Source organism: Vulpes lagopus, chromosome 5, assembly GCF_018345385.1.
Source record: "Vulpes lagopus strain Blue_001 chromosome 5, ASM1834538v1, whole genome shotgun sequence".
In the NCBI taxonomy this organism is placed as follows: domain Eukaryota; kingdom Metazoa; phylum Chordata; class Mammalia; order Carnivora; family Canidae; genus Vulpes; species Vulpes lagopus.
This window is the reverse complement of record NC_054828.1, coordinates 47,779,077-48,067,434: the sequence shown is the minus strand read 5'-3', so window position 1 is coordinate 48,067,434 and position 288,358 is coordinate 47,779,077. Positions and strand designations below refer to the sequence as shown.

The 288,358-nt window shown below is 43.0% G+C and overlaps 1 long non-coding RNA gene and 1 pseudogene across 2 annotated transcripts; one reads left to right on the top strand and one right to left on the bottom strand.

The window, feature by feature from the left end:
* Positions 1-157,452: 157,452 nt before the first annotated feature.
* On the bottom strand, positions 157,453-234,310 carry LOC121491226. Of its 2 annotated transcripts, XR_005987904.1 has the most exons (4): positions 233,651-234,310; positions 217,874-218,017; positions 180,830-180,865; positions 157,453-157,884 (listed from the first exon to the last, which is right to left on the bottom strand). It is a non-coding gene; the product is annotated as an uncharacterized LOC121491226 (long non-coding RNA). The 2 variants fall into 2 exon arrangements; XR_005987903.1 differs by lacking the exon at positions 180,830-180,865.
* Positions 234,311-234,375: 65 nt separating this feature from the next.
* On the top strand, positions 234,376-286,482 carry LOC121491225 (annotated as a pseudogene).
* The last annotated feature ends 1,876 nt before the right edge of the window (positions 286,483-288,358 follow it).

Below are 288,358 nucleotides of genomic sequence, written 5' to 3'. Positions count from 1 at the left end.
CTGCAATTCCAACTCCTCCAGAGACAGCTACACCTTCTTAGGTTCACAACTTCAGGCTGTTGAGCATTTTAAACCAAAGGGAAAGCTGTTATTCTTTCCCACTCCTGAAAACGTACTCTTAATATACAAAAGATTTTTTGATGTTTTCTTAATAACTTGAGACCTCTATGGTGTGTCTCTGGGATAATAATATAGAACACTTTGTGGGTATTATTTCTACTTGTATCTACCATGTGTGTTTCTACTGCTTAAAAATACTTAAGGGTACTTCTGAATCATAAATTCATAATGTATTGGATTTTAAATTGTATATAAAATCATCTATTGTATATAGGAGGCCATATGCATTGTGGGCAGATTCTTAATATTCTTAACTGAGGATTAAGCCAAAAATCATGATTTTCTTTGGCATGATTCTTTTTTAAAACCACTCAAATGAAGTATGAGTAACATTAACAAAAACTATACATTTAATGTATATAATTTGATGAGTTTGATTCATTTAGAATTTTTTGTGTCCTTCCTAAATTTATAGTCCTGTGGTTCTTAGAAAAGATGGTTTTTTTTTTTTCACTTGTGTTCTTATGGCAGTTTCCAACGTTGTTTTATTGTTGTGGATTTGGAGATTATGAATTTTTTTCCCCCTCTAATGTACTGGAAGGAGTAGTAGAGTTAGAAAGTTTGTAACCATTAGGATATGGACAGATTTGGGCAAGAATCCTCAATAAATGTTAAAAACATTAAAAAAAACTTGTCACCAAAATCACAATTCATGAGAGTAAAAATTAATGAATTAGACTTCATCAAAATTAAACATTTTTGTTCTGCAAGAGGCCTGGGTAAAAGGATGAAAAGACAAATTACAGACAGGGAGAAGATATTTGTAAATCATCTATTCAACCAAGGACTAGCATCTAGAATAGAGAAAGGACTCTTGAAACTCAACAAGGAAAGAGTAAACAATCCAATTAGAAAATGTGTAAAAGACATGAAGATATATTTCGCTGACGAAAACATACAGATGGCAAATAAGCACCTGAAAATAGGTTCAGCATCACTAGCGTTTAGAGAAAGGCAAGTTAAAACCACAGTGAGAAAAATAAAATAAAATAAAATAAAATAAAATAAAATAAAATAAAATAAAATAAAATACCACAGTGAGATATCACTATACACCTATAAGAATGGCTAGCATAAAAAATTGTGACAATAAAAAAAAAAAAATTGTGACAATAGAAAAAAAATAGAAAAACAATTGTGACAATACCACCAGATGCTGGCGAAGATGTGAAGAAACTGGATCTTCCATGCATTGTCGGTGGGGATGTCAAGTGGCACAGCCACTCTGGAGAACGGTTTGATGGTTTCTTTAAAAAATAAAACGTGCAACTGCCATACAACCCAGCAACTGTACTCCTGGGCATTTATCCCAGAGAAATCAAGCCTTATGTTCACACAAAAACCTGCGTGTGAATGTATAAAGCAGTTATATTTTATGTAAGTGCACTTTTAAGTCTCCTGGACTAATCTTTTTAATCCAATTTACACCTCCTATATAGAAATTCTGGAGTCACTACTCCTGCCTTCGTAGACTGAAAGAGAGAAAAAAATGATAGAAAATAAAACCAAGTAAGTGCCTGATTTGAAGACTTGATATTAAGCCTTCCAGGGAAAGGAGAAGTTCTACGCTATATAATCCCCCAGGAATTACATTGCTGCTCTTAGAATCATTGATCTGAACCTGAACACTATTGAACATAATTCGGTCCCCGTCAGTCTTGGGAGAGGTGTCCTGCCTCCGGGTTTCTCAAGTCTCTGGCCATCATTAGGGAGATGATCACAGGAGTGGCCTGAAATTGGCCCTCCACATTAGGACAGTGAGTTTCCTGGAGCTGTTCATGAAAATGTGCAAAGAAGGGAGGTCTTGAAATAGTAACCTTTGTGCTGTTCCTTCTCCCCCCCGCATTCTGGGTCCTTTCTTTAACGGGCTTGTCATGGTCAGAAGGCAAAGAGAAGAAAATACCAATTTGAGGTTATTGTAAGCTTCCAAATCAGGTTCCTGCAAATGAAAGGACAAGGCTCTGAGGGCCTTGGGGCAAAGACAGGGAAAAAGGTGAGAAAGGAAGAGCTATCCCTTGCATGGCTGCCTCCCCTCCAGGGAGAGATCTCCTGTGCTGGAGGGGGAGAGGGCTGGGGGAACTTGCCAGAAGGGCTACTCTGGATGACTTGACTGATAATATCACTTGTCTGCCAGGAGGGAGCCACGCGACAGTTCTCCTGCTCTTATAGGCTGAATGGTGTCCTCCTAAATTCGTAGGCTGAAGCCCAGTGCTTCAAAATGTGACTGTATTTGGAGACAAGGCCTTTAGAGGTGATTAAGTGGGCGGGCCCTGATCCAATCTGACTGGTGTCCTCACAAGAAGGTGAAATTTGGAGACAAAAAGAGGCACCAGGGATACATGCCCACAGAGGAAGGACCACACGGGGACAGAGAGAAGGCCGTCATCGGCAAGCGGAGGACAGAGGGAGGACCCAGGAGAAACCAGACCTGCTGCTACCTTGATCCTGGGCTTTGAGCCTCCAGAACCGTGAGAAAATAAATTTATGTTGCCTAAGCTGTCAGGTCTGTGGTATGTTGGCATGGCAGCCCGAGGCCATGGCAAGACTTAAGTACTTGGCATCTAGGGAGGGTCTCCCAACAACCACAGAAAAGACACTTTCCCACACCCAGGAACTTTGCTGAGCTGCATCCACGCCCCCTTGACAAGCTCGCCCAACAGCAGCCCAGGGCACTGGTAAGCCCCTCCACAACGGAAGGTCCTTGGCCCAAGGTGGGGGCGGGGATTGTGTGGGAGGGAAGGCCCAGCAGAGGAGCTTGGGTGAGGCTGGATGATGGTAAAGACCTCCCTGCCTCCAGGTGCAGAAGTTCCTCGTGGTGGGCCGAGCTGCATCCCTGTAGAGGAAGATTAACCCGTGCAGCAGCCCGAGGCCCTGGGAAACAAGGTGAGGGGACATTGGTTTCTTTCTCTCATGGGGCCCAGGATCCAGAAGCTCTCTCAGTTGACCTGGTGGGGAGCATGTCTTGTCTAACCAGACTCAGAGCCAGTTATGAAATGGCCAGTGACCAGCGTGGCTCCTGGGTAGCAGCCAGCCACAGTGGGACCCATGGGATCATATTCCTGAGATGTCCCGGAAAGCTTCGGGTAGAGGATCCAGGGAAAGGCTGGCCTCCTCGGGTATTTGGTTCAGGGGCTCAGGTGGTGTCTGCTGGGCACCAAAGGGAAGTGAAGGACATCTGGGGGACAAGAGGCTCTGCTTGTGACCTACGTGTTCTCACTTTGCTTCGAGCCTCAGCTACCAGAGCAGTCTTGTCCTTGGAATTTTCAGACGTGGATTTGGTGCTCAAACTGAAAAATAAACGATGAGATTGCAAATGTTGGAGTGAAAGGAAGGCCATGGTTTTATGCATGGGTAACGAGGGGAAGCAACACATTCCTTCCTTTTTGTTTTTTTCTTTAAACTTAAGTCAAAGTAACAGTTGCACAGATGAGGGTGTGTGTGTGTGTGTGTGTGTGACTGGGGCTGCAGTCTTAACCACTGTGGATATTTTTAAAACTTGAGGAGAGGCAGCGAGGGCTGCCCTAGCACTGAGGTCTAAGGGAAAGTTCCAGCCTGGGAATGAGAACAGACACTCCTACTTTCAGCTAAACTTACCAACTTCTTTTTATTTTTTAAACCCCAACTTCTTTGCCTGTAAAGTGGAGAGGTTGGATTAAATGATTGCAAAATATTATAATTGTAGGATTTGTCATTTTAGTTAGATTCTTACACATATTTAAGTCACACTCTCCCTACCACTAGGTTCTTCTTCCTGAATAGTCAGATATGTGTGCGTGTGTGCATGCGTATATATGTGTGTGGCGTGTTACGTGTTGTGTGAATAGTGTGCGATATAGGTATCGTATTTGTGGGCAATGTGTAGGGGTGGGTGTGCTGTGTGGGTGCAGTGCGTCCGGTGGCGTGTGTGGTGTGTGGTTGTGTGTCTACTCTGGCGGGGTTTGCTGGCCATGTGCCCTTTACTCCCGCCGCCCAGAACCAACCGCCCCCCCGTGCCCCATTTATGCTGGATTTCCAGGCCCTTCGGGAATCCTGTCTCCCACAGCAGCCGAGTAAGCAGGAACATGGGCGGGAAGCCCTTGGGAGCCCAGCGCCTCCTGAGATGCAGCCAAACAGCTGGAATTACACGCTTTGTGGAGGCCGGGCCTGGGGACAGGGCCGGGGACCGGGCGTTAGTGTGTCCCTGGCAGCCGGATTCCTTGTGCCGGACCTGCGAGTGCAAGGCAGGTGGAGGCTGGGCTGTGTCTGGCGGGCAGCGGGGGCCGTGTGCATGTGTGTGCATGTGTGTGCGTGTGTATGTGCATGTGTGTGTGTATGTGTGCGTGTGTGCCCTTGTATGTGCACGTGTGTGTGCGCATGTGAGTGTATGTGCGTGCACGTGTCTGCCTGTGTGCATGCATGTGTGTGTGCGTGTGTGCATGTGCGGGCATGTTTCACGGAAACCTCTGTGTTGTCTGGCACCGGCGCCCCCCTGCGCGTTGGACCGACTTCAGGCCGAGGCCCTGCTTCAGCCCCGCCGGCCCCTCTCCCTCCGGCCTCACCGCGTGCATCAGCCTTGTGCCGCTGCCCGGAGGCCGAGGAAGGTTCCAGTGCCCGTGATCGCCGGGCTGCGGGTCCTCGGCGGCTGGTGCTTCCAGCTCTGGCCTTGGGAGGGCTTCCTCCCGGGCTGGCCCCGTGCAGGGTCCGGCTTGCCCTGCTCCCTGTCACCTGTCGCCCTCGGTTGTTCATCTCGGGGCCTGCGACCTGGGCCGACGCCACCTGGTCCCACGGGCAGCCTGAGGCTCGGGGTTCGGAACACTCCCTCACTACACAGCCTTTGGGGCACCGTGGCCGAGGGCAGGCTGTCCCCGGCCCCGCACTCTCAGGCCGGCCAGGTGTGCAGGAGGGAACGTCCGAAGAGGCGCGGCGGGAGGACAACTCAATCTTGTGACCACCCCCAAGTCACTCAGCATCACCCCTGCCACAGGCTAGCGGCCAGGCCGCTCCGGGTCCACCCAAGTCCCAGAGCGGGTGACATAGACCCGGCTCTCAACAAAAGGCGGCTTCACTGTCCGTTGCAAGCACAGCGTGTGCACTGCGTGTGTGTGTTCACATGTGCGTAATGGGCGAGGCACTGTGTGTAACAGCGTAGCGTGCATGCGGTAAGTGCAACGAGCACGCACTACATGGTAGCAGCCGTGCTTGCAAGCACAGTCTTCCACACCTGTCTCCGCCTTCACTGTCCCTCTTACGGTCCTGTTAGTTTAAGCGCGTGGACAGAGATGCAATTTGCAGGAAGGGAGGTGTTATCACGTGCGTGCTAAGCTTGCACTTTTTTTTTTTTTTAAAAAGATCTTATTTATTTATTTGACAGAGAGAGAGAGAGAGAGTGCACAAGCAGGCAGAGTGGCAGGCAGAGGGAGAGGGAGAGGCAAGCTCCCCACCGAGCAGGGAGCTTTCCTCTCCTGGGGCGCTCGGGTGGCTCAGCGGTGGAGCGTCCGCCTTCGGCCCAGGGCCTAATCCCGGGGTCCCGGGGTTGAGTCCTGCATCTGGCCCCTGCAGGGAGCCTACTTCTCCCTCTGCCTGTGTCTTTGCTTTTCTCTCTGTGTCTCTCATGAATAATTAATAAAGTATATTTTTTAAAAAAGCTTTTGTCTCCTAATTTGGGCTCCTAGGAGCAGGTGACATTCAGGGACCATGGCTGTTAAGGCCTCAAATGGCATCTGCTTTGTTTGGAAATTAGCAGCGTGTGTCCTGTTCTGGCTGCTAATGTCAGGAGGCCCCAGTGCAGGGCTTCGTCCCAGGACCCTGGGATCATGACCTGAGCTGAAGGCAGATGCCCAACCGACTGAGCCACCTGGGCGCCCCAAAGCTTACATTTTTGCTTGACTTGTATGGTAAGCAGAATGGCCTCAAACTAGGCCTCAAGGTTTTTGCTCCCTGGGGTACATGCCCTGAATAATCACCTCCCCTTGAGTGTGTGTATGGGGGGGTTGCCTGTGAACATGATGGGATTTTACTGGGATGAATACGTGATGTGAGATGGCAAAGGTGAAGGGATTTTGCAGAGGTTGTTAAGGTCCCTCATTAGTGACTTGGGGGTAATCGTCAGGGAGGTTACTCAGGCTGGGCCTGACCTAGTCGGGTAAGTCCTGTAAAGGAAGGTTTAGGCCTTTTCCTAAAGAGAGAGACTCTCTTGCTGGCTTTGAGGAAGCAAGCTGCCGCATGGTGGGAAGGCCATGTCGCTGCAACACGGAGTGGCCCCCGTTGCTGACAGCAGCCCTCAAACAGCCAGCACGAAAACAGGGACTCTAGTCCTACGACTGCAAGAAAATTCTGTCCCCAGCCCTGAATGAACTTGGAAGAACTGCAGATGAGAACCTGGCCCACCTGATATTTTGGTTTCAGGCTTGTGAGACCGTGAGCCCAGAACCCAGCTACTCAATGCCCAGGTTCTTGGCCAACAGAAACTACACTACGATGCATGTGCATTAAGCCAGCCGGTTTGTGGGGATGGGTCATTCCGCAGTAGAAAATGCACACCCGTCACAAGCGTGAGCTCCAGTGACGACAAAACTCTATTGAGCGGGTAATTGGAGGAACACGTGCGGATCCAGTCGCAAGACTGTGCACGTGTTTGAGACCCAGCTCAAATTCACCTTCTTTAAGACCTTCATGGATTCCCTTCGGCTCAAAGTGATCTCTTGCATCTGAAATTCTAGAGCTTTGTTTGTACCTCTTTTGTGGGACTTCTCAGATTCTACTTGTACTTGCCTGTGTATGTGGATTGTCTCCTTGACTGGATTAAAAGGTCCTCTCTGCGGAAATGGTGTCCTGTTTTTTTCAGGGGCACCAAGGAACTTAGTGTAATGGTTTGCATATCAACTGACGTTTATTGATACTTTATTAGGTAATTTTGTTGATGCAGTTTGAGAATATATTTTAACGTAGGAAAGAATCAAGAGATGGTCTTCGTTATTGTTTTCTGGTGTTCGTTGAACATATCAAAACTAGCGAAGCATTCTGGTCCTCATTTGCAATCAGTAGGAATGTTTCTGTCATTTGAGATTCTGAAATTATGCCTCTGAATGTTCATCAGACAGATTCTGGTTCCCAGACTCTGAAACTCTGTCAAGACAGAATCACACAGATCTATCTGAGTAATCTTTATCTTGATCCTATAAATGGAGAAAAGAATTTCCTAAGCCACTGGGACAAGCTGCTAGTTAGCTATTATCTGTAGGGTCAGGAGCACTCTGTGCATGAAGGTAGTGATGAAATATCTTCCGGGAGCACTAAACATAAGTCTATTTAGAGAAACAAGTAGCCTTTTCTCTTTTGAATTTGGTTTTGGGGACACCAAACACAGAGGAAACAGGAAGGCCAAGGAATATCAGATAGTCATGAAATGTTTTTAGGATGGCGAGGGAAGCCGGCAGCTCTAGGGAACCCCGCGCAAGCTGTGCCTGAGGACCTGCACACCATAGGAAACTGTTTTTGGCAAGCTTGATTGTTAATAACGAAAAGCATTGCCATTAATAATCTTCCTCGTAGCTCTTATAAAAATAGAATTGTAGAGCCGTGAGGGATTCTTCTGGGGCCAAGTTATTAGTCAGGTCCATGCGTGTGTGCTTTAGGGGAGTGCCAGCTGATTACTCTGGGCTCAAAAACATCTTTCGAGAACTTCCAGATCTGGGCTTATAAAAATAGTGAGTGGAAACACTACATTTATATCGCTCCTGAGGATTCGCAGAGTTTCATATACATTATCTCACTATGCCTGGAGAGAGGCAAAAGCTTTCCTCTCCTGGGGCGCCTCGGTGGCTCAGTGGTTGAGCCTTCGGCCCAGGGCATGATCCTGGAGTGTGGGGATCGAGTCCCACATCGGGCTCCCTGCATGGAACCTGCTTCTCCCCCTGCCTGTGTCTCTGCCTCTCTCTCTGTGCTTCTCATGAATAAATAAAATATTAAAAAGAAATAAAAAGCTTTTGTCTCCTAATTTGAGCTCCTAGGAGCAGGTGACATTCAGGGACCATGGCTGTTAAGGCCTCAAATGGCATCTGCTACGTTTGGAAAATAACAGCGTATGTCCTGTTCTGGCTGCTAACGTCAGGAGGCCCCAGACATCTGGAGCCGACAGGTCAGATCACGACTAGTTAGCATCGAGGTGGCGTCAAAGGCCTGAGTCGGAAATTAATCACACTAGCTAGTCGGTGGGTCACCTGTGGTCCCCAGGGCCAATCATGACACTGGATGTGATGGGTCCAGGTTTTACATTCCAGGTGGAGGACGAGAAAGCATTTGTGAAATCTACCAGGAATTATTTTCCAAAAATCCTTCTATGGGATCTGGGGTCTTTTTGCTGTTTCGACAATCTTTGGAGCTCACTGGGTATTTATCCTTATAAACGACTTCAAGCTAAAGGTGTTAGAGAAGAAGGCTGTAGTCGTGTGTGTGTGTGTGTGTGTGTGTGTGTGTGTGTGTGCCTGGAGGGAAGTGGGACGGTGAGAAGCTAAGAAGAGAGCTGGTGTCTGCTGCTCCCTTCCCCCACTGTATTGGGAGGGCGAGTGGCTCAGAGGAAGGAAACAGTGCAGAGCGTGAGGAGTAAGAAGGTTGGGATAAGTGAGGTAGGCCCATCCGTCTCTGTCTAGCTGCACTTGGAGAGCAGGGTGCTTAAAAACCCAGATTTCTAGATCCAGCTAATGAAGCGTGAATCACAATCTCTGAGGGTGGCACCCAGAAACCTACATTTCAAAAAATCAGGCAGGTAGGTTCGCAAATCACCAGGATAACAAATAACAGTGCAAGCAGCACCGTAAAGAGCACTGGACTGGTCAGGGCCCTGTACTTAAGTTCCACCACCAGCTTGCTGTGTGACCTGGTAGAAGCTGCTTTCCCCTCTGGGTCTGTGTCCCCATCAGTAAAATGGGTGGAGGCCAAATAACTGCTAACATCCCACCCACGTTCCATCCACAAAACTGTCCTGGACACAAATGTCTGGAGCCACTGAGGGATTCTGTGAGGGTCTCTCTGCAGGTGCAAGGAGGAAAGGCAGTAGGAAAGAGAACAGAGGCGTGAGAGGCAAGAGGGGAGAGTCTCGGGCAGGCGGCCTGTGCCTCAGGTTGGATCCTGGTTCTGGGAAACATAAAATTGGAAGGGTCCTCTTTAAGAACAAGAATACATAATTAACATAAAAAATTCAGTAGCGGGGGCGCCTGGCTGGCTCAGCTGGTGGAGCGTGCAACACTTGATCTCAGGGTTGCAGGTTTGAGCCCCACCTTAGGTGTGGAGATTAAAAATTAAATCTTTTTTTTTTAAAGATTTATTTATTTATGATAGAGACAGAGAGGCAGAGACACAGGAGGAGGGAGAAGCAGGCTCCATGCTGGGAGCCCAACGCGGGACTCGATCCCGGGTCTCTAGGATCGCGCCCTGGGCCAAAGGCAGGCGCCAAACCGCTGAGCCACCCAGGGATCCCCTAAAAACTAAATCTTTAAAAGAATTAAGTATAAAAGTGAACGTTTATTCAGGGTAATAAAAGAAATCACCGCAAACTGCATATTTTATGAACTATAGAATCTAGAAAAATAGCATAATACTTTTTTTACTTTTTTGCCTGATACTCCTTTATTTATTTATTTATTTTCTGATACTCCTTTATAATACCATTTTCCTCCCGCTTTGGTCTACATGTGCTTTGGTTACTCTTCACCGGACTATAATTTTGTGTTATCGCTTTCTCTGGAGAGAATAGAAAGACAGTTCAGTCTTACCTCTGCATATCTGCAGTTTGTTTTTCTAAGCTGTTGGTAGTTGCGTAAAGTTTCTTTCAGCTTCACAATTCATTGGTAACATTGATAACATTTTGGGGATGGTACTCAAGTCTGGGAAAGAACTTAATTGAGTTTCTTTCATTTCTGAACTTTAAGAATTGGAAGAATTCAGGGGTGTCTGGGTGGCTCGGTGAGTTAAGCATATCACTCTTGGTTTCAGCTCTGATTGTGATGTCAGAGTCATGGGATCAAACCCCATGTCTGGCTCTGTGCTCAGCGGGGAGGTTCTTTCTTCCTCCTCTCCTTTCCCATCTCCTCCTCTCCCTGAAATGCACCACCCACTTGCACATGGGCTCCAAATAAAATCTTTTAAAAAAATCATTAAAAAAAAGAATTGGAAGAGTTTTTCCATATACTAGCTTGTACAGTTTTAATCCTTGGTTTTGTTTTCTTTTTCTTTGTGACCTGATGAGTTCTGGAGCTGGGTGTCACAGGTCACGGTCATGGCACAGCGTACCCCTGACCTTCTCATCGGGACACTGGCTGACCTGGTGGAGTGGCTGGCTAGCCATCACTGAACTGCAGGTGGAAATGACATGCAAACATTCGCTTAAACCCATCCCAAATGTACTTCCAACTAAATTCTTCTTTGCCAGATCTCCCCAATGCCCATGGCTGCTCCAGGGCTGCTGACCCTGGGGGGGCCACATGACAGAGGAGGAGGGAAAATGGTCATGAACTATTCTGTTAGAAATATGTTATATTTATGTATGCGTATCGTAGAATATATATTACAGGTGAACCCTGTGACTTGTTCATTTTATATAAATAAATATACACACACATACAGTGTATATCCGTGATACATATATGGTGCATATATATTACATATGTACACATACACATTGTATATTATAATATATAATGTACATGTGACTATATCATGTTATACATTGTATGACATAATAAAATATAATATACCCATACCTGTGTACTATGTGTGTATACGCACATACACAGACATGCACTGCCAATTTTATAAAAATATATGGCCACATGAACCCATTGCTAGAGCCCTCAAGAGCCATGAGGAGCCAGCATAAGGAAAGTCCCTGGATCTAAAAGTTTCTCTGACTTTATAATAGATCCACCTCTACTCTGGTGCTAGGACAGAGAGCAGGGTTGATGGGTGGGAGTCACAGGGTTGAGAATCTTCCTTTGAGGGTTCTGAGTAATTTGAAAGACTCAGGCACATACCTCTAGGGTGCAGCGCTGTGAGTATGGTAATGGTGAGCGTGGCAGGGGGTTCAACTGTGTCCCTTCCCTCACAATGCCACCTGGGAGTCAGGGAGTTTAGAGTCACACCTGTCCAACCAGCTCGGCTGCTAGTCTCCGGTTAGTTACCCTCACAGCTCTTGCCCCACAAATAGGTGAGGGTTCATTTTCCAGAGAAGTAGGGAGAAAAATTCTAAGATGAATAAGTATCTCAAGAAAGGGCTGAGGGAAAGCGGCACTTCCTCGGCACCCACTTGGAGATCCCAGGCAGGGTTAGGCTATCAGCAGAAGATCCAGCAGAAAATAAGGCTCACCATGTCGTGTTAGGAGCAGGGCAGGCAGAGGAGTCCAGCAAAGAAGTGAGAAGAGACCCTGCTTGAGATTGGGGGGTGTGGTGGGATCGGGCAGTGAAGGTGCCTGTCTTGGTGATTAACTTCAAGAGGCAAGAGATGACTGGAAACTTTCCAGAATACCTGAATATGTGAATAATCAAGAGTAGGGTCTATACCCAAAGGACTGTGGACACAAAGACAGTAAAGGACAACACATTCTTGTGCTGTGATTACTGCACAGTTGGCCAGGTCTGCTCACACTAGCTGAGTGATGTTCTGGAGCACCAAGCCCCCAGAGGGAGATGGTCACAAAGTGAGCCTTATCCAGAGGACACCTGCATCCTAGGCATTCTGGGTCATGAGGACTTGTAAAAACCCTCATAATTAAATGAATATCATGAACTTGCTTTAAAATTCTTAGTTCTGCCCAGAATTTTGCAAGTGACTTCTTTTTGTAACTAGACGAGGAGCGTGTGGGGCAGGGAAGTGCACATCAACCAAGGGAGGGCTGAGGAAATTTACTAGAACCCAAATTCTGGGATTCTCCACACGCTCTTTGCTGGAGATTCAACTGGATGTAAGACTGGTGAAGAGATGGACAAAGGATCATCCTTCAGAATTTTCTCTCCCCCTTCTTATTTTCTAAAATTTTCAAATCAAAGAATACAACAATGTTCTTATAATAGAGTGTTTAGAGCGTATTGTTCTTACGTGTACAGCTCAGTGAATTTTTGCATACATACACATCCACGTGCACAGATCAGTGTAAAGAACATTTTCAGCATCCCAGAAAGTAACCCTTGCTTGCTCCTTCCTCATTAAAAATCCCTCCTTCACTTTAGAGGTAACCTCTATTCTGAATTCTATTCACCATTGATTAGGTTTTGTTTTTTTCTCTTCATGAACTTGGAATCATTCGGTATATTTTCTGGGTTGGTTGCCTATTGTGGTATAACAAATTACAATACACCTAGTAGTTTAAAATAGAACATATCTACCACCTCTCATTATCTCTGGATCAAGACTTAAGGCACAGTTCGGCTGGATTATCTGCTCAGGATCTTACAAGGCTGCAATCAAGATGTTGGCCGGGCTGCGTTCTCATCTGATTGCTTGACTGGGGAAAGATCTATTGGCAAGCTCATTCAGGTTGTTGGCAGAGTTCACTTCTTTGTGGTTGTAGGACGGTTGGCCAAAGGTCACTGTCAGATTTCATTTTTATTTTTCTAAAGATTTTATTTATTTATTTATTTTAGAGAGAGAGTGTAAGCAGGGGAAGGGGCAGAGAGGGAAAAGGAGAGGGAATCTGAAGCAGACTCTGCACTGAGCTCGGAGCCCCATGCGGGGCTTGATTCCACAACTGTGAGATTTTGACCTGAGCCAAAACTAACAGTTAGATGTGCAACTGACTGAGCCACCCAGCACCCCTAATCCCAGCTTTTGGAGAACACCTGTAGTGCCTTGCCACACGGCCCTTTCATGGGCTCTCTCACAATGTGACAACTTACTTCAGGAGAATAAGGAGGAATCTGTCTCTAATTTGCAGACAGAGTCTTAGATAAAGTAGCAAATCTATTTAAAAAACAAATTAAGTAAGAAATCGTGGGAGTGATATCTCATTACCATGGCATATATCATAACGTCACCAAGGAAGCAACATCCCATCACCTTTGTCATACTCTATTTGTTGGCAGTAAGTCGCTGTCCTCATCTGCAACCACAAGAAGGGGCTTATATAAGGATGTGACTTGCTGGGGGCCACTGTAGAGTGTGTCTGCCACGTTTTATTTAATGTCTGACTTCTTTGGTTCCTGGTATGTATGAGATTTATCTTTTGTTCCTAATGTGTAGGAGATTTATCCATGTTGACAAGCGTATGCACTGTTCATTTCATGATGTGTGGTATTCCTTTACATAAATAGACCACAGTTGATTTACCTATTCTACTAATGATAGATATTTGGGATGTTTCTACTTTTTGGTTGTTATGAATAATGCTGTTTTAAATATTCTTGTACATGTTTCTAGATGAACATTTGCATTTGTTTCTCTGGAGTATATAATTAAGCACGCTTGGGTTTTTTCCCTGTAACTTAATTCATTCAACACGTATTTGCATTAAGCCCTTCTTGCCACAATTTTAAAAGCCATGACTTGGGACTGAGCTGGAGGATAAAAGAGTTTTACTCTCATTGTGACAATTACACTCACCTCCTCCCCCCTTGCCAAGGGTGGTGGTGATTAGATCCCTATTTTATGAATGCGTTCCTGATGATTCCTCTTCCCCTCCACCTTTTCTTTCAGCAACCAATAAAACATAACATGGCAACCGCCCACCCTAAACTTGAGAGACTGCCTTGTGGTTGCTAGCTAATCTGGTTTCAGTGGGATAGAGGTTTCCAATTCTCAGGGACACCGCTTTCTGTGCTTTTCTCAGTACATAGTTTTGGCATGCACCTGTCTGAGAGTCCTGGACAACAGAGGACCCCCATCGAACCCCGTGGAGCTCTCTAGGGGGGGCTTGAGCCTAAATCTGTAACCTTGGGAGGACAGCTGGAGGAGCATTTCACCTTACAGTGCAAAAGAAATGGGAAGATTCATTCATGTATGAAATAAGACCAGACAATGAATAAAACTTAGAAATACACAAAAGGGAAAAACACTCCAGCTTTCCCTATTGCTTCGGATTGCTTTTACCCACTGGCCAGGAAGTGAATAGGTCTTATTAGGAATTCTTAAATACCAGTAAAGCCCATTTTAAGGCTATCTGGAGCTAAAAAATCAAGCAGTGAGTTATCTGAATTCAAAATCCTTTGTGGAGCAGCTTTTGTGTGGAAGTGTCTGTTGACGACATGACAGCACATGACTGCACAATCATCTGGCTAGAAATTTCAAGTTCCGTTCAATTAATGTTGCTTCATCTCTCACACTCAATCCAAATAATTACAGATTTTATCAGTGCCATCTCATAATCATGCATTTAATTTATCTCCTGTTCTTTGCTTCCATGACTCTGCTCCAAAGTCCTGCATTGCTGCTTCCTGGGTCCAAAATAATGGCTGCCACTCAGTCACCTTCACCATGTGTGGAGAACTATGTTGGGCACCTTATTATGTCATTTATTTCATTTCAATTTTTTTTATTATGTCATTTAATCTCAGAACATTCCTGAGAGGTGGGTCCCTTTCTCTCCAGTCTACCTATAAAGGAGAGGGAGGCTCAGGGAGTTTCGACCTTGCTGGGCCATGCAGCTTATAATAGCAGAGACAAGATTCAAACCAGTTGAGTATGTCAATGCCAAAGTCTGCGCCACTCCAATGTGGCACTCGAATGGCCAGCTGGTCCTGCCCTAGACAATTAAAGGGGCGTGCTCTCCTCCACTGATGAGATGATTTAGTCGTGGGGAACTGGAAACGCTTTCAACAGGAAATTGCTCCTGCTCTTCCACTATGGCCACAAAGGAAGGTTCAAGAACAACTATTCTACATTAGTCATTTCGGCAGAAGTCTTTGAAATTTAATGAACATGTATCCAACAATGTTATACGACAGCAAATCATTCAGTTCCTTGGGGGGCCATTTTTGCACATAATTTACTCTGGCACGATCACACATGCAGTTAGTGTTTGCAGAGCACCCGTAGTATGCCAGGCACTCTTCCAGGTGCTAGAGAGAAAGCCATGGAAAGGAGACAAAGTCTCTGCCCTCATGAAGCTCACATTCAAGTAGAAGAAACAAAAAATGGGCAGAAAGTAGATGATCCAACAAAGGGACAACGGTCATATGTGAGCACCGTGAAGGACGCTGTCACAGAGAATAACCAGGTGGGGGGACATTTAACTTAAGACAGGAAGACTAGAAAGGGGACAGGCATGGGACACGCAGCAGGAAGGAACTTTCTGGCAAGCACACCACGTGTACAAATCCTCTGAGCGGTGTAAAGGCTTGGCTTGCCCTGGGAACGGAGAGAAGTTGGGTGGGATGGCGGCGTGGTGGCTGACGGGGGAGGGACACGAGAGGAGGCTGACGCAGTGGACTGGAGCCAGGCCCTGCAGGCCAAGGGGTCGGGTTTTGTTCCAAGTGGGGTAGGAAGGCACTCAAGAGTTGGAGGCAGAGGAATAAGATGGTAAGATTTATATTTTTAAACATTCCCTCAGGATCCCGCGTGGAGAGCGAATCAGAGAGGGGGCAAAGACGGAAGTGGGGAGAGCAGTTATCAGACATTTGCATCTCCCTTTTCTCTCACATTGGTCCAAGTGTCAGGGGCTGGATTGTTTCCCTACAATTCACATGGGAGGTCCGAGGGCCCAGTACCCCAGTACCTCAGAATGGCACTGTATTTGGAGGCAGGGCCTTGAAAGAGGCAGTTCAGGTTAAATGAAGTCATTAGGGTGAGCCCCCACCCAGGATGACGGGTCTCCTTAGAGGAAGAGATGAGGACACAGACACGCACACGGGGAGAGACCGGGTGGAGGCACAGGAGGCGATAGAATCAACGTGTCCAGGAGACAGGCCAACCCCCCCTTCCCCCGACGCATTGGTCTCAGGCTTGTGGCCTCCAGACCTACAAGAGAACACACTGCGGCGAGGCACTCAGTCCGCGCGGTACCTGGGCCGGCCACCCTCGCAGACTGACAGACCGTGGGGCCTGGCCTCGGTGGGGACAGTGAAGATGAAGGGATGTCGTGGGCCGGCCCCAGGCAGCTGAGGGAGAGCCGGGGGACTTAAAGGGGCAGAGTGAGAAGGAGGCAGGAACCAGGGCAACTCCTGGGTCTCCGACCTCCTGGGTGGAGTTCCTAAGGCGACTCTAAATTCCCTTTAATGATCTGTGGCATATCCCTGGCTTCCCTGCCACCCCCTTTCCTCCTCTCGGGTGTGGGGTTGGGGACCAAGCTTCTGAGGTACTTCGGAGGGATGGGAGCAAGGGCTGTCCTGGCCTCTCAACCCAGCCCGTTTGGCTCGAGCCCCGCTCTGCGGTGCGGCCACCAGCGCACTCAGCCAACTGTTGGTGGATGACCTGGCCCCGGAGAGAGGCCAGCAGCTTCTGCCCGCGTGGACACCTGCTCCTGGCAAGCGGGGGAAGGGGCTGCGGGGGTGGACGGCACTTCTGCACGGCTTCTGTTGTCGCGGCCAGGGCGCCGGCGGCCTCTTGGGGACACCTGTGCCCCATGGCAGGGCCTGACCCCCCCACCCCCGCCGCCCTCTGTGCCACCCCTCACCCCAGCTGTGGGGCAGGAGGGGGCCTCCATGGGAAGGTGTCACCTGCCCGCCCCTCTCTCAAGCTCGCTGCTGAATTCCCCTCCATACGGCCTTGCCTATTGACTTTCAAAAGCATCCTTTGGAAGAAAGGGGAGATTTCGGAATATTAACCGTGTTTTCCTCTTTATAGTTCTGCTAAGAACCCTGGAATTCTCCTGGGCAGTCTTCAAATTTCTGACTGGCTGGGGAAGAGGGAATAGAAGAAGAAAAGCACGGCAACTGGTGTATCTAGGTTTATAGGGGTGAAATATAAACACATATGTGTATTGAACGTGGGTATATACTGAGAATTTTAGATATTTTCATCAATTTTACTTCAGCGGTATCCGTACGTGTCTACAGTACGAATGTGCGTAAATATATAAATATATGTTTAGAGGTGTGTGTGTGTGTGAGTGCAGCTCTCAGATCTGATCAGGTCATGCCCTGCTTTAAAAACCTTCCACAGTTCCGTCTTGCTTATTATAGGTCAGGGTCCAAACTCCCCTTGGTGTGGCCTCCGTACCTCTGGCCTCTCCACGCTCCGTCCCCAGCCCACCTCCGATGGGCCACCTCCCTGCCCCACACTCAGACTCCAGCCCTGGCAACGGGCCTAGGCCTTGCCGTGAACCTTGCTCTTTCCGGCCTCTCAGCCTTTGCATAGGCAGTTTGCTCTGATCCTAAGCTCCTGCACCCCTCCCGCTCCCCATCAGGTGCCAGCCTTGGAACCTTCTATTCATTCATGTCCAATGAGCTCACTGTCCCTTCTGCGCTGAGGCCTTTGAGATCCTAGCATGGGGCGCAGTGCACTGGACCCCAAAAGGGCTCTCGAGGCCACACGTGGTGAAGGAGGGCCCTCGCAGGGGGCCCCAGAGCTCTCAGCCCAATGATTCCCTCCAGGAGAGCCTTTCTCGGCCGTGTGCCGTGCCTGCCTCCTCCACTACAACCTGCAGGGCAAGACCCTGCCTTTCCAGCATTTTCCGTGGCCTGCACAGGGCCCGGCACATGGTTGCCGCCCAGGGTGTGTTTGCCAAATGAATGAAAGTGTATTTATAGGTCACTGTTCATGTGACCGATAAGCTGAAGCAGAGACACCGGAAGCAAAATGGTATTGCTCAAGAAACGGGAATCAGAAACAGTGATAGAACCTCCCCACACAGAGGACTGGTTGGCCGGGGAAAACCGAGTTCGATTTGGAGACACATGGACGTTACCACAGCTCTCGAGGAAGGCAGTGGTTGCATCGTTTTGGGGCCCCCCCATTCCCGTCAGCATGGCTGACCTGTGGCTATCATGGTGTCACGGCCCCTGTGACACCCAGAGTAGCAGCACCAGGCCGGGAGGCCAAGGCCCCTGCCCCAGCCTGGCGAGACCATCGACTGCCAGCTGCTCCCCAGACATGAGCAGTGACATCTGTGGCTGCTGGGCCCAGGCCCTCCCCGAAGCCTCAGATGGCCCACCTCCTCCCACACATGTGTTGGGGGAGATCCAAAGCCACGTTCCCAACCTCCCACTCCCACTGGCTGTCACTCTCCTGCCCGGGTTTCTGGCCCTGCCGCCTGCCGGGTCTGGGCTTCAGGCCTAGGGAGCTCTTTGTGCGTCCGCAGGACTGCAGCAGGGTCGGGGACATCGCCGTCCTCTGCACCCAGCAGCCTCCTAAGGTTTCTTTCTGTGGTTATGACCACAGAAACTTCCGACAACTTCCTATTCCTTCCTTTGTAGGAAACTCCTGACGGCCTCAGTCCATAGGGTCCCTGGGGCCGCAGAACTGTGAACAGCAGTAGGCCGTAGGCCTGGCCGCGTCACTGCGGAGCCAATGAATGGACGCGCCAATCCAAGCATGAATGGGCACCTTCTGCTCAAAGGCTAATGTATTCAAGCTAAGTGAATGGAGGCTCTAGACCCGCCTTCGGTTGTTTCTGATCAACTGGGTGTCTCCCTGTACTCGTGGTGGCTTAAATCTGGCCCTATCAAGGGCCTGGCTGGATGAGCCATCTAATCCCGGCCTCGGGATTCCTGCGTGGAGGTCGGAGAAGATAGTGGGGGGCCGAGGCGGCTGGAAAGCCTTTGGGAGCCTCACCGCCCAGCGAAATTTCCTCTGGCAGCTTCCAGGCCCTGGCCGGGAGCCTGTGCCTGTCTGCCCCACAGAAGGAGGTTGGCTTCGGTTACACCCTGGACTCCAAAGTCCAGAATGGTGAAGGGAGGGGGGGACTGCTCATGGGGCCAGGGGCAGGGGGTGGAAGGGCAAGGAGCCCAGGCGCCGTGTGGCATCCGGCTTTAAACAGCTCTGCTTAGGAATGGAAGAGAACCTCTCCGGAAAATGGGAGGGCCCTGGCAGGGCTCCCAGGGCAGAGGAACGACGCTGCTGCCAACTCATGACGGAAGTAGGTTTGTGGGAAGGGAGGAGGGATGAGGGCACTGAAGGGAGTGGACGCAACCCGGCAGCATTTTTCCTGGTAACAACCTTGCATGATTCTTCTGAAAATCAGGAGAGTTTTTATCCCTCCAGGCTCTTGTACCCCTGGTCGGCCTACCTCCGTGAGCGCGGTTTTCCCCAAGTGTACGTGCGCTCGTGTTTGTTTGTTTGTTTGTTTATTTTTTTGTGCTCATGTTTAAAGAAAGAATATTATAAGCTGCTCGTGGTCCCCGCCAGGGAACACACTGGGATAAGAGAATGCAAGAAACTCAGCTTTGCCTCCTTGTGTTTCCGAGGCAGGAACAGGCCTTCTCGGTCCTCTCCTCCAGGCCCGGCCTGGGAAGCTCACTTTTTCTCTTGGGAAGCTCCTCTGCAGCCCAGTACAGCCAGGGGGCCCGGGAGGGCCTCCTCGGGGCCAGACAGGATGAAGACTCTCGGGGGCGTGCAGAAATCTGCCCTCGCTGACACTTTCAGCAAGGTGAACTCAGGGGAGGAAGGCTTGGGTGTGTGTGGGGGAGCCCAGGGGCTTAATAGGAGGGGGAAACAGCGACCATTTTTAGTTGCAGGAAGATCTAAAAGCAACACGGTTCCTATGAGACCCAAAGAGTAGAAACAAACCACCAGGCGGCAATAATCCCTTCTCCTTTCCAGAACTGCAACCCACAGCTGTCCTCAATGAGTTGGGGGCATCTCCCAATTGCTTTGACCTCAGCTCTGGTTCACCTGGAGAACTGGTTGGGTAGAGGGAGACAGAAGGAAGAAGTGGATGCTTTCTGCACAAGACTCCAAACCCAGGGTGGGGCCCACGGGGAAGGTTGGGGGCGGGGAGGCTTGAACTCACTACCCTGAGATCAAGACCTGAGCTGAGATTAAGAGTTGATGCTTGACTGACTGAGCTACCCAGGCACTCCTGAAACAGATGCTTTCTCAACCCACCCCCTTCACAAGGCTTTCTGAGGTAGTAGAGCACCTGTGCCCTGTAGGAACTCTCATGTGTTGGTCACGGGAGGGGGAGTTGATACAACCACTTGGGAAGACTCTTGTGACATTATCTAGTAAAGTCCAAGATGTACATAAACTATAACCCAGCAATTCCATTGGTAGCTACATATCCTAAAGCAGCAGTTCTCAAGCCTTTTGGTCTCGGGACCCCTTTGCACTCTGAAATATCATTGAGGACACCAAATAAGGATATTTATTATACTGGAAATTAATACTAAAAATTTTAAAAATCATTAATTCATTTAAGAGTAACAGTGATAGAGCTGTAGCATACCAACATAAATTAATATATTTATGAAAAAATAACTATATTTTCGAAAACAAAGCAAATTAGTGGGAAGAGTGACATTGTTCAATGGTCTTACAAATCTGATTTCATAGAAGACGGGCATTCTCAGCTGCGTCTGCATCAGTGTGTTGTGATATCTCTTGTCATGTAGCTGCTGGAAAATTCCATCATTCTCTTGTGTGAGAAGGAGGTTTAAAAAGACAAACAACATCTTATTATTATGAAAATAGTTTTGACTTCGTAGATGCCCCTGAGAGGGTCTCTCAGAGGTTCCCAGAAGTCTCCAGACCACACTTTGAGAACTGCTACTTTAGAAAAATTTCATATATCTATCCCAGCAGATGTACAAGCATAATCAGAGAGGCATTGTTTTTAACAGTGAAGAAACCCAACTTAACTGTTTATTAATAGTAGAATGGATAAGTTGTGGCGTATCCTCAGTATTGATGAATCTCACAAATAACACCTTAAAAGAGCAAAATATGATTTCATATTTATAGAGTTCAAAAACACATACAAATAGTTTTTAGGAATATAAATATGTGGTAAAACCTTAAGAAAAGGCAACGATGGTGGTTGTCCCTGGAATACCATTGCTGAGGGCCACACGTAAAGTTTCAAAGATGTTTCTGTTTCAGTTATGCCGCAGTAATAAGCCAGAGCTGAAATCTTAATGGCTTAAGGACAGAAAAGATTCATTATGGGCCAGCTAAGGAGGCCTCCGTGTCTCCGGTAAGGGTGGCGGCGGGAGGGAACAGGACAAATCATGTCCTTCAAGGCCATCCCAAAGTGGCGCTCGTTGCTTCTGCTTGCATTCTATTGGCCAGAGCAAGTCACATGGCCATGTGGGGAAGTACAATCCGATCATGTACCCAGGAGGGAAAATGAGAAGTTAGGGTCATTTGGGATTGTTTCACTTCTTAAGTAGGGTGGTGGGCTAATTATTATATACTACATATATATTTATAGATAAATTTATGCTTATTATGATATACTGTGTGTATACATCTTATTTAAATAAAGAGATATGTGGATCATTTTTAAGTATAAAATATTGGAAGAAAGAAAAGAGAGAAAGAAACAATAGGCCCATAATTGCATCAAACAAATTCATGTATTTGGATTAAAAAAAAACGCAGGTGCTGAGAGAGGGGAAGGCAAAGGGCTGAGTGGAGCTGAGTGTAGGAGCATTTGCTATTTCTGGAACAGTGGTCTGTAAACTGGGGTGAGCATATGCCAGGGACCGCGAAGACATTCTAACGGGTTGCACTGCAGGTGACCTTAAAGACATCCATTTCTAGATGCTCACATTGAGGTGTCCTGCTAAAGCTGGTGTCCCTGTGATTGCTCCTGTGTTTGGGTGGCTCTCCCCCTTTCTCTTACAGAAGATGTCCTTTCCCCATGTTTTGCAGAAGAAGGGTGCGGCCCGTCTCATCATCTTGTCATTTGTAAAAATCTTCGACTCCAATCAAAGAGACAATTCAAAGCTTTGGTTAAGGCTGAGTAAGTGAACTACTCTAGTGACTGGACTACAGATCCTTTGGCAAATCAGGCATTATCCCATCATTTTAGCAAAGGTGAAGGAGAAACTAATAAATATTTATTAATATCAGATGATAAATCACTAACAGTAGTCTTGTCATTATGTGTGAGGTTGGGCGCACTCCTCAGAAAGAGTTCACACAATCAAATAATACCACTACCATAAGACACGTCCATTCTGAGCACATTTTCTTGGCATTTGTATTTTTAAAAGTGAGAATTAAGGATAAGAACTGATGTGGAAACTGTGCTCATTCTAAAGAAAGTAATATTCATCCACGGATGCATGAAAAACAAAAAAGCACTAACCGCCTCATTAAGAGAGGCATTTCTAATAAAATTTTACCTTTTGGGGTCACAGTATCTTACCCAAATGTGTCAATAAACAGATGATACATTTATGTTATTTTGATGCATTGTGTGTTACTATTAATTGTAATGATGACTAATTCTGGGAGACAACCTTTTCAGGCTGCAGACCAGCATTATTCAATAGAACTTTCTGTAATCATGGAGATGTTTTCTGTTTACTCTGTCCCATGCGATTCCATGAGCCACACATGGCTATTGAGCACCTGAAGTGTGGCTAGTGGGAATGAAAAGCTGAAATTTAAATTTTATTTAATTAAAAAATGTAAATAGCCACCTGTGGCTAGTGGCTACCATATTGGATAGCATAGTATTAGAGCTTTCTGACCCCAGAAAAAGAAATTAAATTTGCCTTTATATACATTTTAAGAGAAATGTGATAAGATGATTAATACAAGCTTTTAATCATAAATGTAATATTATATCAGGATAAAGTTCTATAGGGGAAGGGAAATGGAAATATAAATTCAAGGAGGAAAGGAAATAATGTAAAGTTTCTGACCTAATGAAGAGCTCATTCACTGTATTTTTAAAAGGATAATGGCGGGTATGAATTGCTATCACATTTAAAATTCTACTTAGATACGTTTAAATGAGTGACAAGAGTTATTTCAAAATGTTTAAACTGTTAAAATATTTCACATTTACCATGGAATTTAATCTTCTGCAGCTATTTAAACTTAAGATGAAAAATTTTAGATACCAACCCACGAATGCTTAAGGGGGTGCACATAAGGTTTCAAAATTCTTTGAAAGAGGTACGCAAGCAAAATGCTTGCAGACCCCTGAACTAGATGGCATTCGTTGTTCCTTTCAACTCTATGGGTTTTGTGGATATGATCCAAGGGGTCACTCATGAGTGGACACTGTGAATAGTGTGGGAAGACATCCCTAAATGTACAAATTCGCTTGTAAATAAGTGTTCTAACAAAAAAAAAAAAATAAGCAAAGCCAAAAATACACACCTCTTCCCATCTCTCTCTCTTTTTTTTAAAGATTTTTATTTATTTATTTATGATAGACATAGAGAGAGAGAGAGAGAGAGAGAGAGAGAGAGAGGCAGAGACACAGGAGGAGGGAGAAGCAGGCTCCATGCAGGGAGCCCGACGTGGTTCTCGATCCCGGGACTCCAGGATCACGCCCTGGGCCAAAGGCAGGTGCCAAACTGCTGAGCCACCCAGGGATCCCCTCCATCTCTCTTTAACACACACACACACTCACACACACTCTGCCCCAGGAGACCCTCCACTCCTACGTTAGTGATTCGGGTGCAGGTGGTTCATGAACTGCTCTTTTGAGAAACAGGAGCTCAGTTAGCAACATGGGGTGGTCCGGCCAGCAAGACATCACCAGAGGTGAGGGTGGCCTCAAAGAGGATCATTAAAGATCAAAGATGCTGTTTGAAGTGGTTTGCATTGCTGCAGCAGCCCGGGGCGTAAGCAGCCGTTGCCCAGAGTGGGCTACACACACGAAGGTCTTGCACGGGTGGTTAGTCTGGTTTTGGTGGAAATCAAGGCAAAGGCCTGAGTTGCAGGTGCAGACTGAGGTTGGTGCACAGATGGCAAAGTGACTCACACTGAAAGAGTCTGGTAGAAGCAGAGACTAGGAGCCAGGGGTGGCCCCGGCACGTAAGCCCACTGTCACCGTCAGCCTAAGCACATGCAGCTATCTGGTGGCATTGGCCTCCGGGGAAGTGGGCCTGAGAACGGGTTCAGGTATGATGAGCCCCTAGTTACCCTCGTTCCAGCCCGGCCTCCCTGCAGTGCTGCTCAAGCCCCGGGGTCAGGGATAGCTCAGCCCGTTCTCATGGCAGCAAGAGGGCGGGAGGGACAGGAGAGGGAGCAGGCAGGTCTCGGAATGACCCCAAGTCACTGCAGGCACCAACCCACCGTGGCGCTGAAGGGGATGGCCAGGCTATGCTCACAGCCCAGTGAGTGCTCCCACAAAGGTGAGCACTGACAGCCGGAGCAGGGTGCATCCTTTTGGCAAGCGGGTGGGGAGGACGGTGTTAGTCATGCTGGGGGAACTGGGATTCCGGACTGGCAGCTCTGAGTCACCATCTGATTGGTGAGGGACAGGCCTCCCTTTCCTAAGGGTTTCCACTCTCTGTGGGGCCCTGCCGGAGGCCGGCTCAGCCTTGGCCCTGGGACCAGCTCCCAGGAAGCAGCACAAGGCCCAGGCGGCCTTGGCACCCCTTCAAAGGCGGGGTGCTTATCAATGCTTATCGACAGGGTTTTGTACCGGGCCCCGGCTGAGGTTGTACAAGAATTCAGAAAATCCCAGGAAAGCTTCGACAGCTCTCTTTAGATCGGGCCCAGGCCGGGGGCAGGGTTCCCACACTCCGCTTTGGCCTTAGTGAAAGCAAAGGCGAACATTAGCCCAGGGTTGGAGGGAAAACCAGACGCCACCTTGTAGGAAGATGGAAGGCTGACTCCGAGAGACTCCGAGAGACGGCAGGTGCAAGGAAAAGGCAGCGTCTGCACTTTATCTTTTCCTTGAGTGTTGTGTGTTTGTCATCTCCCAGTGCCTCAGAGTCTGGTGGCGTGTCACGTGGTCAAGGCCTGGGGCAAGGGACACTGGGGCCAATTGCGGTGCTGATGGCCACTGCGGGAGAGTCTGGTGGTCTTAACCTGGAATAAGGGAGAGGGGGGCATGCATGCACTTAACAAACATTGAATCCCTGGAAAACGACCTGTGACAACCCATCATTTTCAATCTTTAGTTTAATGCAACTCACGTGACCTTTCCCTGCATGACTCACCCCTGTAGACGGTGCAGGATTTTGACACAACTGTCAGATCGGTGTGCAATTCCCGGCTCCCTGGTCCTAAGTCCATCTCCGCCTCTCCAGCGTGGGAGCCCAGGATGAATGTGCATAAGAATATTGTCATTACAGCTAACCTTGAATTGCTTGGATTCATTAAAACAGCAAATTCTTTGCAAAATCGATAACGAAATGAGATTGCGTCTGTTTTTTCAGCTCCACAGTTTGGCTCAGCTTCATTCCCCCTTGTTGTCAGCGCGACTTCCTCTCTTTCCCAGGGTCACTGTCCTGTGATGAGCCCAAGAAGTCAAGGGCTCCAGAATGATTATCTGAAACCCAAGCGTCCTTCCTGGTCTTTTAGGCCACGAGAGTCACCTCGGGTGCATGACTTCGGGCTGGGAGTCCCCTCAGTCATTGCCACGGGTGCTGGATGGCCACCAACACCAGAGGGGCCGGAGCCTGGACAGCCAGCTAGTCTGGTTGCTGCGGTTGCCACCAGTTTATAATTCCGTGTCCCCGTCTGAGCCCCAGAGCCTGTCTGGTGGCTCCCACCTCACCCCTTCTACACCGCCGAGGCCGGGCCTCCCCTCGCTGCCGATCCTGGGGCCTGTGGTACAGCCGGCAGCTCCGGTGCAGGTCCCACTTTTGAGTACGAGACAGGACAATCCCTGGCCCCTTCAGTGCTGGCCTCCGCTAAGGCGGCCTCCCATCTGGAGCCACAGGAGCCGCGTCCCCCTGAGCAGGCTGGCCTAGGAGAGCACGCGGGTCTGGGTGCCCAAGTGGCCTCCGCAGACAGAGCCACCGCCCCCTCTCCCTCTGCATTCCTATACCCCGAGCCCAGAGCCAGTTCCTCTCCGAGAATGAGTGATGTGCCTTCCACGGAGGCAAACTTCCCTGGGTTTCCTCAGTAGCAGAGTCCTTGGAATCCTCGCAGCCAAGGGGCTGTGACTCAGTCTGTGGGAACCACTGGACTTGCAGGTGAGCCCTCAGCACAAACGTCTTCTCAGCCCCAAACCAAGCCGAGCTCTGAAACCTTCCCCCATCTCGTTCTCAGGAACTGTGGCAGCACCTGTTAGCATCTCCGTCCTCTGGAAGGGCGAATGCCACCCCCTCCTAACTACACACCACACTTCATTCATCCATCCTTCCATTAAGGGACACTTCTGTTGCTTTTACCTTTGGGCTCTGCACACCTTATTTTCAACCCTCTTGACCGTCCAGGGACTCGTGTCATTTCGAATCGCCTTCCCCAGGGGAACCTATTGCATAGCCCTCCTACCTGCGGGGATGGCACGTGTAATCCCTGGCTGGGCAGCCACTTCCCAGAACTAAGGCGGTCTATGGAAAACGAGGCACAATTTGTTGGTGTCCCTGCCACTCCTGCACCATTGTACTTCCTGTCACAGCTATTTACTCTTGTTCGGGGAGGGGAGGGGGGACAAAAAGGTCTTTTTTTTTTTTTTTTTTCTACTTTCAATTCCTACCAGGACAAAGGTTTTGAGGTCTAAATGCACTTTCCGTAGAGAGCGACGGCTACCATTTGTGTCATCTTTTGCAGTTTTGCTTGTCTTTTTGATCCGGCGGTGGTTCAAGCTCCAATTCTGTCTCTGTTGCTCTCTCATTGGACACTGTTTGCAAAGCCCCGAGCTCTTACAGTAAGTTCAGGGAACAGTAATTGTTAGTCTTCACAACAACATGAGGTATGCATCGTCTCCCCGTCTGTATAGATGCGGATATTGAGGCCCAGAGAGATTAAGTAACTTATTCAAAGTTACCCAGATCGGAAAGGACAACCCCATCTCTGTCTACCCTCCTTCCCTGGGGAGCCGTCATCATGGGCTTGAAAAGCAGCCTTCATGTCCTTCAAAGGACACCTTGATCCTCTAAACCAAAACCCACTCCCCTGTACACCCTCCTGGCACTAGGGCTGGTGGACGTTCCCGTCCAGGACCTGAGCTGAGCCCCGCTGGAGAATGTGGTGAGGGAGGGACAAGAGGGCTCACCCCTCAGGAGCCAGTCCTGTGCTCCTGGCCCCAAGGCTGCCCGGGACGCATGCAACACCCACGCAAAATATCTTCCACTGCTGCTGCTGTGGCCACTTTCCAGCGACATTCACAGGGCCCCTCCTAGGATCTAGGAGGTGTAAGGAAGAGAAAGAGGTGACTCCTCCCCCCCAAAGAGGGCCTCATCCAAGCAGTGAGATGAACAGACAGGCGAATAGGCTCATATCACGTGACCAGCGACGTGCTGTACAAAGTGCTACGGGAATTCGCAGTAAGCACTGTTGCCCGAGACGTTGTGGCAAGTTCTGGCAAGGTGGGGGCCTCGGGGCTGGGTGGACACAGCCTGGAGAGGGTCGGGGGGTGCTATTCTAGATGGAAGGGATGATAAGGTCTAGACGGTGTTGGGGAGCCTAGTGTGTCTAGGGACAAAGAGGAGACAGGGTGAGGGCAAAGGGCCGGGGGTGACCGGCTGAGATTCCGCAGGTGAGGGAGGCGACTGTTAATTGGGGGCAAACACAACCGCAGCGGCCTGTCTCACCCAAAGCTTCATGTGGCTGGGGTGGACAATGAAGGACGAGACCATGATCCATTTCATCTTGACCCCACTCATTCTCAGGGGCCAGGCAACCCCAAGTCACCCTGGAGTCCTCCCCGAAGGCCAGGGCCACCTGGGGCAAAGGCCACCTGGGCACTTCTGTTTTCCCACAGCGACACATCCCCCTTGGGCCGTAGAGGATGAGGGGCTCGTGATAGACTTTGTCTCCCCTTTCTGGATTGCAGGGTCGCACTGAGCTGAACCCCATGCTGGTTCTGGCAGCTGGGCTCTCTGTGCCCCGCAAGGGCAGATTCGAGTGGGGCCGGGGCCGGGGCCGGGACCACTGCGCTTCTCTCCTGTCCCAGGATGGTGTGGGGAAGGGGCAGAGGGAAGCAAGGGAGGAGGGTGGGGGGGGCAGCCAGGGGCAAGAGGTCAGGACCCGGGTCACACTCCTGGCTGGCTGTCACCGCACAGCACCCGGCTGGGCCTCAGAGCGGAAGGCCCAGACGTTACTTCTTCCAGGCAGCTTATACCCAGAGGCAGAAAGGAGAGGAATTCCGGCTTGACGGGGGTTGGGGGGTGAGGGGGTGGGGGTCGCGGCGAGCAATCACAAGCTCAGGCCACAGCTGCCCTGCCCAGGAGGCCGGAGCCCCCTGTGTCCAGGAGGCGCGGGCCACACTTGCTGTTGGGAGGGCCTCGAAAGCTCCAGTCCTACCCATGGCCCGGGGCCGAAGCCCACCTTGTCCCTTCCGTGTGACTGTGACATTGGGAGACATTAATCTCACCAACTTTCAGCTTCATTATCCGAAAAACGCCTCGCAGGGTGGCTATTCTGATTAGATGACAGCATTTAAATGTGGGGCTCCATTTCTTGACTCTAGAGACCTTTGGGATTTATACTATTGTGGCTTGTAAGTTCCCAAAGTTGGGGAGCCTGGGCAGTCATGTGCTATGCTCCCCAAGCTTTGCCTGCCCGGAGATCAGGGATGTAGAGAGGAGCCAATCTCCGACTGCAGAAGGTCTTCCTTTCCTGGACCCCTGGGTGGCTCAGCGGTTGAGCATCTGCCTTCAGCTCAGGGCGTGATCCCGGGGTTCTGGGATCGAGTCCCACATCGGGCTCCCTGCACGGAGCCTGCCTCTCCCTCTGCCTCTCTGTCTCTCATGAATAAATAAACAAAATCTTAAAAAACAAAAAAAAAAAAGAAAGAAAGAAAGAAAAAGAAAAAAGTCTTCCTTTCCTGCTTTTTCTTCAGGCCCTTTGACTTGAAGGCACATGCCAGCAGAGGTGTGGAAAAGGTCAGAACGGTGTTAAGACTGATACCTGGGATCCCTGGGTGGCGCAGCGGTTTAGCGCCTGCCTTTGACCCAGGACGCGATCCTGGAGACCCGGGATCGAATCCCACGTCGGGCTCCCGGTGCATGGAGCCTGCTTCTCCCTCTGCCTGTGTCTCTGCCTCTCTCTCTCTCTCTCTCTGACTATCATAAATAGATAAAAATTAAAAAAAAAAAAAAGACTGATACCTGAATTTGGCAGAGTTGAACTCAAACAGATCATTCAAAATGTACTGATAGCTCTTTCATAGCTGCATGGGGTGCCATTCACTCGTGATATGGATCCTAAGAAATGCCGACCAAGGTTTTGTCAATTGGATCATTTAAAAAGTTGTAGGGCCGGTGGGGGGCGGTGCTCATTGTTTAGAAAGGGTACGTGGCAAATCCATTTTTAAGGAAGTAATTATCTTGTGCTATAAATTGCTTCCTGGTCCAGATTTCCAGGCTAGGATGTGCTCCCAGGTGCGGTGAGATGCACAGCACAAGGCTGATGTCAGAACATACCACCGATTAACTCCCCCAAACTGGCACACGGGCCAGGACGGAACACCCTTTATGCATCAGTTTATCCAATAAATAGTTGCTGAGAAGTCAGCCAAGGCTGAAGGCACAGCAATGAGGACACATTTCCTGCCTCCAAGGACCTCATAGTCTAGTGGCAAAGGAGGCGGGCACTCGGCTCACTCCAGCATGGTATACCAGGTGCCGTGCATTATGCAGACCCTGATTAATTCTAATCTCTTCATGTTGAATATCTAATCAAAACACTGAGTTATCTGGCTTTCCCTTCCGCAGATTGGCACTCAGTGGGATCCGTGTCTAATAGTATGAAAATTGCACAATACCATTATGAACGAATCATAAATGACACATTTTTGTACAAAACTCTATTCGGAAAAAAATTCAGATTCTCTCCTCAACATATGTCACTATATTGGCAAAAGCATGAATTCATTATTTCGTTTTCCTCTCCAATTTTGTTCTAGTCTTCGAGATGACTTTGTACAACAATGTGCAGGATTCCTTACTTCCTCTGACCCCCTCCAGGTCTGGGAGGGCTCAGTGGTGAGGCAGCTGAAACACTCACAAGTCAAGGCGGAGCTCATGATTGGGTTTTGTGAAAAACCACGAGTCCAAGCTGCTGCCAACATATCTTAGCAGAGCAAAGCTTTTTTGGGGATCCAGAATTTATTTTGAAGGAGTAAAGATGAGTAAGTTAAGAAATGACATGGGGAAGTCTAAGGATACAAGGATCTTCAGATGAAAGTTATAGGGAAGTGGGTTGGGGATCAAAGCAAGGAAGAGTTTATCATAGGTGGTGAGATTGGTAGCAGCAGTGGGTTTCCTGCTGTTGACAGAGGCCAAGCAGAGGTGTGATGACAGTTGACGGTTCCCAAACTGGGTGGGAGGTTGGATCACATGAACTCTGCAGTTCTTTGTGCTGAACCTAAGTCCTTGCTCTGCTTTTAGCTGATTGAGCAACCCTGGGCCAGCAACACTACCTCTCCTGGGCTCCATTTTATTATTGCTAAGTTGAAAAGAGGGACCAACTGTTAGAGCCCTCGATGGCCACTGTCTGGGAACCTCAGATCTCTAGCTCTGGACCTCAAAGGCCAGTGAGCACAGTGTTGGGAGTTGGACCTCCAGATCCATGAACTCCCATCTGATGACTCGGAAGTTCCTCCAATCCCCAACATCGGAGACCAGCAAAGCCGGTTCATCTTGTTCTAATTATTATTTAGATCACTATTTGTCTCATTCCCGAGCAAGGCTTGAATCAAGTCAGACCTGTTAATTGAATCAAGGTTATATAATCACATTTGGGCATTTAAATGCAAACCAATTATTTCAGAGCCCAAGCATCTTATATACAAGGAGGGAGTTCTAGTACATGACAGGAATGTATGCTAATGCGCAAAGCCTAACCCTTAAAGTGGAAGGTGGAGCCTTCTTGGGCACTCCTGTTTCGATGAACTTGTTGTAATAGTTACTGCTCTGGGCACATTCTGGGAAGATGCTGGAAACATCTCAAACAAGTATGACATTGATGTTACCCCAGCTTGTCGAACCCATTACATTTGGAACAGGTCTCCCTGTAGCATTGGGCTTGGTTTATAAATATATTCTCGGAATCTGTAGGAAGCATTTGCAAGGAGGCCCTCTTGGCCTTTCTGGTTATCAGCATTCCCTCCTTCCCTCCTTTGACAACGTCATGTCCAATCAAGCATTCAGATTTTTTCACTTGGGTCTCTTTCTGGGTTCTAGTCTCAGTCCTGATGCTTCCAAATCTTGCACCCCTCAAATATTGGCCCCCTCTACAAAGAGAGAGGAAAGCAGGGAGGAAGTGGTGGAAAAGTCATTGATGAGTTGTCTGAGGACTAGCAACATAAAGCAATGCATTAAGGAAGAAGGTACCAGACTCGAGTTTGTCCCTAAACTTTCTAAGGCTCACCTAGGCTAAACAGACTCAGGGACGCCTCTAGCCCAGAGATTCCTTGTATATCCTGCCTTCCTCACTTCGAGGGTGAGGGACCAGATGCCCAGCCTCTGTCCAGTGTTGAGAAGTGACCTGGCAGGCTCTGTCAAGATCACCCAGTCTTGAAACATAACCAGATGCCTTCGCCGGAGATGACACACTCCTGGATGAAGAAGCACTTTCTGCTCTCACACTTGGTCTTTGACTCTGACAAAGCGTTGTCAGGCACATCTGAAGAGAGATATTCCAGAAAGGGTTTTATCTTTGCCACCATCCTGGCTAGGAAACCCTTACAGACTTGGAGTTGCAAAGTCAAGGAGGGACTAAGCCCTGGAGGTGGAGTTCTTGGGACAGTTTCACTGCAAACACAGGGCTGGAATGTATCACATGTGGGCAGTGTGCCCTGTGCAGAGCCGCTGGCCAGGGGACACTGTCTTCAGCAAGGCCAAAGGAAAGAGCAAGTTGATTTTCTCAAATAGGCTTCATTAGACCCACAGAGGACTAACCTTATGCCTGACTTTGGATTACCTGACTTTTCTTGCCAGGAATTGTATTAAATGACTATTTGGAACTGAAGGCCTATTTTTAAAAAAGATTTTATTGATTTATTCATGAGAGACACACTCAGAGAGGCAGAGACATGGGCAGAGGGAGAAGCAGGCTCCCTGCAGGACTCGATTTCAGGACCCTGGCATCACGACCTGAGCCAAAGGCAGATGCTCAACCACTGAGCCATGCTGGTGTCCCCCGAAGGTCTTGATAGACTTTGGTGTGGCTTTCTCAGTCTTTTGAGAGTTTAGCCATCAAAAGTTCACTTTTATTCCAGGTCAGCCCTTCACCCCCTTCCTGCCGGGGCACCTGTGACACAGATAAGCCCATGACATCTGGCAGGGCTGACAGGAGTATTAAATTGAGGCGGGAGTGTGGGTGTTAGCATATCAAAGTAGATCTGAGAAAACATTCCAAACCAACTCTTCTACACTGGGAACTCAACCCCTAAGAGACAATCGTGATAAGGGCAACTGTCCCACCTCACTGAGGGAAGTGCATGTCTGTTAAGTGCCAGCACTCAGGTAAGAGGCTCAGCGCGGTTCCACTCGTTCACTTAAGGGACTACCACAATTGCTACTCTAGAGACTAGAGCATGTGAAGGGGAGAAATAAAACACCATCCCTGTCCTGAGCTCTGGGGTGGTGGCTATCAGGGCCCAAGATGCCTATGGAGCTGAATTGGTGGCCTATAAGTGCTTGGCTGAAAGATAATGGTTTCAAGCCTAAACTCATTTGCATCACTCGCCTATCAGGGGACTCTGACTAGGAGCTATTTTCAGATGACGCAGATCCCCAGGAGGCACTTGCCTCCTGCCTGTGACACTTCTAAGAGTGGCTCTTGCCACATGACTCTAGTGACAAGTGAAGCTTTTCTCTAATGATGTCATTAATAATTCCCAACATCCCAGGAGGGAGAGACTACGACTGGAAATAGATTTCCTGGTGTATCCCTCTTGTTATATTCCCAGACCTGTGGGCAGAAAAAGAAACCTTAGAATGTTGAGTACACTTAAAAAAAAAAAAAAAAAAAGCTTGAAGTTATGGGATTTGGCTACTTAAATTATGTGGTACTGTCAGTGTCTAAAACAGGAGATGGCCAGACTCAGAGTTCAAAATGTCTAAGTAGCTGTTTGGCAGCCGATGTTTCAAGACATCTTAGAGGAGATTATTGGGACCATGAGTCTGTAGTCACTTTCTCAGCAGAGCTCTTAGGTCTTGGAGTTCATAAAAGATAATCACAATTCCTCCTTTTAAGGAAATTTTAGTCGAGTTGTTTTTTCTGCCTGAGGCACTGCCTTCTATCTCCTTATTCCCCAATTCTATCCATCCACAAGACCCAGCTCAAATGTCACCTCCTTTCATAAATCTTCCATGATAGACACCAGTTGGAATTAACTTTTTCCTTCTCTAACTCCCATGGAACTTTATCTACACCTCTCTGATGTCCACTTTCCACTTACTGTAATGTAAATTACACACTTGTTTTATATCAGTATATTTCAAAAGATTGAATTCTTACAGAATATGTCCTTTGACTACAGTGGAACTAAATTAAAAATATGCTACTTAGATAATCCTAAATACTTGAAAATCAAAAAATGCACTTTAGAAAATATTCAAATTGAATGATAATGAGAATTCAATGCTACATTTCAAAATTTGTACAGTGCAGATAAAGCAGTGCTTAGAGTGAGGTTAATAGCATTAACCTGATCGTGGTTGGAAAAGAAGGAAGTTTTATTTATTTAGTAATTAATTAATTAATTTATTTATTTATTTATTTTTTAAGTGGACTCCACACCCATGCCCATGTGGGGCTTGAACTTACAACCCAGAGACCAAGAGTCACATGTTCTACTGACTGAGCCAGCCAGGCACCCCAAGAAGGAAGTTTTAAAATTAATTATCCAAATTTCCACTTTATTTTTAAAAATTTACTTGAATTAACATTTAATGTATTATTGCTTTCAGAGGAGGAGGTCAATGATTCATCAGTCTTATGTATATCCAGTGCTCATTACATCACGTGCCCTCCTTAAGGTCCATCACCCAGCTACCCCCTCCCCCCGCCTCCCTCCCCTCCAGTGACCCTTAGTTTGTTTCCTATGATTAAGAGTCTCTTATGGTTTGTCTCTCTCTGATTTTGTCTTATTTTATTTTTTCCTCTCTTCCGCTATGACCCTCTGTTTGTTTCTTAAGTTCCACATGAGTGAGATCATATGATAATTATCTTTCTCTGATTGACTTATTTCACTTAGTATACTATCCTCTAGTTCTATCCATGTCATTGTAAATGGCAAGATTTCATTTTTTAAAATTGCTAAGTGGTAGTCCATTGTGTGTATATATACCACGTAGTCTTTATCCATTCATCTGTTGATGGACATCTGAGCTCTTTCCATAGGTTGGCTATTGTGGACATAGCTGCTATAAACATTGGGGTGCAGGTGCCCCTTCAGTTCACTACATTTGTATCTTTGTGGTAAATACTCAACAGTGCATATTAAGTACTCAACCCAGGTAAGTACTCAACCCAGCATTGCTGGGTCATAGGGTAGCTCTATTTTCAACTTTTTTAAAGAACTTCCATACTGTTTTCCAGAGTGGCTGCACCAGCTTGCATTCCCATCAACAGTATAAGAGGGTTCCCCTTTCTCCACATCCTCACAAATGTCTGTCATTTCCTGACTTGTTAATTTTAGCCATTCTGAATGCTGTGAGGTGGTATCTCATTGTGGTGTTCATTTGTATTTCCCTGATGCCGAATGATGTTGAACATTTTTTATGTGTCTATTGGCCATTTGTATATCTTCTTTGGAGAAATGTCTGTTCATGTTTCTGCCCATTTCTTGGTTGGATTATTTATTCTTTGGGTATTGAGTTTGATAACTTCTTTATAGATTTTTGGATACAAGCACTTTATCTATGTGTCATTTGCCCTTTAAAAAGGAGAAAAAAGAAGGTAAGGAAATTAAACCCAAAGAAAATAAAAGGAAATAATAACTATAATAATAGTTATAACAATAACTAAAAGCAGAAATCAATATATTGGAAAACAAACTAGGTATTTTTAACAAAGTTGGTAATTGGTACTTTAAAAAGTTTCATAAAATTTGTAAACCCCTAGCAAGATTTCTCAATGATAAAGAAAGAAAGAAAGAAAGAAAGAAAGAAAGAAAGAAAGAAAGAAGAAAGAAAAAGGGACACTTTTGTGGCTCAGTGGTTGAGCATCTGCCTTTGGCCCAGGGCATGATCCCGGAGTCCTGGGATCGAGTCCCACATCAGGCTCCCCGCATGGAGCCTGCTTCTCCCTCTGCTTCTGTCTCTGCCTCTCTCTCTCAAAGGAGGGGAAAAAAAGAAAATACAAATGACCAATATATGGGATGGAAGAAGTGATATCATTACTAATCCTGCACACGTTATAATTACAATAGGGGAATGCTATGAACAACTTTATGCTAACCAAGTTGGTAACTTAGATGAAATAAACAAATTCTTTGAAAAATAAACTTACCAAAACTGACTCAGGAAGAAATTGAAAATTAAGTAGGCTGTATTTTATAAAGAAACTGAATTTGCTATCAAAAACTTCCCACAAAGAAAATTCTATATGTAGCTTATTTCGCTTGTGAATTTGATTTATTTAAGGGGAAAAATTACAAATATTGCATAAACAGTTTAAAAAGGGAGAAGAAAGGAAAATTTCCCAATTTATTTTCTGAGATTAGCATAATTCTGATATCAAGACTTAATAAAGACATTTACAGAAACAAAAATAACAGGTCAATATATCTGTAAAGATAAACATAAAAATTCTTAACAAAATATTGGCAAATAGAATTCAGCAATACATTAAAATTATGCATTGTGACCAAGGGTTTATCCTAGGAATATAAAGTTGGTTTTACATTTGAAAACAAATCAACTTAATTCATAATAACAGAATAAAGGAGAAAAATATATAAAATCATTTTAGTAGAGGTAGAGAAAGCATATGACAAAATTGATACCCATTCATGCTTTAAAAAAAAAGCCAACAACAACAACCAGACATTTAGGAATAGAAGGGAATTTTCTCAATCTGATAAAGTGCATTTATGAAAAAAACCTACAGTTAACATCTCATACATGGTGAAATATTGAATATTTCCCTCCTAAGATCAGGAAAAATGAGAGGTTGTCAATTTCTAATGCTTCTATTCAGCTTGGAATTGGAGGTCTTAGCCAGGGCATTAAAACAAGAAAATAAATCAAAGAATTAAAGTTTGGAAATAAAGAATAAACTGTAGTTGCAGATGACAGGATTGTTTATGTAGAGAATCCTGAGGATAAAAAGCCAATATACAAAAATAAATTACATTTCTATGTAATAGCAACCAACAATTGGAAAAGGGAATTATAAAGTTAAAAAATATAAAATAGGAATTAATTTAATAAATGATATATAGTAAGTCTATATTACAAACTACAAGAGAGTACTGAAAGAAATTAGAGACTTACAATATTGAAAGATACATGTCATGGATTGGAAGATTTAATATAGTTACAACGTTAACTTTACTCAAAATGATCTAAAGATTCAATACAATTTCGATTTTAATCCTAAGAGGCTTTTGTAGAAATTTACAGGTTGACCCTATAATTTATATGGAAATACAAAGGGTCTAGAATAGCCAAAACAATTTTGAAAAGAAAAAAACCCCAAGCAGGAGCACTCACACTCCCTGATATCTGTACTTCTGACGAAGCTACCGTCAGCACAATAATGTGCTATTTAGGTAAGGAAACGCAAATACACAAATCAATTGAACAGAGTGGAGAGTATGGAACTATGCCCATAAATACATGGTTTATTGGCTTTTGACAGAGGCATCATCAGCTTTCAATGGGAAATGCATAATCTTTTCAACAAATTGTTCTGGAATAACTGGATAAACTAAACTAGATAAAACAAACCTCAATATTTACTATTTCACACTGCACAAAGTCTAACACAAGATGGAATGTAGGCCTATTTGCCAAAGCTAACATTCTAGAGCTTCAAAAGAAAACATAGGAGAATATCTTTCTCAGATTAGGCAAAATTTCTTAAGTAAGACATAGACAACAATAGTCAAAAAAAGAAAAAATAAAGATAAATTAGACTTCCACGAAATTAAATTCTCCTGCTCATTGAAAGAAATCATTAGAAAATAGGCAAGCGGGCAGCCCCGGTGGTGCAACGGTTTAGCGCCGCCTGCAGCCCAGGGTGTGATCTTGGAGACCCTGGATCGAGTCCCACGTTGGGCTCCCTGCATGGAGCCTGCTTCTCCCTCTGCCTGTCTCTGCCTCTCTCTCTCTCTCTCTCTTTGTCTGTCTCTATGAATAAATAAAAATCTTAAAAAAATAAAATAAAAAATAGGCAAGCTACATAGTAGGAAAAATATTCACAATGTATGTATTTGATGTAAGGCTTATATCTAGAATACAGAAAGAACTGTTACAAGTTAACTGTTAACAGTTACAAGTTAACTGTTACAAGTCAAAAGATAACCCAATTTCTAAATGATGGGCAAAAGATTTGAACAGGCAGTTCGTGAAAGAAGATATATGAGTGACAATAAGCACCTGAAAAGGTGCTCGGCATCATTACTGGTGAGGGAAAGACATTAAAATAGAAAGGTGATACCGTTTCAAATTTACTCAAATGACTTAAATTAAAAGCCCCAAATGTTGGTGAAGATGAGGAGCACCTGGATTTCTCCTAATTGCAGGTCCTAGAATGTTACATGTGAAAATCATAAAACCATAAAAAAATTGGCCTACTGCTATAGATGGTTACGTCCTCCCCTCTTCCCAGATTCTAAGTTGGTGTTGGGAGATGTGCCATTTGGAAGGTGACTGGATCATGAGGCTGGAGTCCTTATGAATAGAATTAGTGCCCTCATGAAAGGGACTTCAAAAACATCCCTCACCCCTTTCACCGTGGGAGCACACAGTAAGAAGACAGTTATCTTTGAACCAGGAACCAGGCCCTTGCCAGACACTGAATCTGCTGGTGCCTTGATCTGGGATTCCCCAGCCTCCAGAACTGTGAGGAATAAACTTCTGTTGTTTATAAGAACCCCCCGTCTATGGTGTTCTATAAGAGCAGCCTAAATGGACCGAGACTCCTACCCTATGACCCAATAATTCCCCTTGTGGGTATTTACCCAAAGGAAAAAAATATACCCCCCAAAAAATAATTTTTTAAAGATGGCACAGACACATTATTCATAATAGCTCCCAAACGGAAAAGAATCCTAATGCCCGTTAACAGGATGGACTTACAATTGTGGAATATTCATACAATGAAACACTACTTGGCCATCTTTCCCCCTTCACACACAAATACACACATTTACACTTGTTTTGCTTCCTAAATCTGTACGTGTGAAAAACCATGAGTTTGCACTGATGCCTACAATTCCAATCCAGGCATGGCAAGGTTTCACTTCTTTCTCTTTCCATACCTATAACCCCCGTATCCTTAATATACTTACAAGCTCATCAGTGTCCCTCTACGTGACCTGTCTCCCAGCTCTTCTTCACCTCGATGCTCTCTTGACTACGTACAGGCTCCGACACTGCACGTTGGGCTGTCCCTCCTTGTGGATGTCCTCCTTCCCCCACTAGAACTTGACTGGAACTGCTCTGGGCCACCGAGGGCCCCACTGTGGACACCTACGTCGTCTGGGCCCTCTCGTGGCTTTAAGACCAAATGGTTCAGGAAGAAAAGGGAAGCAACAAGTAGAAGAAGAAAAGGAATGGATGAATTTCACTCTTGCTTGTTATTATCATTATTATTTTAGAATTTAAGCTCAGTTTCTTTCCTTCTTGGGGAACCTCAATTTTTACAATCAGGTAGGGGGGAAAAACTTTGGAATTTTCTTGGACAAAAGGGCAGTCCTCTAAAAGGCCTTTATTCAAACACCTGCTAATTTCCCCCCTTCTTCTATTACTGTCAGTAATATCAACAGTCTTCCTTGGTGCCAAATGACAGGCACATATTTTACATGTTTTAGCTACTCTGAGCTCAGGTGGTCTTCATTTAACAGATGAGAAGTTTGAGTCTTAGGTGAAGGAGTAAATGGGACTTGAAACACAGTGTTTCTCTGCTAAAACTTGTATTTCCACCATACTGAATGGCTCCCCTATAATCTACCAAGAGAGCAACACACACAATTCACTATACTGTGGTTGAGAAGAATTACTCTGCTTGTCTGGGGGAACCCAGATGGGGGAGTTCCATAGGAAAGCTCTAGCCCAGGCTGCCCAGAGAGAGACCTGACCAACTCAGAACAGTCCAGAAAGATTAAGGAAGCAGAGAATTCACAGACCTAGAGGTGTGGAGGGCTCTTTTTGTAAAATAATAGGTTTCCAAACATACTCTTCCCATAATTCCATTTGATTATCCTTAGATTTAATGATTTGCTTCCAATTTATAAGAGATTTGACTCTCACTCATTCACACTCGCACTCACACTCACACTCCACTCACCTTTGGGATTAGCTCCAAATTAATTAGCTTAATTTTTAAAACCTAGTGGATTATTATTAGGCTCACACCAGTCCCTGGGGGAAGGGGGTTGGTGAGTACTGAACTAGGAAAAACTTCAATATCATGTTTATTTCATGACAGACATAAAATGCATAAAACCCTGCTTTATTAAATTTTCTTTGAACTTTCCAACGTTATGGATGTATTTTATTACACTAGTTTCTAGTATCCGTTAAGAACAAGTCTCAGGAGTACACAGAAGCTCCTTTGCTGTTTTTACAATTTCCTGTGTCTAAAATTGTTTCGAAATAAGGAGTAACAAACAAAAAGCATCAACCAAGTCCAAGAACACTGTAACAAATGTTTATTGTAGAATAGTACTTAAGTATCATATTTCTTGCTAAAACCAACTCTATCACAAATATAGAAACTATTTAAATATCGAAATCAAAACACCTGTATGTTGAGCTCTAGGTCTGTGAAATAGCATTACTTTCTCTAAACGTGTTCTCTTTATTTGCCAAATTTAATTCCCAGCTTTAAATGCTTTCTCCACCCCCCCCCAAATTGTTCTCTCTGTATAAGATAAAACTCGAAAATTTGCCAATTTTATTTCTTATTGAGAAATGAAATAGGAGCCATAACTCAGGGGGGAAGCTCAGAAGGCAGGTCCAGCTGCTCTCTTCCGAGAAAGACCCTCCAGCAGCACAACCTCCCCCCACCCCCCCACCCCCATTTCCCTCTTATCTGGTTTCCTGAAGGGGCAGGTAGAGTTTGGTAGGGAATCGCTGTGGTCTGGTGTCAGCAGACTCACATAAGTCTGAGGTCTGAAGTCACAACCCCACTGTGGTCTAAGAAACGTGAAGCAGAAAATGAAAATGGATCTCAGCTGTGATGGTGGAAGCAAACACGGCAGTGGTTGTTGGGGTGAGAAAATTGGCTTGGATTTGAATCAAATTGAATCAATTGAATCAAATGAAACAGGGTAACCAGCAGGGATTTGGGGAGAACAGCGGAAAGCAGAAGCTCCTCCTTGGGGCCATCCTCATGATGAGATACATCATCAAGTCTGTATCTCAAGTCTGGCTGTGGCACCTGCCTCTGACACTTCAAAGCAAAGGAAGTCCCCTTCCCTGGATCGACCCCATCTCCTGTGAGCTCCTCAGTCACCCAAGGTGAAACTGAGAGTTGTTCTAGATGCTTTCTTCTCCCTCACTCCTGGCTGTGGATTGGGAGGCTTGTGGCAGGGCCCCTAGATTACTGGTCCCTCACTCAGACACCTTGATGGCCTAGGACTCTGACCTTGCATGTATCCTCCAAATGATGAAACCTCAAAATCTGACTTACCTGAGACCCAATGGTATAAATGAGAAGAGAACTTAGCTGATACTCAGTGCTACACATACCTGCCAAGGACACCGGGAGACATGTTCTCTGGCTAAGGTGTGTGTCCCTGAAGGCCGCCTCGGAGGGGACCACGCAATTCTGTACATGTTGTCTGCTGGTGCTGAGGTCAGCACCAAGGGCAGGGACATGGTCAGTGATGGGTGGAGGTGGCCAGTGATGAAGGAGGTACAGGTACGGATGCCTGGCTTTACACGCATCCTCTCGCTTTATCCCTAAGCAGCCCCGTGAGGCAGAGGATTATCAGCACCATGGTATAGCTGAGGAAAGGGAAGCTCAGAGAAAGGAAATCACTTGCCCAAGGTCACACAGGAAGAAGCTGGGGTTGGAACTCAGTTGTCTCTTGAGCTAGCATCCTTTCCTACTGCGCTCTACTACTCATACTCACAGAAGGAGAAGGAGGCTCCGAACATTGTCGGGATGTCAAGTAAGAGCAGGTCATCCACGCCCGTCACAGAGACAATGTATAAGGGGAGGGGTGCAGTGGGCACAAACCAGAGTACAGTGGGCTGAGGAGGGATTGGGTTTGAGGAACTAGAAGACTCTACTGTAGACCTCTTTCATCAAGTGTGGCAATTCAAAGGAGGTAGTTGGATTTTTTTGTTTTGTTTTGTTTTGTTTTAAGGTTGGGAGGGACTTGGGCCAGTCCTGGAAAAATCTGCAGAGAGAGCAAGGAATGCGATCAGGAGGGAAGGGGAAGCCCTGGGTGAGACAAGGGACATCTCTTTTTAGTCTGAACGCGGGAACCCAGGACTGCTTGGAGATACCAGTAAGTTTATGGGAGCAGGAAGTTGAGGGGCTCATACCCTCTTTCTTTGGTGGAACAAGTGATGGGGCCATTGGTGGAGGGTGAGGGAGGTGGAGCCCTTCGGACAAGGGTGCTTTGGGGTGGCTGCTGTGGGAAATGAGAGGGAAAGGGGTTATTGAGCGGTAGCACCAGGAATGTTCTCTAAGACATTAGCCATGTTGTGCATTTCCAGCTGGTTCCACAGAGCAGCCTTCGGGCTCAACGTGCCGGTCTACTTTTAATCCATCTCATCCTGAGAGGAACGGTCCCCGTCTCACCTTTGGGATTAGCTCCAGGACATGCTTGGCTGGTGGCATGACATTAGTGGGAAGGAGGAGGCTTTGTTCCTTTCTCTGGGAGGGGCAGTTAGGAAAGAGCATAGGCTCTAGATTCCCCAGATCGAGTCGTGGCTCTAACGTGCACTAGCGGTGTGACTCTGAGGGAATGACTCAACCACTCTGTGCTTCAGCTTCCTCGTCTATACAGAAGGGATAATAGCAGTGCCTACTTTACAGGATTGTTGTGCGGATTCAACGAGTTTATATTTATGAAATCTTTTAGAACGATGCCAGGCACTTAATAAATGCTCAAAAATGTCAGCCACTATAATGAGATCTTAATCTCAACATACGATAAACTGCACACGTCAGGGGTGAACGGTGTGATGCAGTTTTACAAAGTAAACACACATGTGGAACCACCTCACAGATGGAGATATAGGACGTTAGCTAAACCCCAGGAGGTACCCCTATCGCCCCTCCCAGTCATCTCCCCAACAAGGTAGCCACTATGCTGACATCCTATAGATGAGTTTTGCCTGTTTAGGAATTTAATTTTTAAAAAGATTTTATTTATTTATTTGAGAGAGAGGAAGAGAGCACACAGGCAGGAGGAGGGGTAGAAGCAGAGGGAGGGGGAGAAGCAGACTCCCCGCGGAGCAGGGAGCCCAACACTGGGCTTGATCCCACGACTCCTTAACCGGCTGAGCCACCCAGGCGCCCCTGCCTATTTGGGAACTTTATAGAAGGGGATCTAACGCCTTCCACCCAGCATCTTGTACCCGTGTGGCTGTGGGTAGTGATGGCTTTTCTTTCTTATCGCTGTCTAGTGCTTCATCCAACAACTTCACCCCAACTGGTTTTTGCAGCCAAGCCTTCACTCAGGTTATCCCTTTCCTGGTCTGGTGTGAACAGATGAGAAGTAGGAGCATGGAAGCTTGAGGAAATTCATTGTTAGGGACACCCAGAAGTGCATGGGCTGCCTTGAACACTCGGGGGCCTGGAGTTGAAGTGTTGGGGAAACTCTAACTCTTTGGGGGGAAGGAATGCCTCTGGGTTACACAGACTATGTGGCAGGCGCTCTGCGAAGCATGTGGAACCTCTTCGCTTCAATTAATCCTTAGAAGAACCCCGCTGGGTACTAATAGCCCCATTTTAAAGATGAGGGGACTGAGGCTGTGTGAATTCAGTGGCTTTCCCAACCACTGCATCAATGTGTAGAAATATGGAAAAGTAGAACTAGAAGTGAAAGCGATTGAATAAATTCATGGATGAGCTTGATAACTACCAGTACAAAGACTACAAGGGACGGATATACGAAATATTGTTTTAAATTCTGTTAAAGATTAGTGATTATAGAAACTTGAAAAAAATTCTGCTATTATATTGATTTTTCAATAAAAAAAAGTGATTTGGAAAAAACAGCGTGAATCCCTTCCACCTCCCAAACCACTGCGCTCCAACCTTTCGACTCTGTGTGGCCTCCTTTGCCTCGCTCTCCTTTTTTTCTCTTTCCCAGACTTCATATCAGATTAGATAGCCCATCTAGTTTCTCCTGTGATCTTACCCTGTGCAAACACACACACGCCCTCTTTTGCGAGGTGAGGACTCTTTTCGGAGTGTCAGCTCTTTGCTGAGGAAGCCTTGCTCTGGTTTGCTCATTTTCTGCTTTACGCTCATAAAAGCTACCGGAGCATTTATGGTTCCACATAAATAAAAACATCACCGCCTTGTTGATGTGCAGATGGGCCCCTCCCCACCGCCAAGCCCGTAAGTCTGGTTTGTGCAGCCTGGTGCACGGCCTTCGGAAAGCTCCAGCCTTCCACAGAGACAGAATTGGCCCCTCGGCATGTCACCGTACATGTCACCCACTCAGTGGCTCCTGAGACAGGGACAGGTGGCTCTGCTGCTGGGCAAACTCTGCTTTCCAGGTGCACGTGGCCCACAGGATCATTACATCGACCCTGGCATAGGAGGTTGGATACCTTGTAGGATCATGGCCACACAGAGAGGTTCCAGGGCCAGACCGCCCGGGTTTGAATCTTGGCTCTACCACTCACTAGCCAGTTAACCATGGGCAATTTATTCATTCACTCTATGCCTCAGTTTCCTCAACTGTCAAATGGGGATAATGATGATAATAATAGTGCTCTCCCTGCAACACTGCTAAAGCTTAAAGGGGCTATTAGGTGAAAACATGGGCTTTACATTTATACATAAATTAAACGTATGAAAATTACATGTAAATTTATGTATTAAATGTGAAGCTTAAATGAGCTATTCTGTAGAAAGTGCTAAGAATAGTGTCTGTCGGGGGCGCCCAGGTGGCTCAGTCGGTTAAGTGTCAGACTCCTGATTTTGGCTCAGGTCACAATCTGAGTCCTGGGATTAAGCCCCAAATCAGGGTCCACGCTCATTGGAGAGTTTCCTTGTCCCTCTGCCCCTCCCTTGTGCGTGCTCTTTCTCAAATAAATAAAGTCTTTAAAAACAAACAAAGAACAGGCCTCTGGCTGCCAGAAATTTTAACAGGCTAAATATTAAAATCCAGTGGTGGTGGTGACAGGGGGTAAAGCGACTGCTGCAAGAGCTCATGAGGACCAGCTATGAGGACACTGAGGAATCCTCCACAACCCTTGTCTTCCAAGGTCGAGCTCATTTGGAGGACCCAGGGCACCCTGGAGAGGCCTACCAGCCGTGAGTCCCACCTTGACTGCTGTAGGTCTTGGCACAGAGTCAAGCTGGCCTGATGGTGTCAATTCCTGGGCTGTATGACCTTGCTTGGGGCCCAGTGAAATCACCTCTGGGTCAAGGAAGGTGTTACCCACTCACTTTTAGGTGAGAGGCCGAGGCCCCTAGCAGGAGCAATAGTCACGCATCTCTACCCAAGTCACACACACAGACGCACAGGACCCGGGATTGTGCCAAAGTCTAGGAGAGCTCCGTCCTGAGAAAGAAGTCGCCTGTGTCTGGAGTGGGAAGGAGACAGGGTTGTAATGAAGCATTTTAATCCAAGTGAATCAGCTCTGAAAGGCCTCTGGCCTCCGGAACTCTTAACAGACTAAATATTAAAATCCAGTGACCTTGACTAATTCTCTCATTTTACACTGTTTTCCGTGTCCCATGTGTCCTTAGGGCCTCATGAATGCAGGCCCTCAAACGCTGGCTTGAGTTTACGACAGGATTCAAGGCGCCGCTGGCAGACACCCTTGTCATACCCGCCTCAGAACGTCTGGCCCAGTCTTTGCTAGGGCCGCCGTGGCGACTAGGACGTGCAGGTGCTGCCTCTACCCAGGACTTGATGCCGCTGCGGGGGACGCAGTGACAGTTGCCACTGCACACACGGGACCTCGAGGGGCTCGGCAGTCCGGGGGCGGTGCTGGCCAGTGGGGGATGGGACAGGGTGGATGAATAACCCCTTCTCCTGAGTCCCAGGTGCATTCAGCACCTTCCTCAGAAGGCCCTTGTGGGATCAAGCTGCCCACGGCAGTGAGCAGCACCACCGAAGACCCTTGCACTGGCTTTCCTATTTCGTCCCGCAAGTTCCTGAGCTCTGGCTCTCTGGTTTCCCTCCCGAAATAAACTGCTTGCATAAACACCCTCGATTTGGGCTTTGTTTTTTGGAGGAAACTCAGGTAGGACAGGCACACTGGAGGGTCCCTGGGAGAGGACCCAGGAGTGCGACATGACCCAAGATCTTCTTGCTCTTGCCCTCTGCTTTCTATAGCTTGGGGGGGGGGTCTTGAGAGGGCCTCTGTGTGGGGCACCAGCAAAGGGGAAAGAGTATACCCTGTTTTATGTCTATAAGTGCCATCCCGATGCTACGGATTCCCAGATTTCTAAATCTGGCCCTTAGCTCCCCCAAGCTCCAGACTCATATTACCCAGGCTTGGCCTGCCTCACCCCTCCACCTGGCCCTCTAATAGGCGGCTCAAATGTAACGTGGCCCAACAAGTCCCCACCTCCCCACTGCTTCCCGTTGTCCCAGTGCCCCTTCCTCCTTCCCATTCATCATAGCACATCACTTGCCCATTCGCTCAGGCCAAAAGCCCAGGAATCATCCTTTGTTCCTCTTTTCTCCTCAACCCTCTATATCCAGTCCTTCAGCAAGACTCTTGGGTTCTACTTTCTACTTTTCTACTTTCCATATTTCACCAATTCTAAGACATATTTCCCCCCATGTGACCGCATCTATGAATGCAAAACGCACCTTACAGCTGATGGCACACCACAGTTTAATTAACGGCATCTTCCCTCCACCGTGAAATCTGACCACCCTTTCCATCTCCTCCGCTAACATTCTGGTCTTGCCCAGAGTCTCCTCCCTGCACACCTGCAGCAGCCTCCTGACCAGTCACCTGCTTCCACTCTCGCTCCACTTCAGTCTGTTCGGCACACAGCAGCCAGAGAGATCTTTTAAAATCACAAATCAGTTCACCCCACTCCCTTGCTCAAAAGTTTTCAGTGGCTTCTATTATGAGTGTACGCAGCCCTACATGACCTGGCTTCTCATCTCCCCACACTGCCTACCCCTTTCCTTGTCATACTCCAGCCACTCCCTGGAACTTTCTTACAGTTCCCGGAATGGATCGAGCACCTTCTCATCACAGGAGCTTTGCATGGCTATTCGCTCTGCCTGGAAAACCCTTCTCCCAGAACGGTCTCTGGCTAATTTCCTCTTCATTCAAATGTCTTTGTTCAAATATCTCCCCTCCCAGAGGCCTTCCCAAGCCCTACTGGCTAAAACAATCAACCACCCTATCCTCATTCACCTTTTCTGTAGCACTTCTCTGAAATCTTGTGATTTACTTTTCTCGCTTACTTGCCTGTCTGTCTCCCTCCTGCAACGTAGATTCCATAAGAGCGGGACCTTGCTTACGTCCCCCCCCCCCCCCCACCCCGAGCACCTGACATGGAGTAGGTGCCCGGTAGGTACTCGTTGAGTGAGTGAATGAATGAAAATGCAAAATGCTGGTGAGAAGTTTGGATAGCATCGCCTCCCGTGGTGGCTCAACTCCTGTTTGCTCATTCTGTCTGTGGGAAGAAGGAGCCATTGTACTGGCCGCCCCTGCTGGGTGGGGGTACCGTAAGAGATGCGGGTTGTTTCAGCAGAGCTCTGAGGCCAGGCTTTGTGACTGACTTATTTATTCACACCCCACCTCATTCCACAAAGGATTAGGTATTGCTTATAGGAAATACACGATGCATTAGTGAAATGTAGGACGTATTAGAGTGAGGGGCATCGGAAAGGATGTTCCAGATGACAAGGCCTTCCACATGCTTGAGATAGTGGAGTGGCAAATTCATCTGTTTGCTGGTGGCCAAGAGCAGAAGGCATCAAACTTCCTATGAAGCTAGGTGAGGACACAGAAGAGAAGAGGGATGATGGCTCAGGGAGGGGATGTAGGTGGCTCACTGCGAGTCTCTTTAGAGGGGTTGGGCTCGGGGACCCTACCTTACATTTTCTCTTGGTTCAATATTTAGGGATGGACAGGAAGAGTGGGCTGGGAGGGAGGATTCACTTAGAAATTCCAACTCTGAGGATGGCTTCATCTCCTGTTTTGTCCACCTCTCTGGGCTGGGCCTCAGAACTTCAGCCTTGTCACCTCTCCCCACCCTCCTACTGTAAGAGCTACAGCACCCATATTCCACTTTCTGGGTGGATGACAAGTTGGAGACGCTCCAGGCAGTTACATTTCATCTTGTCCCCTTGTATTTACAGGTCTGTCCTGAATTTGAGCTGAAGCTGAGCTTCCCATCTTGGCCTTTAGTTAATTCACTGTTTTGGAATGTGGCAGATGGTCAGAGGCCAATTCATTTTGCAAACTTTGTTTATTACAGAGTGGCCATTGTTTCAGGAGCAGAGTTACTCGCCAAGTGAGCTGAAGTGACATATCTGAACAGGTCTTCTTGGCAAGCAGTCGTCAGGCAGCCATGGCTGCACCTGGTTTACTGGTTTCTCGTTTACCCCGGTTGCCTCTCCTTTAACACGATGCTGTGCCAAGAACTAATGAGCCAGGGGAACCCCAGCCCCTAGAAAGCTGAACAACTCTTTCCTAGCAAGATGCAACACAATAGTTTTGGATTCCGCTTTAGCAGCTAATTCTGAGTGAACCTCGACAGTGACCCTAAGGTGCTCCAGAACACGGTTTGAAACCACAGATAATGGAAATGACCCAAAGTCCATCAAAAGGAGGGTAAACTGTGTTCATCTCTACAGTGGAATAAAAAAAGAATAAAAAGGCTAAACTCCGCAATAAAAAAGAGTTAGCTACTAATATACATTTAATGGTGAATCTCAGAAACATATTTGGTGGAAGAAGCCAGACAGAAAAGAGTAAATAATATACAATTCCATTGATATGAAGTTCTATAATCCATAAAGCCAATCCACGGTGATAGAACTCAGAACAGGGGTTGCCCATGGAGTTGGGTTTGACTGGTGGGGGGATGATAGAACTTTCTGGGGTAATGGAAACAGTCTATACCTTGATTGGAGTGGTGGTTACACAGCTGTATGTATCTGCTAAATCTTACCAGATCGTACGTTTGTGATCCATGCATGTCACTAGATGTAAATTTTATCTCCAAAATTAAAATAATAATGAAATGAGCAAGTCATCATTGATCTTGGAAGTTAATCATATGGTACTGTTTAATTAAGAGCAGGTTTGAAACATCTCGTGCCATGTAATTACTTGTATAAGTATATTGTATAGATATAAATATAGATATAAAAAGTAAGACATTTTTTTGAAAACCAGCTAATTGAACTGGTGGGTCCCCTCACTTGTGAGTGTAAAATGAGATCAGTCTGCAATTCCCCAGATGAGAGGGGATTGCTGGGTCTCAGCCCTACAGCCCAATCACTTCTGTCCACTCCAAGGTGTCTTCCAAGAATTTCTGGAAGTCTTTACAAAGATACCACCCATGTGACTACAAACCAGGTTGTCTGTGGCCATCACTGTGCAGAATCCATGGGATTTCTCTCTCCCTTCCAGGGTGCCTGTGGTCCCTACCCTTCCAGTCATGGTGCCCCAGTGCACAGAGTGCCTCCTGTCTCTTTCCAGAGGGGCTCAGTTCCAGGCAGGCACAGGAAGAGAGTGTTTTCCTACCCCCCGAGACCCAGGATCCACTCCTGCTTTAGACCACCTTTCTTGAAATCTGGGATAGTTTCCGGGACCCGTGTCGAGCCTTGCTTTCGGGACAGAGGCCTGATGAGCGAATTGCAAGCAGTTGCTCTGCAATGCTACTAGGTCTTTCTGATCAGCGACACCAGGCGGGTCTTCAGTCTTGCAGTACAAGAGACTGACTTTTTTTGCAGTAATGGGACCAATCTTCCGGCCCCACCCCTGGGTCCCTCACTTATTCTCCCTGCTGGTGGTGATGTTTAGAGGGCAGAGGTCCTTCTCTTAAAAGAGATCACATTCTAGGAATGTGATGATTACGGCCTAACGAGTTTAAGAGAAGACAAAATCAGAAGATGTTCTATGTTTTCCCCATAAATTCCCTATCAGTAAACTTAACATGACTAGAAAACGACTTACTGTTCCCATTTTTCTGCACACCCTGACCGCTTGTGGTCATTCTCAGGGAAGCACAGAACCACCTTTGAGAGAGTGATTGACAGTAGGCGGCTGATGGATAATGTAGCCTCATGAGTATTAAATACAACCAGTATTAAATCACGGTATTAGGCGAACTGCAGAGGTAGGAAGAGCTACGCTGCTGAAGCACAGGATTCCAAGATCCATGGACCTGTGAGGGACAACAGCACTGCTGCTTTTTTGGGTGCTTGGGCCACTGCCTACCTTGTGCCACTCGGAAGACCACCACGTTGGCAGCCCCATATAGGTTGACTTGCATTCTTCCTCATGGCGATAGTAGTTGAAACTACCATTTATTGAGCGATTATTACTTGCCACATATTATTCATTTATTTAACAAATATGTATAAATGTCAGACACTGTACTGAGAATATAGTGGTAGATAAAACAGGTGAATTCCTACCCTCACAGCCTAGTGGAATTATTCTTAATCCTAGCACCATTTCAAGCTATATATTATCATTGCCATTTTTGTACGTATTGGGTCTCTGTTCAAATAAAATCCCTAAATGCTTCATACCTGGACTTCTGCGAAGATAGGTTTCCCCATCCTGAAGTTTATCATAGCTGCGAGGTTTCATGTAATTAATTTCTTTTTAATTTTGGAAACAATCTCAAATTTACAGAGTAGGTGCAAGAACCTACTGTTTTACCCGAAACAACGGAGAGTGTGTTTTACAACATGATACTCCGGCACCCCCGAATACTTGATCGTGTATTTCCTAAAAGCAAGGATATTCTTTTACATACCCACAACTGTCGAAATCAGTAAATGAAGATTGATCTATTATTTACCATCTAATTATTACACAATATTTGGGTTTTGCTGCTTGTTCCAGATCTGTTCTTTACAGTGAAAGGATTCGGGTCAGGATTACACATTGCACTTAGCAGTCAAGTCTCTTGAGTCTCCTTCGTTCTGGAATAATTTTTATACCCTTTCTTGATTTTCATGTCTTCGACACTCTTGACGATCACAGGCCACTTATTTTGTAGAATTTAGTTTTGTCTCATGTTTCCACACCAAGAGATTCATGCTATGCCTCTTGAACGATCACGCCAGAGCAATGGTGCTGTGCTCTCCGCACTGTATTTTATCAGGGGGCACGCAAGTTCAAATTGTCCCCTTAACTAGCTTTGTTAGCTTAGATCACTTGATTAAAGTGATGCCTGCCAGTTTCTCCACGGTAAATTACTATTTTTCCCTCTGTAATGAATAGGTATTTCATAGGGAAGTACTTTCAGATTGTGTAAATATCATTTTTCAACAATTTATTCATTCACTTATTTATATCACTATGGACTCAAAGACTCCAATCTTATTGAATGGATTATAATTCATTATCATCCTTACATTGTGCTCACATTATTCCAGACGTGTCCAGTGGGAGTTCCCTAAAGCTGGTTTCTGCGTCTTTTTGACACGTTGCCATCTTTCTGTGAGCACCTCCTTGCTCTCTGGCACAAGATATGCCAGGCTCATGTACTCTCTCCGCTCTAGGCCTAGAGTTGGCTATTTTTCCAAGGAGTGCTAATCCTCTTAGAAGAGAATGGTGTTTCCAAGCCAAGTCCTGGGTCTATCTGAGCCTCTCTTTCCATCTCTCTAAGCTGTGCTTAGACCACCCCCCCCGCCCCGAACATAATGCAGGAAAACGCTGAGGCTTGGCCGTGAGCCCAACAGAACCCCAACCCAGGGCACACATACTTTCAGCCACACTTTGAGCGAACAGACCCTCCTGTGCCATTGGCAAAGTGTAGGGTTATAGGATCTTCCCCACCTGTAGGATCAGACCCATTCCAAACCCTCTGTCCAGCACGCTCAGTCCCATTCCTGAGAGGGGCCCCAGGAAGGTCTTCCCAGTTGGAGGCTTCAGAGGTAACCTTGTGGAGAGCTCCAATGACACAAGAACCAACTCCTACTCCCTGCAAAGAGCCAAGGAGAAAATTTGTAAAGAGACTACTGGGAAGGCAAGGGACAGGGGGCCTCTGTGTGGGATATGGGTATGCCTCTACTGCAGCAGACAGACTGAAGCTGGCGAGGGCCATTTACCCCAGCAGGCGCTTCCCACGAGCTTTGCTTAAGACACTCTCTGGGCTGTGCACTGCCTCCAGCTGGGGCGCTTAGTTCTAGCTCACAGCCCAGCAGAGGAAGATCCAAAAAAGGAAAATAAATATCACATAGAAGAGCTGGGGGGAACGGGAGCCAGGTCTGGTCAGGAGCTCCACCTGCCATTTATTAAGGCTGCCAGGGGGCGGCGGGGGGGTAGGGGGTGGTTGTCTTTTCCGGTTTGGCCTTGTTCACCTCCCCAAGAGAAAGCCTCATGAGAAATGGTCTTGCTGGACACTGTGGGAGGAAAAGAAAGAAGAGCAGGCTGAGTGGATGGGCAAACCAGCACGGCCAGTTTCACCCAGACTGGGACTGTCGTTCGTTGCAGATGGAGAATTTGAGAAGGCACGTGGGGGTCACTTTCTCAATGACGATGGTAGGCCGTAGGTTGATTCTATTAGACCATCCCAGACAGAAGAGGAAGAGAGTGGAAGGGAAAAACTGCCAAGAGGAGACTATTTCCAGGCAGAAGAAGGTAAGGGAAACAAGGTTGCCAGGTCAGAGGCCAGATTATAGAGAGTCTTTGTGTGAGTCACCACAGTGTACAAGGGGTGCTTTTGTGCAATGAAAAAATAATGCATCCCACACCAGAGCACACAGCTCAGCACATAAAGCTCTGGTTGAATTTCAGCCTCCAGTCATCCCCTCAGCGGGGCATATGTGTGCAGTGCACAACCTACTCAACTGTCCACAGTGTCCCTCAAGGCTGACCTGAGTTATTACTGAGAGAACCGGAATTTGCTGCCTTTCCTGAATGGAGAGAAATACACCCCTGGGGACTCTATGTCTCCTGCTGGAGATTTCCTCAGCCCGCTCCGAAGCCCGAGTAGGCCAGGACGAGCAGTATCAGTGTGAGTCCTGACCAGGGAGGAGGAACGGTGCGCCACCTCAGGACCTCGCCGTGTTGGGATAAGGACGCACATTCCTAATTCATGATGAGTCGAGGATGAACTCCCATGAAGACCACACCTGGCATCACCCAGGGAGGAAGAATTGCCACAACTTCAGGAATGAGGAAGAAGGCAGGAGAGAGCATCCCTTTGGGGCTGAGGGAGAGACTGCTTCTCCCCAGAGGTGGAACAGCTGTTCCCCTGTGTGGAGGGAGGCGCCTGCATTCCCCAGGCAGCAGGTCACGCTCTCCGAGCAGGTGTGGAGGGAGAGAGATGAGATGACTCTTGGGCAGGGGAGTGGCACATCTCTGTCAGGCAGGTCCCAAGGCCCTGGGGTGCTTCACTTTCTTTCTCTCAACCCCACCGCTTTTCCTCTGACCCGAGCTGGCGGTTATCTTCGCCAGGCTGCCAGCTAGGGCTTACGCAAGCAGGAAAAACCATGAGCCCCGAAGTCTGCCTTTACAATAGGCCTCAGAGCCTGGTCCCTTCCTTGACCCAGCAGGCCCTGGCTGAGGGCAACCCACGGATGAAAGAGTACAGGAGGGATGTGTGTGTGTGTGTGTGCGCGTGCGTGGGAGGTGACGTGGCATCTCCTCAGAGGGAGTCCTATGCACTGTGTGTCTTCTCAATTGAGCATTCTTACCTGAAACTTGGGGGACATGGCTCCTCAGGTGAGGTAACCCCTGTGGGAATCGCCACCTCCTCTCACCTCAGCGTGCTGTGCTTTGCGGGAGTTACCGACGGAGGGAAAGGCTCATGTCCAGTGGCGGGGACGGCCAAGGGTGAGGGCTCTGCAGGTGGACCGACGGGGTCTGACCTTCGGTGAAGACCTGCAGGGCTGTGGCCCCAGTTTTGGATCCACTGAAGGATACAAGTCCCAAGAAGGCCTTCTCCTCATTGCTCATCTTGCTCTCCCCGCCCCCTAGAATGTCCTCCCTCGCCCTTCATTTGTCCTTCGGAAGCCACCAGATTGCTCCTCCGTCCCGGTAACTGCGGCCCCTCACACGCTCGGGGTTGGAGGTGAGCAGAGCAGAGAGCCGGAGTCCCAGCCCTGGGAGCAAGGCCCCCTGCCAGCCAGAGGTCACTGCGCGCAGCCGGCAATGCTGTGCGAGGGGCGAATGTGGGTCCCCGTCCCTTCCCTGCCCTCCACAATCTCCCCCCACCTTCCTTTAGGGACTCCTTGACCCACAAACGTCCCCGGAGCCTCAGACTTCACGTGGCGTCCAGTCAGCTCAAGTCAACGTGGACTTCCCAGAGATGTCGGTGGGACGTCACCGCCACACGGCCTCGGCCCGAGCCTGGCTCCCGCGTGGAGCTTGAGATGTGTGCGCGCAGGTGGTGACGAGGGCGGTGCTGCCAGGAGCAATGACCCGGGAGTGGGGACGCGGACAGCAGGACAGCAGGGCGGGAGCCGCCAGGCTGTGACCTCTGGTCCAGTCCGGCACCGGCCTGCAGAGGAGACCTTACAGCCGAGCCCTCGGACCCCTGGAGGCAAGTTTGCTGAGCTTTCACCTGCCATCAGTCCTTGGCTCCAGGTGGCCGTGGGGGGTTACACATTCCAGGCGCTTCCTGCTCCTGGAGGGGAAGCGGCTCCGTTAGCGCCGGACCAGGCTGTTCGAGGCCGAGCGCGGCCAGGAGCCGGGGTCTGAGGGATTGGGGACCGTGGCTGAGACCGCCGCAGGCGCCCCAGGACGGCGCGCAATATTCTCTTTTTGGGGAACCAGTGGGTTTTCACGGCAGCCTCAAGGCTTTCTTTCCTAGAATATGTGTCTCCTTCCCACTCCACGCCCCCTTCTTCTTGCTACCTGGTTTCTCCGTTCTGAATCCCTGTGTCATCCAGAGCCGGATTGCGAGCCACTGTGGCTGCCCAGGCATCCCGGCCGTACGGTGGCTCAGCGTGGCGGCCACGGCCCGGGCTTTGGGGACCGACTTGCGCTTGAGGCTCAGCTTTAACCTTCAGCTACGCGGTGACCTGGGCGGGTCACTTAACCCCTCCGAGCTCGCCACCGCGGCCGGCGGGGAGGGTGCAAGTGGGCAGGCCCTGAGGCGCTTAGCAGCGACTCCCACATGGCCCCTGCCCAGGAAGCGCCAGCCGCTGCCTGGAAGGGTCGTCGCCACCCTGGCCAGCAGACAGCGGCCTGTCCCCGGCCGTCGGGTCAGGCACCAGCCGCGGTGCCTGGCAGTAAGCGGTGCTGAGTGGGCTTTACACAGAAAAAATTCTGGGCAAGGAGACAATTCTGCCCCCCCCGCCCCGCATCAGTTTTACAGCGAAGCCCAGGGTACCCAGGCTCCTCACGTCCCCAGATGCAGGGCAGGCCCCAAGAGGCTGAGGGAGGGGCCCGGCCACCTGTCTGGGATAAACACGTACAAGAGCGTGTGGGAGGAGGTAGCAGAGATGACGCTAGAAGTGGCCCCCTGGGGGGGGCAGGGAGGGCGGCCACCAGGCTCTCCCCAGGGCGGCCGGGAGCCCAGGCCCGGCGGGAGCGGAGAGCAGGTTAGGCCAGGCCAGGCCGACTGGGACGTTACTGAGGCCTGTGGCCAACGCCGGCTTCTCCCTGCGTCCATCCCGTTGGAGCCTCAGCAATGCCTGCACCGGCTTCCCAGGTTCGATCCTCGCCCGTCCCTTCTTCCTTGGAGGGAAGGAGGCCGAGCCCGCGCTGGAGGCGCCCGGCTGCCAGGGCCTGCACACCCGCCCCCAGTGGCAATAAACACCCCCCCCCCCCCGGAGAAAGGGACCCTACAGGGGCTCCTGGGAGGAGCTCGAGGTGGGCGGGGTGGGGATGTTGGTGGCAGGGGTGGGGGGCTGGTCCCCCGGAGGAGATTCTGGCCATTCTGAGTAGGCATCTCAGAGCCCAGGAAAACTCGGCCCTGCCAACAGGGATTGGCACAGCAGGAATGAGACAAGGCTGCCCGTCAGGTGGTTGCACTCGCACTCGGCGTGAGGAGGTCCCTCCGCCTCTCTCGCTCCCTAACACACACACAAGCACAATATCAGTGTCCAAGATGGAAGATGAAGGGTGCCCAGGCGAGTATCCCTCTACCTTCCCAAGGTCTCAGAAAACCACATAACCCATCATCTATGTCCCTGGAAGTGAGTCTAACCCAGACAACCTCATTCCAGAGCTTTGTGCCAGAATAATGATAGAACTCACCTCGCAAGGCCTTCGAGGATCAGTAGGGAGTTAAAGCTGTGGGGAAGACAGTGGGAGGTCAGCGGGCCAGAACTTTTGCAGGTTCTTGGACAGCTTCAAACCTGAAGACGACTGAGAGGCTCTCCCTTTGGAGAGATATGCTTAAATCCTAGCGATGCCACACCCTATGCACGATTTTCGAAAGCCATGGATCCTCCCCTCCAAGACCCGTCTGTTGGCCCTAGGATAAGATCCTCCATTCTGAAGGATTCAGCAGCAAGGAAGAGAGCTGCACAAGGGCAGAGCGCAAACAATGCTGGCACCACATCCAACACACCTGGAGTCCCAAGTTAAATGATGTCATCCTGAGACTTGGAGAATGACAGGTGACAATGTCACAGGAGTGACACATGCCCAAGAGAAATCATCCTTCATGGAACTCTTGCTCCCAAGGCCCTCCCAAGACCCCAACAGGACCACCCATTAGGTTCCAGACCTTCCAGCCCTTAGGGTACCACACTCCTGGGCCGGTGGGAGAGGAGCCTTAGAGTGGCTGGATGAAACATTCTAAGGTGACGGTCCCCAGCCATAGCAAACAGGGAACTAACCTACTGTGGTGAGTTTCCCCATCCCGATGGAGGAGGCAGCAGCAGAACAATGAAAGCGTGGAGAACAATTCTACAGACCGTGTCCTCATGGGAACCTGGGAGACTCAGCTTGGAATGTATTGTGAGTACACACCCAATGTGCACTGATGTTGCAGAGTCTCAGAAGGTCACCATGACCCAGGGCACGAGGACTGATGGCAACCATCTACTTCACACCTGGGACATTCTTCTCACATTGAGCAAACATTTATTGAGCTCCACTGTGTGCTGGACACAGAGAAACAGATGTGGTGACACAGCACCAGCCCCTCAAGTTTATTAGGAAAAGAGATCATGACAGGAGGGGCCATTTGATAGATGCGAGCCTGGGGCCCTCTGGAGCCGAAACCCTACTGCTGGAAATCAGCGGGGTGAAAAATTTTGTGAAGCCAGTGCCAGCGTGGCCCAGAGTAGAGCTTTTAACCTTGGCTTGCATTAGGATCAGCTGGGAAGCTTTGGAAACCATCAAGGACCCAGGCCGCACCCAGAAAAAATAAATTAGAATCTCCAGGGAAAGTCTCAGCCACCGGCCTTTTCTAAAGCCCCCTCCCTCCAACCCTAGTAAACCAATATATAGCAGGAAGAACACTGGGCTGGAGCCTCCCAGCCCCTCATGTGTTCTTGCTCTAGGGAACCACCTATCCCCTGATGGGAAGCTTCATGGTTGAGGAGGTAGGAGCTTAGGGGAACAGCCAGGATGGGAGATGGACTAGTGAGTAAATTGATTTAAACAAAAAAGTTTTAAATGTGGTTTTATGTTCCTGTAACTCAGGGACCTGCCCACTGCTATAATCCTCAATGTCTCCAGGCCTTGAGCAGAAAGGGATTGAGGTTTCCCTCACTTACATCTAAGGCCCTGAACCAACTCTTCTGGGATGGATGGCTCTGAGAATATCTCCTTCTTTCACTGTAAACCCTCTCACCCCCTGCACCCAGAAGGGTATGCCCTAGTCCTGGGGTCCCAGCAAGGCAACCATCACAGTTTATAGGACATTTCTCAACATTCTAGGAGAAGTATGGGATTATGGGCTTTTGTTGGTGTTGGGGTCACGGTTCGAAATATCATAGGACCTGATAGGAAGGACGGTCCACTAGAGATAAGCCCAGAAAAATGACACATAGCGGTTAACCGGGACAGTGTACACATGATGAGTGGGAGTGGAGCTCTAGGTGCCACACACTCACACACATACTGAAACCACACTTCACACACACACAGATGTCATCATCAGGCATCACCACCAGGAGGAAGACAAGGACAAATTCCTTTAACTCTCAAATGCTCAGCAACGCACATTATCCCTTATTTTGGACTGGCAGGGTTTGGGACACCCATGAGATATTAAATAGGGAGAAGGTACAGAGGCAGGTAGTTCTGCGGGGCCAGTCTTGGGCTGGAGAGGTCTGAGCTGGTGAGAAATTTAGGAGCCAAGAGCAGAAAGGAAGCATTTCAGTCCCTGGGCACTGCTGAGCTGAGCCAGGAAGAGGGTGTAGACAGAGGGAAACAGAACCTGACACCAAACCCTTGAGCTGCCCCAGTGTTTAAACGTGGGTGGAGATGTGGGCAGGGAGCGAGGAGGAGAACCAGGAGAGAGGCTGAGCCAGAAACCACGCAGGGGTCGGGTCAAAAGGATTCGGACAAAACCATTAGAAATTTGGGTTGGGGCAGGGACGGAGAGGTGGGCTATGGCTGGGGGATATGAAGAAGGGGAGTTATTCATGTTTATTTTTTTATGCGGATGCGAATGATTCACAAGAGAAGGGGAGGTACCAAGGCATCAAAGGCGCTATGCCAATGACTGAAGTCCTTGGGGAGACGGGGAAGGGGGGGGTGTCACCCCACAGGAGACAGGAGCTGGCACTTGGTAAGATGGGAGATAACCAACATTTCATGTGTGAAGGTAGAGGAGTTAGAGTTTATTCAATTTAGCTGTGAAAGAAAATATTTCTTGCTTCTGCCCCCAACCCCCACCCCCCAGGTGGTTTGTGTTTATGGGTGGGCCTCAGAGGGAGAAGTCTCCCTCAACAGCAAGAGTCCCAGCCTGGAAGGTAAGCCTGTCTGAGCTAATCAGAATTTCAAAAGGCTTATTGGGATGCACTTTGTTGTATCAGAAGGGCAGGGGTGGAGTGTGGGCTGTTTCCCACTATGTAGGTCACACTTAGTAAAATCTAGAAGTCTGAGCGCTCTTTAATACATAAGATGAAAACAAATATTTCCAGACAGCAGCGAGAGTACAAAGGAACATTCCATCAACATGGCCTCAAAATTGTAGAGTTAACAACAACAACAACAACAAAAAATACAGCAAGCGTTGCCGTCCAATAGCCCAGGAAGCCAACGCACCACCCCTCTGCTCTGTTTCTAACTCGTGAAATGATCTCGTCTCCCCGCCCCCCCCACTCGCTAACAGGAGAACAGCCAGTCCCCCCTCGAGAGGGTGTGTGATGGATGTTTTATTCCTTGGATGTGGCACAGATCTCTGGAAATGCACTACTGGCAGCGAAATTCATCTTCCAGAGAAAACGTTATTTGTGTTTTCCGAACCTGTATTTATTTCTTCTCAAAAAGCCAGGAAGAGATATCCAAGGAAACGGAAAAATATGCAGAGAAAGACATCGCTTTGGTTGACTCTCGAGTGCCCCAGTGAGGTAGGTGCAAATATGCATCACACAAATGAAGGAAGTCTCCAGAGGCTTCCATGGGTTTGAGGAAACCAGGGAAAGTGCTTGGGGTTCTTGCTTGGTGCAGAATTTACCTTTTACCCTTCAGAATTCAACCTGCAGCTTCCCCTTCCTGCCTGTGATTTCCTTCAGCACTGAAGCATGTGAGCCCCCTCAACATTTCACAGGCTTTTTCCAGGGCTCTCCAGACATTTCCTGTTCTCTGAACACCGGCTACCACTCTTGGCCCCAAGCCCTCCCCAAAGGATTCTTACTCTTAAATTTGCCCCAATGGCAATTATCACTTTCCAGAACACATCTAATTAATGCTAGCTGAACGGAACAAAAGAAATGTGTCTGCTCTCGGTTAGGTAAGCATTGACATGTTGCCCTGGGGGGGACCACGAGCTCTGGTTTTTCTTTACTCTAGAGTCTTCGTAGATTCAAGCAACCCAGAGGGTCCAGCGGGAGCCATTGGGTCCAGGCTGCTTTCCTCAACCAGTTGCTCAGGACATCCTGCAGCACCTGGGAGATCACACACCACTTGGATTTCCACCGAAGTTTCCAGGGCTTGTGAAGGGTGGGGATGAGTGGAGAAGTCTGGGAGGGGCCCCTCGGCTGAACATCAGAAGGATTGGGGAGCCTGCCAGCAAGCCCTGGAGGGTGACTCAGTGGGAAACAACTTTATAGACAAGAGTGATGAGTAGGGATGTGGCCAAGAGAGGCGTGAAGAGAAGACGCCTCTGACATATTACAAAGTTAATGCGGCGCAGTGGTTTAGTCAGCATTTCTCCAGGTTTGTGCTGAGATCTCTCCTGGCCCAGCTTCTGCTTACACGCCAGCTCTGAACCCTGTGGGCCCCTTGCTCCTAAGGGGGGATCCTCCATCCCTGGCTCCTCAGCCATAACCAAGAGAGCAAAGGAAATCAGTTGCCTTTGGAGCAACTGATATCTTGAGGGTACGTGGTGACCACAAAAACAAAGAGTTGTGCCTGTGGTTTGGAGTGTCATTCCCATCGTGAGGATGCGTGTAATCCTGGGCATGCAGAAGTTTGCTCGTGGTTGAATGTGGGACAGATTACAAACTCTGGCATGTGTTTCTAAGAAACACTGATACCCTTTCCTTTGGGGATTATTATTAGGCCAAAGATGTCACAGGAGGAAAACCCCAATCATGCTGATGGCATAAAACTATGCCCCATTAGCCTGGCCTTGGGATATCCACGAGCACCAGCACTAGACACAGTGCCAGCCTGCAAGAGAGGCCTCCTGCCTGCAGGCTCTGGCGTCACTAGAGTACAACAAGAGCTCCAAGTTGCCAGGGTCAGCCACATGCAAGATGGGACCTCTCTGCTTAGCCCTCTGTACCAGCTACACAGTCTGATCCAGAAAGAGTTGGGTGGGTCCCAGGCTAACTCATAAAACCTATTTTATTTTTTATTTTTATTTTTATTTTTTTTAAGATTTTATTTATTTATTCATGAGAGACAGAGAGAGAGAGAGGCAGATACACAGGCAGAGGGAGAAGCAGGCTCCATGCAGGGAGCCCAATGTGGGACTCGATCCCGGGTCTCCAGGAGCACACCCTGGGGTGAAGGCAGGCGCTAAACCGCTGAGCCACCCAGGGATCCCCATAAAACCTATTTTAATAACTATTTTTTAAAAAGCCCTAATTGCTAAGAAATTACTATGTTATTTGCTGTTTGTATGGAGGGAAGGGGAGAGCGTGGAATAAGAGACAGAGATAGGCTTCTTACTTTATATATATATATATATAATATATATATATATATATATATAAAAGATTTTATTTATTTATTCATGAGAAACAGAGGGAGAGAGAGGCAGAGACACAGGCAGAGGGAAAAGCAGGCTCCATGCAGGGAGCCCAATGCGGGACTCAATCCCAGGACCCCAGATCACGCCCTGAGCTGAAGGCAGATGCTCAACCACTGAGCCACCCAGGTGCTTGCCTGGTGTTTGCCTTTTTATATCATTTTGAATTTTGAATCATGTGAACATATTATGGGTTGTTGCTGTTGTTTTTTTAGAGAAAAACCTCATTATCTCAGGAAGTTTCTTCTAGCCAAGAATTTCCATACAGGGTTTCTTAAAGTCTCCTAGAGTACAGAATTCACACCTCTAGATCTTTACCAGGCATGTGCTATGTCCCCTTGGTCTTTGATTCAAGGTGACTCCCACCCAGAGACCGGGGACTCCTGCATGACAAGCAATGGATGTGGGGTAATGTCCTCCCCAGTTTCCATAATCTCATGGCATCACATCATTCTCATGGTATGAAATGGGATGATTACCTGCACCCCAAGTCCTAAAAGGGTGACCCCAGAGAGGTAGAAAGGTCTTTCGTAGACTGAGGGGAGGAGTAATCAGCAAGCACCCTCCAAGTCTGACATAGACATACCCCGCTTTCAGCTGGAGACCATCTGTTGTGATTTATTTGCCACCACAGCCATCAGGGACTATGTCGGAATCTGAAGGAAAGCTATGTACCTCCATATGTATTTTTTAATGATTGGTTTCCTTCTAGAACATTAAAATAGATGAAAAAATATTGAAAGATTGAAAAACTCACAATATTATTTTCAGTTTAAATATTTGACTTACACCAAAATAGAATTTACTAACATTTTAGTTCTTCTTAAATTAAAAATGATTCAAGACTGTCACTTAGTCCAGAGCAATTGTCAAACAGGGCAATTCTCTCGGTTAAAAATGAGATAAGCAGGGACGCCTGGGTGACTCAGTGGTTGAGCATCTGCGTTTGGCTCAGGTTGTGATCCTGGGACCTGGGTCCTTGGATTGGGTCCCACACCAGGCTCCCCGGAGGGAGTCTCTTCTCTCTCTGTCTATGGCTCTGCCTTTCTCTGTGTGTCTCTCATGAATAAATAAATAAAATCTTTTTTTAAAAATGAGATAAGCAAAGAAGAATATTGGAAAAATCCCAAATGGCGTTTGCTTCCACTAAAGCTAGGGGGCACACATTTTTCCTTTCGCCTCAGGCTCCAATATGGTTCCACCTGGCACTGATTTTTTTTTTTTTTAATTTAAAATCTGGATATTTTGTTCATCGTGGGTGTTTTGTGGCATTTGGAGAGCATACTTCTGATTTTAAAAAATAAGGCATTAAAATATTATTTTTCTTGATTGCTGAGTTTTTTTAACGTCCCCTTAAATTTTGCACTTCAGGTGAGTACCTCACCCTAGTTCTGCCTCAATTAACCACCGTGGCCCAAAGGAGACCCTTGCCCTCTGGATTGCTTCCTGTATCACTGTCATCAGACGTGTATCTTCATTCAAATCGTACCCAACTCAACAGTTCTCTCAATGCCCATGACTGAAGAGCCACTTTCCCTCAGAGAACTTGTGTCTGCATTATTCTCCTTATTCAAAGCCCTAAGCCCTGGAACGGGCTCCAGTAATTCTCCGGTTTCCGTGCATACAGCTAGGCGGTTGCCCTCCAGCCTTTGGCTAGATGGAGTCTATAAATGGAATTCTCTTAATCTCTCACAAGGCCCTTAATCATTTGTACACTCTCTGCCTGATTCTCTGTCCTGATGGAGCCCCGTCCTGATGAAGCAGGGTGACAGCAAGGGTGACCCAACGATGCATGAACACCTAACACCCAGCTCCTTCCAACTGTGCCCATTCCTCCTCCAGACGCCCCTGTGCGAGAAGGGGCGTTCTAGGGACTCCTTTTCATTTCTACTGCTGACGCCCTGTCCCCCACCAGATGTCTACCAGCTGGAAAAGAGGGTGGCAGCTGTTTCCTTCGTAAACAGTTGCAGCATGAACATCATCGTCCACAGGCTGGCTCGTGAGACTGTCAGTGCCCTCGGGTCGAGGACACAGTTCCACTCCTCTGCCGACGTCGAGGGCAGGCTGGGGAACTGACTTCGATCTAGCAGCTTAGGCTGTCCCTTCCCTCCACGATCCCACAAGAAGAGCACCTACCCCCTTCTGCAGGCAGAAGACGGGCTCGGTGACCTCTCTAGGTCTCCTCCAGGCACAGGATTCCACTGGGCTATTATTAGAATCATCTGGACAGAGCTGCAGTGTGACATCAGGCGTCTGGGTGTGCAAAACCAAATGGAAATGTTTATGGGTGCTCTGGCACATGAAACCACCTCTGATGGCCCTTCTGGTGTCACTCAACTTTATACTGGGGCTATTTCCCTGAGCCTTTCTTTCCGGTAAATGTTTCTGCTTATTTTCCTCAGTCTGCTCATTTCTTCCACTTTTCTCTCATGTTTTCCCTCTCCACTAGGTTCCACTGACACGAAATCAGGAAGCCTCATTCCCACTGGTACTCACCACCCCTGGGCCTGGTGTGCGGAGCATGGAGGTGAGAACGTGGGCTTTGCGACCCGGCAGACGTGTTTGGATCTCAGCCCTGTCATGTGCTAGCTGGGCAACTGGGCAGGTCACCTCATCGGTCCTGGGGCCCCGGGTTCCTCTTCTGTAAGATGGGATGATAATACAGGACTCAGAATATTGACAGGATTATAGCAGGTCAAGGGCAGAGCACAGTGCTCAGCATTGAGTGAAGACAAAAATATTAGCTGTTGAGGACATAAATGAGCCTTTACATGATAAAAAATAGCTACACCAGAAATGCGTGAGTGTGTTCCTATTGCACAAATTCAAGAATACAGAAGTATACGGAGGGAAAAATGAAAGAGCCCTTTCAGGGGCTGCCCCTCCCCATCTCCCTCCCTTCCTCTGTGTTAATAATAGTTCTTTCTTTCTTTGTCTCCCTTCTTTGGGGGAAGAAGGAGTTAATTATCTGATAAGTGAATTTGTTCTTACCGTAAAGATCCAAATGTTCAGAAGCATATCACCTTCCTAAATTTAAAGAAGTTCCCCTTCATCACGATCTCTTTCCCTCTTACTTCTGCCTCTGGAGGTGACCACTCTTGGCAGAGATTTTTCTCATCTCTCTTCTATAATTTACATATATGTAATACACATACACAATATATATATATATATTTATATTTTTCAAATATTTTTATATCATAGAATTTAACTATATTTGGTATCCTGAAACTGTTTTATTCTTACTGGGTGATGTTTTCAACATCTTTCCATTTCAGTACTGATAGAGCCATTAAATCCTTCTTAATGGCCACATATAGCATTCTATAGTAACATATGGACTTCGACTTACTTATTTCCTATTGGTAGACACTTAGGTTATTTAAAATTTTTTTGCTGTCATATAAATAACTACTTTTAACCTCTGCAGGCTGAATATCAAGTATTATCCACATTGGTAGCTGTCCCCAGGTGGCCTGGAGGCAGTCCGCCTGTATACTGTCAAGGAAGCACTGTCCTGGGTCTGAGCAAGGGCCTCTGCAAGACCCAAGATCACTCAGATCCTTGCACCACCATACATAGAGCCACGCCAGTGGCTGTCGTCAAGGTCCAGTTCCTTGGAGGCCACATGGAAAGGCTGCAGCCCAGATGATTGAAGTGTCCCACAATCAGAAAGTAGGGAGGGGCGAGATGCCTTAAGGAGGTTGCCTCCAACCGGGTTTGCTTCTTTGAAAGACTGGCCAAGAAATTATAAGTGATAGACGATTTGTATTTCTCTGGTATTTGAGGATTTTAAATGTGAGCAAATGTAAATTTAAGCGTGAGTCATTGCCCAGGAGCATACACTCCAAAACCCAAAAAGGAACATCATTTGAGTGAAATGCTGACATGACAGCAGATGGTAGAGCTGTGTGATCAGCATGTGTCTGCACGTTGCCAGGCTCGCATAAAGACCTGTTGAATGAATGGCGCTGGAGGTGAAGGGAGGATGAGGCCGTGAGAAAGCTTGAGTAGAATAAAGATCTGGTTTGACCAAAAGGGCATTATGGGCGCTAACATCTCAGGGATCCCCCCACCTCTCTTCCCTCCCCAGAGCCCTGGGATCAGAGGCCGACAGGCACAGGAGTTGTACTCAGAGTGGGGTAGGCATTGTCCACATGCCAGGAGATGGCAAGAGCTGCTGGACACAAGAGGGGGAGCCCCGGCTACTGTAGTTCTCCAGTAAGCAAATTAGGAAAGCCATAGAGATGCACCCAGAAAGTTCCAGAGTACCAGCAGGAAGATGGCACACTTGAAAGGCTTTAACTGAAGACACTTTAGGGAAGGGATTGTTAATTGAGGTGGGCAAGGTAAAAGAACCACAAAAGGTAATGAGGTGTCCAGGGACTAGCAACTGTGGGAAACCATTATTTCCCCCAGGCCCAGAGGAGGGGAGGGGACTTCCAATGGCCAAACCCACCTGGAAGCAGAGGGCGCAAAGGGTAGGGAATGGATCTGGGCATGGGGGCAGGGGTGAGGCAAACAGAAGAGATTCAACATGTCCAGTAAGCTTGGGATTTCAGAGGTGGGGGTGGGGGGAAGACAGTAGCTTGAGCTCAGGCGGGATCTGGCTAAGCCATCCTAAGTGAGTCCCTGAACCCCCAGCTACGCTGCCAAGCCCTCTGATGCCCACTGCTCTGTGTCGACTGACCTTGGAAAAGAGGCCAAACAAATCTCTGGGGTATGGGTGCTAAAACCATCTCCAGGTGTGGTACACCACTTCCAATGCCATCTAGAAAAATAAGAAGGTGCAGGTTACCTAAGAAAGCCTGGATTCATGTCCCTGGCACTTTCCTACAAGGGGGTGAAGGTGATTTTGCAAAGTCCTGAGGAACCAGGAACACAGTTGTAAAGAAATCAAAACCTCTGAATACAAGGTTGGCCTTGAGATAGATATTTCTTTTGAGCAAGGGGCCCACATTATTCTGACCGCTGCAAAGCACAGAGAAGAGTTTTGAGGGCATTTGAGATAGAAGGAGGCCTTGCTTTGAAAGGCTTGCCGAGCAGGAAGATGAAGCATTCCGCCAACTCCAGTAAGACATTTTTCCAGGGCAGGGGTGGGCAAAATTTTATACATAACCTGTAAAAGAGAATGGAATGATCGAGTATATTAAGGATTTGTTATCAGCTGGTATACCAGCAGTAGTTCTCAAACTCACGCACTACGAAGTCCATTCTTCATTGACTTGCCACCAGCTTTTGAGTAATACGTATAATTTGTTTTTGCTAAAATTCAGGATGTGTATTACTAGAGTCCTGTCTGCCAGATAAAATGTTTTGTCATAGAAATCTTGCAATGTCATGTTGAATACAGTTCATTGCAAGTAAGAGGTACAGGCATGACATAATGATCTAGCCCCAAAAGAAATTCATGGATTTACTAGAATGTGGAGAACAACACAGGCCAGAATAACACAGTGGTTAAACATTCAGGCGCTGGAGCCAGACTCCCTGGATTCAAATTCTGGCTTTTACTAGTTATGAGATTATAGGTGAATTTCCTCGTGGATAAAATGGGGGTCATACTACTCACCTCAGTAGGTTGTTAGGAAGATTGTAGTATTTGTAACATGCTTAGAACTTCACGGGCACATAAATATTAGCATGACTTACTAAATACTGCTATCCTTCATTCACTATTCACTCATACACTGAGTATCTACTGTGTTCAGGCACCATGCTAAGCTCTGGAAATAGGTTGTAAGAAAGAAAAGATACCACTTGCCCTCATGGGCTAGGGGAGGAAATATTAATCAATAATCACACAAGTAGATATGAAATTGAAGCTGCAGTGGGCAGTGGTACTTGGAGCCAGAAGAGCTGGTATTGACCCCTTGGGGGTAGGCCTTCCCAAAGGAGTGACATTTATGTGCTGTGTGACATACTCACGAGGTAACGTTTCACAGGTAAAGATGGGAGGACCAAGACCAAATATATATTACCTATCATAAGTCACAATTATCACAGGCAGGTCAGGCTAGGAGCAGAGGCATCCTTGAAAGTGTTGCAGATTCTGGGGGGAAAGGTGACAGACGTCCTGGACAAAGACTCTGGTGGAAACAAAATAAATGGGAGACCCCATTTTCCCTTCTTGGAAGAACCTCTGAAAGGAGAAGGCCTCCATACCCCTACCGCCTGGCGAGGGCTGCATCCCTAGAAATGTAGCTCAGACCAGGCAGACCCATCAACAACCTGAGGAGTCCAAGCAGGCATCAGAGGGCATTCAGAGGAGGAGCACGTGTTCTTCCTTGGATGAATCTGTTTCCTCTCTGATATTATTTGTCCAGGGGGCAGCTATGTGTTTATGGTGCAGTACGTAGGAGGTCCGAGGGTGCAGGCTGGGCTGCTCGTGCTGTGTTGGACAGCCCCTCCTCTAGCCCCGAGTGGGTGTGAGCTAAAAGCCTGCATTCACATGTGGTTCGTTTACTGTGCTCCTAGCTGAACTGACACAGAGCACAGCAAGGCAGAGAGGAGAGAGCACTGGGGTTAGAGATAGACTTGGTTATATTAATAAGAGAATTGATACTGGGAGTGGAGGGCTGGGTATAAAAATTCTACCCCACCCATTACAGGATAAAGACTCACTTTCAGAGAGGGAGATGTGTGGGTGGCTCATGTAATTGTGTGTAAACCAGTTAGTGCACAGTGTCTGGCATTTAATGGATGCTATTTATTGCTATTATCTCCTCCTATGCGTATCTGAATAATTTTGCTTCATCTCTGATCTTGGGTAAATGCTCCTGGTGTTAACTTTTGGGGGAAAGGAGGACACTTCTTACCTAGCAGCTGGCTATTTCCTGGCTCCTGAGGTTCACAGTCATCCTGGCATCTCTTTGCCTTAGAAAATAGTCAGAAGCCCCCCAAACACCATCATCCTCTCACATACAGTTTGGCCCATACCCAGAGTAGTCATTTTATTTTTCTCTCCTCTCTCCAAGGCAATCAGGGTTGAGGGATCTGGGATAACCTGTCAGATGTGAACCACTGGCCCAAAGGAGGAGGCTCCTGCCAGGGAGGCTCCTAGCTCTTTGCAAAGAGCCACCCCTGGAAAACCCTCCTGCCCTGGGTCTATGGTGGCCTCAGATTTTTAAACTGCCAGCTGGAAAAAAAATTTCAGGAAAGTTCCAGCTTCACAGAGGAAATACAAATAATAAGAGCCTGCTGGAATGTGTGCTGTGCATCAGTACGGTTGGGACACTGCATTCTTACAGGAGCCTTCTGAGATGGATGCTATTCATATCCCCATTTTACTAATGGGAAAACTGAGGCTTGAAGAGGTTAAGTGCCTCCTAACTGACTAGAGTAGGAGTCCGACATCTGTGCTTGTGCTGTCCACACTGTTTATCCAGCTTTTCCCAGAAATGACCCAGAAAGGCCCTTTGGGTTTCCCCAGCTCTCCTCTTCCTATTTATTGGATGCATCTTGGTGGCTGCATGCTGCAGGCTATTTAACAGGGGATTGCATCTCACCTACCTACCTCGCCTGGCACACAGTGGGCACTTTACACGTGCAAGAGTCTCCCTGCCCCCTGCTCCTTCTCAACACAAGGGCTCCACTCTGGGTACCAGCTGAGAGCCCATCTTTCGCAGGTGTCTTCTTCAACTGAACTTGTGGCCCTCAGAAAGAGGTGAGTAAAAGAAATATCCTATCACCTTTTTTTCCAAGGAGACTGATGGAGCACCTACCCTGTGCCAGGCCCAGTGCCAGAGGCTGGAGATAAAGATATGAACCAAACCCCTATCTTCTGGGAGCTGACACCCTGGTCAGGGGTGAGAGACAAGCAAATGGCTGGTTTTCATAGAGAATTATGGGGGTCAGCACCTGGGTTTGGGGGCTACAGGATGGAGCAGAGTCATCCAGGTAGGCTTCCCGGAGGTAGTGTCTGAGCTGAGTTCTGATGTGGAAGTTAGTAAGAGAAGGACATTCCAGGCAGAGGGAACAGCCTATATAAACACACAGTGTTGAAATAAAGAAGAATAAACAAGAAGCCACGGGGGGTGGGGGAGGGAGAGTAAAAGCAACCATGAATGGCTAGACTGGTGGTTCTCAACAGGGGTGATTTTATCACCCAGGAGACATTTGGCAACATGCAGACACTTTATTTTTCTTTTTTCGGCTTATCTTAACTGTGTATATGTGTGCATCTGCTACTGGCATCTAACAGGTAGAGTCCAGGGATGCTGCAAAATATCCTACACGGCACAGGACAGCCCTCACCAAGAAAGAATCCTCTCTGGCAGATGTCAGTAGTGCCAAGGTGGAGAAACTCTAGGCTAGACCACCAAATATGAAAATGTATTAGAGCATTTGGGTGATTAAAAACTTCAGAGTACTAGTGCACGAATAGATCAGTGGAACAGTTTAGAAGACTATGAGTGTATTTAGTATGTGATCAAGGCCGCACACCAAATCCAGCGACTGACTGGATGATAAAGCGGTGTCGAGATTCCCAGACAGGCAGCTTGAAATGAAATTCAGCGGGAGCCACGCCTCACACGATGCTAGAGTGAACTCCAAATGGATTAGACATTAAGTGTAAACAGACCAACCAACAAATCATTAAAGTACTAAGGAATGCAGGAGAATTCTATTACCCCCCGAGAATGCAAAAATCCTTCCTAATTATGGCTCAAAACCCACAAACTATGATATGATAAATTGATACATTTGCTCATAAAAGAAAAGAAAAGAAAAGAAAGAAAAGAAAGAAAAGAAAAGAAAAGAAAAGAAAAGAAAAGAAAAGAAAGCCCCCAAATGTTCACAGCTAATGCAGGCCAAACAAACAAAGAAAACTTCCATCAGCAAAGTAAAGAACAAAGGAAAACCTGGGAAGAATGCACGTGGTTCAGCAAAGGGCAAATCTCCTGCAATTGTAAAGCTACATAGACAAATCTCTGAAGAAAAGACCAACGAAAATAGGAGCAAAGGATAGGAAAAGATCCCCTACAGGAAAACAAAGGAATACAAATGGGTGTCAAACGTAGGAAAAGATGTTCAACCACCGTCGTGACAAGAACGACGCACATCAAAAGTGCTGAGATGCTTTTTGGTGTTTTTATTAAACCTATCAGATTGGCAAAAAGATGCGTGTGAAAACCCATGGCTGCCTTCAAGGACACACACATCCCACACGGTGCTGGGGGCATGTCAGCTAGTGTAGCCCCTTGAAGGCAACTGAGCAATATTTATCAAAATAAGTGCATGCGTCTTCTGACAAAGCAATCTTCTGACCAAGCATCTTAGAGCTTGCCCTACAGGTAGATAGACTTGATATGCACATGGAGTAACATTATGCTGACGATCCGAAATTGCAGCAAAAGGTTAGAAATGATTTAGATGCTCGTTAACAGAGAACTGGATATAGATACACGAGGGGTCGACAAGTGGACCCAAGTGGCCCTTTGCCCACTTCTGTAGGGCCTGCAGCCAAGAATGGTTTTAACATTTTTAAATGGCTCAAAAAAATCAGAAGAAGAATTTGTGTGTGTGTGTGTGACACATAAACTTCACATAAAATTCGAGTATCAGTGTTCATGAGTAAAGTTTTATTGGCGCGGAGCCATGCCCCTTTGTGTGACTGCAATCTACGGCTCCTTTTGCTGTACCACAGAGAGCTAAGTGGCAGCCACAGAGACTGGATGGTCCACGAAATGTAAAATGTCACTGTGCGGGGTCCCCATGCCATTGAATACTACGGAGATACAAAACCAATGGAGAAGCTCTTCATGTATTTGCTATGGAAAGGTTCCTGGGATATTATCACTGGATTTTTAAAAAGCAGGTGGAGAAAGTGCAAATTGCCTGTTATCATTTGGGTATAAAGGGGGAGGACATAGTTGTATTTTATTGATAATGCATAAAAATTGTCTGGATGAAAATATATGACATGACTCAACCTTGGTTATCCTTGGGGGAGTGTGTGTGTGTGTGTGTGTGTGTGTGTGTGTGTGTGTGTCGAAGTGTTATATACTCCAAAAAGTAAATTAAAAATTATTTTTAAGATTACACTCTGCTGAAATACACCCTGCAAGTGTGTATTTGGGCCTGGCTGGAGCAGAGCTCATGAGCAGCATCTGGAGGGTGATGAGGCTGGAGATATCTGTAAAACCTGATCGAGTTTGTATTTTTGCAAATCCTGAGGACAAGGAGGAGCAACAGGATGTTTGTGCTCTTAAAAAAAAAAATGCACTTCTGGAAACCAGAAAAGGGTGGGTGGGTAGAGAGAGAAAGGGCTGGAGGGTGGGGGTCAGGGCTGCCTCTGGTAGAGGACCTAGAAAGCTGGAACCAGGAGTAGAAGGGAGACTTACTTTTCACTCAACATCCTCTTGCTGGATTTGTGCATGTGTTTTCACCTCCAATGCATTTGTTTCCTATAAGGATACTACCGTTTATTTTGAAAAGCAAGGCCTTTCAGGGAAGGTGTGAGGAGGGCCTGAACTGCGGTGGCGGTTGGGGTGTGGAAGAAAGGGGGAGAGTCAGGAGCCCAGTTGCCAGGACTCCACAGCTCAGTGGAAGTAGGGGTGGTGGGCCAGAGCTTGGCCCCCACCTCTGAGGAGCCCGGGGAACAGGACCCTGTGGGGAGGAGGGCTGGAGAGTGGGAGGTTTGCCTGCCTTCAGGTGATTCCTGGACCACAACACCATCACCTAGACACTCTGGGCCTTTGATTCCACTTTGACCCTAGTGAGACATCTCCAGCCTGGACATGACCCAGGCAAAGCCAACAGGAATCCTGTTGGGGTCTCTTCCTCCCACCTCCTCCTCCCAGGCTCCTCCTGCCCCTCCCTCCTCACTGCTACAGGGAAGCTCTGCATGACCACACTCTGATATTGGGTTTCTGGACTCTTGCTAGGACTCTTTCTTTTTTTCTTAAATTTTATTTATTCATCATAGACACAGAGAGAAAGGCAGAGACATAGGCGGAGGGAGGAGCAGGCTCCGTTCAGGGAGCCCCTTGCGGGACTGGATCCCAGGACCCGGATCAGGACCTGAGCTGAAGGCAGATGCTCAACCACTGAGCCACCCAGGTGCCCAAGGACTTTCCTATTTGTATATGTTATCCTCGCCCAATGACGCTGCACCATAAACACTATGGGTCTCTGCGACCTCACGGAGCCACACCGGCCGGCTGGATGGTAGGTGCACAGGGATGTGCTGATCGGCTGACTAGTGGGGACTCTGCAGAGCCCCGTCTCCCAGCACAGGGAACGCTCTCCCAGGGCCAAGAAGTCAAGGTCCTCCCGAGGTCCTCCGCCTGAGTCAGCTCTCCTTTGCGCACGTAGTATCAGCCACACGGAAACCCATCAGCCAGAAGCTGTATTTGAGCAAGGGTTCTGTTCGGACACGAAAGGAAACATAACAGGGGAGAAATGACAATAAACAACGATGAGGGATCCCTGGGTGGCTCAGCGGTTTAGCACCTGCCTTCGGCTCAGAGCGTGACCCTGGAGTCCTGGGATCGAGTCCCACATCAGGCCCCCTGCATGGGGCCTGCTTCTCCCTCTGCCTGTGTCTCTGCCTCTCTATTTCTCTCTCTCTCTCTGAATAAATAAATAAAATCTTTAAAAAAAATGATTATCATCATCGTTTCAAAAAGACAACATCAGTGCCTACGGGTCCAACGAGACCCTGGAGTGTCAGTCGCTTCATCTGCGCACGCAAAATGCAACTCACCTGCCTCTTCAGGTGTAAAGAGAGCTCATAATGCTTAGAAAACTGGAAACCACTTTATAACTGCCGCTTACTGTGATCGTTCATAAGAGCTTTGAGATGGCAGGCCTTAAGGATCCGGCGCGCTCCCCGTGTCAACATCAGGGTGCATGCACTCTCAGGACAGGGGAATTCAGGTCATGAAGGGCAGCCTCAGCCCCCATCTCCGGACAGAAAACAAACTGGCAGCTCAGCCCCTCAGGGACACTGAGGCTGCCCTTGCTCCCAGGGAGGGCGGGTGTGGACCGATGGCTTGGGTCAGGGTGAAAATCCCCAGCCGGGGAAGGCAGAGGCAGGGAGCCTGGGGGACCTGCCTCTCCTCCACCCCCTCATCTAAAGCAGGACAGGTCTTTTCCTTCCTGCTCCTCCAGGCTGAGCAGAGGTGGGAGAGGGTTATTGACTCCCCCCCCCCTTTTTTTTTAAAGATTGTATTTATTTATTCATGAGACACCCAGAGAGGGGGGTGGGCAGAGACACAGGAGGAGGCAGAAGCAGGCTCCATGCAGGGAGCAGATGAGGCCTGGAGCGCCCAGCACTGCCCGCGAGGGCTGCAGCCTCAGGTCTGCAACCTGCCACCTGCAGGGCCCAGCGAGCAGCAAAGCCAGGTGCGACCTAAACTGCAGGAGCCCCCGCAGGACCTCACCGCGGACACCTAGGTCCCTAAAAGGGCGCGGGGCTCGAAGCGCCCAGATGGCGTGGGGTCCAGCGCCACCTAGCGGCCGCGGCGGGGCCTGGCCTGCCTGCTGCTCTTCTGATGAGGGTTTTCTGGGGCGGGAGGAGGAGGGGGAACCGGCTGAAAGGAGGAACCAGGTTCCCTGTGCACAGGGCTGTCCTCATGCCCACGATGAGGGGCTGGGGTTTTGGTAAGAGAAGCTGAAAAGCTACGATCCTAATGCATCACACACGGGGGCGTCGAGGGAGGGCATGGGGGAGTCTTTCTCTTGGATGGAAGCTGGGGTGACTCACGAGGAATATTTAGAGTCTCAGTCCCAGAAGATTGGCTGGGGTTTGTCTGCTTGAATATTTTTTGCTCACACTAAGAAGAAAAAAAAACCGCAAAAAAAGCCACTGGTGCTATTTTATGACTTTTATGCTTTTCCAACTAGTTTCTCAGAGCCAGCACAGGGGCTATTTACAACAGTCCTTGCAAGCTGTTTCATCAGGGAACCCACTCCTGCTCCTGGTTCGTGCCTGGGAGGACCAAGCAGTCCCCTTTCTTTCTTTCTTTTTTTTTTTTTTAAAGATTTTATTTATTTATTCGTGGTAGACATAGAGAGACAGAGAGAGAGGGAGGCAGAGACAGAAGCAGAGGGAGAAGAAGGCTCCATGCAGGGAGCCCGACGTGGGCCGTGATCCTGGGTCTCCAGGATCACGCCCTGGGCCAAAGGCAGGCCCTAAACCGCTGAGCCACCCAGGGATCCCCAGTCTCCTTTCCTACTGTCCTACCCCATCCCCACCCCCCACCCCCAACTGCCTCCAAACCCCTGCCAGTCGAAGTCACCATTTGCTATTTGCTTTCCACAGTTAATTTAAAATTCAGAACAGCCCAGAGAGTGGGTATCGGTGTTCTCGTTTTATACACGAGAAAACGGATTCTTGGGGAGGTTCAGTGGCTTACTTAGAGTATTCCATCTGGGGGCAGCCAGTTATTGCAGAGGAAGCTACGCTATCCAGGAGGTTCTGGAGAAGATAAATGCAGCTGGAGCTCAGAGGACACCTCCTCCCCAGGACCAGTCGCTGTGACCCCCAATCCTTGGCTGGCCTATCGGGGTAAACACCCTCCTGCCTCACAGCATCTGTCCTGCTGCCCCCCCCCCCCAATACAAACACTTCCGCAGCCTACACTCCTCCACACTTGGAAACGGCCCCAGAAGAATAATGAGAGCAAAGAGCAGGGATTTGGCAAACGTTCAGAATGCCAGGAGAATCGCGGATTTGTCTCCGGCTCCCTGGGCTTTGGCCTGGTCCAGTGGAAAACTGGGAAGATTCCCCGCGGGCCACTCCCTTCTCTTCCCTCTCGACGCCCTCCATCCATGGTTCCCCACCAAACAGACACACCTCCAGAGCAGAGTCAAGTCAGGCCACTCTCCGGATTCCTCTGAAACAAAACTGTGGCTTAAATACACAGATTTAGAAATAAAGTCTCCACGGGGTAGCACACTGCAGTGGAATGCAGACCCCCAACCTCCACAAGCGGAGCAATTGTGCAAGCTGCTGGCCGCCCTGGGGAGAGGTTTGGGGTAAGGAAGGAGCAGAGGATTAAGAGGCCTGAATTGAAAGCCCTGCTCTGTCGCTCTGTCACCCCCAGCTGAGTGACCTCGGGCAAGTCACTTAACCTCTGTGGGCCTCAGTCTCCCCTCACTTAGAGAATGAAGCCATTCTTTTCTTGCCTGCCTGCCTTCGAGGTAATAGATGAGCAAGTGCTTTGTAAAGCCCTGCAGGGTAGGAGGTGCAGGAAGAGCAGGCATTAGGATTTAGGTAGGAGGTAGGAGAGGGTTTAAATTCTTTCCCCTTTCCCTTTTCCTAACTGCCTCCCCCCACCCCCCCCACAAAGACATCTGCCTCCTTCTACAAAGTGGACATTAACTCTCACACCTACACACACTCCCATGGTCCCTGTGGGCTCATCAAAAAAAATTTTTTTTAAAGAACTGATGACCTTGGGAGAAAGCTTTTCCAATAAAGACCCAGAGGTCCCTGGGTCTTTCTTTAGCGGAAACAGGAAGAGCAGAAGCAGGAAGATCCACAGCAGCATCCGGTATTTGCCAGAGGAAGGCCTCGGAAGGAAGGCTGTGTCCTCTGCCGCCAGCTAACCAAGGTGGACTTGAGTGGCTGGCCCGGAGGGGGGGTCATCCCCAACAGCCCGGCAGAGCCAGTGCATTGGAGGGGAGAGGAATGCGACCCTGATAAGGGGCTGTCAGGGAGATGGAGGTTGAGGTTGAGGTTGGCATTTTCTCCCTGGTGGCAAAGCCAGTTTGAAAACCTCTTGATTCCTTCCCAGGCTCCATTTCTAATTTAAGATGTCTCCACCCGGTTTGGCAAACTCTGTGTCTCTCCACCAGGGAGGAAATAGCTTCAAGAGAGAGGCTCGGGAGAACAAAGGCCTCATTAGGATCCATCACTGATTCGGAGTACACACTCCCAAGAATCTCTATTGATGATCTCGGGTACAAATGAAGTGGTGATTAAGGACATAATGCAAATGATCTTCATCTTAGTGACTCCCCTTGTAATTGAAATTTACTAAATTAAGTCTGAGGTTTTTGAAACTAGGTCTTTAAAAAAAAAATTCCCCCCCCATTATCGTTACCCCCTCTCCTCCCTCCCTCCCACCCACCCCTCCATAATGTAATTAGTTTAAAATAAGAGCCGTGGTAGGATGACGGTGCGCTGCCTACGGGAATGTTAAAGCGGCACCTGCTCCCTGAGACGCTGGTCTCCTGCACAGGGTCCCCGCGAGCAAGGGATGGGGGCGGGGGGCGCGGGACTTGCAAGGGTCAAGCTGCCGTGGTCTAAACACAGGGTGAGGAAACCCGACACGGGGCTGGTGCTGGACACGGAGAGGCTCCCCCATTTCTCTCTCCTGATCCTTCCCTCTGCGACCTCAGATCTAGTGGAAGCTGAGGATTGTTCAGAAGAAGAAGTAAACAACTGTTCTCTTGGGGTAGGAGAGACAGGGTGCAGGGGGTGGGAGACGGAGGGCTTAGGGGACCTCAGAAACTCACCTCTGTTTTCTCAAAAGTCAGGGAGCCAGACTCAGACTGGAACAGCCCAGAGGACCCCTCCGAGTCCTGGCCCCTGCCAGCACACGCGACCATCACTGGCCTGAACTCATTTCTTCTGAGCAGGCCCAGCAGAGGGCCAGGCCCCCCAACCTCCACCTGCCTGAAGGAACCCGGGAGGAGCCAGCTGCCCAGAGGCTGGGACCCAGGAGCTGGCCCCCGCCTCCCCATCCTCATCCCCAGTTTGGTCCCCTGTCCAAACCAAAAAAGGGGGCTGAACGTTGTCCTGAGGACATCTGGCCTCCCAGACCAGCACGTTGGCCTGTTTCATTTAATTCCGATGAAGAGACCCATTTGTCTTTGAAATCGCGCTCCAGTTTCGTGGAGCAACAGCAGAACTGGGGTGGGAGAGACCCGGGATCGAGTCCCACATTGGGCTCCCTGCATGGAGCCTGCTTCTCCCTCTGCCTGTGTCTGTCTGTCTGTCTCTGTGTGTGTGTGTGTGTGTGTGTGTGTGTGTGTGTCTCATGAATAAATAGAGCAAATCTTAAAAAAAAAAAAAAAAGGACTGGGGTGGGAGCTCAGGAGAGAACCGCCCACAGCCTGCCTCTTTCACCGCCCCCCTTCCCCTCCACCGCCCTCCTGGCCCACAGCTTCTCCAAACTGTGAGGCGCACACAGAAACGCCTGGAGCTTGCGGAGCCCTCACATGGGGGAAGTCAAAGGCTGTGAGGTCCATCTGGGAACCCAGGAAGCAGCAGCTCTCAGGCAGGCCTCAGGGACCTGAAAGAAAATGCCTTGCCCCGTTGATCCCCCCACCCTTCGTGTGCCTCCCTCCTTTCCCTCTCGCTGGTGTTTGAAACTTCGGGAAGTGCCTAGCTGAGCAACTTCCGACGGCAAGGGACGAGCAGCGGAGTTGTTTCTGGAGTGTAGTAGGTGTATCTTCCTTTTGTAAATCAGATTTAAAAAAAAAAAAAGACAAAAGCCATGTTGTCTGCAGGTGAAGGTGTACTTAGAACACTGCTCTGAACTAACGTGGGTGCGTCTACCGCGGCAGCCTGGGGCCGTGCGGGCCGGGGAGGGACCTGGCAGGTACTCGGTAAAGTTGGTGGAAGGAAGGAAAGAGGGAGTAAGAGACTCTGATTCAAAACCTTCTGGTAGCTTCTCAACGGGAAGGAAAAAAACCGCCCTGATTCTAGAATCTGGTGTTTAGGATCCTGCAATCAGATGCCGCGGCTGCTGCTCACCCAGGCGGTGCACAGCGCGGTGCCGCCCGTCGGGGCCCACGCTCAGCCCCACGCGCTCCGTTCCCAGCAAAGGCACCCGTTACGGGCACCCTCGGGGGCGGTCAGGGTCAGGCTGCGGCGCCCACAGGCCCAGCGCGCCCGCAGAGCCGCCCCACCCGGGCCTCGGCACCTGCCGAGCCTGCCGAGACGCGTCCCCCGCTCAGCGCGCACCTTGCAGGGCAGGGGGTCCCGCTTACCGCGGGTCCCACTGCCCGCTCCGCATATTTGGGGTCCCACTCACCCTGCAAGACCAGCGGAAGCCCATTCCCCTGCCTTTCCAAGCCGGTGGCCGTGGCAGCGTGGGAGCGTGGCTCTGTGGGATCCCGCAGCCCGTCCCCGATGCACCTGCCGGGGCCACACGGCGGGGCCCGTCCACTCACCCACCTTCACAGAAGACCGAGGGGACCCGCACGGGCCTGGGGCTGGGGGCTGGGGGACCACTCAGTGCCTGGGGGCAGCGGCCGTTTTCCAGGGTACATTCGCGGCCCGCTGGCCCCCTGCTTTCCTTCCTGTCACTCACCTGCACAGACGGCTGCATGTCCTTCCTCGACCACACAAGGGACAGGTCCCCGGCGCCGAGACCCGTTCCCAGTTCTGGGCGTGTTGTCTCGGGGACTCGGAAGCACCGTGTGACTCTGGAGGGGGAAGCCACATGACCTCACTCCTGGACAGCGTGACAGGCGGTGGATCAAAGGCCACGTCCTGCGGCCACCGTCTCAATGCAGGGAAGACGTACTGGGGGTAACCTCCGTCCTCAGCGGTGGGCACCCCCACCCCATCCTCCTGCCGTGTGAGCCTCCAGCTTCATGTCCTCACGTCGGTGTGACTCTAAGCCTTACGTTAGGATAACTCAGCTCGGACAGCTTCAGCGACAGAGGGAGCTTTCCTCACCCTTGACCCTCGTGGCCCAGGGTCCCTGAGGGAACCAAACACGGAACTCGAGGAACCTGGGTTTAGAGACCAGAGCTGGTCCCAAGTAGGCCGGGGCCCTCTCTCCCCCGTCGGCGCGACTCTGGTCCCGGGCCTTGCCTTCATGCTGCGGGCAGGAGACAGGGCACCATGGTCGGGCCAGGCTGGGTTCCATGGCCTCCAGGGCCATGTGGCATGGGAGGGTGACTGTCCCCCAGAGGACACACAGGTGCCAGGCAGACCCAAGCCAAACGTCCACTACAAGCGGCTAGTAGATGTCAAGTCTTTATAATCTGCCAGGCATCGTGCCAGGGCTTTTACAGACGTGACCTCATCTGCCCTGAGCACCATCAGCTCCCATGGGAGACATTCACCTGCACCGCAGGTCATCTAACTAGAATTCAAAGAAGAATTTTGCCTGTTCTTGTCAATGATAAGAACAGGACACAGACTATCCGTAGGTCCTTTCTGCCGATTCCAGCGCTGGATTTGGGACCCTCAGCGAATAGGATTCGGATGTGAGAATACCTTTTCTTTGGAAATAAACAGATGGCTCAGGAAGGCCTGCGAACCCTTGGGCAGCTCTGCTTGTCTCCACAGGAGTAGCTCTGAGGCTAAGACTATAACTGTTGTTTAGCCTCTTAGAAATGTTGCTCCATGTTTCCCGTTGTTAATTCTGGATAATGAGGAGCTCTCCCGCAAGGCGCCATCTCTCTGTGTGTCAACACTGAAGGGAGCTAAGGCCCACCCCGGGAAATCACAGGGGCTCCCCTCCGTGTCCCATTCAGCCAAGAATACACATCCTTTGGGACAGCCTTTAAGAGGATAGACAATCCAATTCTCCTTCCAGCCAGAGGACATCTGCCATCTGGAGGTATTTTCATGAGTCTTGGAACGCCACCCAAAGAAGGACTCCTCCTCTCTGGATTTTGTTTTTTCTCCTATGGCCAGTTCTTGCCTCTTTTTCCTCTAAGAAGAAACAGCCTTGGGACACCTGGGTGGCTCAGCAGTTGAATGCCTGCCTTTGGCCCAGGGTGTGATCCCGGAGTCCCTGGATCGGCTCCCACGTCGGGCTCCCTGCATGCAGCCTACTTCTCCCTGTGTCTCTGCCTCTTTCTCTGTGTCATAAATAAATAAATAAATAAATAAATAAATAAATAAATAAAATCTTTAAAAAGAAGAAGAGAGGAGGAAGAAGAAGAAGAAGAAGAAGGAGGAGGAGGAGGAGGAGGAGAAGGAGAAGAAGAAGAAGAAGAAAAAGAGGAAACAGCCTTAAAGACTCGCTCACAACATTCACTAAGAGCTAATGGATCATAACAGACCCGGGTCACCACCTGACTGGTCTCAACGTCCCATGACGGGGTGGGGCTCCGTGGCTGCCAAGACTCTCCAGGCCCAAGGGCAGCCTCTCCAGTGTTCCTGCCAGACTGTGCCCTTCATGCAGTCACTGACTTCTGCTCACAGTCACGTCCCGGCTCCCGGCACAGAGGCTGACACAGTGGTGCCCAACAAATGTATTTGGAATAAATGCGTAATGTTCTCAAGTGATGCCTCAGGCAACTATTTTTTTGTTCTATTTATTGGTTTTATTATTTTATTTTATTTAAATTTAATTTGCCAGCATATAGTATAACACCCAGTGTTCATCCCATCACGTGCCCTCCTCAGGGCCCGTCACCCAGTCACCCCAACCTCCTGCCCCCCACCTCCCTTTCCTCAACCCTTTGTCTGTTTCCCAGAGTTTAGGAGTCTCTCATGGTTTGTCTTCCTCTCTAATTTTTCCCCACAAAGTCCCCCACCCCCTTCCCTTATGGTCTCTTTCGCTATTTCTTATATTCCCTCAGGTAACTATTGAAATCCGTTGGTGACAATGAGCCAGGCCACTGTGCTGGACACTGTAGTTATAAGCAGCAGGGATCATCCTTTTTTTAGGTCCAAAGTAATGACCCCAGTTCATCAGAGACACCTACAGTTTCTCTCCCTGCTCAGCCCTGAAGGCTCTCCTTTTGGTTGTTACTGGTGCAAATGCCAGCTCTTTAGGAGACATTGTCATAATTTCTTCTGTGACGTCCTGCGCTGCACTTGTTCAGTCTAAAAGTTCTGACTACAGACTTCAAATCTGGGCCAAAGAATATTCAACTGAAGTCAGGCGCCCGGGTTCACCAGCGCTACAGGCCTAGTAAGAGCGAGTAGTCACGGAGCACTGGCGGCGTGCCTCGCACTTCTAGGCATGATCTCATCTAATCTCCAAGAAAATCCTATGTAAATGTTGCTATCGTCATTTTACTTATGAGGAAAGCAGAGTTCCCAGAGCATATGTGCCTCGTTCAATGCCGCAGAGCCACGTGTGATATTGGCTACTTTAAGGCTCAAACACGTCTGCCTGCTTTCAGTTTTGTCTTCCTTCAAATGGTGATAAAGTCACCTTGTGGGGTAAATAAACATTGCTGCGTTGATGCAGAGCAGCAACTGTAGAGCACCACTCACCTTCTAGATGAGCAGTGCTACTGCTCCAATGCAAAGCAGAGTATTAGATGGATAAACACCCCCCACCCTCTACACACACTCTTAGTTACCTTCCCAACGCTCCATCCATCGACAAACTTTGCCAAACACCTAACTTTGTGCTGTTTACACAAAAATGAATAAGAGAGAGAGTCTTTGGCCTGGGAGGCTCACGGTCTTAGGAGCATTTCTGTGACTTACTGAGGCTCGAGGTTGGGTCTACACACTTACCCCAAGAGACACCATTGCCTGATGGTATCCTTGTTCCTCTGGAGGAAAGGTGAGGGTGAAGCAGGATCCTGATGGTCAGACCTCTAGGACAAGAGATAAGAAGTCAGGTAGGAAGTAGAAAAGAGGCCACGCTAGCTTGGAGAGTCACACCCCAGGGACGAAGGAAACTCTCCATTCCTGCAAATGATGATCAAACAGAGTGGTTAAGGGATCCCTGGGTGGCGCAGCGGTTTAGTGCCTGCCTTTGGCCCAGGGCGCGATCCTGGAGACCCGGGATCAAATCCCACGTCGGGGTCCCTGCATGGAGCCTGCTTCTCCCTCTGCCTGTGTCTCTGCCTCTCTCTCTCTCTGTGTGTGACTATCATGAATAAATAAATAAAATCTTTAAAAAACAAAACAAAAAAACAAAAAAAACAGAGTGGTTAATGGGTCCAAATAGTCCTTTGCTTTCCTGGCCGCATGACCTCTGCTAAATTACACAACCTCCTTAAGGAGAAACCCCCTCAGCGCTTTCGGAGGGGGCTTTTGGAAGGAAAGCCTCACTTATCCAACTTAGCCAAGGTTTAAAAGGACTGAAATACCACAGAATAAAAGCTGAATGCTTTTTCCAACAATGAAAACTATTGTTTGTTTGGGGGTAAAGAATATCAGGTATTTTTTGTTATGCTTTTAAATTCATTATCTCATTAGGTCTTCCAAACAGCCCCATGAAGCCCACTAGAAGAAAAGGCTCATGCCCATTTTACAGACGGTGAAATCGAGACTCGGATAAAGTCTCCCGAGGTGACGTCATCTGATTAAGGTCACACTGTGAGGAGTGGCAAAACGGAAACAGCACTCAGTGCTGGGTTCGGGGTCCAACACTATCTTTCCAGGCAAACGTTTGTGGAGAAAAATGGAAAAAATACAGACACGCACCTGTATTACCTGGAGAAGCTTTGAAACGCCCAATTCCTGGGCACTGCTGAGACCTTGTAAACAGGAATAGATGTGTGTGGGACCCAGGGGGGTCCCCCAGGGGAGCCGAGGCCGGTGGCTGGCGCAGTGAGCTGGCATCCGGAAGCCGGGGCAGACGCGGCCTTGCTCTGTTGGTCGTTGAGGACGGGCTCCGGCTCCACTCGAGCTGGCTGCCAGCCCTCTCCCCCGCCCCCCGGCTCCCCCACCCAACTGCAACCCCCAGAGTCATGTCTCCACCCCCTACTCACCTGCTCACAAACCCCACTTGAACTTTCCGGAGCTTTCCCAGACCCTTGGCCTGTTGACAAGGCCTGACTGATGGAACAGCCCTCTCTACTGGTCTCTGCTCCGGGCCCCCCGCCTTCCTTCAGAACTGGACATTCCCTCCGACCACAGAGCTTTTGCACGCGCTCCCCCTGCCCCCCGCAGTGCCCCCGGCTCCCCGTCCCCCTGCACACCCCTTGGTCTGGTTCACGCGGCCTCCTTCTGCTCTCAGCAGCAGGTCCTCAGGACAGTCTTCCTCAGCCCCCGACTAGGGCAGAGTCTTTGTTACAACTTCCCTCTCCTTCCCCCGGTGGTTCTGCTCACTGCCTACCCCTGGGCCCGGGGGGGTGGTCATGCCCTTTAGGTCTAGCTCCCCTCACCACCAGCCCTGGCTCCTGGAGAGCAGGGGCCGCGTCCCGTGTCTGTCCTGCTCATCGGTGTCTTCTCAGGCCTGGGCACTCGGCGGACAGCGTGGAATAATGCTGCGTGACGCGGGTGACGGGGAAGGTCAGGGGCCTGCCGCCTCCACTCCTTGATCTCCAGGAGGCAAGACGTTTTAAAAGGGCCAGTTTGATGAAGCCATCTTCGCATCCGTGCCCCTGCCAGGGTGCAAAGCCACTGGGCTTTTCCGCCAAGCAACATGCACAGCTGACACCCCCGACCTCGTGCTGCCCCTCATCCCCGCCCCGACCCGCAGGGACGCTCGCAGTCTTCTTGATCTCTGTTTTGTTTGAATTTTTATGAGGTGAATTATTTTTATAATCGGCAAAGGCCAGGAAGAGAATATTTGAAGTCTGTCAGAACTGGGTTAAGACTCGAAGGTGACATTAATTCTGCCCCTAAAAATCAAAATTTGGAAGGAAGTATAATGTATTTAGTGTATGTTCTTTATTGAAAGCCTTTAAAGAAGCACTGGAAACATAATCGAAGTTTTTCTGGGCATTCGGAAGTTCAGAAAAAGGGATAATGGTGCGATTCAAATGTCCTCATTGCCTTCATACCCCAGGCCCAAGGACCCAGAAGACGGGGTCTCACGGGACCAACCAAGAGGGTGTCAGGCTTCACGCAGGATGGAGATCAAATGGGAGCCAGCGCGAGGGGAAAGCAGGGTCCGTTGAAGACAGTGAGAGACCAGATGCAGACGGACTCTTAGTCCAAGAGACTCAGAAAGGAAAGGAGGGAAGACTCTCCTTTGCTTGGGATCTGGAGTTTTTTGTTGGCAATTGTGGTCTGGTGTCTGGTGTCTGGTCAGAACAAGGACAGGTCCAGGTGTCCTTCGGAAGTCACTCATTCCCTGAAGCCCAGGCTCCATCCATCTGGAGTAGGAGCCTGAGGCCTCTGCTCCATGATTCCTTAGACATCATCTGGAATATGCTGGAAGGCTCGAAAGCCATCATCGTCTCTCTGTCCCTTACAAGGAGGACCTATGCTATTCGCATTACAAGGCGTGTGTCGAGTGGGGAGGGGGGCAAGTCCCAGCCAGAATAGAAGCAAAAGGAAAAAAAAAAAAACATAAAAACTTTTTTTCATGGGGTTCCTTCAGTTTTCTTGTCTCAACCCTCCAGGTCAAGTGTGGTTAACTTGAAGGGACCCAGTACAGAGTCGAGAGGCGGGCCACCAAGACGCCAGCAGATTCTCAGGCAAGGGCCACCGCTTGCTGGTCTGATTGATGGCACCTCCCAAGATAAGTAGAGGGGACCCAGCCAGGGGGCTGGTTCTACCTGCAGGCTGGGTGGCGCCAGCTCCCACTGCCCCCACCGCACCCTTCCCTGCCCCTGCTTGGCCCTCGACACCCTCTGTAGCGACTGCTCTGCAAAGGAAGGCCAGCGATGGCGTGACAGCATTGGTTTTGTCGCAGTGTCGGTTGCTTTCTGGAGCCCAGAGCCATAGTGTGTGTTTTGTTTGGCCCAAGTCAAAGACCCCACACGTGAAGTGAACACCCTCAAATGTCACTTACCCAAGACTGGGCCTCGCTTCCCCCTGCCGGGCCCCTAGGCTCTGGCTCCCTTCCGGCTTCTCCGCTGGTGACCATCTCTCTCTCTTTTTTTTTTTTTTTTTAAGATTTTATTTATTTATGAGAGATACAGAGGGAGAGAGGCAGAGTCACAGGCAGAGGGAGAAGCAGGCTCCATGCAGGGAGCCCGAGGTGGGACTCGATCCCGGGTCTCCAGGGTCACACCCTGGGCTGAAGGTGGCGCTAAACCGCTGCCCCCCCCCCCCCCCTCGCCCCGGCTGCCCAGGTGACCGTCTCTTTGTGGCTTGGTTATGAGCAAGAACCAGCAGAGAGCTGTCAAGGAATCTGTGCTCTCGGCTGGGTCAGAGGAGGGAGGGGGGCCCGCGCCACTGGAGCTCAGCAAGGACAGCACAGGACTTGCGGGCTCCCCCCTCCCCGCCCCCGCCCCTGACCCTAGAGGGTGGAGGGAGGGATGGAGGGAGGGAGGGAGGGATGGAAGCTCCACTGTGGGTGTTCATCCCCGCGCAGACACCGTCAGTGCCTTGCCTGGGTTCTCGCTCTTCCCACTTCTACACTCAAAGGGCTACTTATTTCCCAGACCTGCCGCTCCGTCTCTGTGAACCTTCATCTGGCGGGTAACCGGCTCCCTTGCATCTCAGTATGGGTGACTGACATGTGTCTACACAGTGGGATTAACCCACCAGTTGCCCTCACTGGGAATGCACGTGCTTCAGTGACTTTCTTTCCTCTTCCACTGTGTCCTGGGATCACCCTGCACACGAACCCCCCGGATCCGTGTTGTAGAGCCTGCTTCTGGAGAACCAACCTAAGATGCCCATCTCACTAACTGCTCTGTACATGTGACCAACCAGTCCCCAGGTGTCACCCTTTTTTTCCCCAGGTGTCACCCTTGACCCTCTATCTTCTTCCTAGAAACAAGAATAATCTCGTAAGAGGAGTGGCCCCGATTCACTGGAATCGTAGTATTGAACCCTGTCCAAGGGCAGAGTCACTGGGTTTTATTGCCAAGGACTGTGCTCGGCCAATGTTCCCGACCTCGGTGCTGTCGGTGACCTCCGCCCCCGTCCGGAGGGACTCCCACACTCTCCTTCATCGATGTTTGGTTTGAATTCTTCTGTGGTGCATTATTTAACCCACACCTAATTGGAATAGTATTAAACTCATTCTTGATTAATTCTCCCTGGAAAATCTCATCTTATTAAGTACTTACCAGAAGTTCAGCTTCATTACTGAGGCTGATCGGATTCTGTTACTTAATAACTTGAAGGAGGACGAATGTCAGACACGGACCCGTTTTTCTGCTCAACCTTCTTTGACGACACAGTTTTCCTGACTCGAAGCCTGTCATGTTGGAAAGAACAGTCCCTTTAGCTTGGGTCTGATTATTTAAGTATCTAAATTACCTACAGATGCTCAGGATGCCTGCAACTGGTTCTAGCGACACTTGGGTAATGGTTTCTCCCCCCAGGGAGCATTTACTTCCAAGGACTCCTGGGTCCCACTCCAGGCCGCTCAGAGGCGATGTTCTGGCAGAGATTTTAGGTTCTGCAGGTGGTTCTAACGTGCAGCCAGGGGTGAGGACCACCGATGAAAGGGCACAGAGCTTCGAGGAGGCCATGAGCACCAGCCCCCCGGGAGCCACAGCCCTGGACAAAGCAGGATCACCTGGTGGCAGCCCCGGGTGACCCTGCGCCCGCCGTAATGACAGAGTGGCTGCACGTGTGGCCTGCTCCACCTTCCCTCCAGCTTCACTCCCTGCTGGAACCAAGAGGCCTCAGGAAGCCTCGACCTATGACCTACGACCCATGCTCTAATGAGAAAACACCCACCAGGCAATGACCTTTTGTTCCCATAGCATCCCCCAAAACCTCCCTTCCCCGGGGGACATTTCAAATCAGGAATTTTATCTTCTCACTGGAAAGTCTGGGCAGTGGAGCCTCAGGCATTTTCATTCATTTCCCTCTCTTTCAATCTGGGTCAATCTTTTCAATCTTTTGCTCCTGGCTGAAACGTTGGGTATTTTCTCAGCCTCAGTGGATGGGGCTGCCTTGATCTTGGGGGGGGGGGGGGGGTAACTCTAGAAAAGGAGTTCCTCATGTTCCAGAAACAAAGAAATTTTAAAGAGAAAAGAGAGAAGGAACATAGAACCCAATGACTGGCCTCTGTTAAGAGGCCCCTTAATGGCCTTGGGCACCCCAAAGGATTCTCTTTAAGCCTGACAAAGCTCTCTCATAAAATGTTGAGAAACCACGGTGAGCATTTGGGACTCCAAGCCAAATGGCAACTACATTTAATTAAGTAGGTCCACAAAGTTTCTAAGACGTTTGTGTATTTTGGGGTGTGCTGCATTCTTCTGAGGGGACGGTCTCATTAGACCCTGTGGAGTTTTAGGGTGAGCGACCTTGTGCCCAAACACAGATGTTGGACAGGAGGGACTTAGGTCGAAACTTCTTCACACCCTGGGTCTCCTCCCTCACTCTGTTCTCTTACCTCTTCTCCTACCCCCACCCCTTGCCATCTAGAGGCTCTGGGATGCCACCACATGTGGATTCCTGGTCTCAAAACGGAATCAGAGCCATGTCCAGCACGAGACAAGGCAGTATGAACAAAGCAGTCCTAGGAGGCAAGACTCCGGGTTAGCTCAAGAGTGCGGTGGAAGCAAGAGGAGGCTGGGACACAAAGAAGCACCTTGAGAGGCCCCAGAGACATTGCGGGAAGGAGCATGGAGGCTTCCACCACTCTGCCACTCTGCTTGAATGTTCAAGAAAAGCGTCACCCCTGGAAGCCCAGGTAGCCTGCGATAGCCCGGCAGCTGAGACTTAGTTTTGCAGTTTCCTGTGCACCATCGTTCTGGCCTGGCCAGCTCCGAAGACCTGACAGCCAAGATGGGAAGGGAAACATGTTTCTGTCTTGCTTTCTCTGCATTGGCCTGGGTTAGAGGAGAGCTGCTCCTCGCAAATCTAGAGGACACAACCATTAGAAGTGAGAAAATCCGTATTTGGTCAGAGGGCCAAGATGGAATAGTGCGCCAGGAGATGGGAGACAAGGGGAGCAGGGGCCTGGGAACTCCGGGTCTGAGATGGGCCGGAACCCATCTCTCAACTGGCTCTTTTTTTTTTTTTTTTTTTAAGATTTTATTTATTTATTTATGAGAGGCACAGGCAGAGAGAGAAGCAGCCTCCATGCAGGGAGCCCCCATGTGGGACTCGATTCCAGGTCTCCAGGATCAGGCCCTGGGCCAAAGGCAGCACTAAACCACTGAGCCACCCAGGCTGCCCTCAACTAGCTCTTGACGCAGAGCACGTAACACTTGCAGAAAGGCATTTGCCATCATTACTGCTAAACAGTGACACTTGTGTTCAACATCCAACTATACAGTTTACACTTGTTCCAGTGATGGAATTTTAGGAGCTGCACCTGGGGCAAAAGAAGGGGGTGGGCGTTTCGATGGCACCCTTCCTAACTATGGTCCTAACCCACCTCAGTCAGTTAAGGCAGAGACTGAAGGTTGGGATCCATGGGGAAAAGAACATTTGGGAATAGTAACCACTGATGCTCACTGAGTGCCTTCTCTGTGCCAGTACCATACCAGGCACGCTCCCTTCGTATGCTCTTCACAGCAATGCTGCGACGCAACTTTTTGTGCAAGTTAACAGATATGGAAACTCAGGCCGAGGAGATTCAGAATGGGCACAAAGTCACAGAGCAAGGAAGTGGTCCGGCAGGGGATCTGCTTTTCTTTAGCGATTTATTTATTTATTTGAGAGAGGGGAGAGGGAGAGATAGAGAAGCAGACTCCCCACTGAACGTGGAGCCCGATGCAGGGCTCCATCCTGGGACCCTCAGATCATGGACCTGAGCCGAAATCAAGAATCTGATGCTCAACTAAGCCACCCAGGTGCCCCTGGCAGGGAATTTGAACCCAGGCCAGCTGCCTTCAGAATCCACACACTCGCCACTACGATTTTTTTTGCCTCTTTGTTGTGTAGGTGTTACACTCAGGCCCTGGTTACACACAACCTTTCAGAACCATTCGGGGCCCTCCCATAAGCACAACACCCAGTGCAGAGGACTTTACCCTCAGATAGCAGATATCCTGGCTTAAAACAACACGGCTATTAAGGAGCCGCCTGGAAGTTTTTGCTTTTGTTACATACATCTCTTTGTCAACCTAGTTGCTGGTCACGTGGTAAAAACCATAAAAGAAGAATGGTTCCAACACATTTCTGTGACTTGACATTCCTAGTAATTTAGATTGCAGGCAAATAAGAATTTATTGCAATTTGAACAACAAATGGGTCATTGTCAACCTCAATGTGGCTGAATATATATATAGCTCGCTCCTTTCGTTATTTATTGCCTGCTAAAATAACAACACGGTTTCACTAGGTGTTGCGTTTAGTAGGAAAATTATATTTCATTTGAATATACATGTGTAGTAGTTCTTTTGAGTTAAAACTTAGTGAAGCTCGTTTTAAAACATAGGGTATCTGATTGAAGATCGTATGCACGGGACATTTCTCTACGTCCTTTTTATGGGGGTGTAACTGACATGTGACATTATATGAGTTTCAGGTACAACACAATGATCTTATATTTGTATATATTGTGAAATGATCACCCCGGTAAATCTAGTTAACATCCATCACCATACGTAGTTGCAATTTCTTTCTTGTGATGAGAACTTTGAAGATCTACTCTCTTCCTAACGTTCAAATATGCAAAACATGTAACCACAGTTGCCATGCTGTACATTATAACCCCATCATTTTATAATTGGAATTTTATACCTTTTGACCTCCTCCATCCATTTTGCCCATTTCTCCCACCCCCCGGCCCCACGGAAACCACTTCTATGTCCTTTCTGAGGGCTTAGGGACCAGCTTAACTGCCAGCTTCAGTCTTTTATTGCAAACCTATGCAAGTAAAATGGGAGACCGTTTCTTCCATTTTGAGGTAGTATCTCTCACCTTAGAATTAAGAACTGGAGGTTTATCAGATACTGATGCTGCATGATCAAAAATACTTTTTGTGGTATGACATCAATTTTTAAAGGGGAAGTTCCAGGATTATCATCCTGTTATATATATTTTAAAAATCTATATTTCAAATACAAAATGCATTTTCAGTTCTGTATTTTGGTGTATATTGAACCCATGTTAGCCCATAGGTAGAAAGCAAGAAGAGGGTTTTTAAGAGCACCTGGGTGGCTTAGTGGTTGAGCATCTGCCTTTGGCTCAGGGCATGATCCTGGGGTCCTGGGATCGAATGCCACATCAGGCTCCCTGCGAGGATCCTGCTTCTCCCTCTGCCTGTGTCTCTGCCTCTCTCTCTGTGTCTCTCATGAATAAATAAATAAAATCTTTAAAAAAAAAAAAAAAAGCTTCTCCCTGTGAGATTCAGAACTTGTACGGCATCATCAGCTAGTCTCAGTGCTGTTGGTGAAATCTGGCTTCTCGGATAAAACAGGATCCCAAGAAATGACATTTACAGAGTGTGGGTCGAGCCAGTTTGGAGCAAGACTTCGCACATTCACTCTGTAGTCCTCACTGCTGGCAGGGACCGAATTGTGAACATTTTTAGCACGAAGAGCTGGCACTTGGCTCTGGCGACCCCCTACCCCCCTGCCCCGAGTCTAGAGCCTATAGAGAACCAGATAAAGGGTTGTACAGTTTGCTCCTAATAACCATGTCCTCTTGACATTGTGAATTTTTGCACAAAATTGCCCAGAAGGCATAACAAAACGCTCTTTACTTCACTGAATCATTTCTGTGAGTGAAAAAATATATAGTGATCATGGGAGAGATTGTTTGGGGGTGGGGGAGTTTCCTTTTCCAAAGTTTTTGGAGCCAACTGGAAGTTTCTTCCCACCCAGGGAAAAACTGCTATAACACTTAGGGGGAAAGAAGTAAAAGTTTGTTTGTTTTAAGTGTGAGTCATGACGAACCTAGGGATTAGAAACTTAGAAAGAAGAAAACTTATCTGAGCAAGGACAGTAGCCAAAAAATTCAGAGCAAAATTGGGGGGTGAGGGGGTAGGAATCCTGATGCTCCCAGACTTTTCAGACTCGTATATGTCTGGTGCTGCTGAGAGATACCTTGCACCCAACTATTCCCCCCCACTGGGCTACATGGTGCCTCACCCCCCCCTCCCTTGCCACCACGGTTTCCGTTTAGGTAAAGGTACATCTCTGCAAAGCACAATGAGATGTTATCTGGAAGAAGGGACACGTCAAATCCAACATTACTGATTTTCAGACTCTCAGAATCCCTGAGGTAGAGACTAAGGTAGGGTAAGTTTGGAAATTGAGTGGAGAAGGGAAAGAGGATCCAAAAATAGGTTCAGATTATAAGATGGGTCGTGCAGGGGGCCCGGGGCCCTAGGTTTTGGGGCCTGGAGGTGGGACAGAAGCAAAATAACCCCTGGCTGCCTCTCCATGAAGGTCCCATCAACCATGACGGGTACACACAGGGTTTTGACCAGTTTTCATAAGCTGTTTTGCAGGACTTGTCTTCCGTCCCCACGAGGCCTGCAGACCCGGCTGCGCCACACGCAGCAGGACTCTGTCCACGGTGTCTACGCAGCTCTGGTTTCAGTGGCTCCACCAGTCGGGATGGCTCACTTGCCGGGGACTGTGACAGGAGCAGCGCGGGTGCCTGAGATCCAGAGGCAGAGGTCTCACTGCTGGTGAGCAGGTGGCCGTGGCCCTCCGGCCTCGAGGGGTGGAGGCGAGAGGGTCAGCCCGTCCGGGGGATCCTGAACCCACACAAGCAGCCCTGAGTCCCCGAGGGCCGCGGGGCGCCCCTGGGTAGTCGGCATCCTGCCCTCCTGCTCTGCCCAGAGTCGCTCCCCAGGCCACATGGCTGGTCACCCCCCTGCTGCCCGGTCCGTTACCTCACGGCGGCTGGAAGCTTCCGACTGGCCTCCGGGGCTGCACACAGGCCTGTTTCCGTCCACGTGGCGCTTTCAGGCCCCAGCCACCTCGGCGATTACCTGAGCCCCACAGGACATCCTTAAAATAGGGGAGCCCCAGATAGCAGCCCGGACACATGGACCTGTTTCTTGTCTAAATTAAAAATGCCCAAGTCTATTTTTTCCCCCTCTTTCTGGGAAGCTGACCTAAACAAGTAAGGATGTGCTATAAATGCCTTTCAAGACTCAACTTGTAGGTTCTAATTATAATTAGGACGGTAATAGCATTACTTGGCATCTCCGTGCGCCTCCTGCCAGCGCGGGAGCATCCTCAGCTGCGAGGGCAGGCCTCCAGGTCACCTGCCCCTGCCTCCACCCGAGGCACAGGGCCCACGGCCGGCTGACTTCCCAGGGCCTCCGGCCGCCCTCCGCCGTGCGCCCCGATGACGAGCCTCTCGCCCCCTGCCCCGGTGGCTGGCCTGGCCCTCGGTGCCTTCGGAGGCGCCCAACCGGCGGCCCGGTGCCTTCCTGCTGCTGGGGCCTCGGCGCCACCCGGCCCCGCAGACCGCCGGGTGCCAGGGAGTGAGCTCGGCTTCCTGCCCCTTCCTCTGAGGGCGCAGAGATACCAAACCTGCCCTGGGTGGACGCTGTGCCCCCATTGTCCCGGGTCAGGGCAGGGATGGCCCTGGGCTTGCTCCTGTCCATGTCCCTGGGACTTCGTGCCAGCGTGGCCGGGGCCAGGTATCACACAGGAGCTTTGCTTTGTCTTCCAGGGTCCCTTTGAACTTGCCGGGTGGGCTCATCTCCTGGCCCTGGAAGGACACCCGGGGAAGACCATCAGACCATCAGACTTTTCTGGTCCCTTTTAGCAAAAAAAAAAAAAAAAGAGAGTCCTGTGGCCACTGAAATCACAGAAGACAGTCTGGATCCAGAAATTAAAATGTCCAGTCTTATGTAATGAGGAAAACTCTGAACCGGATTTCAAGTTGAGGCCTCTCCTGGCTCCCAGCGTGGACCAGGTGCTGGGGTGGGGTGGTGTGGGGTGGTGTGGGGTGGCGTGGGCGGCAGCTGTGATCGATTCTTTCCCCCACGTCTCCTCTCTTACAATGCAGACTGTGGTTTCTGACACTGTCTCCCCACCAGGCCCCCTGACCCCACCACCTCACCCCACCACACACAGCTGGGGGAGGGCGCAGGAGGTTCTAGGGTGGGCCTTCTCAGGTCTCAGTCAGTATGACAGTTCAGTTTTCTTCAGAGACCCCCCCTCCCCCCTTAGCAGCACCCCTGGGTTCTCTCAGCTGTGTGAGACAGGGGTGAAGGGGACAAGGTCCCAGTTGATGCTTCTACCTCCTTGGTTCCTGGAAATTCAGTGACGTCTCTGTGGCTCACAGCCAAGGTCCTTTTACACTCCACCCCCTGCCAACACTGCCATCAAGGTGACTCCCCAGGGTGCAGCATCCATGACCCCACACCGGTCCTCTAAACGTACAGGGCGTGTGACTGCATTCTTGGTCCCGCATGCCCTCGCCCAGCAAGGCCACGAGCCAGTCCACTGAGACCAACCCAGTTTGGTCCAAGACACAGAGTGACCCCCAAACGAAAGGCAACACACCTTAAGTTCTCCATAAGCCCCTCTGTGGGGAGGGGAAGGAGGTGCATCCTGCATCTGTTCCGCTCCTGTGCGGGGATGGGGGGCCCTCAGCTCACACACCATCAGCTTTCTCCAAAGACCCTTAATGAACATCTTGCCTCTCAACTCTGGTTTTAAGTTGGGTGTTGAGAGGGGATGATGAATAATCTCTTCATACCTGCTTTTGGAACGTGGTTTCTATTGTTTCTGGTTCTTTGGATGTAACCCAAACCCGGTGGGAGAAGGAGGCATGAGCAGAAATCCCAGCTGGCCTCCCTCTGGGACCTTCACGTCACACGCTCCCAAGAGTCCTCATTGTTAGAACACGGCTTTTCCCCACTTGCAAGTTGGAGCTTTTACGAAGCAGGTGTGTGGAATCTCTGAAGGAAAATGGAATTAGGATCCCTCGGGGTGTGTTTCCCTGTGAAAATAAGTACAGCCACACTGCCTTGGCCTCCACCAAAATTTACTTAGGCCTTCCAACAAGGGCAAGCAAGCCACGCTATTTGAGTTCACATTACAAATGCACCCGGTGGCGGCCTGGTACCCAGGAGTTTATCCCACGCAATCTCCATCTACTTCCCGGATTAAGAGAGCTGCGGTATCCCCTGGCTTACCTACCCTTCTATTGGTATCATCTGGGTGGCTCAATGAACACTCTGGAGAAGCATCTAGATGTTTTGAAAAAATGACGGTCAAAGACCGTGCCTGACACGTTAGCTAATGTCTCGCCTTAGAAAGATAACTGCATGATTAAACACCTATTAAAATTCAGTGCCAGGAGATAGTTCTAGCCATACTCAAACTTGTGTGCTTTCTTTTGTTTGCCAGTGAGAGCTATGGAACTTGGTGTATTTCTCATTTTGCTTCGCCTACCAGGAAGCTCAGCACCAACAGGGATGCTCCACTGCAGTAACCGATTCAACCCAATAAGTTGGTGCATCTACCCTATTCCATGTTTCATTGGTTTCTGTTATTTTGTTCTCTCTTGAAAAGCCTTGCTATGTTTTTGGGTGTATTTTAACAGTATAAACCACCTCCAATCCTTTTGTTGTTGTTGTTCTTTTGGTGTTTTCAGGATATAGATCCTAAAGACACAGGAATAAAACTCACATTTATTCATTCCTTCAAAAATATTTATTGATCACCTTCCGCTTGCCCAGCACTTGGCAAGTCTCTCTCCGCTGGTGAAGAGGAGGTGTGCCCTGGCTGCCTTCCCTCCTCTTGGGACTCTGGTCACACTGTAGAGTGAGAAACCATGGCGAGCAAGTCAACCTTCGCTCCCCTCGGAGAACTCATCCGGTTCACATGCAGGAGGGGGGGCACTGAGAACTTGGGGCCCCGGAGAAGACCCCGAAGAGGAGAGTGAGGACATGGTGGAGTCACAGAGGCCACGGGAAGTGGGTGTTTCCACAGACAGAAGAATCTCCTGCTACAAGGAGATCAAGCCAAGAATTGAGGAGGGCCCACCCAGCAACGAGAAGGTCATTAGCTACTCTGCCCAGAGCACTTTCGCGGGAATATTGGCTGGCGGATGCACACGTGGAGACAGTAAGGGCACACAGCTCCTCCGAGGAGTCTGGCTGTGGCAGAGAGAAATCGGTGCCGGAGGAGGATGCGATGGCTGTGCCAACAGGGGACGCGGCAAGGGAAGGCCATCTGGGTAACTCCAAATGATTATCTGAATCTCTGTTGACTTCCAAGTCTTCTTGTGCTTTGGGTAAATGCTACTTTCCCAGGAAAGAGAGGGTCCCAGGATGCCAGGGCTAGCAGGGCAGGCACTTGAACAGCTGTGGCTGTGGCCGCTGTCTCCGCCGAGCACCCAGGATCCCAGGAGCGCTAAGGACTCTTCTCGACGCCGGCGTCTGGCGCACTTGGCTGCCAGTCCACAGCTGGCCTCCATCCCAGCTTACGAACACCACAGCTTTCCAAAATCTGCACGATCCGTTCCTCCACACAGCAGAGGCCGAGGGCTGCCAACAAGGCCCACGAAGCATGGGAAGCGCAGTCACATTCCGCTGTCCCCGCCCCGGGTTCAGGTCCCCCTCGGATCACGGCCGGTTGCTTGTGGGGTTGACCCTGCATCAGGTGGCTGCACAGTAAGGGAGGCCCTAGTGACTTATGGAAGCAACCTGCTGTGTGGTTTTAACGTTGGGGCTCTAAACAGGAGCCAGCTAGCTCTAAGGCAGAGATGGGGGGGCCATGGAAGCTTTTCCAAATTCGCTTTCCCAGCTGTTGAAGGAAAGTGGTAACTTTCTCCGAAATCACAGTGACTCAATATATAATTACACGACATTCCTCTTGCTCTTTCTTCTCTATCGTGCGCTTAACTTGTACATCGTGTAAACACTCGATCAGCTCTCCCCTATTTTATAATGAGAGTTTAGCGACTGCTTGCATTTCCTTCTTCGTGTTGGCTTCCAGGAGGCTCACATTTGGGTTTTATTTTCAGATACAGCAACCCTCTTGAATTTGGGGGGTTGGCACATTTATTTATCCACTTTCTTTGATTCTTAAAATTTTTGCTCGTATTTTATTTACTTCCTGTACACGACATTTTTGGAAGTTGCTTCTTTTTTTTTTTTTTTGAATGAGGTAGGGAATAAATGAAATCGGTAAACAATTTTGCAAGCCCCTGTCTTACGAATTCATTCTGCTCTCAGCTGGCTCTCATTTGTGATATAGGAGGGATTCTCAACCTGTTTTCAAAGATAAGCTCCTTGCTATTTCGCTGAAGGCTTCAGTAAAGGTGTGTGTGTACGTACCAAGACACTGCAGAATGTGTGTCTTTGAAGAAAGACTGCCTGGGTTCAAATCCCAAGCCCACCACTACCTAGCTGAGCGACTTCAAGCAAGCCCTTTAATTCCGTGTACCTCAGCTTTCGTTAGGAGAATAATGCTTACCTCTTAGTGTGATTGTAAGGAGGAAATGCTAATACATTCGCAGGTGCGACGCGCTTAGAACAGGTGCTCACTCCGTGTTAATGGTTATTGTTGGTGTGGGGCAGGCAGGTAATGCTGGAATCGAGGCTCTCTACGGAGGGGGAGGAGGAGCTGTCACCACTAGCTGTCCTCTCTCTTCTTGGGACATTATCCAGCCTGTAGAGCAGACAGGGCTGGGCGTACTAACCCCCAATGCTGGGTAGGCCTGTTTCCAGGTGGGGGCTCCTGCCTGACATGGCCTCACCCTCATTTCCCAGCTTTATTGGTTGAACCCGAACACTTCTGAGGGAGCTGTGTCTATTTGGTTCAATCCATCTCTCAAGCTTTTCATTCCAATGGCTTAGACTTTCCGTTTGGTTCTTTGTTATTAGGGGAGGAGTCGTCTGTGTTCATTTTTATGGAGTTACATGTGCTCATGGTTAAGAGAGCTCGTCCTCTAAGGGAATCTTCCATTCTCCTCCCCAGAGAAGTCACTTTCAGCTCTATTGGTTGATTATTTGGGATTTACTGCTTTCTCTCTCTCTCTAAACAACATGCTCATATTGTTGTTTCTCGCCTGCCTAGTAGTTTGGGTGGATGGCATCATGTTGCAATCCAACTCTGGAAAATAAGGGTTGAGTTTGCTTCCCCTCAGGTCTCCCCACAGTCAGCCATTCTCCCCACATTCCATCCTTCCAAAGGTTATGTTGTCATTTGATTAGATCGCTACTCAGTGCTTATTAGATTGTTGTGATTGCATAAACACCTCTGATTGCTGGGCAATGTAATGTACCGAGAATCCTTTTCCTTTCCTGTCACAGTTTTGTTTCCCGTGGAACCGATACTTGTTTTTCTCACTTGCTTATTTTCCTATGAACTTACTCTCATTTAATCCCAACATTCTGACAGTTGTTTAAACCTCCTCTTTGCCTGTTCAAATACATCAGGTATCTCATCGGTGCTGTCTTTTTCTTGTTAATTAAGGGAGGTTCTTTACATTTTCAAAATATTAATCCTTTGCTAGTCAAGCTTATTTCAGATATCTTCTCTCATTTTATATTTTGTTCTTTCCACTCTTTTAGTGGCATGCTATGATGAACCAAAGGTTTACTTTTTTTTTTTTTTTTTTAATTTATGATAGTCACAGAGAGAGAGAGAGAGGCAGAGACATAGGCAGAGGGAGAAGCAGGCTCCATGCACCAGGAGCCCGATGTGGGATTCGATCCCGGGTCTCCAAGATCGCGCCCTGGGCCAAAGGCAGGCGCCAAACTGCTGCGCCACCCAGGGATCCCAAAGGTTTACTTCTTTTTACTGATTCAAATTATGAATAGTTTCTTTTATATTTTTACACATTTTGTGATTTATTCACGAAAATTTTCCTTACTCAGTGGCCATAAGAACATTCTACATTTTAATAAACTGTTTAAGTTTTGCCTTTTTAATATTCAGAAATTTCATCTATTTAGAATTGCTTTTTCCATATAAGGTAGGAGCTCAATTTCTCCCTTTTCTTAATGGTTAACCAATTATCCCAGCTCCAGTTTTGATTACCCCATTCCCTTCTTGACTGATCCATAATGCTGGCTGTGTTATGAATCAAGTTTTTTCATACAGTGAATTTACTTCTAAGCTCTCTTGCATTCCATTCTTGTGGCCTCTTTGTCTACTCCCTATCAATTCTTCCTCCCACCATCTCTTAATTGCTAGAATTTTATAGTGAACTCTAGGTATCTGGCAGGGCAAGTTCTCTCCCTCCTTCTTCCACTTCTCCTTCTTGAGAATTCTGTCTTTTTCTGGCCCCTTGCCCTTCCATATGCATTTTATAAGCAGCTGGGGTTTCTCTGCAGAATATCCACAAAATATTTCCATTGAAATTTTGATTGAGACTACAGATAAATCTGGGACAAATTGATCTTCATGCTAGTAGATCTTTGTATCTTTGAATATAATTTATTTTTCATTTTGGGGCCTTTTATTTTTTTTTTAAGATTTTATTTATTTATTCATGAGAGACACACAGAGAGAGGCAGAGACACAGGCAAAGGGAGAAGCAGGCTCCCTGTGGGGAGCCCGATGTGGGACTCGATCCCAGGGCCCCAGGATCACACCCTGGGCTGAAGGCGGCACTAAACCGCTGAGCCACTAGGGCTGCCCTTTTTTTTTTTTTTTTAAGATTTTATTTATATTTGGGGGCCTTTTAAACCTGTCTTTCAATGAGCTCCTTTTTTTAAACTATTTTTTTTAATTGAAGCGTAGTTATATTAGTTTCAGGTGTATAATATAGTACTTCAACAATTCTATGCATTACTCAGCGGTCACCATGATAAGTGTACAACAAACTCACATTTTGTTTCCAGGTGAAGACAAGTTTTTAACATTAGGATCACAGCCTGGGTTTCCATGTTCTGTGAATAATAGGGGTTTAGATCTCACCCTATGCACAGTACAACTCCTATTCACCTCCGACTTTGAGTTTTCTTTTTGCTTCTGTAACTTGGCACTTTTCCTTTCTTGACTTCATGCTTAGTTATACATTAAAAACATTTTGATTATACTTTATCTATAAGTTCTTTAGTGTCCAGAGTGAGTGAAGAGCTTCCACTTGTGCTTATGATCTTTAGCCAGAGGCCTTCCTATGACTCTGTAGAATGTCCCTCTTGGTTTCACAAATGAATCAGAGGGTGGCAAGTCTGTGATAGAGGAGACAATGGAGCCTTCTGTCATCACCCATGTCCGTCTGGGCTAATTCCCATCCTTCTCCTTTTGGGCTTCCTGACTTATTTGGAATGTCAACAAAGACACATCTACTTCTTCAATACTTTGATGTCTTGTAAGAAGCGCTCAATAAGAGCAGAAATAAACCTATAAAGAGCTGACTGCAAATATTTATTAGCTATTTCTCTCATGGATGGAAAAACTGAGAAACATGTTTGGTACCAGCCAATAGCAAAACTTCTCTGGACTTTTCAGACTCCAGGTTTTCATTCCTTCCTCTCCTCCCCTCCTGGAGTAAACAAAAGTGCCCGCTAACCCCAGAGGCTATCAGACAAATGTCCATTGTGTTGACCTTGCTCGACTCCTTTTAGAAAAACTGCGTGTGGTTAGAAATAAGTTGCAGAGCTGTGATCTCAGCCAGCAGCTACGATGTCAGTTTTCAGCAAGCTCCTGCTGAGTAAGAAAACAGAAGATTTAACCACATTGGTGAGAAAGTCAGATGTTTTACATATAGGCCACGAGATTGTGTTGCTGGCTGCCTTCTGCAGAAAAATCCCAGGCAAACATATTTCCTCTCTTGAGAGGATCAGACTCCTACAGAACCACTCTCTCTCCCCATATGCAGTGCAGTCAAGTGAAACAACTCATAGATGAGTTAGGAAATGTCTCTGACAGAGAAGGGTACGCAGAGGATATTTCACAGAGAATAGCTGTGAAGTTGAGCACAGTGCTCTCTTGAAGGAAACCAAGAGTTAGAAGATGGAGCTCTGTTTTTCAATGGGCCTGAGCTAATTTCTGCTCTGCACTGTTAAGTCTTCGTTTGGGGTCAGATTGAATGACGTTCTGAGCGTTCACAACTCTCAGAATAAAACTGTGATGAAAGAATCCCACATTCCTCTGATAAGATGATATATCTTGTTCAAAAATAATGATGATGATGCAGTAAAAGATGAACTAAAAGAGAAATGGCCCCATTGGAAGGTGAAGCCCTGACGCTCGGAGAGTTGAGCCTCTGTCCAGCCCCTCTTCCCTTCTAGGAAAAGAAGGGAAGTCTCAAGTCCTTGAGCCTGGGAGCAGAATGATAGTTTGGACTCCACGAGGTCATATGGGCTTTCAAATAGTAGAGTTTCTGCTCCATTGCAGTCACTAGAGAGATGCCTCGGTCTCAGAGGAAAATAGTGAGCTGGGGGGTTGGGAAGCTGGGGGGGGACCCGTGTGCTAGGAACTGAGGTTCCAGGCACTGCAAACACTGTGAACCTGAACAAGGAATGAAGACAGCAGAGCAGCCCCCTCTGAGCGCTTGGCCAGTGAGCACATCAGCAAGTGACCGGTGTGGGCTGACGGCCAGAGAACCTTCTGGAAAGTTCTGCTTTGCACAAATTTCCTCAGACCTTCTCATAGTTGAGGGGAATGTTCCCAATAATGAATAAGATGTAGAAAGTCAAGGCTCAAGGTAAGCGGTCATTTGATTTAGAAAAGTTATTGGGGAATTTTTTTCTGCACCCAAGGGTGGTGTTTACAAATACATACCTGCCACAAAAGCCACTGTTTTTCCTTAGCATTTACATGCCAGGCATGGGGCTAAGTATTGACATGCTTAATGGCTACAAAACTCGTTTCAATGTATGTATGACCATTGCATTTGAGCTTCCATGGAGAGCAAAGTGTGACATCCTGTATCCTAGAGGACAGAGACATTTTAAACCATTGAAACAAACAGTGTTTGGATTTTGTTATGTAAGTACTGTAACATATGTAAGTCACATTTCTGCTTGTTCTTTGGGTGTGCAAAAACTGCAAGCTCTCCATCAACATGAAATATAAAAAGGAAGCAAAACAATGCTCACTGTCCTGGGCGGGGCTGAAGGAGCCACAGCAGAGTGCTGGGCTGGGAAAACCCGACTGACTCACTTCTGCAGGAAGTGAGCCCGCAGAGCCAAGGACAAAGGCCTGACCTTGCAGGGGCACCAAACCCTTGCGCAGCCTTACCTCTAGGAACACACCCCCCCTCACCCCCCCCGCCCCCCCCCACCTTTCCAGGTGAGGAAAAAGGGGCAGGAGGAGATCAAGCAGCTGCTTAAGGTCACACTGCTGACAGTAAAAGAGACAAATTGAACTCAAAGTCATCTGACTGCAAAGTCTGTGAAATTTTATAAATGAAGTTGACCCTCCCCTCCCTTCCCTTCCCATGATGTCTGGATGGTTTTCCTTAACGTGACACGTTCTCCATCAAGAAGAATGGCATTTTGACCTCTGCAATGCCATCGCGGATTTGAAGCAAGAGAAACAGCCCTGGGAGCTGTGCCTGGATCCGCAGGGTTTTCCTTTTTTCTTTCTTCAGTTCTTTTTAAGCGCAGAGCTCTGGAAGCAAGGTGGTGTTAGAGGCACACAGAGCCACATGGTTTCTGCTCATTCCTTCCAAAATGCAGTCTCAGAGCTGCTCCCAGTCCCCCTGGGCCCAGCCAGCCAGACGTCCCGCCCACCCACCATGTGCTGGCCGGGTGCAGTCAAGCTGCCTGTCCCTAGCACCTCTGCGGGGTGGCGACAGCTCGGTCCTATCAGAGATTAGCTGCAGAAACCCCACTGTTCATCAGCACCCCTGCATCTAGAGCTAGAAATAGCCTCGCAGTTTCTATGTACCGTGAAGAACAGAATAGGGGTGGATGTGGGTAACTTTTTTTTTTTTTTCAAGCTATTTGCCACTTAATTGTTTTTCTATTAGGCTGTGTACAGAGTTCTTTCCAGAGCCAGTAGAACCTATCCACATTTGGGGAAAAGAAACGTTCACTGCCAGCCAATACAGAGCCCTGGGCTGGCCCGCCAGCAGCCCCATTTTCTGCTCTCCCATCTCCCTTCATCTTCAGGGAAGCAGGGGGCCTTCTCCTCCTTCTGCCAGCCTTGGTCTTTTTTTTTTTTAAGATTTTATTTATTTATCCATGAAAGACATAGACAGAACGAGAGGCAGAGGCTCAGGCAGAGGGAGAAGCAGGCTCCTCACAGGGAGCCCAATGCGGGACTTGATCTCAGAACCCTGGAATCATGCCCTGAGTCAAAGGCAGATGCTCAACTGCTGAGCCACCCAGGCGTCCCCAGCCTTGGTCTTAGACGTCTTTGCACAAATCTCTCCTGCTATTCCTAGGAGACAGCCTTTATCACTCTGAGCACTGAAGCTGCCACAGTCGGGGAGAGGGGTGTGCGTGGATGAAGGGTGGCAATCAGTAGTTCATGGAGTAAGGCTATTGGAGTGAGCAACACTTCACCCTACTGATTTCAGATTGAATGCTAAGTGCAGGTGTCTGCCATACTCTCCCTCATAACTTCATCAGTCTTCCTGAGAACCAGAAGACTCCCCACTGAGAGTGAACCTGGGCCACCTCTGGTTCTTAGGATTCCTGTGACACAGCCTCTTGCCAGGGTTCATTGTCAGAAAGAAGATCCTGGCTAGATATCAGCCCCTACTTCCTCCCCTAGTTGGATGCCCTTGTCCAGGACCTACACAGCTGTACATGGAGTCCCTTGTCCTATCTGCCCACTTCCTCTTGTTGGTGTAGAGATGGTCATTGCTTACACCTACTTCCGCTTTTCAGAGTCAGTTTCCTGAAGGTCAGTGAATCAGCTGCATTTTATGCACTTTTTCCTGAACTATCAAGAAAGGAAGAGTCCCTGGACACCATGGATAGACGTTATAGGGGGGATCCTTAGTAACAGGGGCTGTTAGCTTGGGCACCTGTCACAGAGTCTGCAGTTTTCAAACACTGTGGGACATCAGTCACCTAGCTTTCAAAATGTACTATTGCCTGAGTCTTCTATCAAGAGATCCTTTTGTGGGGCAGGATATAATGAGGGTTAATAAAGACAGAAGAAAGACAATTCTAAGTCTTGAATAAAATGAAAGCCCATTATTCATTATCTGTTTACCAAATATGGATTAAGTGTCCATTGTGTGCCAGGTGCTAGGATACAAAAAAGACACGAGATGTGATTCCGGCCATTATAAAATTGACATGGTAGGGGAGAGAGAGATTAAATAATCTCATGAAAACATGTAATTATAAGCCGTTAAAGCTCTATGAACAAGTGGTACTCACTGCCCTTTGAGGACATAGAATATGTCTCATTTGTTCTGGTATCTCCGATGCCTGTTACTTAGTAGGCGCTAAATAAATATTTGTAAAATCAAGGGGTGGATGGATGGATAATCACATAAAAAATAATAATTGCATAGCATTAAACCATCTAAATGCACTCACTAACGAGATATTGTGAGGATTGAGAGCTGTTATTCCCGAGTGATTTTCTCACCTTGGTTAAACTTTCATTTCAATCTCAGATTATCAAATCTCTCTGTGGGTCAGCTATAAATTGGGTGGTCCAGAGTCCCAGGCATGCAGCACCTCCTCACCAAACCTTGTTTGTTACACTCTGAAATTCTTGGACTGGAAACCTTCTACATTTCTGGAAGCCAAGTAAGGTAAACAGCCCTTCAGCAAGGAGGAGCAAACACCTGTATTGGGCATGGTGTGATTTCTACCACGGAAATCACTGCCTTCTTCTAGGTCTTCTTCACTGCCTTCCCTAGGTTTTCCTCTGGGTTTATGGCATGGTGGTCATCTCTGACATTCTGATTTCCTGCTTGTTTGGATTGAGACTCTTTGGTTATAAGATACTGAAAGACATTTAAAGAAACTTAAAAAAAAATAAGGGGGGAATAATAAAGAAAGAGAGGGGATCTCATAAGAGCCAGTTTAGAAAGTAGAGCTTCTCTCTCTCTCTCTCTCTCTCTCTCTCTATCTTCCCTTTCCTTTTTCCCTCTCCCTCTCCATGTCATCTGTGAACAAAAAGTTTTGCCTCTTCCTTCCCAATCTGTATACCTTTTAATCAATCAATTGATTGATTAATTAAGCCTCATTGCATTTGCAGAGCCTTCCAGTACTATGTTGAAAAGGAGACATGAGAGGGGAAATCCTTGCTGTATAGCTGATCTTACTGGGAATCTTTGAGTTTCTTACCACTAAGTATGTTGTTAGTTTTAAGCTTTTTATAGATAGTTTTTGTCAGGTTGAAGAAGTTATAGCTTTCTTTTTTTTTATTTTTTGACACATCACTTTTTTTCTACCTGTAATTGTAGTTATTTCTTTCAGCATCCTCCCTTAGGCTGTTCTAACTGGGTCAAGTGCAGAGGCCAGTTTTCACCCATTCTCAGCACTCAAAGACCCATTTATGTTCTTTAGGAGCACACCCCATAGGTCAGATGCTCTGGAGTTCCCTGCTGAATCATGAAGTCCTTTGGGACAGTCCCCTCTTCACTGCTGTCAGTCACCTCCTCCCAGAACACTTTATTGTCAACAGGGACCAAGGGGAAGTTCCCTCTTTGCTATTGGTCTCTAGTGGCTGGATGAGAAGGATGGCCTCCAGGAGCTAAAAAGGAAGGAAACATTCCAACTGCTAAGGATGTGGGAGGCAACTGAATGGGATACAGGAGTGTCTCCCAGACCTCTAGCCCGTGGGGACAACATATGGATTAGAAGATGCACAACCTGAATCTAAAATAAAGGGCCTTTTGGATCCTACCAAAGAATGAATGGGTCAACCAGGAAATTAAAGAAGAACTTAAAAAAACACATGGAGGCAAATGAAAATGAAAACACAACAGTTCAGAACCTTTGGGGTACAGCATTTGGTCCTAAGAGGGAAGGATACACAACTTTGGGATACAGCAAAGGTGGTCCTAAGAGAGAAGTACATAGCAATACAGGACTTTGTCAAGAAACAAGAAAAGTCTCAAATATACAACCTAACTTTACACCTATAGGAGCTCAAAAATGGACAGCAAATAAAGCCCAAATCCAAAAGGAGTAAAGAAATAATAAAGGCTAGGGCAGAAATCAATGATATAGAAGTTAAAAAAAAAAAACAGTAGAACAGATCAACAAAACTACAAGCTAGTTCTTTGGAAGAATTAATAAGATCAATAAAACCCTGGCTAGACTTATCAAAAAGAAAAGAAAAAGGACCCAAATAAATAAATTCATGAACGAGAGAGATCACAACCAACAGCAAAGAAATACAAACAATTATAAGAGAATATTATGAGCAATTATATGCCAACAAATTGGGCAATCTGGAAGAAATGGATGTATTCCTAAAAACATCTAAACTACCAAAACTGAAACAGGAAGAAATAGAAAACCTGAACAAACCCATAACCAGTAGAGAGACCAAATCAGTCATCAAAAATCTCCCAAGAAACAAGAATCCAGGGCTGGATGGCCTCCCAGGGGAATACTGCCAAACATTTAAAGAAGAATTAATACCTATTCTTCTGAAACTGTTTAAAAAAAAAAAACAGAAATAGAAAACTTCCAAACCCCTTCTATGAGGCAGGCATTTCCTTGATTCCAAAACCAAAGACCCCACTAAAAAGGAGAATTACAGACCAATATCCCTGATGAACACGGATACAAAAATTCTCATCAAGATACTAGCTAATATGATCCAAAGGATTGTTCACCACAACCAAGTGGGATTTATTTCTGGGCTGCAGGGGTGGCTCAACATCCTCAAATCAATCAATGTGATACACCACATTAATAGAAGAAAGGACAAGAACCATAGATGCAGAAAAAGCATTTGACAAAATGCAGCATCCTTTCTTGATAAAAACTCTCTACCATGTAGGGATAGAGGGAACATACCTCAATATCATAAAAGCTGTATATGAAAAACCCACAGAGAATATCATCCTCAGTGGGGAACAATTAAGAACTTTTCCCCTACGGTCAAACCACAGGGATGTCCGCTCTCACCACTGTTGTCCAACATAGTACTGGGAGTCCTAGCCTCAGCAATCAGACAACAAAAAGAGACAAAATGCATCTAAATCAGCCAAGAAGTCAAACATTCACTCTTCCCAGGTCATATGATACAATATGTAGAAAACACAAAAGATTCCATCCAAAAAGTGCTAGAACTGATACAGGAATTCAGAGAAGTTTCAGGATATAAAATCAATGCACAGAAGTCAATTGCATTTCTATACTCTAATAATAAGACAGAAGAAAGAGAAATCTAGGAATCGATCCCATTTGTAATTGCACCAAAAACTGTAAAATACCTCAGAATAAACCTATCAAAAGAGGTAAAAGATCTGCACCCTGAAAACTATAGAACACTTATGAAAGAAATTGAGGAAGATGCAAAGAAATGGAAAAACATTCCATGCTCATGGATTGGAAGAACAAATGTGGTTTGTTCTATGCTATCCAAAGCAATCTACAAATTCAATACAAGCCCTATCAAAATACCAGCAGCATTTTTCACAGAGCTAGAACAAACAATACTAAAATGTGTATGGAACCAGAAAAGACCCCAAATAGCCAAAGGAACGTTGAAAAAGAAAACCAAAGCTGGGGGCATCACAATTCTGGACTTCAAGCTATATTACAAAGCTGTGATCATCAAGACAGTGTGGTACTGGCACAAAATGAGACACATAGATCAATGTAACAGAAGAGAGAACCCAGAAATGAACACTCAACTCTATGGTCAACTAATCATTGACAAAGTAGGAAAGAATATCCAATGGAAAAAAGACAGCCTCTTCAACAAAGGGTGTTGGGAAAATTGGATAGTCACATGCAGAATAACAAAACTGGGCCACTTTCTTAGACCATATACAAAAATAAACTAAAAAAATGGATAAAAGACTTAAATGTGAGATAGGAATCCATCAAAATCCTAGAGAACACAGGATTTGTTCAACCTCTTTGACCTCAGCTGCAGCAACGTCTTGCTGGACACATCTCCAAAGGCAAGAGAAACAAAAGCAAAAAGAAACTATTGGGACATCATCAAGATGAAAAGCTTTTGCACAGCAAAGGAAACAGTCAACAAAACCAAAAGCCTATGGAATGGGAGAAGATATCTGCAAATATCTTATCAGAGGAAGGGTTAGTATCCAAAATCTATAAAGAATTTATCAAACTCAACACCCCCCAAAACCCAAAAAATCCAGTCAAGAAATGGGCAGAAGATATGAATAAACATTTCTCCAAAGAAGACATACAAATGTATAACAGACACATGAAAAAAATATTCAACATCACTTGGCATCAGGGAAATACAAATTAAAACAACAATGAGATACCACCTCATACCACTCAGAATGGCTAAAGTTAATGACTTGGGAAATGGCAGATGTTGGTGAGGATGAGGAGAAAGGGGAACCCTCTTACACTGTTGGTGGGAATGCAAACTGGTGCACCCACTCTAGAAACAGTGTGGAGGTTCCTCAAAAAGTAAAAACAGAGCTACCCTACGACCCAGCAATTGCACTATCAGGTATTTATCCAAAGGATTAAAAACAGTGATTTGAAGGGGCACATGTACCCCAATGTTTATAGGGACAAGAGCCAAGCTATGGAAAGAGCCCAGGTGGCCATGAACAGATGAATGGATAAAGAGGATGTGGTGTATATGTACAAGGGAATACTACTCAGCCATCAGAAGAATGAAATCTTGCCATATGCAACCGTGTGGATGGAACTAGAGGGTATTATGCTAAGTAAAATAAGTCAGAGAAAGACAAACACCATATGATTTCACTCATAGGTGGAACTTAAGAAACAAAACAAATGAACATAGGGGAAGGAAAGGGAAAAAATAAGATGAAAATAGAGGGGGAGGCAAACCATAGGAAACGCTGAGCTCTAGGAAAAAAAATTGAGGGATTCTGGAAGGGAGGTGGGTGGGGGGATGGGGTAGCTGGTGATGGTCATCAAGGAGGGCACGTGATGTAATGAGCACTGGGTATTATAGGCAACTGATGAATCACTATTTTCTACCCCTGAAAATACAGCATATATTAACTAAATTGAATTTAAATAAACAATTTGTTTAAACATTTAAAAAAATAATAAAGGGCCATTTTGAACACAAAAATAATTTATCTAAAATAAACCATGGTACCTAGCCCTTCCTCTAATAATCAGTAGATATGCCCCCATCTCCCTAGGAGATGTTTGATCACCATCTCCCACGCCAGAATGTAAGGTTCCCCAAGGGTAGTGACCACGTCTGTTGTGGGTCTCATGGCAGTCCCTGCCCAGAACAGTGCTTGGCACATTGGAGGCTCACGGTAAGTATTTGCAAAAGTTCTATATACGTGAACCGGAAGTTGGGAGGCTAAGCAGGCAACCAGCATTGGAGGATGGGGGGAGAGGCGGAAGCTGAGAAGGTGTGTAGAGCCACATCAAGTCAGGGTAATGGAGAACGTGGAGCAGGCTCAGAACCAGAGAGGAGGGGCCACCGCTGACTAAAACATAGAGGAGCCCCAAGGCAGCTCTGGGGAGGGAGGCAAAGAACTGCAGGGTGAACAGCAGGCTGAGCTGCAAGTGGGAGGTGTCAAGGACCCAGGGCTGCTGCTGCGGCCTAAGGCAGGTTCCTACTTGCCTGGCTGAGCAGAGCAGACTGCATTTACTGGTCAAAGGTCATAGGGTAGGAAGAATGTGATGAAGCAGTGGTTCTCACTCCTGGCTGCACATGTGAATCACTGGGGGTATCTTTTTTTTTTTTTTTTTTTTTTTAATATTAAGGCACCAGATTCCATGTCCAGAAATTGATTTTTGTTTTCCTCCTAAAGGCAAGGAGACACTATTGAAGGTTTTAAGGAAGTGTGTGTCTGTGTGTGTGTGTGTGTGTGTGTGTGTGTGTGTGTTGTTTATCTGGATTACAGATTGCAGAGACTAGTTAGCAGAGTGTTAGGCATATGACTCTAGAATAGGTATTTTACAAAAGTATCCCATGCATTTAAAATATGCAGTAGGGTTGGGAACCACTGTTCTAAAACAATAGTCTCTAGTCTTGGCTGCACATGGTATTCATCCGGGGGGCTTTAGAAACTTTTGATGCCTGGACCTCATTCCCAGGAATTCTGATTTAATTCTGTGGCATGGGGGTTTTTCAAAAGTCCTCCAGATGTTTACAAGGTGTGACTGGAGTTGAGGACCTCTGTTGTCAGAGACTTGCCACTTAAAGTGTGGTCTGAGGACCAGCAATATGGACATCTAAGAATCTGCTAGAAAGGCAGAATTTTAAGCTCTCACCCAGACCCACTGATGCAGAATCTGCACGGAAGAAAGATTCCCTGAGTGACTACTGTGTACGGTAAAGTTTGGGAAGGCTCCAACTAGAGCAGTACTTCTCAAAGTACGTTCCCTGGAGCAGCAACAGCAGCATCACTTGAGAACTTGGGAGAAATGCAAATTCACAGGCCGCTCAATCTGACACTGTGCGGGATGAGGTTCAGGACTTTAACAGGCTGTCCACTATGGTTTCAGAACCGTGGTTCTAAAGGGATAGGGCAACAATTTCAGATTGCAGATCCACTAGGGAACCTGGCCAGCTGCGTATCTTAGGGGTTTGGGGGTTAACCCACTCCTCTAACCTCTGGGTAGCTTTGGCTCCAGATCCAATAGACTTGGAATAGATAACAGTGTCTCTCCTCTGTGAGACCCACCTTCCTCCCATCTCGGGACGCATCCGGTTGGAGCGATGGCCTGACATTCTTCCCACGATCTCGCTGATCCCCCCCTCAGGATCTCTGCCAGAGGTTACACCGACTCCCGCCCAAAGGCTGACTTCCCCTCCCAGTGAGCTTCAGATTGAAGAAAGGAAAGACGGGGCAGAGGGAGCAGCTGCGGAGCCTCACAGGCACAACCCAAGGAGCAAAGGCTACCTGCTCGCAGGCAGCGGGTCTCCTCTTTGTGGCTCAGCTGCACAGAGCCAGCCGCCAAGAGGGGGAGGCCGCTGCAGTTGCCCAGGGAAGGAGCGCCGCACAGGTGCGTCTCTCCGGCTCCCTCCGTGGAGCCAGGTGGAGCCAGAGGTGCCATCTGTCTCAGGGTATCTCCATCTTCTCCTCCATCCTGTGACTAAGCCAGGTTTGGAGCAGGAGGCAAACTGTAGAAAGCCCGCAGGTTTTGGGCGCTGGAACGAGGGGCCAACATCCCACCGTAATGAGATCGGGGTGGGCTTTCCCTCTCTCTGTATGGGTTTTTAAGCAGCGCAAAGAAGGTCTGTGAATGTGCTTCCCGGACAGGCCAGAGGGCTGAGGCTTCACTTGAGTGTTTAATATGGTAGGAGAAGTTTTGTGTCCTTTTCATCCCCCTGCCCTAGTAGGAAGGGGGAAGGGTCCTCCGGCGAGGCAAGGCAAAGACATAGATACTTTGCCAGCTTAAGAATGGGGTCGTGTTAAAGGGGGGCTATATGTTTCTGTGATGGAATAGTTGAGATATTATTCTGAGAGTTAGCCTTGCTAGTTTTTCTCCTCCCCTATTCCAAGAATATAGGTGGGCCCTTTGAGGTTCCTTCCAGTAGAAAAATTATCCAAAACTTGGAAATAGGCAAGAGAGAGTAGTCCTAGGTGTTACTTTAGGGCTCTGCTGGACCTGACTTTCTATCTACTAAGGCTGTTATACTCTACAGGGGTGAGGTTAACCCACAGCTTTTTGTTGGGTAGAGATGCAAATAATGTCTGTGCAGCAGAACAGATAACCCCCAAAGCTATGGTTTGTGGCCCTATTGGCATTTTAACCAGTTTTGTATCTGACCCAGCAATCAGCTAAGTCATGTACAAGATTCTCAACTGCTGTTTGAGAAGCGGCTTAGTGTCCCACCAGTTCCCTCATAAATTGGAGTTAAATACAATCTTCAACGTGTGTTCATTTTATATTCATGTAAAGACCAGGCTTTTTAACCTTTTGAAAATCTGACACTTTTTCAAAACTGATTTATGTTACAGACAACTTCTCTTCCTGGCTTTTGTTTTGGAAAAGCCTAAGCTTCTTGGCAGGTTTATGCTAAGTGGGGAGGGAAAGAAGGTGGAAGCTTTGAGGCAGAGTGGGGGAGATTCCCCAAGGCCGAGAAGGTGATGGGCCCCCGCAGGTTCCAAAGTTTATTTTGACCCCTGGCATGCTCTCTGACAGAGTCCTGGGAAACTAGCAGGGTTTCCAGAGGGGGATGCTGACCCGGGCAGTCAGGGGGCTGGATCCTAAACATAGCATTCCCAGCCCCCAAGGTGGACAGAGTATGGCCTCCGATTAAAGTCGCTGATCCAAGGGGCCATGTGAGCTTGAAAAGGGACAGTCTTGAAAAGGGACCAGTGGCAGTTAAAGACCTGAGGGCCTTTGGGGAATCTTCCCACCACCCTGGAGGTATCAAGCTCTCCAATAATGACTGAGCTCGATTTTCGGAAATCTGAGACTTAGGATCAGATATAAATAGAGCAAATTAATGTGTCATTTGTCACATACTGTAGATAGTGGGATAAGATCCCTGCCTACAACCTTAGCAGGTGGAAGGTTTGTTTGCTTACCTATGTTCCGATTGGAGGCACCCTCCCACACAGGAGGGGTCAGAGCAGCCGGTAGGGAGGTGTCCTTAGTTCCCGGGGGAACCTCATCAGCCTGTTCAAATCCATCACTGATGCTTAAAAAACAGTTCCCACCTCCCTGGGGGCAGCAGCTGGTATGCCAGGGCAGAGTCAATCCAACGTGTGCTCAAAATGACCCGTCTAGGGTGATGCGAGAGAAGACTTAGTAAGTCCCCTGCCCAAATACACCAACCTCGGCACTTAAGCTTTCTGATCACAGCTGCTTCCTGTCAAGCCTTGGGATTTGCAGATCTCCGCACACGTACCCCTGGAAAAACCACGAACCCTCGAACCCTCGGCTTCTAGTTAGTGTTTCTCGGGTGCGCTCAATGCTAATACCTGGGTGGGAACCAGCTGGAGAAACTTAAAATGTGTATTCCTGCCTCCTGCCCCAGACCTATGGAATCAGCTCCTCTGGGAAGGAGAAAGCCGGGGGGGGGGGGGGGGGGGGGGGGGGGGGGGGGGGGGGTATATTCTCAACAAGTGTCCCAGATGATTCCCCCGCCCTCTGAATTCCCGCAGCCCCTGGAAAGGGGTTAAGGGAAGGGCAACGATTTGGCAACAGGCATGTGGGGCTGGGCTCCCTATCTTGGGGGGTGTCGAGGCAGAGGCAATGGCCTCCTATGAATATGTGACTCCCACGTGGTGCAGGGTTTGTGTTAGAAGCTTCTACCTGTGTTTCAGGGAAGCGCAGTCTTAACTCCCCAGGGGTGTCCCAAGCCTTGCCCAGCAGGGTGTGGTCAGGGCATCGCCCTGGGCTTTGAGAGACTGACCCTCAGCCCCGCCCCAGATTCAGGGACTGGATCTTGCATTTTAACACAATCCCCTGCTAACTCTTGCGTGTTGGGTTTGAAGAGCACAGCGCGGAGGGGTTGGGCACGCGGGTTCTGGTTCTGGGCCTTGCGGCTCTGCTCCCCGGGGCGGCTCTGCGGCTTGGCCTCCACGGGGCAGCCAGGGCCCGGCCCTGGTCCCGGCTCCCCCGCCCAGCTGCGGCGGGCCTGGGGGCTGCAGGGGCTCCCCCGGCAACAACCCTCTGGTTCCCTTCTCATCTGCTCCTGAGGGACGGCTAGGCGGCTGTCGGGCAGTCCCCCGAAGTAGCGGGACCCAGGGAACAAGACAGAGGATGCGTTAACCTGCACCCCTGCCCCACCCTTTGGTGGGAGGCTGCAGGGTCTTTGCGGGCTCCGGCTGGGTGTGCCGGGGGCGGGGGGGGGGTGTCCTGGGGAAGGCTGGCCCTCCCTCCCTCCCAGCTGCCCTGGGGCTGGCCAGGACGGCCACCGACTGCCACTCCTTCCCGGGCCTGCAGAGGAGCCTCCCAACGCCTGGGGATCCGGGGATCCGGCGGCGGCTGGGGCTGCCCTGGGGTGACCTTCAGAGCCTCCTTGCTCCATTCTCCCCGTGTCACCGCCTCCGGACCGCTCTGCCCCTTCCCGCCTTGCTGCGCACCTCACCTGCACCTGGACGTGCTGCTGCACCCCGCAGCTCCCAGCTCCCAGCGGGGCGAGGCCCTCCCAGCTACTGCCTGCTTCTCTCCCCCAGCAATGCCACTCCCCGGAGCAACTGTCTTCACATTTTCTTCCCCATTCCTCTTTTCCATTTGTTCCTCTCGTCACTGCAGCTTGCCGTCCACCCACACGGCTGCCCCCAAGCCTTCTTGCCAAGGACCCCCGCCCACCACACTGTGAATCCGACGGGCGGCCGGGCCCTGTGCACCTGACTCCTCAGCGACATCTGGCACAGTCACACAGCCTGGGGCCCGCGCTCCCACGGACCACCTCTGGTCTCCGTGGCAGCCCAGGCCCTTGGCTTCCTTCCTAGCTCCTTCTCGGCTGGTCTTGTCACCTGCTTCTCTTCCGCATGACCCGTAAATGTGGCAATCCACCTGCACTCAGCGCTGGGCCCTCTTTTCTTTTCAACCTGCCTTCTCTTCCTCAAATTAGAGCCCACGTCATTTCTTTACAGAAAAGTCATCTTTTTTTTCCTAAAGCATCTCATCAGGGACTGAGGTTCATCCCTACAGAACAAGCAAACATAAATCTTTAATCCCAAACCATGATGAGTGCTTTGAAGAAAAAAAAATGGAAATAGAGAGTCCAGTGGAGAGTCTAATTCACGCTGATTTATTCTGGGGCAAGAGGAGAGAGGGGTCTTTGAGAAAGCGATGTCAAAGCTGAGAACTCAAGGATGAAAGGGAGTTCAGTAAGTGCGGGGTCAAGAGAAGCAGCAAAGACAAACAAAATGAAAAGCAGCAAAGTCTAACACTGAGGATGTTCATGCTCCTATCTCCAGCTCAGATGTCTTCTCTGCCTGCTCTCCACCATTCACACACACCTTCTGGAGATTTCTAGCTGGTTATCTCTCAGGTGGGTGTTTCAAACGTATTGTGTCCACAACAGAAGTTTGCATTTCTTCACATATACCTGTTTCCCCCCCAATCGCCCCCATTCAGTAAATGGCTTCACCTTCCACTCATTGCTCAAACAGACTTGAGAGTTCTTACTGACCCCTCACTTTGCCTCACTCTGCAAATCTACCCCAAGGGCAAGACCTGTTTATTCTCCCACCAAAATACTTCAAGGATCCGTCTACTTGCTCCGTTGCCGTCCATCTGGTTGGGGCCACCATCTTCTCTCACCGAGAAGACTGCAATAGCCTCTCAACTGCTGTCCCAACCTGCGTGCGCACAGGCTACCCACTCTCCACGCGGCAACCAATGTGATCTTTACAAATTGGGCAGTGCTTGCAACCCTTCCACACCTTCCAATTCACTTCAAATACAAATTTTCTGATGTGCTCTATGAAGTCCTGCGAGATCTGACCCCTGCCCATCTTCCCAACCTCACCTTGGGCTACCTTCCCCGCTACTCACTGTGCTCCACCCTCATGGCCATCTTTCAGCTCTGCAAAACTATCCCATTCTTGTATGCTGCTTGTCACAATTTAGATGACTGAGACATATAATTTTTCTCTAAACCACTGAATTTCCATTCTATAGAGTGGTGGGGTTTTTGGTTTTTTGAAACCAAAGCCAGAAAGATTCATTTCTTTCTCTTATATCTGCCTTAAAGCAATGGGCACTGAGTACCAAGCAACTCGGTTTGAGGGGTGGGCAAAAGCAGAAGTGACAGGAAAATGAAACATCATTACAATTTCAGGAATATTATTGTACCTATTGTTTCAATGCCTACCTTTCCCTTTTTATTAGTTAGGGTTCTCCAGAGAAACAGCACCTATAGGAGATGAGAGAGAGAGAGAGAGAGATTTTAAGGAATTATCTCGCACAATGGTGGGGATTAGCATGAAATCTACATGGCAGGCTGAAGACTCAGGGACAGAGAGTTGATGTTACAGTCAAACCCAAAGATAGAATTCCTTCCTTCTGGGAGTTCTTAGTCTTTTCTCTCAAGATGTTCAATGACTGGATGTGCAGGGAGGGGAATAGACTGCCATTTGCTTTGCTAGTGGCTAAAACACATGCTTTTCTGCTTTGTGGGTGCCTCTACAGCATCTTCACTCCATGATGGTGTAGAGGTAATGGGAAAGCCAGCGGTCCCCTAGCCCACCTGCTTATGGTAGCCATTGCAGCTGTGGAATCCCCAGGAGGCCAGCCAGTCAGTTGTCAAGTCCTGACCAAGCTCCTTAGGCTCAGATGTCCAGTTGCACAGGGATACAGTTGTGTCTTCCAGCTGTGTCCTTGGGACAGCAGCTCTATGGTAACTTGCAGCCTCAGATCCCTTCTATGCAAAGTGGAGTATTTGTATAGCAGTCAATATCTAGTCAAGAGAATAAGGGACTGATCAAGTAGGAGCTGAGGGTCAGTATTTTAACAATCTCTGGAAGCAAAAATGGCAACTGAAGAAGTTCATAAGAGTTACTGGAATCCATTTACTAATCTCAGGAGTCTCTTTCAGGTCCACTCTGCTTTGAGTGCTTTAACTTAAATCCTAAGGAGCTACATTAATTCTGTTTATGTCGTATGTTATATGTTATGTAACCAAATTAGAATTGATTTTAGAGGGGCACCTGGGTGGCTCAGTGGTTGAGTGTCTGGCTTTGGCTCAGGCCATGATCCCGGGGTCCTGGGATCAAGTCCCACAACAGGCTCCCTTCGGGGAGCCTGCTTCTCTTTCTGCCTAGGTCTCTGCCTCTCTCTCTGTGTCTCTCATGAATAAATAAAATCTTTTAAAAAATAAAAGAATTGATTCTGGATTTCACTCAGCATCTCCCCTACCCTGCTTACCTGATAGTGAAATGTAATGACAAGACTAGTCAAACACCCTGATGTCTAGAACACCAACAAGTATGGTAGGAATGTAAAGATCATAAGTATTCCATGAGTTCTTAAGAAAACAAAAGGTCTAGTTGGATTATTAGTAGTTTTAGTACTCCTCCAAGGAACCGCGTTGAACCACTTTTTAAAGTGTGTGTGTGTGTGTGTGTGTGTGTGTGTGTGTGTGTGTGTACTCCTGAATAGTCCAAGGATTGGAAAGAATTGAACTAGACAGATTTCAAACATTCACAGATTGATGGATCAATGTGGTTTCTCTTTTGACCATTTAGGGGCCGTGGGAACTTTTGTGTTCTGTCCCACTAAAAACTAAGCAAGTCACTTTCCCCTTCCACTTTCCCCTCCAGAATTCTGAAGACTAAATCTGGGTTCTGTGAAGTAGTGTAAATCTGATATTTATTTCCTGGATGGAGGTAGATACTAAACTATTGAATTGTCCAGTTTTTTTTTTAAAGATTTTATTTATTTACTCATGAGAGACACACAGAGAGAGAGAGAGAGGGGCAGAGACACAAGCAGAGGGAGAAACAGGCTCCATGCAGGGAGCCTGAGGCGAGACTTGATCCCGGGACTCCAGGATCACGCCCTGGGCCAAAGGCAGGCGTCAAATCGCTGAGCCACCCAGGGATCCCCCTGTCTAGTTTTTAAGATAAATGGCTTGTACAATTTAAAGAACATTTTAATCATCAGTAGTATATTGCAAGCTACAAAAACAACAATAATAAATAACAAAAGACATACACTAGCTGCAAATCTATTGGGTTAGACAATTACAGAAATAGTCTAAAAAATAAAATATGACCAAAATTATATAATTTGTATAAATGGCATTTTTTACACTTTCAAGTGATGAAGCAAATAGCTGGTAAATTAATTAGATATTTAAAATACAGAATGGGGATTTTAATTTGTTTCCCTAAGTTTGTAGCAAGCACATTAATTCCTAGTTGATGTCTTTATACTCACAAATAGAGAATGTGTGATAATGCATCACATCACATTTATTCTGGCTCTGTTCTTAATAATGAATATGATTAATTCTTTAACATCATTCTTTTTAGAAGTTCTAATATTGGAAAGAAGGGTTTTCTGTCTCAAACCACTCAAAACAATAGTTAATGAGGAAAGTAAGAATGCTATGGGAAGAGATTGGTAATAACCAGTTTGGTGGTGACACCTACAAGGATCCCATTATCTGTAGGTAATTAAAGAAATGTGGAACTGGGTAACAGCCTCCTATTTGAACATATTTGAAAATATTTTATTTTGTACATAAAAGGTTTTCCCTATCCTCCTGCATCAACATATGAAAAATTTGGGAGAAGGATTTTTTTTCATGCCAGCAAATTGAGTTTTCTTAAAAACATCAGTTAAATTCCTAATTGTTGGAATAGTGCTGGCCCCAATTAAAATGTAATACCCATAGTTTTCAGTTTTTATCCACTTAGGGAAACAATGGATAATGAAAACCAATCTCAAAAGAAAAAAGAAAACAATAAGAAAGCTCCGTTCAACACAGAGCCAAGTCATCTGGAATTGGGTTGGGTACATTTTGGGTGGGCAGCTCTCCCAAATGCTGTCTTTCCATCTCCTTTTGGACTCCATAACTCCTCTGAAAACTGAGGAAAAGTGGGGATTCTGCACACAGGACAGATACTGGAAGGATCTGTAGCATCAAGTGTAGGTGAACTACTACTGCCTCTGTTCTTGCACCAAAACAACTAAAGACTTGTTTCCCTATGTTCTGTCTTGAAAAAAAAAAAAAAAAAAAGGATGAAATGATGAGGTACAAGGACCACCAACCAGATGCCAAATTCATTTAGCCAGTAAATCTGAGATTGGTAAAAAGTCCTGCTGTTCTCTCCTACACTTGCCCTGCCCCCATAAATGACTCACTCAGATCCACACTGGGCCCAGTCACAGAGGAGGCAGTCAGGGATTAAAAGTGACTAAGCACTTTGGGAAATTAGCACTTTGGTTCCTCAAATGGTGGATCTGATTATATTTTCACATCTTGGGACCCGCCTTGCTGAGGCACCTCCTCCTCCAAAATCCCCATCACCATCGCCCCCACCACCGCCCCAACCCAGAGCTGGTGTGGAGTCAGACACAAGGGCCTCCCCGGCTTGAAAAGGACTTTGAGAGACTAATTGTCTAGGGACATGAATGGTTACAGTCACAGAGCTCTCGAAACTGGAATGCGGCTTATGAGAAGAGCATTATTATTCCCAAACCCACATTCTGCAGACGAAGTGGAACTTCTCCAACTGGTTGGTGAGCTGCTCAGTTGTTTACCTCTGGGCTTCATTTCCAAGGGCAGCTTATTTCCCAGGTCTCACCCACTACAGGAAGAGAAAGCCAGGGTCCAAGTTACAAAGAGGTATTTGATTTCAGGCACCACCTGGTTTTGAAGCATGTCAACCTTCAGCAGAGCTCAGAGAGGCCACTTGGGCTGTTCCTGCCCAGGGTCTGAGCTTTCTGGCTCCGTGTGGAGGCAAAGTCTGCCCTCTAGGCTTCAGAAAGAATGGGCCTACCAGTTTCAGATCTACTGCCCTATCCGATGACTCAAGGACCAGTCTCAATCAGGCCAATTGGAAAAGGGGCTGGGTTTGATTCTCAGACCCTTTTTGGGACCCTGAGCTCAACCCCTCCCATTGAGGGTAAGTTCTCCATCTCATAAAGGAGTTTGAAGGAAGTCTTTTCTTTTTCTGCTCCTTTACCTGAGGGTCCTAATCGCAACATCCAGGACTTGGAGAAAGTTCTTCTCCTTCAGATCCTCTTTGAAGCAAAGCCCTGATGGCGTCTTGGATGTTTCAGGTCCCTGAACTCGGCAGGCAAGTTAGTTCTAGCTGCTGCCCCCACTCTAAACAGGTATCTAGGTACCCTCTTCGTGACAAAACAGTTAAATACAGACATCTTATTCAAACAGGAAATTTACATTTTTCACATTCTTTAGCCGGAGCTAAAGCAGTAGCGCGATTAGGAATTTGTGCAATGTGAACATTCTTCATACTTTGCCCTGCTTTGGAAACAACGTTCCTCTCTCCATCCTCTTCATCCCCAGGAGTGACAATAGCCCACCTTCCCAAGACGTGCCCTGGAAGGTAGTTGTCTCTTCACCTGGGAACAGCTCTGAAAGAGCTTGCCATGGTGCTTACAGCATCAGCCTTTGGCATTAGAAACCCACTTTCAAATCTCCAGGCCATGCCATCATTTAAAGGGTAGGGCTTGAGGAGGACCAATCAAGGAGAAAAGAGAAGAACCAGGAAGGTCTGGTATCCAGAAAGCCAAGAACAGTGATCGGCTCCATGCAAAGTGGACAGGTAAGAGCGAGGTGGACAGGGTCATGAAGGAATGGACTTTTCCAGCAGTTTAGCTGTGAGGGAGCCAGACAGCAGCAGATAGCTGGGGAGAGAGTTTTTTAATCTTAAGAAGGCAGATATATGACCATGTTTCTAGGCTGCTAGGAAGGGTTTAGAAGTGGGGAAAAGAAGGAAAAAAGAGAGGGAGAGAGCAAAAGGCCAAAATAAATTGTATCGAGAGTTGCAGAGGAGGCTCTGCGCAGAAAAGAATCCAGGTTTTCCCTAAAGTGGAGGAGAGGGCTGGATGTGAGGGCCAGAGAGCCCAAAGTTCTGAGGGTAGGAGTTGAGGGAGGTCATAAAACAGAAGCTGCTATGGACTGAAGATTTGTGTCCCCTCAAAAAGTCATATGTTGAAGCCCCAATCCCAAATGTTATGGTATTAGGACACGGGGCCTTTGGGGAATAGTTAGGCTGAGATGAGTTCACGCGGGTGTAGCCCCCATGATAGAATTAGTGTCCAAATAAGAAGAAAAGACCAGAGCCCTCCCTCTGCCTACCATGTGAGGACATGGCAAGGAGGCAGCCACTTGCAACCCAGGAAGCAGGTTCTCACCAGACACTGACTTTGCAAATGCTTGATGTTGGACTTCCCAGACTCAAGATTTATTTCTATGAGAAATAAATGTCTATTATTTAGGCCACCTAGTTGAAGGTATTTTGTTATAGCAGCCTGAGCTAAAACAGAAGACTTGGTCATTTGCTGAGAGAAAGGGGCCACGGTTGGGGAGATGGCAGGGGTGCTACAGTGAAGGTGTGAGATGGCAACTGGGAGAACAGGGGAGGAAAGGGTGCTGACCAAGGGTGGCTGTTCTGAGAACCCAGCCGAGGTCAGAGGACACAGGTCATGTTGGTCAGAGGTCAAACCACAAGAGGGCTGCCTTCAGGAGCCCTCGAGTAGGAAGGAGGACAGGAAAACCAGTCAGGTCGATGCCCAGGAAAGGGTTTGTAGGACTGACACAGTGGAAGGAAGGGAGCAAGGATCTTGAGGTTGCTGATGAGAGTGATCAAAGAGCTGCATCCTGGAATCCAGGGATGTCAGGGATGAGCTCGGAGAAACGAGTGGAGATGAACAGCCTGTGGACTGGGAGAAAGGGGGTGACAGGGCAAGAAGAAGGCCTGAGTGTGGTCCTATATACACACACACATGCGTACACACATACATACGTATGTAATTTGATGGAGATAACAGAGATAGAATAGGTCTCAGTTGCTAACGTGGAGTGGGGTTGAAGGGTTTTTTGATAAGATGTTATTAAACAATGCTTCTCGATTAATCTTCCTTTTTCCAGAAGAAAAGAGAAGTAAGCATAGCCCTCAGACGGCTAAGGCAACAGACCTGATCGGGATGCGTGCTGCAGTTCCCCCTGGCGCCCGTGGCAACCACTGCTAATGGACAGCCAGCCTTTCCTCTTTCCTGCTAAACTCAAAATTCTTTTCAACGTAGGACTCTAGAACCCACTACCAATTAGCTAGAATTGGTCCATGAGATGGAAACTGCTTTTTTTTTTTTTTTTATTCAAGTTAGTTAACATACAGCGCAGCACTGGTTTCAGGAGCAGGATCCAGTGATTCATCACCCACATGCAACACCCAGTGCTCATCCCAACAAGTCGGCCTAGGTTTTTAGCAGCAGGGATGAGGTGATGGTGATGTGGAGGGACCCAAAAGAAGGAGCAAGGACATCACACAGCCCAGCCCCAATTCACGGGTTTACAGAGCCCTGAAAGCCAGGGGTGGCTCTGCAATGACCCCAGAATGGAGAACCACTCAAAGGACACCCATAAGGCCAGTTTCTACCAAAGCCCGGAGCTCGCCAGGACTGGTTCCAGTCGCCCCAGATGGAAATCCCAGGCCGGTTAGCCTTGGCTGGCTCCCAGAGGTGGAGAACGAGGCAAACCACGGATCTCATGACTGAGTGATTTTCCACATCAGAGTAGATGAATGTTTCTGGCCCTGGCTTGGTAGAGGCTCGTGGGAGGATGCAGTTAACTCCCTCTCATGGCCCTGGGGCCCGGAGCCCTAAAAGCTAGACCCCGCCTGAGGCTGGAAGGAAACAGAAGCAGCTCAGGGCCCGTCTGGGAGAAACCCCTTTCCCCTTTCCCGCTCACCCTCTCTTCCCCCGGGTGGGAGGCTCCGTCCGGCAGGAAGCCCCATTTCTTCCTCTGCTGCAACTCCCGGGCTTTACACCTCTGTCTTCCTTCAGCCTCTGAGAAACCCACCTTGATTCCACAACCAGGGCAAGGCGGTGACAGTGAGTGACATACTGCCCCCCAGTCAGCCCCGTGTGGTCACAGATCAGACGTTCATATAAAGAGTTAACTACGCTAATCCCTGACTTGTCACCACAACTTCCTTTAGACTCATTCATATCAAGCAGAATAAGTCATCTCTCTGTCTCCCGGTCTCCATGTGATTAGGGGTTTTTGTTGTTGTTATATAATGAAATGGCTTTACTGTGAAGGCCCGTGGGGCCAGTTTTTGCTATTTGTCTCTTGGTGGATGTTTGCGTCCCCTCAGGCACTTAGCAGAAGCACCAGGAACTGGAGAAAGGACACCCTGTGAGTTCAATGATCCAAAAGGGCCTGGGATTTCACCAAAGCTACAGATTTATAAAACCAAAGGCTGACTGAAAGAGTTAACAAGGAAAGCACAACAGTGGGATTGTGTGTGTGTGTGTGTGTGAGAGAGACACCAGGGCAGGAGGAGGCGGGATGAGAGAACAGAATGTTCTTGTGTGGGCAGGTGGAGGTGTGACTTGAAATACCTGTGACCAGGCACACATGTGGCAGGTTTGAATCCTGAGAGTCACACATGCTCCCTGTTAGCGTCACCCTGGTATTTCCTCCAGGCTGCGATGTATTCGCATCCAGCCACATACACTTTTTTTCTGTGTCCTCTCCTAACACAATTAGCAAAAGATTAAGTTCTCCCGAGTAAGCAGCAGAATCTGCTCAGGTGCAGCCTCCTTGGGCTGGGTCCAAAAATAGTGTCTCTGTCGTTCTCCACAGCAGTAGGGACCCAGTAGCTGATTTACGAATGGGACAACACTCAACATGCACGTGGACATTCCGGAAGCTGTAGGCCACATTCCAAACAAGGCTTTACCGGCTGCCCTCGAGGCCCCTGGCCTGCTCCCCTTTAGTTTAGCAGAAGGATCCTTCCTTAGCTCCGAGGCATTAATTGAGCACCTGCTGATAAATAGGGCGGAGACACAGATTAAGACAAGGTGGGTGTTATATGCAACCAATGAATCATTGAAACTAATAATATGCTATGTGTTAATTAATCGAATTAAAATAAAACTAAAATTTTAAAAAATATTTTTAAAAAAGACAAGCTGACCTTAGTAAGTTTACAGATCTTAGCTTACAGACTGGTTAGGGAGGCAACATTAATGCACCTAGGGCTGTAGGTACCTGCTTGGTAAGGCTGAAGGTTTGTGTGCCCCTAAAATTCATATATTGAAACTTTCCTGGGGATCCCTAGGTGGCTCAGCGGTTTGGCACCTGCATTCGGTCCAGGCATGATCCTGGAGTCCCGGGATCGAGTCCCACATCAGACTCCCTGCGTGGAGCCTGCTTCTCCCTCTGCCTCTCTCTGTGTGTGTCTATCATGAATAAATAAATAAAATCTTAAAAAAAAAAAAGAAACTTAATTCCTAATGTGACAGCATCTGGAGATGGAGCCTTTTGGAAGGTGATTTGGTCAGGAGCATGGAGCCTTCAAGAATAGGATTGGTGCCCTTATTTATGAGAGACCCCAGAGAACTCCCTCACCCCTTCTGCCCTGTGAAGACACAGTGAGAAGATGGGCCTCTGGGAAGTGGGCCCTTGGCAGACTGAATCTCCGCATCTTTCAGCCTCCAGAACTGTGGGAAAGAAATTTCTGTTGTTTATTAGCTACCCCAGTCCATGGTGTTGGGATAGCCGCCCGAAGCACCTCTGTGACTCTCCTCACAATTAGCAAGCAGCGTACAAGCCACGCTGAAAGGAAATCTGTGAGGGCCAGGAGAAGGAGAAATATTTTCCTGAGATGAGCTATGAAATGATTCTAAAGGCAAAGCGATGCATGGTTTTAGTTTTTAAAATAGCCTTGGAGGTTTTTTGTTTTGTTTTGTTTTTATCACAAAACTAAAACTATTTTAGAAAATACAGGTTAAAAAAAATTCAACTCACCAACTATCCTATGATCAAAAGGTAACGGTTGGACTCATCCTGGCCCCATCTTCCCCGCGCCCCCCCTTTCCCTTTCTACCACTCTGGTTTGATCTACTTCACATCTACAAAGCATCTTCATTGGATTTCACTTCACAAAATGTTTCTACTAAAGTGGGTTTGAAAACTACTGCTAACCACGGGGGCCAGGTGGCCCCCCCCCCCGGACTCCTGCTGTTTTTGCCTCACTCTCCTGCTGATAAGCCCCTAGGAGCAGCTCCTTGGCTCGGCCATTCAGACCCTCTGCTTCTGGTTACAATCTACCTTGGCACCCTAGTTTCCCATCACCCACCCCCTCTAAGACCCTGTTTCTAGAATACGACATGTATGACACTACTCCCAATTTTTTGCTCACATCTTGCCACTGTGGGCCCAAGTTTTCCTTTTCAAATGTCTTCATTCAAACTCTAGAACCTGAGTTCGTCTAGCGTTATTAGCCTATGAATCATAGCAACAGCAGCTCCCCAACATTGCTCCACCTGAGTGATACAAGATTCTGGGGCTCCTCAAAGTCACACCCAGAAATTTCACCCCGGGCAGTGTTTGACTTACAACGTGCCACAAACAGGTGACCTCTGCCGTGTTCTTCCCTTCCTGCTCCAGCCACCCTTATGCCCCACATTTATTCTTCCAGCCGAGGCCGCCGCGCCTGTCCAAGTCCTCCACGATGTCTTTCCTCCTGATGAACTCAAGGCTCAATCCTCAAGGCATCAGACCTGTAGGCCCTGGAGTCCTCAAGGCCGGCCTCCATCCCCTGGACTCCGAGGGACATTGTTCTCAGCAGAGTGACTCAGATCCTTCCTGAAACCAGCTCTTTGGGTATCTGCCCTCTTTCCACAGGCTCAGACCACAGCTCTTCCCGTTCTCTTGCCCCTGACCACCCTCCACAGAAGCAATCTTGACAATGTAGACAAGCAAATGGATATCCAAGAGCTCTTTGCCTGGCTGGCTCATCAGAGGTGCTCAGAAATATTTTAATCCTGCTGGTGGAAAAGCTTAGGTTCAAACCAGGAATCTCATTGCATCATTCTCTTTAAGAACCTCACAGTCAGCACTAACCTTCATAAAATCTTTTCTAGCTCAGGCTAAATAAACTCACAGGCCTCTATAGCAGTCATGGTTGTTCAATTAATTTGGTAATTAATCTTGTATTTCCTTGTGACTACTCTCCTGTTCTTTCCCTAAATTGGTGTTAAAATTTTTTTTGTACTAGAAAAAAAAATTGTATTTTAAAGGAATACCTTTCTGATTCTGAGGATACTGAGCAAAAACAAAAAACAAAAAACAGGAAAATCAAGAAAGTCCCCTTCCCTATCAATCCTTAAGAACTTAAGTATAGCTTAAATAATCAAAAAGTATCTGCGTTTCATATTTATGTCTTACTTCATCACTGAAGGAGGGACTATGGTTTTCACTGCTTTGTATTTGTAACGATGGCTGATAGTAGTAGGCACTCAGATACTGGTTGATTCTTTCATTCTAGGGAGGTTTAAGGTCACAATTTGTACCTTAAGAGGGCAGGGGGGGAAAAGACAAGACAAAGTACAACAGGATAGGAGAAATTATACAAAGCAAAAATTTCCAGAAAGAATAAACACAGAAGAAAGTTTACTCTATCATTTTGGTATGGAAGATGCCTAAAGAATCTTATAGGGATCCCTGGGTGGCGCAGCGGTTTGGCGCCTGCCTTTGGCCCAGGGCGCGATCCTGGAGAACCGGGATCGAATCCCACGTCAGGCTCCCGGTGCATGGAGCCTGCTTCTCCCTCCGCCTGTCTCTCTGCCTCTCTCTCTCTCTCTCTCTGTGACTATCATAAATAAATAAAAAAAATTAAAAAAAAAAACTTTAAAAAAAAAAAAAAAAGAATCTTATAGACATTGCTTTAAATATACATATTGAGTATCTCATTCCCCCACTCCACAAACACATATTAAGGACCCACTATGTATTAAGCAAACTTAGCAAGACAGACAATGTCCCTGCCATCCAGAAACTTCCAGTTTGATATAAAGAGGCAGACACTAAAATAGATCATTTCGGACTATGATAAATACCATGAAGGAAATAGAATGGGGAGTAAAGGTGTATCTCCTTGGTGTTAGAAGGTCAAGGAAGCCTTCCAAGGAGGTGATACTCGGGCTGAAACCAAAAGGCACCAACTACGTGCAGTTCCACAGGTTGTGCACTGCACGTGAACTCCATTTACATGGACAACAGTGGCACGCCTAGTGTTGTGCAGCACAGTGGTTCAGAATGTTCCAGGCAAGTGTAAGTCAATCCACTTGTATAATTAATTTACTTTGCTCAAGTAGATTTGCATATCCATTAACATGCACTTAGTCCATCTGGATACAATGGGCAATCATGGTAACCATGTGGTGAGTCAGACAAGTCAGGAAAATGACCCTCGGCAAATTGCAGGCTATGGTCGATTGTTCAGCTTATGACTATATGTTCTCCGTTTCTGGAGACATGAGACAAGAGCCTAGAAACTGACAGACTTTAGGTGAGAGAAGCTTAAGATTGTTTTTGGAACCAATCCACCGTCTACTCCTCTAGTCATAATGCCAGGAAAAGGAAATATGAGTAATTGCTGTCCAAGCCTAAAGCTGGTTTTTAAGGTGAGAAATCCTCTTGCTTCAGGAACGATCAAATATGGGGCTTTGAAGACAGCCTTTATAATTACAGACTACACTATTCAAGGCATGCCACTCAATTAACCATTTGCCGCATGGCATGATGACATTCCACAATGACAGGTTAATGGGTTCCATGCTTAATAAAAAGAGACCATCAGACTTCTAGTAAAGACAACTCTGTAACTCTTTGCTGGCCGCAGACCCCCTGTTAAACTGTCCTGAAGGGCAAATGTATATATTTATATAAAAAAATCTTTAAGATCCCAAACTGGTTTAATGGGTTTCACAGAAGGTATTCAGAGGTACTCAAATTCCCATCAATTTAGAAATGGAGGCTTAAATAGAGGTCATACGCTGACCTCAGTTGATTCCAGAAGTGAGGCATCCAGGAACTGTCCCCCCTGTTCCCTGAATCTCTCAGCTGATTCTACTTCCTCTCTGAACTGTGCTAATCAGTGTTTGAATCTGTCCAAGTCGGTGCTGAGAAGGAAGTTCCAGTCACTCTCCACCCCGCCCCCTAAAGTCTGGCCTGTAGAACCCAACAGGAGTCCAAGGAGGGCGGGGAGCTGGCTGAAACACACAGGGCAGGATGGGGCAGAAGCAGTGCTCCTGGAGAGGTGCTAAAGATAGAAAGTCCTGCCTCAACGGGGGAAGGAAGAAGGCTGGCCAGGTTTGCCAGGTGGCATGATATGGGGACTTCCGATTGTTGGAGGCAGGATGGAGGTATCCATCCACCCGTGCCAGGTGGAGCAAGGTTCTTCTGGAATATCTGACTCAAAATAGGTGCAAAGAGGGATCAAGACGCAAGACCCCGGCTAATGAGGGTTGAAAGACAGACCACAGGCTCCAGACAGCTATCCAGAGCATGCTGTGCAAACTCACTGTGCATGTGAATTGCCTGGATTCTGGCTAAAAATGCAGATTCTGATTCAGTAGGTCGGGGGTTCTGCATTCCTAAGAAGCTCTCAAATGCTACTGCTGCTGCTGGTTCATGCACCACACTTGAAATAGCAAGAGGCTGGGCATTAAAGAGGTCCCTCCCTCTTTTTCTACTAACCATCATGGGGCCAAGAGAAACAGGGAAGCCTGGTACTCTAGATTAGGCAATAACACCTGCCCAGTAACAGTGTGGACATTAGCCCGTGGACTGGGAGCAGTCAAAGGCCTCCATTCATTCCAGGGCAGGGTCTAAGCAACTGGCTGCAGGATGGGGCTCAGAGCAGAGAGAGCCTGATTCATTAGATGTTCATGCAAGAACATTAGTTGGAAACAAAGATGGGTCATGTCTGGAAAATCAAAGGGAGAGGCTTACATTTTTGTCCCTTCTTAACACCTCAGAAAAGGGTCTCTCCCTACGTCCACTGAGGTCAGGACTCTGCAGAGGGGAATTTGGAGCTAGTAGAACAAACACTGAGGCAGGCCAGAGGGCAGGGTGTACGGGTTACTGCTCTCCCACACTGGCCTTCTAGGAAAATGCAAAGGAAAGATCTCCCGGGCCTCTTTCCCGGGCTCTAAGTTGGGTGCCGCGATGGTTCGTTTAATGTGTCAACTTGGCTAGACGATAGCACCCAGCTGTTCAATTAAATACTAGTCTAGGTGTTGCTGGATTTTGTAGATGTGCTTAACATCTACAGTCAGCTGACTTTAAATAAAGGAAATTATTCTTGATACTCTGGGTGGGTCTCATCCAATCACTGGAAAGGCCTTAAAAGCAAAACTGGAGTTTCCCTGGAGAAGTCGAGATTCCACCTGCTAAGTACAGTTTTGGCTCCTGCTAGAGAGTTTCCAGCCTGCTGGCCTGCCCTGCGGATTTCAGACTTGCCAGGCTCCACAAGCATGTTCACCAGTTCCTCGCAATGAATCTCGTTATAGACACAGTCAATCCTCATTATTCACAGATTCTGTATTTGTGGATTCGCCCGCTTTGTAACCCCCAAATCCAAACTGGCGGTGCGTCTGCAGTCATTCACGGGCCTGAGCAGTGATGAAAAATTTGAGTCACCTAATCCATGTTTCCAGCTGAGGTTGAACAACGTGCCTCTGCTTTCCTGTTTAGCTCACGTACAGTAAACGAGTGTTCCATCTGCGATCTATCCGGTGCCGTGATTTTTGTATTTTTGTGCTTCTTTTTGGTGCTTTTGCTGTTTAAAAGTGCCAAAGTGCTGTCTAGTATTCTTCACGCCAGCAGGTTGTGGATGGGCATCACGAGATACACACATAGCAGATGAGCTTCGTTCAGGTATGAGTTACAGTGCTGTCGGCGGCGAGGTCAGGGGTCATGAATCAGGTGTCTTCAAACAGAAACACGGATAAAACAAGGTTATACCTTGATTGGTCGATGCAATGCTATGAGCTGGGGCTCACGGAACCTGCCTCTGGATTTTTCCTAGGGGCAGTGGCTCAGTATTGGCTCACTTGGTGTCTGCGGTGGTTACTAGAATATTACCAAGAGGAACAAGAACTGACTGTGCGTGGGGCGGAGGGTCCCATTTCTCTGGAGACCCCTAACTGGCCCTGCTGCGGCACCACTCTTCCCCTCTGTGCCCAGTGCAGGTGGTGCGGGTCTCATGTCCTTTCTGCATTCTGATCCCTGACGAGGTTCTGGACAAGTGGGGGAGAGGCCCAGGTATAAAACATCTAGTGGATGTTAATAACCCCCTGTTAACAGCAAACTTTTTCTCTTACTAGCTCATGTTTAGGAGCACAAAACACACGGCGGCCCTGTAATTTGCCACTGCTCCATCTCCCTGGTACAGTAAGAAGTAGGCTAGGCTAGGTAATAACTGGAACACAGTTCAGCATTTTTAATGTAATTTGGATGATGAGCCCCAAATTACTTTTCCAATGTAAACCAATCAAGTATATTCCAGTTTGAGTGACTTTACCAAGAATAAACTTCTTTATGAATGTATAAAAAGATTACACTGTCTCCAAGGCACTGGGCCTATTCGCAGAGACGGGGAGAAGCCGGTTTGTCTCAGGGTAAAAAGAAGGCACCAATTCAACGACCCCGTGGCCCATCCTCTCCCCACCCCGGTGGCCAATTTTAGTCTCCTCAGAGGCCGTGGTGAGGACTCCATCTCGCCAGTCCACGGTGAGGGGCTCCCTTCCTAATTCAACAGTTGGCATCTTCCATGTTGCGCCGTATGGCAAAGAGGAGCGAGGTCTCAGGTCAAATCCCGCCCGGCTCCCAGAACACAGGCTCACACACACCCTCTGTGTGTGTGGGAGAATCACGCACCTTCTCCCGTGGGCCCACTGGCACCCAACTGAGGTTTGAAAACACTTACAAATCTCTTTTTAATTCAAGAACCTGTCATGGCTCAGACTAAGCACCATGCATCCACCACTGTGGACCCTGGGATAAGGTGCTCCCCGGACGAAAAGAGCAAAAGCTTCTTTCACACACACCTTCAAGGAAAGCAGAACACCATTCACTTCTCAGACCATCCACGACGTACTCCAGGGGTCAAGAAGTGTTCAGCGCAAATAGGAAAAGGGGACGGCTCGGTACAGTTGGAAGTCCGTGTATTCTAAAGTGTTTCCCTTTCAATGTTTAACAACTTCCAGGACGTTAATAGTATTCTAAGCTGTAAAATGGTAGGATAAGAGCTGGCTTGTGCTTTGCCTACTTAATTGATACACTAAATAAGAATGATATGTTAAATAAAGATTAAAATGAGCGAAAAAAATGTGTATCTCCCCCATAAAAAATTGTAGAAATATACATATAGCAAACGAACGGAGTCAAATAATTTCAACTCAGGAAAAAAAAATGCCTAAATGAAACAAGGACTGACTCTTATGAAGCTTGGCTTCTCAGGTCTGTGTCTCCAGGGGCTTTTTGTTGCACCCTCCTGGCCACCCCACCCCCCCACGTCAGGTGCAGGAGCTCCCTCCCTTGCTCGCAGCTGGTTGCCCCCCTTGGAAAGGACTCAGTGAAGTCAGGGGTCAGAAACTATAGCCTACAGGCCACATGCAGCTCAGTTCCTGTATTTGTAAGTGAAATTTTAGAGAAACCCAGCTGTGCTCATTGGTGGTGTACCGTCCATGGCTGCCCTCATCCCACAGCGACAGCTGAGTAGTTTGCAACAGATGCCTGATGGTGACCGAGCCCCAAATATTTACCATCTGATCCTTTGTAGAAGAAGTTTGCTGGCTCCCGGGTCAGTCCTTAATATTAAGGTGCAGCAGTTTTCTTTGTGACTCTGCCAGGGGTTACTTGGGTTTTAATAGGAGGTGATTTTTTTAATCTAAAAGAATTGGTGGCCAAGAACAGGATTTCAGTCATTAGCAATGAGATATTCAGGAGATGTTTTGGGGTGGAAGAATTTCTTAAGCTTGGTTCCTCATGCTCTACCTCCCCATCAACCCACCTGTGGGTCCACCTGTTGAGATGAAGGTGGGAGGGTTATGATGGTATGGAGAGAGAGAGCCGAAAGAGAGGTAGGTCTGGAAGGATGGAAGGGTCTGCAGACGGCATTCTCTGGAGTGTCAAACACAGCCCCGGGGACTGGTATTTGTCTCGGTACCATGGACAAATGAACAAAAGCATTTTGCGGTTCATTTAAACAGAGTCAGATTCCTGACTTTGCTTGTCCCCTAATCTTTTTGCTTTTTTACTTTTCAAGAATATCCAACTTCACACACACACACACACACACACACACACACACCAGAAACAAAACAAAAACAAAACCTTTATGGCTCATAGGAGACTTTCTGACGTTCCCTGGGCAGCATTACTTATCTGTAGGCAAGTCTCTACAACAGCAACAGAGAGCTCACAGCAGGGCCTTGCTATCAGGACACGGGGGCTCCACTCACCCCGCCTTACTGGGTAGACTTCACAAGGCTTTGAAGTGGCCGCTGCACAAAATGGAAACAAGAGCATCTGGTTTCTCATCCCGAGGTGAATCAGAGGCTGAGCGTGCACGGGGAGTAATGACCATTCCTAACATTTGCGTTTGTTCAGGATATTAGTATTACAAGTCCCAAAATGTTCTCTGGAACATTCTCCTGTTTAATCCTCAGGACCATCCTTTAATGTGAAAATTGCCATCCCCTTTTAAACAGGTAAGGAAACGAAAGGATCTGAAGGTTTAAATGACTCACCCTAGATCAAACAGCTGTTGGAGTTCTCCCAGAGTAGAGGGTTGACTCTTTGAGCCCAAATGAGAGGGAGCCTGGGCCCTCATCAAATGCAGAGACAGGCACAGTCCTTCTTGGAACTCCCGAATGCCAAGGTTTTGTCTCTCTTTAGGTACAAGAGTAGTATGTGACTACCTAAGAGAGGCATAGGCTCCGTCAGATGTTCCCATGAGCTACTCACATTGAATGCCAGGATGCCACTGCACACGGCTCCTGGACCCTCCTGGGATGGTGGCCACATACCATACTAACATTTAAGAGGGCTTTGCACAGACTAGAAAAACGCAGACCAATTATGCAAAGGTGTTCCTTCCCCCAGCTGACCGGCCCTGGGCCAGAGCTCAGCTCAGCAAGCTGAGCAGGCCAGATCCAGCTCCTGCGTCAGCCCTTCCCCCCAGACAAGGCATCATTGTCCAGGCACAGCTGACTGGTACAACCGTCCTGTGCCTACCCTGTTCAGAGACCTCCTTGCACAAGGAAGGATCCTTCTCAAAAGAAAGAAAATCTTATGGAGAAGAACTGAATTCATCCAGGACAATAAACACTACACAGTTAATCATGAAGGTAACAGTCACAGTCTCAACTCGGTACGGTTTGGGTGGTGATGACAGTCTTTCTGAGCTGGCTAACTGGAGCTGGTCGCCGTCCAGGTTGTCCCCCTCCCACCTGGTTCTCTCTCTTAGCCAAGTCTGACTCTGTATTCCCATCAAGCCCATTTCCCCCATTAATTCAGGTGCTCCCACACCTAATGGGAGGGAAAATACAGCTAACAGGAAGATAAAATTCTTCTTTGCAAGTGAGTGGGTGGCCATCCCCTTGAGTATGTCTCTAACACCCCAACACGGGCAATCCTGTTGAGATAGGACACCTCCTTCAAGCCTACACATTACCAAGAGACCAGCCACCATTGGAGCATGCTGAGTCTCTTCCTGGTCCTCTACATGTTCTGGGAGCCTGCATCATTCCCTAACCCGGCGGGCAAAGTCCAGCTGAGCTCACTCACCTTTCCTGCTCAGGGGTCAAAGGCCATAGGAGCTCACAATCCTCTTTTGAGTTGTGTTTCCATAGGATTTAAAGGAAAAAATGGATCCAAGAGCAAAATGACAGCTCCCATTAATCCTGGGAGAGACCAATAAGGTCGACTTGGGGTGCAGCTATCAAGAAAGCAGAAGAGTTAGCTGGGAGCATATGTTCCCTCTTCACGTGCCACAACCAAGTAGCACTGAGAACAAGACCATAAGGCAGGCACGGAAATGGACCCCTAAGAAAGCTTCAATTCTCACTAAACACATTCAATTTAAAGGCCCACCTTGCATTTTTTCAGAATGTGCCAGAAGCAATGCTGACAGTATTTCCAGTCTTGTTCTGATAGTGTGACCACGGTGCACATAAAAATTGCTGAATAAGCAAGTTTGTTTCAACAGCTCCCTGTCACCTTTTCTACACCTTTCCTTTAAAGTTCTTTTTACCAGGCAGCCTGGGTGGCTCAGCGGTTTATTGCCGCCTTCAGCCCAGGGCATGATCCTGAAGACCTGAAGACCCGGGATCAAGTCCCACGTCAGGCTCCCTGCATGGTGCCTGCTTCTCCCTCTGCCTGTGTCTCTGCCTCCCTCTGTGTCTCTCATGAATAAATAAATAAAATCTTAAAAAAAAATAAAGTTCTTTATTTCTTCCATGTTCAGATTTAGATTTTAGTCATTTTGTCAAAGGGCTTGGGGTTATGGTGACTGCAGTGGCCCTGGGTCCCTCACCATCAACTTTGGATAAATAATGAGTTGTCTAGAGAACTTTAACATTCTATTGTGTTTTCAGGAGTGTATTCTACACCAGATAAGATCGTGCCTTTGTGGTATTTACCTGCATCAAGGCAACCAAAATGATATAGGTTAAATGTAGCCAAAGTATGTTTCCTAATGACATAAGAGTTTGTTAAAACAATTGATAAGAGGGTTATGGCTTTTGAAAATGATTATATAAAAAACAGCCTTTTGATATTAAGTATACACAGAATAGAGTCACCAATAGGAGAGGAAACTCTACTCTGCTTCCTATAACAGATGATACCAGCTGCCATGGTAATTGTGCTAAGACCATAGGATAGACCAGCCAGTAGTGTTCAAATAATCCAGCTGCATACTACTAATTGAAGAATACATTAGAAAACAACCATTACTAGAAAATTACTTACTGGCATAGAGTCAAAATGCAAAACAGAGAATTTTGGCAAGTTTGCTGCTTTATAACCAACCGAAGATAAGCTGGAATCTGTTGATGTGCTATTGCACATGACAAAATCCTAGGTAGGAAAAATAGTTAAATATGTGGTTCTGGAAAACAGTGACACTAAGACGGTATCTTAGTCAGTTTGGGTTGCTATAACAAAGTACATGGTCCGGACAATAGAATTACGAACAATAGAATTTTTTTTTTTTTTCCCACACAGTTCTGACGGTTGGAGGCCTGACATCTGGGTAATAGCAAGGTCAGATCCTGGTGAGGGTCCTCTTCTAGGTGGCAGACCAGACCGTCAACTTTTCCTTGTATCTCACAAGGGCTGTGAGCAGTGAGAGGAAGCAAGCTCTCTCATGACTCTTATGAAGGCGCTAATCTTATTCTGGAGGGCTCCACTTACACGGCAGTCAACAAATCCTAATTATCCCCAAAGGCTTCGTCTCCTAATACTGCCACTATGGAGGGTAGTGAGTAGAGTTTCAACATCTGAATTATGTGGGGAGCGGGGTGTCACAAACATTCAGTCCATAAGAGGGGAACTGATATCCAGGAATATGAAAATATGGCAAGGAAGCTGTGATCTCTTCATCCCTAGCACGCTGCTGGATGAGGAGTAGACGTTCAGAAAATGGCTGTTTTAAGGTAAACCAAGTTATTCTTGTCTGTGATAGGGTTCTACATCTACAAATTGGACAATTTGTGTGATTTAGAGGCAGTTCATATTTTGCTATCAATTTCCTGCAGAACATGTTGATAAATATTGCTAGTCAATAGGCCTTGTCCAGAAGAAGGGGTTTTTACCACCAAAAGCCACCAATGATACAAAATTGCTTAATTTTTACTATCACCAAGGAAGAGGCTTTTAATTTCCCACAATGGAAATTCTAAGAAAAAACAACGAAAAAAAAAAAAAAACCAACCTTTTCGAGGCACTTTGTGGTATGGAGAAAATTTCAAGAAATAGCCAAACAGGGTAAAGGCTGGGGGAACCCTGCTCTAGCAATGACCCACTTCCTGTAATTCATACGTTCACAGACTTTTCTCTCCCACATAAATACCTGTAGGGCAGTCATTCGCTTGGGAGGCCTGTAGGGTTCCAGAAAGGGCTCATGGCTGCGCCCCTATGGCTGGGTGTCTAATGCTAACAAGTCAGTGTACAAAGGCTGCGAGCCAGCAGCAGGGAGTCTGCTTTTGCTTTCAAGCCATCTGGGGGAAAATGCTGACAGGTCCCGCTACCTCTCTTCCTGATCTGCCTTCACACATCTGTGTGTGCTTTTATAATCTCCTCACTTAAGACTCACTCTTCATCTTGGAAGAATCATGGAAACGAGTAACGAATTCGGACAACCTGTTAGTACCTATTCAGGTGAATCCCTCTTCATTAAGACAGCCCCCGAGTCGATTGTGAGGAGCTCATTCACACCACAAGACAGTTTCAGACCCCAGAAAAACAGAACTGGAGAGGAGTCTTAAGAAATCTTTCATCGGACTCATCCTCTTCTTCTGTAGGTGAGGCAACTGCGCCCGCAGAGGGAAAACGAGCAGGCCAATGATCTTCTCATTCCTAACTCGTACTTTTCAGGAAGGAAAGTTTTGCCACAGGCATTTCAGACTTTTTGGAACTATCAAAATGGATTTGATTTTAAAATATTTCACTTCTACATTCCTGGGAAGATACCCGTAATAGAGTGAAGGACAGCGGCCCACGAAACGGAGTATGAATTAAGTACTATTACGTTTACAGGTGCAATTGTAAACCGTAGAATAATCGATCCTGTTGCACATCCAGATCAGTTTCAGTCTATCCTATTAACAACTTGTGCCCAGAATACATACCTATTATGGACAGAGTCATCCAGATAGGCAGTCAACGAACATCCTTGGATTATATATTGACACAAATACGCATTTAACACTTAAGGAGAGACAAACTGTGAGCAAAGTCAAGGTCACCTCATTGGCTCTTGCTGACCTCTATAGCCACCCTCTCAGCTGCCTTGTTCACACTCTGGCATCATTTCTACAACTTGCCCTTGTGATTTTTCAAGTAGCAGCTGTGTGAGCAACTACTCGTGCACGCGCACGCACACATGATGCTCCTTGGAACAAAAGCTGGCACAGAACATTAACTCAATTCAATGGGGGAAGAAAATGCTTTTCTTTCTTTTCCTTTCTTAAACCTTGGTGCAGGCACCCTTCTTGGGGGCACGCTGTCAGTCTGGGCCTTTGTCTTGGCTGGCTCCTGATTTTTTAATGCATGCGGAAAACCCCACTCCTACAAACGCAGTCCATGGAGGCCACTTTGGATTGCTGCCACCTGCCCTCGCTGTATTAAGAACCATGGATCCATTGCTATTACGGAGCCTGAAGCAGAGCCAAGAAGAAATCTCAAAGGGCCCTCTCCCTAGACATGTGTGAGTGGAATAAAAATGAGACACAAATGATAGCATGAAGACTCCAGCACTCCTGGGGAGAAGCAAGGGGCTGTGTTATGGGCCAGGAGGACGTTCTGGTTCTTGGGCGAGAAACGAAACTAAAATGTGTTATCCTTTACATATTAAGTTCCTCAGGACTATCGTCAACAGGGTGGGTCTTTTTCTATTTTTGGGTTTTTTTTGTTGTTGTTGTTGTTTTTCCCCTCAGAGTGGGAATTGAATTTACTTAAAACAAAGGCACACGTTCAAGGCTGAGCAGGCCCCAGTTGAGAGATGTCTTCATGACTTTCTAAGTACCCAAGGGTCCCCATCCTGCTGAGCAGATAACCGAGGAAGCAAATACATTCATTTATACTAAAGTGTTAGAGACTTAATGCGGTACTTCTCCCAGGGGTGTCTGCACTCCAGAGGCACCTGCCTCCCAGAGGCCCTGTAAGAGGGAACAATATCTGACCTACAAGAGTACATAGAACTAGCGGTAGAATTTCAGGCAACAAGTTTTCAAATCACCCTACCCTATTAGGTGCACCCTATACCACCTATTAATATAAGGGTGCACCCAAATGCATCTGCCTGATGAGGTGACAGGCAAAAAAGGGAGTGTTGTACATAATAAACCTGGAAGGGTAAGTCCTGATTCTGCTGTATTTTCTTCCTCCTTCCTTCACTAGGCCTCATGATGGTTTCTGCAACTTCCTGCTGCCAATTCCATTGCCCCTGTGACTAAACCCATTCTGAAGACTCAGCAAAGCATGTCCCAGGTTTTATTGGTAGAGATCAACTCAGTGCTGAGTTCAGTGCAAAACGAAATTAAAGGTCAAAAACAATGCCATGGAATAGAAAAAGAATGGCAAAAATTCAGGTGGAAACGTTAGGCCACACAGGAGCTGGCACCAATAGCGCACAGAGCCTCAGGAATCACTAATGTTTTAATGGGAAAAGACACTCAGCTAATGATGCGTGATTGGTTGTTTCCCAGCCCCCCTTTTATTATGAGAGTAAGAAGAGAAGAAAACCCATTTGGTTGTGTCAGGGCCAGAGGATTTACTAGATATTTGCTGACCAACTGCATCTCAGTGATTCTCCTTCATTCCTTCAAACTCCTGCATTATCCCCTCTTACTACAGCCTCCAGCTCCAGCAAGACACAACCACAGTGATTCTGCCTCTGCCTGGCACGGGGGCCAGGAGGAGAGGTTCGCCCCCCCAGGGTGGGCAGCCCAGGGGTGCCTGGCTGGGAGAGGACTCAAAAGCAATAATAAACCAACTGAGAAGCCAGTCTGCTTTCCATTATCACCACGGCAAGCGATTCTAAACAATGTCAGTAATATACTGCTCTCCCCCAACCAAAAAAAAGATCTTTTGTTGGGCTAGGTTCTAAAGAACTGTAGCAATTGCTGTTGGGTTTTAATAATATAAATGTAAGCTTTGACTTCGTACGTTTTTTTACTGCTTCTCCTTTAGTAAACAGATTCTGCGTGGAAGCTGATTCGGAGAATTAACTCCATGAGTTCACTCTGAAAGTAAGCACACAACGAAGCTTGCCCCGGGCCCAAGTCTCCCACTCCTCTGCTACTATTCTTGCATTCAAACAACTGAGTCGAGATAAATACTGATAGCGGGGTTAACTGTAGAGACACGGAACTTGAGTCATTTCTATTTTGTCGTGCTATGTGGCCGCTTGGGAGTTTTTTGGTTTTTTTTCTGTGTCTAAATGTTCTGGGATTTATTGTGAAAGCAGATTCTTATGCATCTCTGCCAAATGCATCCTTATGTTTAAGACTTGTCCTATTTCTTTGATATGTTGCTTCATGTGAAAGAAGCCTTTCAAAATTAAAATTAATAAGAAGGGTTCTTTGATCAAAGACAGATCGACACTTCATGAATATGGGAAGAAAAACAAGTTTGACAAAGTCACTGACAAATCTGCAGAAGTTAATGGCAAAAACAGAAACTGTAAAATAACTATTCATCACTGTGAAAGACCAATAAGTAGGTCTACGTTTTCATCTCTTTCTTTAAAAAACACGTTAATGAAATTAAAATTATTACTCCATGAGTCTTTTCCTTTGTGGAATATGATATTTATTTTTTAAAAATATTTTAATGATAGGATATAACATTTTGTAAAAGAACATCTCTTTTTGGGCCATTGTTATTGGTTTCACAGTGTGATTATTGTTAAAAATAATTTGGTCCTATAGGAAGGGGGTATTAGAAATGATCTGCTCTGGGGGATCCCTGGGTGGCTCAGCAGTTTAGCGCCTGCCTTTGGCCCAGGTCGTGATTCTGGAGTCCCGGGATCAAGTCCCGTGTCGGGCTCCCTGCATGGAGCCTGCTTTTCCCTCCTCCTGTGTCTCTGCCTCTCTCTCTCTATAAGTAAATAAATAAATCTTTTAAAAAAAAAAAAAAAAGAAAGAGACGATCTGCTCTGGGTGTCAAATATTAGTCCCAGCACCCTAATCTTTTTATGTTATTTTAAGATTTTATTTATTTATTTGAGAGAGAAAGGGGGAGAGATTACGAGCAGGGGTGGAGGGAAGAGCAGAGGGAGAAGCAGACTCCCTGCTGAGCAGGGAGCCTGATGTGAGACTCCATCCCAGGACCCTGCGATCATGACCTGAGCCGAAGGCAGACACTTATCGGACAGGCACCCTTCAGCACCCTAATCTATTACCTACTCTATTTTGGAGCTCCCTGACTCTGCCTCCCATACAGTATCAACCCCTACCCCACCAGGACCTGTCAGAGAAGTATTAGGGAAGGCAGACCTGAGCACTTTCAGTAGTTTATCTCTCCTCCCAAGTTCTTCTTTCTCCCACTTTTTCTTGCAGAGAAGGGAGTTGGGTTGCAAAATTAGAAGGGTTAAAAGGCGTTCCTACACTCTCTTTTCCCACTAACTGAGAGTAGAGATGAGCACAGGTCTGACTCCCCAGGATCTGCCTACTTGTGAGGCTGGGGAGGGGGTGGGGGGGGACGATTCAGCTAGCACAAGCCTCCCTGGACTCTCGGGACCCAAGTCACGCCAGAAGCCCTCAGGGGCTTTCCTTTCTGGAGTGAGTGTGATAACCCAAATCTTAGCACCCTCCTGATACCTGGAGAACACCTGGTCCTAAAATGCTGCATTCATCAGCACATCCCTCCCAGCTTCCACACCCCAGCGTCACCCCTAATCCCACAGAGAGAAGGGAATTGACATTTCGGTCCACAAACACCACCTCCCTCCCAACTCGGGCCAGCCTGATGCCCCCAACTCTGAATAAACAACTCTGAGTAAGAGGGAAGATTCTCCCCACCCAAATTTAGCACAGTATCATCATCACTCGTCCGTTCTCAGAAGGGCTCTAAGTCGTCCAACGGAGATTCATTATGTCATTAAGCAGAACAGTTCCTTCATGTTGGTAACGGGGAGAAATGATGATATTTATTTTTCATTTTTACTTACGGAATATAATGAATTCCACTGATGACCTATTTCTGAAACCCACCAATCAAAGGAAATTGTAAAGTTCACCATAGTAACAGCTCAGTGTCAGTCGCCTGAGTGAGAACCACACAGCATAGGAGGCCCCGGCCAATCACCAGGCAGGGTAATGTTACCATCTCATAGCAACCAAGAGATCTGCATGGCAACATCAGTTGCTATATGAAAGAAAAATTAGAAACAATATTCTGCTAGGGAGAAATAAAAGTATTAACTGTTAAGTCATACTTGAGTCATGGTTGGAGGACCTACCCCAGAATATCCACCTAAACATAGCTCCGATGATACCTGTCAGATCCAAGAGTCCATGTGCTAGGAACCCCTCACCCACCACCCACTGGAACCACCAGCGCAGCGCATGAAAGAGAGGGACTATCCATAGAACAGACCACTTCTGAGTAGGAAGAGAAAGAGTCCTTGAATACTAGGAGCAGTAGGCAGATTTGCAGGATAAATTACACATAAATCATTGCATTTAATCCCGTGAGGGAGGCAGGGCAGATATTATTATCGTCACTAAATTTTCCATTTGCTGCCCCCCGCATCCCAAATCTGTTCCTCCCCCAACCTTAACTATCTCAGGGAATGGCAACACTATTCTTCCAATTGCTCAGACCCCAAACCTCACAGGCCTCCTTGACTTTTTTTTTTTCTTTTTCTCATGCTCAATCCAATCCATCAGCAAACCCTGCTATTTCTCCTTTCCAGAAATGTCCAGAATCCATCCAGTCCCACCCCCACCTTCCACAGCTATATCCTGGTCCAAACCACTATCATGCCTTCCTCCTAACCCACGTCCCTGCTTCTTGGCCTTGCCCACCTACAGTCTATCCTCAAGATGGCAGCCAGAATGACTCTTCCAGAACACAAATCCTAGGCTCACAAACCTCTAGGGATTCCTCATCCTCTCTCAAGTAAAAACCCAAGTCCTTACCATGGTCTTAGCTAAGCTAAGCTCCTTAGCTCCCTCTTACTCCCGTCTGACCCATCTGGTTTGCTCACCTGCTCCAGCCATACTTGCTGTTCTCCTGGCACATCGTACTCCCTCCTTTGAACTAGCTATTTCTTCTGCTTGGAGCATCCTCCCCACAAATACCCTCATGGTTCACTCTCTCACTTCCTTCAAGTGTTCGCTCAAATGTCACCTTGTCAGTGAATCCTTTTCTGGTCTATTCTAAAACCGGATTCTTTGTACCCACACCATTAGCCTATGGCCCCTAACCCCCTTCCCTGGTAGTGGGCACCCAGAACAACGCCTGGCATTTAGTAAGTACCTAATGAATATCTCATCGTGAATAAAAGAAGCACTGTTATACGGATAAAGTAACTGAGCTCAAGAAGCAAAAAGACTTAACTCAGAGGCTCACAGCCAGAGCGTACTGAAGTTCAGACCTCAATTCAGATTTGCCAATGACTACCCCAAACTATGTCCTGCCCACCCTACCACATTGTCATTTCCTTTTCCAGATTTGCTACTTCTTCTACTAAGTGCCATAAACCCATTAATTCCCCGGGATGGGAAGAGGGACCACTGAGCTGATAAGGTGTCGGGGCAGGGGGGGGGCGGGCGGCGGGCACGGCCACACCAGCAGTGGAGAGTGAGGGTGAGCTGACCCAGGGCGAGAGTGGTGCACAAGCGACACTTCCCGGTGAGTCAGGAAGTGTGGCTGGGGCCATGTCCGCTGGACAGTTATACCCCACTGGCGATGACCTACCCCACCCGGCTGCTTGGTGGTAGACCATCCAGCAATTCCTATCTCTTTGTCCATGCAGGTAGAAACAAGGATTTAAATGGAATTTTCAGTCTGTGGAAAGTTTCAATTCTTACTAGTTTATTCTGAAAGATTCTCAGAGTTGCATTGAGTATACATGGTATAACTGGTAGGAAAACAAAACAAAACAAAACAAACAAATAGAAAAGTCCAATCACCAAATATGTTTTCCAGTCAGTGCAATAGTTTTGAGGTTTTGTTTTTGTTTTTGTGTTTAAACAGAAGCCACCTCACGTTATGGTATGATGTGGAATATTGTTTTGGTTAAAACTATGCTAAAAACTGGTAGTGGTATGCCTACGTCTCCCACCCTGATTCTCATAGCACTTGGTGGAGGAGGAGACGGGTGAGGCAAGGGGAGAGGCTGCCCAGAAGCAGGGCAGGGAGAGGAAGAAAGCTAAGGCAGGAATATGTCCCTTCCATGGCCTGTATCAGTGACTAAGAAATGCCGGTCCAGACACAGACACCATCCACAGTCTTGTTGGTGAAGAAAAAAAAAATGACAGCCCTGTCACCAGCACCATCTTTGCTCTGTTTCATGCCACCAATTTAGCTCAATATTGACAGAAAAGGAAATGCCAATGCCATGCTTATGAAGGTTCATGTTGCTAAAGGTTGCAGAGCACATACTGTTCTACAATCACTTCCTTGCTGACACAAACCTCACAAGTGAGATGTTTCATTACTCATTACCGAGAACCCAGGATGGTGAGCTCTCTGCACAGATTGGGGCATCGAGGGTGGGCATGAAGAGCAAATGGAGTTCGGAGGCCTCGAAGGTTCCATCGAAACTTCTGACCTGGTGGGGAGGAAAGAGCAGGTGTGTGTTAAAGTGACGACCCCTTCTCAGCTGCATATCATTCCTCCCAGTATTTTTCCTCAGAAGCAGACTTCAACTTAACTAGGGAAAAATGAAAGACCTGTTACAGATTCCTGAATTTAAAAAAAAAAAAAATTCTAGCTTGACTTTACAGAACACGTGAAGCCAAAGGCTCTGGCATTCTGACATAGTCCACGGCAGTTTCTACCCAGACTAAACTTTCTGGCTCTTTAGCCTGAGAAGCAGACATCGCTCTGCATTTAAAGGTGTTTTAACTGCATTAACTAACGTCAGGGCCACCAGTTCATGTCTATATTTTTCGAGCAGTGACAGCTCTCACCTCTGCAGTGCCGCTGCCCTTCACCACCCTGGACCTGAATGCCCTGAGCGTTCATTACTTGGACCAAGCAGGCACCCGCGTATTTGCAGGTACCATAGAAGACAGTGTGATCTAGAGGAAAGGGCCCTGGACCCAGACAGATGGGAGCTCCAGCTCTGAGACTTGCTGAGAGCTTTTTGGCAGATGACTTATCTTTCCCTCCCTGCAGCTCTGTCATCCGTACCGTGAATACAAACATACTTGACTTACAGAAGTTCGAAGTGAGGAGTAAATGTTGGGGCCGGGCCTGTACAGTGCAGGGACATAGCAAAGGCTCAGTTATTATTTTAAAAGTAAATACATAAACACATGGACCAAGAGATGCTCAAAATGGGAATGTAGCTTTCTAACTGGCTCTCTCAATCCTTGCTGAGCTACTCTAATCACGTATGTACTGATTCCTCAGGAGAGAACTGAAGCGTAAGCAATCCCATCCTTGAAAAGGAGCTAACCCATCCCCCAAGCTTGGAGACAAGTCTTCTACATTTTCCTCAAAATGGAACATCGGTTTGCTTGTCAACATACTCAAGGACAAAGCCTCTTGTCCAATGACATTAAGTATTACATTTAGGCACAAGGTTTCTCTTCGGATTTTTGCAACCCCTTGCCCCGTCTCACCACAACTATGGTTAAGGACAGCATCATCTTTGACTCACTAGCCACACGTCCTCTGCTAACCTGTGAGTCCATTAAAAACTATCTGTATAATCATGGTGTAGATTTCAGGCTATAAATCCTGTTTAAATGCACATGCCCAAACCTGAAGTGGGTCGGAAACAGTCTTTTGACAGATGAGGTCCCAATTTTAAATGACATAAAACAGGGCTGTATGCCAGGCCCTTCTCCCTCCAGACCATCCGGGTTAATTATTTGGCACAGCTACCAGGTTGAGTTCGAGGATGCCCTCCAGCCAGCAGAGAGAGAGAGAGACAAGAGTTTTCCCTGGTGCTCCTGTGAATTTACTGTTCGGAACTTGGGGCAGCTTCTGAAGCTGTGGGGCCTGTCATTCGCTGACTGTTGGAAGGTCCAGCGGAGCATAAGCTGTAGCCCCGGGGGTTAGGGAGGGGCAGTGCTGACACTCAGGTCCAGCTCAGGCTCTGGCTCGATTTCACTGCATGGTGACCGATACCTTTACATGGTTACCTTTACATCTGTTACCCAGAGCTCCTATGGCTCTCCCAGGGGGCGTAGCCCGAAAAGGCCAGTGTTACCAAACTGAAACAAAATCACCCTGTTTGGCAAACACCCTCTAATGCTGCTGTGGATGCTCCGTAATGGGCCCTAGCAGATCCACGGAGGGAGCCTATTGAGGGGCTGGCTTGTTGGAGTAGGAGGAGCGTTTTTCCATAGGACTTCCACTCTCTTCCCTTCTTGGGGAATGTAGGAGAGAGCATCTCCCACTTCTGTCCCCACCAACTTGCTTTTGCTACCTGAGGGAGGAATGGCTGACCTGGTCGGTCAGAGCTCGAATTTTTTCTGCCATATTCTTATGGGTGGCAGGGTGATTGGGGCTCGGAACAGGAAAAACAGGCTCTGGCCTATCAAATTCAGTTTTTCCTTCCCACTCCTGTGCTTCCTGTCTCCATGTAATGGGAAAACCAAGAAGGGGTTCTCACCAGGGGAGGATAACCATTCTCCTTCTCTCCCTGTTCAGCCCTGGTTGGGTGAGCGAGAGGGTGTTTGACCTACCCAGCCAGCCGGGTTAGTGGTTGGAATCTGTGCTGCAGGTATTGTCCTGGGCCTGAAGGCACACAGGACTTCATGAATCCCATGGCAGAGATTTCAAGGTCAGAGACAGGAAGTCATAGACCCAAATCATACTTCCTAACATATTTTGCCAGAATCCCTGTATTCGACAAGGTAGGCTAAGTGGTTGTAAAGACAACATGGAAGATCATCTCTATCGTGTTTCAACCTAAGGTGACCTCCTCTGGGTTGCCAGACAGCTCGGCTCCACACAGTCATCCTGGGTCCCCGGCTGACAGCACCTGTCCCATCTTCAATGCGTGGTTTCCAAGGCTGCTCTATTCCAGCCATCTGGAAGCGGGGGAGAGAGCAGTCCAGGGCCAGAGATTCCGCTCAAGCAAATGAGGTGGACGTTGCCCATGTTGCTTCTTCCCACATCCCACTAATGGGAGCTCAGTTGAAAAACCTCATCTACTCTACAAGAGGCCGAGAAATGGGAGCATGGATTTTGGTAGACAGCTAGCATTCTCTACTATGGAGGAGTTATTGAGCTTTGGAAGGAACTACAGTCTGCATTTTTACTCAAAGGTGGACACTCTATAGGAACATGCTACAATGTTCGTTTGTGTATACCTGGGTAGTAGACTGGTAAGTTATTCATAAAAATGCTCAAGCCCGAACCATCTTTTGCCTGTAAAGAGTTAGAGAACTCTTTTCATGTGTTCTATTACTTGAGCAGATTCAAAGATTTGGGGATAAAAATAAATACAGGTTCTTCTTATACGCCTCATGTAGGCTGTCTTAGGATGGAAGAGTCCGCCTTAGGACTCCCAGCTTAATACATTTTTAACAGCTTTATTGCCCATCAAATAAATCAATGATTTTATGCCCCATTTCTGGTAAAGAGTAAGTTGTGGCACCTTTTAATTAAGAGACACAGCCTAAAGGATATATTAGTTTCACTCATTTAGGTTCTCCAAGCAATACTCCTAACTTCCTATATTGCCAACGTCTCTAGGTGAGATAATTAGAAAGTCACATATCTGGACATATAATTTTAGTTGCCATTCTCTGTACCCCACAAAAAATATTGATGAGGTTTTTTTTTTAAGTTATGCACCTGAGATTTTTGAGGCACAATATTTTAAATATCTATTTAAGATCATTTATTTTCTTTCATTAAATAGTAATTGAACACTTCATCCTTTAAGTTGCTCATGATTTCTCATATAAGCGCTCATGCCGTAAATTCCTAAAATCCTGACCTGGAAAATTTTCTATCTTTAAATGAATATAATGTATTTTTTTCTTACAAGAACCATACAATTTATCCATTCCCCTGTTTGTTCTCGTTTCTAAAAAGCTGATTTTATAATCAACTATAATGACTGGTTATATTCTGGTGCCTTAAATCTATATGCCCCAGCTTGTTTTATGTTTTCATAAACTTTTTTACTTTGGAATAATTTTAGATTTATAGAAAAGTTGTAAAATAGTACAAATAGTTAGTATACCTTTCATCCAGTTTCCCCTAACACTAACATCTCAATTATTTGTCAAAACTAAGAAATTTACATTGGTGCAATGTTATTAACTAAGCCACAGACTGGACAACACCAGTTTTTCCACTGATGTCCTTTTTCTGCTGCAGCACACTATACTGCATTTACACCAGCTGGCTTTAATAGAAATATAGTATCCTGGCTGAAAATCATTTCTAAGAAATTTAATGACTAGAAACTAGAATGCATTTATTTATTTAAAATATGCAAAAGATTTTTTTTTCTCAAAAAAAAAAAAAAGGTAGAGACATTAATTTATCCTTAGGGCAAACCATTCCTTTGTTTGGGGGGAAAAACTCTGGGATGTTTAGTTACACAAATATAAAGCAAGTACCCATACTGTGTGTCTGTTGATGCCTTTGGAACAACCTTAAGTAACTTTAAATATGATATTAGCTGTTGGTTTTCAATGTAAACTAAAGGTTCTATTATGCAATTTAGTTGGGTTGAAGGTATGTGTATTTTAGCTTTGTGTGTCTGCAGGAAATGGTCATAAGTAGAATCATTCACTTAAAATGAGTGAATGCTCCTACTATCAGTCATCTTGGGAGAAGACAGCTCTTGGGACAGAAAATGGGGACTTGGGAGGAAAGCCCTGGATCTCAGCTAGGGATGAGGAGTCTTTCTTCTCTCCTAGCCTTGGATTTCAAGTCATGAAGATGAGTCATGAGATGGATTCCCAGCAGCAGAGATGAGTCAGCCAGACCTAGCTACCTGGACACAGGTTGAGCACTACCGGTCTCGTGAGGCTGGATTTGGATCTGCTGGGCTCTAATAGCCGCAGATACCCACTAAATTGTACTTCTCCTGTGCTAAACTCTCAAACAAGTCTTACCCAAAATTGCAACTTAGTCTCAGCTGTTCCATGGGGACATTAAAGGTCAGGCTTGGGAGGGAGTGGCAAAGAAGAAATCTGTAACCTCTCTCCAAATGCCACAGGCAGTCTGGCTTAGAGAAGAAGCTACAGGTTTTACGTCTCTAAATACATGTAAGACCTCATTCTCAAGACCTCTAAGAAATATCTAGGTGCATTTGATGGAGAGTTAACTTCTGGTGGTGCCAGGCAAAGGGGGTATTAAATGTGACTTAGTTTCATGGCCCCAGACTACAAAGGTCTAAATGTACTAGGTTATACTGGTGATTCTGCTCTGGTTTATTTTAATTGCTTCAATTCATTTATTCATGCATTCATACGTATAGCACCTGCTCGGTGTCAGGCACAGTTCTGGGCACTGAGAATGAAGGAGGAAAAAAAAGACAAATCTGACTTCATAAAAAAAGTCCCTACTCACATGGAGGAAAAGACATTGCAGAGTCCATTGTGTGCCTTCTAAATTCTATTGAGGAGTGTAGAGAATTATCAATATTTTAATTTCTAAAGCTATGATTTTATTTAGGTATGATTTTACTACTGATAAAAAAAAAAAAACTCTGAAAAAAAAAAACTCTGATTGGATCCTTAAAAATTAGAAGGATTTATTAGATGTGGTTCAACACGGAGGTTTGGGGAGCACATCTCCAAACTAAAATAACTTTCTGAGAAGAGAAAGGGCCCTCTTACAAATTTTAACTCTCCTGTACCCCAGGCCCAGGGGTAACCTTTGAGATTTCCTTTTGGCTTATGGCCAAAATCTAAATACTATCTTGGCCACTTACATCTGAAAAAACAGAACAATAAAGTACTTAGAAACAGAGAGTCTTTAGACATTTCTTTTGAAAAGATTACTAGAATAGAGCTTCTAAATCTTCTAATTGCCACTGCTGATGTAATCTGTTATAAAAACACAATAGTGAATAGGCAAGAACCAGAAGATTCCAAATTGTCAAACATCGGAGAGATACCACAAATCATCTCTCTTAAGAAATATGGTTGTCAAAGCCTGTGACTCTGATTGCAAAGACATCTGTGACTAAATAATGCTGGTTATGGAAATTGCTGAAAAGTTATAAATAAAACGTTAAATAATACAGTACAGCTAATTCCCCAGGTGTTGTTTCTATTCTCAAGTAAGGATCTACATGAGCCAAGTGACAGCATACAGCTTTCCTGTGGGTGGAAGTCTCTAGAGATACTGTTCACTCACATTTGCTTATGTCCTTTTGCTTGATCAGTTGCAAAAACATTATTATGTCTTGCTTTGTTATTTCTTTTCTCCAATCCACATTAGTAGCCTGTTCTTATAAATAATTCAGCATCTGCCTGGGCATTCATTGGCAATATTATCTTACATGATGTTATATAGGAAGTGGGAGGGCAGTAATGCTCAAATATGGGGAAATAATGTGTCTTTCAATTGCTCATATTTGCAAAGTGGTTCTGTCACATACTTTACCTCTGAACTTACACTGAACTTTCTCTTCCAGAAAGTCTGGTTGCATGGACTCAAGCCTGCTGCAAAACTTGATATAACTGAAACTTGATAAGAAAGGTTAGTCCAGTCAAGTGTACCTACACGATGATCTACTCTACCTGTAATTCCTGGTGAACCTGCATCTACTTAGATGTTCAAACAGGCTTCAAAGGAAGCATGTCAGATAATCTGTACATACTGTGGGACAAGCAGAACCTTTTTTTCTCCCAGCAAAATCGTAGAAACCAAATGCTATCCCAGTCTCAATTAATCCCACATAATGCCAAAAGAATACGAAGGATTAAGAATATGGAGGATTTTATGAATACAGAACTCAGAATTTAACTTTTTTAAACAATTTGAGATAACACTGTAAAAATTTCCAGGGCAGCTTGTTTGTTTGTTTGTTTGTTAAAAGGTTTATTTACTGGGAAGCCTGGGTGGCTTAGTGGTTGAGCGTCTGCCTTCAGTTCAGGGCGTGATCCTGGGGTCCAGGGATTGAGTCCTGCATTGGGCTCCCTAAGAGGGGCCTGCTTCTCCTTCTGCCTATGTCTCTGCTTCTCTCTCTGTGTCTCTCATGAATAAATAAAATCTTAAAAAAACAGTTTTTATTTATTTGAGAGAGAGCAAGGATACGCACAAGTTGGGGGAGGGGCAGAGGGACAAAGAATCTGCAAGCAGGCTCCCCTCTGAGCACAGAGCCTGACATGGAACTCAACCCTATGACCCTGAGATCTTGACCTGAGCCAAAACCAAGAGTGGACCCCTTAACTGACTGAGCCACCCAGGCGCCCCTCCAGGGCAATTCAGAGGCAGGCCTCCACATTTGAGATTTGTGGTGGGAACCGTGCTGGCTTAGTTCCCACAGTACACCCTGCACATTCTTGGAGCTATTGGAAAGTTCACCATAACTGCAACAGGCATTCATCTTCTGGTTTCTAAATAGAACTAAGGAAAATAAACTTTGAAAAACGGAATGGAGTTCATTTTGGAGCAGTTATATTTACATCTCTTTTGATTGTCAATGACTAAGAGTATACCGTTTCTAAATCATGAAAACCTATAGGAATTCAGGTCAAGTGTTGACACAGGATCCTTTGCACATGCTGTTCCCTCTACTCAAAATGCTGTTTCCTTCCTGTCCACTATGTCTAACTTCTAATCTAATCTCAATTTATCCTTAGGGTCTTGGCTTCCCTGATTAGAAGGGGCTGAGTGCCCCAATATATGCCCATATGTTGCTGTCTTTCTCCACTTTTAGCACCATCCTTTTGTCTTTAGTGGTTGATTAATGTCTGTTTCTCTCAAAAACATATAGAAATTGGAAGAAAGCAGAACCAGAGCTGTCTTATTCACCACTGACTAGCCATGTTCAAGGTAGTTGTTCAATAAGGATTCGAATGGGTAAATCAATGCATGTGAGTGAAAATAACAACTATAATTTACATGTTTGTTTACTACATGCCAGGCTCTGTGTTGAGTGTTTTACATGTGACAATGGATGGATGAATGACCATCAAAAACAAGCACCAAGAACATTAAAGTCATCTGAACAAACAGTTGATCCCATCTTAAACAAGTTATGCATGAAACATTTTTGTTTATATAAAATTTAGAGGAAAGTTTCAAAGTCCAATATTATATGATTTACCTGATTTGCAAACCAGGGAGAAACCCAAGTTTTATGGGTAAACTGCTAAGATTGAAGCTGAGAAAAAAAACACTCAGGATAAAATAAGAAGGTGTTAACAGTAGCCAGGGGAAAAAAGGAGACAGGAGATAAGAAGCTCAGAGTAAATATATGTTTACTCAGGTTCCCAGAGAGAGACGTGAGCCAAAAAGGGTTGGAAACTAATGCTATTTGACTTGCAAACTACATTTTTTATTTACTACATGTTGATTATCTTCCTATATCATTAAATGCTCTCTGCAACATTTTTTCAAGTGGCTCCATGAATTCTATTGTAGGCATGTGCCATTATTTATTTACCTATTCTTCTAAGGCTGGACAACCTAAATGTAAGGTCAGTTCCAGTTTGTTTGTTTTTTTTCTTTGCTATTATCAATGTGTAGCTAAATCTTTGCATGTGTCCAATTATTTGCTTATAATAAATTTAATATATTGAAGGGACAAAACAATAAGGAACAATATTTCTAATTATATTTGAGAAAAACATGGATTCACATATATCCCAAGCTGAGATATATCCTTCTTTTAGTTCATAGTGCACAAAGCTGACGACTTAAAAATATTAACAATATTTACAGCATTTTTATCTCCATGCATTGAGTCACTTTACCATTTCTTCATCTTGCTTCAATCAAAGCAGCAAAATTTTAATAATGTTAAATGGAAAAAAAAACTCTGAAGTTGCCATCTGGGAACAGTAGGGCCTCGGTCCTATGGTGCATTCCTGACAGTGAATATTTAATGTATTTGTCACTATATTTCTTCTAATTCTGAAGAATTTTAAAATTTTATAATTGAGTAATCATTTTTAAAATAATCATGGGTCTAGTATGCTTCCAGAAAAATCTCTAGTTTTCTAGATTAGTAAGGTTTTTAAAAATTCATAACTGAATACATTTGATTTCTTACTTTCTATAAGGCAAACCAGGCTCTTTGATGGCTTGTCTGGTCCAAAGAGAAAAGAGTTTCTAAAATTAGTATGAAGCCAGTCCTACTATGACATAATAGTGAATAGAATCACTGATTTCATAAACCACAGGACTCAGGGTCCATGGGAAAGTCAGCCAGGCTGACATTCCTGGAGAAATGAAAGCTCCTCCAAAGTCAATGCTAGAAATAAAAGATGAGGAGCCATGATGTTTCCATTTATAAGAAATCTTATCGTATAGGATGCATTTCAGCAGTGGCCACTCTTCTAGTGTAACTGCCTCTCAGACAATGACATGTTATAGGACACAATAAAAAGGAGGGAAAAGTACAGCTAAAGAACTATTCTGTCTAGGATTGCTATTTGTGACATGGGGCCTTCTGTGATGCCAGTTGTTACCTTGAAAAGCTTTTTTTAAAAAAGTAATCCCAATCCAGAAAACACTAATAGATCCTCAAAGTGTAAAACCCTCTTTGCCAGCTTTAACCTTTCAAACCTACATGTTATCAGATGAATAAATTAATGGATAAGGTGTACTCAGGTCTCATATAATAGAGATCTGATAATTAAGGATTTTGAAGGGAAAAAGGCCCAACAGACAAGATCTTGTCTCATAAGTTTTATCCCATTTTCATGTTTCTAATGAAATTTGGTTTCCAGAGATGATGCCAGAAGAAGTAGAGAAGTGGCTTTAACAGCACTCTCGTGGGGGTTTTTTGTTGTTGTTTGGTTGGTTGTTTTTATGTTTGCTTTGTTCTGCTTTTGCAATTTCGGGTGTTTAATTGCTGTTGTTCTTCTAAAATGGTAGTTTTTCTCCCTTTAGTCCATTGCATCAAGTCACTGGATTTCATGTTTTGAATACCTAGCATAGGCCAAATGCTTTATGAAAGGAGCACTACTCAAACTTGAGGAATAAAGCATTAAGATGCGCACTGCCCTTCACCTGGAGAGCTACATTCCACTAGTTCTTTTCAGTAGTTTGCTCCTGTCAACATGGCTCTTCATTCTTCTTAGCACACATGATTTATACATCTTTAACTATGGTACAGATTCTTTCAAGACCTCTCCTTATAACCCTAAGATAACTAAGTATCTGAAACATTTGCTTGTTAATTCATGCCAAAAGAGTAGAGACTAAATCATCCCAGGTTTCCAGCCAAATGAAGACTCTTCCCTCTGGTAGGTCACCAAAAAAGGTGAATGCGCCTGCATGTAAAAATACCCATCAACTCCAGAACTGCTCATAAGAGTCCCAGAAAACTGTCTTCCTACCAAAAGATTCCAATTGGAAATGTAAGAAAATAGGTTCAGTAGAATAAGGCAAAGTTTCAACCTTTGGATAACTAGCTCCAGGCAGGGCGAACTCCACCCCAAATTTGTTTATGGCATGCTGTTATCTCTTGGGTTGGGACAGAGACCAAGGAAGATCTGACCTGGGGATCTCAGGAACACTCTATCTCAGGCTCATAGATGCACTTGGCAGAGACCTTCAAAGACCCGAAAATTCTATAGTCACTGTCGTGACATCACTGTGGGAAGACCCAGTGTTAGTTCAGGTGCCCTGTTTGAAGTAAAAAACAAACAGTCTGCTCCTCTGAGCCAATAATGCAGACTTGTATGAACCATGTTGTGCTCCAACCCAGAGAAAACGTGACCAGTTTTTTTTTGATCAATTGAAAAGGAAGAGGTCATTTTCCAAGCTGGTTGAATTCTAACAGAATTTCCTAAACAACAAGAAAGAAACATGCTGTTTCCCTGCAACCAAAGTAGAGTGGAAAAGAATGATAAAGCACTCAGGAGTGAGTTCTGGCACACAAAGAAATTTTTAAAACTTGTACATGGAAATACAGGCCTTCCTAGAGGTGAGGTAGAGTCTCACAGAGATGCAAAATGAAGGAAATGCTTAGAATCGAGCATCCACGGGTCAGGAACACCACCCTCCACCTGCTCTGGACACTGCAGGCACTCAGTAAATGCTTGTTGACTTGAATTAACATGCTTCATTGTTCTAAAATGTAGTCCAAGGCTTGATTAGCTAGCCCACACAAGCCCTTAGGAAAAAAGTTATTCTTAATGTACCTCCATTTTATATTTGGAGAATGAGAGACATGAAATGGTTAAGTGACATCCTCAGGCCACCTCATGAGTTAAAGGTAGAGTCAAGACAAGAGCCCAGATGCACAAACACCCACCAGGCACCACTGAACTGGCCAGATAATAAGAGGGCCAGTTGCTGAGGGGGCAGGAACTCCAAGATAAATGGACTGAGTCTAGGCTCAGAGAATTTTTAGCTCCCTCAACAGATGAAGGAACTTGAAATTAACTCATCAAACTCTCCCAATGGTTGGCTCAGGAAATTGGAGCTTCCAAGTTCAAGTGAGAAGTTATGGAGGAAGAATTCTAAGATGGCATAAAGAAGACTAGACAAATGGCATGTTCTCACAGAAAGGGCATGAGCTCTGGAGGCAGACAGTCCCAGCTTTGAATCCAATTCTACCATCACCAGCTCTGACCTGAAGCAATTTACTAACGTCTCCAAGACTCAGTTTCCTCTTCTACGAAACAAAAATGGTAATAACCATCTTGCAGAGTTGATGTTGAAACTGAAGATGTTTTATAAGCCCCAAACATGAACGCTAGTCCATAACAGGTGGCGCTCAGAGACAAGCCAACAAACAAAATGCCTGTTTCAAGTATGATTCCAGTAAGAACAGAGAGCATTATACATATAGAAGACGTGTGAAGGTTTCCACCAACCTGATGAAAGGAAACCTAAAACCTAAAATAAGATACATGGACAGTGAGTGAGGTACTCAATCTGAAGATCACAAGGATAATTTTTTCTGTATGAGAAAAATGCTATCCAGCAACTCACGAGCAGATGTCACCCTGGAGTGGTGCCCTTGACACAGGGCAGACTGCCTTCCATTGTCTGTTCTCTCTCTTACTCTTTCAATTATGGCTTTTAATATTTGATGTTCATCAGATATACCACATACTCCATGGTGCTAAATCCAATGCCATATAGATTATGTTTCTTCCTTAATTGTAGCTGACGGAATGTTACCTTACAAATTGCATATTTAAGAGTCCCAAGATTGAGGGCAGGTGTAATGCACACTTAAACGTGTCCAAAGACTTAAGAAAGAGTTTAATTACTTAACATCACATCCAATGGCAAGATTTGTGACAGAATTGGCTACTGAAAATGCATTTGGGGGCTCTCACCTTCCAACCAAAAGGTATGTTAAACCAATGTAGTGAGGTGCATTTAAAATTTTATTTAGCAATATAATGGTTGATATTATCTATTTCTCTGTATTAAAGGGGAACCATTCCTTTTTCACATGAAACTGATTTCAAAGGGAGTTACATTTCTGAGAGAGGTACTTGAGAGATCTGTACATGGAAGCCTCAGAAACCACAGATGTTAAATAGTATCAGTATTGAAAGAACCTCAGTGGTCTGCTGAAAGCCTTGAAATATGTACCAATTACATACATGGCTGCAGTCCAGGTGCCATTTAAAGATCTGAGGTAATACAGTGCCTATTTAGAATAATTTGAACATTACCTCCAAAGAGCAATCACATTAAGAAAACAGAATAAGACAAAACAAAACAGGATAGGGAAAACATTTGATTCCCATTAAAAAGTTAAAAATCCTTACAACTTTCTCACTTCTCTAGGTTGATATAAGTCAGAAGACTTCATGTTGAGGAAGGCCAGGAATATAAAAGGGAAGGTTTTTTAATTAAATTTACCACTCTACAGTTTCCTTTAACACAATCAAAGCCAAGCTTTTACAGGGATGTTTTCCCAATAATAAAGTCAAGCAATTTCACCATCTAAGACATTTTCATGTCTACTCAACAGTTTTGTTTACACAGTACCTTATTTTTTTCAAAATTAAATTTCATACTTGTAAATTTTGATCAACAAACTAGTCTTAGTTTCCCAGACTTCCTGCTCAATCCTGAATGGCCTAGAGGGGTACTATGAAGTCAGGGAAGTTTGTAAGGGCTCTACTTTCTCTGTCTTCCTCTAAATGTTGGGGTTTCACTAAGCTCCATCTTTTCATCTTCCACTCTCTTCTCACCTACTTTACAGAGTGTCCCTGGGTGATCTTACTCACTTCTCTCTACATGCTGATGACTTTCAACTCTCTACCTATCTCTAGCTCAGCTGTCTTTCCTGAGCTTCAGATTCATATCTCCAAATGCCTCCTAGACATCCCTGCTTGGATATCCCATTCTCAATTCACCCTGAACATCATGGAGCGCTTCGTCTCCAACAAACATACTTCTCTTCCACCTTTCTCATTTTCCTTACTGGTGCCAAGAGCCATCCAATCACTTAGTCCAGAAACCTGAACACAGTGCTATAAGAATACAAAAGAAACGTCAAGAATAGTAGTAATTTACTGCAGGGAGGGAAAGCAGAGAGGCACTCCAAATGACATAATGTAATTACAGAGACACCCAAATGAGAAAGAGCATGGCAGGTGTATTATTAATTTGGATTGGGTAGGCTCAACTGAGATGATAAGTAAATCCCATGATCTCAATGGCTTTTTTTTTTCTCATTAAAAAAATCTGATGCCAATTGGTCAGTTTTATTGCAACATAAATTCAGGACTCAGTCTTCTTCTGTCTTGCAACCCACCATCTTAGATTTCTGCACTTCCTGGATTATAGACAAAACATGAAGAACTCAGACCCTCTCTTAGTTTCCTTGAACCAGAAGTGCCATATCCCTTCTGCTCACTTTTCTGTTGTCAAGTATTTGATCATTGTCCCAACCCAACTGCAAGAGAAGCTAAGAAATATCTTCTCATCTGCCCAGGAAGATGAAATGAGGTAGTGAACACCACTGTCTCTACCACAACATGTTTAGAAAACTATGAGTGGCATATCTGGAAATCAATGGGGATGATGAGGGGTGATACGTGTTGTGGGGAATAAGTGGCTCCAGTGCCAGGAGAGCCAGGAAGGAAGGTAAAGTCAGAACCAAAAAAATACCTAGAAGGTTTGAGTGGGGTCAAGAGCCTGAGTGAGTGTCATACTGAGGACAATGGGATTTTAAAGATGAGAATAGGGCAAACACAGGGAGATGTAGTCAACAGAGAACCCGTGAGCTCAAACTTCCCGACCTGTGGCACCCAAAATAAAAGGCCAGCTCCTGCTCCCAGGGCCAGCCTAGGGTTCCTATTGCTTTGAGAATCAGTGGAGTCCAGACAAAGGTCTGGAAACCAGCCTAAAAGCAAACAAATGAAAAAGGTCCCGGTGGTACTGTGATCACCATCTCTGACACTGCATGATTCTCCCTTAAAAAAAAAAAAAAGATCTTATTTATTTATTCATGAGAAACACACACACACACACACACACACACACACACACAGAGAGAGAGAGAGAGAGAGAGAGAGAGAGAGAGAGAGAGGCGGGGACATAGGCAGAGGGAGAAGCAGGCTCCCTGCAGGAAGCCCAATGTGGAGACTCCATCCCAGAACCCTGGAATCATGCCCTGAGCCAAAGGCAGAGGCTCAACTGCTGAGCCACCCAGGCGTCCCATGATTCTTTCTTAAAGGCTTCGGCCCACACTTCCCTGTTGGCATCCCAGCTCCCAAAGTAGGTTCGCCTCTCTGTTCTCTCTGGGTTCATTCAGCCTGGCTTTCTTTTTGACTTTAGTGGGTGTGGTTTCTTGCCCCCTTTGCTTCTGAGAAGGCTCCACCTCCAGCCTGTATCCACCTGGGCTGACTTCCACTCTGTTTTACATTCAGCTGTCCTTTGCCAGTTTCGTCCAGCCAAAAGACAAAATAAAAACAGTAACACTTACTGAGTGTTTAATACATGCCTGGCACTGTTCAGGCATTTTACATACATATGATACACACAAATACACATATAAAAATACATGTGACCGCCATCCATCAATATATATCATATACGATTAATATATAATGTTATCATATCGTATTATATATACACATGTCTATAAACTCTGTGTATACGGATCACTTCATTCTCAAACCAAGGCCATGAGATAGGTGGTATCAGATCCATCATGCAACAGAAGAAACGGAGGCAAAAGCAGCTCACCTGCCACATTCACGCAGACTGTAAACTGGTGAAACTGGAATTTTAATTGAGGATGCCTGGCTTTTCGCCCCTATGCTACACTACTGAGTAAAGGATGACGGGCAGGAGGGGAGATTGAAACAAGATGGCTTAATGATCTTTTTTTTATATAGAGAGTTTTTTTTTAAAGATTTTATTTATTCACGAGAGACAGAGAGAGAGGCAGAGGAAGAAGCAGGCTCAATGCAGGAGCCCGATGTGGGAGTCGATCCCAGGACCATGGGATCATGCCCTGAGCCAAAGGCAGATGCTCAACCGCTGAGCCACCCTGGCGTCCCATGGTTTGATGATCTTTAAAAAAAAAAAAAAAAAGTGCGGAGCAGTTGTAACCAGCCTGGGAAGGCAGAAAAAAAAAAAAAAAAAAAAAAAAAAGAGTCTCCACTGGAGAGAATTGCAAAGGGAGACAGAAAGCCTACAATTAATCTCATAAGGGGGGGTCTGTCTTCTTTAAAAGGGACAAGCTCCTGGAGAGGATAATGCCTGGATTTTCATCAATGGAATTTCCCATGCGTGGCAGGTGGGAGGCCCCCGGAGATTTGCAGCTGCGGGGGGGAGCCCTGCCTCAGAAAAGTCCACTGGTCTTGGCAGAGCCTCCCCCGCCCGCAGGGTGAGGCCCCGGGCAGGACGCGGCGTCAGCCCCACGCACAAACGCGAACTGTTCGCCCGCGCAGCTGGCGCGCTCTCAGCGGTCCCCGCGGCTCCCCGCGGCTCCCAGCTGCTCCCCGCGGCTCCCCGCTGCTCCCAGCCGCGGGGGCGGAGCCCGCGGGGGCCACGCCCCAGATGAATATTCAAGCAGGCCCCGCCCGCGAGCCCGAGCCCGGGACCCGGGCGCCCCTCAAGGGATTGCGAGGGGAGGGAGGTGGGAGGAAGGGCCTGCCCCGGAGGGCGGCGAGGGAGGGAACGGCCGGGGACCCGGGCACGGGGCGGCTGGCGCGGGCGAGGTCGGGCGAGGTCGGGCGAGGTCGGGCTGGGGAGGGCCTGGGTGCACCTTGCGGCCCCGCCCGACCCACGGGCACCAACCACGGGCACCAACCACGGGCACCCGAGCGCTCTTCCTAGCCCTGGGAACCGTGCACACCAAGAGGGGGCTTCGGCTGTGTTCACTGCTACTTCGTTAACAACGTGCCTCTCTGCAAACGGACCGGGTGCAGCTATGTTAATTTGTGCACTCTCATGATCTAATCTACGACTTCTGGGTGGGTGTCAGTCTTTGCCAGAGGCTGGAAACTTTCACCTTTTTTCTTTTTAAGATTTTATTTATTTATTCATGAAAGACACACAGAGAGAGGCAGAGACACAGGCAGAGGGAGAAGCAGGCTCCATGCAGGGAGCCCGACGTGGGATTTCAAGGCTGGAAACTTTTAACTAGACTTTTATAATACATATACTCTTAGATCTAATTGGGACATAATTGGGGAATTAGCCATACCTGTTGATGCTCATATTTGACTCTATTATTTTTATTTATGGAGAAATGTCCCAGCACAGATCATCTGAAAGAGTAGATGGCTCCGAAAAGCATTTCATGGACTTATGATACCAGGTAGGCTTTTGGGAACGTGCGTTCAGTCTTTTGTTGTTAAGTCGGTAAGAGGTCACTTTAGAATTCGTTTTAAGAGAAAACACTGGGAACTTTGTTGAGTGCATCTTTTCCATTAATCCAATCCTTCCATTACGAGAGTGGCTCCGCTTCTTACCTACAGATTGGAAGTGGACCAAATAACATTACTGAGAGGAAATCAACGAATAAGAGGAAAGAATGTAGTGTGAAAGCACTTAGCTACTTTAAATGAGGGCACACTCCTCCCCCATCTTACTTCCATCCCAGAGAACTGAACACACATGCAGATGTAAAGGTACAACCACTGTAAGCAGCCATGAGACCTTATGGAAAGTAGGATAGGGACCAAAGGACACAAACAAATGTCCCAGTAATCATAGATTCTGGAGATCATAGACTGATATATTTGCCATTAATCCCCAGCAAAATTCTAGATTGGATAGCTAAGCAGGCAGCTAGTGAGCACTTAAAAAAGATGACCACTAGGAACCAACAAGAACTTGACCAAGAACTGGCGAAGCCAAAGTTTATTTCCTTTTTATGTCTTTTTTAAAAATAAAGTGCCTGATTAATATATCAGAATGCCAAAAAACATAAAACATCTTGACAAAAGGATAGCTGTTTATCTTCCCCCACCCTTTTTTTCTTTTTTCAATATTGGATCAGGGGTCAAAGTGAGCAAATTGAGCATTTGGCAGCCAAAAAAGTAAAGTTGAGAGCCAGAAAGAATTGGGTTTGATTCCAAGCTCTACAACTTACTAGTTGTGTGACACTGGGCACCTCTGAGTCTCACTTTTCACAGCTGCAAAATGGGAATAGAATATCTACTGGACAGGTAAAGAAAATACAGTATGCAACACGAGTTCTCAAGAGAGAGCAACTATTATTAAGATATGATGTAAAATGTAAAAATTCAAATACAAAATCAGGGAAGAGAAGGACTGAATTCAGTGATTCATACACAAATATTTTTTTAATTTACTGAAAGTTCAGTGTGAAATAACCAAGTAACATGTTTCAAGTGCAGACTGAAACTTATTAATATAAGTATGTGCAAACCCAAAAGGAAGAGTCCCAATTGATTCCATTTGGTCAGATCCTATCTAAAATTCTTTGTCCCTTTCTGAGTAGGATACTTGAAGTGTAGCAAGGAGACATTAAACAACATTTGGGATTGTAGGAGACCCAGAAACCACAATATCTGACAAACAGTCAAAAGAAACAGTGGTGTTTATCTAGGAGAAGAGATTAAATGATAGCTGCCTTCTGATATTTGAAGAGCTATGATGTGCAATAGGGTATAAAGTTGGTCTGCACAACTCCAAATAATAGAATTGGGACAAATGATTAGAAGTCGCAATGAGATCGATTTTGGACTCAACATGTAAGGTGTTCAACAATGCAAGGAATATTCTTGAAAAACAGTAAGCTCACAATTACTGAAAGTATTCTTACAGTGGGAAGAGGCCAGCTCTCAAAGATAGTGTGATAAGGGATTTTTGTACCAGAAAAGAGAGTGGCCTGGTTTTAGATTAGAGTTAGTAATATACCATATGTATGCCAACCTCTACCCAGCCATGGCAGACATGACTAATCAATGATAGTTTTTTTTCCCCTGCTGAACTAAGCTTAGCCTGGCAATCTTTTTCCATGCATGCTCCAAGCTGTCACCACCAACTAGTTCATCAAAGTTGACAACCCACCTAACCCAGATGATCCCTTAGAGTCTCAAAGACCCAAAAACTTAAATATCTCCCCCATATTATAACTATAAAATATATCTGTAAACTAACTAGAAGGAGAGCCACAGTTAAGTACAAAAATATTTTCATATACCTGTGTCTGTATATGTGTTAATGTCAAATATGTGCCTTTGTGTGTCCAAGTATGTGAGATAGATCATAGGATTAAATGAAACAGGAATCACGTGAGGGAAATAACTCATTATCTACAAGAGCTCTTAAATAGTGAATCCCAGTTGAATCATGCTAATAGTTCATGGCATTGCTTTATGAAAACCCATCTGTTTCTTGTACAAAGGGTTGCCCTTTCCTTTTGTTGCCCTCTCCCACCTCCTATAAAATTTCAAACTCATTTTGTAAGCTGTAACTTTTGGGACACCAATGGGAAGTTGGTATAAAAAGAATTTGAAGGGTTGGTGGAGATCAGAAGTAACCAAAGAGACCAATAAGAAACTAAATTACAATGTCCAAGGTTATTAGCAAACTTAGAGTCCAAGCCAGTGGGCAGCAGGAGTCTCTTAGAAGGTAGTAGTAGTAGAAGATAGGTGGGTGGTAGCTCGTATTTTGGCTTGCCAGCTAGCAATTAAGAAAGAGGAAGAAAGAACCCAGTCAGTCTAACTCCCAGGAGAGGAACAAATGTGCAAAGACAGAGAAAAAATAATCTTTTCAATAAATAGTGCTGGAATAATTGGGTATCTATCTGCAAAAAATAAAATACCTTGATCTATACCTCTCACTAAATGAAAAAAATAACTCAAAATGAATCATAGACCTAAATGTAAAACTTAAAACTCTGTGAAGCTTGCTTTTTAAACAAGATTAAGCTATTTAAATTTTGAACGTGAGTCAGTTTAAAGAAAAATAGAAGTGAGTATCTACAGATGAAATGCAGATATGCAAAAATCGCTACGGTGGCAGCCCTTTGCTACAGCCTCCTCGGGCTAGGGAGGGTGTCATAGCCCCATCCAGGCAGGATGGTATTTGATACAGAGCTCCAGTCTCAGGAGCAAAGTCAGCAGCAGGCAAACCAGGAAACTCTGCTGGAACCCCTGTCATGTGGGCGTGGGAAAATCATGTTGGGAGAGGGTGAGAGGAAGCTGCTCTCTGCAGCCCAGTGCTCCCCAAATCCCAGATCTCAAGTGTAGGAGACAGGAATGTGCATCCCAGACTCCACTAGTCAACACTTGTGTGGCTACTTTTCAGCAGCCTGACCTGACAAGGAGGTTCAACTGGACAAGCCAGGACACGAGAAGCATAACTAGCAGTACCTGCAGCCTCTAAGAGAGCTGAGACAGGTAGGACGAGGTGTCTGCTGCTCACCTCACGTCATAAATTCTTAGTCATTAAATTATGACTCCAGTTACATCTTCCTTTATCAGGATCAAACTCCCAACATGTCAGGAATTATAAAACAGGTACGTAACAAACACTGTAACATTCCGGTTGATTCTCTAAGAAAGCAACAAAGGAAATATTCCTTCTTTCTTCACCCATAAAATTCTTATGGTGTCAGGTTACCTGGGTTCAAATTCCAGCCCTGTCTTCTCTTAGATGTGTAAGCTCAGCCTGATTTCTTAAGTTTTCTGAACCTTAGTTCCCTCTTCTGTGAAATGGAGATGACCAAAACCAAAAACAAAACAAAAAACACCTTCCCAGAGGTCAAATGATAATGCAAGTGAAGGTGTTTATCTCATGGGACATTTAGCACGTAGTAAGTGCGCAGAGTTAGGGAGCCCAGAGAGAACTTAGCATCCCAATCCTCTTACCCGCTGCTCTAGCACAGCGAGGCCCAGAGATGTGGCCTGCCTCCCCAGGATCCCACAGCTACTGAGGGGCAGACTTGCTTTTCAAAAATTGAGGTGCGGTCAGTTTTTAAAATTTGTTTCCTTTCCTCTCTTGGTGGTTGGGATCATTTTCCTCTTGCTTCTTCTCATACCAGGCTTATAACAACTTGCACCATATTTTACTCCGATTTCCCATGGCTTCGCTGTGACCCCACATTCTTTTAGCACTCCTACATTGTGAAAGCTGCACACCATCTGTCATTTGATGAGTGTGCAACAGTCCCTCAAGAGCTTAGAAAATGCCTTTTCTATGAAGCATCCTTCCGTTTTAAGCATAATGCGATGTTATAATTTAACTTTCAAGATCCACTCGGGATAGAAGGGATGATAAGACGGGTCCATACATAAACATTCTCCCCCCGGGGAGCAGGACTATAAATATACCAGGATGTGCCCTTCTCCAGCTAACAACAAATTATCTAATGATCTTCCATTTCCAGGCTTTTAAGAGCCCTTCTTTCAGAAAGAAAAGAGAGTGTTTGGTTTCTACGTCATCTGTTCATATAATGGACATAAGTTATTATTCCAAACAGATTTCTAGTTACACAAACTAATACAGGTGGAAATCTCCTTTGGCTTCCCATTTTCTCAAAGTCTATAGGGTAGAGTCATAAACTACAGCAGGTTTTCCTAATCACGGCTCACCAGAAGGACAAGCTATTTGGAAATTAGGTCACATCTTAGGGCTTCCTGCCAGACGCACACACACAGGAATAGTAACATTATTGCCAGAAGTATCTTTGAACACAAAGAACAATGACAGATAATGTTGTTCTGCTGGGAAATGCTGAATGGCTGGATTCTTATAGGGTCTCTTAGAGTAAAGTTTCCTGACAAAAATAAAGGGGTTGTAGGGAATGTTTTCAATGTCTGCCTTTCCAGAATAGACTACTTCTCTACCCATTATATCTTATATTCCCTCTGCCTCAAATGCCTGGCATGGAGGAGGGGATTAAAATGTGCAGAATAGAAGAATGGGCGATCTCTTTTCTTTCTCTTCCTCTTTTCCCTCATCCCCATATTGCCTCAGAGAAACACATAAATAAAGATAAGCTTTACCAGTGAAGTTAGGCCTCTCCCTTTGAGCTCTGTTCATGAAATTTGTGGGACATTTGATCAGGGTTTTGTATTATCAAGTGGCCTTTGAGTGCTAAGCACACCACCCTTGTCACACCACCTGTCCTTCCTACCTGAGAACGTGTTAGAACTGTAGAATCTCAGGCCGTATCCCAGACTCGAAGTCTGAATTTTAATGGGGCCCCCAAGGGAGACTTGTGCATACGTTCAAGTTTGAAAAGCACTAATATAAAACCTACTTGAATGATGGATCCTCCAAATACCAACTGCTTGCTGGTCCCTAGAAATGTATAGCCTCAGATTGCATTTCAAGTAGATGATTGTTTCCAGAAAGGAAAAAAAAAAAAAGAAAAGACAAGAAGCCCATCATATTTCCGGTGCTTGCAAATTGACAGCAGTCCTTAGATACATGGCAAGGGACAGAGCATCTGTTTCAGGGGACTGAAGCTCACAGTTGGCATAGGCAGGCAAGTGACATTCACCTCTGTACATCCCAGCAAGACTTTGAAACTATCCATGGCCTCTTGTTATTTTTCTACTGTGTGTTACATAAAAATTGTTGCCAATGCATTTCAAAACTTAAAATCACAACTGATTGCCTAGTTGTTTATTAAAAAAATAAAGATCTTGGAAGGAGGGGAATGCAAATTCCCATTTCAGAGGAAATCAATCAAAAGTTTTAATCTGTCAGTGATTAATTATTGTATGTATTGATTTCCATGGCTTTTAGGGCTCTTAGCAGCAACAGGGGAAAGGCTAATCGTTCTGGAATGTGTGTGCACTTGGAGCATAGCCCCAGGGAACAGGGAGCTTGAGCTTGACCATTAGTCAAGAGTGTGTTATAAACAAATTATAGGCAAAGATTCCTTTAATGTGATAGAATTCTCAATTTCAGCTACTCTTTAGCATTTATAAGGCAGACAGGACCAAGGATAGAACAAATGTCTAATAGCCATCTGCTTTGCGTGTGGAATTGGACAGAACGATACACATGCAGCATGGTACTTTAACCTTTGTTTAAAATACTGCCAGCAGCAGTGTTCGGTGAAACCCTCTCCATCAGTGCAAACTCAAAAAAAACACACCGTGCCATTATTCTGGGGTTATGTTTTAAGAGACTGACACATAACTGATAAAGGATGAGAGAAAATACTGCAAACATCTATGATATGTGGTCCTTATAGATTGAATTTCACCTCTGCATATTTGTTCATGGAGTTCCTACTGCCTACAAGTTCCTACTGCCATCCATCTCCATTGGTTCAAACTCTTCATATATTCCTCACAGAGCTCCTCTGTGGAACTTTCTCAGAACTTGCAAATTGGAGTTCTGTTGCTCCCTTGATATTCTCATCACAAGTTAAGTGATCTTCTCGTGTGCCATGGAACTCTTTCTACTTTACATTACAGTTATTTGACAAGCTTTATCTCTGCTGCTACACTGCATGGTTCTTTAGAGCTATACCTTATTAAGCTCTGTGGCTTTCCATCCAGCACTGTGCTTGGCACAGTGCATAATCTCTAACTAGTTATTGACTTGAACAAATGAGGGTGTAGTGAGGACTCATTATCCAGTATCCCATAGCCTGGTGTGACCACAGAGCAATCAGTAACGAAAGCAAATATTCGGGGAAAAGCAATGGGACTCCACTAGAGCCTTAATTCTCTTTTTTTCAACCAGTCAACAAATATTTAACTAACACTTACTGTGTACCTTGAAAGAGGAAATTTATGAAACAAGGAGGAGGAAGTTACAATCAGGTTACAAAGACAAAATTTTCAGGGCAAACAAAAGGCAGGCAAAGTTTTAGCTATCATCTTTTCTATACCTTCTGTCCTCCTCCCTCTGATTTCCTGCTCTCTTCGCTTTCTTGTCTCCTTTGCTACATCCTTGTAAGTGCATGTAATGTCACTCGTATTACTCTGTATTATAATTCAGTCTGGAAATTGAGTTTGAATCTAGGCCATAGTTAGGGATCCAATATGTCTATATTTCCCACCAATGACCTAAGAACAAGGCCTGAGTTCTTAGAGAACAGAGCTGAGAGGGAATTTGAAACAGACTGTGATAGTCTAGGACTTTGGAAGAGAAGGGGTCCAGATCCCTCTGCATCAGTCCCCAGAAAACAAACGTAACACTCAGAGCAAAAGGGAGGGGCATTCTCCCCATTTCCGCATGGATTATAGACAACTGGATTGCAGTGAAGCATGGACTGAGAACTAACTATATTTTGGCATTCATTCATTCAATGTTCACATGTCAAGCTGCTAGTAAGTGGTGCTGTTCTAGGCCCAAAGAATATATCACTGAATGAAATGGACAAAGCTCCTGCCCTCTGGGAGCTTATTCCTGTTGTGTGCTGACCAGGAGGTGGCATCTACAGAAACCTATGTTCTTTCAAAATATACCCCTAGAAAGGAGGCACAGCCAGCTGAGCTTGAGAAGAAAATATGGTCTCAGTCACTCTTCTGGCCCATTTTCCTCCTATCTTTTAGTTCTACATTTGCTTACTGGGTTAAACTAGACTCTTCTTTTCAGAGCAGGTCACACTGGAAAGCAATAAGAATTCCCTAATTCTGAACTGTTCTAGAGACACTGGCTGCCCATCAGGCTGCCTACTACAGAGGTGTATCTTCTGTGAGGTTGTTTTCTAGAATTTTTTGAAAACAATGTGAAGGGCACCTGGGTGGCTCAGTGATTGAGCGTCTGCCTTTGGTTCAGGTCGTGATCGCAGGGTCCTAGGATCAAGTACTGCATCAGGCTCCCCACAGGGAGCCTGCTTCTCCCTCTGCCTATGTCTCTGCCTCTCTCTCTCTGTGGATAAATAAATAAAATCTTTAAAAAAAACCCCAACAATATGAAAAGCTTTAAACTAGTACAGCAAGTAGTGTTGTTTTCCTCCACCATTAAATAAAAGTCAAAAATCAAGAAAAGAAAAATGCCAGACACTTGACATCCCTGAGTCTGGAAAGCAATAGACCTCAACAGGCAAGTGCTGAAATGGGAAAGCATAAGGAGTCAGTGTGGGAGACCATGTGAAAACTCTGGCAGGGGGCTAAGTTCTTACAAATGAAAATAGGGAAAAGCCTGCAAAAATCTGGGTTATTTCCTCTTAGGGGGATCATATTTGTACTCATGGACTGATGAAGCCTGGACAAATTTGGGTTACATTATAATGTATTTACATACTTTTTCCTCTCTTAAACTACAATCACGTTGATAATAGGACTTTATGTCCTCAGCACCTAGAAGAGTGATGGGTACATATTAGGCATAGCTCAGTGTTTAGTAATTATGTGAGAAAGGAAAGGGAAAAAGAAAATACTTAATGATTCCAAATATTTAAGATAGATCTGATTTTTTTTTTTTTTTTTTTTTTGCAAATGGCAGGAATCCAGAGCAAGCCTGGTGACAATGTGACAAATCTCCATCAACAGCAGATATTACAATAAAGTGAGGGAGATTGGAGGAATTCCAAAGACACTTGGAGAAATGGAGGCATTATTGGAATATAACTTCCTGTTGCAACTGTGTTTAACAAAATTGGGTGTCTGTGCAGTGGTGTGTGTGCTAAAATCTTTCTGATACTTTATAGTCACACCTCATTTGTTAGGCGCTAGATCCTGTGTTATTGATCATAAGGCCTACAGGAATTTAAAAAAAAAGAGCTCATTATCATGTAAAGTTTTCATCTACCCAGTTTTAAAAGAATCAGTATTATAATCTTGGCACTGACATAATAAACTTAAGAAATGGAGAATCAGGGCAGCCCGGGGTGGCTCAGCAGTTTAGCGCTGCCTTCATTCCAGGGCCTGATCCTGGAGACCTGGGATCGAGTCCCATGTTGGGCTCCCTGCATAGGGCCTGCTTCTCCCTCTGCCTGTGTCTCTGTCTGTATATACATGTACAGGTAATAAACATCCCCAAGGTTTGTGGCTGGCCATACACATAGGCATTGGTTTAAAAACCATCATTGGCTTGCCTCTCTCTTTCTCTGTGTCTCTCATGAATAAATAAAATCTTTCAAAAAAAAAAAAAAAAAGAAAAGAAAAGAAAAGGAGAATCAGGGGTGCCTGGCTGGCTCAGTCAGTAGAGTATGTAACTCTTGATCTCAGGATTGTGAATTCAAGCCCCATGCTGGGTGTGGAGCCTACTTAAAATAAAATAAAACTTTTAAAAAACAAACAAAAAGAAATGGGGAATGAAAAGAAAGGAAGAAAGAAAGAAAGAAAGAAAGAAAGAAAGAAAGAACAGATAACTGATCAGTATCTCAACCAAAAATGAGTAAAATGATTAAAGGAGTACCCAAAATGAAAATCTAAAAAGAATAGTGAGGATGCTTTTGTTTACAAATAACAGAAATAAACTCTGGCTGGTTTAAGTCATAAAGGGGACTTGATAGAACAATAATGACAGAATGATATCCAGCCAATTCACCCTAGAATGTCATCCTATGTTTTTGTGAGTGGTTGGTGTTCAGACTGTAGCTTTTGTTAAGTATTTTGGCCACCAGCTCTGGACACTGGAGGTCCTCATAGACTCCAAAGGCAAGATGCAGCCAGCTCTCAGAAATGGACTAGAACATGTGTATCATACATGGTAATTTTGGCAACAAGCAATGGAAAATTAACTCACACTAGCTTATAACAGTGGCCAGCAAGTGACAACCCATAGGCTGGACAGCTGTCTTGCTGGAACACATTCATAGTCACTCATATATGTATCAGGTAGGGCTGCTTTGGAGCTACCATGGCAGAGTGGATTAGTTGCAACAAAAACTTCATAGCTTGCAAATCTTAAAATATTTACTATCTGGCCCTTTAAGAAAAAGTTTGGTTACCTCTGACTTCTATAATAGATCATTTATTATCTAATATATTTGATTCAGTCCAGAGTGGGCTCAAAATGCTATCAAAGCCTTGGGGTTTTTGGAATTATTTTTGCTGCCATCTTCAGTATTGCCCTCATCCCAGGATGGTCTCCCTTAGAGTGGCAAGGGAGCTGACAATGGCAATTAGGACTATATGCTTCCTTGTTCATCTCCAGCAGGAGAAAGAGTAACTTCCCCCCTAGATATAGAATATACATTTTTAAACAGATTGGGCCAATTCACGATCAAGCCCATCACTGGATCAATACAGTTGCCAGAGAATTGCCATGCACATGTTGTCTTAGACCAGTTGGCAACCTCTTTTAAGGATGAGTGGATCCAGAACATGATTAGTATTGCCTAGAAAAGAGAAATAGAGAGTAGATGGTAAGTGTGCAAGTAACAGGCATTGGCAAACTATGGGAAGCCAAGGAATCATCCCAACCTTCCACTTCTATATCTCTACTTCCCTCTTTGACTCTGATTCACTGTTCTTTCTCATCAAGCCTGTTTCTTCCACTTCTCCCGAAACGTGGTGGAAAATAGAGCTGCCAATAACTCAGATATTTATTACTATGGTCTTATAACTGAAAGAAACTAATATCCTTTTCTCTATCATATTTTTTAGTTCCTAAAGAAAGATTTTTCATTGGCCCAGCGTGGGTCAGGGGAGCTTCCTCAATCAAAGGTAAGATCATGTTCTGGAATTGGAAACTCTCACTAGACCCAAGTAGATGGTGGTTAGAGAGGGGGTCAGAACTGGAAAACAGTGTTGCAAAGATGAGCCAACAGGTGTCCGCTATAGTATGTTCATTTCTTTATGTCAGATTAAATAAATAATCCAATACTTTCTAGTACAGGTGATTGTGTACATTAGGATTATTTTTCATTTGAGAAAAACAGACCCCAAAGAGCAGTCACTTAAACAGGATAGTTTCTCTTTCTTTTATATCAAGTGGGAAAGGTAAGAAAGTTGGTATGGCACTTCTATTCACTCATCAGCTGTGTCACCCTTGTCTTCATGATCCAAGAGGGCAGCTAGAGTTCCTGCTAGTGTGTCCACAGTTGTAGCAGCAGGATGGAGGAAGGGATGGGGAAGGGACAAGAGGTACACAACAACTACCATATAAGGAAAGCTCCAGAACTTGCTACATAATACTTTGACCTATTCCTTTACAAGGGAAATTGCAAAGCAGCCTTTTTTTTTTTCCTGGACTGCTAACTATCTGTTCTACAAATCAGAGGTTCTAATACTACAGAAGAAAGGAGAACATGTAGTAAGTGACAAATAGCAGAGTGATCATAGTCTCTGCATAGTGAATTCATTTTTAGAATACATAAGACTTTCAAGCTAAAAGGATTTACTTTGAACTCAGAAAGAAAAATGAAACAGTCATCATTAAGGAAATTAAAGGAGAGTTTAATAATACAACTCATGTCTTGTACTCCCATAATTGAAATTTAAATGCATTAAGGTAACAGAAAAACACACGGAACACAGCCATTGTTTGCTTATGCCATGTATGGCCTTCAAATAAAGATAGTTCTGTGTTCTAGTGAAGAATTATCTCCCAGACTATGACAACCCATTCGCGTCGTTTTAGAAAAAATTCTGTGGAATTCTATAGCTGTTGTGGTATAAAAGGAGACAGACTAGCATTCCTTAAATTCAGACTCAGACTTAGAAACATGAAATTCTGAAAAACTGTTATTTAAGCCCAAGAACTTCTACTGGCTAAATTATCAAAATGGAAATGTCCCTAATGACCAGGTGTATTTGGTCAACTAAAAAAAAACTGTTCCCAGTTCTATTGCTTCAGTGATAGCCTGAAAAACTCCATCAAAGGATTTGTAACTTGCCTTTCAAATCCTAATTGGTGGGCCTATGCTTTTTAAGCCCGTTTCTTATGGAAAGAAGATTCAAACAATATTCTCCAGGCAACGCTGGTCAGTCCTTAATGGTGACTGCATGAACCTGACTCTTTCTATTTGGATTTAGAAAAAATAGTAAAGCTCAGTTCTCTTGCATGTAAATGAATGGAAAGTAGAGAAAGGGATTTTTTAGCACCTGGAAAGTTCCAGCAAAACGAAGCCTTGCTGCAGAGGGTGTGTCAGTGTTCAGGGCAACACCCTTCCTGCAGTCACGGAGTACAGGAGTATGTACTCAACTATTATTAGGTGACAAGAATAGAACATTATTCGGAGCAATAAAGTGTTATTCAAATTCTACCAAAGTACACAGATGCTGTAACACAGTAATTATTCTAAGAAAGAGTGTTTAATTTAGAAATTACCTAACCTTTTTGGTTTCTATTTTTTATGACATTTGTAATCTAAATTAGCAACAAACCTGTGTCTCTCAAGCTTTTACATCAAAGTCTAAATTTGATTTGCGATTTTATTTTAGGATCAGGGAGGGATCAGTCTGTTTCAGAGATTTAAGGCCAGTTTAGACCTAAGTAATCTGCAGACAAAGGGTAGAGAAGTAAAATGAATGAATGCTATTGTTTTCAAACGAGAGAAGAGGAGCCATATCACCATGGGACTATTTCCTTTCTCCTGTGGTGCTCCTAGAGATCCAGGCAGAAAAGAAAGTCATAGAACAACTGATGTTTGCCAAGGGTTGGGATTTGGGCCTCTCAATGTGAATCAACAAAATAATCAATCCAATGTTGGTTATATTTAATCATGTCTTTGTTCCTCAGCAAACTCCCTTACTAATTCATTATTCTGGCAATAATTTTTCAAGTACCTCTCTATACCCGGCCCTGTGCTACATTACGGGTATACACACAATGAGCAGCAAGGGTCCCCATCTCAAAGGATTCCCACCACCATCCACTGACAGTGATACTCATTTCAGTTATAGGAATAATCAGCATGTTTATAGAAAATGATTAACAGAAAATATTTACAAATGATCATAACAATTAGATGGAATTACAAGTAATTTTTAAAATCATTCAAACTTCCTATAATGTTATCCTATTCCTATAATTGTATTATACTCCTCTAATGCTTTTAATAAAAAACACATTGGAGATTTCAAACCCTAGTGTTAAAAATTGAGTGATGAATTTTGATCAAAGTTACTTTAAGTAACAGAACTGCCATTATAAATCAGTCACCCTTTCAAAACAAAAATTAATTATGTAATCATAATAAATTCTATCATATGCATAACAGTTATTACAGCAAATCCATTTAAGGCTTCCCTGGAGTAGGAAAAAAAGGTCACAGGTGAAAACTAGAGCTTATACTATACACAGAGCTATACAACACAGCTTATACTGTTTTAGGTCTCCTGATGAAAAGGATGGTGAGATGAATGACCCTTTCTAACCTCTTTGCCAAGCATGTGACATTCAGTAAGCACCCATGATGTCATCAGTTAGGCCTACCAGAAAACACTCTTGAGCAGCCTCCGAAATTTTGTCATTAGCACATGTAGTCTACCTCATATTGCCGAGAAAAGAACTTCTTGAAATGTCTCAGAGAGGGAAGTATTAACGTAGACACGTTAGCAGCTCTGGTGGTCATCAGACCCGGGCCGGTGGTGTCAGTGGTTTTACCCACAAACCAACTTGCTGGAAGAAACCTGCCCACTTTCAGCTGAGGGTGAAGATCACATAAATGCCCCCCAACATAGCCCCCAACAGTGCTATGAATGTCACCAGGAAGACGATCCGGGCAGGGCTAGGAGTAGATCCAACAAAGGTGCTATCGAATAAATATTGAGGCGTTGTTTTGACCAGGAAACCTAATGAATTCTACCCCTAATCTAAATGCCTTCCTGATGCCTTCAGAGCACAAGTATCTAGGTTATTTGAGTATTTAACGGGAGGCTTTACCACAAAAGAAGGGATGGCAGGACAAGATGCTTATCAAGTTCTTCAAAAGCAACAGTTGAAGTGAACAAACTGTTGTGGGTGCTTTTAATATGTGAATTTACAAAGTCGTATACTCGTTTCTGTCATCAGGAAGTAAGAGATAAAAATCCCTTTTAAAATCACTGAATCGACAGAGATAGGATCTTTACAGACTTTTCTCATTTCTGTCATTCCAGTCTCTGAAGATTTGAACTGTTATTAATTCAAAAATATGTATTGATTTCCTACCACATGTCAGACAACGATCTGGTGCTTAGGATGGATCAGTAAACAAAACAAACAGGGGTACCTTATGGAGATTACATTCTAAGTAGGAAGCAGAAAATAAACCATAAACATAATCAGGAATTTCAATAGATATTGGAAGGGATAAAGATTATAGAAAAGGAAATATTAGGGCAGGGTAAGAGGTCCAGGAATGCTAGGTATGGAGAAGGAAGGCAAATCCAGTTTAAATAGGTGGCAAGGTAGGTCCCATTGAGAAGGCAGCAATGGAGCAAACAAATGAGGGTAAGGGAGTGGGCCATGTGACTCTCTTGGGAAAAATATTCCAGGCTGAGGGAACAAACATGACTGGGTATTTGAGGAACAAGGAGACCAGTATGGCTGGAGTGGGATGAGTGAAGGTGAAGTTAGCAGGAGGTAATGGGGGGCAGGTCTTCCGGGTTGCATAGACATTTGTAAGCACTTACATCTACTCTGAGTGAAACAGGCATCATTGTGAGGTTCTGAGCAGAGGAGTGACATGATCTGACTTGCATTTTTGAGTATCTCTCTGACTTCATTCTGGCAGCTAGACTGTTATAGAAGTGAGGGGGAAAAGGTAGAAGCAGAGAGGCTGGTTAGGAAGTGATTACAATAATCCAAGAGAGACGTGACAGTGGTTCATACCAGGGAAGTAGCAGTGGAGGTGGTGAAAAGTGGTTGGATTCCAGGTATATTGAAGTAGGAACCAGCATAATTTGGATGTGAAGAAAGAAAGAGAGTAGACAAGGATAACTCTAAAGTTTTTGGTCTGAACTAATTAGGGATAGAGTCGTCATCAACTGAGGGGGTAGAGCAGGCTTTAAAAGAAGAATGAGAGTTCAAGTTTGGACTTGTTAGGTTTCAAACATTGAGTAGGCAGTTGGATAAAGGTCTGGAGTTTAGGAGAGACATCTGAGTTGGAGATACACATTTCACAGCTCATAGATAATATTTAAGCCCATGAAACCGGGTGAGATCACCAAGGGAGCGAGCAAGGAAGAGAAGAGGCCCAAAGAGAAAGAGCCTGGTGGCCCGCCAAGATTATGAAGTCAGGGAGAAGAAGAGGGGCCAGACAAGGAGACTGAAAAGGAATGCCCAGTGAGGAGGAGGAAAACCAAGAAAGGGTGTGTCCTGGAAGCCAAGTGAAGACATTGTTTCAAAGAAGAGGGAGTAGTCAGCTCTGTCAAATGCTCCTGACACATCCCTAAGCTGTGGAATGAGAACTGACCTATGGGGAGGGTAGGTCACTGGTATCTTTGGGGACAGCGGTTTCAATGGAGTGTTCGTGGGAGAATGAATTTAAGAGGTGATAAGAAGGGAAAAACTAGAGGCAGTAAATATAAATACCCCTTCAGAAAAATTTTGCTTAAAAGAGAACAAAGAATTCAGGCTATAGCCCCCATTTTTCTTAAGTGTATTCTTCATGTGTAAATATGAAAAATTACACAAGAAACAAGTGTTGGTGAAGATGTAGAGCAAAAGGAATGCTTGTGCACTGCTGGTGGGAACGCAAACTGGTGCGGCCACTGTGGAAAAGAGTATGGAGGTTCCTCAGAAAATTAAAAATAGAACCACCCTATGATCCAGTAATTCCGCTGCTGAGTATTTACCCAAAGGATAGAAAAACACTAATTTGAAATATGCATCCCTATGTTTATTACAGCATTTTCACAATAGCCAATTTTTTTTTCACAATAGCCAAATTATGGAAGCAGCCCAAGCATCTATTGATAGATGAGTGGACAAAGAAGATGTGATGTGATGTGATGTGATGTGATGTGAGTGTATGTTGGGACATCACTGAGCCATAAAATAGAATGAAATCTTGCTATTTCCAGCAACATGGATGGATCTAGGCAGTATAATCCTAAGTGAAATAAGTCAGAAAAAGACAAATACCATATGATTTCACTCATAAGTGGAATTTAAAAAACAAACAAGCAAACAAAACTGAACAGAATAAAAAAGAGACAAACCAAGAAAACCAGACTCTTAACTATAGAGAAAAACTGATGGTTACCAGAGGGGAAGTGAGGGGGAGAGGTAGAGTAGATAATGGGGATTAAGAGTACATTTATTGTGATGAGAAGTGAGTAATGCATAGAATTGTTGAATCGTATTGTATACCTGAAACTAATATAATACTATATGGTAACTATACTGGAATTAAAATTTTTTAAATAAATTAAATTTAATTTAAAAACATGAAAAACTAATAATTACCAAGTGAATGTCCTGGCTTGTTTTCTTTTAAGCAGACAAATGTGTCCTAAATGCAGTTATTTACTATGGAGTTATTTAACAAACTGTTAATACTGTGTTCTGTACAAGGACATTTCAGAGATTATAAAATCACCTCCACTATAAAAGATTCTTTATGCCAAGGAGGCCTTCTCCAAGTGACATATGTTTTGGTGTTTCTTACTCCCATCCCTTCTCAAAATGCAACCATTCATCTCAGATGGAATACTGCAGTGAAGCAGCAGGACAGCTCCCTTTGCTACTTATACCCAGGACCTTGGGAAAGTCTCCTTGCATCCAATCCCTCACTTCCAATAGTACAAGGGAAAAGGGAGTGAGTTGGTGTGCGGGCACTGGGGGTATTGAGAAGATGGGGGGAGGGCACTAAAGTGTATCAGACTGTATCTCTGAAGTCAGATCTAACTCTGGTAAGCAATTCTGAGTGTGATATTGGTGTTTTGTTTTATTAACTAAGGCTAACTTCAAACCCAAAGGGCTCTGTATGAGTGCACGTGTGTGTGTGTGTGTGTGTGTGTGTGTGTGTGTGTGTTTTAATGGTTTCCTTTCTTTTGGAGGTATGGGGACAGTAGGCATTCTTTGCTATTCTGCTCTTTACCACATTCAAACTACTGTCACTGTCTAAGCCATACTATGATACCTAAGTCACAGCCAATATTCTGAAACTCATTTTTTAAAACCTGATTTAATTTAAGGAGCTGTGAAAGCGTCCCCCCAAAAGAAAAGACAATACTGAATATTGCATCCACAATCATAGGTGAGGATCATCTCTAAGTAAAAGGAATTATTTTTGTCTTATGTCTTTTCACTAACATGAATCATTTCAACTCACCTAGCTATGTAAATAGTTCTATTTTATAAGAATAAATGTTTGAAATAATATTTGCTATATTAAGAAAAGAATGTATAGAGAATAGCAATTTTTATGACTATTAATAACTACCAAAGCTTCAGAATTACAGGTATCCTAAAATACTGTGAGGATTGTATTGCTGTCGTTGCTAAGCTAGCAACTTCCCAGTTGCACTACGGCAGGGTGACGGAAAGCATTGGCACTGGGGCAATGACTCTGATGATCTGCGAAGGTGCTATGAAGGAGGAGGGTCACCCTCCTGAGTCCACCTGGGCACCTCAGAGGCGGGCACAGAACAGGGTTTTATCCAGGAGGCAGTAGCTCCCGCAGTGGAGCGTCTGGAAAGGCAACATCAGCAGGATGCAGGGCCATGTACTCCCATGCAGCGCAGTTGTTATGGGGCAAATAGGACTCCATGCAGTAGAAACTCCAGTGCATGGAGTGCTGCTGTGCTCAGGTCATGCTGACCTGCCAGGTGGAGAAACTCCAGGACCAGCCAGCCTGGTGCACCTGCGTTACAACAACAAAACCAATGACTTGATGGATGTAGGGAGCAAGTATGCAGGTAAGCATATAAACCACATTACTTCCATGATCAAAAATATAAAGGGTTTTCTCTCTCTCATTCATTGGGGAATGAGAAGTTTTGCCCACAGGGCCACCAGGGATGGGAGCAGGAGTCTATTGAAAATAAAAGCATCTTTATCTTTTAAGCAAAACTAAGAAATGATGGAGTCAAGAATTACAGCAAATTTAAATAATATGTAAGTTGCCACTGGATGCTTGGCTCCATTATGCATTTTAATCCATAGAAATGGAAACAGAAGAAGGTGCTAAATTTAGGTAAGGGCTAACACAAGATTTTTCTAGAGCCCAGATTTTTCTAGAGCCCAGATTTCATGTAATGAGAGCTTGTTTTGACACTGCAGATCTCCCCCATCATACCAAGCGAGAGCCCTCTGAGGTACCAGATTGCTGTTGGTAAATAGGTAGCAACAAGCTGGCAGCTTCCCTTCACCTGCCTGTGACCTGGTGTAGTCTGAAGAGGGGTAATTGTGTTTGTTGCCAACCAGCAGTACCACCACACCATTTCCCTTGGTCATGAAGCAACAGCCATGAGGTTATATCTAAGTTGAAGAGAGAATATTTGGGGGGTATTTTTGCTTTGCTTGGTTTTATATTAATATTCAAGGGCCTGAAATTGATTAAGATATGGAGCTAAGGGAGGAGCAGTCAAGATTAGAGCTTTGAGAGGCTCCTGATGGATGGGACTGTCTTGCTACTAAGGCACGGCTATGCTTTTCTTGAGGTTCCTGCCCATCACATTTTTCAGCCTGGACCCCACATGATACACGAGAGGCACATGTCACACTGGTTTGGGAAGCAGAGCTTCCCTCTCACCAGCTGCCATGATGGTCTCTGAACCTGTCTTCCTCTGCTGTTCTGCAGGAGAATGATGCGAAGGGCAGTGACTCTTTGCCCTTGAAAGGAAAGGGGATTTGAATTATAATATGTATCAGGGTCTGGGAATGAACAGTATAACTTAGTTCTTGCCTCCTTAATTAGGATGAGTTGTAAAGCACTGAATTTGGGGAGATCTGTTTTTCATTTGTTTGTTTTTTCCCAAGTAAATGGAATGAGAATCTAAGCGTGGCAAGCATAGCTTACTTAGCCCCCTGAAATTGCAGAGCCCCTGTGAAGATGCCCTGGCAACAATGACCACAAGGAAGCTATGGATCCCTCAGCTCAAAGGAGGGGCAGCTTTACCAAATACCACTTCCTGTCAGGCCAGAGGCCTCTGGGCCATGCCATCATCCTTCCTCAGCACTGGCATCATGCTGATTAGGATCTTGTTTCCTTTCTACTACCTATTACTTAAAATAATAACATAGCCTGTGTGTTTGATGTTTCAAGGCTATGCTATATTTTCCTAGTGATTAAAAAATAAATAAGGTTTACTACATCCTCCCTCAATAAAGCCTCAACTAGGAATCAGTCCAGTATTTGAATCCCAGCCCCTCAGTTTATGAGCTAGGGCCAATTATTAACCAGACAGGGTCATGGTTTCCTCATTGGTAAAATTAATAAGAATCATTTTTCCTAACTTCACAGATAAGGATCAAGTCATTTAATGCAGGTAAATCACTTGGCAGCCAGTTAGCTCTCAACTGTCTGTTCACTATTTGGATGAAGAGGATATGGTTAGGAGCCCTCCTAGGTAGATCTGGGACAGGAGGATCTGCAGCAAAGTGTGCAGTGGGTAAAGGGAGACGATGCAGCAGGTGCATCTCCTTCTCCATGGGAACTTCCAGGAACTGCCGTATCAGTCCTGGTGCTGCCCTCAGCACCCTCACCTGTGCTAATGACTTCTCTGATGGAACTGAAACTACATGGAGAACCTTGCAAAAGTCAACCATGGCTAACTGTGGCTAATTACATATTGCCTTGAGAACACGGTACCACAAGAACACACACACACACACACACACACACTGATCCCATGCACACATGGACCCTGATCTGGCTTCAGAGCAATCAAGAATCAAAAGGTAGAGCAACTCTAGAACATTATTTTCCCTGGGCTAGAGCAGAGTCAGAGATATTCCAGGACCTATCTTCAGGGTAATTATTTCTTAGAGCCTTGATAAAACGTACAAAGCTAGAGTAGGAAGTAGCAACGTGATAGCAGTGGTTGGAGAGAAGCGTTCTCTAAGAGAAAGAACTAATTAATTGGTTTGACTGGAGCTTCTTTTATATATTGATTCCTACTACCTCCCTGGTCAACACTTCCTTCCAGCTGATGAGAAAATGATGAACATACAGCCAAAGGGCCTGGCAAGTGCAGAGAGCTAAGCTAACAAACAATACCGCCCCCTAAAATATTCTCACCCCTTGTTCTTGGGGACTGCTTCTTCTCAGGGTCCTTCCCACCACTTTCCTGGTAATAGCACCTAAAAGGCTAAGAAACAAATCCCAAATTTGGGTGAGATGTATAGCTGAAAGAAGACAGCACAGGCTTTGGGGTCCCACAGAACTGCACCTCTCCTAACACCAGCCCACAAAACTGGCTAAGTTACCTAACCTCTCCAAGCCTTGGTTTGCTCATCTGCTAAACGAAATCTTCATAAGGTCTACTTCCCTGGGTTGTGGCCAGAATCACATGAGAAATGTATATAAGGCCCCTAATATGGTGCATGATTCATGGAAAGCACTCAAGAACAGTAGAGCACTATCCTTAAGTATAAGGAGTCATGATTCTTTAATAGTTTCTTTTAATATGGGAGTTTCTGTCCATCCCCAATACAGGAGAGGTATTCTAATAAACCAGTCACTAATGGAGTTTGTGATCACGCCATCCAACCCCAGTTCCTGTGGATTGTGGAGTATAATCAGTCCCAAGCTGTCAGCAAGGTCCCTGGGCCTGATCTTCAAATCCAGTATCACTACAACAAAGACCTGGGGATGGGGGGAACAGCACCACTGTGTTGGATACACCCTCCTTCCCTTTTTCCTAAAACCTGTTTGCCCCCTTTCTCTCCATAACTCTTCAGTTCCCAGGGAACAAAGACTCTTGGGAAACAGGAAGCAGCAAAAAGCCTGTGAGAAAATCCCCAGATGAAGATCAGCAATAATCTCTCCAGACAACAGTTTGGTCAGAAGAGGGAAATTCCCCACCAGGCCTCAAAAACAGTCCCTCAAGAAAGCTTAGAGAAGGTTAATTTGGGAAATCCCCTTAGAGGCAACAGAACAGAAACGGAAATCTACTTCTTCAGAGAAATCTAAACAGAATGAGACAATTAGCGTGTGCCAGGGGAGGGCTCTGTGTCAAGCCACACTGCTGCTCCTGCCCACCTTCCTCCTTTTCATCCCGATCCTGAGGGTAACCCTGAAGGTTCCCAGTTGCCAGAGCCACTTGATACCCAAGGCTCCCAACGCAGGGGAATTAATGGCACAATTCTTAGCCTCTTGACATGAGCTGCTGCTAAGCCAGATTCACTTCCAGTTAGGACCTCCTGTAAACCCTCCCTCCCTCTTGCCTCCTCCCCATGGTAGGCTATCAAGCCACAGCTGTCATACTGCAAGAGTTTCCCATCAGGTTTTACTGAGTTCTAATCTGAATGTGACCTTGGGGTCACATTTCTTAGCTGCTGCTAAGCTCCAGGAGGCAGGGAGAAATCCTTCCCACGGGGAAGGGAAAAAAAAAATCACATAAACCTTGTTCAATGAAAGGCTTAGAATGGAATATCCACTGCTGAGCTGTGGCAGAAAAAATATATAAACAGTGCAAGAAGGGGACCCAGGGAGTGGAGGTGGGGGACTGTTGGCTCATGACTCCCTGAATCCATGTGCAACTGAGGCCCAGGTCGATCAGGTCTTCACAAATCATCCCCTTCCCATAGGACTTCTCTGTGGTGTGTTTTTGATCTGTGACTTAAAATGATTCAGGACGATGACAAAAATGAGATTTTAGTAAAAGAGAGAGGAAAGTAGTCTCCTTCGTGACAGCTAAAATTTCCTTTACTGTACACTTACCCAAAATAGGTACCAAATTTTGATAAAAAGGAGTTTTTAAAGGAGAAAGTACTCTGGGCTTAAAGTCCTGGAGGATATTGTGCTCTACTAAAGTGTGGGCCTTTTACATAGTCAGGACTGTATGATTCACAATTACAGATTGTACTTTCAAATATTTTTTGACTCCTAGAAAACCACCCTGCCAAAAATCATTTTCCTGGTACCTTCAAACAAACATGGTTCTTACTCACTTCAATTCATGTGGCTTTGTTAAGATTCTCTTTCCAAAAGTTGTAAACATTCTCAGCCACCTACTTTTCCCCATGCTTGGAATAAGCCAGAAAACTCCTGGCTTTGGGTTTGCATGTTTCTAAGCAATTAGAATAGTCTTTAAATTCATTCTGTATACACAAATAATAAGTACAATAGTAACATTCAAACGACTATCAAAGTCTCCTACGCTTGCAAATTCTAGAGAGATCATCAACATACCCTCAATAGGTATTATTCCATTTTTCATTTGGGAGCCTAGGAGGTATTCAATTCACAGTTCTAATGAGACTAGGGCATATTTTTGATTTCAGGGGAAAATTTTCATCTGCTCTCAGCTCTACTGTAGTTATGAATGTGAAATCAATTAAATGATGATGCACATCAGCAAAAAAATAAAATAAAAAAAAACAAAAAACATGGCCCTTTAGCAGAGGCACAAATGAAACAGATTCCAACATGGGTCTGAGAGTAATAAATACACTAATAAAAAAGGAAAGCATGGAGCAACTTTGATGGAAGTAAGCTGTTTGCCTTTGCCCTGGAAAGTTTATAGTGTTTTAAACAATTGTAAACATGTCAGTATACATGGATACTGTTTCCATAGCAGCATAGCAACAGTTAAGAGTTTCTCCAAACATACCCAAAAGGAAACTAAAAATAGCTTGTCTTCAATATCAAAATACATACATATACATATTCAGACAAGAGTACACAGAATGATATGTACTTAGAAGTTCTACAGACACCAACCTTTCACAAAAGCACATTGCAAGTAGCTTTAAAAACCAATGAGTTTGGTACCTTTCGAAATGGGGTAGAGACCAAAGAGTCCAAGGGAGGGGCAGGCAGATGCCAACTTGAATTCTAAGATCAGAGGCTCTTGACCCTAAATGCCTCCAACCATTGCTTTGCTGGTTCCACGTGACATACCCCTTGCTGCCAAAAACCCTCATATCCTGTCCACTTTAGGCTCCTACCAAAATTGGAGTTGAGGGTATGATACATGGTGTTACCTCCATTTGCTATAATGTGCTCTTGTCTTCTTACATTTTCTAGCCAACGTTTTCCATCCTCCTGATATAGGGTGAACAGTAGTTGCATTTTATTTTTTTATTTTTATTTTTTTTTAGTAGTTACATTTTAAAAAATAATGTAAACCCAAATGCCACACTTTCCCAGTGAACTTACTTCACCTGACACACGGTGACAGAAATAGTGATTCTGAAATGAAGACAGCATGTCAGGACATATTGGGGGCCTTCGCTGTTTGTGCTTTTTATTTATAGCTAAGAATTACAAGTAGTTCAAAAACATCTAGTGGGAAATATTATTATAGGGTATCTGTAATTTATTACCCAAACTTGGACACTTTTTAGAGCAAAAGGGGGTGCTATTTATAATCACACTGGGGAAACAGATGTCAATCAAGACAGCCCAGCAAGTCTAGACTAACAGTCACACAATGTCACATATGAGTATAAGCATCTTTAGGGTAGGGATGATGTCTTACTTACTCTTGTATCTTCAGCACCTATTGCAGTGCTTTACACCTAGAAAGAATTCAATAAATGATTGTTAAATTAAGAAATTCTATAATTAGGTTATGTTTTTGTAAACCTTTAATAAGTACATATATATGATAGTGTAAGACATGAGCATAATTTATCTTTTTCAGTCCACAGACCATGTGTTGGGGTTAAATAAAATCCCACGGAGAGCTACAGGGTGAATCTTACTTCATCATTTAATCTTCTCCTTGAAAGTAAAGAGGATAAAAATGGAGAAGCAAAATATATCTATGAGTCATAAAGAAAATAATTCTATCAGTTTGGAGTGGTGTATGAAAGCACTAAAAAAGGGTTGGAGTATGAATGCAGATAAGAAGCAATTTCATAATCTCTACAATAGTTATTATCCTGGTTTCATTTTCTCTGCCAGGAATGTTGGTCCCTGGGGAGAAATGCAGAACAAGTATTGGATGAGTACACTCCAGCTGGGAAGAATGCTATTTGTCTTTCATGATGAGAGTCCTAGCCATTGGTGAACTCCCAGGAGTGAAGGTAAGAGCCTCTTTACTTTTCTGCCTGGATCTCCCAGGAGCACAGGGAATGTCTTACACAAGTCAATTTCCCATTTGATGGAACGCCAGTTCTTGGTTTATAAGCTGCATCAAAGGATTGCCATGGGAAGTAATCATTACATTCAAGAGAAGTGCTTAGCATTCCTCCTATGAAAAGCACTATAAATCTCCCCACTCCCCTTTGGTGGAGAGGCAGCAGAGTTTGGGAAGTGGTGTGGCCTGTCTCTGACTCTGCAGTCCTGCTGTTTGTTTGGGTTTGCAAGATGGATCACCCTACAGGGTGTTGCATCAACTTTCTGGGCCCCCATTCCTTCATCTTTTAAAGAAGGAAAATAATAATTGTACCTGTGTAAAGGACTGCTTATGAGGATTAAATGATATTCGTGTGAAACACCTAGAACATGAATATGAGTTATTATTGTTATCCATCTCTGTATTTCTTCAGGTGTTAGGCAAGGGAACTGTTGGAAACAAATTTTTAATTAAAGGCAAAAATTATGCTTTCTCATGTTTCTAATCCAAATCCACCCAAATGTGTACACCTAATACCAGAAGGAAGCTGCCTGACCGGGGCCACTTCCTTCTCTCATTCCCCTCCCCAGAATTTAATCGCTTGTCACTCTAACATCAAGGGGGCTTTGCATTTATGATGACGATGATTATTATCCATTAAATTTCATTAAATCTGAGGCAGTTTGTGGGCTGGGCTGTAACTAGCCACTCTGTTTCAGGGAAAGCTGAAAAAAAAAACCTGTACCAAAAGAATATCTCTTTTGAAATGTCTAATTTAGAGGTTAGGAAAGCTCCAGAGAAGTGAGGGGTTTTTTCACAGAATTATGTAAGGCTTTATATTTAATGACTTTCTGATGTCTGAGCTGGGGGGCGGGGGTGGGAAATAGGCCCTTTATAAATATCAAATCATGTTGTTATCTATGGAGAGTATGCCAGTTGGTTACATAGAGCCAAATTCTGTTCAGTTTGATAATTACTGAATTTGACATTCATAGAGGTTCTTTTTTAATTCTGGAAATAAGAAATCCAAAAACTCATTAAATTATGAACTGTTTCAGCCCTGTTATCCCTATAAAATCACCCCATGGACTACCCTGCCACAGCAAGTCTTTGGGAGAGCTCCTGGTGTTTAGAATGTCAAAACAGGGATTCAATTAATATAAAAACCACCACTGTGTGGTTTTAAAAAATGAAATACCTGATTTAGGGTTATAGTTGATTCAAAGGAAAGATATGGTTACTCATGCCCAGCACAGAACCTTCTATCCAACAAATCCACACTACTGTTCAAAGAGAAGAGGAAGAGCAAAAGAAACCTGTTTAAGAGTATTTGAGAGCAGGAGAATTGGCCACAACATCTGTCTCTTTCTTTTGAATAGTAATAGTAATAATTCATTTACTTAGCCATATTGCCATTTCTTCCTTAGCCACATTAAGGGACATCTAATTATTTCTCACAAAATAGGAGCTTCTAATGAAACCATTATTATTCAACACATTTAGTAACAATAAAGGTCTAGAGAATACCTAGATATTCTTAGTCTTTAGAAACCCTGTCTTCATGTCCTGCTTGAAATATTCCTGCACTAACGAATGGAACAAGCATGGTGGAGAAAAAGTACTTGGGACAGGGAGTCAGAATTCTGTGACTTAGAGCTACAAACTTGGGCAAGTCATCTGGCAGTGAAATGCTGGGCAGTCACATGGTCTCAAAATATCTCACAAGGCATGCCTTCATTACAAAGGGGAAAGATACCTACATAATGGAGACATCTATTAGACACAACCTTAACCTAATGATCAAACTTCCTTGTCGTAATGAGCAAAATGACATTATGTGACCTCATCCCATGCCCATTGCAGACATCATGAATGGTTCTCAGCACCCTTTCCCATGAAGCCAGGGCACAGCCTCATAATCTTTTTTATTTTTTAAGATTTTATTTATTTATTCATGACAGAGGCAGAGACACAGGCAGAGGGAGAAGCAGGCTCCATGCTGGGAACCCGATGTGGGACTCGACCCCGGGTCTCCAGGATCACACCCCAAGCTGAAGGTGGCACTAAACCACTGAGCCACCGGGGCTGCCCACAGCCTCATAATCTTTCTCAAGACTGATGGCATCCTTCTAGAGAAGGAGTTTGAGAACCTAACGGTGCTGATATCATCCCACTTTGGCCTACAAACACAGCATAAAGTATGTCCCTTCTATAGTCATGAGGGCCTCTGGGACATCTCCCAAGGGGTTCTGAGGTCCTCACTAGACGAAGGATTGTAGATCCCAGGGCTTTACAGACAGTACAGTCAAGATGGCTTTACCAACCTGGAGAAAAGAAATAGTGTGTGTGTGTGTGTGTGTGTGTGTGTGTGTGTGTGTGTGTTTAAGCCCAGAGCAAAACAAAACAAAACAAAACAAAAAACCCGAAAAACAAACAAACAGAAAAAGTGGGCTGCCAAGTGAGATACAATCTATCTAATATCACGGATTATTTGTAGCCACTGTTATCATTTTTGAGGCCCCTTTGCTGATTAGGATCATGCTCTCATATCCTACAGAAAGAAACTTTGCTTTGGGACCAGTGAGCTCTGCTCAGTCCAGTCAGGTTTCAAATTTGTCCTCCAAGATTAAAGCTTAGAGCTTACATATTTGAATACTCCCAATGGTGACAACTGTACACCTTTAAGGCCGAATTTGTGCTTTGATGTCACTTTTCCCATCTAACAACCTGGTTTCTACTTGTTATGTCTCCAGTTCAGCTCCTTATCTGTTTCCTTTATACCATTTACCCAACTGGCAAGTCTTTTTTTTTTTTTTAATTTGTTAGCAGGTTATTATGAGGGTGGTTTTGGTCTGTCTTTCCAATTACATCAGCTCCAGCAGAGCAAGGACAATTTCCAACTTGTGCATCATGGAATCCTCAGCAAACTAACACAGAGCCTGGCACACGGGGCAGTCAGTGGCTATTTATTGACTAAATGAGTCAATAAGTGAATGAATAACTGAATAGATCTGATTTTTTTAATATTCCAAGTTATTTTGAGTTAAGTCTATGGAGGAGAAAAATAAGTAATCAACCTTCTGTGACATGGCTAAAAATTGAGATGAAACACTAAATGGTTCTATGCGATTCACAAACCCTACCCTTGCTTATAAAGGCAACTCTAAAATAAAAAGCTCCAAAATGCTCTGAGCTATAGTGTCTTTGCTAGAATAAGTATGTCTCCCAGTGTGACTCCTTGAAGGATAATACTAATTTGAATGTATAAATTGTGTCATTTTTTTTTAGTTGTGTCTGTTTTTAAAGCAAGTTTTATTCATTGCCTCAGAGTCCTGCATGCCCCAAATATCTTACATAACACATGGAGAGGAATGTTCTCACTATAACCCTTACTTTAGAAAACTCTCTGGTTGTCAGCTGAAGCCCATGAACAAAGTGTTCTTTCAGCGCTGAGCAGGACCACAGCTGAATAGCAGATCAGATTAACCAATGCCACCATAGCCGTAATGACATCCTGAGAAACACGAGAGTCCTCACTGAGAGAACGAAGATCAATATTTAGTTTCTTATATTCCTTCTGGCTGTTCCATCACTTTTATGGCCCCCTGTCCTTCCACTTCCCTCACTTCTAACTCCATTTTGCTCTTCTGGGAAAAATGAAAAGGTCAGACTAGAAGTAGTAGTAATACAAATATAAAAGCACTTTCAACAAAATGCAAGGTTTAGGTCACAATACTTGTGCTTTGTTAAAACCAAGGTTTGCCTTCTTTTTCTAAATACGTTTTTTGCTGATCTATTTTCATACCTTTCAATCTATTTTTAGTACAGATCAGATGGACTTTACTCTTTATTAACAATCAGGTGAAAGGAAGAAGCAAAAGTTATTACCTAATTATTTTATATCCATTTTATTCACTGAACCCCGCAATCCTCAGCATTGCAATTAAACTCTAGGTCTCAACCATTCCCAGATTACACACTGCTGCCAAAGTTCCAACTCACACAATACACCAACCTCCTAACTTTCACACATTTAATTTTTTACATGGGCTGAAAACATTCTTTTATTGAAAAACTATATCCAGACATATAAAAACTGTACACATATTATAAACACCTTTCATTTATGTGACTTTACATAGTGTAATCCATGAACAGAGCTGCAAACACATCTTTAAGAGAAATAACACTGCACTCATTCATATCCAATACCACCAGTCTTATAAACATCTGGCATGAGTGTTTAGATAGTGTTAATTTAATTTTTTAATAAAATGTAAACGTTAAGACTAGTTTTGGAAGAATAAAGTTAAACCATCCACCAAAACATTTGCGTTTGAGCTGATGGTGCAGTTGGGAGGGTTGCTGGTGGCTCGTGTCATGTGACATAATATCATGTGTCTGGTCCTGGTCACCATTCACCTTTCCTGTTTCGAACACATGAAATAGTTCTGAGACTCAATTTCCAACGGAGGAGGGGGTTTCCCCCCACATCAACAAACAATTCTCAGACAACTTGCTGGTGTCTAAGAATCCAGTTCAGTCCTGACACTACGTACCCAGAGATAGCATCAGATTCCACAAGTGAGAAGTTCAGTCTCATAAGACCACCCTTTCCCCCACTTCAGATGTAGTCATGAGCCCAAGTTGTCACCTGTGCTTCTGATTGGCTATAAGTCAGAGGTTCCCATGACCACTTTCTTGGGTTCAATTAATTCGATAGCGTGGCTCACAGAACTCAGAGAGATATGTGTTTTTAATAATGTTTATTATAAGAGGACATAATTCAGGAACAGCCAAATGGAAGAGACGCATAGATCAAAGTAGGGGGGGAAGGAGGCGGAGCTTCCGCACCCTCTCCAGGGACACCACTCTCTCAGCACCTCCATGTGTTCACCAATCCAGAAGCTCTCCAAACCCAGTTCTTCTGGGTTTTTATGGAGGCTTCATTATATAGGCATTAATGAAATCATTGGCCATTGGGGAATTGATTCAACCTCCAGCCCCTCTTTCATCCCAGGTCAGAAGGGACTTTAAATTCTAACTCTCTAATCATGTGGTTGGCTCAGATGGCAACCAGGCTCCATCTTTAGGTAAGGTCCAGAAATCACATCATTAACCTAACAAGACACCTTTGTTGTTCTCATCACTTAGGAAATTCTAGGGGTTTTAGAAACTGTGAGCTACAAACCACAGACAAAGACTAAATGTATATGACAAATATATTTTGGTCAAGTATATATATTTCTTATAAATCACAAGGTTACACAACACTTTCACTAACATCACCAAGAGGCTACCAGGGTAAAAATGGAAGTTATCTGCCAAACAGAATATGTTGAATGAATGATCAATATCACCTGAGTGAGTCCACAACCAGAGGATGATGAGACAGGGCCAACCAGATTTTCAAAAGACCTGAGTAGCACATAGCACTAAGTGTGACAGGACCTCCCATCCCACATTCCTGTGGCAGATGTAGTGGAGAGCTGTAGTGGAGAGATGTAGTGGAGAGCATGGAGAATGGCAGAGCTAATGGTTGCAACCTACTGCTTTCTGCAACTCAGTCAGACATCACCAGTGGACCTTGTTGTCTAGGTGGTAAATAATTATTTTTATGCCTTCATTATTTTCTACAAACTTATCATTTGTGGAAATAAATTCCCTGGTCATAATGATGAGATAAACAAAAATGATAAGACTTTTTCAACCTACTAGAGCATATTTCATTTTTTTCCTGATGACACAATTCATTTTTATGTTTTTAAATTACTCACTTCTCAAGAGCCTAACCTCTCAAGAGTCCTGTTAAGCAAGAGATGATAAGATAACTTGCCTGAGGTGCTCTGTCACAAGATTTCCTCTCCACCTCTTTCCATAATGCCCTGTCCCCACACACCAATCCAGCCTATCTCTGAGGGCCTTGGATCTCCAAAATGATTCTTTTTTTTTTATAACCTCTTACAAAGAGACCAGCCATGTGAAGGGTCCAGCCTCATGCAAAAATGAGAAGTTGAAATGTTCCTTTGTTTCTATCCTATCAGTCCCCTCTGGCATCTCTCTCCTCTAACATTCCATCAAGGAGGAGGAACAGGCAGAGGGAGGTGGTCCTGGGGTTGGAGGGAACATAGGAACCTTTGTGAGATCATCTCTTTCTTTGGGCCTCAAACTACCTCTTCAGAGTCTTCCCAAACTTTCCATTGGCAGGAGGAGTCAGACAGCTGAGTGGAGCCAGAAGGTGGTCCCACTGGCTTAATGATTTGTTATCCAATTTGTGCTTGAAAATTAATTTATTGGTTTGCAGTTTCACCTGATTGTGAATTGTCAATTAATATTTAACAAGACTTTTAATTCCATTAGAGTATTTCGTATTTAACCATCCTTTAAAAGAATGTGTTTTATCTTCTCCAGTTTACCACACACTCAGCTCTTTCCATTTCAGAGCATATTAGTTAGGGTAACACTAATGCTATACTATATAACTATCAAAAGGTCAACGTGTTAGCACAATATACTGGGCAGCCTTTGCTAGGTTATTCTTCTGTGACAAACAATCGCCAAATCAACAGCAAAGGCTTATTTTTCGCTTTGTTGACTATGTGTTAGTTGCAGCTCTGCCCCATATGTCTTCTTCATCTGGAACCCAGACTGAAGCCTCCAGCCTGAAGAAACGGCCTCTACGTGACACATGCTGTTCTTAGGGCAGGACAAAGAATAATGGTGGAGTCATGCCACAACTCTTGACGCTTCTGCTCACATGTGGTCTATATCAATTCTGCTGACGTTTCACCAGCCAAAGCAAGTCATAGGGCCAAGTCCAATATCAATGAGCAGGAAGTACACCTTTTCTCCAGGGAGACTTGCCACCATAGACCCCTGCTCTAGAGCAGCAGATAGTTGGGAGCAATAAAATCTATCAAACAATATAATTTTGTTTCTCACTCACATAACAGTTCAGTACAAGTGTTCCTGGTTTGTAGGCAGCTTTCCTCCTTGTGATCATTCAGACTCAGGCTATTTCCATCATGTGATTCCACCATCTGTATCCAGCCAGCAGATGGGGAAGAAAGAATGGGAAGGAGCTCCACTCACTTTTTAAAAGCCTGGCCCTAGAGGAGATACATATCCCTTCTGTCACATTTATTGATGACCACCCGGATGCAAGGAGCTAGAAAGATGGGGCATGCTGAAAAATGTAGCTTCTGTCTGAAAGGCCACCTCCCACAACAACTTCACTAAGGAAGGAAGAGGACGAATTTTTGGTGATCTCTTAACCATTTCTGCCACCCAAAATTTCAAGCTCCCTATCCTGGGCATGCTTGAGCTTTATTTCTAGTCCCACTTATGCTGAAATTGGAATAGCCACAAAGTATTCAGGATCTCATGGTTTGGTTTTATTTTTGTTGTTGTTGTTACTAATATAGATCTTACTCAAATAACAAAGCACCAGCTACTTAGAAAACTGCTGTGTTCCTTGTCTAAGATAGATGTTTATCCTATCTATCATGTTCCAAAGACCAGTATAGAATTTTATGTTTTGATAGTTCAGAAGGAAAACATTAGCAATGATTTTCACAGGTTGCCTACTGATTTTCCATCGTCAATTCAGGGTAACAGAACCACTAACATAGTTGTGTTTTCCTCCAAACCCCTGAATTTGCACATGCTATCCCTCAGTTGCTTACCTACCCAAGTGAAAAGAACAATGGATCGGTTGTTTACAAGACTGAGTAGGAAGAGAGACCTCACCAAAATGGGGATGCAAATATATAGACTAAAATTGAAAACTGGCCTCAGTGACCACAAATAGCTTGCTAAAGTAGTTGCTTCTGCAATCGATAACCTCTTTATTACTAAATCCCCCCTCCCCCTCCCCCTTCCGACCACTGCCACTCACTCCCTACTGGGCCCTCTACATCATCCTTCTCCAAACCTAAAGGTAACCCCTGATGTACAAGATATTGGCCCAAAGTTCTTTGCACCCATAGCCCAGGGCTCCCAGAGAACTTTGTTTTTACCTCTTTAACAGCATAGTCACATTCTGTCTTGTATCTTAGTGGTTTGTATACAGCCCTTCCACCTCCTTCTAGATAATAAACGCAGGGTCCATGCCATGTTCGCCTTCTTGTTCCCCACAACACTTACCTGGCACATAATCAATCCTTAATATTTATAATTGATGTGAATTAGGTCAAATTACAGACCCAAATTAACTAATCCAGGCCCAAACCTGCAACTGAGGCCACATTCAGATGGTGCTTCCACTAAGTTAGCTGTTGTGTTGGATGCCCGTGTTACATTGCTGGGTTGAGTGCCTTCAGGCTGCTAATTCCCTTCTCACATACCCTCCACTTCTGTCTTCTTTTTTAACGAAGATGCTGATGTCACTGAATCTTGCCTCTACAGCATCATGTGCTAAGAAGAGGAACCTGAGAAGGAAAGGGAAATCTTTGTCTAGGCCTCACCCTTAGCTTCCTTTTTTCCCTTCTTGGTTTCCATTCTGGTCATGTGATAAACATAGGGAAATGTTTTGGAGTTCTCACTGTAAAGCTTCTGAAAATGTAGAGAAGCCTCCTAAAACTCTGGGCCTCCTTTTTGGTCTCTCCTTACCCTTACCTTCAGAAGCCAGAAAGGTCATCCTGTTTCCTTCAGTTCTTTAGAAAATTGGAATCTAAACCTAGACAGACCTTTCAAAACTTCTGTGAAACTTTACATATCTCACTAGTATCAGTGAAGAAACCAGAATCCAATGTTACAACAAAGGAAGAAGAAGGCACCATGGGAAGCAGCAATGATGTGATGGAAAGAACCATCGAGGCAGGAATGAGAGGAATTTGGGTCTGATCTCTAGTTCCTTTCCTTTTCATCTGGCTGACCCGACAAATCAGTTTATCCCTCTGGATCTCACACCTCTAACAAGCTCTTTAAGGTACTTCTAACAGTCCTTTTGAAGCTAGGAAGTTGGAGTCACTAATTAGGCAGGTGATGACCATTGTACTGGACCTGCCATCTCCAGTCTACCAGAAGTGTGGTTTTCAACCCAACCATCTGCCATCTGCCTTTTTTGCATGTTGGCTGCCAACCCATCACCTGGGCTACATGTAAAATCTTATCCAGTGATTTAAGTGACATTTCTCCCATTTTCCATTTAGAAGAAGCATAAAAATATACATCCCATCCCAATAAAACAGATTTTCTTTTTTTTTTTATTTTTATTTTTTTTTTTATTTATTTATGATAGTCACAGAGAGAGAGAGAGGCAGAGACACAGGCGGAGGGAGAAGCAGGCTCCATGCACCGGGAGCCTGATGTGGGATTCGATCCCGGGTCTCCAGGATCGCGCCCTGGGCCAAAGGCAGGCGCCAAACCACTGCGCCACCCAGGGATCCCCTTTTTTTTTTTTTTTAATGTGACTAGTGGAACAATACTTTCCCAGCAACACCACCTGATAATATCTCTCCAGCTGTTTGGACAGAACGATAACAAGACCTAAACTTCCCTTTTCTGTGTTGAGCTCAGTAAAATAAATAATGGTCCCAAGTTAAAAAAAGCTTTAATTTCTGAGCTCTAGTTGGAGCAGGGGGTTCTGTTGCTTGGCAAGATGTTCTAGTGAGCTTCTCACAGTAGGAGTTAGGGCATTATCTGGCAACAGGAGAAAGGAACTGAAAGTGTTCTGCATAAAAAATGTAAAATTCTATCTCCCTTGCGGGCACAGGGATTTGGACATATACATTGTATTTAGAAGAGAAAGGGGGGGGCAGTTCTTGCTCTTAATTTGAATTTAGGCTATTCAGTCTCTGAGAATTTTTGCACCTGCACTTATGCATGTGTTTGTGGTGTGTGTGTGTGTGTGTGTGTGTGTGTGTGTGTGTGTGCACGCGCGCACACGCGCGCATCGTAGGGAAGAGGGATGGAAAGGAGAGATGCTCTCCTATTCACCCACCCAGAGCCAGCAGGGAGAAAAGGAAATGTCTACACACCCAGCAGTGAAGAAACTGGAGAGAGAGCCTTTTCTGGAGGGCTAGGGCCTGCTATTGGCTGTCCTATTAAAGTTCTAATGCGGCTGTTCTTAACTGAGTGACTCAGACCTTGGGAAATGCTGTTGTGGCATCATTAGACTACCTGGTCAGGCAAAAAGGAAGCATCTGGTAGTGAGTTCAAATCAAATTTCCCCCTTTGGCAGAGTTTCACCCCTGAGGCCAGGTGGTAGAGAACTAAGAAGGAAAACATAGGGTTATCACTTTCTTAGGTGGATTTACTGTTTTCTCTTTCCATCTCACACTTTAGACTTGAGGAAGAGAAATGGGAATGGGTTTTCCTCAAAAGAGGAAAAGCAGGCTGGAAATACTAGGAAAATGGAAGAATGAGCCCCTCTCAGAGAGAAGAGACAAGAGAGTCTTTGAAACCCTAGGGCAAGGTGAAGAACTAAACTGTGTCTGCAAAGAAAACTTAGTTTAAATTGCTTCAGTGACTTTACCTTACTCTGCTAGAACATGCATATTCCACAGGAGTGGTATCACCCCAAGGGGGCAAAACTGGTCCTTGGTGGATATAAAATTTTGGTGTAAAATCTTAGATATTACAGTGGTTTGTAGCCATTCAAAAGGCTTCGACAAATAAACAGATGTACAGTGTATCGTAGTGGTTCAATTTCATGGGCAGGGATGAGGGATGGTATGGGGTGCAGGTAGAAGAAAAAACGGTCAAAAAAGTCTCCTTAGGGGATGATAATGAAAAAACTCTAAGGAATCAACTACTAGGACAATCACACTTCCCTTCAGTTTCATATCATCCCCTTCTGTTTGTAAATTCCCTCTAGTCACTTCTATGCTTCCATTAAAAAACACACAAGTCTTGTATTAAGAGGGAGTGTGGGGGAAGTTAGGCCCCTTTCACATGGACCCCCCAGCAGGGCCCACATAGAGGGAACAGCTGGAGGCCAGGGATCCCACTGGGCACATGCAGGGTTAGAAGCATTGGCCAAGGCAAAGATAAAGGCTGGGGGGCGGGGGCGGGGGAGCGGTGAGAAAATGTTATGGGGCAATTCAGGAGCTGACAGGAGGCCAATTTCCTTTGTGGTTTTCAAAGTATGGTCCCAAGATGGGCAACATCAGCAATCATTGGCAATTTGTTAGAGATGCAAATTCTCGGTCCTACTCTAGACCCATGAATCAGAAACTCTGGAGGTTGGGCCCAGCCATCTGCTTTAACAAGCCCTCTACAAGAGTCTAAAGTGAGTCAAATCTGAGAGCCCCTGAGCTAGGCAGGTGGCCCAAGGGAGTGGGGAGCCCACTGTCCTTTGGGTGATAGAAGGAAGTACAAAGTGGAGGGCTCAGGAAATGAAAATATTCTACTCTCTAGTTTTTAGTCATCTTTAAAATCTTTCAGATCTGCTTAATATAAACATTGCTCATATTCACAGGCAAAGAAAACAACTTTGCAGTCATATTTGCTGATAAAAAAAATGGAAGGAGGTCTACACTTAGGTAGCTAATTAAAGCCATATAAGTAATCAAGGCAGGCAAGTCAAGTCAAGAACAAAAAATCTCAGACGTGGCTGGTTCTGCTATCTTCACTGATCACCTAAATCGAATACTCAGCAATCACTTCTTTATTTTTTTACTGTGTAGATATTGATAAGGTATTCATAATCTATAGCAGAAAGATTAAGTTATTTGCTCAGACACCTACACAGGAAACTAGGTTGCCTATACAGGATCACACTATCACTGATGGGCACAATCCAACCTCCAAGACTCTGATTCTAAACTTGCAAAGTATCAAGTTCAATTTTCTCTTTCCCTTTTAATCCTTTCCTTCTTTCCAAACTATAGCAATTTAATGTATAACTTTAATTTGTCCTATTTATGAAATATTCATAATATTTGTCCTGAAAAACATATTCCTTTTTTTTTTTTTTTTTGTAAGAGGTAAACTAACGTTGAACGCAAGCTGGTAACAACTCCGATTAAGCACATTCTGCTCCTTAGGCCACTGCATATTGTATGAGTTTGCAAAACCCCATATTAAAACCCAGGTTCCCGGTAACACTTTTTCTCAGAGTTAACTTCCACCCGAGACCTACTAATCACAGACTAATTATAGAAGAAACCCTAAAGAATAATGACTTTTAGTCACTCCAGCATTAGACCCTCCCCCAGGTTACACTATGAAGGTAGACTCCAGTGAAGACACACCAAAGATTTTTTTTTTCCTGATCCAAACTAGTTCAGTCTATAAAAATGTTTGCTGTGGGATTAATGTTTAGGATATAATAATTAGGCCTCCATGTTATTCCTGGTTTACATCTGAAATGACCTTGTATCAAGTGTTTTGATTCCCATGGTAAGGAGATAGTGAAGATTAACCTAGAAGGTTATTATTGACTTCCCCCCTCACTCCACGGTTCAAATTTACATTTAAACCCCAAGATTTCTTCTTTACATTGTTATTCCCCTTTCTCCTACTGGCCCAGGCCACATACCACTTTTACAATAACGTCTCCCCTGTGTTTCTCAAAGACTTGTCCTGGCCTAGATCACACATTGAATTTCAGATCTGTGTAGTTACTTGAAAGCTCACAGCATCTCTCTTCTCATGGGCTTTTAATCAGATCCTATTGTACATCTCTACAGAGATCTGCCTCAAGCTGGCCCTCATTCCCGAACCCCAGATGCAGACTGATCAAGGACCTAATGAGAATATATTCCTGCAAAAGAACCCCTCTTGAGATGTGCACTGTTTCTTTTGTGAAGTTCTTTAATTGTCTTTTTTAAGCAAGTGAGAGTGAGTCACTAAATGTTCTGTTATCAAATGAGTACAGATGCAAAGAAAGCCTCTTTTTTCCATTCTTTTTTGTTATTTGTAACATGGAATTAGCCAAATAATTCACACTTAATGGCAGGTGTAATGCTCCTTAAGCATTACATTTCTTAAGGACATTTCTTAAGGATCACCAACCTTAAGGCGTACCTGATTCTATTCAAACTATGAAGTGATACCCAGTGAAACCTCCATGCTCCCAAATAGCTGCCTTGGTATAAACCATAGATAAACGAGTCAAACCATATCAAAAAACCAAACCTGAGCCACAGATAATAAGAGCTAATATTTATTGACCTTTTTAATTTTGTTTTTTTGGGGGTTTATTATTTTTTTTGGCCAGGTATAGACCTATATGTTTTCCATGTGTCAATTTCTACTTAACAACCTGATGATGTAGGTGCTGTCATTACCCCCACTTTACAAATGAAGACTGTGAAGCCCAGAAAGGTTAACTTACACAAGGTCACACTGCTGGTGGGTGGCTGAGCCAGCTCACAAGAGCTCTCACAGGCAGCTTGTAAAGATTTCCCCCTCCCTCACTCTTACTTCATTGCCTCCCACTAGCCCCTCCTTCCCACACCCACCCTGTGATTTTTATACTGTGGGGTTAGCCTGGAGCCTTGGTTTCCTCCAAGTTCCTTTGTCTCCCCGAATCCTGTGTTCCTGGTATCCACATCCCTCCCCTGGCTGGAGTCACACAGAAAGCCTGAACATCTGACACACATTGGTCATGCCTCCTCCCTTTGGGGACTAATTTCATGCTGTGCTTAGTGATGCATACAAGAGCATTATCTCCTGCTGCAAGCAGCAGCCCCTAGGGTATAGTATATACTCTGCCCATAACTAAACTTGGGGGAAACTAAGGCACACCAACAGTGCAGGAGCAACTTAATTCCTCAAATGCTTGGCAGATGAGGTATGGAGAAGGTGGGTATATTTGGACTTATGTTTCAGTCTGGTGGCTCATCTACCACACTGCCCCTCCCCTCCCGCCTTTCTCCTCTGAGGAACTCTTGGTGGGGAGTTGCCTAGCCCACACTCAAGGCAAAGCAGACTGGCAGAGGACTGCCAGGGCACCACACACTATTTCTATTAAAGGCAAGTGGCTTGCTCCTTCCTCTTTCCCCTTATATGAGTACCCAGTGGATATAGGGTATCTGACCTGTGTGCCCAACCTCAAGGACCCTGCAGTATTAACTATCATTGCTAACAAAGCCTACAGGATAAAAAAGCAAAGAGCCTGTCCATGAATAGAAAACATACTGCCCTCCTCTGCTCCCCACCCCACCAAGTATTTGTCAAAAGCAGCTGGAGGCAGCAATTGTTCTATTCAACATTTGTCCACTTGAGACCATCTTGGGGTCTGCTTTAACTCTGCCAGCATCCAAATCCATAGAGAGTTTTAGGATGGGTCAATAGTAGAACAGGCTTATCTTTGCCACACATGACTTGGGCCCTATTGAGGTTATGATCCAAACTTATTTGAGGAATGTTTACTGTAACATCCAGGAGTTTTAAAGCCTACGTAGGGAGAGCTTTAATGGTAAGATGAAGCATGAAGCCAGGCTCCTGGTATGGCTGACCTGTGGCATAAATAATTTCTCTTCATTCCACGGACAACACAGATTTATGGCATCTGCCAGGTGCCAGGCCTTGAGCATGCAGAGGTAACTGCCACAAAGTTTCCTGTCCTGATGAGACTTTACAATGGCTTATTCTGGGAGATTCTTGGACATCAACTGTTTACTTTCAAAAGATTCAGTGGGAATTATTTTAATTTAAGAAATACTCGTGACAGCCGGTTCGGGGGCAACTTTTCCAAACATGCTGTAACAAAATTGGCAATTTTAGCTAAATCACACCCTGTTCTTCAGACACTTGACTTAGATTTTTCTTTACTACAGTAAATCTGTGTTCAGAATGTGGAAACTTGAGGGACCAGCCACTCCAGCTCAACCTTAAAGACCGGTTTTTGGGCTAGGCTGCATTTTCTGGAAGAGCATTTGTATTGAAAAGGACAGTAACAGCAGCTTGCAATAGCCAATCTGCATATTTTAATGGAAGCCCTTCTAGGCTTTTGTATTGGAATAACCAATGGAACTAATAAACTTAAGAAATGCCAGAATTTCTAATAAGAAGGATAAGAAGAAAATGTATACCCTCTTGGAGATGTGCTAATGTCTTCTTAAGACTAATTAATAAGCACTGGACACTGCCTCAGATTCTGTGTGACTTAATAAATGAGGTGTTTTACTCCTCATCCTTCATGTTATCCAACAAACGCCTGTTCCATGTTCCTTATGTATCATGCACTATTCTAAACACTTTACTAGTATTGATTTCTTAAGACCTTCAAAATTTTGTGAATTTTATACTTGTTTGATGCTATTTCTGTTACTGTCTTCTGGAAGTTGTGCCTTTAGGTGTATTTTCCTCCTACATCACTAAAATTAGTGTTTCAAAAAAGTCTCTGTATATTTTGCATCCCTTAAATGTATTAATTTTCTATCAGATCACATTCTTATATTTAAAATAAAAATGAATTTGGTTTTCAATTGTTCATTTTTCTGTTATTAACTCTACCACTTTCAAAAATTCCCAGTTAAAGCTGCACATTTCTCAATTTCTGTGATATATGATCACAATGTTGATAACTCATTGAAAGAAATGACATTTTCCTTAAAATTTTAAGAAAAGCCCTATCCTGTGCAAAGTTTCACCTGGGTGACATAGCCAGTTAAGTGGCCAATTCTTGATTTCAGCTCAGGTCATGATCTCAGGGTTGTGAAATAAAGCCCCCATAGGCCTCCACACTCAGCAAGCAGTCTGCTTGAGATTCTCTCTCCCTCTCCCTCTGCCTCTCGTGCTCTCTCTCTCTCAAATAAATAAATAAATAAATAAATAAATATCTTTTTTTAAAAAGCAAAAATATCAACACTGTCCTCAAAGTTACTCTGAAGATTAATTAGAATAATACCTATCCTGCTTAATCCAGTGCTAGCATATAGTAAGTTCTCAATAAGTGATTGCTAGTATTATTACCAACACATAAAAGTGCCAACCATATGACAGACAGTGCTAGAAGATTTCACATATCCTATCTCATTTAATCCTTCACAATCCTGTGAGGCAAGGAAAAATTCTTCCATTTTTATAGATTAGGAAGCTAAAGGTCAGAGAGGTTAATAACCTGCTCAAGGCTGGGATTTGTAGTCAGGTATGCCTGACTCCAAAGTCCATTTTCTTCCTCCATAGAAGAAAATTGTCCTTCCTAAATCTCTTTCGCTATTTCATGCAAAATGTGGATTGCCATTTTCAAGTTTGTATTAATACATAGCTATGTGAAACCACTTCTGTTATCTACATTATTATAAATAACAAATACATCTTCCACCATATTCATCTCCTTTATCATTCAATTCAAGATAAACATATTTTGCCTAAAAGTTGTATTGGCATTCGGAAGAAACTCAGGTCTATACTTAAGATCCATAGACAAGCCAGATGAAGTACAGAGTAAAGAAGTATCTGTTTCTTCAATTCCAAGTGCTGGATGTGGATTTATCTTGGGCTGAATTTGAATTGTAGTCATTGTGACCCATCTTTATTTATTTCTTCTTTAATTCAACAAATATTTAGTGAATGTTAAATAAATTAGTCCTAAGTCCTGCTTTTAAGGAACTATAAGTTCAATAGGAAAGATAGGATGTACTAAAGACCAATAATTCCAGATAAGAAGTAATAAGTGCTAGAAGAAAGAGATACACTAGTCTCAAGGATGGCAGTTTCTTCCTACTGGAAAGAGAAGACTCAAAGCTGGCTTTAGGGAGAGAGTGGCCTCCTCTATTAATTGCTTTATCTATGTGCAAACTATTCATGAATTTGCTTCAAAATAATTCAGAAAGGGGTGAGTAGGTTGGGGTGCAGATAAAGTAAGACCAGCCATGACTTAGTCATGTGGAAGCTCAGTGTTGGGAGTGCGAAGCTTCATCACACTAGTGTATCTACTTCTGTGTGTATTTGAAATTTTGCATTAGAAAAAGTTAACGTATTCCCCATGTCATTTGCTTATGTAATAAACTACATGTAAATGGGAACAAAATGTATAACATAATGGTTTGGGCCTGGTGGACTGGACAGGTAGGCCATTAATGACCACTGGTAAAATGAAGGGAAGTCTCCTCCCCTAACCATTAGGCTTCCTTGCGTCTCCCTCCACACACAGAAACCTGAGCAACAGGAACTCCTTCATATAAAACTAAGAGTCAATGTAGGGTAATAACAACCTAGGGAATTCCCTAGGACCAGTGCCTACCTCTCAGGAGAGAATGAGCACATATCCTGATGAAAGCAGTCTGTGTGGGTTTTATAGAAAATTGAAAACACAATTGATAAAGCACAGGGGCTTCAGGGTATCTGCAGACTTGAATTTTGAGGCAGTATCCCATCCCTCTGATTACTCATGAAGATCTTACATGTAGGCTCAGGGAGGGATATGTGTCAGTATTTGTAGGTGAAATAAAGACATTAAATACCGCATTGACCCAAGAGTTCTCCAAGGCTCTATATAGCACACATCCTCAGAATGTTCCATAGGTGTGTTATATAGTGATTTCTGTTAATTAAATGCAATATAATTTTGATGAAGATATGCCCCTAGCCTAATTCAGATGCTCTCAGGCACATTGAGCAAAGGGTGGGGGGAAGGATAGAGCTCAGCCATCTGGCAGCATTCCATAAAACTGGACAGATTTATTATAAAATATGGCACTAGGGGAAGTGGTAGATACAACTTTATACCCTTTTGAAGATGATAGAGTGTATTTCTCTTAGATTTTATCTGGATATTTTAACAGGATCAGGTTGTTTTGAAGAGGCATTGCCACCCTGACTCCAAACCCCAAATTAAAATTACAGCAAGTAAAATTAGAGAGTGTCACATGCTACTTTAATTCTGTGCTGCCATACTTTAGTGGCTTCTCATTTAAGAGTACATAATTATTTTCAAATTATCATTTATCATTTCATGGTTAAATTAGATTATCAACCAGAACTTTTAGGGAGATTGGAATTATATATGCAAACTAGATTCTTGTGACCACTATTTATGCTCCTTTTGGTTAGCTTTATTTCCTGAACCCTCAAATCATCTATTTCATGGATAACCATCCTAGGGCACTGGGGAATATTCAAATGGAAAAAATCAGTACTGTTTCATATGGCATATTTGCAAGAGATATAGTTTGTCTGTAACAGAAATTTACCATTCAGTAGCAGTATAGGTTTCCAAGAATACTAAAATATTACTTTAAGGAAATGTAATTCACGTGACCTCTAACTTCTTAATTGTACCCAGGTGTGTGCACAACTGTTTTTGCGTGTGTTATTTTAATAAAAGAGAAAGAAGCTCTCCAGAGGGTCTCTGCCTTTATACAATGAGACAAAATGACTTGGAAACTCCCTGGATATCCTCTGATCAACAGTTCTTGCAATTCTGACAGCTATAATGTTTCTTAGAACACCAGGCTCCTGATATTTTTCTTCTTCTTTCTAAAGAGAAACAGTGATTTTATTTACCCATGTAATCTAAATGTGTTTCTACCAACCCTGCTTGATCTCAGTAGTGTCAACTGATAAAATCTATTCCTTTCATAGGCCAAACAACTTTCAGATCCCAGGTCAGAGGTCACTTCCTTGGGGGGAAATAGGAAGACTTTAAAGAAATTAAAAAGCTTGGATTTCCTCACAGAAGTCGTCCACATGGGATAATCTTACAACCTCATGTTCTCCTAATTCCCACCAGCTGTGTGATTATTTGATTGGTGTCCATCTATTCCATGAGACATTATAAACTCCATGAAGGTAGCATCTGGGTTAGTTTTATACACAATTATATTCCCAGTACCTGAAGCAAAGAAAGCTCAAAAATGTAGAATTAATTAATGTAAACATATATATATATAAATGTGTACATCAATAAATGAGTAAAGAAATTGCTCAAAGAGGCTTTATCCATAACACTTTAGAACCTCACTCTCCATACTGCAGACACGAGCCACACATAGCTATTTTTATTTAACCTTAAATTAATTAAAATTAATAAAACTAAAAATCCAGTTCCTCGGTTGCACCAGCTACATTTCCAATGCTCAATAGTCACACACAACTAGTGGCTATTGGACAGCACAGATTATACTTGATCAGTGCAGATTATAGAGTATTTCCATCATTGTAGAAAGTTCTAGTGGGCAGCACAGCCCAAGTAATGCTATAATTCTGGTCCAAGGGGAGTATTATTCTTCCAGGCTCAATCAGCTCATTATTAGTGCTGCTATTGTTAGTATTGACTGAATGACTTAAACCCCTTTCCTATAAGACTGTTGTTCTCCACTAGATTGAGCATAATCTTCACCTCTTTTTCTTCCAAATTATTGACAAATCATTTGGCTGCTTTGATTTATAAAAGTCCAGGCACCTATGATTCTACATACTTTCCTGAGTACTCAAAAGAATCCTTGAAATTGAGAAAATCCACTGTTCTAACAGTGCATTTATTATACAGGCTAGGTCTTTATGTACATACTGAGAATAAAGATGGGAAAGATATAATGTGCTCTAGAAGTCATCATTAGTGTACGGGGAATTTGGATTTGTATTAATTTACTTAATTATGTTAAGGACATGATTGCACCACATTCTGAAATTGTAATTATGTGTTAAACTGGTATTGCATTCCAAATGAATAATATTCAATACATTTACTAAGATTTTTTTATTTCAACTATTATGCATTTTTAAAAACATAAGACTGTACTTACAGCCATCTCATTCCATACACTACAAACAAATATTTTGTCTCTGAGAGCAGGGACTGAAAGTTGCCAGGGCATAGAATAACAAAACTATAACATTTATACTTAATTAAAAGTAATTTGATTTAAATACCCATATAAGCAAAAGCATCTTTAGTAATGATACAAGTTAAGATAAGAGACTGGTGAAGATGATATGATGCTCAGATTCAGGGACACAAACCAGGAAACCACTACACTGGGAGAAATATGCAAATTTCTAGGAAGCTTTGTCTCTTGTAATAAACAGGTTCTTTGCCTCCTTTTAACAAGCTAGACTCTATATAGTCCCATTTTTCTCCATATCTTTATTTAAAGGGTGCTCTCCAGAACATGAGAGACTCCTAACTCTGGGAAACGAACCAGGGGTGGTAGAAAGGGAGGTGGGCAGGGGGTGGGGGTGACTGGGTGACGGGCACTAAGGGGGGCACTGGATGGGATGAGCACTGGGTCAAATTGAACACCAATAAAAAATAAATTAAAAAATAAAAGGTGCTCTCCAATAAATACTATGGTTACCTTAACTACACCCACATGTTTTAAATTATATATCACAAACTTTTGTCAATCCGTATCATAAAATACCAAAACCAGCTTTTGAACCAAATACATTTTACCACACCATCATTATCATGTCCCAGGTTTCAGTGACAGTTAGTAAATGCAATGAATACTCGCACTATTTTTGATAGACAACAACCTCAATGCCAAACACGCTTGTCAACATAGCTAAAACACTATCATTTATCGTATTCTGATAACTTCAAATTTTCATACTACAGGTGTTCCAAACCATAGGAAACCAACTATTTCCCTAATAGCACACTTTAACACTTTAAGCCCTAGAACTGAAAAGTACACAATTAACTTTTTCCAGGTGCACTTGCAGGGATTACACCTGTGTCTACCTACAAATAGTCTCAGATTTTCTGCTTCACTCTTAGCCTTTACCTCTCAAGACCTTTTGTTTAAAAAATGCATGTCATGTTTGGCAAAGGTGAAATTGTATGGTTCCACCACTGGGAACTCAGATCTTATTTTTTAGAAGGTAACCTAGGGGTTGTCAGAATGCCACACAGCAAGTTTATGGACAAGGAGCTTCAAAGAATGGGTTCAGAGGTGAGAGACCGGATGAGTAGAAAAAAGAATTGAGAGGATTCGTGCCCCTCATCTCTGCTGATTTTCATGTGGAAATCCAAGACCAGCCAACTCCTCTGAAATCTGTCTTCTTAGAGATTGTTAACTTTGCAGGAATCAGACACTCAGCGTCTTCTAAGTTCAAGAGATATAATTGTTGATGAGTAAAGTAAGGCTAGTTGACAGATAAGGAGGGATGAGTGAGGGGCACGTGGGTTGTTCAGTGGTTGAGCATCTGCCTTTGGCTCAAGCTGTGATCCTAGGGTCCTGGGATTGGGTCCCACATCAGGCTACCCAGAGGGAGCCTGCTTCTCCCTCTACCTATGTTTCTGCCTCTCTCTGTGTGTCTCTCATGAATAAATAAGCAAAATCTTGAAAAAAAAAACATGAGGGATGAATGGGAACTGTGATAAGCCCCATCCAAAAACATTTAAATTTTTAAAAATATATATGAGATAGCCCAAGCCCATTGACAATCTGTGGAGGTGCAGATTTGAAGTCTCTACTTGAGTTTAGGGCAGAAGCCAGAGTTATTTGCTGGGTAATTTAAGGGACTTTGCATTCCAATAAAAGTCACAAGGCTATGCTTTAAAAAGGGCCAGAGAGTCCATTTAGAACAAGTATTTCAAGTTTTAGGTTGTAAAATTATATCTAATTACAAACTAACTTTTTTCCATCTCTCAAATCCCTCAGCCTTCTGTTGGCTTGATCCAAGCTGCTTCACCCAACACTGCCACATACCAAGTCCTTTCTGGCCACTGGTGTGGTAGTCTCCACCATGGTGAGCAGATTTAGAATTTGCCCCAATTTTGTGTGAAACAATATCCACAGAAAGGGAATTCTGAGATCTTTTCCAAGTTTTTATTTTTAAGACTTTACTTACTTATTCATGAGAGACACAGAGAGAGGCAGAGACACAGGCAGAGAGAGAAGCAGGCTCCACGCAGGGAGCCCGATGCGGGACTCGATCCTGGGACCCCAGAATCACGCCCTGGGCCGAAGGCAGGCGCTAAACTGCTGAGCCTCCCAGGGATTCCCTCCTTTGCAAGTTTTGAAGGTGCTGTATGCCTGAAGATAATCCTCCTACAGGTGGTATTCCCACTTCTAATGGGAACAGAGTATTTAAAATGGTTGGGCTTACATTATTCCACTGTAAGCAAACAGGCACTGTGTTTAAATCCTGTGAGGTTTGGGCCAAGTAAATAATCTTTTTACTTCAATTTCCTCAACTTTTAATGTGAATGGCGATGGTACCTAGCTCATAAGGTTGTTGTAAGCATCATATGTGTTGATGCATACAAAGGTGCCGTGGATGTAACCTACTAAATACTCAATAAATAATATCTATTTTATTGTAACACTTCCCACATCATTTACTAATAATCCTGAACATTGGTGATACAATGCCAATGAAAGTGAGAAATCTGGTAATAGTGCTTAGGTAGAAGATAAACGTAAAAGGAAATGGATTGAAAACAAAGGAGAATTTATTTATTGGGTGTTCACAATGTGCCAGACACTGTGATAAGTGCTTTCCTTATATGTATTTGGTCTCATCTACTTTTCACAACATCTTCATGGGTTCTGAACTCTTAATAACTGCATTTTGAAAATGACTCATATGGTGATTTGTACTGCAAAAACCTGGCTAAGTTAGACCTAGGTTCCCCAAAAGCCATTTCCCAATATGGTTCTGGGTTTGATTTGGCCAAAAGTGGAATTCATGTGAGATATGGAATGCAGAAGTAAAGCAGCCGCCATTACTGTCTGCAGGCCATCGTGGTTAGATGCAGCAGTGGCAGACATAGGGATGCCAGTAGGTTCTCCTCCACTCCACATCTTGCTCTTTCGAGGACCTCTGGCCCTGCTGTTGAAACACAGCATGCATGACCAGATGCTTGCATGCAAACCTTCCGAGGCAGCAGTTCCCCATGGACTTCTTCACATCTCCCTACTCACAGGTCCATTCCAGCATTTGGTCATGCCTGTCATCTCAGAGGGACTGATGAGTGACCCCTCTGATCTTCACTTCCTCGGGGCCTCCCACACTAGCAGTTCTGTTTCTCTAATCAACTCTTGACTGATCCAAGGTAGTGGCATCAGGGCAAGATTAAGTAGTTCACCCAAGGTCACTCAGTGCATGAGGGAGCCAGAATTGGAAGCCTTAATCTGCTTCCGGAGCCCATGCTCTTAATAACTACTATGCAGCATTGCCTAGAAGGAGGAAGGAAAAGGAAGGGAAGAAAGAAAAGAAGACTATAAAGTAGGAGGTATGGAGGGGCATCTGAGTGGCTCAGTGGTTGAGCATCTGCCTTTGGCTCTGGTCATGATCCTGGGGGCCTAGGATCGAGTCCCGTATCAGGCTCCCTGCAGAAAGCCTCCCTCTGCCTGTGTCTCTGCCTCTCTCTGTGTGTCTCTCATGAATAAATAAATAAAATCTTAAACATAAAAAAAGTAGGAGGCAGGGAAACGGAGGTAACATGGCTAGAAGGGAACATAAGGAAGCGTGGAGGGGGTTGGAGAACGATGAGAACAAGATAGCAGGCAATGGAGAGAGGGAAAGGAAAGTGCAGAGGAAATACATTAAGGGGGATAGGATAGCCACCTTCTCAGCTTTATTTGCTCTGTCAATATGGCCTCTGCAGCACAGAGAGGGAATTTTAAGCATGGTTAATATATGCCAGAGGACTGCAGAGTTCTAGAGCTTAGTTGTTAAGGAAGCAAATGCTCTTTTGGTTTATTCTATTAGAAACTGAATCTAACGTTTCTAAAGGTTGTTTTTTTTTTTTTTTAAACAGAGGACCTGATAATGTCTCAAACTATTCACTCTTTTCTTTAGCCTTTGCTAATTAATTTTTTACAACCTTGCATAAGTCATTGGTAAATATCAACTTGCAAGCCAGCAACCTTTGTTACAGACTTTGCAAGTTGAGAAACCAAATATTTTTATGCAACAGAACAATGACTAATAATTTAATTACAGATCATCATGTTCAACTGGAGTGATAATCAATTTAACTATGTGATATTCAACATGAGGGATGTGGCAAACTTTGTGCAATAATTACAAAATAGATGTGTGAGATATCATTTTCCTCTGTGACTACTAGGTTTACCCCAGATATTTACTGCGTTTAACATGATAGCTGCCAAGGAGGCATAGAAATTAATTTAAAATCTTGTTTGGGTTTTGTTTTCTACTTCGAAGCAGCTAAGACTTCTAAAGTATCCCGTTCGGGGTACAGACAGTGCTCTGCAAGTGTCCTGATATGCACAGAGGTGAGAGGACATTATGTCTGACTTTGAGGACAAATCATCTCGTCCCCACCATTATCCTGCATGATTGCCCATGCGTTGCTCCTAACTTGTACCCTTAGCATTGTGCCAGGAGAACAGGTTTTATGAGAGGACAGTGATAGAAGATGGGATAATCTTGCCCTAACACCATCCCTTATTTCCTTTTAGCCTTGTTTTCCTCTAGGTTCCATGATATTATAGTCTCCAGTCAAGGAACCAGGCTGTAAAGGGACAAGGATACCAAACTTGCTTTTACAACTGCATGCCCTCTTCTGGCCTCAAGATGAGGTTAACAAGGGCAGGCTCGCATCAACATATTTTTTCAAAAATTTTTAAGGTACTGGAATTCATTTCACTGGATTTGGGTGAATTTTGCCGACTAAAAAGTACCACAACCTCAAAATGGCATCAGAAGGCAAATTTCCATTTGTTATTTATATAGTATTTATTATTATAAATAATTACTAAGGTAATTATCTTATAATTATCATTATAATAAATAATTATTGATTATTTGCTATCACTGGGAAAGAAGGGGCAATCTTAGTCTTCTGGAGCTTCTGGGGAAGGGCCTGGAAAACCATCTGAACCCATCCAGCTCACCCATTCAGCAGTCATTACCACATGTACCTGGGCATATAGAGCCCTAACACCTTCAGCCTTTGTCCTATACCTTTTTGTCTACCCCACTCACACTTTTTTTTCTTTACTAGTTCCCAGCCTTCCCAGATTCTAGCCTTGTGGGTTACTTTCCTGTCTATAGCCTGAGGCAGGATTCTGCTTGGCCACTTCCCTGGTACTAACCTCTGCCTCTCCTTTTGTTCACAATCTGGATATCCAGTGAGACCATGGGTTCCTACTCCTTACCATAGACCCTCCCAGGTAGCAACTTCCCATTCACCCAGCACCAAGGGGACTTAAACACAAAGGTAGAAAGCAGAGAGACATGGTGTTCCCTTAGGTAAGCCTCAACTCTGGGAGCAGCTATTAACAGCTTACTCCAGTCCCTGCATTGTGACTCTGGGAGATAGTGTGGCCTTTGCAGTGCCAACACTATACCTACACTAAGGTTTCTTCCATCTGAACCCTGGAATACATGGCAGGGCAGCAGGGGAGTGGTGGACGGAAAATAAGAGGAGGTTGCAAAGCAGATATATGGACATTCAGAGATCAAGCATGTTTGCCTTGCAAATAAAGTGTTCCTATTCCAAGGAGGCAGGACCCAAGAAAGACCCAGCTCCTCTATCTCATTCATAGACTAATCAGGATCTTTTCTTAATGGATTCAACTTGTACTCAGCTTCCACAGTTGGTTTCGGTCAACTGATATTTCTGAGCTTTTGGCCTCATCTCCTGGCTGTACCTCTTGGGTATCCTCGATTATATTTGCCATCACAGGAACACTTCAAACATGCTTTGAAGAACGTATGTGTTATGTAGCCCAGCAACAGCAGTAATCTCTACACCCACTCTTGCATGAGACTCTAGCCCTCAGTACAGCCCAGTTAGCTCCAATCCCTAAAAAAGGGGTTTGAACAACTTTGGAGCAACTATAGTGAGGGAGAGTGGGAAGAAGTTATTGACATTTATTGAACCCCTGTTATAAGCCAAATATTATTCTAGATGTTTTGTTCATAGCATCATGAACATGGTATAATTTTGTTCATAGTATTTCATGATCTATTAGAATATAAATTCTATGAGATCCAGAGAACTTTGCTGTTGTATCTCTAGCACCCAGAACTGTGCCAAGCTGATAGAAATGCTCAGAAAATATTTATTGAGCACACACAGGACCCAGATTTTGGTTTCTATATATCATTCCCTAACAAAAGGAACCGGGGCTCTTTGGAGAGATGGCTGATTTTACAACTGGAGCAGAGAGAAAAAACAAGATGAGCCTAGAGCACTTTATAATCCCCAAAAGCAAAGAAGTGCTCAGAAAAACAAAGGGTCAGAACACATCAAAGAGGCACAGGAAACAACCTGAAAGAGTTCCCCATGGACAAAGTTGGAGCAATTTAAACAGCAAAATAAAGAACATAGCTTTTTACCTAAAATATAAAATATGCATGATTCCATACTAATATAAATGAATGAATAAACATTAATTAACTAATAAATTAACTAAGAAGAAGACAATTCTTCCTTACAAAAGAACTCCAAATATGTGGATATTTCTCCTCAAATAGGCAGAGCTTAATCTCCCACTCCACACTCCCATCTTGACTGGCTCCAATCTATGTCCAGCCTGGTTCCCAGAGTTCACCACTCTAGCTAGGCATTTACACCTTGTAATGACCTTGTCACAGTAGGTGTCCCAAGTTAAAACAACCTTAATAACCATTTGCCAGCTTAATATAATCAAGTCAAATTCTGCCTCTAATATATACGATTTATATTAAAGCATTTGAGTACTTTGTACAGTTATCCAAGGGCTCAAAATATACTTTCTTTTTTGTCTTAAGGTTTTAGTAATAACTTATATTTGTTGAAGTCATATGTGTGGGCATATCTGTTCACTATAATCCTATTATAAGTATTACTATCACTCATTTTCACAAATAAGGAAATAGAGTCAATGAGGTTAAAAGACTTTCCCATACAATTAATAAGTGGTAAAGCCAAAATTTAAACTTATTCTATGCCTATATTTTCCCACTGTGCCATGCTGCCTGGCCAAAAAACCGCTAAAAGTTCTATAGACACAGTATTCCATATGCAAACACAGGTAGAACTAAAATTATGTCTACCAACTTGGTTTCAGATTCTTGCTTGGTTTCAAATGTATGCTGAGCTTATTGTTTCTTGCCTAGTGATTTACTTTCTATACTTGCCTAACAGAGAAGGTAACAGATGTAGTGTGAGAGCGAAAGATAAACAAAATGTGTCCTGATGCCAATGTCAAAATTAACTCTAACAAGAGGGAAAAGTTGAAAGAGGAAATTTTGTTTTTGATATAGTTTGGATCACCCATACTTCTATAATAATTTACAAATCATAGAAGATTTGGGGACTCTATCTTATTTTTTAATTGTTTCTTTAATGGAAAGGGTTGCAAATTTTTAATGAATAAGTAGTTTAATCGTTCTCAGTTATTTGGTTACATACCTTTCTTTCTCTACGAGGTTCTACGATCTGTGGAAACCACCATGTCTTATTCATCTTTTTAAACCCTATTGCCTGACAAAAAGTAGGGACCACTAAAATAACAATTGAATGAAGGAATCAATGAATCAAGGAATAACAAGCAAATTATTATCAAGTCAAAAATAGTCCAAAGAAGATCAAGCATTGACAGATGAAGCCTTTTCTCTCCCAACCAGAGAGTTCTCTATCAATCCTTTTGATAGGACAGATTTTCTTTCCTCGAGGCCACAGGGTGCTTAAAAAGCAGATTCAAATTCAGTTAACACCCACTGAGAACTTGCTATGTGTCAAGATAGTTCATGTACAATAGCTTATGTAAAACATCTAATAACCCCGTAGCTAATATTATCTCCAGCTTTCAGATGAGGATGTTCAGGCTCAAAGAAGTTAAACACTTTGCTGAGGGTCTCATAGCTAGTAAGGGGCACAATTGGAGCTTGAACCTAGTCTCAATTAAATTTCACCACTCACTCCACTCCCCTGCTGTTTCCCCACAGTGTACCAACCCAATGCCACATTTTGGTAGAATTTATGGCACACCTTGCTCACAGCTTAACATTCCTGAAATAGGAATGCATTTTATAAATGATAGCCTTTAAAATTCCTTGAAATGTGATAATGGTTTCTCAAAAACTATTGAGTTCACCATCTTTATCCTGTATTATTACCTCTGACCAAAAGCTAGTATTGGAGACCTCTATTCTGTTTGCAGTATCAAAAGAAAGCTGAAAGAGCCTAACTGCAATTATTTAGAGAATGGCAGGAAGACAGCTCTGATCAAAAACCTTGTTTGCATTGTTTTTATTTTGTCACTTAACTATCAGAAATTCTTAGCTTAGTTACTAGTTTAATTGGCTAATTTCCTCTTATTCTCAACTGAGATCACCTCAAAGAGGCAATGAAGGCTTTGATTCAGAGTGCAGTGGAGGACAGTGAGGGGTTGACACCATTTGAGAGGGCAACAGGAGTACTGTGGGAAAGATAAGAAGGTTCCTCAGGGGAACATTAAACAATAGGGACAGGTTAAGGAGTGCAATTTAAAATGAAATAAACAAAAAAAAATGAAATAAACACTTTAAGAAGGTAAATAAATACACTCCAAATAGAGACTATCATACATTAATAAGAGCATTCATAAGAAACTGTGGCAGGTAAGATGGTGATGTTAAGAGCAAAGGGAAGCTGTTATTTCACATTTATGAATAAGTTAACCAAACGTTCAGGGTGAAATGAAATGGTTCCTAATTTACATGTAGACAACAAAACCATTTTTAAATCACTGATTATTACACTGCTCTAAAACAACCATTGCCTTTTGTGCCTACTACCAACCAAAAACACTCTCAAAATTAAATATCTCGTTCTTGATTAAAATTATCTAATAAGCCAGAGATTTCCTGCATTTGACCCAGGGTCATTGGATCCACTTTTTCTGACTCATCTAGGAAGACTCATCGATCAGCTCAATAAAAATTTTGTCCTGGCCCAGAAGTCCCAGGTCAATTTCCAGATCAAGACAAAGACATTTGTGAAACCAGTTCAATGTCCAGTAGGCACAACAAGGGAGTACTATCCTCTCACTGGCCCGAAGCATCTGTATCCCAGTTTACTGGGCAAGCCAAAACAGACTCCAATCCACAGTTCCTTTTCTTTAAGCGTGGGTGGCCATGTTTTGTATCTCATGATCCAATCTCATGGTTGTTGCTAATTGAACAATGGGGAGGGCATCTAATTCAAGAAAAGCCTATTTGTAGACTGCCCAGAAGCCTATGTAGTCTGGTTCAAGAGGACTTTGTGATGGTTGCAGACCTTGGACCAACTGAATTCTATCTCCTTGAAAGATGAATGATTCAGGGATGTGGACACGCAATGATGCTGAGAAAGACAACTGGCTGTTGGAAGTGAGAGAAGGAGATACACAGAAGAGAGCATATTGAAAGGGAAGAGCTAAGTTACTCTAGCATAGAACAGTAGAGTAGATGTGGGCAAAAGAATTGTGAACAACCTTCCAGTTCTATTTTCTGAAACAGCTGGCCATGGTTATTTTTCCTGGGATGTTTTGTTTATTCAAATTTATCCTGAGTTCTCTTGAGCCCCAGTGAAGTTGGCCAGAAATGGTTACATTTGAACCAAATGGTTAAGGTAGTGTGTAACGTGAATACCTCAGCAGTTTAATACAATGAAAGGTTATTTCACTTTTTGCAGAATTTGCTCCAGATCTAAAAGACTATTCAGGGCATGTGTTCTTCAAAATTCCAGATTTCTAGCTGAGAACTGATCACTGACTCAGATACTTCTACCTACATGTGATGTGACACTTCTGTCCCAGTAATTGGCCAGAGCTTATCACATGGTCCAATTAATGACAAGGAAACCAAGAAATGTGATTTTCCAAGTACTGGGAAGAAGAAAACTAGAAATATTGAGTGAATCAGGTACCGAAATATGGGATACCCTGCTACTAAAACTTTAACCTTTTCTTGGTGCTTTATGTTAATCATTTTAGCCCTTCCTACGCTTCACTGAAGCCTATCAGGTAGTGTTCCATTCATGTCATTTAACTCACCTTTGATTCACTGTCAGACACTCCTAGTCACACCTCTCTAGTCACTAGCAAATTTGATGCTTCACAATAAATTTAACAAAAATTGTAGCAAGCAGGGACTTGCATTGTTGAGTAGATGCTTTTTTTAAATAGAGAAGTACCTTTTATTTATCATAAACACAGCACACCATAAGAAAGCACACAAATTATAGCTGTCTCTGATCTCAAGTCAGTCTTGTCAAACTACCTTTTAGAATGAAACAATCTTAACCTCTCTTGGGATTCACAAACTTTCTTCTCATTGTTAAGTCTGCAATTTTAAGAAAATCGGTATCCACCTTTTGCCCCAAAGCTACTGCCTATAGCCAAACTATTAACACCACACAATAAAATGTTAAAAATGTCATTATGATATTCCATATTTACTTACACTGACTTCTTCTATCAGCATTTTTAAAGCTCAATTTAGTTTCTTATATACTCAACACCTGTCACCAAGAGTAAGTATTATCTAATCAAAACTAAATTGGCTTTGAAACTGTTGGAATTACATGAGGCAGATTTGAATTCAGCTTTAAATCTCTTCAACTATATTCATTTATATGGCTAAGAGTTGTAGAGATTTATCAGTAACAAACAGAAGTGACCTAGAAAACAAAATTCATAAATATATATTTATATATGGTATTAATAGTCAATTTTCTGCTATATACAGTATATATTAAATAGGTATAAATGTACAGACAAAAGAAAAGACAATATTTATATGTTAAATGGAATTTTCTTTTTTCATTTTTCATTTATTTATTTTTTGGAATTTGAATTTTTTTTGTATATTTTTTTATTGGAATTCGATTTGCCAACATATAGTATAACACCCGGTGCTCATCCCTCAAGTACCCCCCTCAGTGCCCGCCACCCAGCCACTCCATCCCCCCCCCCCCCCGCCCATCTCCCCTTCCACTACCCCTTGTTCGTTTCCCAGAGTTAGGAGTCTCTCACGTTTTGTGACCCTCTCTGATATTTCCCACTCATTTTCTCTCCTTTCCTCTATAATCCCTTTCACTATTTTCTATATTCCCCAAATAAGTGAAACCATACAATGTTTGTCCCTCTCCGATTGACCTCCTTCACTCAACATAATACCCTCTAGTTCCATCCACTTTGAAACAAATGGTGGGTATTCATTGTTTTTAATGGCTAAGTAATATTCCATTGTATATATATACCACATCTACTTTATCCATTCATCCTTCGATGGACACCGAGGTTCCTTCCACAGGTAGATGCTTTCAAAGGCTTTCAGTAGATGCTTTTTTCCCTTCTAGAATAAGAACAGTAGCAGAGAAGAGAATGATGGATTTTTGCCATGTTCCATGAAAGGCAGGGGAGTGGGGTGAGAAGATAATGAGAGCTACTGAGATCATCTCAGTAGGACCAAACTACTGTAATTTATTTCTTTGCAAATTATTATAGGAAGAATAAGTTTAATCTAAAAAGGAAAAAAGGGGTGTGGGGCTAAAATTTATTGAGTATCTACCACGTGCCATCATTTCATATAGATATTACCTAATTTATTTACCACCAAGCAGTATATATGGGCTAGAATTACAATTGTCTAGCTGATCAAATTGAGACATGAAGAGGTTATATGATTTGCCCAAAGTCACACAGCTATGATGACTAAGAATTCAATCCAGGCATCTAAATCTAGATCTTCAAATCCATGCTTCTCTCAATTTTAGTAAACACAAGCAGCAGCAAGCTTCAAATACATCCTGGAAGAGACAATCCAGATTTTCTGGAGCTATTCCTAAAGGAAATAAAGGTCAGGAAGGATTGAATCGATTTTAGAAAAATCCCCAAGGATTTTGAAGATGGTAATCTCATACATTTATTTACTCATTTATTTATTCAAGAAGATTTAATAAATAAGGATAAAAAGGAAGTGAAGATAAAAAAGACAAGATGGTGACTCTCTGTCCTCAAGTTGCTCATTGTACTTAGGCAGAGCCCCACAAGTAAACAGACAATTATGATGATATAGGGGGATAAGGGTTATGATAGAAATAAGCAAGTGATGTTGAGGATCCTAACTCAGTGTTGCTACTTAGTTCCCTGTGAAATGGACTCTAAGATGGAGATTTGTGCATAGGAGGATAGCTTTCAGGATCAATCACTTGCAGGAGAAATGAAAGAAACTGAATTGAACAGAAGAAGTTGGTCTCTGATGCAGTCACAACAAAGTTCTCAGCCTCTTCATGGGAGGATTATAGGGCTAGGGTGGCCTGCAGAATAGTCCCAACTGGGACAATGTAACTAGGCTTCTATATTTCCAGATCAAGTAGTCATTACATATGGGTTGCCCATAGGAAGGAAGGCATGGCCTTAAGGAAGTGGCTCTCTTCAACCATGGTCAAGCTGCAAAATGAAATTTAGCTGTGATCTATCTGTACTAATACTCTCAGCGGTCAGGGAATGAACAATTCAGTCCTGAGGCCTTAAAAGAATCCAAGCAGCACACCACTGGATCCACCACACCCACCTTCATGGAAGGTTTTCTAGAGAAGATGGCCCTGGAGTAGAGTCCTAAAGGACAATAAGAGTTATCCAGGAGGATGGCACCTATGCAGATAAGGCAGCCTGGGGAGAGTACATTTAGGACAGTTTATCATGCCCTTGGGAACAAATAATGCATAAGGGAAAGCAGCAAGTACTGAGGTTTATTTTATTTTATTTTTTTTAAGTACTGAGGTTTAGATGGAGAGGCCAGATCCTGCAGAATATGGCACTCTTCTTCCTGAAGGCAATGGGAAAGCATTCAAAACTTTTATTCAGGGAGTGATATAATCAGATTTGCTTTGTAGAAATCATTTTCACAATAGGTGGAGAATATACCAGATGGGGATGAAACTGAAGGAAAAGAAGCAGACTCATTAGGAAGCTGTAACGGTGATCCCAGAGAGAAGAATAATACTTGAATTGCCAAGTAGCAGTAGCAGTGAGGATAGATACAAGTGAATATTAAGGTTATTGCAAAGATATGGAGTGGGAAAAACTGAGAAAACTTATGAAATCAATTAAATGTTGCGGTAGGAAAAAATTTAAAGTCAAGAGTAACTCAGAGGATGGTACCAGTTATTGTTGATATAAATCCAGAGGAAAGCATGGATTTAAACATTTTGCGGGTGGGGCATTCATGTGGGGATCTCCATCAATAGATGTTTGCGCTCCTCTGGAGTTCAGGAGAGAAATCTAGGTTGATGACAATAAAGAGTCAGAGTCCACATGGCAATAGACATTATAGGAATGGAAAAGTATGTTCTAAAATGTACACAGACACAGAAGAAAAACATTATTTGAGGTAAAGAGGAGCAAACACAGAAGTGCTAGGAACGTAGGAAGAAAACAGGAGAGAGGGAGGTCTTGGAATTGAAAAGAGGGGAGAGTGTAAAGAAGTTTCAAGTGCAGTTGAATGCCACTGAAAGATTTTAAAAAAGGCAATTTTCCAGAGTATCAAGTAAGTTGGGGGTCACTGGTGACCTTGGCAAGGAGCAGTACAATGGCATGGAAAAGGTAAAACAAAGACAATAAAGGAAACATGACTGAGCTTAAGGATGTTATGCTCAATGAAATGTCAGTCACATAAGCATAAATACTATGGGATTCCCCTTATATGAGGTACACAGAGTCATGAAATTCATAAAGACAGAAAGTTGAATGGGGGTTTCCAGGGGCTGCGAGCAGGGAGGAGGAGGAATAGAAAATTATTGTTTAACAGGTATAGAGTTTCAGTTTGGGAAGTGAAAAGGTTCTGGAGATGGATGGTGGTGATGGTTGTAGAGCGATGTCAATGTGCTTCATGCCACAGACCTATGCACTTGAAAGTTAAAATGGCAAGTTTTATGTTATGTATATTTTATTAAAAGAAAAAAGAGAGAATAAAAAGATTGAATGAGAGACAAGAAAAGGTAGGGACTGACTAGAGCCCCTTCTCAAGAAGCTTGGATGGGAAGAAAAGGAGAGAAAGTATAGCTAAAGAAGGGTGTAGGGTCCTGGGGGGCATTTTGAGGAGAGAGCCAGTAGGGAGGCTCTCTGGAGATATCAGAGGTACATCAAAGAGAAGCAGTTCTGAAAGCTGAGCAAGACAGACAGGTGGTAAGATGGGGGCCACAAGAGCTGCAGTTGAATCTCACTCTGGCGAACACTTAGTAGAGGAATATGCCAGAAGAATGACTTTTGACTGATGAATGATGAAAAAAGGTCTTGCTCTGCTCAGATGATGAACTTCAGTTGAGAAAATTTAGTAAACCATTAATGCTCTCTTGAGGTTTAAAAATCAACATCTAGTTCATTTGACAGTTTGAAGCAACTAATAGTGGCCACACAGTCTTTTACAGATTAATTTGGTAAATCACATAATATAGTGTGTCGTATATCATAAATATATACAATGATAATATTGTGATATGTAAGTTTTTATTTTCCCATTACATGTTGAGTGATGTTCTACTAAATAAAGGGCAAAATAACTTATGAATTTTGGAGCTCACTAAAATGTCAAAGAAGAGTATTGTCTAAATTTTAAGGAGGAGTATTGTCTGAAAGTTACAATCTTAACTATTTCCCTATTTAACTAAATTTGAAAATACTATCTACTTTTATAGTATGTTATTTTAAATACCTACAAGAAAAACATATTAAAGTCATGGATTCCCTTGAGTCACAAGGGAAAAAACAGTAATGTAAAACAGCAAATTATTTTCTCCAGAGTGAAAATCAGAGAAGTCTTTTTAGAAGCATCACATTTGGGATCCCTGGGTGGTGCAGCGGTTTGGCGCCTGCCTTTGGCCCAGGGCGCGATCCTGGAGACCCGGGATCAAATCCCACATCGGGCTCCCGGTGCATGGAGCCTGCTTCTCCCTCTGCCTGTGTCTCTGCCTCTCTCTCTCTCTCTCTCTCTTTGACTATCATAAATAAATAAAAAAAAAATTAAAAAAAAAAAAAGAAGCATCACATTTATTTCATATGTTTTTAGTCTGTCTAAATGGTTTGTGCAAATTATTATCATACACATCAGAAATAATGCTCAAAAGTTGCCCTGTATTTGTTTCTGTCTAGACATAAAAGTTTATAAATTAGCAAGATAGAAATCTTCGAAATATATTTTCATGAACATCCACATACACTCACAAGTACTTGTGGAAGATTTGGCTGTTGGCCATCATTATATGGATTTGCATCATTTCTTAGTTATATAAAGACAGAGCACCAGGAAATCAAATACAAACAGAAATAGTCTCCCATTTCCAGTCTCCTGATACAAAATGAGTTTTGGGCTTTTTGTGGCAGTTTTTAGATTTAATTTATATGATTATGTAGATGGTCATAAGAGCTCTTCTGTTTGGTACATGTGTGTGAACTTGTCATCAAAAAGCACCTTCTGAGTAATAATTGGTAATAATAATGACACTAATATATTACTTTCTGTGCCACTATATGCATTAATCTCCCCAAACAGTAAATTTAAAATCTTTATTTGGGAAGAAGTATGTCATAACCATCCCAAAAGATATGTCACACAAGTATGACACAGAAACAAGTATGTCTTAGGAGCCACCAGTATCACACTCACTGTGTGTGGGCATTAGGATATTGAGGATATGCCACATTAAAAATGAGAAATCACATTGTCCCCTGAGGTCTGGAACATGTGAACCAATTAAAAGTTGTAAAGAGAAAAAGGAAAGGAAATTAAGACTGGTCTTTTCTGAGAAGCTGTCAAGCAGGTGGAGATAAGATTCCCTTTCAACATTTTCTTTTAGTAAGCAAGGAATAGGTACTTCCTGTCTTTACACTGCTACTGCTAGAATGCTTCCTTTAAAGAGGAAGAAAACAGGACAATGTGTTCTTTTAATGAATCTACTATCTGAGCCTCATCTAGGTAATAGTACTTTACTATTCTATGCCAATTGCTCAATTGTTGCTTTGACAAGGCCTGTCATACTGATTCAATATTTAAATGATTTCTTAGAAAATAAAATAAGAGTAAATGTTTTTAAAAGGGGAAATATATTCTCTTACATGGTTGAAATGCTGTCCTAGTAATAGACTGACTCTTTCCAAATTACAGACTAATCAGTATATATGTGCTATTTGAAGCCTTAAACTGGAAGAAAGAATTTTCAGAGTGTCTCTGGCATAATAAAGCTTCATAAATAGATCTCTCTATGATGTTATAAATTCAGATCATATTTCATAAAATTTCTGAAGCCCATCAGAAGACCTATTCACAATCAGTTACCCTTTATTAATTAAATGCTCTAAGTCTTCAATGAGTGTGGGACCCACCTATAGAAACTCTTTAATGTTCCTAAGGATCATTTAGAAACAAAGTCAAGGTAAAATTTTCCCAAAAATATCAGATCATTACCCTCTATGGTGTCTAAACACTTTGAAACAAAAATCAAAATGAATGGTTTAACATGGTTTTTAAATTGAAACTTGGAACTATCTTAGAAACTTTACAGAAAGTAGTTATAGCTACACATCCTCTACCTACCGTGAATTTGCCCAGGAAGAAAATATTTTCCTTTCTCTTCTACTTTAAACTACATACATTTCTTTGATTTAAAAAAAAAAATTAGTAAAAGGACGGGTACCTGGGTGGCTCAGTTGGTTAAATGTCTGCTTCAGCTTAGGTCATGGTCCTGGAGTCCTGGGATGGAGCCTGTATCTGGCTCCAACTCAACAAGGAGCCTATTCCTCCCTCTCCTGCTCCCCATTTGTGCTCTCTCTTTTGCGCTCTGTCAAATAAATAAATAAAATCTTTTTAAAAGTTAGCAAAAAAGGTTTGAACAAAACTAACTTTATGCATAATTATGTTTTTGTCATTGACAAAGCATCACTTCTGAGTGAACAAATATATACATCTAAATTAAGTAATTATCTCCCATACAAAGTTTTCTTGCAACCCAAGTAAAATGTTAAAGCTATTCAGTAACAAATGGTATTTTTTGTTTGAATGTTATCTATGATCATTAACCAACTGAAAATTTCTTAATAGCTATTTTTAAATTATTAAAATTTTTCATTAAAAATACATCCAACACCTAAGCAGGGCATAGAACTTTAAAAGAACATGCAAGTCAATAAAAGTAATGTGCAGTAGATGAAAATATTTTCTTATATTTCTAGGAATATTTTTCATAAATACTTTTTCAGGTGTTCTAATGAATAAACTGGATAATGAAATTTTATAATTAGTATTTGGGTTATCTGAAAGATTTTAGATACGCAATAGTTGGCTCATTTTTTAAAGGTGGTAATTGAATGTATTGTTCTCAAATTACATTGAATGTAGTTTTTAGCTTTTTTTGTCTTTTTGTAGCTTAGAGGGCAAACTATGGGTCATGATTGTTGTCATGAAAACAATCAACACAGCACTGTAGAGAAAGTATAGGAAATACAGTTCAATATTGTATGTAAGACATACCATATATGTTGCTCTTTAAAGTAAACCCTTGGCTTATTTGGTGCTGAATATTTGAATTTTAAGTTCATAGGTCTTTGAAGAACATCTGTGTCCTTTTGTCTCACAGAAGTATAGAATGAGGAGAAATCCAATTATTTTACTTTCCTAATAGCTTGAATCCCTGATAAATTACAATTTCTTACAGCTTGTAGAAACACATTTTAGATACTGTATCATTCAGTATTAACACATAATCCAAGTTGCTATTAAAGTGTTGGGACGATTTTTGTTGGGTCCTATGACACAAAATAGTGTTAACCTTTATTTAATATGTCTATTTGTACTATTTCTCAATATAGGAAACTTTCTTTATCTGGCGTCATTAGAAAAGAGGTATTCCACAGAGGAGAATTTTCCAGAATCTTGAAGCTTGTCCCTTTAAATGCACGTTTTATTTTAACCATATCTATTTTTAGGCTTTTTAAAATATGCAAGACTTTTTCCTGTTTTCTTAAACAGAGAGTAGTCTACATAATGTCACTGGTTCTTGATTATTAGGGTCTTAATTGTACATATTTTATTGCACCATTTTCACATTGAACCACTTTATGAATTCAACAAAACTCTCACAGGCTGGTGTAATGTGTTTAGGGCTTTTTCCTTTTATACAGAATTGCAGACAAAATACTTTTTAAGTTCCTCTGTTTCTAAGGTTTTGTTAGAGTAGTGAGGTATAGGAGAAAGAAATTAAGCCTTCATGTCAGACAGACCTGGATTCAAATCCCAGGTCCACTATTTACTAAATTATGCAATTTGGGGGGAATTTATTTAATGCTCCGCAAACTCAATTTCTTCATCTGAGAAAGGGCTACTTCTAAGTTACAGAATGGTTGTAAAGAATGAATTAAACAATAACTGTAAAGGGTCTGGCGCTCCCAACCCTCAACACCTCTGCCTTCTTGTGCTGTCAGCATCAGTTCTTGCTCCTACCAGCTCATGCCTCTTCCAGGTCCCTGGCCCTTGTAGACCTTGACAACAGGAGCCTCCTCACCTGTTCATCACTGTATTTACAGTCCCTGATGTCTGCCATTAATGCCTCAAAGTGTAGTCTCTGGTAAAATGCTTGTATTTGAATCCTGACCCTCCTGGTTTCTACTGTGTCATCTCGGGCAAATTTAACAACCTCTCTCTACCTCTGTCTCCTTGTCTGTGAAATGAGGGGAATAATAATACATACCTTATAGGATTAAATTAACTATTTATGTAACTATTCCTCACACACAGTAAACACACAATAAATGTTAGAGTCTATAGTAACTGAGGGTTAAAAAATTTATTGCTTCTAATTTTCTGTGACTAGGGGAGTGAAATATCACGTTTATTTAGATAAATTTAATATTAGAACATTTTCTACATAAAGTTTGTGAACTGTAGTATACAGTTTTTTTAAACTTTTTTTTTTTTTTTTTTTTTTTTTAGCAGCTCAGAAGTTTGACCTTTGGGTTAATGGGTCCTATTTTGATTGCTGGAAAAATGATCCCAAGATAATTGGGATTTTTACCATATAGCTATCTTTTTTTTTTCCTTTTTTTCTTCCTGTGTCATTTGATTCCATTTTCTCTGCTCCATTGATAAATATAGACTTGAAGTTTCTTCTAAGTTAACCAGTTTGCCTGAGTCCAGGTATAGAAATGTTTGTCTTCTATTCATGCTTGGCCAACCATATCAATAGCCTAGGTCACAACAGGCATGTCATCAGTAAAAATTCATAGCAGCTATATTTCTTAACATCTAACTTATTTAAAAATGGAATGCTTACATTACGTATTTCATTGTTTTGTGTTAAGTATCACCTGTTTGTCTTCAACTCCTCACTCAGTCTAATCCTCCAGTTGAATAATATTGGAATTTGGAACTGGAGAGTAAAAGATGAGGGTAGAGAGCTATTGTTGAGGAATGAATAGCAACAAATTGCTTTGGATAGCAAAATAATCTCATGTTATTGTATGATTCTAATTGAACAATGAAATTCAGAAATTAAGTAAACAAGAGTTCAAACTGAACCTGAAATTATGAAAATATTTTTATTTCATATCAATCCTACTTTATATATATATAAATGTCACATATATATGTGTCTTATATATATGTATATATATATATAACAAAAGTTTCTACCAAATTCCTTTTTATTTTTCTCAGTCAGCAAAATGACTCTGACTCTGACTCTGCAAAAGTGACACTGACTCTGCAAAAGCAGAGCTTTCCTGAATTCTAGGCTTCTGGGAGTAAGAATTGCTTCTCATGATTTCCCTAAATATTGTTAAGTCTGGTCAGTAAGAAACTAAAATGTAGGTGTTTGTTACTGTGTTGATAATCTTCATATGATCTAAGTCACTTTCTTTAAAAGTATATAATCCAAATGGGCTTTTCTAGTACCATTTCCACCTCTACCTCAAAGAATTTTTTTTCCCACCTCCTGGAGATGGCCTTTGAAACTCTTAAAGCCAGAGAGAAACTAGTGAGTGCAGGCAAGATGTCCAATAAGCAAAAAGGGAAACCTAGACTAGTGTCCATGATTTAGGACATGCTATTTATAAGAGCGTCTTAGGAAAGAGAATTATAGGACAGTTTTATGGGAATCCTGGTTGGGGCTGGGAAGGAGTCTGGAGTCTCACCATAGAGATATAAGTGTTGTGGTCAAGCACTAGAATGTCTCTGTGACTCGACTTCAAGAAATATCTTCAGCCCGATATCTAACCTAGAGAAATTTTAAGGGTAAGTCTGAAGCAAAAATCTAGTGGTATATTTTCTGTGTTGCCTCTCAAGAGAATAGTATTAGGGATAAGAGGTGGGAAAGTAATTGTCATGGTATATTTGAAAAATATGGCTGTTATCCTATGTGTTGGCTCTAGTGTCTCTGATAATTCTCTCTCTCTCTTTTTTTTTTAAGATTTCATTTGTTAATTTGACAGAGAGAGGGAGAGAGGGAGAGAGAGAGTGAGAGTACAAGCAGAGAGAGCAGCAGAAGGAGAGGGAGAAGTAGGTGCCCCACTGAGCAGGGAGCCCAATGCAGGGCTTGATCCCAGGACCCCAGGATCATGACCCCAGCCAAAGGCAGACACTTAACAGACCTAGCCACCCAGGCACTCCTCTGATAATTTTTATACCAGCTTTTGCTCAATATGTGGAGAGCCAAATGTGAGACTATAATTTACGGAGGACTTGGGAGCAGAATATCTATCTCAATATGTAAACCACCAGGCATTGTTTTATTTATTTATTATTATAGTGATCTGATATTACTTAATTAATTAATCAATCAAACTCTTTACAAATTGGCTCTCTAAGGTTCATACCTAGAACAAGATAATTTTTTTAAACCATATTCTGGATTCACTTGGTCTTTTTTCACTATGGCTTCCCATACATATACCCTCAAGTCCAAGTCAGAACTACTTCTCATTAGTGAGGCAAAGGATTTTCTGTTTCTATTACTTCTTAGCTCCCAGGTAAATTGATTCTTCTCATCACTAGACATCCTCATTAGGTAGTATGTCCCTCACTCCCATTCAGTGAAACATCTTAGAACTATATTCTTTGCATTTATTCTGTACTAAGTCCTCAGTCTTTTCTTTCTTTCAGGTCAGATTTTAAGCTAGCTTTCTTAGACACTTCTATACTTTCTAAATCTCATGCCATTTCCACCACTATATACGATATTTTTCTCACCTAAGGAGGGTTCTTTCTTAGTAAAAATGTTAGCATATCTAAGACCCAATTTACCTACATCTCCTATCACGATGAGTTATGGTTGCGCTTCAGTCTACACGTTTTTGAGACAGGATACCTCCATCAAGCCTAGCTCTCATGGGAATATAGTCCCATTGAGCCTGCTGAAAAGAATACGTTTATTCTTCTTTTTAGCTGCCCAATTTCTGGAGGATTGGAAACAGATGCTAACCCTGTTTTATGTATAGAGTTGATTCTCATTCTTCATGGAGTACGTATTTGTGATTTTGCCTACTCACTAAAAATACTTGTAATTCCCAAATTAATACTCATAGTGCTTTCACAGATCATTCATGGACATGCCACGAGTCCCCCAAAATTTGAGTCTCTTGGCACCCACATACCTAGCTGAGGCTGAACTTGTCTTAGATCTCATACTGTAAATAAGTGTCCATTTTGTGGTCCATTTAGCACTAGGTTGTTCAAATTTTTATGTCTTCTGCTTTTGTTTGTGTGTGTGTGATTTCAATGTTTAAAAGGGCTCACAAACATAGTGCTGAGCTGCTGTCTAATGTTTCTAAGCATAGGAAGGCTGTGCTGTTGCCCTCAGAGAAAATACGTGTGTTAGATAAGTTTCATTTAGGCATGAGTTATAGTGCTGTTGACTGTGAGCTCAATATTAATGAATCAACAATATATATTAAATAAGTTGTCTTTAAGCAGAAGTACACATAAAATAAGGTTATCTATTGCTCAGTTGACTAAAATGTTGTGACCAGATGCTCACAGGATCTTAACCTTGTATTTTTCCTCTAGGAGGCATGGTTCAGTACTCACTAATTCAGTGTTTGCAGCAACTTTATAGATCATAACTACTACGAATAATGAGATTCAACTGTGTGTGTGTATGTGTATTTCTACGTAGCAAAATTACCACAACCAATACCTCACTGGACAGCATATTATAGTTTATAATACATACCTGAAAATCTCATAAGTTAAATCTAGTGAAAGTTTATATACATTTACCCTTTAATCCAACAATCTCATTTCTAGAAACCTATCCCAAAGTTACAGCGTCAAATAAAAGAATACTCATCACTGTGATCTTCTAATGGAAGTGCACAACAACACCTTTGAAACAGTCTTGACAAAATTGAACTTGAATCTTTTATGCCTCTAGATCTAATTATCAATTTACAGAAAATTCAAGGGACAGAGGAATATGTAAAACATAAGTGGATGCAATCAGCAGAATCCTGACTAGACATTCTACTGGACAAATGACCTGGATTCCTCAACAATAACCAACTACACACACACACACACACACACACACACACACACGCACCCCACTTAGACCTTTAAAAAAAGTTTAAGCACTGGTAGTCTTATGGAAGAATGTTCATAGCAGCTTTATTCTCAATAACAAAAACCTTCATTAACCAAATGTCCATCAACAGGAGAAAGGATAAACATGCTGTAGTAGTGATAGCAATTATATGAAGCAGACTGAATCTCACAGACATTGTACTGAGAAGAAGCTAAACATAAAAGAGGATAAAGGCCTAGAACAGGCACTAATCTAAGGTTAAAACAAAAATCAACATAGAAGTTGCCTGTGAAGGGGTAAGAGGCACAAGGGGACCATCTAGGGAGATGTAAATTCCTATGTGATGATAGGGATATGGGTTACATTGGTATATCCATTTGTCAAAACTACACAACTAAGATTTGTATGTTTAAATATATGTACAAACACTGTTAAAAAATAATGGAATGGAAATTGGAGAGTGGGTAGAGGTATAGATTATACAAGAAAAAAGACTGATGGTCATGATTAAAGCTAGGTGTTGTGTATGTATATTATATTTCTTACTTTGTATGTGTTTGAAAATTTTCATAATATGCAGCTTTTTTAAAAAGAGAGACTTAAGAGATAATAACAACTAATGGATTTTTGTATCTCAATTCTTAAAAACTGTCTGGATATTTGAGGATATTAAGAAAATATTCAGGGGGTTATTTTTAGGTGTGATAACCAAGTTATAGTTTTGTTTTTAAAATAAAGATATCTAGGGGTGCCTGGGTGGCTCAGTAGCATCTGCCTTTGGCTTAGGTCATGACATTGGGGTCCTGGGATTGAGCCCCACATCAGGCTTCCTGCATGAGTGAGAAGTCTGCTTCTCCCTCTCCCTCTGACCCTCCTCCCTGCTTGTATCCTCTCTGTCTCAAATTAATAAAAAAAATATTTTAAAAAATAAAACACTGTTTTTAAAAGACACATATGGATATACAGATAAAATTATATGGCATCTGGGATTTGTTTTGAAATAAATCAGTGGGTGTGGTAGAGATAGAGACCAAACAAGGTTGACCAGAAGTTGAAAATTCTTCAAGCTGGATGATGGATACATGGGATTCATTGGACTATTCTCTGTTTTTCTGTATACTTTGAAATTTTCTAAGATCTATAAATGCTGCATTAAAAACATACTCTCATAAACTGAAAAACTCCAGGCTGCCAAGTCTGGTCAAATGGATGGAATGGTGTGTCTCTGCTAACATGCAATGCTGATTTTATCAGAGAAGAGACAGGCTGGGGGTAGGAGCCCCGGCTGGTAACACTAGAAGGGGGCGTGTGGTGACTCAGGTTGGGAGGCTGGGAGTTTTAAACAGTGACACAGCGGGGTGGGGTTGTGAAGAAACTGATCTCTGAGAGGTAACTGTGGAGGCAGGACAAGCAGGAGACACAGATGCTTAAGGCAGCATGTGAAACTGAATGGGGGAATTATCTGAGAAAATATTAGAGCAGTAGCAGTTCAGGAGATCTAATTGTGAGACATTAATACTGAGAAGGGCAGAACTTAAGTAGGAAATTTTTATTGGCAAAGTCCAGGATTCCTGTACTCAGGTCTACAAAAAGATGTTAAAACAAAACAAAAACTGGTGAGTTTAGAGACTAACTTACTATTTTACTTACCAACATAAGTCAGAGAACTAGAGAAAACTACCAAAGAAAGATTGGGTTATGGGGCACCAACCTAACTTGGGGGGTGAAACAAGGAGAATTAAAGTGAACATCATGAAGTTAGAGTCCTATAACTTGCCAACTTTAAATATGGCTATTTACCCTAAACCCCTTCCACACCCTAGCCTGGCTCGCCAGTATTCCCTAACTGTGTCTACATACTACTATTTCAGAGATGGTAATGCTTCATGGTCAGTGTATTTCTTTTGTACTTGAACAAGTCAGATACATTCTTAAAGGTATTGGTAAAAAGATTTTTAGAAAATAAGAATATAGGTAATTATGGCAAAGTATTTGAAATCATTTTCAAAAGTGAATAAAAACTAGGCTCTCACAACATGGCAGATTGAGCTCATTGCAGCCATGTTTTCTGATACAAATACATAGACATCCTGGGCTTGAGAGAAATCCTATTGCCCAAGGGAAAAAAATGTTGTGTCAGGAGAAAGGGACTCAAAGTCAGACTTAAATCTAGGCCTTATGGGCCTGAGGCCAGGGTTTTAATGCCTATAGAGGGACAGGAGATGTACTGGTAGTGCGGAGGTTAGAACTGAGACCCCTGCTAACACCAGGACTTTCAAATAGCTGAAAGCCAATATCCAAGCTCAAGGCAGTCAGGCAGTAGGAAATTCCTCCTTATTTGTGGAAGGGTCAGCCTTTTTGTTCTATTCAATCTTTCAACTGATCAGATGAGGCCCACAGTACAATTCGCTTTATTTAGTCCAATGATTCAAATGTTAGTATCATCCAAAAACACCTTCAGAGACATACCCAGAAATAATGTTTAACCAAATACCTGGTCCAGTCAAGTTGACACATAAAATTAACAATCAGGAGTACTTAACCTCATAGAGTTTGTCCAAGATTGAATGAGGTAACATAGAGCAGGACACTTGGTACAAATAAGATCTTAATAATGCAATAGATGTTAACTGTTGTTATTGGTATTACTCTACACACTCACTGGAGGATCTTTCTTTAAAGATTTATTTATTTATTTATTTATTTATTTATTTATTTATTTGAGAGGGGGATAGAGGGGCAGAGGGAGAGGGAAAGAGAGAGAAGCAGACTCCCTGCTGAGTACAGAGCCCAAAGCAGGGTTCAATCTCATGACCCTGAGATCATGACCTAGCCAAAATCAAGAGTTAGACACTCAACCAACTGAGCCACCCATGCACCCCTTTCCCTAGGGCTCTTATCCATTCCCAGGTTCAGTGGCATCAGTACTCAATATTTATCTCATGCCTTCTGGGTATCATTACATTCACTTCCAGTTCTGTTGTCCAAAATGAAGTTCATTGTTCTCCACTAAGTTGCTTCTCCTCTGGTGTTCACTATTAATGAATAGCTTCAATGTGTAATGTCCAGTTACATAGCTAGAAACCTCAAAATTATCCTTGTCTCCTGTTTCCCTCACCTCCCACATCCAATCAGCAATTAAGTCCTATTCTATCTCTCGAATGTCTTTGGTATCTGTTCTCTTCTTTCCATTCCCCACAGCTACTTAGTGTGTCCATCATCTCTCACCTCAATTATTACATATTCTTTAAACTGGTCACCTTGCTCAAACACAAATATGATTGGTATCACTCTTCTGTTTAAATTCTTTCAACAGTTTCTCATTGCCAAACTCCTTGGCATGGCATGGCATAAAAGGACTTCTGTGATCTGATCCCAGAAAATTTACCTCACCTCATGATTCAGGGTGCTCACTCCATACCCTATGATCTGGCCCAAATTGCCTGTTGTTCTCCAAGTAGGTCATGCTATTTCATCTTCCATGTTTTTTCTCATAGTGCAAGCTCTACTAAAATGTCCTTGGTCACCTGGACATGTTTCAGGACTTAGCTCAACCACCATCTCCTCTTTGAAGTGTTTTCTGACTGCATTCTCATGTAAAACTGATTATTCCCTTGTCTATGTACCCACTATTTCCTAAACATACTTCTAGAAAAGTGGTTATAAAATTTTGTTGTGGGATCCCTGGGTGGCGCAGTGGTTTAGCGCCTGCCTTTGGCCCAGGGCGTGATCCTGGAGACCCGGGATCGAATCCCACGTCGGGCTCCCGGTACATGGAGCCTGCTTCTCCCTCTGCCTATGTCTCTGCCTCTCTCTCTCTCTCTCTCTCTCTCTCTCTCTCTGTGTGACTATCATAAATAAATAATAAAAAAAATTAAAAAAAATTTTGTTGTACTTATCTATGCACTTGCTTATAAGCTTTCCAAGGGTTGGAAACATGACTAATTAATCTTTACATCCATAGCTTGGCACTATGCTCAATGAGTATTTGATGAAAGAATGCATGAAACGTGAGGTATAAAAGTACAAGTAATTATTCCATGAGCAGAAAAATCAATAGGGATGGTAACACAATCTAAATCTTCTCTCCATGAGTTTTCCACTTCTTTCATTATTTAGTATTTTTTAAAGTTCCAAAATAACTGTTTGCATACGTGTTGATTGGCCTAATACTGAAAATATACAGGCTGCATTCTTTGGTGTATAAGCATACTTCTTTAAAAAATTAAAATCTTAACTAGCTTGTCTTTGACATTTTCCAAATATATCTAAAATGTCAGAGACAGCATTTGGGGCCTACAAATCTTTTGAGTGAAAGCCCAGGCCTTCAAATTGTGTGCCATTCACAGGTTTAAAATAGGAACATGTTCCATGTTGACTGTGAGCTATTTGGAGACTTTGAGAACATTAAAAGAGAATAATTTTATTTTAGGGAAGACTATTGGAAGATAGAAATTTTAAGAGACAACCTACATGATACCTGAATATTAAAATGCAAACACACAATATTATTACTCTCAAATCTGAGTGTCTCAGCAAGAATTCAAATGTAGTCTACGGTCTCCCAGATCTCAAAAAGAAGTCTGCCTGCATTTCTAATAAAAAAAAAAAGCCCAACTTTTAACATCTATGAACAGGATATAATCATTGTCAGTATAAAATATGAGAAATTTGGACAAAATATGCAAAGGTATGTTCATGTGCTGCAGATGAAACATTTGCAGTAAAAAGAGAAAAATAAGTTTGCAACAGTTTTTTTTCAAATCATAAGAAAAACCTGGTGTATCCAATTCCCTCTACATCATTTTCTAGCAAATTAGATTAATTGCATGATGTTTTGGAGAAAGGTATTAACACTGTGATTTTTCCTTATATTCATATTCTAAATATCATTTTCATGTATGTTTGGAGGAAGAGTAGAAACATCGTTCTAGTTGATTTTTATGTAGTCAGATGGTGGAGGAAACACTGGAATTTACTGAGCAAATTCCTAAGATCAAGAGGTTTTTAGAATTTAAGAGATTTAACAAAACCTTAATTATTAGTCATTTTTTACTGAAATGACTAGATATTTGAATATACCAAATTTGAAAGTGCAGATAAGCAAAAAAGGATAGCTGCTTTGGTCAAAGAACTGTTAAATATTAAACTAGACACATAGACTGAGTAGAGGGTGAGCGAAGGTGCACTCATTTCCTGTGATTGAAGTTTCACACTGCCGATTTTGAAGAACTATAAAGAAGAGTACGGTGAACACAATTTCAAAGAGAGGTTCACTGATTTTCATAGATAAATGAATGCCACTTTTATTTTCTACCTAACTTTGGAGTACAAACCTCACAATATATCTAAATTGGGGTATCTCAGAGCACCTGGGTGGCTCAGATCGTTAAGCATCTGCCTTTGGCTCAGGTCATGACCCCGGCGTCCTGGGATCGAGTCCCCATGTTGGGCTTCCTGCTTAGTGAGGAATCTGCTTTTTCCTCTACACTTCCCCTCTGCTCGAAGTCTCTCTCTCTCTCAGATAAATAAATAAAATCTTTTAAAAAATAAATAAATTAGGGTATCTCAACCTTATTATGGAGGCTGTTTCAAAGTAGTGTATATTGACTGAGCATTTTCTCTATTCCAAGGACTCTACATGTATTTCCTCTTTCAAGAAAAACTGATTGAACTAATGGTGAGCGATGTTCATACAAAAGATAAACTATACTCGTAATTTTAATGACAATTACACGAACTCCAGAATTATGTTGAAGTTGCTGCCAATGAGACCAAATCTTGAGCAATGTGTGGGTTTGCCTGATTCTGGGAAATATACTTTACTTCATGAAACTAGTATAAGCAGGTAGCTATTCTGATTATGTCCATAACATAGAATGGACATAGAATGTCCATAACTAATATAAGCAGGCAGCTATTCTGATTATGTACATAACATAGAATATAAAATAACAATGCCTATGAATTAGAAAGAAGTTTATTTCTCAATCACTTAAAAGAGGTCAAGAGATAGAAACCTGTGTTCTAGAAGCTATGTCAGCTCTACGGTCATTAAGGACACAGATTTCTTTGTATTTCTGATTCTACATTCAAACATACCTTTTTAGGATTTCATTTTATCCCCACTGTTGACATATTAGCTAGACCTGTTTGTTTTATTTTTGATGGGTGTTCTAAGATTTAGAATGTACATTTTTAATTTATCACAATTTACCTTCAAATATTAGTACATTTCACATACAATGTAAATTCTAACAATGTAATTCCATTTCTCCCTTCCATCCTTTGAACTATTATTGTCAAGCATTTTACTTCTACATATGTTATGAACTCTATAAAACAGTATTGTATTTTTGTTTAAGTAGTCAGTTATTTTTTTAAGAATTTCTAAGTGAGAGGGGCAAAGCCTTTTGTATTTACTTATATAGTAACCATTTCCAGGACTCTTCATTCTTTAATACAAACTCAAGCTTCTGTGTGTGTGTGTGTGTGTGTGTGTGTGTATGTGTGTGTGTGTTTTAATGCTGAAAAAGTTGCTTTAACATTTCTTGTGGTGCAGTGTAACTGGCAACATTCTCTCAGCTTTTGTTTTCTTTAGCTTTCATTATTGAAAGATATTTTTTCTAAATATAGGATTTTATGTGACAGAATTTTTTTTCTTTCAGCACTTTTATAAATGCCCTTTCATTGTCTTTTGACTTGCATAGTTTCTGATCAGAAGTTTATTGAATTTTCGTCTTTGTTTCTCTATACATAATGTGCCTTTCCTCCCACTGGCTGCTTTTGATATTTTCTTCTTACCGCAAGATTTCAACAGTTTGATGACGATGTCTTTTTTAGTGGTTTTGAGTGCGTGTGCTTACCCTGCTTAGGGATTACTGAACTTCTTGAATCTCTGGGTTTATAATTTTTGTCCAATTTTTAGCTATATTACTTCAAATATTTTTTCTGTCACCCTTTCTCACCTCTCTCTCATCTGGAACTCCAGTCGCACAAAAACTAGAAAACTTGGTATTATCCTACAGATCACTGAGGCAGTTTTGCATTTTTTTTCGTTTTCATTGTTGTTTAATTTTTTTCAGTTTTGGGCCAGATTCTACTGCTATGTCTCCAAGTTTACTAATCTTTTCTTCAGAGTGTCTAACCTGCTTGAGTATTAATCTCACTCAGTGAAATTTTTATGTCCATTGAAATTCCAATCTTTTATATCTCTAATTTCTCTTTCAGTATATGGAGCATATTCATAATAACTTTTAATATTGTGGACTGCTAATTCTACCATCTTTTTCATTTCTGGCTTTGTTTATGTTGACTGACTTTTCTCCTGGTTATAGATTACATTTTCCTATTTCTTTACATGTTCTAGGTCTCTTGCTAGTTCCTAGGCATTTTCATGATCTTGCCTACGCATTAAGTGCTGGTGTTCCCCAGGATGCTATTATTGATTCCTCCTTTTCTGATGTACATACTCCCTGTGGGTTATTTCATCCATTCCTATAATTTTGACTACCGTCTATTTGATGGTATATTCCAATTGTATCTTCTGCTGTCCAGATCTTTCTTTAGAGCACTAGTCATATATATAATATATATGTATATATATATACAACTGCCTACTCCACTTCTTCACAGAGTTGTCCAGAATTATCTCAAACTCAACATATCCAAAGCGAATTCATCAAATTCCCCCTCAAAAGCTGTTCAATCTTCTGTATTTCCTAACTCAGTTAATGGAATCAATGGCTCATAAATCTCATCCTTCTCCTTCCTTGTAATACATATTATGGATCACCCCCCCCCCCTTGCCAGCCTTCATTCTTCTTTTTCTGGGCAATCACCCCTGTGTTCACTGGGATATCCACACCTCCCCATCACAACTTGGGGGAATCTAACTCCTTTGGGGCTGGGGGCAGGGCATATGTCTTTATCCTTAGATAATTAGTCTCATGTCATTCCCTGGTCATGTATAGAAAGATGAACCAGTTCTTGAGGCTTCTGCAGAAAGGTAGTTTTCTCTCCTTTCTAAAACAGTTTTCAAAAATTTCTTTCTTTTTTCTTTTCATGTACCTAGATGGTGCAACTTAAAACCACAGGAATTTCTTAAAACCACTGTCATTTGACCATAGGCTAATACTAAGGAAGGAAAAGCAGTGAAACAAGAAAGAAACATGACATCTTTGAACTGTTGAGTCATTCAGCTTTGAAGCCCACCTTTTCACTGGACTTTCTATCTAGACAGGTAATATTGATTGGTTAAGCCAGTTAGAGTTGGGGTTTTGCTGCTTGCAACCAAAAGCATCATAATTGATAACCTTCCTTCACCTTTCACCCCCAAACACAGGCAACTGCTCACTAGGTTCTATTAATTCTCTCTCTTAAATAGTGTCTGATTACCCTCAGTTCAGTCTCCTGCCACTGCTGATGCCTTAGTTCGGGCTCTCATCTTTTTTTAAATGCAGAAAATGCATTTCTAAAATACGTATCTTATGAAAATTTCATCTGCTTACAGTCCTGGCATGAGTTTCCATTGCTTCTAGAAAAGAGTCCACATTCCTTAGCATATTGTATAAGATTCTTCATTCTTTTTCTGTGTCTTCTCTCACCACTCCCTCAATCCTGTTCTACCAACAATGCTGAACTCTGCCAAGCCAGAATACTGCACAGTCTCATGCCTCTAGCACTTTGCTCTTCCTGCCTTCCAACTCCACCCCCCATGCTCCCACTCACTTCTCTCTTCCCCTCCTCCACCAAAATACTCAAAACACCCTAACTCACAGCCATCTTCAAGTTCAAATGTTCTTGGAAGCATCTGACCTTACTTGAGTCTGGGGCAGCTGTGCATCAAAGCACCTGGTGTGCTTTCCTGTTATAGTATTTATCACACTGAGTCCCTTTATTTACCTGTCTCCTCTATGCACAGCAAGCACTTTGAAAACAAGAAATGTTTCTTTTATATTTTTGCATTTCTATTTCCGAGAACCAACAAAGTATACTGGGACATAGTATATTCAATAAGTGTGTTTTTTCTTGAATGAATAATTATGTGGTCTACAAAAATAAGGATTTTTGATCTTGAGATTCTATTTGAAAACCTCCGTTTTTCTTCCACTGCATGTTTTTCTGATTTATAAGCATTAATCTTTTTCTTCCAGGGTATGTATGGGTTTCCAGCTAGGCAGGGAAGGAATACAGGAGGTTGGGACAGGTTACCTTTAGACCTTTAGAGATCCAGTAACTGTGTCCTGCCTTTTACCACCCTCCTCCACCACCAATTCACACCTCGGTGCCTGCCTGTATGGGTGTAGACTTAGCTGACCAGCCCAACAGCATACTCAGACTTTGGTTCAGACTTCAGTTACTGCCAAATGAAAGTTTGCCAACATATGTACAGTAAACAATCTTCCACGTCCCACGCATCGTTTGAACTTATGTATATTTCTTAAAAAAAAAATCGTAGGCTTTAAAATAAACCTGGGTCATTTTACGCTGAGCAAGTAAAAAATACCAATATTAACCCTGAACTCTTTTACCTTTGCTGGTCTTAAAGTCTGATGTGACGAAGTGAAAAAAAAAATTAACAAGGTGATGTTCCTAATCGTTTTATCACTTCATTGTTAAGTTACTGGAAGCAACTACCTTTCTACAAGTTCTAGGTAAAAAAAAAAAAAAAAAAAAAAAAGTTGAACCTAAAGCAGAGAGGACTCTTTTGAGGGAAGGTAAGGGAAAATGGGTATCTGTGATTCGGAATTTTGAAAGAAAATTAAGTAGCAGGGAAATGCCAAAAAACATCGACAGGAAGTCCGACCTCACTGGACACTTGTGAGTGGTGAAACTAGGAGCTGGGGGGGTGGAGCAAAGTAGGGAAGGAGTAGCTGGGGGCGGGATCCCTCGCGGTACCTTAGGACAAGAAGGGCCTTGTTCAGCCAGCAGCAGCGAGGAACGCGGCCTCTCCCTCCGAGTGTCGGTGACCATAGCAACAGTGGGGGCCGACCCTCTCGCCCTGAGCATGCGCAGTGCAGAGAGAGCCGGGAAGCCGCCACCGCCACGATGGAGCCCTCCGTTCCGTGCGTTCGAGGACTACAACTCCCAAGAGACCACTCGGCGCCGCGTCACCGCCTCCCGCTGTGGCCCTGCCCCCGTCCCGTCCCTCCTGCCCCGCCTTCCGGCTAGTCCCCTCCCCTCCCTGCGAGTGTGTGTCAGTGACCCAGAGGCGGTGTGAGGCGGAGGGACCGTCGGGGGGCGCCGCCGCGGCCGCCGCCTCCACCAGCAGCCGCAGCAGCCGCCGCCGCCGCCGCCGCCGCCGCGCCGCGCGTTCGGGTTTGCCTCAGCCCTCCGGGAGCGCACCACAAAGCGGGCCCCGCGCCTCTGCCTGTGCCTGAGCGCGCGGCTCCTCGGCGCTCGGCTCCGCGGCCAACTTCCCTCGCGGGGCTCGGCGGCTGGCGAGGGAGGCGGCGGCCGAACGCCGGGCTGTCTGCTCGCGCCGCCCGCGTACGCACGCTCGGCGCCCTCGCTCCGGCCCTCGGGGCCGTGCTGGGCTCGCGGCCGCCAGCGATCGTCCGGTGAGTGTGGCGGCGGCGGCGCGCGGGCGGGCGGGCGGGATGGTGACGGGGCCGGCCCGGCGCGCGGGCGAGGCGGGCGCGCAACTTCCTCAGCGGCGGCCCGGGGGGCCACCCGCGCGGGCTCTCGCTCCCCGCCCGCCTGCGCGCCCCCGCGCCCCCGCGCTCGACGCGGCCGGGAGCGGAGTTCGCGGCGCCCGCATCCCGCGCCCTCGCGGGAGGAAGCGCCTTTGTGAGGAGCCGGCCCGACGCGCCCTCCCCCTCCGCCCGGGAGCCCCGCGGCCCCCGCGCCCCCCGGCGCCGAGCCGCGCGGGCCGCGGGGAGGAGGAGAGAAAGGAAAGAGAAACAAAGGGGGCGGTGGGCTCCTCTTTTGTTCGTGCGCATCTGCTAACTTCTTTCTCCCTCCTTACATAACGCGGACTTCCAAGTTAGTCATTCTTTTTATTGTTGTGATTCTTGTCATCGTCTCCGCGCGTCTCTCCGGCGTCTCCTTTCATCTCTGGATCTCAGAGCGTCCAGAGACACTGATTAATTACGCCTCTTTGTGTGTGTGTGTGTGTGTGTGTGTGTGTGTGTGTGTGAGGGGGGTCTCCCCCCTCACGAAACGACGTTGATACGCCCGTTTTTCGTTCGGCGGGTAAACTGAGTCCCGGAAAGAGCCCTCTACGCGATGGACACTCTTGATCTGCCGCCGCGCGCCGAGTGTCTGAGGACCCGAAAGGGCTTTATGAGCCAGAACTCGTTCTCCAAAGGCGCCCCCGTGGAAAAGTTCAAGATGCTCCTTTTAGTTAACAGGTTAACTCAAGTCTAAAAGAAGTCTGGGTAAATTGTGAGGTAGCTCAGACAGCAATTCTGGTTGCATAGTATCTGAATCCTAAAACCTCAAAGGACTCGTGAGAAATGCCTCCCTGGAGCGTGGAGAAGCCTGCAAAATCCTGCACTCCCCTCCCCACGTACTTTTAGTTTTGTACATTCAGGGGCCTCATGAGGCAGCAGAGCAATGATGGGGGGCGGGAGGGCAGAGATGGTTTTGTTTTTTGTTTTGTTTTGTTTCTTTTTTTTTTTTTAATGTAGATTTGACAGATTTTAATCACACACAAGGAAATGTGCCTTGGGTTTATCCACAGCCTTCCCATCGTGTAGTCCTCAGACAGTATGTTAGCAAATAATGGAGTGAGCATTTTATCCATAAGGTGCTGGCTGTGCCAAGGACTGAAGCTTTAAGCGTATGAAAAGGTCATCTGTTTGTTTTGGTTCAAAGGCTGTGTACTTTTCCTCCTCTGCAGAGTGTTATTTTGTTTTCGTAGCAGCTGATCTTTTGTTTCAGAACTGGCTTTGTCTTTCTACATTGAATGTGTAGGGTAACGGAGAAGAGATGTAAGGTGATTTTTGTTTTGTTTTGTTTTTTGTTTGTTTTTAATCTGCATTGTAGTGTGGATTTAGATTTTTTGAATTGTGGAGAAGGTTCAGTTTTTCAGTTCTTCTGTTTCAGCCTATGATGTTTTCTTTTAAACAGGAAATGTTTCCTCGGAGCGATCAGATTTACATCTCTCAAAACATTGTCCTTATTGAACAAATGTATCGTACCAATTCCTTTTGTTTCCTTATTCGCACCAACAACCTCTTCTGGAGGAAAATGCATAACTCTGAGGACAAGTTTATTCGTTTTGGTAGTTAAACCAAACTGGAGGGTACCAAAAATTTAAATCAAGCATCATTTCTAGTAGTTATTTTCTGAGTTGAATGTGATCAAAACTGTAGTAACAGTGAGTACTTTCACTTATCCGAATTCCTCTTGAATTCACCTTTGTATAATATCGTTGCCCCACACACACACATTTTAGATTCTGGTGGTTCTATCAGAAAAGGAAAAGTGAGACATTTGTTATTTTCATATTTCTCTCCAGTCCTCTAACCTGTCCCCTTCCTGTAGTATGTTTAAAGAGATCTTGAGTTTAAAACAAACATTTGGAAATAGAACAGTTAAGTGTTTGGAAAGTTGCATGTAGTGGAGTGGTTTTTTTATGCCTCATCTAATATATTTACACCTTTTAAAGAGAAAACTGTCACCTAGGTTTTTATTAATGTGTTAGAGATGCTGGAATGCAATAATAGCAGTATTTGTCGACTTAAAAAAAAAAAAAGCTAAAAATTGTGCCTGAATGACAGTTTTGGGGTAAAGGGGGAGAATCTGTGCTCTCCTTAAAATTGTCATTTAGGTGACCTTGCAGTTTTTTGGTTATATTGAACTTTTCCTGTAGCTTTTCAAACCGGAGATATTTGTACTCAAAGGAAACTACTAACACAACATCTTTGCTCAATCACTAGAGTCCAGAGGCAGAAGTTAGTGTTGACTGGCAAAGGCTGGCACCGCAGGTTTCCTGATGTCTTTGGGACTGCTTAAAGAAATGACTGAAAAGTACAGATCAAGGAACTAAGTCTAATACAGCAAATGCTAGTCAGGCATGTTTCAAGGGGAAGCCTCTGTTTGTTGCTGTTTGACTTCATTTCAGCTTCTTTTCAGGTTGTCATAATTAATGTCACTGATATGTTCAGAGTCTTGTCATTCAGAATATGTCTTACTGTAGTTGTCTAATGGGTCAGATGATAAGGACTATAGTAATCCTGCTTGTGAACAACTGTCTGCAGACAGAAAATTCTGGAGCTGATAAAGATTTTGAGCCCAGGCTTAGAATTGAAAATTATTTTTCTCACATTCTTACATATATACATCTTACCATTCCACATCGATATAGACCTAGCCTAGTATTTATTAAATCAGAAAGATTTCTGTGGATAATTTTATTACATATATTTTAACTATACAGTATATAATATATTAAAATTTCAAATGACAGGTATATATGATGGCACTAAGATAGTTCCAGGAGTTTCTTTGGAAAAATCAGTTATTCCAAAAGTTACCTTTATGCCATTTCATTGAAGAGAACGAAACGAGTTTAAGAGCCAGAGGAAAGAAGGAGGAGGAAAATCAACAGAAAAGGAAACCTGATGAAGATGTTTTTAAAGAGTACAATATAAAAGATTCCTGGCAACATTATATAAGGGACAAAATTCTAGCTAAAGTCTATAAACAGTGAATTCCACTTAGCACTTTCTGTTTATAGATTTCTAGCCATCTTTTCCAGATTCTCTCTAAATATATTACACAGGAAAAGTAAACAGAAATCATTCTTTCAAGGGATTTGGGGATTTTTGTTGAGTTTTTTTTTTTTTTTTTTTTTTTTTTTACACATGTGGTAAGTGGGGGAGGATTATCATTGCTTTTCCTTAAGTTTGACCTCTGGCAGAGAAGATGTTCCCCCACACTAATGTGTGGGAAACTCAGAACAAGAAATATTGGCCACCGAAAGAACTAGATATGTCAAGTTATGCCACTAGCTTTTTTCTTACATTATGTCGAAAGACCACTTCTAATTTTCCTGCCAAAGGTTGAAAATAATTGCCTCACATGTTACGCTTAGTAGGTCCTACATAATTTCTGTTGTTGCAAGTATTAAAGAAGGAAGCATGTGATTTCTTGAGAGAATATCAAGGAATTTGTGAGATTTTTTCCTTTTTAAATAGAAATAAGTATCAAAAAATATGAACATCTGATTGGAGGCTTTCAATTATCATAGCTTCCTTCTGAAGTAAACTTAAAGGAAAAGAGCATTGTCAAGTAATTTAAGAGAAATGAATCGTAAATGAGTCTAAGAAGATGTGATTATTTTTTTCAGAATGTGTACACGATGTTTTATTTTCATTTTTTGTTTTTTTGTTTTTTGCTGCAGTAAACTCTGTTTCAGAGAATAGAATTCTACATGGTATTCCTCGTGTTACCCCTGTAAAACTTTTATACACCTCAAAATGCTGTTTACAGGAAGATAGAATATGTTGCTGTTGCCTGTAAATTGGAAAATTTGGACATTTGTCATTCCCCACTTAATCTTGACTATTCATGTAGTTTAAAAAAAAGTTCTAAATTCAATACACATGTGATTTACTTCCTTTTCAAAGAATTTATTACTGATTTTTCTTTTAAAATGAACCCCTTGGGATGTTGCTAATTCTAAAAATACGTATTACCCCTAGTTTCCCACCATCTTCTGCAGTTTCTGTTTCTATCATTTTTTGGCTGCAATTTGCTTTCTCCCCTAAATTGTCTAAAATAAGCTAGGAAATGTTTATGCATACTTGACAAGAAATACAGTCAGTTATTTATTATGCTAAACTTCAGCTAAATTTCAACATACAGGGTGCATTGAATCTGTTTTGGTGATAGAAGTACGCTTACTTTGAAGAGGGGGAGATAAAGCAGGGATAGTGAATAGATTTCACCTTGGGTACCAAATCTGGTTACTTGGTGGGGACTCCCTGTACTATATTTAGAAAACTGGGAGTCCCAGTTCAGACTCAGTAGGAAAGGATATGGTGATGGGCAGTTTCTGCTATTGGGTGGGCAATGGACTTTTGTCATGAATGCCAGATATTCATTCATTAAGTATTTATTGGAGGTCTTTTATGTGTCAGGCACTCATATTAGTCATACAGACTAAAACTAAAAGCTCTGCTTTATGGTGTTTACATTCTAATAACAAACACAGGCAATAAAATAAATAAGTATTTCATGTTTTAAGGAGAAATGACCTCATTTCTTCAGGAAGTAAATAACAAGAAATAAGAAAAGGAGAGGAAGCTCTAAGATTTAAAGAGACTTCAGAAGCATATCCACCAAATGCAATGTATAGACCTTAGATCCTGCTTTGAGCAAAACTAACTATAAAAAGATGCTTATGAAAAATTGGCGAAATTTGGACATTGGATGTCTGATTAAAAGAAATTGTTAATTTTTGTAGGTGTGATAATGTACTATGAGTTTTAAACAAGAGTCCTTTTAGAGATCTAACGTATTTATGAATTAAAATGTCATGTCTGGATTATTGCTCTAAAATAATTTGGACGGGAGAGGAGCATAGATGAAACAAGATTGGCCATATATTGAAAATTGTCGATGGTAGATGATGCATACCTTAGATTTCTCATATTCTCTCTACTTTTGTTTATGTTTGAAATTTCTGTAATGAACACTTTTACACACACAAGAAAATAAAGCAGAGAAGGGGAAGAAGGAACAGGTGGGTTGTAATAGGAGGAGGATGCAGAATAGACCTCATTGAGAAGGTATTTGAGTGAAGACTTGAAGGAAGGAGGTGAAGGAGTAAGCCTTGCAGATAATCCTGGGACAGGACACAGGCGAAGAAAACAGCAAGTATGATGGCTCTGAGGTAGAGAATCTTGACTAGAATACAAGAAACTATAAGACCAGTGTGGCTGGGTTAGAGTGAAGGAACAGCAGATTGGATAAGAAAGGTAAAGGGAGGGGCTGGGACACCAGATTTTATAGGGCCTGGGTGGTTATCCATCTTGCTTTAAAGTAAGGACATTTATTTTATACATTTAACTAAAATAAGTCTACTTTGGTCACCCTGGAAGCTATACACTTATTTCAAGGATACTAGCATTACTCAAAATATTTTTGGAACTACCTTTTTTTGGTAATTGCCTTCTAAGCCAGTTTAGGAGCCACACATGAAAATAGCTCAGTACCTTATATTTGCTCCTTGTTTTTAAGGAAAAAGAGGGTATTAGCTATATGACATCTCATTTCATTTATCAGATATGACTCAAAAAGAATTTGGGACAGAAAGAAAATAGGAAATAACTTCAGGCTGTTTCTAAAATCCATATCCACTCTGGGGAGGCAATTACTATTTCTAAAAATCAGATCTACCCATAGAGTGAAAAGGAGTTTTATTAATGTTGTGTACAATTGCAGCATCATTTGGAATAAGGATCTAACCTCTGAGAATGACTAATACGGAAGAGACTATTATACTCATTTAGATATTTAGGTTTTGTCTGATGCATGAAAACATATACACACAAAGCTGTGAACACTTCTTAAAAATTAAGTACTCGAGACCATCGTTGCAGATAAGTTTTGTGTTATGCATTCAAGACTGAAGAGATGGCATTTATAATGTAATGAAGTTGTATAACTTTCTTGTTGCTATGGCATACACTTGGGGAATTGAAAGACTAACACACATTTAGTGTTTGAGACTAATCTGGCTCTCAAGTCTTAAATTCATGCTTCAATTCTCAGATTAGTGGTTGCTTCCAGAACATGATGATTTGCCATAATAGAGAACTGTGTTTAAATCTTTATTATTATAGAAAAATTGATCTCATCTTCCAAATGTTTGAAAGGCCCCCTCAAAAAAAAACCCTCCATGAATATAGATTTTTAAAATCTATTCATAGAACAATATACATTTGGAGATTACTAGTTTCAAATGATTTTGCACTAAATGATTTAAATGATAAATGATTTTCATTTTTTGTAAGGATAAGTTTTCCAACCTGAGAAACTAAACTTATTTCAGGGATTTTTACTTTGTCAATAACATTGAATTTAAAAAAAAAAACATTTTTTTCTAGTTAATTACACAAGAGCACAATGGTTTTGTATTTTTAATCAATAATATGTAGGATTTAATGGCATTAAGTAGAATTTGTGACCTTTATTACATAAATTGCAGGGGTGCCTGGCTGGCTCAGTCAGTAGAGCATGCGACTTTTGATCTTGGGGTTAAGTTTGAGCCCCGTGGTGGGTGTAGAGATTACTTAAAAAAAATAAAATCTTAAAAAAAGTAATAATAAAATATTGCATAAAGTGACCACTAAGAATATAAATAATAAAATAAATTGCATAAAGTGACCACTAAGAATATAAGTATGGATCAGTATAAGGAATATTTGACAAAGATCCCTGTTTTAAACATTTTAATAAAATTCTTTAATTTTTTAAATTCAATCAGTTTTTGGTCCTTTTAGTGTGTGTGTGTGTGTGTGTGTGTGTGTGTGCGTGTGTGTGTATATATGTGTGTGTGTATGTATATATATATATATACATACACACACACATATATATGCAGAGGTTTACATATAGATAGAACCTTTCTTCATATAGTATATATACTATCAGTATTTGGATGCTATGCTGATTATGTAATGTATTTTAAACACTAGCCTATTGGCCTGGAACAGAGAACCCATGTTTAATTCGTGGGCTTTCCATTAACTCTGAAGGTCTTTACAAACTCTTTGATTGCTCTATAAAATGCAATAAAAAGAATAATAGTTTTTCATGAAGGACTTTGAAATTCTATGGTGGGACCAATCTGATGTGTGGCTCATTTTAGAACTAGCTTTCAGTCTGTTGATTTGGTGGTAGGATTACGAATCTGTTTTTATTTCCATTTTTGTGGAATAAATAAATAGCTTATAATGGAGGAGGAAGAGAAAGAGGGGGAGGGGAAGAGAAGGAAGGAAAGAAAAAATTGGCTCTCACAAAATAGTAAACTTGAGCATGGATAATTCTGGTAAGTTGGATCTGCTTAAGTGTCCATGACTTAATGAGCTAAGACTCATATTATTAAATAGAAAATAGTAATAATAATACAGCTTCCATTTCAAGAAAAAAACTTGCTTTGCAAAAGGGACATCTTAAATTTCATGTTGACTTAAACTTTGTGACCATGATAAAGCCTGTATTTATTTTGGGAAATAATAGCAATAATGATAATAATGTTAATAATCATGGTGATAATAAGTAACACTAATGAAGAATTATTTGAAAATTCACTCTCTAGGGGGATCCCTGGGTGGCGCAGCGGTTTGGCGCCTGCCTTTGGCCCAGGGCGCGATCCTGGAGACCCGGGATTGAGTCCCACATCGGGCTCCCGGTGCATGGAGCCTGCTTCTCCCTCTGCCTGTGTCTCTGCCTCTCTCTCTCTCTGTGACTATCATTAATAAATAAAAATAAAAAAATAAAAAAAAAAGAAAATTCACTCTCTAGGAGTGCAAGGGTGGCTCAGTAGGTTAAGCGTCTGACTCTTGATTTTGTCTCAGGTCATGATCTCATGGTCATGAGATCAAGCCTTGAGTCTGGGCTCTATGCTCAGTAAGGAGTCTGCTTGTCTCTGTCTCTGTCTCTCTCTCATTCTCTACCCCCTCTCTCCCCATCTCTCCCCCTTTCGCCCCTCTCCCTCCCTCTGCTCCACCCCCTGCTCATGCATGCACATGCACTTGCAAGCTCTCTCTCTCTCTCTCAACTAAATAAACCTTTTTTCAAAAAAAAAAAAAATCACTCTATTACTTGAAGTCTGTAGGGTTTTGCTGCATCAGGTTCCAGGATTTTCTTTTCAACTTGCGCTTTGAAAGGTATTTGTATTCCACATCTCTGTAGCTCTCACTTCATCTCTCTCTCTTACTTTCATCTCTTCTTCATTTTTGTCACTGGCTCTGTTTATGCTCCTTTGCTTGCTTTAGTGCCTATTGCCCTTCCACCATGTTTTCTACATGCCTGCTATTTTTTATACTTGGAGAGTGGGCTTGGAATGAATGAAGGGCCTTAAAGTAGTAACAGGTAGATGACAGATATAACATCTGTCCTATTTGTGTCTTTTACCTGCTTACCTTCTTTTTTACCTTTTCTTGCCCCCCATTTTTTGGTGTGTGTTCTAGAGGAGAGATGATATATTCTATCAGTTAGGCTCTAAGAGATAACTCTGTGACCCAAAGGATACAGTATTTTTTAACTGAATAATATAGGAAATAGTAGTAAACTCATTGATTTGAAAGCCTCATGAGTTAGTTCTGCATCCATCCAGAATGAAACCTAAACTAGCAAAATTTGACAGAATTAACAGCCTCGTAGAATTTCAAACACCATTTTCAACTCTTGGTGTATGTTGTCTTTTCTAAAAACATCAATCAGGGACTTCACCATCACTGTAATAATGGTTAATCATAAATGGCCTTGGAAAAAAACTGTCTGGACTTCTGATAAGGTGCTTTTTTGACAATTAAGAGAAAAGGGTAGAAAGATCAGTAATGTGGTAAAGAAGTTTATAACTTCTTCATCCTTTCATGGAATAAATTATAAGATGACTGGCCCTGATTTTTTTGCTGGTTAGATGCTCATTGTAGTGTGCGGCCTGTCAATTGGCTTAATCTTTAGAAGGCCTCATAAAGTTTAATTTTATTTTTTAACGATAACTGAAAACAACTGGAGGTATTTTGTTGGTTCCTCAAAACCTGAGTGTTGGATTCCTGGGTTTTGGCAGATGATACCCACAGTACTTCATGTTCCTCTGGGTCTATGCCAGATTTAATGAACTGCATGTACTAGAAGCACTAAAAGCTGATTTTCTTTAATTTAGACTACTGTTAACATAATGGATTTTTCTTTCATTTGTTTCTTACTACTATTCTTTAAATTTGACAAAGGACCAAAACATCCAAATTACAAAACTAATTACGTTTATCTTTTGTGAGAAATGTGTTAAACGTGTGTTTGTTTCATAAAGTAGTGGTTGCTTCTAATTAGAAACCACAGTAATATAGACAAACTTCATGTATCTGAAAGTTTTTTAGATTTACTTAACTGCTTTACTGTAATTTTCATTTAAAATGGCATGATTCAGTCTCTGAACTAAGTCTGAACTAAGTTCACCAAAGGAGCAATGAATTTTGAGTTTTGCTCTTGAACTGTTCAGTCTAGATCATGTATGTGACTTCAGTGACACCAGACCTTTTTTAAAAAATTCATAACATATAGTTAACAAAGAGAAATTCACATTTTGTTAAAACTCCTTGGTTGTGTCTCTTTTAGAAATGGTATACCAATTTATTTGTATGTAGTTGAGCTCTTAAAGACCAGTCTTTAAAGGCTTTAGCCAGAATTGCCTCCTGAAGCTGTCTTTAAAATGGCTTCCAAAAAGGATTTGCTGGATTTCAGAACTGAGTAGGCTATTAATGATTCAATATGCCCCCTCATTCTCCTCCTACTTCTTAAATTGAAAGCTCTTTCGTAGCATCTAGGTGCCCTGAGTCATCATGGCTAAACTCTAAAGAAGAATTGTCACATGGAAAAACTCACCATGAAGTAAAATTGTCAGAAAACAATCTGAGTCAGAGATCATTCATTGATCACAATGATACAACCTAGAGACTGTAGGCTTCATTTAAAACTTTGAAGGTACTTACATGTATGTCTTTGTTATAGGACTTATGGAAGACTTGTTTATTCTCAGTTAAATTTTAATTGGTTGATTTTTGCTATTACATGAAAAGGTTTTTATATTTTTTTATTGAATAAATGTATCAGAGAGGAAAAGCAGGATTCAGGATAAAAACCAGTATACCAGAAGTCATGAGACCTGGAGTTCTGATCCATTTATTTAGTGAGTGCCTCATATATTTCATTAAACCTCTCTAGGTCTTAACTTTCCTTATCTTTACAAGGTTAGCAACTCTGTGATAGCCCTCTTTGGAACCAACCCATGCAGATATACATAATACCTGACCCCTTTTTGGTACTGTATTGTCAGCAGCTAGATAGTTGGCATTCTAGATGAAATCTGTCATCTCTTCCAACTCCACAATTCCGTGATTTTAAATGACTTGCCAGTAGAAAGTCTTTTTTTTTTTTTTTGAGTCTTTACTGTTTTTTTCACATTGAACAGAGTTGGAGAGATGGTAATTCACTTATTCTGTGAATTAAGAATTCTTTGTGGTCAGAGATAGCATGTTTGTATTTCATGTAGTACCATAAACTGAATGTTTGTATCCCCCACAAAAATTCATGTATTAAAACCTAATCCCTAATACGATGGTATTTGGAGGGAGGACTTCTGGGAGGGGATTCCGTCATGAGGGCAGAGCCTTCATGAATGAGATTGATGACCTTATAAAAGACCTTAGATATCCCTCACTCCTTCTGCCAATGTAAGGATACTGTGAAAAGATGACCATCTATGAGCCAGGAAGTGAGCCCTCCCCATCACCTAATCTGCCAGTGTTGATCTTGGACTTCCCAGTCTTCAGTACTGTGAGACATAAATCTGTTTTTTATAAGCCATCCAGTCAATGGTATTCTGTTAGAATACCCCCAATGGGCAAAGACATATCGTGATGTTAAAAACAAATATTGGAAGGGGCACCTGGGTGGCCCAGTTGGTTAAGCGTCCGGCTCTTGGTTTCAGCTCAGGTTATGATCTCAGGGTCCTGAGATCTAGCTTGGCTCTGTGCTCAGCAGTGAGTCCATTTCTTGCCCTTTCTCTCTGCCCCTCCCCCTGCCCATGCTATTTCTCCTTCCTCCCCTCAAAATAAATAAATCTTAAAGAAAAAAAAAAACTGGAGAAAATTCATGGGAACATTTAAAATTCCAAGTGGAGTGGAAACATTTAAAATGGTTAGTGGAAAAAAAAATTTTTTAATTAAAAAAAAATAAAATAAAATGGTTAGTGGTGACTTGATTTAAACTCATTTCAACTCCTAAATGTTTCAATGGCAAAACATCAGGTTACTGAGATTCAAAGTGATGTGTCTATTTGAAGGGCACATCGTGAAGCAGAATGAATACTAGCCTGATAGTCAAGAGGCCTGACTTTTAGCTCTGCAAACTGTTTTTTAACCTGGTTGGTATCTTCATCTAGGTAGTAGTATCAGACCATTGCTTCTCAGAAATTAATGTATTATGCAGATTACTTGGGAATCATACTAAGATGCATTTTCTGATTCCATAAGTCCAGATGAGCCTTGAGATTCTACAGTTTTAACAAGCTCTCAAATGTGTTACTGCTGTATACCATGGAACATATTTTAGAAAAGTGTTACGATGGTTTGATGTTCTTCTGGCTGGGTCTTTAAATCTTAACTCCACCTCTTTTTCTCAGACTCTTTCACATGAAATTTCATTAAACTTGTTTTTGAAGCCTCGTTTCTCTAGGTTCATTCCCTATCTTCTCAGTCTGATAGCTCCTTTAGTTTTGCTGTTTTTCACTTTCCAGAACCAACTTCATAGATGGTCATTCAAGTTAGAATAATAATAGGTAAGGTAGTATTCAAAGAGGCTTTGATAGGGATGCCTGGGTGGCTCAGTGGTTGAGCGTCTGCCTTGGGCTCTGGGGTGTGATCCTGAGGACCTGGGATAGAGTCCCACATCGGGCTTCCTGCATGGAGCCTGCTTCTCCCTCTGCCTGTGTCGCTGCCTCTCTCTCTCTCTGTGTGTGTGTGTCTCTCATGAATAAATAAATAAAATATTTTTTAAGAGGCTTTGATATAAAGAAAACTGGATTTAAATCCTTCCACCACTGATTAACAGGTCTATTGCCTTGGGCAGTTGACTTAATCTTGTTGAGAGGAATAGAAATAATACATAAAACCCTCAGCACAATGTCAAGCATAACGTAGGTGATCAAAAATTGACAGTTGTTTTTATTCTTACTGGTGTCTTGATTTGTAGAAGTGGAAAAAGAGAGGAAAAGAACTGTTCCCCAACCCAGGATCTGTGTGCCACATTTAAGTTTTCAAGTGCCCACTAGACCTATTAATCCATTTTCTTCAGACTTAGCATTGTCAAGAAGCTCTCTTCTTTCAATATCTGTTCTGTCTCCTTCAATCCTGGTGGAAGTTAAGGTTTCACTATACATTGCCCAAGCCAGGAACTTGTCAGTTGTGCCTTGATTTCTCAAGTACTGCTTTTCTCTTTCCTCATTTCTACATTCCCTTTGCCTGGGCTCTTTATCTTTTCACCTGGGCTCTTTTTATCTGATTTTGTTGGGTCTAGTCTCCTCATGTTTTTCACATCCTCCTCTTCTTCCTCACATATCCTCCATAGTGCTTTCAAAGTTATTTTCCTAAAAATTGTGTGTGTGTTTTGTTTGTTTGTTTTTTTACAACCAGTCTGTCTTGAATACTTCTATTGTGCAGGCACTGAGTATGTGGTGAGAGGACAGGATGAGACAGTTCCTAATGAAAATCACAGACTAGGAAGGAGAGTAGATATTAAAAACAAGTAAATATACAAATAAATGCAGAACTGGGTGCTGAGAGAGAATACCAGATGGGAACCTGATATTGTATATTGGATGATCAGAGAACACTTTCTAAGGAATTAACATTTAAGCTACTGTCTCCAGAAAGAGGAGCCAGCTAGGCAAAGAGCAGAATATCATTCTAAGTTGAGGGTACAGCATGAGCAAAGACGCTGAGTATGTTTTAAAAGTGAAATGGTAGGACATCGTGGTAGACAATATAGAAAATGAGGGAGAAGGAGCTATTAAGGATTTCCAGGTTTCTGGTATGAGCAATTACGGGTTTAAGTGGTGCCATTTATGGAAATAGATTAGGGATGGGATAGCTTAGAGCAAGGGACAGAATCATGAATCTAGTTTGTCAGGCTAAGGAGTCTGAAAAAAAAACATAGTTATGTTAGTCCATTCTGGGTCTCCTATTTCCTATAAGATCTCTTCTAGGTAGTATAGTCTGTTAAGCATCTGACTCTTGGTTTCAGCTCAGGTCATGATCTCAGGGTGGTGAGATCAAGTTCTGTGCTTAGGGTGGAGTCTGTTTAAGACTCTCCCCTTCTCCCTCTGCCTGGCCCCCACGCCCACTCTTCCACCCTCCGCTTGTGTATGTGTGCACTCTCTCTGTCTCAGATAAATAAATACATCTTTTTTCTATTATTTAAAGATCTGCTCCAAATTCTATCTTGGCTTATAAAGTCCTTATAAGGACTCATCCCTCATCTACCTCTAGCTTCTCTCACTTCCTTCCTTTCATTACTGTACATAAGTCATAATGAAATTCTCATTGTTTTCAAAACAGTTTTGAACTTTTGCATATGCTATTACATTGAATAAACATCTCTCGTTGAGGACTTTCATCCTTCAAAGCCCATCTTGAATTTTATTCTTCTATAGAATTTTCTCCAACTTCTCCATGTTTCAGTTAGGGTCTCTCTCTCTCTCTCTCTTTTTTCTTCTTCTTCTTCTTCTTTTTTTTTTTTTTAACATTTTACTGTCATTGATTAACATTCGGCTAATACTGTTGTTATAGCACCAATCACATTATATTAGAATTTCTCTTTTGACATATCTGGACACATTTTGCTAATTCATGAGCTGTGTGAATCCAGAGATCTAAGTTAATTTGTGTTCCAGGGATCCAGTGCATAGGAGCTGCTCAGAAAAATGAAGGAGTGGATATGTTTCTTGTATAAAGCAGTCTGACCCTACTGCCATAACTGGGATGAATATTATTTGCTTCTATAGGGCCCAGACACTACTTTTACCATATTACATTGGCATTAAATTGTTTTACATACATTTCTTAAGGACAAGAACTGAGTCTTGGTTTTCCTTGTTTATCTAGTGTCCAATACTGTGCATAATTACAATCAGGAAAATTCCAGTGACTATAGTTTCATTGTGGAATATCTCACCATTACAGCCTTCCTTGGATGGGCATTATGGAGGCTGGAGGGAGGAAGAAGGGAGACTCAATTATCAACATATCTCCAGTGTTTGCTTGCTGTTCTCGATAAAAAGATACATAGTTGTGTTTAAAATAAAATGAAATCCCATTATTCCTTTGAAATAGCTATGGAGATCACTTGCTATCTCCATATTACTAAATTGAGTGATACTTTTTTCAATATTTATCTTACTTGACTTCCTAGGGACATTTGACATTGCTGACTAATTCCTACTTTTTGAAGTATTCTTCACTTCCAGGATACTATATACCATGGATCAGTGGTTTGATGCTGTTGCTTTTTAAAATCTCCTTCAGGAGGTGCTACTTCTTTCAGATTCCTAAATTTTTGAACTCCTCAAGGCTTAATCTTAGGCTTTCTTCTCATACTCTATACTCATTCCCTAGGTAATTTCATCTGTATATCAAAGATTTCCAGGCTTATATTTCCAGCCCAAGCTCCAGACCTATATATACAATTGCTTCTAATGTCCATGGATATCTCAAAGGTACCTCAAATTCCCATGCTCAGTGTCAAATTTATGGGAGCCTCAAAGTCCCTGGCTACAGAAGGTTTGAAGAGTGATTTATTACTCTTCATAAAAAATAATTTCCAGGGTTGTTGTTCTCCCCCACCAAATTCTCTTTAGCAGGAAATAGTTTCTATACTAAAGTAATTATTTAACTGACAATATAAATATCCAAGTAAAAAGGAATCAGCTATCAAAAGAGTTATAACAGTAATTCTTTATTGAAATACTACTATGTGCTAGGTACTTGGTTTAATTCTCAGAACACCTCTTTTGGGGTTAGTAATATTATATTATTGAAAGGTAATAGACTGTTATGTTTGCAAGTATTGACTCTTAACCAAAACTTCTCAGGTTTCCATCCGAAGTGCCAACCCTACCACTTACTAGCTGTATGACTTCTGGTAATTTACTGATCTGGACCTCAGTTTTCTCATCTGTAAAAGAGAGATGATATTATTTATCTCCCAAGAACATTATTAGGAGTAAAACAATTATTCAGTAAAGTTCATTCAAAAATACCTGTCACTTATGATAAGTACTGCATACATGTTAACATTATTACTTATTATCTAAGGTTTACAGATAAGGAAATTGAACCTCAGTAAGGTTGGTCCAAGACTTATAACTATTAAAAATGAGACAGTGCCAGGAGTCAACATAGACAGTCTGACTCCAGAATTCCCTTAACTATTCTATTTTACTTCATCTCAACTAATAATAGTGTATCTCATACTCTTGCACACAAGTCTCCATATTAATGATATTGTGATCATATGAGTATTATAATCACTCTTCCTATTCTAGTACTCCTACTTTGTTTAAAATGTAAAAGATAAGTATACAGTTAAAAGCTCACTTGAGTATGGTATGAGAAACACAAGAATATACATCTTAATTCCATTTTATTCTGCATGCATTGTTTTTTCTTTTTCTTGTTAGCAGTTTAGTCACCAAAATCCCTAGAAAGTAGGAGTATGAATTTTATATATTACTCGAAAGTGTTTTTAGTTGTGAATTACTTTATTAAATATTTTTTTGCTAAATATTTTCAGAATGACTTGGAAGCATGTCATATTCACATAGTATGCTTAAAATCAGTAATTTTTGTGGTTATGATTAAATATTACCTCTTTTGAAATTATGTAGTTATTTGCTTATTTTTAAAAGCCATAGATATTTCGATTCCCCAAGGAAGTTTTCCTTTTAATTTTATCAGCCTCTAAAAAGAGTTTTAATTTTATCAGCCTCTAAAAAAGAATAGGAACTTTGATTTTAGTATTTTAAGGCCTTTGTATATTAGATTCTGTATGTAGTTGAATCTGGTTAATTAAATAAGTTTTAGTCCCTGACTCTCATTTAGGCCTCTAGTAAAAAAAAAACAAAAAAACACATCTGGTTATTATTTACAGTTTCTATAGATGATTTACTTCCCCACTTCCCCATTGCTTATTCTTTTTTCCATTGTTGGTTTTTAATTCTTATTTCTTTGTGGCAAAGAAAAAGAAATTCCTTTGTCTTAATATAAAGGCAGAAGATATAAAGTCTTCTGTAGCCTTTGAACTTGGCAAGGAGAGGATCTTGAGAAGGAGAGTGGACTTTAAAAAACAATCATTTATGAAGAGTCTGTTTTACCATATTTTTGGAACTGAATTCTGTGGCCTAGTGTATTTAGTCTTGGGGAAACAAACACACTTAAAATAGTTATGTCAGTTAAGACTCTATTGTGACAGAAAACTGCACTCAAACAGGCCTAAGAGGGGAAAAGGTTTATTGATTTGTGTGAACTGGACCAGGATAGGTATGGCTTCAAGGATAGCTCCACCCAAGGCTTTAATGTTGAGACTCAATTTCTGTGCTTTTCCTGGCACTGCTTCCTCCTTCTTGGCTTTATTCTCCAGCCCTGCCTGAGTAGAAGATAACTTTAATCCCTTAAATCCCTGCAGTATCCTCTGTATCTGGAAAGAGTGACCATCTTTTTCCTAGAAGCCCCAGCAAAAGTCTCACTGCATCTTATTGGCTCAGACTGGCCCACTTTCTTTGTGGCCACAGGAACATGAAGCCGGGATTGTCTAGGAGTGAGCTACATACCCAGCCATTGAGTTTGAGGACATAGTCAACTATGTCAACCAGATATACATAAATTATAATTTCCAAGAAGGAAATAAAGACACCATTATATTACAGGAAGGGTGAATGTCTGCTGGGAGGCAGAAAATAGATGTCCTTAACTCTTGTTATAACTTTTCCATTTTAAGAGTTAGGGCTCAACTAAGGAAGACCAGTTTGATTTTTTTAAAATTACTTTTTGAATTTTATTTAAATTAAATTAACATATAATGTATTATTGGTTTCAAAGGTAGAAGTTAGTGATTCATCAGTCTTATATAATACCCAGTACTCATTACATCACATGCTTTCTTAATGTCCATCACCCAGTTACCCCATCCCCCCACCCTCAGGGTCCCTCAGTTTGTTTCCTGTGGTTAAGAGTCTCTTATGGTTTGTCTTTCTCTCCATCTTGTTTTATTTTTTCCTCTGTTTTTTTTTTTAATTTAGTATTCACTGCTAATTTGGAATTTGTATGACTTCACTTCCAAATTACTGTTTTAGAGCAATATATAAATGGGAATTGCTAAGACTTGTCACCTTTGAAGAGTTTTGAGAATATCAAAATTTTAAAATTTGGTGCTATTTTAACAAATAACCGTACTATTAATTTTCCTATTAGCTATAGTAACCACATTTGCTGATAAGTAGTTTTATGATATATAAGTGTCTTTATAGATCCACATGTTTTTCTAGGTGAATACTTCCTTAATGCCTTAAGCCAACTGGGATTTTAGACCAGCAAGTTCATAAAGAACTATGAAATCTAAGGTTCTCTCCTAGAGATACTCAGGGCCTTTGGGAGAGGAGGAACAATAAGGGGTGATGAGGGACACTCACAAATGCTTTCATTACTGTAACTGATTTTAGTCTGAAAATGGAAACTCAGTTATAACTGAAAAGGAAAATAAAGTACCTATTATACTTTTATTTTTTAATATCAGATATGAAATGAAGTAGAAAATCATTTACATTTCAATCTCTAATATCATTTAGATAGCTCCTTCCATTTCTTATGTTACATTAATATATATGTGAATGAGTACAAATATCCCAATAAGGCTTTATAATACAATTCTATAGTATTGAGGAAATTTTAGGGTTTTTTCTTTTAAATTTCTTTTAAGATTTTATTTATTTATTTAGAGAGAGAGAGCAAGCATGAGCAGGGGGAGTGGCAGAGAGGGGAGAGAGAGAATCCCAAGGAGATTTAACACTGACTTGGATCCTGGTTTCAGCCCCTGAGATCATGACCTGAGACAGAATCAGGAGTTGGAGGACTCAACCAACTGAGCCACCCAGGTACCCCAAAATTTCTTGACACCGTGCATATATGCTTTACTCACCAAATTAAAATGAAGACTTCATAAGATCTAACCTAAACATATCTTTAACATTTTCTTTTCCTTTATTAAGTTCTGCAAAATGGGCAAAACAGTTTTTCCCTTAGAGGAGTTTTCAGCTTTAATAGGAGATAGCACAAGATCCATATCTACTGTAACACAAAGCTGGCTATAAGAACAAGCGTTTAGGGGATAAGGAAAAGGAAAGACTTCTTGATTGGAAAAGGCCTATCAAATGGGTCTTGAAACATCAGAATTTTTTTTTTAAGATTTATTTATTTATGATTGAGAGAGAGGCAGAGACACAGGAGGAGGGAGAAGCAGGCTCCATGCTGGGAGCCCGACGTGGGATTCGATCCTGTAACTCCAGGATCGCGCCCTAGGCCAAAGGCAGGTGCCAAACCGCTGAGCCACCTGGGGATCCCCAAAACATCAGAATTTTTTACAAGTAAATAGTGATAATATTAAAATGACAATTATTTACTTAGCATTTATTATATTCAGTTTCATGGTTTTTGTCAAGAATATGTGATATCATCTTTATTCTTTTTAAGATTTTTTTATTAATTTATTCATGAGAGACACAGAGAGAGGCAGAGACACAGGCAGAGGGAGAAGCAGGCTCCACGCAGGGAGCCCGATGTGGGACTCGATCCTGGGACCCCAGGACCACGCCCTGGGCCGAAGGCAGGCATAAACTACTGAGGCATCCAGGGATCCCCGATACATCATTTTTAAATCTGGGGAAAAGTTGGGAGAATTTGAGTTATGGTGGATCCTAAAGACACATGGTTTTAAAAAAAGTAACAGAGTTTATTGGGACACATCAAATGGGAAGCTATTTCAGCCACCACAATAACTCTTTGTAGTATAAATAAAAGTTGAAAATCATTTCTAATAAAAATTGTATTGTTAAGAAGTAATCAATGATTTGAAGAAAAAATAGTACATACATTGCCTTAGAAGTTCTAGGTTAATCTTCTAACATTAGTCATTAAAGAAATTCCTTGGTTGTATATAGATTAGCAATTGTAGTCTGTACTCTATCCTCTAGAATCAACAATATTAATTTGGTTGGGTTTATATATGTATTGTGTTTTACAAATACAACATTCATTTAAAGTGGGCTCTTCAAAATACAGCATGACTTTAAATGAATAGTCTTGGAAAGTTTTTTTTTTTTTTTCTTGGAAAGTTTATAAATACTTTAAATGTTTACTGAAGAACATTTTCATGATCACAAAAAAAGTAATTTATAGATTAGTAAATAGTTGTCTTTTTTTGAAGTCCTAAGAGGAGCAATTAAACAAAATCTATTCAAATATAATTTTAATTGCAGTTTATTTAAACAAATAAAAATTGAATTTATGGTATTCTGAGCCTCGTATTTTTTCATTGAATGCCAGGGGTATGTTAAAGTTCCTACATTTATGTTTCTCTACAAGAGATTGTTCTGACAGTAAGTTTAAGTCATTTCACAATTTATTGCTGTCTAAAAATTTCCCTTGACTTCACATTTTGTTCTGAATGTCTTGGTTTCTTTCCTCCACCTACACAATGTAGAAGGCAAGTGAAGCAGGAGTTGCAAAGTAACACAGTGAATTTAAGAACCCTGGCTTTTTTCCAAAACAAAATAAACCTTTATTATAAGAATGCTTTTTATTGATACCAAAAAGCAGGGGGAGGGGCTTTTGGCAAGTGTTCAGTCAATGTGAGTAACCTAATTGATTTAGCTGGAATGAATAGGAAGCTTTGCCGTTTGTCCTTGTGGATATTTGGCTCAGTAAATATAGTGGTAGACCAGTTTAGGTCAAAGGTTAAAAAAAAAAACAATCCATCTAACTTATTGATCAAATATCAGCAATTTTATATCTGTGCCAGGGCCTTCGAAGAGAAAGAACTATGCTAATTAGAATCTTTTTTATTTCTATTATGAAAAATAATTTTTAGCTTACATAAAACCCAATTTTTGGACAAATGTTAATGTGAAAATATTAAGAGAGGATATCCTTGCTGAGAATTGTAAGCTATATGAAATTTAAAGATATGTATAGAATGGGATGCCTGGGTGGCTCAGCGGTTGAGCTTCTGCCTTTGGCTCAGAGCATGATCCCCGGATCCAGGATCGAGTCCTACTTTGGGCTCCTTGTGGGGAGACTGCTTCTCCCTCTGCCTGTCTCTGCCTCTCTCTGTGTCTCTCATGACTAAATAAATAAAATCTTAAAAAAAAAAATACATGTAGAAATTTAAACATACGGTCTTTACTAACAATAAAACTAATAAAAGCCTGAGTCATTATTAGGACAAATAATTAAAGATGACAATATATAAGCAAATAAAGAGTTTTTTTAAAAATTCATTATAGATGTCACATTACTTTAGCTCGGTCTGTAACTCTGTTTAAAAATGTAAAATTTAAGAAATTTTTTGAAGTCCTGTAAAAAGATTTTTCCTTAGTGAGAGGAAGAGAAAGAAATGATGATGGCAATTAAAATATATTTTTTAAATTTATTTATTTGTTTTTGTTTTTTTTTTTTAATTTTTTTTTTAATTTTTTTTTTTTTATTTATTTATGATAGTCACAGAGAGACAGAGAGAGAGAGAGGCAGAGACATAGGCAGAGGGAGAAGCAGGCTCCATGCACCGGGAGCCTGACGTGGGATTCGATCCCAGGTCTCCAGGATCGCGCCCTGGGCCAAAGGCAAGCGCCAAACCACTGCGCCACCCAGGGATCCCCTATTTGTTTTTTTTTAAAAAAAGATTTTATTTATTCATGAAGGACACAGAGAGAGAGGCAGAGACATAAGCATAGGGAGAAGCAGAGTCCTTGTGGGGAGCCTGATGCAGGACTCGATCCCAGGACCCCAGGATCAGGACCTGAGCCAAAAGCAGATGCTCAACCACTTAGCCACCCAGCTGCCCCTATTTATTTATTTTTGTGAGAGAGGGCATACGCAAGCGCATGCAGGTGGACAGGCAGGAGAGAGAGAATCCCAAGCAGATTCCACACTCAGAGCAGACACAGATTCAGTCTCATAATCCTAAACTCATGACCTGAGCCAAAATCAAGAGTCGGACACCCAACCAACTAAGCTACCCCAGTGCCCCTACAGTACTTTAAAAAAAAGTACATTTGCAAATCCGATCTTTCAGTTTTGAAAGCATAGAAGTGTATCTCATATATATAACTTTGCTTGGAAGACTATTATTAAATTATTTAAAAAGCATATCTCAGAAAAAATTGTAGCAGCAAAAAAAGTGTTTGTCCTGATTTTAATAGCTCCTTTAAGAGAGGAATATTTCTCATTTAATCTTTGTATGTGCAACTCCTAGCACAAGAGCTGACCCATGGTAGACACCCTGTAAATGTTTGCTGAACTAATAACTTCAATTTTAGAAATTGCAGAATAGGACAGTGTTATCTTTCTGGGCTTTAAAACTATGCTCCTCCCCTCCCCACACACCCACTTTTCTATCTCAATTTTGGTACAAATAGGTTCTCAGTTTTGAGTGAAGAAAACGGGTTGATATTTTTTTCGTCTGCTCAACCTTAGCTTGAGCTGAAATTACTTAAAAGGGAACTCAGTTTAAGAGCATACCATCTTTTCAGGTACCTAGAATATAGAATATAGTTTCTAAATAATATGAGTGGGAAGAGTCTCTTTTTATATGAGATAACTGATGGAAAAAAGGCAGTCAACTAAGGTGGAGAACTTTTCTGGAAAAAGGATCTACTCCTACCTAGCGGTCAGTCCTAACAGATGTAGTTAGAGGGAAGCTAAATTCTGACTTTCAAATGTTAACTGTGGCAAAAGCCTAGATTTTCCAGATTAGTTCCAATTTCAGGTACAATAATCCTTTGACAAGGAATAGAACTGTGATTAGCACAATTGCAGTTGTTGCAGTCAGGGGCTCATTGGAAATAGAATTTGAGAAAAACAGTTAAAAGAGCATTAAATGAGTATATTTTTAGCATCGCAAAGTTTCAGAGACATCCACCTGTCAATTGAAGCCATATTCACCGATGTTAAAAAACTGACTCACTGGGCAGCCCGGGTGGCTTAGTGGTTTAGCGCCGCCTTCAGTCCAGGGCGTGATCCTGGAGAACCAGAATCGGGTCCCATGTCCGGCTCCCTGCATGTGGAGCCTGCTTCTCCCTCTCCCTGTCTCTCTCCCTCTCTCTCCCCCTCTCTCTCTCTCTCTGTCTCTCTGTCTCTCATTAATAAATAAATAAAATCTTAAAAAAAAAACTGACTCACTGAACATTACTTAGTAAATATTGCTGTGATGCTGTAACCTACTAAAGCATAGTCTCCCAACAAGTGTATACAGAATCATGCCTCTGAAAATTTTTCAGATCATCCTTACTGGCATGGAGTTTGATGGGTTTTATGCTTTCATTCTACGTTGTGTTGTTTTGTTTAATAAGCATCAGCAAAAGGGTTATTAACAACTTTGGCTTTTGCAAATTAATATGTCTTAAGAGAATATTTTTTCTGGTCTTGGTAGTCTGTCCATTGTTGAAAAAATACAGAGATTTTCTCTATGATGAGGCTGTAAAGGGGAATCAGTAATTGCACTGAACTGAATTTTTTAAAAAGAAGTTTTGTTTTGGGTTCCCTGGGTGGCGCAGCGGTTTGGCGCCTGCCTTTGGCCCAGGGCGCGATCCTAGAGACCCGGGATCGAATCCCACGACGGGCTCCCGGTGCATGGAGCCTGCTACTCCCTCTGCCTGTGTCTCTGCCTCTCTCTCTCTCTCTCTCTCTCTCTCTCTCTCTCTGTGACTATCATAAATAAATAAATTAAAAAAAGAAGTTTTGTTTTTTGATATACAAATACTAAATGTCCTAATTGGTGAGTGATTTCTTTGGTTTTCTTCCAGCCTACCCCACCTAGCTTCTCGAGAAATTCCTTTAAGTAAATTCAGACTTAGTCTAATTTGTCCTGGTGCTGAGCACTTAAAAGTATGAAGACCATGTCCAACATCAAACAGAGGTTTTATGTGAGCAGTTTCGATCTGGGTGGTTTCAGATAGTTTCATGAGCATCTTCTACTTGCATATACCTCTTAGTCTTTTTATGTATTTGCATTGCAGAAGCATCTAGGTAACTCATCTCATTCAAGGAGCAACATTACTGGCTTGTTCTTGATCCATTTACTCTGAGAAAAAATAGATATAAACCCATCCCTCTGGTTGGTAACCTTCCTTAGGAAAACAGCCTTCTCCCTGGAAGAAGTTGAACAATACACAACAGTACACGAATGCTGAGGGATCCCACACAAGCCCCTATATTCATCAATATAGATTTTCCTAAATAGTAAAAAATTAGCAAGACATGTGAGGAGAATCAGTAACTAGAAAAAAAAGGGCCATGGTACCTGTGCCTTTGAGGCTTTCCATAGCTTACTTCACCCATTTTTGTCTTAATGCATATGGCATATATTTCCCTCTCCGTATTCAGATTAACTTCTTATATTGGTTTACTCTATTCTGAAAGATGACTCTTTGAGATGACTCTTTAAGAATCCCCAAAGTGAATTTAATGTGTGCTACTGCAGCTTAAATTTTGGGTCACAGTACCCAAAATTCCACCCAAATTTGGCAAAAACCCATTTTTCCATATTGTGGTGATAGTCCAGACTAAAAATATAAATTTGACATAATACATTATTTTTATTATAGATTTTTTTGGCAGACAACTTCTGGCCATGGTTTGATTGATTGACCTTTGCTGTGTAGAATGGTGGAAAGGACAGGGGCTTAAGTTCAGATCACAACTTTTACCACTCAGTTTCAATGACCTTGAGCAAATTATTGAGCCTGTTTTCCTCATCTGTTATAAGACAGTTGCAGAGTTTGAGTTTAACATATTTGAAGTTCTTAATACCTGCTACCCAGTAGATAACACGTTTGTTTTCTTCCTCTCTCTGAAACCTTGTTTAAAGGTTAAACTCCAGAATAAAGTTCATTCCCTTGATCCTGACCCTTAAGGCCCACTATATGTGGCATTTCTTTGCCTTTGAGCTGTATCTCATTGAGTTATTAGACATTTATTCAGTGCTTGCCAGGAGTGACTGAGCTTACAGAGGCTCCTTGATTTCCACAGACTTACTGTTTATTGGTCTCCTACCTGGTCCCTTCACTCCAGGGAATCTACTTACTTACCCTTTTTTGAGCACACAATATAGTTTTTACTCCTTGTTTGTTTGTTGTTGTTTTTTTTTTTTTTGTCTTGATGCATCTGTTTCTTCCACCTGAACTGCCATTTCTCTGCTTATCAAAATCTAGTCTGTCTCATAAGGCCCAGCTCAAATACACCGTCCTATGAAGATTTCTCTGGATACTCCTTTACTAAAGTGGTAATACTTTTCTTTGAGGTCTTATCGTACCTATAGTCTTTTACTTTAATGTAGTACCTGTCCTATGCTGATTACAGCTGGGCTGATTGATTTATACCTTTTTTTCCCTAACAATAGGGAAATAAGTGGTAGTGTAGAGAATTACACCTTTTGCATTGGTTTGAATACTTCCATAGCTTTTGGCATTATAGTGAATGCTCACTGATAATTTGTTAGATTAGTAATTGCATTACTAGTTATTCTAAGATGCACCAAATTCAAAGTAAAGAGGGGGAACCCTAGTGGCTCTGTGTTTAAGTGTCCCAACTCTTGATCTCCACTCAGGTCTTAATCTCAGTCTTGAGTTCAAGCCCTGCATTGGGCTCCACACTGGACATGGAGCCTACTTAAAAAAGAAATGAAGGGGAATCACAGCCCCCAGTTTGAAAACTACTCAAACATCTAAGTTAATTAAGCTGCAAGGGAAGCCTACAATTGCTGTTGTTAGTAGAAAAAAGTCATTAATAAGCATTTAATGGAAAATAACCAATCTAGAATGTTGGAAGTGGGGTAGCTCTTTATAATCTTGTTGTGTAGAGATACCATCATCTGGTAACCTAGAAATGATAGTTTTTAAACTATTTTTAGCTATTTAACCAAATAGGACTATAAGCTAATATTTGTAGCTAATATTTCCATTTATAATAAACTGGTAAATGTAACATGTGAAGTGTATTCATGAGTTGTGTGAGTCATATTAGTAAATTATGGAACATGTGGAGTGGGGCATGGAAACCCCCAGTTTATAGCCTATTAGAAGTAGAGATAGCCTGGGATTTGCTACTGGCATTAGAAGTGGGATGGTCTTTTGGGACCTTTAACTTCTGGGATCTGAGTTAACCCCAAATAGGTAGTGTCAATTGAATTAAATTGTTGGGCACCCAGTTGATGTCAGAGAATTGATTAATTGATTGGTGTTGGAGGAAACACCGTGCTCATTTGCCTTCATTGAAGGTGATGTAAAATGTCAGCAAAACATAAACCAAAAAATTCATGTGTGCAGTTAAAGCTAGATTGAAACAATATGAGATTAGAAGTTCCAAACCTAATTGTGAATTTTGTGATTTCTAGTACAGAAAGATTTGGTTTGGGAAAATCTTAAGCTTGGTTTGTGAAAACTTGTAGAATGTTCAAATGATTACTTCCCTCAATTTCTCTGGTTCAACAAGTAATTGGAGTTAAAATAGAATTTAATTTCTGCAAGTTCTAAAGTTGCATAAGTTCTTCTGATCTTATATCCTTCAAAAGATGAATATTTGAATTCCAGACGTACTCCAATATTCAGTAATTTCTAGTTTATGGCAGGGTTTTTTTTTAATGTGGTATTTTGTTTCTTCATTATTTCTCATAACTTTATTGAGATACAATTTATATACCATACTTTAAAGTGTATATACCTCACTACTTTTTATAGTCACAAGAGTTGTGCAGCCATCATCACAATCAATTTTAGAACATTTTTATCAGCTGAAAAAGACACCCCATAGCCTTTAGCCATCACTCCTCAAACTCCAATTCCCTACCCTCACCCTAGTCAACTACCTATCTTCCTTTCTGCCCCTGGATTTGCCTATTCTGGAAATTTCATATAAATGGAATCATATAATATGTAGTCCTTTGTGAGTGGCTTCTTTTATTGAACATGATGTTTTCAAGGTTCATCCATGTTATAACATGTATCAGTACTGTCAAAGGTTCATTAAACAAAAAAGTAAAATCAGTCACTTAAGTAGAAATTAGTAGAAATATATTGAGTACACACCAACAAGACAGTTTGCAGATGAGGAGCACTCAAATCAAAACTTGGAAGGAGGCTCAGAGGTATATAAAGCTCAGAAGCATATAAAGTTGCTTAGATAGTGTGAAGGCATGAATGTTTATTCTTTACGGTGATTACTTGCAATATTGGAATTTTCTTAAAGGAAAGAGAATTGGTTATTGGTCACCCCTTATCAATTTGGAGGAACAATTTTGCTTATGATTTTTAGAAGTGACCCAGGTCAAGGTAACTTCACTTACCTTGCATAATAAGCTAAATTAAACTTGGCTTATATGACTGCTCAGGGAGTTTTCAAGTCTGGTCACCATTTGTGTTTGATTTTAACAGATCTTTATCCTGTTTTATTGCCAAATATCCTGTGTATGGACATACCACATTTTGTTTGTTCATCAATTGATGGATGACATTTGGGTTGTTCAACTTTCTGACTGTATGATAATGCTGCTATGAACATTCATGTACAAGTCTATGTGTGGACATATGTTATCATTTCTCTTGGATACATAACTAGAGTAGAATTCCTGGGTCATATGATAAATTTATGTTTAATCTTTTAAGGAACTGCCAGACTGTTTTCCAAAATGACAACTGCACCATTTTACCTTTCTACCAGCAGTGATCAAGGATTCCAACTTTTCCACATCCTTGCCAACATTTGTTATCTGTCTTTGACTCTGGTAATCCTAGTGGCCGTGAAGTGGTATTTTATTGTGTGTGTGTGTTTTAAGATTTTATTTATTTGTGAGAGAGACAGAGGCAAAGACATGGGCAGAGGGAGAAGCAGGGTCTGGGGAGCCTGATGTGGAACTTGATCCCAGGACTCCAGGATCACCGTGAGCTGAAGGCAGACACTCAACCACTGAGCCACCCACGCATCCATCATTGTAGTTCTGATTTACGTTTCCCTAACGGCTAGTGAGTGGGGTATTTTTTCATGAACTTAATGCTCACTTGTAAATCTCTTTTTTAGAGAAATGTCTATTTAGATCCTTTACCGATTTTTTATTGGGTTTATATTTTTATCATTTAATTGCAAGAGTTCTTTATATATCTGCATATAGATATAACTGTATCATATAAGTGATTTGCAAATACTTTTCCCATTCTGTGGGTTATCTATGGCAGTACTTTTGACATCTAGGTTTCTTTGGTTCGTTTAAGGAGACTTCCAGGTTAGCAAAAGCCCACACAGTGGGAGAGTGAACAAGACAGTTCAGTGAGACATAGCTCCTCTGGTGAGCAAAGAGAAACAAATCTCCATGGTATGCCTGTCATCAAACTTTTATTTATCTAATTTTCAGCTTTCTCTTTATGATATAAATTATAACAACCAACACAGCAAATAATGGAGCTAAAGGTGAATACTTGGCTATCTCCTATGATAATACTTGCACAGTACAAGGTATGAGTTATTTGTTGGCTGACAGTTCTGTTCTTTAGTGCTTGTGGCTTTGCCTCCAAAACTATGGAACAGACTAACAGAAGTCACAAGATCTGCTAGCTAGCTCCACTATTTAGCCCTACAACTTCATCAAATAACCTATCCTCTCTGGATATAGTTTTTTCTCATCTGTAAAATGAGGGTATTGAAAGGAAAATTGTGCAAGTTGAATAGGAAGGATATTCTTTAAGTCTCTTTCCAGCTTTAGAATGTGATTATATGTTGCATTAATACCAGTGACTTTCTTTTACTTCACCCCCCACCCCTTTGTCCCTTCCCCCACCCCCTTCTTCTTTCTTCCTTCTCCACCCTTGTTGAAAAAATCTTAGGCCCCAGTATTCCTTTTTCCAAAAGGATTGGAGATGGATGGATTTGGCAAGTAAAAAACCAGGAACATGTAGATACTCAGTAAAGACATTATAGCCAATGCTATCTGTATGAGCTTGCATATATATTAGAAGAACATGACCTATGTATCACCAGTGAGGCAGAACTAAAGGATGAAATAACACACCTGCTGTGGGTGTGGCTAGAGGTAAAGGGACTGTGAGGAATGAGTCCTTGATTACATCCGTGGAAGTTTTCAGAGATTAGAGAAGAAGCACGCTCTCAGAGGTTAGTTGTGTCCAAAGGTGAAATCAAAACCTAGACTACAACTAATAAGAAAAATAGGACCATAAGAAAAGAAACTTCTGAGAAGGCCTAGAAAGTGTGGGGTAAGTATACTTTGTTTGGTTTAGTCTTTTTCTAGAATGATTCTTAGAAGTTTTCAGGGGACTAAAAGTTTATCATTGGTCCCGAAGCTCAATTGGGATATTTACTAGAAGTTCAGACACTATAGATAAGAGACGAGGAAGTTTAAGACACCTACCTGTAAGCCAAGCTAAATATGGAAGAAGAGTAGGCGGAAGGTCACTGAAATTCAGGTCCATTTGCCAACATTTGGGAACTTTGATTCCCACCAGCCAAGAAAAGTGCTTAAAGTTTTGTTTTCTTACTTGATTGGTCTACATGATATTATAAGCAGACATTATTATAAATAAAGTACATGTGAAAAGCAAAAAGTAGGGGCACCTGGCTGGCTCAGTCAGTAGAGCATCCAACTCTTGATCTTGGAGTCGTGAGTTCAAGCCCCACAGTGGGTGTAGAGATCATTTAAATAAACAAGACTTTAATAAATAGAAAAGAAAAAAGAATTCAGACTGGGAAAGAACTTGGAGATTTAATTCTAGCCCTTCTCTCCCTTATGAATATGGGTTCTTTGTCTCATTATAAAAATAACTCGCCATAATAATGTAGAAAATATGGAGGTTTTGTCTTTAATGTTTTCTTAGAGTTTTTTAAGAAAACCGTATTCCCTCAGGAGACTATTTGGTATAAACACAAAGCTTGAGCTACATAAGGAACTTTTATGCTCAATGCTTGACATTTAATCATTAAGATAGTTCATGATGATAGCATGTGAGCTGTTGATATCTCAGTTACCTTAGTTGTTGAACAAAAAACACACTTCCAAAATTAAGGGAGTTGGAATGTAGATCTAAAGATTGGCAGGTCCTCAGGTTTTGTTGTAGGCTCAAGTTTAAGGCACAGCCACAACTACATGAGTATTGGATCTGTCATGTCCGGCTTCTTAAGCAGTTTCATCAGCCTAGAATCACATGACAAGGCAGGATCACCAAATAGCAAAATCTTAGAATATGCCGAGGTCATTTTTACAGATGTGTTTCCTGAACTGGAAACGCATTTTCGTTAGACGAAAGCAGAATACCGGAGCAAATTTACTTCAGAGTAACCAAGTGGGCCTGCTGCCAGCAGAAAGGGCCAAAGAAACATTATGCAGATTTACTGAAGAACAGCTTCAGGGGATACGACACAGATATGGGATGCTGGGAAGCAACAGAAGTAAACTTGCAGCTATAACATGGGGAGGGGGGTGTATTTTGTCCCAGGGTGTTAGGTGACAAAGTGTTACTAGACCTAGGCCAGCCAAAAGCATTTTGTATAAGGGAATATTAACCCCTAGACTGGAGTTGGGCAAGAGTTTAATGGGTAGAGAGTACAGATGGTTTGCATATGGAGCTCATTGAACAGGTATGAACCAGCCCTTACCCTTGTGACTTAATTAGCATGCTTAAAAAAAAAAACTTAAATGTAATTAAGCACAAAGCAGGTTCACCTTTGACTGTGTAAAGGAATAGGTGAGTTCCATGCACAACCCTTCACCTTAAGAAAACACATTTCTTAAGAAGAAGAATGGGGGAATTTGGAGTAGCAGGAAGTTAACTCTTCAAATGAAGTTTACAAGAACAGCTGAAGTGGTAAGTAGGGTGCATTCAGTAACTATTTGATGAACCTTAAATAATCCCAACTCACTGCTGGGTATTGCTATCAATTCTCCATGTTCATGAGCACCAAACGAATCTTAATTTATTTTAAAATACAAAGCTAGAAATAAAAAATCATGATCAGTCATGTGATGGAATGTTTACCTATTCTTATGCCTGGGATAATGTGTTTTGTAGCAAGACCAAAAAAGTCTGATTCATTAGATAATGCTAAATGAACACTATTTCTTTCTAGGTGGATTGGATTGATTCTTCTGGGTTGTTTTTTTTTTTCAATGGAACGTTTCTTAACATTATTTTAATCTGTTAAAAATAGAGTACGTAGTTCAGTGTTTTAGTTATACCTCTGACATTTCTAGAGCATTTATATAGTTACAGTCAGCCTTTTATGAAATAGAATACTGCCTTTTCAGGTACCTTATTCCATAACTTGAAATCAAGCCTGTGTTAAAAACTGTTCTGTGCTTCCCTCTTACTTCCGTTTCTTCCCTTTTGGGTTACGGGCTTCCTTAGGGAGGACGTAAGGGAGAAGGGAGTTCTCCCTTGAGCCAATAGAATTTAGAATTATATAGTGTTTACCTATTTTGCGTAACACAGGCCCACCCACACACATTATGAGGTGCTTAAGTGAAAGAACACAGAGCAGACAGCTATCAGTGTGTGATTGCAAGTGTAATTGGGAGATGCTTTAATACTGTCTGGATTTTATCTGCTGGTGAGAAGATTGTTTATCTAGCTTATGCTGATAGCAATGGAATAAAGAGGTAGGTATTCTGTAGCTTACTTTTAAGTGTCACATTGTCAGTGGTTCAGGTTGTAAGTGGAACGATTTGAATCATCATCAGATTGCTTGTGTTTAATTTTTTCACGTTCAGCTTTAGAAGTTGTTATGTATGAAATTACATTTCCATCTGTCTTAGGGAAAGGGTTGAATAAATCTCTAGCTTCAAGGTTTTTGTGGTTTTAAGGAGGCTTTACACTGTTAATCTCACCTCCATCACTCTTAAAGAAAAATATCTACAGGTGTTTATTGCCTGTTGATTGTTGGCCAACAGAAACATGAGAATTCTTCATATGTAATATTTTTCTAATCCAAGCTAAAATATGTAGTGTTTTTCTTTTACATCCTTTAGAACTTAATGTTGTCCTTTGTTTTCTTTTGAATTATTAAATTTGTGAATGGTGTTGCTTTCTGAAGAAAATTGTTTGGAAGCCAAAATGATAGTGCTGTCATTGTACTTTGGTTAGCCATTGACAGCTTATTCAGAATCTTAGTTTTTGACCATAAATCTCTTCTTGAGGTCCTCTTAGAGATCTAGGCCTTTGAGATAACTATAATTTACTATGTAGACATTTTCACAAGGTAGGGAAAAATTACCAAGTTTTTTTTTAATTCTGAGTCTTGCTTTATACGGATTTTAAGTAATGTTCCTACCCTGAATGTTCTGTTCTTCTTCCTCTGATAGGATGGGAAGAGGTTTAATAATTTTTTTATCTGATGTTTGATGAGAGGAGACTTTTTCTACTATAAAATGAACAATCATAAGTTCCCAGTTTTCTTTTCTAAAATATATATGATAATATAAAATTATTATTTACTTTTCTTTTTATAGGAAATTTATTAAAAACGGAATGTTTGCTAGAATACTAACATGTTGCCCAATAATGTGTGTCAAATTTTCTGATCTGTTTGTGAAGGGGAAGTACTTGCTCATTTTGTACTCACATGTATAAAATGGAAGAAACAAGAGAAAAGTTGCTAATTAGGAGGATAAATTGATCATAGTAATTTTGCATAATTGGGATATTTGTAATGTGATAATATAGCAATAATTAGATAGAGGAAATTTGTAAGAATACCTGAGCTATATATATGTATCATTTTCCTAATGAAAAGGGTTAAGTAGGAATATCACACTGAGTGATTTAAAATATTCACTCTGCTAAAAAATAGATGTTCTTAGCCTCCCACACACAACGTCTCTAAATTACTGCTATAAAAATTTATGGGGAAAACATTATGATTTGGTCAAAGAAAGATCAGCTGTTACTTTTGAGGACTTTTCATGAACCAAAGAGAAAACTAAAATCCTCATAAGATGAAAGTTTTGTTAGTGAGATTAATAATAATTGTCACCTTTTAATAATGGCCTCTTTCTATAAGTAGCTGACCTCACTGTTAGAAACAGTATTGGAGATTCATTTGTAATTTGAATTTTCAACTACATTTTCCTTTTTCCATTCCTTTTTAATAGAATTTATAATGGAATTATGAAACTATAAAAGACTTAAAGTTAACTTCCCTATAAGAGCAGGGACTACATATACTACATCTGACTTGACTTAGGTATACTGTTTTTCCCCTATTGAAAATCAAACATTTATACAACATTCAACCTTGAAACTAATTGCAATAGTTTTTGAGGCCTTGATTGTATTTCAGGGCATGTTACATATAACAAGTAGTAGAAAACTTTGACATCATGAAAGTTCTAGTTATCTACAAAGAATAGATCATAAACATTTGTTTAGATACTAAGAAATAAAGATGAGTCTCTGAGAGAATAAATCTAAAGTGATGGAACAGTATTAAGTATTAGACCTGCTTTATGCCTAACTAAATACATACTGGGTATTTAGCAAGTGCCTTTTTAAAAAAAATTTTACATTACATTAGGTCCTTGAAAATCCCTGATATAAAACCTCACAGTTTGAGTAATTTTAAGAGACCCCAAAGTCTTTTACTTACGTACATAGTGAACCAAGCAGATGGCCCAACATCCAAATCTTAAAGCAGCTTTGTTCTCATTCAGCCCTGGTGACAAATTCTATGAAGTGTGGAAAATATTGTCACCATTTTATAGGTAGTAGAGAAAATCATGTGCTACAGGCTAAGTTTTACAGATTTGAGAATTCATGAAGAGCCTTAAATGTAGCCCTCATGACTATCAAGGGCCAGAATTCTCCGGCTTCGTCCTAGGTGGCCACAGCTTAGACTTTCATAATGTCTCATCTACTCTGAAGAAAACACTATCATAATGAAATAATTTAGTGAATAATTCAGGAAAGTCCTTGACTTTTGAGCTTTTCAAGATTTTGTTTGAATGAAATATAGCGGAATTACAGTTTGATGCTGGCTTTTTCCTAACTCTTCTTCCTCCTAGCTCTCCTTCTATTCCTTTTCATAAACTATTTAAGATGAGGTTTCATGTGTGTAGGTGGACAGAACTCAAATTCAAACACTGTAGAGATTTCAATTTCATGTAAATGTACATATATTAACTGAATTCACATGTATTAACTGACTTAATCTTCAGAACAACCAAATGAGGTAGACACTATTATAACCCTGACTTTATAAAGAAAAATAAATATAAATACATTAATTCAGAAGCTATGGTATTATTGCTTATACAGGGTGTTTTCTAATAAAGCAACTTAATGATATTAATAGTAAAATTGTCCTTCTCTGTCATAACTTGTTTTTCTTTTAAAGAAAAATCCGTGAAACAGTTCTCCAAAATTCTGATCGGTGTGGGGAATGAATCACTTTGGTTCTGGTATCAGTTTGTTGAGTGGCCACGCTTGTAGTAACAACCTTCATGACCATGGGGGCTATGTGGATGGGCAGTTTCCCATCAAAGAAAGGACAGGAGGCCTGGGAGGCATGTTGACTTGGTAGGACCAGCACAACATAGAAATATTGTACCTTTAGGTTGTGGGAAGGCTGAAAGGAGGCCAACTTTAAATCTTGCCGCTGAACAGACTCAGCCACAGCCACCCAGATGCCCCTGTTGCCTTTTTAAAAATTCATATAGCTTGGTCACTGTTTCAATAAAAATAAGGACTAGAGAAATATTCTCTTTCTGGGAGTAATTTAACTGTTGTAAATAATTATTACATAATACTCTTTTTTTGGAAGGGCCCATAACCTACATAAGATTAATATGGTTTACTCCTGGAATATAAAAACATGACCATAGACTCAGAGTTCCATGTTTTAATCTCATAGTATACATTTAAAGTGGTTGGAAAAGAAACCATTTTATTCATTTTTTCTGTGTTTAAATTTTATCCGAGGGACTTCTAAATTCAGCCTTAAAAAATTCATTGAATTACTGAGAAAATTTAAATGGCTAGTCAGTATTAGTTTATGCCCATTAGGAAAATATAGCATGTAACATGTAGCATGTAAACTCTCTTTAATATTTTATAGTAGGAATAGTTGGGGAAATTTTTTTGTTTGTTGTTTAATTTGGTTTACCACCTTAGTTCTCTCCTCTGTACTCCCCCCTTACAATGTCCTTTTAAACTCAGCTATTTCAGCAGTTCCAGCGAGCTAGCTAGTTTGAGTTGTAATTTAGCTTTCTTATCTATAAAGTAAGAGTTGTAATAGTTCCTACCCCATAAGGTGGTTCTGAGGATTAAATCAGTTAATACATGTAAAGTGCTTAGAACAGTGCTTGGCACAGAGACAGAACCCAGTATGTGTTAGCCACTATGAAAAAAAAAGGTAGCATAAGCATGAGTTGACTGCCAGTGTTGGGTGCTGACTTTAGAAAATGATAGAATTTTCCATGAATATACTTTTATCCAGTGTTTTTGTTCCAAATGGCTGTCAAATCCCACTGAATTTGCTGCTTTCTGCAGACTTTTGTTTGGGATTTTAGTGGTTAAACCTAAGGGGATTTCTGGTCTTGTTTTCTGAGAAGCATACTCTCATTTTAGGAACTTTGGTAATCTGAAAGGGTTGCACACAGGCCAAGTATGGGCCAAGACAATAAAAATGTTTGAAGGCTTATTTGTTTTGTGTCTTTTAAAATACATTTCTAGGTGTAGGGAATTAAGTGATCATTTGAAGTCAGCCAATCAGGAATACTGCCCTACAGTTTTTTTCTTGGTTATTACTTTTTAGGGAGTGCATGAAAGCTTCTGTCCATAAGCTGTCTTCACTCACTTCTAATATGTGTTTTTCTTTCCAACGGTATCAGGAATTTGCCTTAGTGTAATACCCTGCTTTTCACCTTGGGCTCCTTTCTCCCATTCTATTTTTTAAACAACCATGCAAAGTCCACTTCATTTACTGAAGTTTTTATTGTTGGTTGCTACCAGGAAACAGGATTGACAAATATAGTGAAGAGTGAGGAAGTGACAGTTTCAAACAGTCTCCAAAAACACTAGTCATAGTTGCATAGTTTTTACTAGTCTATACTGGAGTGTAACTTGTTCAGTTTATTTTACCCAGATATACTTTCTAGTTTCCTTCCTAAATGGGCCCATAGTAGGGCCGCTTATTCTTATTTAGGAAATAGCTCCACCCTGTCTTGTGTGGGATTTTATTGATGGTATCAGAAAACCCAGACTGCTTAACTTCTAGGAGCCATAGTGTCTCCATTTATAAAAGTGAGGATAAATATACTTGATATAGTTCTGATAGAAATTAAATGAGTTAATATATGTTGAATTAATATATGGGTTTCAGTTCTGGCTTTGCCAGATATTACCTGTTTGGCCTTGAACCCAGTCAGTGGCCTTTCTGACTAACACACTCAGTTCTCTTATCTGGAAAATGGAGTTAATAAGACTTTCCTATCTAATTCACAGGGCTATTGTGAGGGTCAAATAAAATAATCTTATGTGAAAGCTCTTTGCTAATTAACATTCTGTGCAAGATAGACTTTAATCCAAGGTTGATTCAAGTTGACACCCTTTTTGATTTAAAAAGATTCCCCTATGCTTTCCAAAGCTTACTTTTAATTTCTCTAGATTTGAGTCCCCTAGGTCAAGAAGATATTTGCTTATCTGGCCTTCACAGATTAGCCCTTCTCTAAAGTCAGACTACCCAGTAGAGGCCTATAAGATTATTTCTGTGGCCACCCCAGCTCCAGTTGAAGAAAAGGGTTCTTTCAACCACTTAAGAGACATTGCTACAATATTAAAATATTTTAAGTGCACAGAAATATTAATCATCACTATCAAGGTAAGATGATAGTTCTTCAGTTTTCATTTCCAACCACCTTTACCAATTCTAACAAAATACTGAAACTACTGCTACCTTCTAAGCTACTGCCTTTACTAACAACATAAGGCTTAGTAATAACCGTTTAAGACAGTAATATGGTGACATAAGAAAGCAAACATTTATTAAATATCTTACTATGTGCCAAGCACTATGCCAAAAATAGAGGAAATTCCCCTCCTAAAAACAAACTGTCATCCTCAATTTGAGGTTAGAAGAGTGGTTCTCTATAGGGTGAAGGGTGGGAAGGTGACATTTTTTATCATGACAACTAAGGATGCTCCTGGCATCTAAGGGGTGTAAAGGCCAGGAGTGATACTGAACCTCCTGCAGTGAACAGGCCAGCCACCCCACAATGTCAAAATGTCAGTAGTGCCAAAGCTGAGAAGCCCTAGTTTAGAGAAACAAATACTGCCCACGTGAAAGATTTTAACTGTTTTCCAATCAGGATGTAAATACGGTGTCCCTTAAGTGGTAGAGTATCAGCATGTCATTTGGCTGTCCTCTGGGGAAGACCAAATGTTCACACAGAGGGTGCCTGTACGTTGGGAAGGGGAGCAGGGATGTCACTTCCTCCATTCCTGTATAAAAAAGCTTAAAGTGACTGAAGGGCAGTAGTAACCTCATATTCCTGTTGACTCCATTGTTTCTTCTATCCTTTCTTTCCTTTTATGGAAGAATGCTATTTATTAATCCTGCTGATTATGAAAGAAGGAAGAAGGTGATTAGATTTTCCCTCTTATCAAAAAGTTGCTATAAATTCACCTCCCTTCAATCATCAGCTTAATTGGTTTTATAAAATGGCTCCACCACAAATATACCAACACAGTTCTGTTTGAGTCATCCTTTTGAAATCAACCAAAGGGGAACTCTAGTGTAGATGGGAATCTGTTTCATCAGAGATAATATATGCAATCCACACCATTTTTCACCATAAAGAAGCATTTCATGTTTTAAAACATTTTCCTTTTTTTTTTTATTCTCAGCATCCCTTTATGCCTACTCTCTTCCCCACCAAAATAGAAGTGTTCAAAAGGTTAGGTAAATATCTACGTAAGATTGGTTTTGTTCTTTGTTTAGTATTTGTTTTGCTTCTTTTTATTTTTCAGGGCAGGAATTTTGAACTTGTATTTAGTAGGTGGTACCCAAAAGGCTGTTTGCAATATCATAAAATGTGTTATGTTGAGGGAGCAATTTGAACAAAGATTGATTTCCCAGTTTTCCTTTAAGTGAAACTGACAATTATATGTTGTAGACTGTCATTCCTTTGGGAAGAGTTGATATGAAAACAATTATACTTCACTGGCCTTTAAACAACAAATGATTAGAATGTTTTATCAAATTAATGAGACTCCTTCAAAGAAACATATATATTATGGCTCGATTTTTATGTTTTCCCAGCCTACACAGAAAATAACACTGTTCTAGAATGTGTTTCTTTAAAACAGTTTGTTTAACTTGGGAAGGTCCCTGTCGATGAGAACATGTTTACTTTCTAAGGATCAAGCAGTTTTAAAATAATAGGTATTATAGAAAACAACCTTATTATCTTAGCAAGATTTTTTGTCATTTTTTTCCAGTCTCAGAATTAATGGTGCTATTTAATGTTCTTTTTTTTAGATCATCACATTGGTATAGAACCGAATACATGCAGTTAGACCAACTAACTTAATTGAACATCACCTGGTGTAGCCGTAATTGAGGCATTAGAGTATACTTTATATAGATACCCATTTCACATTCTCAAGTGAAATTAGGAATGACTTTAGGAATTAATTTTGAAGAATTCTATATTCAGATTTTAAATCTAGATAATATACACAGAGTACAAGAACACTGTCTAGCAACTTGGCATTGTTAGATCCTAAACCATTGTGAAAATCATGGCTTTTCAGAACATGTAAAGATTCTAACAACTTCTTTGCAACAGTCACCTATCAACATATATTAGAATTGCACTGAAATGTTCCAGGAGAAGTAGCTGTCATAGCATATGTTATTCATACTTTAAGAATGCCAGTTGTATTATCATTGGTTATATGCCATTTTGAATTTAAGGAAACTGTTTATCTTGGGTCATTTAGGTATATAAACAGTACTAATAAAGTATTTTATTATAGGTTTCAGATTATTAGATACAGAAATAGGAGCCAAGTTTGAGTGTGTTCCTGTGATTGAAACTTTGATATCACTGACAAAATATCCCCAAATCAGGCCTTCTGAGGGATATAAGCAGAGTAAGAATAAGTATAATTGGAAGTCTGTTGTTTTTCTTGGCTAATTTGGTCAAGGGCTCTAGGAAGTATAGAATGGTGGATAAATGTTACCCCTACTCTAGTTACTTTTCAAAGCTAAAAATTGTTTCTTTTGCTGTAGAGGCAATGGGACTAAATCTATAGTCCTATATGTATATTACTTATAAATTCTTATGTTAGAACCAGATGGTCTCATATTTCTTACAGCTCCAAAATTCTCTTTATTCTACTTTAGTCCCACCATTTTTAGAGATGAGGGAACATTGCTTTGTTCAAAGATAGCTAGAACTAGAACATAGGCTAATATTTGCTATCCATGCTATACACTAGTGTCAGCCAAATACGGGCATTCGCATATATCACTTTCAGATTTTGGCCATGTCTGTGTACTTACACTATTTAATACTACTTAAATTGACTTACCTCTTTAAATAAGTGTTTTTAAAAGGAATATTTTACTACTATAGATGGAAAATTATCACTTCCTAATAATAGAAAGTAGCTCTAAATAGGAGTCCAAATCAAAAGAAAGCCATGTTATTAAAATTTAATTTAAACTTTAAATTTAATTCTTGTTACTAAATTTTTAATTTTTGCTGTTCCTGGTCAGAAATGTATCAAAGCAATGTTTTCTGTTTGATCGCAGTACCTTAATTGTCTAATAAGAAAAGTACAGTTAAAGCTTCTAATTAAGCTTTGCTTAGCTTTTTGTAATGGGTTGCTTCTTTGGAAGGAAAATAAAGGGTATGAATTCTTGTTCGTATATTAAAGTCTGATTTAATATAGATCAGAAGGTCTTATTATTTGGAACCAAAATTGTTCTTTGGTTAATTTGAATTAATTTGTCTTAAAACTCTTAAATTTTTACATTGAAGGTTTTAGTTAGCTTCATATTACTTCTTTTTCTACATGGAGGATATGATCAGTATATTTTACTGAAATAAAACATTTCCCTGGGGAGAAATTCATCTGGGGAAGTGAGGATTTTATAGAGTATTTGAATGGAGGAAGTACGGTTTTTTAAAAAAGGTATTTATTTAAAATAATTAAATTTTTAAAAATTTAAAAACTAGTGTTTGAATTGCTGGTCTAAATGTGTGTGGCAGGTACAGGGATAGAAGAGGGTCAAAATGGCTAAGCCTTCTCCTTTTACTTGTTCTTACTTATTGGGCTACAAATACCTGTGTTGCCTTCTCTCCAAAAGTGCTGCTATAGAGGCTACATTTCGCTCTACTGGTATAGAAAAAGACAAATAGGCATTTTTCATTCATGAGATTCCTATAAAACCTGTTGGTGGAAGTATAAAATCAGGAAGACTGTCATGAGTTAGCTCGTAAGAGTTTTGTTGTGAAAAACCTTTGTAACAGGTCTAACAGGAAGACCATGCAGATAATAGATATAGGAAATAACTGGTCCCATTAAACTGCTGATGAAATAGACATGATAATATTATGGGGATTGTTTATTGTAGTATTTTTTTCTGGCTTATCAGAAGCATTAGTCTTGTTTTTCATATATGTGTTGAATTTATATTTCTTTTTTTCGGGGGTAGGGAGCCCGGGCAGGTGGGCAGGGCCCCGGGGCCCAGAAGGACCAAGGCTCTCACAGCCCCAAGTGCCCCCCACCCCCCAGCACCTAGCGTCCCCCCTTTGCCCCCCCAGCACCGAGCGCCCCCCACCCTCTGCCCCCCACTGAATTTATATTTATTAATTAAGCTTTGTTAATTTGAGATCATTGTAGATTCATATGTGGTGATAAATAATACAGAGAGATTCTGTGTACCCTTTATGCAGTTTCCCCCCATGGTAATATCTTGCAAAACTATAATAAAATATCACAGCCAGAATATTGACTTTAGTAAAAATACAGAACATTTCCATCACCACGGGGGGTCCTTTCAGTTTTCCTTTTGTAGCCATACCCAATTTTCTATTTCTCCCACCCCTTCCTTAACTCCTAACAAGCATTTATCTGTTACCCATTTCTATAATTCTATCATTTCAAGAATGTTACATAAATAAAATCATTTATGTAAAAACCTGTTGAGGTTGGCATTTTTTAAGATTTTATTTATTTATTCATGAGAGAGAGAGAGAGAGAGAGGCAGAGACATAGGCAGAGAGAGAAGCAGGCTCCTTGCTGGGAGCCGGATGTGGGACTCAGTCCAGGGACTCCACGATCACGCCCTGGGCCAAAAGCAGGTGCTCAATTGCTGAGCCCCTCAGGCATCCCGAGGGTTGGCTTTTTTTTTTTTTTTTTTTTAGTTAGCATCATTCTCTAGAAATTTATCCATATTATTTCATATACCAGTAGTTCCTTTTTATTGCTGAGTACTGTTCCACAACACAGATGTACTACGGTTTAATCATTCACTCAGTAAAGAACATCTGGATTGTTTCCAGTTTGAGCTATTATGAATAAGGCTGCTATAAACATTCATGTACAGGTTTTGTAACATAAGTCTTCATTTCTCTAGGATAAATGCCCAGGTGTGCTGTATATAATTTTCTTAAATATTCCTTTTTTTTAAATTAATTTTTATTGGTGTTCAATTTATCAACATACAGAAAAACACCCAGTGCTCATCCCGTCAAGTATCCACCTCAATGCCCGTCACCCATTCCCCTCCAACACCCGCCCTCCTCCCCTTCCACCACCCCTAGTTCGTTTCCCCGAGTTAGGAGTCTTTATGTTCTGTCTCCCTTCCTGATATTTCCCAACATTTCTTTTCCCTTCCTTTATATTCCCTTTCACTATTATTAAATATTCCTTTACATACATTTGAAACCACATCAGACAGTGTTGATAATTTTTGCTTTGACTTTCAGACATAATGTAGAAATTCAAGAAAAGGAAAGCTTATTGTATTTACCTGTATTTTACTTACCGTGTTCTTTCTTCTTTTCTAATGTACCAGGTTTCTTTTCTTTTATCGTTTTTCTTCTTAATGAATTTCCTCTGGCCATTCTATTAGAGTAGATCTGCTGGTGACAAATTCTCTTTAATTTCCCCTCACCTGAGATTGTCTTGATTTGTCCTCTGTTTTTGCTAGGTATAGAATTCTGAGTTGACAGTTCTTTTCTTTAGGCACTTGAAAAAAATATGCTACCTTCTTCTTCTATGATGTATTTTGGCATGGATTTCTTCAGGTTTATGTTCTGTGTGGTTTATTTAGCTTCTTGAATCTGTGGTTGTGTGGTTTCTCTTTCCAAATTGGTGTTTTTAGCCATTATTTCTTTGAGTACATTTTCAGCTGCAGTCTCTTTCCTGTCTCCTTGGGTTCCAGTGATACAAATGTTAGATCTTTTGCTGAGGTCCCACAGGTCCATGAGATCTACCTTTTCTTCACTTTCTTTTCTTTTCTTTCTTTCTTTCTTTTTTTTTTTTTTTAAAGTCTGTTTTCCCTCTATTGTTCAGATTAGGAAATTTCTCTCTTCCAGTTCACTGATTCTTTATGTCCCTTTTATTCTGCTAGTAAACCCATCCTTAAATTTTTTTTTCATCCTTAAATTTTTTTCTATCAAGACTTTTTTTGTTTGTCCCAAATATGTTTGCAATTGCTTATTAAAACATTCTGCATTTTTATCATGATAAGTTTAAAATCCTTGTCAGGTAATTCTGATACCTCTGTCACCTCAATTTTGGTATTTATTCATTATATTTTTCTATTTTCTTAAATCTTCTAGTTCTTCTTCTTTTTTTTTTTTTCTTAATCTTCTAGTTCTTAATACAATAAATGGTCTTCTGTGAAAACCTGGATATTTAAAAAAAAAAGAAAAAGAAAATCTGGACATTTTGGCGTTATGTTCTAATACTCTGGATGTTATATAAACCGACTATTTCCTCTCTCTTTTTCTGGGGAGTAGTGGCTGCTTCCTTATTATTGCCAGATAGATAGAGAAGTCCAGATTCCCTACTCAGCCTTCACTGAGTCTCAAGGGAAGGGAATCCTTGTTACGGCCAAATGAGGGTGAAAGTTCAGGCTCCTCTGATACTGCTAGAGTAGAGGTGAGGGCATGTTACTAGCCAACATGGTGAAAGTCTTGGCCTTCTACTTGGCTGCCCTGACAATACCTTGGTTGGGAGGCAGGGGGTTAGGCTTCTTCATTATGGCCTCATGAAGTGCATGTTTAAGGCTCCCTACTTGGCTTTTGCTTGTGTGGGCAGTGGTAGGGCCAGTGTTTTCTGTGGTGTTTGGCTGCAGTAGAGTGGTTATTGTTAAAGTCCTCTGTCTTGCTAAGGCTGCCCCTTTCTCATTCCTTTAACTAGAGAGAACAAAACTTTTGGGGTGGCTTTTTTTTTTATGTCTCTGCCAGTTGACATTTCCAGGCTGCTGGGTTAATCAGCTCTAAATCTGGGATTTATTAAGCATAAAGAAAATCCAGAGAACTCAGGACTGTGTCATTCCTTGTACCCCAATGTCCATATCTAGTCTAACTTATCTCTACTTTTCATACTCTTCTTGTGTTTTATTATAATGTCCAGAGTCTATAGTTGTAGTTAGTGGAAATAATAGGGAAAAAATACTCCTACACCATCTTCCTACAAGTAGAAGTTACCAAATTTGTAGGTAAGTTACCATCTTACCTACAAGTAGAAGTTACCAGCATTTTTAAACTATTTAAATAGTTGGACCAAATATATAACCACTATTGGGGAAAATGTCACATGCTTTGTATATTATATGATAACTTTGCATAATACTGTGTTTACAAGACTGCTAGAAAATAACATCTTTATTTAAACTGAAATTCATTGTTTACATTATTAATGAAAACTTTTTTTCCTTTAGGAGATAATGCAAAAGGTGTCCTAGGCTCCTGACCAGTGAACAAAGAATTGAGAAAGACAGCCAAGCTCATGTTTTCTCCTGATCAAGAAAATCATCCATCCAAAGCACCAGTAAAGTATGGTGAACTCATTGTCTTAGGGTAAGTTTTCCCCATCTGATGACACACAAATTGAATGATGTATAGTAACTTTGACATCTACATTAAAACTACTTTTTAGATTGTGTATCCTACCTATTTCCAAAAATGATTAAAGCTACAGGATAGTATTACTTCTAAGTAATGTTGATAATATTAAATCAAGAAACTCTTTTAATCTTCATTTTTATGCCATCTCTTATAAGTGCTCTCATATGCATAAACTTTGCCTCCTCACCTTTACCCACAGAAAGGACAACGCTTATTAAAGATGAAAAACGTTAAGTCTAAATGTCTAAAGTCATATAATTGTTCTATTTTCTTCCCTATCCCATCTTATAGAAAAGTTTGCCTCAGCTGACTTTACCAAAATCTCTTCCCCATTTAGGTCATTCATGTAGGTCAGTATTTATTTGTCTCTGTCCTTCTGAGGTAGTTGTTGCTTTGTGCTTATGGTCCTATTCTTCTGATAGAGTTGTAAAGGCTAACAATATGATGACCCTGAAGCCCAGGATCTCACTACTTGTTTGCTTCTGAAGCACTCTTATCCATACAAATTACAGATACACAATTTAAAGTATGAGGAACAGATGATTCCATATTTCAGTTTATTCAGTCTAAACTTAACAGTAGCTGTCAAAACAGAAACATAATACTAGTCTATTAGCTAGAGATCTCAGAAACTAGAAATTGCAAATTTTACTTTACCCCTGCTGTTTCTTTTCTTCTGTCTAGAAAACAGCTCTATGCATTACAACATGTTTTAGAATTCAGATCGGCACATGTTGTTGTTTAAACTGAGAAAGTGTCCATTTTTCAGAGGAGCGAGTAAGAAGATAATATGGTGTTAATGAGCTTGACTGGAAGTCAGGAATGCTAGATTCCAGTGCTATTCCAACATTGCTAGTTATATGACCTTGGTCAAGTCACTTAAACATTCTGGGTCTCGGTTTCCTCTTCTGTAAAATGACAGACAAGATCATTTAAGGCCCTTTGAGACCTAAAAATCTTTTTTCTCAAAAACAGCTTAAAAGATTAGAAACTTATATAGTAACTACAGTGTTACACTTTGAAATTACGTATATCTTAATGTATTAATGACTAACAGCTTTTAACTACCAAAAATTATTCAAAGTTAAGTTCTTCTACCAGGAAATCTGAGTCATTTGAAGCCTAGAATTTAAAATTTAGTATATAGTTTAAACTGCCTTTCTTCTCCCAGCAGTGTCTTAGTTAGTCCTTAGCAATAGTGGTTGTCTCTGTAGCTGGCACTTGGTGTCTTAAAATACAAATAATAATTCTTTCCAGCCCTCTAGGAGAAATAAAGCTGGATAAGGTGGTCAGTTTGGTCTTGTCACTACTTTAGAATAGAGTTTTAAGCTATAGAAACACAATGTTTGCGAATAGAATACAACCCCACAGGAGAAACAAGTCATGTAACTAGGCAGATAGAGCAGTCAGGAACCCACAGTGGGGCTGGTGGCAACACACAGCCTAGAATTTAGTAATGTATTAACTAAGGGGCAGTATTCTGAACTCTTACCAAGGCTAGCAAGATTAGCAAGAGCTTTCTCCAACAGAAAGCAGTGTGTTTTATTTTTTATAGTCAGTATAATTTCTGTATATATAGCAGTGTGAGTAAAGTCCCTTCTCTTCCTTGTCAGCTACTTTGTAGGCCATTTTACAATCACATTCTCCTGCAACCTCAGAACTGTCTGTGGTCCCTGCCTCCTTTACCCTCAGATGAGAGACCAGGAAACCAAAGATTTCTTCAGGGGGCAGGGGACAGTGAATGAGGAGAGATTATTATTAAGCTACTGCCCATGTCAAAATGAAGCAGTAAAGAATTTTAAAAAGCATGACAAACACCTGGATTCATTTCTGCTTTTTCTATTGTCACTTATGTGACCCTTCAGAAAATGACTTAATTTCTCTAAGCCTCTAAGAAATTTTATTCCTCTGAGAAATAACTTAAATTCCTAACCTGTAAAGTTGAGTGACACCCATCCCAAGAGTTTTCATGAGAATGGATTAAATGAGATGCTACATGGTAGAGAATACAGTAATGCCTAATACATAGTAAACACCCAAATATTTTGTTTTGAACTTCTTTCCTATTCAGTCCTCACTTGCTTGCATATTTTCAGGACATGTATATGTTATCATGGAGAAATGGTTATAAGATCCAAACAACAAAAATATGTTCAATCACTGCTTAGCAGGCATCTCAGTTGGATAGATCTTGCCAAATTAATGTGAATCTGTATGTGTACATGCAAGTACTGAGACTTATCAGACTTATCAAACAAGTCTAAAAATTCCTTATTTCAAAAGTTGAGCTATTTAAAGTAATTAGGTTACAATTAAAGGAGATTGTTTTAGACAATTCATACTATACTTTTAAAGGTTGTATTAGCACATGAATGAGTCACAAGGAATCAGATATGCCATTAATCAGCTCTTGATTATATTAAATAAAAGAAGGAAGAAGAGTACAGATAATTTAAGGCTATTTATAATCCAAAAAATATTTCTTTGTGACTTGGAATATAAGCAGAATTTCATTTTGTTTCATACTCAGACAGCTGGTCTGGGGATCAGCAATTACTGAAGGGAGATACTTTGAGATACGTATATAGTGTGCTAACAAATGATTAATTGGGGATTGATCTTTATTATAAGGCAAAACATAATTTTTAGAATTGTGTGGTACTTACAAGAGATCACCCAAACTTTTTTCCCCCATCAGGTATAATGGATCTCTCCCAAACGGCGATAGAGGAAGAAGGAAAAGTAGGTTTGCTTTGTTTAAAAGACCTAAGGCAAATGGGGTGAAGCCCAGCACTGTACATATTGCTTGTACTCCTCAGGCTGCAAAGGTAAAAAACAAACACAAATTAAACTAAATAATTTAACTTGGAAAAATTGAAAGACTCGTACATGTTCTCTAGCATTCCCTTCACATTCTGTACCAGAAGTTTCCTTTTGTTTTGATGGGAGCAGACATTTTGGAGACAATATTTGAAGGGCTGCCATATATGGAAGGGCATCATATTTTTATTTTTATATATATTTTTAATGACAAGCCAGTATCAGTGGGTGGAAATTAGAAGGAAACATTCCCTTTTCATATTAAAAAAAAAAGTTGGGTTGGAACCAGGACTTTACCTAATATTTAGAATTGTATGGCTGTCTACCCTGAGAAGTAAGGAGTTTCCACTGTTACTAGAGGAGCCTTGTCTGGGCTGAGCAAGGAATGTAGTATATATAATAAGTGTACTCAGGTACGAGAAGCATTGTTTGGATGAGGTGATTTTTTTAAACTAAGGATTTAATTGTGTGGTTCTTACAAGAGACCTTTATCAAAGATTCTGTGTATGCTCTTATTTTTTTGTTTGCTTGTCTTATAAGCAAACCCTATAAAACCCTTACAGCTTTTAGCTTAGTGCCTTGAACAAAACGGACATCAGTAACTATTAAATTGAATCAAAACTACAGAAGCAAATACCCAACTAGATCTACAGTATAATTTCTCAGTCTCCCAGTATACCTAATGCTCTTAGCTCCTTTTTCTTTCCCTACCAGAATCTCCAGAACCTGAGCCATCATTTCAGGACCCTCAGGCTTTCCCTGGAGTGATAGACAATTAGGGGGAATTTCAAATCTTTATATTTCTCTGAATTCCTCTGCTTCCAATTGTATAACACAGACTGTATTTGATACTGTGTTGAGTGAATAAAAATTACAAAGAGTGGCTCAGCTTCTGGAAGTAATTGTATCTTTAGCTAAGCAGCCCCAGGATGTGCATTAATATACCATCTGAGGTATATCTTTGTAAGTTAAACAAGAGACAGAGAAATTGGCATATGGTGACTAGTTTTAGCTTCAGTCCCTGAAGTTAATTGAATTTGTTTTGTATACAGTATGGTGACTAGAACAGTCCTCATGTCTTGATGAGGCCTCCTCTATTACTATTTGAGACCCAATGAATGTAGAAAAGGGACAGTTTCTTTTGTTTCTTTTTGCTCCTTTGCAAAGAAGGGTTGTGCTAACCAGGTAGTGAAAGGGAGTGAAAGCTAACTGATCCAACCTGAGGAGCTTTATGCCAGAATTGCCTCTGTAGCAGTTCTCTTGCATTTTGGGTATGCCAGTTCTTTTTGCAGGATATTGTCTCATATATGGCAGGACATTTAATATTCTTGTCCCCAACCACTAATGCCATTCAAGCCTTCAAATCATAGTCAGAAAATGCACCTACCTATTTCCAAGTGCCCCTTACACAGTTAATACTACCTCTGTTTGAGAACCACTAACAGAAAGAAAATATTTACAACCCCTACTTCTAAAATATCCTATTCTGGCAGTCATCTGGGATAAGATTAAACCCTGCCTTTCAGTCCAGTCAAAACTTAATTAGACATCTTATTCTTAATCTCCGAGTAGGTTTAATAGCTTAAAAAAAAAAAAAAAAGCCAGAGATTACAATCTCAAAGTACACAGAAACCTGTGTTTTTAAAATCTCTTTAGCCATTAAGAATTCACTTCCAATATTCAGGCAGTTATTTGTTTGAAAACTCATTGCTTTTTGCTGAGTTAAAGTAATTATAGGTTTTAAAATCCACAAAACAATTATATAATGTTTATTTTAAAAACGTTAAGGTGCATGTAAATGATCTGCCCTGCATTAATGAGGTTGGATACCCCTATGAAGAGAGGGAAGTGAAAGAAACATGTAAGCAGCCTTGGTATTGTCTGTTGAATTTAATTTCTTTTAAGAAACCAGAAGCAAAAATGGCATTATTATGCTTTGATAAAGTTGGGTAGTTGGTACCCAGGTGTTTTGTTTTTTCTCTTTAAATATTTGAAATTTTCACAGCCTTAATTAATTTCAAAGCTGTTATTGTAAGGCTTTATCTATTATAGATTAACTACAAATTGAAACTAAGTAAGGTTTCATAATGCCAATGTTCTAATTAAGAAACATTTTTTGAATTTTAGCTTCTTTGCTGTGTATAATCATTCTTTTGTGTCTTTATATCTGTTTTCCCTTTATACAACCTGTTTCCACTTCCTTTGTGCAGGTTTTCCCCCTTTCTGATATTATCTTCAACTCATATACATAGAAAACGCCTGAAAACAAAACCAAAAAGTTCTTTTTAGCAATGTTTTTAGTTTGGAATAAGTCAGAAGTATAGTCGTAAGCATTCTGTCCATTTCCTTTGGTAATGTTTAATCATTCTATGAATTTTTCCGTATCTAGCCTAGCATATTGCAAATATTTGTCACCTTATAGAGTCAAAGAATGTTAAGAAAACCAGTTAACTCTGCTTTTTGGTAACTTATTTATAACTCTTTGAGTTACTTTAAAACCAAGATTCTTATCTTGCAGAATTCTATATTTTCTCCTTTTCAGAGCATGGTTAAGTACTATTTTCAGTTTCTACATGGGGTTTGATTTTGATTACTTTATGATTTAAAATATTTATAAGGGAGACCCAGATTTTACAGTGTTTTTATACAGTGAAATTTTATGTTCTTACTCTACAACATTTTCAAAGTATTCTTGTACATCCCACTCAAGTAACTACTCACAGTTGAGGTTACAAAGAATTATTGATTTCTACCTTAAATTTCAGGAGAAAATATGTCAAACACGATAGATTACTTTTCTCTTTTGAATTTGATTTGATTGGCCTACCAGCTAATGTTGCTATTAATCTTCTCTTCCTTAGGCAATAAGCAACAAGGACCAGCACAGCATATCATATACCTTATCTCGGGCACAGACAGTGGTGGTTGAATATACTCATGACAGCAACACTGATATGTTTCAGGTATTATAACATCTGGATTTTTTTTCTTAAAAAAAAAAACAAAAAAGTCGAAAACCTATTGTCAGTGACTTTTGCTGTGGTCAGATTCATGATTATCATATTTTAATCATGTATTTCACTAAAATATATATTTCTAAATCTCATATATAGAAGTCAGCATAGCATGATTAAAAAATGGGCCCTGGTAAACATTACTTAGCCACTCTATGCCTCAGTTTCCTCCTGTGAAGTTCAGGTAATAGAGCTTCTTCCCTCATATGACATTTAGGAGGCTTAGATGTGTTAGTACATGTAAAGTGCTCAAAGCTGGGCCAACTATTAATAATAGTAGTTATAATAATAGTTTAGTTAGCTATTATCCCAAAAAAGGAAGCAAGAAATATCCTGTACATATTTACAACTGGTTTTTGCCACTATTTTCCACCTTCTTCTCTAGGTAGCAAAATGTATAGGCAGTTTCTAATTGTCTATATTATGTTTGTGATCAAACCTGTTTTTCAACTCATATTTGCTCCAAGTTACTAATGCATAAAACTTTTTTTTCCCTCTCATTTTTGTACCAATCAAGTACTGATGTTTTTATATACTTGATAGAACAATCAAACCCAAAGATGTAAACAAAATCCATGATGTCTTCTCCCTTATTTGGTTTTGTAAAGTCCTGGACTGTTTGAAAACAAATAGAGCATAAAGAACCTGATAATGTTACTCTTTACAATTACTGTCCCAGTGACTTTTTTCAATTTTTCTTTATTTTGCAAGATTGAACAGGAAAAGTCCTGGAGATGTCTTTAATTATAATCAATAGCAAAATATTTTATTGAAGTCACTTGTTCTCCTCTAGCCCTTCCAGGAGAATACTGAACTTTTTAGTGTAGTGTCTCTATAGTAGTTAATATCAGAATATGGATATATATTTATGTCTTTCTTGCTTTTGCCAAAAGAATTTTAAAATAAATAACACCTTTAATGAAGATGAAGGTTGGGATCTTAATGAGAACCTAACAAAAGCTTTAGGATGATTTTCTACATTTTAGTTCACTGACAACTGGTTAAAATAAATATGCTTAATTAGTTTTTTAAAAAATCAAGATGCTACTTAGATGTTTGATTCCAGACTAGAACTTTAGTTTCAGAAAATATCTTGAATTCATTTATTTACCCCTTATTTTTTGTCAGTAAAGTTACTGAAATCTTGTGAATTAAAGGTTATGAAATTAGTAGGACAGAATTGAAATTAAAACAGGCATTCTTGATATTGAACTCGAGTTGGAAGAGGCGAGTCCGGTCTCAAAATGGAGGTAACACCGCCGCCCGGTCACCCCCAACCCGACTCCGGCTGCCGCCGGGGGGAGGAGGGCCATGATCCAAAGGAACCCGAGCAGTTGAGAAAACTGTTTTTTGGTGGTTTGAGCTTTGAAACTATGGATGATAGTTTAAGAGAACATTTTGAAAAATGGGGCACACTTACAGATTGTGTGGTAATGAGAGACCCCCAAACAAGACGTTCCAGGGGTTTTGGTTTTGTGACTTACTCTTGTGTTGAAGAGGTGGATGCAGCAATGTGTACCCGACCACACAAGGTTGATGGGCGTGTAGTGGAACCAAAGAGAGCTGTTTCTGGAGAGGATTCTGTAAAGCCTGGTCCCCATCTAACAGTGAAGGAAATTTTTGGTGGTGGTATTAAAGAAGATACAGAATAATATAATTTGAGAGAGACTACTTTGAAAAGTATGGCAAAATTGAAACCATAGAAGTTATGGAAGACCGACAGAGTGGAAAAAAGAGGATTTGCTTTTGTAACTTTTGATGATCATGATACAGTTGATAAAACTGTTGTTCAGAAATACCACACTGTTAATGGGCATAATTGTGAAGTGAAAAAGGCCCTTTCTAAACAAGAGATGCAACCTGCTGAATCGCAAAGAGGTAGTGGAGGTGGATCTGGCAACTTGATGGGTCGTAGAGGAAACTTTGGAGGTGGTGGTAATTTTGGCTGTGGTAGAAACTTTGGTGGAAGAGGAGGCTATGGTGGTGGAGGTGGTGGCAGCAGAGGTAGTTATGGAGGAGGTGAGGTGATGGTGGCAACTACGGTGGTGGTTCTGGTTATAGTAGTAGAGGAGGCTATGGTGGTAGTGGACCAGGATATGGAAACCAAGGAGGCGGATATGGTGGTGGTGGTGGTGATGGTGGAGGATACGATGGTTACAATGAAGGAGAAAATTTTGGAGGTAACTATGGTGGTGGTGGGAACTATAATGATTTTGGAAATTATAGCAGACAACAGCAATCAAATTATGGACCCATGAAAGGGGGCAGTTTTGGTGGAAGAAGCTCGGGCAGTCCCTATGGTGGTGGTTATGGATCTGGTGGTAGAAGTGGTGGATATGGTAGCAGAAGGTTCTAAAAAAATTTCAGAAGAAAAGGGCTACAGTTCTTAGCAGGAGAGAGAGCGAGGAGTTGTCAGGAAAGCTGCAGGTTACTTTGAGACAGTCGTCCCAAATGCATTAGAGGAACTGTAAAAATCTGCCACAGGAGGAACAATGATCCATAGTCAGAAAAGTTACTGCAGCTTAAACAGGAAACCCTTCTTGTTCAGGACTGTCATAGCCACAGTTTGCAAAAAGTGCAGCTATTGATTAATGCAATGTAGTGTCAAGTAGATGTACATTCCTGAGGTCTTTTAGCTGTTGTAGCTTTGTCTTTTTCTTTTTCTTTTCATTACATCAGGTATATTGCCCTGTAAATTGTGCTAGTGGTACCAGGAATAAAAAATTAAGGCATTTTTAACTTTTCAAAAAAAAAAAAAACAAAAACAAAAACAGGCATTCTTGGGGATCCCTGGGTGGCTCAGCGATTTAGCGTCTGCCTTCAGCCCAGGGCATTATCCTGGAGTCCCAGGATCAAGTACTGCATCGGGTTCCCTGCATGGAGCCTGCTTCTCCCTCTGCCTTGTCTCTGCCTCTCTCTCTCTCTCTCTCTGTCTCTCATGAATAAATAAATAAATAAATAAAATCTTAAAAAAAAAAAAAAAACAGGCATTCTGAATTATAGAACAGTGTCCTTACTATCTTATGAAGGTTCCTTAGATAAGTTGCAGCATTTTCAGTTTTTTCCTTTTCATAAAGGAGAGTTTTTCCTAAATTGTAGTCATGATACTCCTTCTACAAAGCATTACACTGATGGAAAATCCAAACATTTCTACATCAAAAAATTGGAGATATATCGGAAACTACCCTGATAAATTAGCCAGTCTTTGAGGAACTGATTTTATAATCATTCTGGGATTGCCTGCCTGCCTTCCAAACTGAACAAGAACATTTATTGTTCAATTCATTAGCTATTTAAACTCCAACTCTCTGCATTTGGTTGACACTATGAAGTAAATAAAGGAGACATTATAATTTGGTTATATTCATAGGTGTTACACTGGCAATCTAAATGTGAAGTACAAGTTTCTGATTGGGTTGAAGAGGATGAGGGAAGATGTCACAGTAGTGACTTTTTATCCAGACTTTTTTTTTTTTTTTTTTTTTTTGGTCATCCAAGTGAGTATGATTTTGTCAGTCTAGCCAGTAGAGAGGCATTCTGACAAAAGAGATCACAAAGTACACAGTGGTGTAGTAGAAGATTTACGGGCTGCTTGGGGCTAGAATATACTTTTCATATGAATGGCAATGATAGGAAACTAAGCTGGATCGGTAGGAAGCAAATTGTGAAGTCAATTTCTAATTATTATAGAAATAAGAAACTGAGAAGTTTGGATAGTCTGTGAGGAAGGAACCATTAGGGTTTTTAATGAGAGTGGGAGGGAATGACATGAGCTCTATATTTTTAAAGCTAATTGTAGCAGTTAGAGGAAGAATTGTTAAAATTTATCTTAACACAGTTATATTTTGGCACCTTGATCATGATCACATAGGCTTTTTCTCTTCATGGATACTTAAGGTTTCTTCCTTCTTACCTATCTTAACCAATATTGCTTTGATATCTTAAATCTCTAAGACTCAGCTCAAGTATCAGCTCTTCTGGAACAATCTCTCCTCCCAATTAAGTGCCACTTCTGAATATCTTGATTCTAAATATCAGTCCTCAATCCATTCCTGGGCCTGCAGTTTTTGGATCTAAAAGAACCTTTTATTTTTAGAAATATTTTTAGTTTCAAAAGTTTCTGAGACCATTTTCTTTAGATGTTATCTTAAAAAGCAGAAAAAGGGACATCCAGTCTTAAGTTTGTTAACTAACCAGTTTTCTTCTAAAACCATCCAAATAAGAAAGACATGCTTGATGATAGGACAAAAATGCTAAAAGGATTTTCTCCAAAAGTGTGTGGTAATGAGGAATTCTTAAGACTCAGCTATGCAAAGAATGTCTTTGAAGTGTCATCATCTTTGTAGAGGGTCAGTGTTTTTTTCTAAATATCTACTTCAGTTTTATATTACTTTATAACAAATATATGAATGAACTCAGTTTTAAATGTTTACTTTAAAACCCTGTGACACTCTCCTCTATTCCAGATTTCCTTTTTTCTTTCATTTTTAAATGTTTACTTTAAAACCCTGAGACAGAGCAGCCCAGGTGGTTCAGCGGTATAGTGGCGCCTTCAGCCCAGGGTGTGATCCTGGAGACACAGGATCCAGTCCCACATCAGGCTCCCTGCATGGAGCCTGCTTCT